Below are 288358 nucleotides of genomic sequence, written 5' to 3'. Positions count from 1 at the left end.
TCTAATAAACCTGCTGGCTCAGCAATTCGCCCCTGTTCCTCTAGACTAGAGCTTCTTAGTAATGTTCTATCCAGTTCTATTCAATCTGCTTAATGAAGTCATCAGCCAACATTTATTTTCAATTATTACCTTTTTAATTTCTAGAAGTTCTGCTTTTAAAATAATTCTGCTTTTTCTCTGTTCATATTTTCAGTTTCTAACTTTTCTTTTTTTAAAACATTATTTAAACTAAGTAGAAGTATAAATTCGATCTAGCATTGATAAATTAAGCTAGCTGCGTGTTTCAGTCATGACTGTTGTCTGCTCTTTGATATTCTCCTTTAGGTTGCTTTGTGTGCATGATTTGTGAGTCTAAGTGGCTCATTTCTCTTAAAACTTTTTCTGTAAAAATTATTTCAAATTGAACTTCCAGTTCTCTATAGTGGAAGAGTGTCTAACTCTTCTAGTTACCTGGAAGTGCTACCAGATAAAAATTATTTAATTAAATTCTCAGATTGAAGGCATGAATTCTAACAGGTCATCTTTCATGGGACTGTAATATGATTATGCAATTTCAGTGCGGATTGTTTTCCCTTTAATTCAAAACCAACAGTTACATAGCAAGTTAGTTTGTACCTTTCCTACACAATGGAGTTTATTTCTCATTCGGTAGCTTTTCATAGAGGATGCAACCACTTGAGATGTTCCCAACTTTGTGCAAGGATTCCTCACCTTGGCACAGCTCTGAGGTTTATCTTTCATTCCCTGAACCTCAAGCAGCAACCAAGGTTTCCAGGTTTAATCAGAATTCCCCAGTTTAAGAGCCTCCAGCATGTGTTTCCCTTCTTTTATGTGCTTAGTGAATTCCTTACTTTTGTGCCAGCTCAATGCAGCATTTTTATTCTGTCCAAGATTTTGTTTTAGTCAGGAGAGCCACCTAGGGTACTACTCCAACATACTACGGGAAATATAACCAGTCCTATTTCTATCATAAATAAGAATAAACATTTACGTGGTTGAGATTTTGAATCCTCAGACTTTGACACCAGTCAATTTTAGATTTGAATTTCAGTTCTTTGACCTACTACTGTATGACCATAGACAAGGTAGGCGTTTGTTCATCCATTTGTTTGTTTGTTTTTAATTGTGTCCACAGTGAGGGCACTGCTCTACTAAGTGGGAAGCCTTGACCCAGAAGCTGGTTGTCTCTGAATAAATGGTTTGGGATGATCTCCTGGGCTTGAGAGATCCACGGAGGTGCATAACATGACCCAGAAGGGAACATACCCCCCACTCTCCTGTTTGGCTGCAGTAAGTTTCTTAAACTTTTTTAAACTCTCCTTTCTTCCTTTGTTAAACTGAGATAATAATACCTTACCTCTCAGGTTGATACAAGAATTAAAAAGATCGTATCTGTAAAGTACTTAGCAGACTCCCTAGCATATATCCAGTGGTTATTAGCTATTTTGATTATTAGTGTTATTTTATAACTTTCTCCATGCTCTTAAATTTTTTCATAAACATAAACATTACTCAGCTAATTAAACAAATGTTTATCTAATGACTACCATGTTTAAGCTTCTAGAGTTAAAATAGTGAGCAAGACAAAGCCCCTACCCTTTGATATTTATGTTCTAATAAAAAAGACAAGTAATAAACCAATAAGTAAATAAATACAATACATAATGTCTTAACCCAGCAATCCCATTACTGGGTATATACCCAAAGGAATATAAATCATTCTATTACAAAGATATTTGCATGAATGTGTTCACTGCAGCACTATTCACAATAGCAAAGACATGGAATCAACCCAAATGCCCTCAGTGATAGACTGGTTAAAGAAAATGTGGTACATATATACCATGGAATACTACACAGCCATAAAAAGGAATGAGATCATGTCCTTTATAGGAACATAGATAGAGCTGGAAGCCATTATCCTCAGCAAACTGACGCAGGAACAGAAAACCAAACACCGCATGTTCTCACTTATAAGTGGGAGCTGAACAATGAGAACATATGGACACAGGGAGGGAAACAACACACACTAGGGCCTGTGAGGGGGTAGGGTGGGGGGAGGGAGAGCATTAGGAAAAATAGCTAATGCATGCTGAGCTTAATACCTAGGTGATGGGCTGGTAGGTGCAGCAAACCATCATGCACACGTTTACCTGTGTAACAAACCTAAACATCATATACATATACCCCAGAACTTCAAATAAAAATAAAAATTAAAAAAATATATATATATGTATATAACTTCAGGTACTAATAAATGTCACCCCCAAAGAAACATAAATCAAAGTGGGATGTGGAAAATAATTGGATATGGTATAAACGCAATATTATTTTAAATAATATTATCAGATAAGGCCTCTCTGAGGAGGAAATAATTAAGAAAAGTTCCTTAGTAAAGTGGGGGAAATAAGACATCCAGATATCAGAGAAGAAAAGCCTCTCAGACAGAGACAACTACAAGTACAAAGATCTTGAACTCTAGATGCACTTGCCCTAGTGAAAATGTCAGGAAGGCAAAGATGGCTGGAGCAGAGTGGGAGGAAATGAGTTGGAGAAGTTGGGAGGGGCCAGACCATGTAGGGTCTCAGGATCCACAGTATGGAGTAAGTATAATGGAATTGTCGTTGGGGCAGTTTATACAGGGGAATGATATGATCTGATTCATATTGTAATAAGACCATTCTGGATAATGTATGAGGAACAAACAATAGATGAGAGCAATTGAGTCTAATGGGAAAAGCCAGTTGGGAGGCATGTTGCTGACTCAGCAACAGACAAGAGACATGAGGTTTGGGAAAGGGTGGTAGTTGTAGAGATGCTAACAGGGTACATGACTTGAAGGTAATGCTCCCAAAGTTTGGTGCTAGATTTGGATGTGGAATGATGTAAAGGAGCCCAGGATAATGAATATCTAACATTTTGAGCTGAATGAGACAGAGATAAATGAGATGAGGAAGAATGAGAGAGCACTGAACTTGGTAAGTGAGGAAATCAAGCCTGCTTTTGTACAGATTGAGTCAGATATGTCTATTAGTGGAAATGTTGAATAGGACATTGGTTACCCAAGAGTCTAGCACTCTGAGGAGCTGTGGATAACATCTGGGTCAGTGGCATATGGATGATTTTTTTCTATTTTATTTTTTTTTACCTGCTAATAAACATTTTTTTAACATGTTAAAAAATTTTGTGGGTACATAAGTGTATATATTTATGGGGTATATGAGATATTTTGATATAGGCATGCAATGTGTAATAAGCACATCATGGAGAATGGGGTATCCATCCACTTAAGCATTTATCCTTTGAGTTACAAACAATCCGATTACACTCTAAGTTATTTTTAAATGTACTGTTATCATTGACTATAGTTACTCTATTGTGCTATTAAATAGTAAGTTTTATTCATTCTTTCTATTTTGTTTTTTTGATACCCATTTCCCCACCTCCCTTGCAGCCCCCAAACTACCCTTCCCAGCCTCTGGGAACCATTCTACTCTCTATTTCCATGAGTTCAATTGTTTTGACTTTTAGATCCCACAAATAAGTGAGAACATACGATGTTTGTCTTTCTGTGCCTGGCTTATTCTATGTAACATAATGATCTCCAGTTCCACCCCATGTTGTTGCAAATGAATGGATCTCAGTCTTTTTTATGACTCAATAGTACTCCATTGTGTATATGTACCATCTTTATCCATTCATCTGTTGATGGACATTTAGGTTGCTTTCAAATCTTAGCTGTAGTAAACAGTGCTGCAACAAACATAGGCATGCAGATATCTCTTTGATATGCTGATTTCCTTTCTTTTGTCTATACACCCAGCAGTGGGATTCCTGAGTCATATGGTAGCTAAATTTGTAGTTTTTTGAGGAACCTCCAAACTGTTCTCCATAGTGGTTGTACTCATTTACGTTCTCATCAACAATGTATGAGGGTTCCCTTTTCTCCACATCATTGCCAGTATTTGTGATTGCCTGTCTTTTGGATATATGCTCTTTTAATTGGGGTGAGGTGATAGCTCATTTTAGTATTGATTTGAATTTCTCTGGTGATCAATGCTGTTGAGCACCTTTTCATATATATGGATGGTTTTTAAACAATGAAACAGGATGAGAGTACCTAATGCATGAATGTAAGTACAGAGACAGAGTTCCAAGTGTTGAATCCCAGCTGCTCTGGCATTCAGACACTTAGAAACCAAGAATGAGAGTCCAGTGAGTATACAGGCATCCATGAAAACAGATATCCAAGAAGCCAGTTGAAGAAAATATGTTTTACAGAAGGGTTTGTGGTCAACTGCTTCAAATGCTGCTAGGGAGTCCTAAGATGAGGGTTAAAAATTCACCGCTGCATTTGACAAAATGAATGTTATTGATAGGAGTGAAGATGTGATGGAAGTTGGTTGATGTGAGCAATTTAATATTGACAGCTCTTTGGAGGAGTTTATTATAAAGGAGAGGAAAGTAATGGAGTGGGTAACTCTCCCCTGTCTTCCGGTGTTGTCTGTTATCTTTGACATTCCTTGGCTTGCGGCAGCATAACTCCATTCTCTAGCTCCATCTTCACATGGTCCTCTTCTTTGGGTCTATGTTTCCTGTTATCTTTCTTCTTATAAGTGCATCAGTTACTGGATTTAGGATCCACCCTCATTTAGTATGACTTCATCTTAATTCATTATATCTACAAAGATCCAACTTCCAAATTAGGTTATATTCTGAAGCTCTGAGTAGACATGGATTTTGGAGAAATACTGTTCAACTTACTATAAGAATTGAGGGCGTATGCAAAGAAGTGATTATCTCAGTGACAATAGAGTCTACTAAGGAAAGAGATATAAGACATATAACAGGATGGATAATGGTGACTGAAAAATGGTAAGGTGCATAGATTGGCCAACCCTAAATGGAGTAAGGATACTACAATAAGTGAATTGGAAAAAACAGAAGATGGTGAACAGAGAATGGGAAGCCAGAAATGTTGGAGGCAGCGCATTAATTGATGGTGTAAATTCTAGGGTATAATCATTGAAGAGATTAGCAGAGGGGTTGTAAAGGAAAAGAGCATCAGAACTGAGGATAGGTTGGGTTCAGTGGCTCATGCCTATAATACCACACTTCGAGAGGCCGAGGAGGGTAGACTGCTTGAGCCCAAGAGTTCAAGACCAGCCTGGACAACATGGGAAAACCCTGTCTCTACAAAAATGGCAAAAATTAGCCAGGTGTGCTGGTGTGTTCCTGTAGTCCCAGCTACTAAAGAGGCTGAGGTGGAAGGATTGCCTGAGTCCAGGAGGTCAAGGCTGCAGTGAGCCATGAGTGTGCCACTGCACTGTAACCTAGGCAACCAAGCAAGACCCTGTCTCAAAAAATAAAACAACAAAAAAAGAACTACTGTTAGCAGGGAACTTTGAAGACAAGACATTAGCTGATTTACCTATGGGGGTGTTAAAGTCCTCAAGAATGATGTCAGGAGGGGTAGAAGATGGAAAGGTAGGGAGTCGTGTGCCAAAACCCTTAGTGAGTGAGGAAGAATAATGAGGCTGTCAGTTAATTACACCAATAAGTATGAATAGCAGCCAGTTTCTTATGGCATGTAAGCATCAAAAGAACTGGAGATTTCAAGAGAGGAGCAAGGTCGGTACAAATCCACCTTCAGGTGCCGTGAGAGCCAGAGGTGGGAAGGCAACAATGTTCTCAGAAGAGTGCCCAGTGGGCTGCACAATTCTCAGGAACTATTCAGGTTTCAGTTAGAACAAGGATGTTGCAAGCATGTATTCAAGACATAGAGGATTCTGCTGGCAACAGCCTGGTAGAGGGGTTGGGAAATGATCAGAACAATGGGAGATGGAATCAGATTACAGAATGTATCCTGCCATGCTGGGTGAGAGGCTGGGGAGGAGGTTTGGCCAAGGAGACTTCCGGTGGCAGTAAAGTAAACAGAACAGCAAAGCCCTCCATTGTTGGGACAGGCTGTAATTCAGTTAATTTTTCTCCTAATTTGAGGCACGTGATAGTCCCTATATTCTCAATATTATTTATAATGAAAAATGGTAGGGTGCACAGATCATTTATAATACTGAGAATATTTGGTACACCTACCTAAGTGTTAAAGCAACCATGCCTTCAGATTGTAGGTGGTCCACTGGGCTTGGTAATGCGACTAGAATGGGAGCCTGAGGTCATGGAGAGATGGGCTTGTGGACTATGTCACTTCTTCATTCACAGCACCTTGCACATAGTAGGAATTTCAAAATGGCGGCATGAGTTACGATCATTTGAAAATCTAAAATTAAAACAGTCCTTGGTTCTCTTCCTCCATGCTTTCCTTTGTCCTTTTTAGTGGTGGAGTGGGGGAGCACAATGTGACGCCAGAAGATTTTTCTGCTGTTATAGTCTTCCAGCCTGTTTACTTGTTCAGGGCACATTGTCACCATGTGACAGGACGTGTGGGCTCTAAAAGGACAAAGTGTGTGGATCCTAGCCAGCAGGGTCAAGAAAATACTTCATAAACAAGGCTGTAAATAACATCTGGGCTGTCCAAATACAGGAGGACCTGGTTGCTTTCCTTTGGTTGTTGCTTTGTTTGGTCCTGGCCATCTCCCCGTAGATCCAAACAAGTCAGGGAGCCACAGTAACAGCCCCAAATTACTTCAGGCTAATTCTTGTTGCCGAGACTATATGGCAGGCTGTCAATGGGAAAACCAGACTCTCTGCAGAGTGAAATGACAGGAAACCAGTGAATCATAGCATCGAAGAAGAAAGCCAAAAGATCAGATTAATCAAGATAAAGACTTTGAACCATGAAGGGGAAATAAAGCTTATAAACATTTTTTTTATCTCAGAGTACAGAAAATATTTAATGAGAAGAAGAAGAATTGAATTTTTTCGTCTAAATACCTCAAGCCAAAATTTTTCATGTAGACATTACTCAATGTAGGCATCCAATACTCAATTCATTTTCTTTCTTCTGCAATTGATTTGCAGATTATTATAAAAACATCCTTTACTAGTAGAAATGACTTCAAATAAAAGATAAAGATGAGTTTTAATATCTTGAAAGAAAACTACATTATAAGTATGCACTGAAGAAAACTCTGCCTTGGTTACAGGTGCAAAGCTCCCAGTTACCTTGATTACTCACATGATGTTTGCATCTTTGATGGATCGTGTAACCTGTTCAGAAATTAGGGTGAGTTCTGCTCAGGCCACCCTCACGAATGAAGGCAACTTTAAGGGAAAAACAGTGGGATGGACCTTCTATGTTGGCTTCTCTCTTTCTCTGTCTCAAAGAGAAGGGCCAGGAAAAGATCTTTTGCCAACATTATCCTGAACCTCTACTCAGCCATTGTCAGAATGACAGGAATGAGAAAGAGAAAAAAAATGTAATGGCTAGACTGGGAAGGGCTCCAGCTCCCCACCACTGGCTGCAGACATCATCTAGCTGTGTCTGTGGAAAGATCACCTAGGCACCCCAGGTGTCTGGGAGCCCCATCCTGGGAAAAGGTGCCACAAGGGTAACTTTTTTCACCAGGGCTCTGGAAGTGCTATTTTGTCTCTGTTTCAATTCCTTTCAATAGATACTAATTGAATAACTACTATGCACACTATGAAGTTACAAGGAAATAGCACTGCACTTGAAATCAGGAGATCTGAGTTGATAGCCAGGTTCTACCACTGACCACCTGTGACCTTAGGTCAACCACTTGATCTTTTTCTCAGTATGTCTCTACATCTGTGAAGTGGGTTTAATATGAGCACTAAATGACATAAAGTTTGTGCTGCTATGTGGCCAACTGTTACTTTTCCTCCTATCTTCTTGTGGATTTGCTATTACAGGAAACATAAAATCAGCGTTGTGGCTCTCTGTGGAGAGATACTAGCCTAACTCATGGGAAAATTTTGCACAGGTACCTGGAGATGACATGAGGACCCACCCTAGGACTGTGAATCTGGATCTCTGTGGTCCAAGCAAGAATCTTTTTGTTCCCCAAACTTTCCAGGTGATTCTGCAGCATTCTATTGCAAAGCTGGCCTCAGTCTTCCTGAACCCCACAAATGCTGGCATTGTCACAGAGACTCCTGAGATGTAAGACCTTATAGGCATTCCAAAACTTATGTTACACCCAATACTTTAGAGTTGAGGGACTGGAGATAGGGAGAGGAAGAAAGGGAACCTTTCCCCATAACCTTCTCTTCCACTGTATAATATATGAGCTCTGACCACAAAGCCCACAGAGCCATTTTTGTGTTCCTCTTTCATGGTCCCAACCCCTTTCTACTTTGCATTAGAAATTACATATAATTTATTCTCTCCATGGTTCACCTTGTATTCTTCAAAGTGCTTGGCACATAGCAATGAGAAATCAGTGTTGAGGTGAATTGACAGATGAATGAATGCAGCAGTGAATTCAGTCTTTTCAACTTCTATACCTGCTGAGATCCCAAAGGAAAGGGGTGATTGGACTAGGACGATAAAGAGTGTCGGTGTCTCTGAAGCTGCCTTGACCAGAAACAAAGCATTTTTGACTCACTAGGGACTATTTATTTCCCCAGGGATGAGAACAAGAGCACCTTTTCCTGTCTCTCCAGGCCAGAAACAAATGCTGAGATCTTGAAATGCCTTGCTCTGCTCTGCCAAACTCACAAACACACCATATAAGATGCTGATGAAATACTTTTAAAGAAAAGAAAAATCGGCCGGGCGTAGTGGCTCATGCCTGTAATCCCAACACTTTGGGAGGCCAAGACGGGTGGATCACCTGAGGTCAGGAGTTTGAGACCAGCCTGACCAACATGGCAAAAGCCTGTCTCTACTAAAATACAAAATTAGGTGGGTGTGGCAGCAAATTCCTGTAATCCCAGCTACTTGGGAGGCTGAGGCAGGAGAATCACTTGAACCTGGGTGGGAGACTGGAGGTTGCACTGAGCCAAGATTGTGCCGTTACACTCTAGCCTAAGCAGCAGAGCAAGACTCTATCTCAAAAAAAAAAAAAAAAAAAAGAAGAAAAGAAAAACCATAATTAAAATAGGTTGTACTCCAGTGACACTTAGTGCCCTAAAACATCTAAGCAACCATGGTCTCAGGCTTTCAGCAGGCAGCTTGGTGCCCCTGTCCCATGCATGCCACTGTCTGGTGGAGAGCTCTAATAGACAGATAGCAGAGTTTATAATGGGGAGGTTTCCAAAACCAAGAAACTGTATAAACACAGAAAACTAAAAGATGAAGAATCAACAGAACCAAGAGCTTATTTGTAATGTCTCATGTACCCTTTGGGAGGCTTCCAGGTTTGAATTGCTTATGTGAAATCTATCTTGCTGAGGGTACACATTAAGGCATATTCTCCAAACCCATTTTGGGGGCATCATTTCCATCAATCAGGAAATTTCAAGACCAGGTTGGCCAGGATATCTTAGGGGTTTCACAATGGAACATGCTCTTTGACATATAAGAATGAACAGCAGCGTCTCAGGTGGAGAGTATGGAGGGTCAATCAATTACTATTAACGTCCTTGACAGGGTCCACCCAGATCTGCTCTTATTGAGGGAATAACTTCAGTTGGAACAGGTAGCAGTCACTTAACTTGTCAATTGAGCTGTTTAGATGAGTGGCTCACAAGGTTCACTGCCAACCTGAATTCAATGTAAGTGTACCTCCAGACTGGTTTCGGCATCACTTGTACAAACATATATTATATCCAGCTCCACCTCTGAAGAAGCCTATTCAGTAGGCTTTTTCAGATAAAAGAATAAATACTTTTGAAGGTCCTCATATGATTCTGGGGCCTTCTATATCTGGGGATTACTATCCATAATTAATAGAGTCCAGTTGTAGCCCAGCTATGAAACAACTCCAAGACAGCTTTGGAGTAGTTACCAAATAGGGCATTTCCATTCTTCAGTACATTTTTAACATTGAGGAGCACTTTAGGTAGTGAGTTAAATTGTATAGACATATTCATGTGCTCTACACACACACACACACACACACACACACACACACACACGTGATAGAAAAAAAATCTAGATTTGATTCATCCAGTTGCTAGCCAAATTCTTTCCATCCACTGAACTTCCTCAGAGTTCTTTGAAGTCAACAATGACTTTGTTCTCAGAGCAATCATTCTGTGGCAAGGAAAAGGTTGGAAGCATAGCAATGGTATTACGACTTTCCAAATCTGAATCATTTCAAAACATTTATCTGTATTTTGTTTATCCTTTTTTTAATATTTAGACTTCATTCTTTCTATTAACCAAATCTATTGATATCAGTCACTTGGAAGGCATAGTAAAGACAGTAAATTTGCCAGTGTTGATAACACGAGGTAGCTACCAATAACTGATTTCCTTATTAATCGACCCTGTCCTCTCTCAAAAGCTCAGGTCTGGTGACAGAATAGAACCCTGAGCACAGCGCCTGAAACACAATCATTTCATAGTAAATATGAGCTATAATTTGCATTATTCTTTTTTTCATTAACTCATTAGCCAGCACCACTCCTCCTGACAGGTCACCAGCAATGTACTGAGGGAATATTTTACACATATTACTGTTCTCTGATCTCCTGTTCTGTCCATCATATGTTTGTCCCTGACACTTACAGAGTGAGAAATCTGGGTAACATCTCTTTATAGTTGAAACAAGTGGCTTTTTTTTAACATTTTTCTCTTAGAGTCCCCATTTACAGGAAACCATAGACACTAATGTCAATTTCCTATATTGCTGTAAAATCTCAGGACGCAGGGATTGCACTTTTCATGATCCCTCCTTTTTCTGCATAAGTTCGTCCTCACAGCAATGCGCACTGTGGTGCCTGAACACATACTGACTCCTAACTGGGTGCGGCTGCTCCCACCCATTTCTACTCTTCAGCTCCACTCTGTGGCCCTCTCTCAGCCAGGACCTCCAACTCCAAAGAATACTGAATGGTTGTATTACACCCAGTCCAGATCCCAGTTGGTAGCCCATGTGTTTTTTACTATGTAATGGATTAAGTGTTGATATTTATAGTAGCTTAGTTATTGATAACCCAAAAGATAAGATCACTTTAGTGTCTCCCAAATCATTTCTTTTTCTTCAGTGAATGCTTCCTCTGGATTCCCTCCTCACAGCACATCATCAATCAGCCTCTGCAATCACAGGGAAATTCACAAAGCCAGAGCGTGTGTGTGTATGGGCCTTTGCAAGAGATAGGCAAATTACCCAAAAAGGGACATTTTAAATCTGTTTGGCTTTTAATGGCCTTCCACCTCCCCACCACACACACACACACACACACACACACACACACACACACACGGAGAGCTTCTGTTTTTCCAAGAGCTTTTGAAATTTTGCTTGGCTTATACCCCTGAGGCCAGTGGACAGGAAATGAGAATTGGATAGGAAAGGCGCTCAAAACATCTTTTGCAAATTTTTTGTTCTGTGGTGTATGATAATTTTTCATCTAAAATGTTTTAAAAATAGATTTACCAGGAAATATTACTTTATATAGGACTGCGATTCTTTAGCATTTATATATGATTATTATTATCACTACCAGTTAAAATCATTATATTAATAATCTCTTGAATAATGATTTTCATTTGACCACCTGAAAAGTTTAGAAAATACTTCAATAAGTTTCCCTGCAGTCTAATTTTAGAGATGATGCTCTAAGAACCGTCATATCCTATTGAAGGGACATGTCTCATACAATTACAGTGATTGAGAGGCAGATTTTTTTTCAAACCCTTATCATTCACTCTTTTAATTTCACTAACTATAAAGGAATAGTTTCAAATGATTTTTATGTAAACACAGCAAATGACCCTTCTGATTTTATTTAAGATTTTTAGATTTTCTAATTACTTTCATCTTTGTTATCAATTATGCATTTTCTTCCCAATATATATTAAAATGGAAAAACCAAGATAAAGACAATGTACAGAGATTTTCCATAAAGATTTGTTCTTTAGTTTGAGCTTATTTTCTACTTTGTTACATTCAAATATCCTTTCTTTTTTGAAGTTATGAATATGATAGATAAAAAATTTTGATTATTGTTCTCATTTGACAAAATTAAAAGTTGATGCTTCCACATTGGTCCCCAAATTTAATGAAGTTTCATTTGAATGAAATATAAAACTCCTGAAATCAGTACTGTGCCTTTAGAACTCCACAAGGACAGGATACCACTAAATGCCACCACAGTGACTGAGATAAACTAGACCATGTAGGACTTTGCTGCTATAACTTAAGAACTAGATTAGGTGACTGTTGCTGGTGTCCCAGAGGTCATAATTCTTCTTCAGATATTTCAAAAGGATGAGGCAATTAAGTTAATAATCCCTGTTGTTATAAATAGTAGACGTGGCATTGTTCATTTATTGCCTTCTAACATCCATGATATCAATTTACACAGGAATAACTTGGGGGAAGCTCTGGTATTGAAGACTCTAGAAAAGAACTAGGATCAAAGACTCTTAGATTAAAGGGTTGATTTAGGATAAATGTTTAAAGGCATAATGTGAACAACACACATTTCAAACAAGGAATCTCGGTCTTACCTACAGTTCTCTCTAGTGACAGAGATTTCACTTCCTGTAAAAACAAAACAAAAATGGATGCATAATTGAATGAAGTAAATTGTTACTTGTGAAACTAACATAAAAGTGCTTGTATTTAGATACCTTTAATTTACATTTAAAATGCAGTTTAATAGTTAATGTAAGTAGGGCCACACAGGAAGAAAAAGTTGACCTCTGGATATATACATGTTTAAATAAAACATACACTTAATGTGCATATGTTTTGCAGCCCTGACAAGTTCACTTATCTATCTGTTGTATTTTGAGATCATAATATTTAGTGTCTATATCTGGCCTCTTTTGAGAAACTCCCAAAGTATAATTTAAATAGCTAGATGGCCCCACTTCATAAACCACAGACATCCAAATTAGCATAGTCTCATAGGCTCCAAGACAAGACAAACTGACATGTGGTCAAAGAAGAATTTTAGTAAAACATGAAAATACAACCTATGCCAACTGTGCAGTGTTTCTGCAGACTGCTGGTTGTCAGTGTCATGTTATATGTGACAACTGCTATGACAAATGGCTACTGAGAAACTTCTGGAAAAAAAAAAACTTATGCATAATAGTAGAGTTTCAAATCTATCAGCCAGGTTGACATGGAAGGATCATTTTATAGAACATTTCTTTAACTAAGTCTTCATTTTCCCACTTATGTCCTATTCCCTGGACAATTTGCCAAGCCTGCTACCACCTTCCAAAGGCCCTGGGAGGGTATTTGTGTTCAGCAACAGGCACTGAAAAGAATCTGTGCCTGTCTACCATGCCCTACAATTAAATATACTCTGTTATCTTCCACATTCAACTTTTATTTTAGATTAATTAACATATAAGGGTTTTTCCATAGGATGCGCCACAGGCTATAGGCCACAGGCTGAATCCACCCTACCACTTGTTTTTGTAAATAAAGTTTTATTGGTCCATATCCATGCTCACTTGTTTGTGTGTTGTCTAAGGATGCCACTGTAGTTGAATAGTTGCTATAGAGACTGTATGTATACAAAGCTTAAAGTATTTACTATTTGGCTCTTTGTAGAAAATGTTTGCTGACTTTTTGGTCTACAAAGAAGAAAATAAATGTTATAGGAGGCAATTATCCATCACATGGATTTGGATTTGGGTGCTAATTCCTTATGATCAAACATTGCAAAACAACATTTGATGTAAAGTCATTGCCTTTAAACTCACTGAGAAAGATATGCAAAGACAGATACCTATTCTTTTTGTTTTGCAGCTGGAGTGCAGTGGTGCAACCTTGGCTCACTGCAGCCTCCTCCATTTCCAGGGCTCAAGTGATTCTCCTTCCTCAGCCTCCCGAGTAGCTGGGATTTCAGGAGCCCCAACCCCTTGCACCCACGCCTGGCTAATTTTTGTATTTTTAGTAGAGACAGTATTTCACCATGTTGGCCAGGCCAATCTTGAACTCTTGACTTCAAGTTATCTGCCCCCTACCTCAGCCTCCCAGAGCACTGGGATTACAGGTGTGAGCCACTACACCTAGTCCACCTTACTTTTCAATACTTCATCTTTGTGTAGATTCATAATATGTGCTGAAGGAAGAGGAAATATTTTGGGCAAGTGTGATCAGTGCTGAAACAGGTAGGTCTTTGGCAAAATGTGAAGAAGGTAAACTCAACTTTGGTGTCCTTTCACCATCCCTTTTCTTCTGCCATCCTTTCCACTGCTCCTTTTTCCTTGGCATGCTCTGCGTCGTATCCAAGTTCCTTTTGTATCTGGCTTAGCTCTCATCTCATCCCCATACGACTCTTATCTGATAGGGACGTTGGTGTGACTCTTCCCACAGTATTTGTGTCTTAAAGAAGAATTTCTGAAACTAAAGAACTAAGACAAAAAACAGAGCTTGTCAATCGGGGGCTGACCGTGTTGGGTATTTTGCAATGCCAGTTTTGATCACCACTGGGCGGCCCATGGGCCAGTTGCTTCTCATTGGCCACCAGCCACCTCCGGAGGCAAGGAGCTTCTGTCAGGATGACACTCCAACATCACTTGCTATCATGTCATGAAACAAAAGAGATTGGGAAGCATTTTCCTCCAGAAATAAATCATGATGTGTTTCATGTACCCCAAAGGTAACCACTCTTGGGAAATCAGAGTTAATGATGACCACTTTGTACTTCCTGAAAAGTTCAAAGACTCTGTTTATAAGTAAATCTATAGTCTATAGATAAAATTAGATGAAGAATTCTCACTTTAGGTCACTTAATTCTCAATCAAGAATAAAGTTGGGTTTTACTGATTACCTGATCAGGACTATACACTGAGTATAAGAATGTAAGGTACACCTCTGTTCTTTTCCTTTGTATCCTCACCACCTCACCCAATGCCTGGTCCATAGAGGGAGATCAATATTCTGCGATCACACTACCTCTAATGTGATCCGTGGACCTGCAGTATCATCATTACCTGAGAACATATTAGAAATGCAGAATCTCAGGTGCACCCCAACCTCCTGCATCACAAGTTTCTCTTTAGCAAAATCCTTTGAGGGATTCATATGCACTAAAGTTTAAGAAGCACTGGGTAGGAGACCAGGTGAGACTAGAACCTGCAGTGAAATCTGGCTGTGCCATCTGAAATTTGGAAGATGTGAAATTAAAAGTAAATGTTTTAGGAAAGATGGAAAAAAAAAAAAACAAAGTGAACATAAGAAAAGTGTTGATGTTGTTGTGTCATTTGGTAAACATCTATGAAGGCAGAGTGCCATTTTGTAAACTCAGTCATCACCAGGGCAGGCTTTGTGGACCACATGGCAGACAGTCAGGCCTGCAAAGAGTGAAGCAGAAATCCTGACTTAGTCTCTAACTTGTATCATTTTCTTTAAAATACTATGGAGGGGTGAAACCCTGATTTGTCAAGCTTAGTTTAGGCTCTATTTTTCCTGGCAGGGAATTTCATCAGCTTCATGCTTGTGTGAAGGGCTCTGGGCTTATAGCTGGAAGGTTCAGCAGGGAACAGGGATGGTTTAATGGACCATGCAAATCTCCAAAGTGGAGCCCACTCCTAGAATAGAAAAAAGCACCTGATTCTTAGAGTACATTATCGTTGGGCCAAAAGGAAGGATGATCTCCTCTGTAGTTTTCTGAATTTTTAGGTACTTTCTGTCAGGCCACGCTGACACCTAAAGGAAATAATTTTTAAAACCACTGCCAAACCAAAATGGAAAGTGGAATTGCCAAATATTTCAGAGGAAAGAATCACACTTACAACCTATAGAATATGAGGTATAACTTACATGCTTGGCTTTGATCCTTTGCCATCTTTAGAAATAAATGTTTCTGGAGCCAGAGGCCAGAAATAAACACCACACTGGGGAGAACCATATTCCGCTCTGTCCCTTCTACACAGTAAAATGCTTTGAACTTCCCTGGACATCATTAGGGATGTTCGAAATCAATTATTCTGATTCTGTAAGAGCATCATGGGAAACCTTTTTTTTTAGATTTACTCCCATGAAAACAAATGCAGAATCCAACCAAAGGGAAAGAGTCAAGGTGGTCTGAGGTTACAGGCATCCTTGTGGAGAGCTGGCCAGACCTGCAGCCCTACATTTGGACTTGGCTAGAGCTGGTCCCTGCACACGAATGAGTCAGGGCATTAAGACCTGAGCAGAGACAGTGCAAGCGGGATGCTAAGGAGTAGAGAAGAAGAAAAATGGAGAGAAAAAGAAGCTAGAATCCACAGTCTACAAGTGCAAGGCAGCACAGTTTCCAAAGTTTCTTTAGATACATTGGCAGGATGCTGAAGGCACTTTGTAGCCTGTCCTTAGCCCTCCTGGCCAGCCTCAACCTATGCGATGTTCTTTGGCAGTGCAAGTCATCGCCCTGCAATTCCTTTCCAGTCCTTTCTCTCTCACCCAGCACAGTGAACTAAAAGTCATTTTTCAAGACTCAGGTCCTGCAATATTTCCTTACCAATGTATTCCCACCCCTGCTACGGCCAAAAAGGCCAGGTATATCCCATGTGTTCCTCATTCTTTGGATTCCCACTATAGTAATTGTCATGTAATTCATTTTTAGAACTTTAGAAATCAAAGGCCTTGTCCTTTGATTTCTTATTTATCACACACACCAACATGGTGCCCCAAAGGACCACTGTGTCTTCCTTGTTCATTTCATAGGCCCAATTCTTAGCAAGAGAGTATGGCACGTAGTAGGTATTCAGTGTTTGCCAAATTTAAACAAAATATTCTTTCACTATTGAATACCCTTTAATCTCTCAACTTAATTTTTTAAAAAATAAGTGTGATGTAGCTATATTGTAGAAATCATTTAGAAAACTCATTTGGAAAAACATGAGAGGTATTAATGACCCAAAGTCCATTGCAAGTGCTCATCTTCTATGAGTTTTTTTTGCTGACAACTCTGTTCCCTAGGGCCGTCTCCTTTATCCACAAGGCAGGCAATATCAAACTGTGTTTGAGGTGTGCTGTCTCTTATTGCTCCTTAATTGTTTCATATCTATAAATCTTATCTCCTTAGATGGACTGTAGTTCAAGTCAATTCAAACATTCAAATCAGCAAATGGTTACTGAGTGATGGATATTTATGAAGATCCGTGCTACTTGGGTGTTGGCACCAGTTCTTGTTTTAACTTCACTTAACTCCTTTAATAAATATTTATTGGGCATTTACTTACACATATGATCACTTCATAGAACATGATAAGAGAGATTATGTTTCCTTTTAGACCTTTGTGTTTCCAAGAAAATTGCCGGTATTGAACAAGGTCAAGGGAAAATTGACCAGGCTACTGACCTGGTGCAGTGAATGATCCTAAATGAAGTAGCTTGATGGCCCCAAGCTCAATATAAATCCACGTGCAACAAGACTGCATGGGATTCAGGTAGCCCTTGGCATCCGAGGGCCCTTCCAGGGGTTGAAACATTGTAGAAAGGGACTTTGAAAAGCAGTCCATGTCAGAAGTCATGTCATCCACTGGTTATAAGATCTCTGCCAGGTAGCAGGGCCCTGGAAAACAAAGCCCTGCCCTGGGCTTTTAGAGTTACTCCCATTCCTTCATGCTCTCTGGTAAAGGAATGCTGTGGTCCCAATTCTAGAGAATACCTAAAAAATACTAAGAAAAGTAGCAGGCAGACACATGAGACTCTTAGGGGAACCCTCATGGACTCTATGAACCCCTGATGAGAATGCTGGCAAGGTAGCTCATATTCAGAAGCCCAGAGCCTATATATCCCAGGCTGCAAAGGAGGCTGGAGGACTTATGCAGGAGCTCAGGAGTTCCAACTGAGCCACTGAGTTCCAGATCTGGGGAGCAGAACTCAATTCTAAGTTCCCCTAGATGGTGACCTCAGGCTGCTGATCTTTCATCTTTCCAACTCCTCCACATTGAAGGGAGAATGAGTCCCCCCTTCGGTTGAGTAGAAGACTCAATGTCAGTTGAGTAAGGGAGAGAAGAGGGGACCTGATGGGACCAGGAGCAGGGAAGACCAGAAGGGCTAAGGACCAGAAATGTACCCACCAGGTACTATTATATAAATAGCTCCTTGTGTCACTGCTCTTATGGCACTACATTGAAATTATTGTTTGACTTATTTGTTACCCTTACTAGGCACTAAGCTGAGTATGACCACAAGGGCAGAGCCTGAGTCTTATCTTGTTCGTGATTTTATTCTTAGCACAAAATACAGTGCCTGCCATAGAGTGGGCACTCAAGCTATGTTACCCGATAAATAAATTAACATCAGGCATAGGATCAAGCAAAGTCAGTCAAGTAAAGGAAAGTCGGCGTGCTGAAGATGGAGAGGTACTATGGTCCAGAGAAGCAGGGCATCAAGTCTGCAAGACCAAGTGAGGCGGCACTGAATAGAGGTTACTGTCCAGGCTCTAGAGTCAGTCCTGGGTTTGAATTCTGGTTCTGCTTCTGTTCATTTCTATTTTGTGAGCTGTGGCAAGTTGTTAAATTGCTCTACACCTCAGTTTCTACTCTGCAAAATAGTAGTTTGCAATACGACCTTATGTGAGGATTAAATAAGATCGTAAATTTAAAAGGTCAGCCTGATGCTAGATCCTGTACTCAACAAGCGGTTGCTATTAAAGTGGGCAGGAAGAAGCAAATCCTGTAATTCCAATAACTAATAAGAATCATCCAGAGTCAGGGAGATTGAAGCTCAGAGATAAAAGATGGAGTTTCCAAGACTAACAAGTAAATGATGAGGGACTCAAATGGAGACTAAAAACACAGGCCAAGGATTGAGGTGTCAAGGAGTAAGATCCAGGCGAGGGATCTTGTATGCCAGGCATGAAGGGATAAGAGGAAAGAGTGTAGCTTGAACCCATTCCAACTGCTTTTGGAAGCCAGGGATCCTTCTGTGCCTTACAGCAGGGCTGTTCACAGTGAGTGGGCAGGTCTGAGCTCATCAGAGAAGCTAATAAGTACATTTGGCAAAGAGCAGGGATGAGAAGCGGTGTGAAGTCAGTTCGTGACAGCTAGGTGCATGGAAGGTGGTCAATAAATAGCTGTTGATAATTTACTTTCATCATTAGCGCAGTTGTTCCAAGGTGGGGGAGTGCATAAGCTTTCATTTGGATTATGAAACTCTTTGTTCAGATGAGGCAAAGCTGAGCATCTTACTTGCTCAATATTATTTGTTCAAATATCCTGGAGGAAATAGTGATTCCTAAACCATCCCTATTGTTCCATTTGTAGAATCACTGGTGTATCTTATGGAACGTTTGACTGTTTGTCATTAATCTGCATTAAGTGCTACAAAAAGCACTACCTGGAAACCATATTCCTTGGATGAAATGAGGGTGAGCTAAATTGAGAGCTGTTGGAATGGACGTGGCACTTTTACCGCTCAGGGGGCCTTCTCTCTCCAGCAACCCCCTCTTACTGCAGTTGTATTTTGCTCACAAAGACAGTAGTGAGTCTGAAATTCTCCAGCTTCTTCAAGCCCTTGCTCAAGCATGCAGCCTTTGGGGCTTGGTTTGGGCTGGTTTTTTTTCTGAGTAACCAATCTGTTTCTTGGCGTAAGAGCAACAGGCATCACACCGAATGCAAAGTTTTCTCGTAAAAATGTCAGTTGCAATAAAGGGAATCTGGAGCCAGCCTGGCAGCCTGGGGGCTGTTACAAGATGAAGTCAGAGCCTCAGCTTGTGTCTACAAGACACCAAACATCCACTTAAAAAGTGAAAAACTCAAGCAGTCATCCAGATGTTTTTGTCAGCTTGATGCCAAGCATCCTGATATTTTCAACTATCCAGATGTTTGGCATCAGGCAGACCAATATCCAAAATCTGGAGGCATCTAGGTGTTTGGTATCTTGTACTGTAGCCTTAGTCCACTGGACAGTGAAGGCCAGAAGCTTGGACATCATTTTTCCTGACTGCTGGGAGGAACTGCAAGTCTGCTAGACCTTCACGAGAGTCAGACTATGTGGTCTAAAAAGTAAAAAGAACTTGGAATCAAACACTTAGATTAGCAGGGCTTTGCCAGAGGGACTGAAATAAGGAAAGGAAAAACACAGCAAAGCCCACTGCAGTTCAAATGGCTTTGCAGTCTCTTGCTCAGTCAAGAAACCTCCTCATATGTCCATTCCTCAAATCCTTGGGAAGGGGCTATAGAGAGCTCAATTCTCAAGCAAGCCAAAGCTTGGGTCTAATTTTGTACTGACATCAGCCATTCCCTCTTAAACTGGGGCCCTCTGCTTCCTGAAAGTGAACCTGAACTTCTACACTGACTTCAGAACTTTTTCCATGTTCTCATGGCTGGCCTGGTCATGCTGGAGTTAACTTAACCTTCAAGTTGACCTATTTCTACATATGTCCCCTAATAGTGAATGTAAACAAAGATTGAAGTGGCCTCTAAAGAGTTCAAGAGAGAGAACTGGGCTTTGCCAGGACATATTTCATTATCTTATTGAGATAGACACTCTTTACCCTGCTCCCTTAGATTCTGGCTCATGACGTCACTATGCCTAACTCTCCTCTCCCTCTTCTCACCAAAATCCTGAGAAATGACAAGTGTGGTTGAAAGAAACAAGAGAGAGAGAAGAAAGAAAATGTTCTGCAGACGGCATGTGCAGGGGAGTTTAAAAACAACATCATAACAACATAAAAGCAAGCCAATAAGAGGATGAAACACAGTCATGCAACAGAGAGAATCTGAACATCTGCACTTTTTCTTATTTATAACCATGTCAGGAAAACAGGAAAAACTGTGTGTGAAACCTTTAGCAGAATTTTCTTTCTGTTCCAATTTTGCTAGTGAATTCCACTAGGAAGAAAGTGACCATTTTGATTGTCTTCTATAGGCTTGTAATATACAATTCATCATTGTCTCACGCATCCTATGATTGTGAGTTAGTCACTAATACTAACTGTTATTTGGGGAAATTCCTCTCCTACTCACATCTGGACTTTTCAGCAAAGGGTAGGAGCAGAGCCCGTCTGGCCCTCTATCATTTCTGGATTTGATGCATCCTTTTCCCTTCTAGGATGGCTCCTTTGCTATTGTTTTGTTATTGTTGTTGTTTATTATTACTTGGTTGAGTCAAATGTTTTAAAAATTTTATTGTGACAATGGTAACAACATTGATTGCATTCAGTCCAAATTAGCTCATCAATATCATCATTGTTAAATCAATTGAGAGATTAGCAATAGCTAATATACCCATAATCTGATCTCCTTAAAGGAGACAGACATCTGTTTTCCTTGACAGCGGTGTGCTCTCAGGCCCTTACTTGATACCATGTGCATGCCTAACTCCTGTTCACAATAGCTTTTATCCTTGAGGTTTGGTAGTATCATTAATTAATGCCTTTATCTTTTCATGAGAGATGCCAGCTCACATCAACCCCCCCCAAAAAAGGGGGGGAAGAAAAAAACATACAACTACAAAGGCTTGGCTTCATATCTGGTGTAAATAGAGAACCTCAAAGCTGGATTCAAGATTAGAGAAAAATAAAGATTGCTTTCATCTACATTGCTGAAAATTTGCCTGTATCCTCTGATCTTTCTTGCCATCATTGACAATTCAATGAGTATTTGGGTCTGAATATTAAAAATCTGATTTTTGCCTCTGAGAAATACAAATGTCAATCAAAATAGAATAGAGGAGAATCAAGATGTGTGTTTCCTGGGCAAGAACAGCCCTTGATGCCAGACAGCACAGTAGAAACCATTTCGTGTTGTGCTGGGAAGGGAGGGAGAGGCCAGCTGCCTTATCTAGAAAGAACCGAAGTATGCATTTTTAAAAATGCTGAAATAAACCATCAGGTTTTTACCTTTGTTTATTTGTTGTAATACTTTACAAACCTGCATATCGAGAAAAAAACAACTGTCACGTCCCACTCAGAGAAAATCAAATTCTTTAGTTGGTCAATAATTCTGTTAGAGAAGTGTCTAGGTTTCTTATACAAGATAAATTAATGCATTAAGATGATGATAATTATTTAGTTATTTATACCTTCAAAAAGTATTTATTGAGTACAAGAGCAGTATGCTATTGATGAGAAAAGTTCCAGACTAAAAATGGGATGATTCCGGGTTCTGGTTCAGTTTAGTTGGGAAGATAAGTACAGGAAACATTTAAATGAAAGTAAAAGACAATACACAATTAAGTACCTAAATGGGAGCTTGGTAAGATAAAATCTGCCTAAAGAAAAAATAAAGCTTTACACTTCCAGGATGTAGGTTAAGAAACATTTGTCAAAACGTGTCATTAACTGTTTTCAAGATTACTTCTTATAATTACTGCTATTTAGTCTGAAAACCTAAATCCAGATACTTTTTCAATGTGAACAGAAAAACAAGCGCTGAGACTCAGTGTTTAGACAGCCACTGTACTAGCAGCTTCGATTGTTTTATTCTTTCAAATCCAGCTAGTTGCAGGTATATTTTTATAGTTGTAGTTTTTTCTTTTTAATTATTACAAGTATACACAAAACAGACTAATAATAATCACAGATGTATATACCTAGCTTTGATAAATCTTAATCTTTTTCCCTATTTCTTTCAAATCTTTTATTAAGGAAGAAAAGACATTCATATTTAGTTGAAGCTCCCTATATATCCCACTCCTGATTCCACTCTCCTTCCTCCATCCCTTTTAGAGTTAACCACTATTTTGAATTTGGTGTTTTTCATGCATGTTCTTACATTTTTATATTATGTTTATATCCATAACTATCTATTATATGATTTTCACTTTATTTTTATCATACTATATTATAATTATGCAATTTGATTTTCCCTCAACATTATGCTTTTGAGACTTATCCATATGGAAAATTTATAGATGTAGCTCATTTATTTTCATGGCTGTATTTGAATACATAATTTATTTATCCCTTGTCCTGTTCGTAGACACATGGGATGCTTCAGATTTTTTACCACAAAGCTTCCGTGAATATTCTTGAAAAAGCCTCTGTGCACATGTGCTAGAGTCTCTCTGGGGGCAGAATTGCAGGATCATATAATATGTGCATCTTTTCCTTTTCTCACTATCATCTAATTGCTCTTCAAAGAGGCTCTACTGATGTATATACCCATAAGAAGTGTATGAGAGTTTCTGTTTCTCCACATCTTTGACAACACTTGCTACTGCAGGTGCACATTTGAAAAAAGTGTTATCACTGTCTCTACTCTCAAATTCCTGAAATGCTACTAAATATATACTACTAAATAGATGTAATACATGTGAATGCACAACTTCCTATTGAAAACATTTGACATTATCACTGATGCCGTAAAAGAATCTCAAACGCCTACAAGATTTCCAGCTAGAGAAAAGTTATGCAACAAGCAGACTCACTCTTCCTGAGAGCTTTCAAGGTGTTCATCCAAGCCATAATCAAGTTTTAGAGCTAGAAAACATTTTAGAGATGATTTTACCCAGCAGTATCATTTAAACTGAATAAAAAGTTATACCCAAAGTCACACAACTGTGACAGTGATCATATTATCATTAAATTAGAACCTATTATGTGCCAAGTACCCTTCTAGATGCTTCATAATGTATTTTCACAGATTGGCCTCAAACTTCAGCCTCCAGAGTAGCTGAGACTAGAGGTACATACCACCATGCTCAACTGCTTCACATATATTTTTAATCCTCATGACAACAGCCAGGTAGCTTCACGAAGAGTTTATTCTCCAAAACGCACTTCATGGCTACTGAGAGCAAACCACCATGCTGTTAATCTGGTAGAACAAAATTGCACCAGAGATAGTTCCTACTTTTAGAGGCATAGAATCTGGAGAAGAAAGTGACACCAAAGTACAAATGAGCATGTGAGGAATGCCGGGTGATGACCCAGACCGAGGCAGACCACTGCCTTGGATCTTTTTCCAGCTACGATCATTGGGGAAAATGTTCTGAAGAAATTTATGTGGGAATTGGGCTTTAGAGGCCAGGGAGAACTTGGATGGGCACCATCTTACCTTGAACTTGTTACCTGGGCAATGCCCACTTAATGACTATGAGATAGACAGTGGTGGGAGTCCAAGACCCTGCCATCAAAATGGGGCACGTCAGGGGGGAAATGAGGGAGGACAAATCAAGACCAAAGGAACTAGGAGCAGGTAGGCCTGACGAACAGTGCAGATGATCAGCAGAGCCAGGCAGCTGGCAACTGGGGAAAATCCAACAAGACTACTCAGGAACACAGCAGCAAAGTCTCTCATGCTCTGGCCCCTGCCACCCTCCTTTCTTTACCACTCTCCCCTCCTTTGCCCTGATCTGCTGGCCTCTCGTCGGTCTCTGGTGATTATAGTAGGATTGTTCACCTGCAGTTTCCTCTGCCTGGGACACTACCCAGCTTTACATATGGCTGGCTCCTTCTCGTCACTCCAATCTCACCTGAGATGTTATCCCTAAGCACCCCATGTAAACCAGCTTCTGCCTGTCGCTGCCTCCATCTCCATAGCCCGTTTGACTCTCCTCACAGTCTCTCTCACTCCTCAAAATTACTTTGCTTCCTTATTCAACCGCTTACCCCAGTGAGAGCGTGAGCATCCTGAGAACAGGAAATTGTTCTTGCTATGTGTTTTGTGGCCAGGCCCTGGCATATAAGAGGGGGTTGGTAAACATCTATTGATTGTTCAGTGAATGAACCATAATATCCCAGTTTTCGGTGAGGCAGGTACACTTTCAGAACGTGTAAAGTGTTTTGGGACCTTGGAGTCTCAGTCATAGGCATGAAGTTTCAGGGAAAGATTATACGAAAGGGATGCTGAGTACAACGTGTGAAGTAAGGGGTCACCAAGAGGGACGCAGAAAACAACTATGGCATAGACTCAGTTACCAAGACTGAGCATGAAGACGGGGCCTCAGAACCAAAGCAAGAGCTGAGCAGGGTGAACAGGCTAAACTGTTACAAAGGGACTTTACCGCCGAGTGTCAGACTACATACTACTTAAATCCCTCCTGCCCCAGATCCAGGCAAGACCTGACCACAGCAGTGAAGTGAGAAAGGGACATGCATATCTCATGATCTGGCCCACTGGTGAAGGCAGAGAACTCCATGGTGGTGGAAAGCAGAAATACTGGTGTAGAGAAGTGTGAAGATGGGCTATTCTAAGCAGAAAGGACAGCAAGAGCAAGGCAGGGATGTGGGAGAATCATTGTGTTGAGAAACAGAATAAACAGAGCGTATTGGGTGCAAGGCTGAGCACCTGCTGATGAAGAGCAAGGGAAAACGGAAAGGGAGGTCAAATGGTGGAGGAACTTGATTTCCAAACCAAGATTTTGGCATTAAATAGAGGAAATAGAGAATCTCTGAGTATTACTTTACTACGTGGTTGGCTTTAAGTAGGGAAGTCCGTGTAGTCATTTTGGACACTTTAGTGAGCTTCCTTAAGGCAGGAGTCTTATCTTTTTATTCAGTTATGTGTCCCCAACTTAGAAGAGTGCCTGGCACACAAAAGGGCACAGAAAATATAACGTTGTCAAAGGCATTGAATTTCAATTTTAATCTAGCGGCTATATTCAAGATGGCAAGCCTACAGGTGGGCATACTAATTGGAAATTTATTCCAAGTCTGATTTTAGAAATTTCATTTGTTCCAATAGGAATGGGAAGGAACCAATTTGGCAAAGGGAATGAGCAGGACTTAATGACTGATTGAATGTTTGCTTGGGGCAGGGGTTGAGGCAGGGGACAGTGCAAGAAAGAGGGGAGTAAAAATGGATCCTGGGCTATTTTAGATGTGGGTGACTGAATGACACCACTACAAAGACAGAGAAGTCAGCAGGCAGAGCTGTTGAACTGGGACTGGGTATATCCCTCTTTCCTTCAGGCCTCTACTGAACTCTAGTCTCATTCAACTACCTTCTAAATATCCCTACTGACTTCAGGCTTCATGCACCTCAGGTAACTTAACCTGGCCTGCATTGTATTCAGAATACAACAGCAGAATGATACTAAGATCCGTTTCTAAAACTGAACATGCTGGGCTGCTTCGCACCAAAACTCAATTCCTCCTAGGCCTACAGGACCTAATGTCCTTGAAGCTAGGCAACTTACTTTTCTTAGGAGGTGGTATTGCTAAGTGGATAAGAGTATAGCAATAGAGCGAGACTGCCAGGGTTCAAATCCTGACTCTGCCACTTACTAGCCAGGTGACCCTAAGCCAGTTACTTAACTTCCCTCTGTCTGTGTCTGTAAAATAGAAGTAATCATACTACCCACCCCCAGCAGACTGTTGTGAAGACCAAATGAATCAATGTATATAATGCAGGTAGCATAGTGTTTGGTAATAGCAAATGCTCAATAACGGCCCTTGAAGCTTTGTATTGAGGACTGGAATATGTGCTCTTATTTTCATTGATGAATAGAGCTTGCTTTCCCTGAAAATCCCTGGGAAATTGTAGAATATTTTCAGCCATATAGAAAAAAAAAATCCCTATCAATGTTCATTCTACCAAAAGAGGTCACCTCCTTAGATTTAGATTAAAAAATATACCACTTAGGCATGCTGCCACTATAGTGAGTCTAGCAACTCAGGTGCACTAAATTCTCACAATTGAAACAGCCCTGGGAGAATTTCAATGCTATTGTTTGGGAGACTTCCTTTCACCCTGCTTTGAATTTGTCACAGTTCCAATTTTAGACAGTAAATTATAAGTCTTTAAAAAGAGAGTTCCATTCAATCTTGAGGAAAGGGAAAACGAACCCCTGAACTGGATGTCAGTTACCAGTCCCCGACCTGTGCAATGTCTGAACTCTTCAGGTTGGTAAATTCAACCATGGGGGGTTGTGTTGTTTTGTTTTGTTTTGTTGGCTTGTTACATTTGCTACTTTTTTTTAACAAGAAGGTTTGTTTCAAACAAGTCTTTCTGTTTTATTCATAGTTGTTAGACCATCACAAGCGGTGAGGCAGTGGAATTTATTTGAATTGCCACTCTTGGTTACTTTTCAAAAATGCACCCTTGCAATAGTGACTTACAAGGATACTCTACCAGCAAACATCAGAAGGCCAGACATACTGGCAGTCCCCAGTCAATCTGTAACTGAAAACTAAAAGTATAGCAGGAAACCCTAATAATGAAACTTGCAGGATTAGAGAGCTGATGAAGCAGAAAACAAAAAGTAGGTGATAACTGCTTGCCGGGTGTCAGGCCTTTAAGGATTTTCCTAACATGTGGGCGGATCTTCTTCTATTTTTGACTTCAGTTAGCCATCCAGAACAACTCTTGGCTCTGGGTTATTTTCCATCCCCTTCCAAGATAACCCCCACACAGCTATAATCAACAGAGCTATTCCAACAACCATTTTGTTTTTTCTTTTGCTCAGTAGCCTTTCTCCATGTAATAGAGAGTTCAGGTTATCATATCTTACTGTCATGTGGTACTAAATCACACTCGAAGGAGAGATAACAAGACTCCCCAACGGGGGTGGGTGTGGTGGGTGTGGACTTTGTCCCAGACAATGTCCTTTCTTTCTAGGGGGCTAACCGTGTCCAGCTTATATATGGCAAGAGGCATCAGAGCTGGATGGGGTGGGGCAAAGAAAATAAAGAGGCAGTTCTGCCAACGGCTGAAAAATGCCTAGGCTCATCTTAGTGCCATAGTTGGACACTGGATGATTTCATCTTGTTTTACTAGTGAATCACAAAGAGGCCTTGAGGGATCACGTGCTCTCAGCTTGCTTCCCTTGGAAACAGAGGCCTTTGCGTTCATCTGTCAAGTGCAGAATGTGTGGATTTGTCAGGAAAGCCAAATCTTCATGTTGGTCATACCAACTGTTTTCCAGTTTTCTATAGGGGGTCTTAGGACCTAAGTGTCCCCCACCCCAACAGGGTTTTATATCCTAGACTTTGCATTCAGCCACACACAGGTTCTGGTTGCAGAATAAACTAAAATGTAGACTGGATCAAGACCTATAGGACATACTTCCTGTCTTTGCTGACTTTTTTGGCCCTCATCTCACCTCATATTACCATAGTCCACATGCCTGGAGATTCCACAGGTCTCTTACTGATGTAAACTGTATAGAAAACATGGCTTCAGCCAGTAATTCCCCTAATCCTCCTTCGGCAGTCTCAGAGGGCAGAGGGCGCATCTACAGTAGCTTCCCAAAGGCCACGGAGAAAACAGTTGATCAGTTGCTAAGACTCAAGCCCTAGTGGAGACTCTACAGGCTCCAAGTACAAAAATAATATTTTTAGAAGAACTCAAAGCATTTTATGCACAGTTGGAATCCATTCTTACCCACTCACCCACCCATGTACACTGTTGAAGTCATGAAAGTGTGCCAATTATTAAAGAAATATATTTGTAGAATTAGAAAGTGCTATATTTTTACATTTTATTCAATGTACAATGGCTTCATGGCTATTGAATTAAGGAGACAGTATGTAAGAAAACAGCAAGAAGACACAAATGAGGGCCTAGAAAACGTGACCCTTTGCAGCATCTCAACATCACCAGCTCCCAGAGAAAAACAAGTGTACATTTTGCATGGGAGGAAAAATCTTTTAGTAGTGATTATGAAGGTGATGCTTTCTGCCAGAACTCAGACTATTTTTGAGTGCCTGGCATCTTGGCCTGCTCAGGCTGCTAAAGAGATGTAAGTCAAAACCAGTACACGTACACCAAAATCCATCTGATCTTCAGCATCCCCAGCCTCTGGGATGCTGGGGCTATCATGGAGCCAGTCTGGGTTTCCTTTCTATAAGAAACTGGGTCAGCACCAGAGACAAGACCAAGGAACCACTGGGTCAGGCTTGAAGCACCCCAAGCTCCCTAACTATCACTTCAAATAGATGAGCCTCTTGGCCTTGTTTTTTAGAACTAGAGAAATCTGAGCGTCCTGCAGAAATTTTTTTACATTCAGACAGGAAGGGAAAAGCCTCTTGTGTTAAACTACCTGCTTTTGATCTTCTCTTGAAATGAAGACCTGGAAATAAAAATGTCCAGTGGTAAAGAAAACATATCAGAAAAAAAAAAAAATATATATATATATATATAAAATATATATATAGACGGTAACTACACATACAACATACAATGCCTGTATCCTACTGTCAAATTGACATCTTCGTTCATGTGCTTTAAACAGTTTTTAAGTTTTCTGTTAACATTGTCCTGAAGCTGACGTTTTCCTTCTCATCTCACATGTTGGTTGATTTGTGGTGGGGTTTTCCCCACCTTAGAATGTATATTTCAGCCAGGCATGGTGGCTCATGCACATAATTCCAGTACTGTGGGAGACCAAGGTGGGAGGATTGCTTGAGCCCAGGAGTCTGAGACCAGGCTGGGAAACAAAGTGAAATCTCACATCTACAAAAAATCAAAAACTTAGCTGGGCATAGTGGTGTATGCCTTTTGTCCCATCTCCATGGGAGGCTTAGGCAGGAGGGTCACTTGAACCTAAAAGGTTGAGGCTGCCATGAGCAGTGTTCACACCACTCACTGTACTCTAGTCTGGGGTACAGAGCAAGACCCTGTCTCAAAAATAATTAAAAATAAAATAAATTTTTTAAAAAGAAGTTATTATTTTGCATTGGACGTCATGTCATTTCTCATTTTCTATCTTTCTCTAAACCTTGGTGAAAACATTCTGTGATTTCGGAATATGTGCTTCACATAACACTAGTCATCTTATTTCATAAGTGCTTATTACAGAAGACAATTGAAAGCAGAAAGGACAGAGTTCTTCAAATCCTCAAATGTTTATATTATTTTCTTTTATAACATCTATGTCCACAATACTGTGTCTGAAACCTATGGCGGGAAAAGAAGAAAAATGTTATTCCTTGGATGTCTCTAAATGAGCCTAGTATTCATTTAGCTTATCCTTTGCACACATGTCCTCAAAGTACATCTTAATGTGTGTTTATGTTCTGGTAAAAATATGGCCATTTGTTCAGCTTTACTTTGAAGATCATAGAAATTTTTTTGTTTTGTTTTGTTTTGTTTGTTTTGGGTTTTTTTTTTTTTTTTGAGACAGAGTCTCCCTCTGTTGCCCAGGCTGGAGTACAGTGGTGTTATTACAGCTCACACAGCTCACTGCAACCTCTGCCTCCCAGGTTCAAGCCATTCTCCTGCCTCAGCCTCCCGAGTAGCTGGGATTACAGGCACCCACTACCATACCCAGCTAATGTTTGTACTTTTAGTAGAGGTGGGTTTCACCATGTCAGCCAGGCTGATCTCAAATTCCTGACCTCAAGTGATCTACCCAACTCGGCCTCCTAAAGTGGTGGGATTACACCTCACCTGGCCAGAAGAAGCCGATTTTGGCCTTCTAAAAAGAAGGCACTCATACAGTCACTTCACTGAGTGAACGAAGCTATGAAAGGACATTTCAGAATAGTTTAATTACTGTTTTCATTTGTAACTCAGTGATTCTAGTACATGGTTCAAAAAAGGCTCTTGGTCACTCATCAGTCGATACAGAAGCAGCAGTGGGAGCTTTGTGATAAGCCATGTTCTCTGCATGTACACATCTACATAGATACACACATGGTTATAAATACACCTGCATGCCTGACTTGACCCATATCCAATCTCAATATCATGTGATTTCGAGAGCACTTTGAAGATATTTTACTTCCTCAAGCGTCTCTCCAGTAGCATAAGTTCCACAATTAGAGACTCATTCCTTTACTTTAAAGTTTCTTCTGTTATATTACAAATAACCCTGGGAGAGTGGTAACATTGAGAACTAGGTCCCAGCACAAGTAGAAGTATCAGACTCTCTGCTGAGATTTGTGTCTGATTTCCAGGAAAGCAGAAAGGACAGATGATACTGACTGCCCAGGGGACTCCAAGATGGGAGAAAGGAGACCAAGAAGAGCGGAGAGGGTCGCTCCAAACAATTCTCACAAGAGGCTTCTAATCTCAGGAACAACAGAGAATGAAAAAAAAAGAAATGTCAATACACAAAAGAGGTCCACGTCTCTCTCGGTGACCCCACACCATCTCCCTCAAAAGGCTTCTGCGTTTCTCTGACTTATTCTTGTTTGTGGACCCCAAAAAGGATCTGGTTGCGTTTGTACATTCAGATTGACCATTGACCAAGGCCTGCATTTCCCTTGTTAAGAAAAGGAATTAAGCCCCAGATTGCAAAATATTTACAAACAAATGAGCTTAGAGGAAATTTTCAAAACCAGCCTTAGACAAAAGTGACAATTACAGATGGTCAAGATGTTGAAAGTGAAACCAAAGAGGATCTAGAGGATAACAGGGTAGAACAGAACCCCTAGACCCAGTCCAAGAAGCCTGGCCACTAAAGATGAAACGTTTCTGACCCATTATTGGATCTGGCTGATGTTTCACTGGCTGTCTCATCATCAGGGTTTATGTGAAAGGAGATGATTTCAGTTCCTCCTTTAATGGTACAGGGACCTTGGCAAGGTCACTTGACGTGCATGTGTGTCTCTCGGAATCTTCTACAACCATCTGTGAGAGACAGAGCCGCAGATTTTAAATGTAAAGATCGGGCAAATTGTGTTGTGTCCAGGAAAACGCTGCCATGATAGGCTTATTGTTGTCGTTATGACCATTATTTTTCTGCCAACATCTTTCATTGCCTCTCGGTGTTTTTGTGAAACAAAAGAACCCAGCTGAGACTTCCACAAAGAAGAATGCAGGGAAAGGGGAAAGGGGAGAGAATACCTTGAGCAAGAATAGCTTGGAAGGAGCCAAAAGTGGAAAAGGAAGTCTAATTCTGTCCTAGTCCAGGGGGAAAAAGGTTTTTTGAGAAATGTAAACAAATCAGGAAATCCTGGCACTTACTCCAGTTCCGATCTGGGGAGACACACAGGTCCTTTCCCGAGGAGGGAGCTGCTGTTTGTGAATGAAATCCAGATAAAGTTCTTCATTGAGCCCTGCCAGCCCCACAGTTTCCAGCTTTCTTTTTGCCTTTGGCATAGCTTAAACCTTAAAATAATAATAATAAAAAAACACATGCATGTTATTAACTCTCCATATTCAAATGGAAATTCAATGCTATCATAAATCTCTCTTTTCTAATGTAAATTCCATTCTTCAGCATGAGGCTGCAGGAAAGTCATTGTATCTGAGTAATCTAAACTTGAAAGAGAATTTTTGTTGAACTAGTTATGATAGGGGAAACATGTTTTTCACTGAGTCGAAAGATTAAAGTTGGTTGTAAAAAGGGGTGGGGGACTGAAAGAGAATTATTGGTTGCTCAACTAATGATTAGATACAGAACTTCAAGGGCAAATTAAGAGGCACAAAAGAGTCATGCACATAAGCGAAAACAGTTCCAATGATATTAAATAAAAGATGTGTTGTTTATCTTAGGTTGTAATCTCTATTCCCAAATTCATCTAAATACCTAAACAACCCCCACTACCCCGTTAGCTACCCCGAGTAAATTCCTACCTCCACTGCACAATGCATCTGCAGATTGGAGTAGTATCTACCGTTCCCTTTCTCACTGCCAGACTGTCCTCCCTGTCTCTAGTTTCACTATGTCTAAGCCCTTCTTCTTCTTTTTTTTTTTTTGAAACAGAGTTTTGTGCTTGTGGCCCAGGCTGAAGTGTAGTGGCATGAGCTCGGCTCACTGCAACCTCCACCTCCCAGGTTCAAGTGATTCTCCTGCCTCAGCCTCCTGAGTAGCTGGGATTACAGGCATGTACCACCACACTCAGCTAATTTTTATTTTTTTAGTAGAAACGGGGTTTCACTCTGTTGGCCAGGCTGGTCTCGAACTCCTGATCTCAGGTGATCTGCCCACCATGGGCTCCCAAAGTGCTGAGATTACAGATGTGAGCCACCACGCCCAGCCTCTAATCCTGTCTTCTAATGAGTCCTTGGCCAAGAAAAATGTGGGCAGGAGGTTTAAAGAAAAAAAAGGTAAGGTAGCCTTTTTTTGTTGTTTTGAAAATATATTATGAACCCTGTGGTTTATTTCAAACAATTTTCACCCAATCCCATATGCCATTCCTCATCTCAAATCAACTCCACTAATTTCTTTTGATGTGTCACTCTTGTCCCACCTAGCAACCCTCTTTCCTGCTCATGGCCACGGTTAAATTAAGTGTAGCCTAAAGCCACCTCCTTACATGTTTTAAGCTCAGCCTAAAGGTTTCTCTCTATATAGTGAGTTATAACCTAAGTGTATGTGTAAACAGACCGTAACCTACTCTAGTTCACAATCACCAGGTTTCAGCCAATCAAGTGTGGCCAACTATTCAGACCATGCTCAAATAAGGCACACTCCAAGCTGTAACCAATATGGCTGTTTCTGTTCCTCACTTCTGTTTTCTGCTCATCACTTTCCTTTTCCTGTTCATAAATCTTCCACCACAGCTCAGAGGCTGGAGTCTCTGAGCCTCCTCTCGTTTGGGAGGCCACCGGATTCACGTACCACTCTTTGCTCAGTTAAGCTCTGTTCAGTGTAATTTGTCTAAGCTTTTTCTTTTAACATCACAAACCTACCCCAGGTCCCTCCTTTGAAAAATTATTATTTTGAATGTAGACTTGGTCTGGGCATGTAGCAACAAGAATGTGTCTGTGCATTAAAGAGCTACAGGGAGCAAACTGAAAGGGCTTCCTCAAGCTCTGTTATCAGTAGAGGCTCAGGTAAGAGACAAGTTTCTCTTGGAGGGAGGAGATGGGGTGTTGGGAAGGATTGAGGTCACATAGCTCCCCTCCAAGGCCCCTGGCCCTAGGCCCTCACTGCCTATGTTTGCAGGGAAACCTCCAGAGCGGAGCAGGGTCAGAGCTTCAATTCTCAAGACAAGAACTTTCTCAGCTAACTTTTAGGAACAGAGGGCAAGGATATACAGAGAAAATATATCCCTCTGTATAAATGCAAAGGATTGACTCTGTCACAGAAGACTATTTGTGATCAAAGAAACATTGAAATCAGAAATAGAAATATTCACAGCAGGGGTCAGGCATGGTGGCTCGTGCCTGCAGTCCCAGCACTTTGGGAGGGTGAGATGAGAGGATCACTTGAAGTAGGAGTTTAAGACCAGCGTGGGCAGCATAGTGAGACCCCATCTCTACAAAACAATTAAACATTTGTTTAAATAAAAATTAAAAGAAATATAAACAGCCGGACAGAACTTGACTCGTGCAGGTATACAACTAAAAGTTTGGCTACACATGTACATGCTTGTTGTCAATAAGTTATTTAGAACCCAAATAATACAACTTAGAGTCATCTTAATGAGGCCAGATGTGGTGGCTCATGCCTGTAATCCCAGCCCTTTGGGAGGCTGAGGCAGGCAGATCACAAGGTCAAGAGATGGAGACCATCCTGGCCAACATGGTGAAACCTTGTCTCTAGTAAAAACACAAAAAATTTAGCTGGGCGTGGTGGTGGGCGCCTGCCATTCCAACTGCTGTGGAGGCGCCTGCCATCCCAACTGCTGTGGAGGCTGAGGCAGAAGAATTGCTTGAACCTGGGAGGCGGAGGTTGCAGTGAGCCAAGATCATGCTATTGCACTCTAGCCTGGCGACAGAGCATGACTCTGTCTCAAAAAAAAAAAGAAAAGAAAATCATCTTAATGAAAATACCAGAGCCAACCTCAGCAGCCCCTTATAACATAGGTACCTCGACTCAGGACCAATTTCTCCCTTGATCTCTTATTAATGTTCAACATTCAAGATAGAAGATTTAATGTTCTCTCTGGATTGTTCAGAGATTTATGACACCTATAGAAATGTTCATAAAATGTGAGGCTATGCAAGGCTTTTGGCATCTGTCTCATTGTTATCGGAACCATAAAGTCATCACCATCTTGTCCCCAGCCAGTCTTTTCTTTCTAGAAAATCCAGAGAAAAGTAAAGTTGCCGTCTCTGAGAGTATCTGCTCGAAGTAGGCTCTATTGTCAGGGTGTGTGTGTGTGTGTGTGTGTGTGTGTGGTGTGTGTGTGTGTGGTGTGTGTGTCTGTGTTTTGAAGGAATAGTCGTGTCATATAAGGGAAGGGAGAGAGAGAGAATAGCAAATCAAACCTGTACGTGTTTGAGGACTTCAAGGGGAACTTTGTGAAGTTGTTTCTAGGGTAGCTCATTTTATCTGTCTAAAGGATGCGGCAGTATGTGCATCGCTCACTTCAGTCTGGTTCTCTGGCACAGCCTACCCAGGAACAGTAGTCTCCGGAGTGTACACAGAGAAGGGAAGCAGGTGCTTCAACTCTGCCAGCATCTGGTTTAGATGACCACAATGCTGAGAACACCTGCAGCCTGCATTTCAGCCAAGTCTGGCCTCCCATTGTATTCAATTGGACTTTCTGCCTTGAGCAAGAAAAAGGAATTGTTTATCAGATTTGCCAGAGGATCTCCGGGGAGGTAAAGAAAGACAGGATAAACAAACCTACAACCAGCAAGAGTAAGCAAAGTACTGGGGGACCTAGATTATTTGTGACTGTCCAAGGTAATCTTTCAACCTGACACAAAGTAAGTAAAAGCTGAGAGACAGAAGCAAATGTTAGCATTGACCAAGTCAGTTTCCCAGCGGTTCGTAAGGGAACTGATATTAGATCATCTTGTCCCAACTCTGGTCGTAGGCTGATACAAAAAATCAAACAACACGGGTTTAAAAGATGACTGTCCCAGAAAAATCTTACAAAGAAGATGGACTTACCACTTGCATAGCAAATGTTCCATTGCGCATTTTGTAATTTCATATTCTGTAATAACTACACAGTGGGTAAGCTGGTTACCTGCAAATCATATCAAAAGCAGTAATCTTGGTTTTACTTCTCTAACCAATGTAAGCAAAGCGGGCACATCTGATATAGTGATATGATACAACTTCATGGCTGGTATATTGGAACTAAAATTAAATTCATGAGCTTATTTCCAGGGCCTCAGAAAATAGTTTAGCAGTGCCATGTATTGTGTTTTCTTAGCAAGTAATTCCGCAGGAACCCCTTCTTTTTCTTTCCTTTGTATAGAGCCCCAACTAGTGGAATATTGGAAAATTGCACTTAAAGAGAAAATATTTATATAGGAGTGACCACAGGTCTTTATCCTCAGGTTAAGAGCCAGTAAGATCGTACAGACACTGCTCATTTTGGGATGTGGAGATATGGACAAGGTGCTAAATTAAAAGGGGAGGAGTGTGTGAAACTGACTTATACTTAGCTCTTTACAGGCATAAAGGGCAAATGGGTACTGATGAAAAAGAGTGCAATCTCTGGCATTTGAAATGAGTCAATGGACTATAGCTATCGCTAGTTTAAGAAAGGAAAATATTTCTTGAGTTCAGAACTTATTCTTCTGAAGACATCTTTTTAAAAGAAAGAGGACGGTATCCTGTGACACAAGATTGCATACACTGGAGGAAAGAGACCTGGTTTCACAAATTAAATGAGAAGGCAGTTAGCAACGTTGTCCCACTGGTGCAGAACAGAACAGGTAACACCGTGCCTGTGTTGGGGTCGGTCAGAAGGAAGGGAGAAAGCAGGTGGAAGCAGCAAAGTGAAGGAAAGGACTCCCACACAACTAAGAATAAAATGTAGACACCTGGATAAGTGATTTAGGATACAGATTTTCCTAAAGGAATGAAATCTTAAGGGTTCTTGGGCTTTTAATTTTGTTTCTTTATTTGTTTGTTACCTCTCCATTTCAAGGAATCTCATTCTTGTAGTTTCTTTTAGGAGTCTTGGCTCCCTTGCCAAAAAGTACCCATAAAATGCAGGCAGCCTGGAAAGGTTATAAAAATGCAAGATGAATTCATCCATCAGACAAGGTCTTGTCTGTACGCGCCACAGGGGGTTCATAGACAGGCTTCAGGGACGTCGTGGAGCTCCCTAACAAGATGTGCAACTTCTGTGTGTGTGCATTCTTTTGGATTTTATAGCTTTTATCAGATTCTCAAAGGGGCCTGTAACCCAAAGGAAGAATAAGGAATATAACTGTATAGAAATCTGCACATAGACAAAAAAAAGTCACATTTTAATGGCTGCCCCTCAGAGTGATCCCAGACTCCATGAAATTCTGCTTTTAGAGAAACCAAGCCGAGGTTCAAAATATTTCAGTACATCATGAGTCAGATTCTAGCCTTCTCTTTTATCATTCAGTGACTCTTTGCACAGAGAGCCGCAAGAAGTTTTCTGTTGCATTTTTCACTGCTGTGATGGCACAGGGCACCCTTCTCAAACCTCCACATGCTGTCCCTGAGCATGTTCCGAGCTGATTAACCTCCATTAACCTTTCTTTACTCTGCCTTAAACAAACAAGATGAATTATGCTCAAAGATCCAAAAGCAGTAGCAGTCATTTTTGTTAGCTTTTTAAAAATAGATTAAGTAATGGAAAATAGAAAAAAAAATATTTAACTTTGGGACTTGAAGACTTACTCAGCACATTTGGTTGTTATCAAATTTAAATCATGAAAGCAGAGTTTTTATACCACTTCATGTTTGTGGTGGTTATTAAATAAACTCTTCGGCTTTTCATTTCTTTTGAAAGGGGATTTGTTCAAATACTACTTATTTGAAGATTATTAAGTCTCTAGAGTTCAAGGATAACCAGGGTGATAATGCCATGGTGATGCTATCTAACTTCTTTTATGGCATCAGCTTTCCCATAGATTTTATTCAACAAATGACTTGGTTGTGAAGAAAAGCTGGTTATTAATCTGTCTGTCTTAGCCTTCACCTCCAACCAGACAGTTAATCATCCAAGGGGAGTTTGAGGGATAAATAGAGAATACACATCGTCTGTAAGTAATCCCCTCGTCAGATGGCATGTAGTCCGATGTCACTATGATTTTCCTTCTGAGCTGTGAGCTCCCATTCTTCCTGCCGTAGACAGGCATAAATGTGTTTTTAAAATTCATGAAAAACAAGATGTGTAGCTAATCTAAGAAATAATGTAAAACTTATCTGCATTGGAGGAAGGGACTCGGGGGGGCTTTCAGTTGCTTCTGAGACTATAAGGAATTTATGTGATTGGTCGATGTCTTTGTGACCCTATTGGAATGGTTAGACATAGGTCTTCAGGAAAACAGTTTGGCATTTTTTGTTTTTTTTTAAATTTTACTCCCTACCCAAGACCATTTTTTAAAACTATTTCAAATATTATAACCACAAACTGTTCAACCAACCGAAAATGAAAGTAGGCCACTTAGAGGTTTTTGTCTAAAGAAAAGCAAAATGTCTTGAGCTAATAATTTTAACCATTGGGAGTTTACTGGTCACTGAAAGCAGTTACTTTGAAATTAAGAAATAATAATTTTAAATATTGCATCAGAATTTGTAATTTTTCTCTTACAGGATATACAGAGTATAGTCAGTTTTGAGTATTTGGGTTGTTTTTTTTTTCTTTCCTTCCCCTTGGGACTAAACTGACCTTCCTGAGCAGTGAAACCCCGGCCTTGGCCTTGGGCCAGCTGCCTTTCAGCACCATATCATTAAGAACCCGTGGAGATGCTGTTTAAATGTGAATTTTCCAGCACTCCTTCACCAGACAGATAGACAATGCTAAAGCAGTTGGGGCATGTTTGACACATCCAATTTTTAAAGGCAAGAAAAGAGAAAAAAACTTCAAAAATGTGAATATCAAAGTGAAAGTTAGTAAATAATGAGACCATTCGTCAGATATGAGCCACACCTTTCAAGACTCTAGATAATGGCAAATTTGCGAGTCAATTTAAAGAAGGATGAGCAGGGCTTCAAATAAAGATGTCTTCAGGATTTCCGAGGAAAGCAAGCATCCCAGAAATAAAAGGAGACCGCTCACATCCCCTATATGCTCAGGGTTCCCTCAGGCATTGTCAAGCTTCACTATGGGACCTGATTAACCCGAAGCAAATTATAATACATATGCATACAAAAAAAAAAAGAAGAAAGAAAGAGAAGATAGAGAAAGGGAAAAAAAAGTAAAATCTATATTTCCATTAGGTTGATAATGCCATTTTAAGCCTGCTATAGGTTGAGACATGCAGATGAAAACAATAAGATCAACTCGGGAGCAGTGTTCTGGAGGTGAGCCATTCCACCACCCAAACGAATGGTGAAATGCACTTCAGCTAGCAGGTCTAGTCTTTGATAAAAAAAAAAAGCAGCTTTCTTCCATTGCAGTCTGTGAGAGCAATTGAATATCTAACCATAAAATAAAGCAGAAGCAGACAGGTGATTTGAGGACATTGCCCTCATTCCACAGAATTACATCAGCATATACGAAAACACAAATGTATGCGGCCATATTCACAGTCAATTTTCAATTACCTGTATCTATGTTCCCACCTCCTCTTCTAACCCAAAGTAACGTCTGATTGATTTTGGAAGACATTTCGAATGACTATGCCTTCTGCCGAGCATTGTGGTTAATCTCATTTTACTATCTTAACACACTCTGATGGAATTGGAGGACTAAATGGTAATCAATAATAGTGACTGAAGAAGTGACCTGAAATGCTTAAAGTTTAATGCATTTTACATTAAACTTTAATGTAAAGTTTACAAAATAGACAACCAATACAAAGATAATGACACTAAGCAATCATTTTGTCTTTGCTGCCTTCTTTATTCTTAATTTCTAATGACAAACCTTTTCAAATAACTTTCCTCGGTGGTTTTCCTCAATGATTTCCACAATGACAAAATGTGCTAAGTAAACTATTAATTCTTCATTGTTTGTGGCAGAAGTATACACCTTGGGAGTGTTACTATTTTTAAAAAAAAAGAGTTGATAGTTTTTTCTACTTACAAGCCAGGGTTGAGTTGGTGACAATTTTTGAAGAAATTTACTTTTCACATATTACAAGTTGTCTTAAGGTGAGTTACCTTATACACACATTTGGCCTTTGAGATTTCGCTTCAAAGAAAAATATAGTTAGGTCAACATGCACACAAAAGCATATGCAGATAATACTAATATTGATTATTTCCATTTGTTTAAAAATGTATCTCCATATTGCAATAGAATTAATAAGATAATTTTGTGTCTCTTCTCTTGCAACTTTTACAAAATCCTGAAAAAGAAACTAAAAACTGATTCTGAACAAGTCCTATATGCTTGATAATTTTGAGTTTTAGCTTACTTTTTTTTAATGGTAGATAACTTTTAGCAAATCAATTCAAATATGCAAAGAAAACAAAGGATTGCTTTAAACAAGTTATTAACAAACGTATAAGTATAAAAGCAAGTTGGTCCTCCTTGAATAAATGCATCTTGGCCCTGGTCTCTGTGTCACATCCACAGCAGGCAGAGAATCAGAATGTCAGTTCTGTTTGTTAATGGCAAGATTCCAGTTTTAGAATTTTGACCTCCTCTGTACTCCTATATACCTATTTTTAAAGAAATATACCATTATTATCTGGCCCCAGACTACATATTTTTTAAATTTAAGTTTTTATTGATGTGTTTTTTTGCGATATACTTGGGAAGGATGCCAAAATGTTAACATTGGCATCAATAAAAAAATAATACAAATGCTTTAAAGGAAAGAGTGAGAGAAAAGAAGAAAGATAAACTATTTCATCTCTGCAGCCATTATTGTCATTGTTAAAGTAGAGTTTCAGTAAAAGTAAAAAGAGATAAAAGAACGGCACACACATGTATCTAATCATATTTATCCCAAAAATATGCCAAATTTCCATTTAAAATGTCATGGCATGTATTATTTTGAACCCATCCAAAATTTCTTCTTACTGAAGTTCTTGGAATGGACTCATGCAGTTGGAGTAGTTGTAGATATTATTTGTCTAATATGAAAGTTTCAGTCATTAGTATAGTTAGAATGTAATTTCTCTTAATTTTCACTAAAATGTATAAAGTTTGATACTTTTCTGCAACCTAAAACTAGGCTTTATGTTCATTGTGATGTGTGCGATCCTTAAAATAATTTCTTATTACTAAAATACTTTTTTACATTGGGAATCATTTAAATATGTATTAAGCTAAAATAAGTACCATGAAATCAGTGTCATACTTTTTACCGGACACATTATAACTGAATAGAGTTTCAAAGAAAGGAATAAATAGTTATAAGAACTTTACTGCATATTCCTGCCAATAATATTGCAAAATTCTCTCATGGGAATTGAACAAGATAGACTTTTCTATTCATCTGTTCTTCCTATTCCAATTTCTGAAAACGAAACAAACAAAAAAAAGATGTTCCTTAATTATATCAACCTTTCATCTGAGGTCAGGTGCAGTGGCTCACGCCTGAAATCCCAGCACATAGGGAGGCCGAGGCAAGTGAATCACTTGAGCTCAGGAGTTCAAGACTAGCCTGGACAATATGGCGAAATCCCATCTCTACTAAAAATACAAAAATTAGCCAGGCATGATGGTGTGCATCTGTGGTCCCAGCTACTCAGGAGGCTGAAGCAGGAGAATTGCTTAGCCCCTGGAAGAGGAAGTTGCAGTGAGCCGAGATGGCACCACTGCACTTCAGCCTGGGCAACAGAGCAAGACTCCATCTAAAAAAACAAAATTCATCTGAGAGCAGGTAAACCATTGCAAAGTCATGCGCCAATCATTGCTGTACGGCATCCATTTCCTGGAGTTGACATAACGAGTTCCAAAAAGCAGGTGACCTAAAACAACAGAAATTTACTCTCTCACAGTCTGGGGGCTGAAAGTCTGAAAACTTTTTTATCTTGATGAAACACAGTAACATCAGTGCTGTGTTTTTTCTGACAGCTTTGGGGAGAATCCTTTCTTGCTTCTTCTAGCTTCTGGTGATATCTGCCAGCAATATTTGGTATGTGTTGGTTTGTAGACCAATAGAATAAAATAGCCCAGAAATAAATCTTCACACCCAAGATCAATCAAGCTGGAGGCAACATAGTACTTAATTCCAAAACATATTACAAAGCTGTAGTAATCAAAACAACATGGTACTTGCCTGAAAACAAACACATGGACTAATGGAAAAGGATAGCCCAGAAATAAACCTCCACACCCAAGTTTCACTCCAGCCACATGGTCACCTTCTCTTTGTGTGTCTTCAGGTACTCTTCCTCTGTGCTTCTCTCATGTCCACGTTTCTTAATCTAATCTTAATGTTAGATTAAGGTCCATCCTAATAACCTCATTTTAACTTGATTACCTCTGTAAAGACCCTGTTTCTAAATAACATCACTTTCTGATGTACTAAGGATCAGGACTTCAACATATCCTTTTTTCCTTTTTTGGTAAAGGGGAGTTTCAGACAACTAACATGTTAGTTATTTTTTTCTGTCCCAGACAAGAGGGGGTCTTGTTGTAATACAGAAAAAAATAAAAATCATTTATAAATATTGTGGCAGGAAGGAGAACCTGAAAGTTGAAATTAAAACTCTGAAATTTCCTTTAAAAAGTAAATAATATTAAGTTGAACTATATAAAATTACTGAAAACACCAACCATTTTTAATCTATAAAATGGTAAGTTTATATGCTCCAACTTAATAAATTAGTAGAATGAAAAGACTAGGCATTTACATACAAACAAAGAAAACATTGTCAGGAACAAATAAATGGGTTTTATATTATTTATTATGCTGGCAGTAGCAAAAGTCTACTTCCCTGATTTCTGAGAGAGTCCTAGAAGGTATTTACATTCAAGGACTTAGTAGTACCAATACAAGTACCATATTTTCATAAACATCATTAAATTATTGCATTTGAGTTACCTCTGAAGTTTTAGTATTCTTATAATAATATTTTTTCAGTTGCAAAGACAAAAACCAAACTCCTAAGAGCTAATTAAATATATCTATATCTATATCTATATCTATATCTATATCTATATCTATATCTATATCTATATCTATCTATATCTATATCTATATCTATATCTATATCTATATCTATATCTATATCATCTATATCTACATAGATATATAGTCTTATGTAAGTAAACAGACCAGGTAAGACTTGATCCAGGATTCAAAAACCGAATTTTTTGTTCTCCAGTTTGGACTCCACTTTCCCAGAGATGGTCTAAACTTTACTTTAATTGGTTCTTCTTACACCATACAGTCACCCCTGAGCCAATCACTGTGGCCAAAAAAATAAAATTTAAGTCTGGCTCACATGGTCTACTCTTAGGATCTTACCACAAAATTGAGAGAGAAGTGAATTTTAAACAAATAATAAAAAGTGACACCTTTCAGATCACCTGAGGCCAGAAGATTGAGGCTGCAATGAGCTGTGATCACACTACTGCACTCCAGCCTGGATGACAGAGTGAGACCTAGCCTCAAAAAATAAATAATAAATAAATAAAACTCTCAAATAGGAAAGGAAGAAATGAAATTGTCTCTGACAATATGATCTTATATATAGAAAACCCTAAATAAGCCACCTAAAAACTGTTAGAACTGATAAATAAATTCAATAAAATTGCAGGATACAAAATCAACATACAAAAATCAGTAGCATTTATATATTTACTAATAACAAGCTATCTGAAAAAGAAACCAAGAAAACAATTCCATTTAAATCGCATCCAAAAAAGAGATACACCAAACCTCAGTGACATGCAATTTACCCACATTACTGGGTAAATTTTTAAATTTACAAACCTACACATGTACCCCATGAATATGAAATAAAAGTTGGTAAAAAAAGAGAGATGCTTAGGATAACCAAGGAGGTAAAAGATCTATCTACTGAGAACTATAAAAAAATTGAGAAAAAAAATTGAAGATGACATAAATTAATGGAAAGACATCCCATGTTCATGGATTAAAAGAAATATTGTTAAACTGTCCATTCTACCCAAAGCAATATACAGATTTAATGTCATTCCTATCAAAATTCCAATGTCACTCTTCACTGAAATAGAAAAGCAATCCTAAAACACAGAATCACAAAAGATCTAGAATAGCAAAAGAAATCTTGATCAGAAAGAACAAAGCTGGAGGCAACATACTACTTAATTCTAAAATATATTACAAAGCTGTAGTAATCAAAACAACATGGTACTTGCCTGAAAACAAACACATGGACCAATAGAAAAGGATAGCCCAGAAATAAACCTCCACATCCAAACTCAATTGATTTTCTACAAAGGCACCAAGAACACACAATGGGGAAAGGATAGTCTCTTCAGTAAATGGTGTTGGATGAATTGGCTAGCTACATGCAGAAGAATAAACTTGGACCTATATCTCACCTCTATATAAGAATCAAGTCAAAATGGATTAAAGACTTAAATGCAAGACCTGAAACTGTAAAACTGCTAGAAGAAAACATAGGGGGAAATCTTCATGACACTAGTCTGAGCAGTGATTTCTTGGATATGATTCCAAAAGCACAGGCAACAAAAGCAAAAAAGAGACAAATGGAATTGCATCAAACTAGAAGGCTTCTGCACAGTGAAGGAAATAATTGAGTTAAGAGACAACCCAGAAAGTGGGGGAAAATATTTTCAAATCATAGACAAGATAAGGCGTTGATATACAAAATATATAAGAAACTCAAATAATAGCAAGAAAACAACCCTATTAAAAGTGGGCAAAGGACCTGAATAGACATTTTTCAAAAGAAGACATACAAATAGCCAACAGGTATATGAAAAAATGCTCAACATCACTAATCAGGGGAATACAGATTGAAACCACAATAAGGCATCACTTCGCATGGTTAGGATGGCTACTATTAAAAAGATGGAAGACAGCAAGTGTTGGTAGGAGTATGGAGAAAAGGGAACTCCTGTATACTGTTGGTGGGAGTGTAAATTAGTACAGCCATTTTGGGTTACAGTAAGGAGATTCCTCAAAAACCTAAAAAAAATTACTACATGATTCAGCGCAATCCCATTTCTAAGTATATATCCAAAGGACTTAAAATCAGTTATGTCAAAGAGATATCTGCACTCCTATACCAAGATATGGAACTAACCAAAGTGTCCATCAATGGATACATTGATTTTTTTTTAATGTGGTAAATGTGCACAATGGAATTCTATTTAGCCATTGAAAGAAGGAAATTCTGTCATTTGCAAAAACATGGCTGAATCCAGAGGACTGTATTCTGAGTGAAATGAGCCAAGCATGAAAAGACAAATACCACATGATCTCCTCTGTATGTAGGATCTAAAAAATTTGAACTCAAAGCAGAGGGTAGAATGGTGTTACCAGAGGCTGACTGAATAGGGGTGGTAGACAGGGAAAGGGTAGTTATTGGTCAACGGGTACAAAGTTTCAATTAGGAGGAATAAGTTCTGTTCATCTATTCCACAGCACAGTGACCATAGTTAATGTGTTGTACATTTTTAAATTGCTAAAAGAGAAGTTAATTTTAAATGCTCTTACCATAAAAAAATGATAAGTATGGGATGTGATGGGTATGTTAATTAGCCTAATCTGACCATTCTACAGTGTATAAATGTATTGAAATATCACATACCCCATAAATATATGCAATTATTATTTACCAATTCAAAATAAACTTTAGAAAAAAAGAAAGCAACATCGACAGGTACAGTGGCTCACACCTGAAATCCCAGCACTTTGGGAGTCCAAGGCGGGTGGATCATGAGGTCAGGAGTTCAAGACCAGCCTGGCCAACATAGTGAAACCCTGTCACTACTAAAAACACAAAAATTTAGCTGGGCATGGTGGCAGTCACCTGTAATCGCAGCTTCTCAGGAGGCTGAGGCAGGAGGATCACTTGAACCTGGGAGGCGGAGATTGCAGTGAGCCAAGATCACACCATTGTACTTCAGGCCAGGCGACAGTGCAAGACTCCGACTCAAAATTTTAAAAAAGCAACATCAAAATAAGCCACTCACAAAATAATCCTGTATAATTCCAACTATATGAAGTACCTGGCATAGTTAAATGCATAGAGACAGAAACTGGAAGGGTGGGTTCAGGAACCAGGGAAGGGGAATGGGGAATTAGTTTTTAATGGGGATGGAGATTCAGTATAGGAAGGTGAAAAATGTCTGGAGATGGATGGTGGTGATGATGTACAACAGTGTGAATGTACTGAATGCCACTGAACTGTGCACTTAAAATGGTTAAAATGATTTTTAGTTAGGTATATTTTACCACAGTAAAAAGAATGGGGGTGGGGGAAGCAGTATCAGTGGAAGCCGATGATGGTGGAATTAGTTTTTTTAATGATGCCTTGCCAGAAGAAGAGATGCAATGTGGTGAGGCAAACTTTGACTATCAATTTGTTAGAAACACAAACGAAACAGAAATTACAGGAACCTCTGTCAGATAGAAAAATTGTGTTAAAATCAGATTGATCTCTTAACCTAAAGAAGTCTTTTATTTTGCTTTTGATTGGGAAGATGGTAAATTCAGTCAAAACTGAAATGGGTGATTTGAGGAATCCTAAAGGTTTCACTCTCAAACAATTTGGGGGCTGTTGCATAAACACAGTCCCATCATGTCTCAGGTATCATTTGGAAGCATAATCCATACATCTTCCAGCACCTTCAGACTGCATGGGAAGAAATTTCTAGCATAGCCAGGGCCAGAGAGGGACCCATAAATGAGGCTGTTGATGCAAAACTCTGTGGATTAGGTTCAACACCTTGAATTACATGGGAAATAAGCAGGAACTTGGGGCAGCTAAGGGAACACAGGTGTGGCGTGTCCAGAGAAGCCCGCATTCCTGACTCTACAGGCAGCCATATTCCATTCAAGCTGCATTCCCCGGGTGGTCCAGCTAACAAAGCTTCCTGTCATAAAGCTATCGCTCAGTACAAGGCAAGTGTATTGTGAATGCCAGGTTCAAAACAGTTCATTGAAAACTTCTTGGTTAAGTAATTAAAGCAGTCTGAGCTTTGGGAAATCCTCCAGGAGAGAGCTCATTTTGAGAACAGCTTTCCAATTCACATGTTTCATAAGCCAAGGGTGAGTGTAGTTCAGATGAATAACACACACACACACACACACACAAATTGTGGGATTTAAAAGTAGAACTGAGGTCAGGGCAATACCACAGTAGAAGTGAATTGGCTTCAAGAAAACTAGGTATGTGTCTCCAAAACCATCTGTTTATTGGATTGTTTTGCTTGATTGCCACTACTGGTATCTCCAGATACAAATCTATATTGGAAAGATTGCAGGTGAAGTTGCCTGCCTACCAACCACACAGCTCAGCATTTTTTCCCCTTTGAGCAAAAACCAAAACATAAATTATATGTGTTTAAAGCAAATGAAAGGCAAGCAGAATTTTATCTTCCGGCAACCTAAAAGAATGAAAAAAGGCAAAATGGTATCATTGTTCCTAGAGACGTTTAAAAAGAGACTGGACAAGCTATTTCTCCTACAAACTATCTTTTGTCACAGATCAGGTGACGAAAAAGATAATTTTTCCAAGTACTTTTCATTCTGTCATTCAATGTCTTTGTCATATATGTGATTGTATATTTTACTTTTTTAGTTAGCAAAAATTGCCTTTATGGGTTCAGTGCAGTGGCTCACACCTGAAATCCTAGCACTTGGGAGGCTGAGGCAGGCAGATCACTTGAGGTCAGGAGTTCAAGACCAGCCTAGCCAATATGATAAAACTCTGTCTCTACTAAAAATGCAAAAATTAGCTGGGCATGGTGGCACATGCTTGTAGTCCCAGCTATGCAGGAGGCTGAGGCATGAGAATTGTTGCACCTGGATAGTAGTTGCAGTGAGCTGAGATCATGCCACTGCACTCCAGCCTGGGCAACAGTGAGACTGTCTCCAAAAAAAAAAAAAGCCTTCAGGGTACTTCCATCAGTCTCCTGTAATTCTGCTGTAACAAAGTACCACAAATTCAGTTGGTTACGAAATGCAAATTTATTCTCTTAGCGTTCTGGAAGTCATAGGTCCAATATCATTTTTCTAGGTTAAAGTCAAGATGTCAGCAGAGCTGGTACCTTCTGGAGGCTCTGAGAGGAAAATCTGTTTCCTTGCCTTTTTCATCTTCTAGTGACCACCTATGTTCCTTGGCTTGTGGCCTCTTCCTCCATCTTCAAGGCACATCATTCCTATCTCTCCTTCCAGGATCACATCACTTCTTCTCTGATTTGACTCCTCCTGTATCCTCTAATAGGAACTATTAGGATAACAGTGGGCCCACCTAGATAATCTAGAGTAATCTCCCCATCTCAAGATTCTTAATCACATCTGCAAAGTCCTTTTTGCCATACATGTAACACTGACAGGTTCTAGGGATTGGGACATGGATTATTCAGCCTCCCACATTACTTTGGAAAATTGGGTTGATGTCATTCTACAATATTGTTCTCTACTTTCAACTTAAAAAAAAATAGCCTACATATGCTAAACTCTACTAGAACTGTTGTATCTTGGAAATAACAAGGTATAATCTCTGCCTTTGAGGAGTTTGTAGTCAAGTTGGGGAGACCTGTTTATGGGCAGGTTAGAGAAGTATTAGATAGTACATGGAGATGGTATGCAAGGTTATTGAGCATCCACTATGTGTTAGGCACTAAGAGATGCTCAGTGTGAAAAATGAATGATTTATGGTCCCTAACTCTGAGTGGAATAGTGCAGAGTGAAGAATTAAGTATGGAAGGACAGCCTTTGTCTATAGAGAAAGACTGCAGTTGTACACTCACAATGAACTTATAGATTGGATTGGTGCAACGGAAAAAGCAGGCGATTGTCATGGTCCAGAAATCTGGCCTTTTCCAACAACCTGCCAAAAATTAGTTGTATATCCTTGGAAAGATCCTGTCTCTTCTCTGATTGCTCTGAATTTTAGCAGCTTCCTGGTTTTAATAGTCTGTGAGTTTCTGAATACCTTTCAGAATTTTAATAAAGAACTGTTGTCAGTACTAGGTTGATGAAAAACACAACCCCAGGAACTGAGAAGATAGAGAAAAGAATTCAAGATTGTTTAAAAAAAAAAAAAAAAGAAAGGCAACAAGATTAGTTACTGGGATAGTAAAGAAGCAAATGGATTCATAAAGTTCAAGCAGCTACGGAAAGCATTGCTTCTCCAGCCATAATAGAACTTGCATTGCTGAAATGATCAACATATGTCCAGTTTGGTTTTTGCTGGTCTTGCTTGTCTGTCACCGTAATCCACAGTGTGAGGCTTATCTTTATGAAACTTAGCACTCCTGATTGTTATGTCTAAAGAACTTATGAAGTCAGTTGTTCCCTGGAGGTAAGCATTAACCCCTCTGGAAAAGCTAAGGCTTTCTGGCAATGGGCACAAAGTTTTCTGGCCTGAATATTCCAGAACATTGATGAAAAAGTAATTTATATATATAATATATGTATATATATTATATATATAATTTATATATTTGAATCTTTTAAAAAATTTCCCAATCAAGGGGTCTGTGAGAAAATAGGTCTTCACCTAGTTTGATGTGAAAAATCTGAGCTTGGAGTAGTCAATGTTTATTCTACAATTTAAGGCTTTTAACTTTCCAATAGCCCAACTTTAAAGTGTCCCTGAACCTTTTTTATTCTCCCTGATGTGGAGTTAGGGGTGAATATCAGTGAATAGGAAAAGAGGCCCTAAGAGAAAATCCTTTCTCACAAATAGCCTGAGGTGAAAAAGCATTTGCTGTGACTCTGGGGGAGTTGTGGCTCCTTCTAGTCTTGCTTTCTGAGGTTTAAAGGCTGCTGTTGTTGGGTGATGGCATTAACATGCTTCAGGGGAAAAACAAACAGCTTTCTCCTGACCTGTTGATATTTATGGAAAAGGTAGAGGGGCTTTCTTTTTAACCCCTGGACTAAAAGGAGAAAAAAAAATGGCTCATTTGAGGAAAACGATATTAACTTGGAAATGGAGTTTTCAGGAAGTTTCTGATGTGGCCAACAGAAATTTTGTGTCAGCTTACAGATTTTATTTTTTCCACACTTGTAGAAATGAAAAAAGTACAGATTTCACTGGAAATATAAATAAAAATTAAATTGAAATGGCTCACCAGGGGAACATGGTCTTTTCCACTAATCTCCTGGGAGCAAGCTTCTCAGCGTTTGGTAAGATACACACACAAAGCAGCACAGTGCCCAGTGTGAAGAGAGGTGGAATAAATACGCGCACCATTTGTTGGTTTCTTATAATGCTTCTTGCAAATCTAGAATTGACAATCCTCAAACACACGGCCATTATTTGTTCTAGCGCAGTTGAGGTCTGTTTAAAGGCACAGCCTTAGGGTACAGTAAATTCCACCAATTTCCCTAATGGATTTATTCTTCTTAAGTTCTTTATGTGAGAAACATTACACCATTTGAACCAGTGACATGAAACTGTTGAAGAGAAGATTTATTCACTTAACAGGTTAATTCATGAAAGTGTGGTTCTAATTGTTGCATTTAGCAAGTGCAAACACAACATTTGAACAGTGCTGCTCATTTCCCTTCTTAACAGCAGGCTAACGTAGATAGATATTTTTCAGCCTCACTTTCATTTGGTGGGATTTACACCCTGTTACTAGAGCAATCAACAGCCTTTGACTGATGGTGATGCCAATTAATTCAAATGATTTTATCCCAGGAGTTCATGGAATTTGTCATTGCTGCTCATAAAAATTACCTTTATACTCTGGACGTTTTTCTTTCTCTTATTTCATAGACTTTTCTCAGGACCAAGCACCTAACTAATGGTTGACCACCTTTCTAACTATGGATGGTTGGTAAAATTGACATTGTCCTAGTTATATACACTAAAAATATATTCCATTTCAATATATGAATGTGTTTTCTACCTCAGTGCTACTAGAACCACAAAAATGTTTCAAAGTGGAACATCCTTAGTTATTTTTGTTACCTAGGTTGCAAAGTTCAGTCAACATCAATAAATATGTATTGACATATAAACGCAATGAAGCGTTTTCCATGGTTATACTAATTTTTTGCCATTTTTAAAAGCACTTTTATATCAATTATGTCATTTAGTCCACACAACCACCTGAAAGTTGGAAAGGGCAAGTATAATTTTATCACTGGAAAGAGAACAGGGGTTAAATGTCTTGCTAAAGGTTACACAACTAAGTACTAGCAGAACCAGCCTTTTGGCTTCTAATGCCGGATCCTCCCACTCCAGCAGGGTGTGCAAAGTCTCTCCTGAAAAGCCTCCTCTGAGTATACCTTAAAGAAGCATGGCAGAAAAGGAAGACAGGACTCTGGGCCCCATTCCAAATTCCCTCAGTTCTTATCTGTTTTACATGTTGGAAGACTGGATAAATTTCTGTTTAAAGAAGGAGACCCTTGGCAAAAAGAGAGAGAGAAGAAAAAACAGAAGACAGTGCATATTATACTGCCTCAAAATACATATGAAATCCTGACACAGTGATAAAGTCAGTTCAGTCATATTTTCCCCTAGTACTAATAACTGATTTAATCAGTTTAAGAGAAAAATAGAACCACTGTTATCTTTAAGGCATTAAGAACCTGGTTGTCTGTTAACACCAAATTAGATCATTTTTTAAACATTGTGCATGTACTTTCTATAAGCATATCTATTAAGAATAGCAAAATGGTTATTTGAGTGGCCACAGACGTCTGGTCATAGGTGGGAGCAGGGTGAGATGCAAGCAGGGAGGACGTGATACATGTCAACCTTCTTCTCTTTAGGATTTCAAGTTGGCCATTCATCTCCCAGGCCAGCACTGTGCCTACTTAGGACACTGTATTCTAACAGCATGTGAATGGTTTGCTTTTTTTTTCTCCAGAGAGATGTCTTGTGAGGCATATTAAATTCAGTTTGACAAATAAGGTTTTAAGAGATAATACATGTATGAAGACCTCTTAAGTCATGAAAGAAGAAGGATTTGAGCCTGAGGCTAGTAGTGATCATCATGCCTCTTTCCCCTGACCCTGGCCCCATACACAGAGAGGAGACAGGAGCCAAGCAGAGAGGGGTCTAGCCCAGGCAGCCTCTTCTTAGTTCCCATCACCAATGTTCTCAGAACAACCCTGGCTTCTGCAGACCTTCCCGTTATTCTCTGACTCTTCCAATAACAATCCTCTTTTAGGTCAAGCTAGTTTGAGTTGGTTTACCATCACCTGTGCTAGAAAAGAAAACCCCCTAACACTGTGGTAGCTCAAAGTGTTAAAGAGAGCAAAAACAAACAACTCTGAATTTGAGTCATGATTATTGAAGGCACTTAAACTTGGGTAAATTATTTAATTTCTCGAAGCTTCAGTTTCTTCTTCTATTAAGTAGTAATACTAATAGCACCACTGTCACAGAGTTATTGCAATGGCTAAATAAAATTAAATGGGTGAAAATCCAGCTGTTCTTTCCTGCGCTACCTTCAATAGGAATATTTCCAAGGCCCTCAATTGAGTAGTCATTCATCCAACACTTTTTATTAGTCAAGTATCAACCACATGCCTAGTATATTTGGCATTGGAGCAGGAAAGAAAGGAAAAAAAGAGAAAAGAAAGGAAAGAGGGAGAGAGAAAGAAAGAAAGAAGGAAGGAAGAAAGGAAAGAAGGAAGGAGGAAGGGAGGGAAGGAAAAGGAAGGAAGGAAGGAAGGAAGGAAGGAAGGAAGGAAGGAAGGAAGGAAGGAAGGAAGGAAGGAAGGAAGGAAGGACAGGAAAGAAAGAGGGAGGAAGGGGAAGAAGGGGAGGGGGAGTGGGAGGGGAGAAGAAATCTCCATGGAGAAACATACAAACTACAGATTAACTGGCATCGGAACAATTTTTGGCATAAATATGAATTGACAGAACATGAGGGGGTATCCAGGATAGAGTATGGCATATCAGAAAAGTTGCTTAGAAGGAGTAGAATTAGAGTCTTAAAGTCTTAATGGTAAATAGTTATGCAATAGATTACCAGAGAGACACTTACTTGTAAGATGAAATGTCCTTCCTTGTCTGTCAAAACGTTTAAATCCTTGGTCTTTCTAAATAAAAAATTTAATATCAAATGGCACTTCTGGCTTGTGATTTGAGTGACTGTACTCTCCAAAGAGTCAGCTATTTGACTATCCTGGTCAAATTTAATTCATACCTAAGCACCTGACAGTTTTGACTTTTCTGATCTAAAATTCTGTCTAATATTTTACTTTCTAAAAATGCCTTCCATGGATCACTCTAAATGAGTATACAGTAGATAGAGAAGTACAAAATATTGTGTTCAGATTCCTCTAATAGCCCTTGGACTGTGAGGATGCCCATGGAATCCCTTCTGTCTAACTGGGTTCAGATACCATGAAGTTTGAACAAATAAAGTGACATCAGCTGGTCACAAATCAAAATATGTCCAAAGAAATAATAATATATGATTAATATGCAGAAACACTTGCTTAAGGAGCAGGCATTAAATGCATTTCTAAGAAGTTTAAAAAATATCCTTTGCGCCCAAATTAACACACTTGTTGGACAAAAGAAATTAGAAGGTAGTAGTGGTTAAGAATACAGCTTTGATGTCAGGTCCACCTGATTAACCTCCCTAAGTCTCAGTTTCCTCATCTGTGAAATGGAGATAAGAATAGTTGTATCTCACGTAACTTAGTGAATACAAAGTGAGGGGGTGTAATAAGAATTCAGGGTAGTGCTTGGCACACACCATGGTAGGCATTTCATAAATGACTCACTTATAATAACTGGTCCTTAGCCCTAGGCAGATTCTAGAATCACCTGGCATATATCTTTTCTTTTTCCAAAAAAAAAAAAGGACATTTCAGACTTTCAGACCCACCACAGAGATTCTGATTTCACTGGCCTGGAAAGAAGCCCAGGCATCGGTAGTTTTGAAACACTGTTGAAGGGGTGACCGGGGTGAGAACCACTGCCTTAGACTTTGGCATCATCAATACCTGCAACCGCCATTATCTTTTTTTCCCCAGAGAAAAACGCTATTTGATTTGATTATTCAAATTTTTAATTGACAAATAAAAATTGTATAGATTTATAGTGCACTACAGGATGTTTTTAACTGTGCATACATTATGGAATGGCTAAATCAAGCTAATTAACATGAGCGTTACTAACATCCTTGTCATTTGTGATGAGAACATTTAGAATCTCTCGGCACTTTTCGAGTATATAACATGTTGTATTTAACTATAGTCACCATGTCACACAATACATCTCTTGAATTTATTCCTCCTGTCTAACTGAAATTTTGTATTCTTTGACCAACATCTCCCCAGTCCTCCCCACCTCCTCACTGCCCCTGCATGATCCAATTTAAACCTCCCACTCCCCATGTTCTACTTCCTAACTTTCCAGTTCACTCTCTCTCCTATCTCAATAAAAAACTCCACAAGGACCCAGTGATGCTATCACCTTTGCAATGACCCTCCCTCAACTTTTTATAGATGTTCTTACTAAGCTTAAATTCCATGCTTCATCATTAAAATCACTCCCTTGATATTTTCTCAGCTCCTTTGCCCCCTCCACTTCACCCACCTCATCTGAGGTGGTATCTTCTTCAAAGATAGCTCCCAACGAAACACACCTCCAAGTATCCATGCCCTTTTGTAGACCCCTCTCATATTGAATCTGTTTGACCTGTGACTCACTTTAACCAATAGAATTCAGTGGAAGTAACACTGTGCCCAGTCCAGGAACTGACTTAAGAAGGCCTGGCAGCTTCTCTATTTGCATTTGAGTGAGCTGTAAGCTACCACGTACGAATTCAGCTACCATGCTGGCAGGACCATGTAGAAACATTACATGAAGAGGCCTTAAAGGAGAAGAGATACCCAGTCATCCCCAGTTCCTAGCTGAACCCAACCTTACAGCTGTCTCTGCTAAGACACTAGCTCAGTTAAGCACAGATGGTTGCAGCCCCAGCCAATACCACATGAGGCAAAAGAACAACTTGGTCAGCCCATTTAATTGTGAGAAATAACGCATTGCTATTGCTTTAAGACATTAAATTTTGAGGATCCTTGTAACACAGCAATAGACAAATGTAATAGAAATTTGTTCCTACAAGTTCACTGCTGAGATAACAAAAACCTAAAATCTGTAACATTGACTTTGGGACCAGATAGAAGCTGGAAAAGCCTCAGGAAGACTATTAGTGAAGACGGTAAGGGTAGTAAAGAAATTGCACTTGGAGGCTGGAAGACGGGCTGCCTAAGTTATGCACTGACCAAAAAATTAGCAAAACTGTTATATCATCAGAAAAAAGGATATCTAATGAAGGGTGAGTTTGGCTATGGAAATTTTCAAGTACTCTGAGGCTTCTGTCTAATGGAGTGGATTATAATTTGATACACAGGAACCCACAAAATTTTTAAAGGAATTATATTCACTTCGAGCCATTCAGAAAGACATGTGAATGAACTATTTCAGCCCAGTCAAGTGCACCATATCACTGTAGCCCAGCTTCTTGCCTTGTGAAGCAGAAGACCAACAGGTCAAACCATAGACTGGGTAAAAATAATTAATTGTAGTCATTTAAAAATGATTACATTTGGAGATTTGTTATGCAGCAATAGATAACTGAAACACCTCTATGCTAATTGAATACCACTCTTCTGTGCAAATGTGCAAATGTGGCATAGGTGCATTCCCAAAGCTGACTGAGGCTGTAGAAAAGCACATGTTGACTGGTCTTTAAATCATGACTACAACAACTTCAAGCAGACTCATTACTCTAGAATAATAATACCACATGTCCTGAGTCCATACAGTTATTGACCTATGCCATCTTTTTCTCAGGTTTTTACCTTACTTCTTCCAAACTGCCAATATCCTATTTTCCATTCTCACTCTTAGCCTATGAGTTTTGCTTTTACTTTGCTGTTAAAATAGAAACAATAAAAGATGGTTTTCACAAGCTCCCTTCATATTTATTCATCTACCTACACTGAGGGCCATCAACTCTGCTTTCCCTTCTACTACCTTAGGCAAACCATCCACGTTCCTACTTTGTGCTAACCCCTCCACTTTTGCATGAGATTTCCTGCTTTATTACTTCAGCCTCTCTCTTCTCTGCTTCAGCATTCTTTCCCCTCTACTGGGTCATACCATTCGGGGAAAAAAAATCTCCCATCTTAAAACCATCGTTCTCTTCATCCCTCTTTCCCATCTAACCACTATCAATCACATGTCAATACTCCTCTTTATAGCAAAATCTCTCAAAAAAGGTTATCCACACTGTCTCTAATTTCTTTTCTCCTATTTTTGTCTAAATTCACTCTGCTAAGTATTTTACTCGTAACCATTTCACCAGTGTTCTTCATATAGTCACCAATGACTTCCCTGTTGATATTTTATTTGAAGTCCCTATTTTATTTGAAGTTTCAGCAACATTTGACATAGTTGCTCACTTCCTTTTATTTAAAATCACTTTCTTGACTTGGTATCCGGGACACATGCCCTTTTGAATTACTTTCATTATACCAGCCCCTGCTTGTAGCCTCCTTTACTGGTTTATCCTCATTTTCACATCTAAAGGTCATCCCATGACTTGGTCCTTGGACCTCTCCTCTTCCATCCATTGCAACATACTTGTAGATATTACCCAGTCTCATAACTTTGAAAATCATCTATATGCTGCTGTTGACTTCAAATGTATATTTCTAGTTCTACTATCTAAAGGGCAGACTCACAACTGCTTACTCAATCATAGGTATATCATATTTAACATGTCTAAAGTGAACTTCTGTTTTTCCTCTTACACCACAACCTATTGTTCTCATTTTTTTCCAGACTTAACTCTGTTCTGTACTGTTGCTCAGGCCCAAACCCTGGAGTCATCCTAGACTCTTTTCTTTCCCTCAAACTACACAGCTAGTCAATCAGCAATTACTGTTGACTCTACGTATTAAATATGTTCAGGTGGCCACTTGCCAGTCCTCCACCATGGCTACCTTTGTCCAAGCCGTCATCACCTTTGCATAGGTTGTTGCCACAGCTTCCTCACTGATCTTCCTACTTCCCTGCAGTTATTCTCAATATAGCAATCAAAGTGACCATTTGAAAATGTGAGTCAGACATGTCACTCCACTGCTCAAAATCTCCAGTGGTCCCCATCTCACTCAAGTGAGAACCCTTCCACTGTTTACAGGGACTAAAAGGTCTGCGCCCCCCCCTTCACCCTTCCTCTCTGACCTCACTCTCATTCTGCACCAACCACTTTGGGTTTCTTGGACCCTCCCGACAGGAAACAGGGCTTTTGTACCTGCTTCCACCTGGAATGCTCTTTTCCCAAATATCTTTATGCCTTCTCCTTCATCTCTTTCAGTACTCAAAAATGAACTTTCAGTAAAATTTTTTCCCAGGTAACATTTTCTAAATTTTCCCAAGAAGTCTCCAATGCCCATTCCCATAGCAACTATACCATTTGCGTGTACACACAGGAATCTCTTACTTCCTGTCTCCGCTAATATACAAGCTCCATGACAGTAGGGATTTATCTCTTTTTATTCACAGTTGTTCCATTGTCAAGAACAGTACCTAGCACATAATAGGTACTCAGAACATATATATATATATATATATATATGAACATATATATACACCACACACATATATAAACATATAGATATACATATATATACACATATATATGTATGTGTATATATGTGTGTGTATGTGTGTGTGTGTGTGTGTGTGTGTGTGGTGTGTGTGTCCATATATATATGGTTTTTTTGGGGCAGGGCAGGAAGACAGAGTCTCACTCCATCACCCAGGCTGGAGTGCAGTGGTGTGATCCTGGCTCACTGCAACCTCTGCCTCATAGGTTCAAATGATTCTCCTGCCTCAGCACCCCACCCCTACCCCGCCAAGTAGCTGGAACTACAAGTGTGCATCACCACATCTAGCTACTTTTTTGTATTTTTAGTAGAGATGGGGTTTTACTATGTTGGCCAAGCTGATCTTGAACACCTGACCTCAGGTGATCCACTTGCCTCAGCCTCCCAAAGTTCTGGAATTACAGGTGTGAGGCACCATGCCTGGCCTCAGAATATATTTATTAATTGAACAGATGTAGCCTTGATAAAAATATAAAGTCTACAGCTATCAATACATACAACAACATAGATAAATCTCAAAAACAATTCCAGGCACGGTGGCTCACACCTATAATCCTAGCACCATGGGAGGCTGAGGCAGGAAGATCACTTGGGCCCAGGAGTTCAAGACCAGCCTGGGCAACATAGGGTAACATATTTTGTTACCCCATGTCTGCAAAAAAGTACAAAAACTATCCAGGCATGGTGGTACATGTCTTTAGTCCCAGCTATTCGGGAAGCTGAGGTGGGAGGATTGCTTGATCCCAGGAGGCAGAGGCTGGAGTGAGCCAGTATAATGCCACTGTATTCCAGCCCAGATGACAGAGTGACATCAAAAACATGCCAAAAAAAGTTGCACTAAAGAAACGAGACACAAAAGAGTACATACTCTGTGAATCCATTTACATAAAACCCTATAAAAGACAAAGCTAATTTATAAATACAGTAACAAATCAATGGTTGCCAGAAGCTAGGGGTGGGTAAGGAAATTGACTAAGAAGGTACACAAAAAAACTTCTGCAGATGGTGAAAATATTATTTACCATGATTGTGCTTTATTGTGTATAAGTTATACTTTTATAACTTTTATTTTATATATCTGTATTTATAAAAATACAAATTCTATAGTTAGGACCATATGTCACCAGGTTATGTGAGCCAGTGCCAGAAACACAGAGTGAATTTATGTGTTTGGAGGAAAAAGACTCACAGTAATTTTGAAAGAAAAAAAAAGATGAATCTCACAAATCATTGCCTATAATAAACACAGTATTTAGAGACTGAAACATAAATTATACTTCTCTCACCACAGTGCATTGTGTCATGTTAGCCAAATGTGTCATACCTTGGCTTTAGTTCTTCAGTTTTTTTTCTTTCAGCAAGATTCATTCATTTCTACCTCTTACTAAATAGAACATGTAACTCAACTTCAATCAAAATAAAACCAAGATGGGAGGAAGACAGCACAATGCCCCCATCTCACTCCAGAGCCTATCAGGAAACTCAAAATGGGAATTTAATCTAGGAAACCAGTATGAGTCAACACTAGTGGAACAGTAAACTTCACTGTTTCGGAGTACCTGAGAAAAGGATACTTTTTTAATCCAAGACCTTTTGAGAACCATGCTTAACAAGTATATTTCCCATGCATTTTAAAAGTTGGGTAGATCCATAGTACATTTATTAGTATACATTATATAAAAATAAAATTTTTAAAAATATGTAAGAACTAAATAAAGAAAATAGCAAAACATTCCCATGGGACTTTTAAAAAGACTAATTGATGGAGACATTATGACGTCTCTGAAATGGGCCTATTCTCCCTAAGTTAATCTATAAAAAAAAGAATTGTTGATACAGCAAAAGGTTGAATTAATCACCTGAGAATTATGCTGAGTGGAAAAACAATAAAAAATGTTATGTATAATATGATTCATTTCTATAGTATTCTTGAAATATTATAGAATTTGAAATGGCTGAATTATAGAAATGTAGAACAGACTAGCGGTTGCAAGTGGTTAAGAAGGTGGGTAAGAGCAGAAGGGAATTATAGGGCATGACTATAAAGGGCAACAAACAAGAGGGATCTTTGTGGGGCAGAGATGTTCTGTATCTTAACTGCACCATTGTCAACATCCTGGTTGATATTGTTCTATAGTTTTGCATGATGTTACCATTGGGGGAAACTAGATAAAGGGTACACAGGATCTCGCTGTATAATTTGTTATGACTGTATGTGAATCTACAGTTATCTCTAAATTAAAACTTTAATTTTGAAAAAGTGAATCAATTACTTAACTACTGGAGGGAAAATCAAATCGTACTCCTATTTCAAATTTGACATCAAAACTAATTCCAGGAGTTTGAAGAGTTCAATATAAAAACACATCACCACATTACCCATGTGTTGGGTAATTTATTTGTGCCAAGTACATTCACAAAATGAGAGAGTTTCCTGACCCCCTTGCAGGCCCTGCAATAAGGGTGTGGCTTGTTTGTTTGGGATCACCCTGCACTCAAACCCCTTATGGGAGGGGGAGCAGGCAGATGGGTAGGTGCAGGAGTCGGGGCGAGCACTTTTGGGCTCCCCATGGTAGCGTGTAAGGGTGTGTTACAGTTAAAGCTCTTTTAACAATTGCCATCCATGGACGGCTGAGTGTTAAACCAGCTCAGTGCAGGGTCAGGGTGACAGCCTTTTACACTCTGCCCTCTTGGTACTTGGCTTCTTATCCAGCATCCAGAAAGAATCAGGACACACAGATTTGAAGAATGATTAATGTGGGGATTTTAGTGAGTGATCGTGGTGGCTCTCAGTGATGGATAGGGAGCTGGAAAGGGGATGGAGTGGGAAGATAATCTTTCCCTGGAAATTAGCTGTCCTGTGGCCTATCTCCTCTCTGACCGTTCCCAGCCGAACTCCTCTCATGTTCAGACGCTTCTTCTGTTTCTTCCTTCTCCGCTGTGCCACTCTGCCACTCTTCTGCTCTTCTGCTGGTGGAGCCTGGGGTTTGGGATGTATATGGGTACAGGATGGGGGCTGTGGCAGGCCAAAAGGCAACATTTGTACACAAAAACAGGAATGCCTATTCTGCTTTGCCAAGGAACCACCCTCTTCTACCCAGTGTTTCCCTGCCTCCTGTCCATGTCATTCATATATATTCTCATGCTTTTCTTCCAACAAATTTGTGATAGAACCATTATTATCCACATTTTAACAAAGAGGAATATTAGCTCTTTTCCCAAATGTGCACATTAAAAAAGAAAAATCTACACATGGAAAAGAAATAATACACAGCAATGTGTTAACCTTGATTTGGATATGAACCTAAGTGTTTTGAATTTTTTTTCTGTAATTATTTATATGCACTAGGTTATTCTGTAATGAACATGTCTTCTTTTTAAAAAAAAATTTTAAGATTGTGCAAAATGAAGGAATTCTTGTCGGGAACAGAGACAAGTCAGAAGGAAGTATGGCTCACACAGCATAACACACAAACCCAGGTTAGTATAAACTGTGTTGTAACAATTGCATCTAATTACAAGGGAGAGCTAAGCACTAATAATGTTTAAAGATGTGTTAAAAATAACAATTAGCAATTACAAAGGAGAAATTTGGCAACATATGAGAAATGACTGAATGGAATAAATACGTTTTTTGAAAGGTGATTTTATAATTACTAATTACTTTTGTTCCAATTTCTACCCACTTGAAAAAAAAAGCGGGGAGTGGGGGCAACCCTGAAGCCACAGGACTGCTGTAGTTGTCTAGGCAAAGAGTGACCAGGACCTGAATTGGGGGATAAGAAGGAGGGCGCAGAGATCTGAATAGTTAAGAAGGAAGTGAATAAGACTGGTGATTCATTAGCAGTAAAGAACAATGGACAGAGAAAAGCCAGAGTGTGATGTGATAGAAAAAAACGACATTGGCTAGTCTTCGTTTTGCCACAGTCCAGATGTAGATCCTCAGGACAGATATTTAATGCTCTCTTAGCTTTGTTTCCTCATCCCTACAATGAATGTATTGCTCTGTAACTTCTAAGGTTCCTCCAAGATCTAATGTTTTGAGGCTGAGTGACCAGAATGATGATAGTAACATGAACAAAAGTCCCATAGAGGAATCTAATCCCAACTTCTGGGATTTAGATGATTCTATTCAAGCTGTTTCACTTTGAACAATTTACTTAACCCTTCTCTCTGTCCATTTCCATTATAAAATGGTAATGATAATCATACTGCCTACTTGGTAGAGCTATCCTACCTAAACCTATAGGGAAGTACCTGACATATCAATAAGCCTCAATAGATGTGAGCAACTAATAAAAATGCCATCTATTCTTAGAACTGATCACTACTATGCCTCATGGTCTCATCAGAGAGACTCTCTAGACACCAAAACTCTTGTCATAAAATTTAACTTTTATGACCTCCCTCGTATATATTACTGGAGCACATGTTGGATGATTATAGGAACATGACATGTAGGATTGTGAGTAGCTGAGTCACCAGACTTTCAGAGTTGAAGCCTTCAGATACCTCTTCCTGAAGTGAGTGCTCGTCATCACGTCCACTCTTCCTAGCCCAGCACCATCACGTCCTAATATTTGTCATAGGTATTACCCCAAACCAACAGAACATAAAGATCTGAGTCATTTTGAAAAAATAAGTGTTGATCCAGCTGCCGTAACTGTCAGAAACAAACCACACTGAGCACAACCGATGCCAGTGCACCAGATTGAGAAGGTGTGCGGCTGACCTCCCAGTCCTTGGCTCTGTTGCTGTCACTTAAGGGATTTGCAACAAGGACACCACGATATGGCACATTTATGCAAATATGTTGCTTCCCTCTGTGCCCAAGCCAGTTCTCACCCGAATCTCATGATAGAGATGGCAGTTCAAATAACGTCTCCCAACCAAAAAAAAAAGTTATTTGCCTGGGGTTGCAGGAGGAAAACTAAGAACAAGAGTGTCAAACTTCAGGGGAGAGGGTACCAGTGAAGAAACATTATTTAGAGCATATGCCTTGATACTAAAATTATAGGAAACATCTATATAAAAGATGCAGAGAAATTTTTTGCTATTATCATTCAAGATTCCATTGAGTGAATTTTGTAAAACTTGTGATTTCAGAGCCAACTTTTAATTTTGACTCACATAGAGCTGCATGAATCAGGCCCTCTCTAGGTCACCATGTAGAACAATGCTAAAGGTACTTTCCAGTGTAAAGTCAGGTTACTTCTCTTCTATCCCGTTCCCTTGACTTCACTTTAATGGCCACTAAAATTGCTGGTGTGGAAATTCCTATAACATCAGGGGAAAATAGGAGTGAAATGATTATTCCTTTGTTTCTCTCTCTAGTGGCAAAGAATATTTTTGTTTTATCTGTATTAAAATGTTCTTCATCATTGTCAACATTATACACTGGCAGAATTTTTGTATCAAACCTTAGAGTCTCCTTTACAAGGTTCATAAATGAAGAAAGTGACTCTGTTTGTGTTTTCCTGATCACCTAGAACACAAAGCACCCTATCAACCTCAGGAGCTAAATCCAAACTATCATGAGCGCACTCCCTTACACCTTGAACATTTGCTCTCATAACACAGTGCCATTTCTCATCATCTGCAGGCATTAATAGAGATGATCTGTAGTTTCAGTTTTTTCCTTTTCTTTTTCTGCTGACAAGCAAAGCTGTGGAGAGGAGGGTGGGTGTTGAAGAAGCTGCTGAAGAAGCACTAACAGTTTGTTCTTAAACTCAAAAATTTCAGTGGTGCCTACAGCCCTTGAGTAGTTTTAAAAATGCCTATTTCCCTGTGTTAAATACTTTTCTTCTTAAAATACCTGGAGTCATTTCTATTTCCAGTTCTGAGCCTAGACTGATAGTTAATACCATTGGTCTAAGACAAAAACCCTTACAGGTGGTTCCAATACACCATTTACAAAGCAAATTGCCTTTTCTGAGGTATAAAAATATACATTGAAGTTGGTTTTCTGTCTACCTTACTTTTACTAAGCTGAGTTCTTTTTGTTGGTGGTTTTATTATTCCTGCTGTCCTACTTATGGAAAAATCAGTGAATAAAACATAAACAGCACAGCCGGAAATTCTTGGCTCATGAAAAAGGATTTTTGTTAATGCTCATTTTATCATCTACTAAATAATTGAAAGGATGATGATATTCATGAATCTTGGTGGGATGGTGGAAGCATTTGAATGAGAGCTGTAAGGCTAGTGATGAAATGTTTACTGACGGTACATAATTTGCCTAGACTTTACAGAGCACCACAAGTTGTCAGTTTTCTCTTATCATGACAGTTTCAAAACTGGGAAAATTGAAACTCAGAAAATTTTAGTCAAGGAAAACAGCAAGTGGCTAAACAAGAACTCAAACCTTAGATATTTGGTTTCAAACACCATGTACTACTTTTTACCCCATACTATCCCTCTGTACAGCAGAGATCAGTACATTAGAGATCAGACCTAAAAGTTGTAGGCAGTATTTTATACTGTATACATGCACACACACACACACACACACACACACACACACATATGTGTGTATGTATGTATATGTATCATGAGGCATAACACTGTTTTTTATTATTTTTCTTGATTTAAGAGGCACAAAACTCTTAACCTCAATTATTCAGAGTCATTAGTTTTTTAGCCATATTTCTTATTGTAGTAAATATTTTATATATTTTATCTTGATTCTAAATATATACATATATACACACATTTCATACACCTGTGTTTATATATGTATATATTTACATGTGGGAATGTGTATGTGTGTGTGTGTGTGTGTGTCCCTTAACCTCTGCGGTTTTGTTAAATACTGACTTTCACTTTTGGATTGCAAGGAGGGTAGCTCATATTATAGCTGAATGTTCCAATTTTATTTTAAAATTATCTGTTTATTAATTAAGCCACTTTTAGCCTGATGCTCATCCTTGTAGCTCTCTTTAAGTAATCAGTTGCTTCTCTTTTATGTCAAAAGCCTTCCTGAGATAATGAAGGTCATTTCTTTCTCTTTAGGGATATCTCTAATCTCTCCAAGGGCTTCATTTCCTATGCAGGGTGTGCCATCCTTAATCACCTGAAGAATCTTTTGACGGAGGCTTTTGTAATGTTTTTGTACTTTCCTGCTTTATACAATTTGCAGACTTAGTAAAGGCATGGACAGAACCAGAGCCAAAGGTGGAACGATAGTGAGGCAAATCCTTGACCTCACTGCTCCCTAAATTGGAGAGAAAGTGGATGAACAACAAAATATTAATTCTCTTGTTCATTTCCTTCCTTTTTTTTATTTGATACAGAGTCTCACTCTGTCACCAGGCGCCAGGCCGGAGTTCAGTGGCGTGACCTCAGCTTACTGCAATCTCCACCTCCTGGGTTCAAGCAATGCTCCTGCCTCAGCCTCCCTAGTAGCTGGAACTATGGGCACACGCCACCGCATCCAGCTAATTTTTTTGTGTTTTAGTACAGATGGGATTTCACCATGTTGGCCAGGATGGTCTCAATCTCTTGACCTCGTGATCCACCCACCTCGGTCTCCCAAAGTGCTGGGATTACAGGCGTGAGCCACCACATCTGGCCCATTTCCTTCTCTTTTGCTAATTGATAATTAGCTAAAATGCAAAATCTTCACTATGTTACCAAAGACCAGTTAGGGGATCGTGTTCTATTGTTTCAGTTTGCTACATGTGATTTCTAAAAAATCATTAATATTTTAGAATGCTTTTAAGCATTTGGTACTCTGTGAAATAGAGTGAGAGAAGTTTTTATCTCCCAGTATAGGGTTTTCTCTAGGTATGTCTTACCTTTCCCTCTCTCACCCGGATTTGGACTCATGAAAATAGAAGAAATTGTTTTCAAAAAGTCAGTTGGCATGTAAACCTGGGAGGCATAGCAAATACATTGGATGATGGAAACTGGACCAAAATGGTTATGACAGGCTTGAACTATGAACCAGAACCAATAAGGGAGAATGAAGTGATTCAGGCAAAACCCTGTACCTGTGCACAATAAAGCACCTGTGGAGGTTGGGAGAGGCAAATATTTACTGATTTTACTGAGTACCTTCTTGGTACCAGGCCCACTTTAATGTGCTTTTACTTGAATTATCTTGTAAATTATAATTTTTTTTTAAAAATCACAGTATAATACTGCAGTGGGGTAAGTTAATGCAATGTTATTGAGAACAGCAGCTAAATGGGAGCTAACTGAATCATATTTGAGTTCATGTTATGAGAGGGTGCATTATTTCCTGATTTTATCGGAATAAGTTTAAGAAAATGCAGGATTTTGGGTTTTTAGTAATCCCTATATTGCTGACATGCCATGTATGTAGAACTATAGCACTAAAACTAATAAGATGGTAACCACACCACCTTCTACTGCTGAGACCACATGGGGCATCCTGCTTCCACCCCTAGAGACTATTCTCTAACTGAGAGAGGGCAAGTAGGACCATCTTCAGAAGAGAATAGAGCAGCATCTCATTTTAAATGGGGCACAAATACTAGAGGTATCACACTAAAATTAGGTATAGTCAACTTTATCTTTGAACATTTTTTTTTGAGACAGAGTCTTGCTCTGTTGCCCAGGTCCACTGGCATGATCTCAGCTCACTGCAACCTCCACCTCTCAGGTTCAAGCAATTCTCATGCCTCAGCCTCCCAAGCAGCTGGAACTACAGGTGCACACCACCACACCTGGCTAATTTTTGTATGTAGTAGAGATAGGTTTTCACCATGTTGGTCAGGCTGGTCTTGAACTCCTGGCCTCAGATGATCCACCTGCCTCAGCCTCCCAAAGTGCTGGGATTACAGGTGTGAGCCACCATTATGGCCTCTTTGAACATTTCTTAAATCATCAATTTTATATTGCCAGGACCTGGGTCATAATGTCAAAAGGCATAAATTAACTCCTTTTCTTTTCCTATGTATGTTTTCTGCGAGTTCCCTTTCCCTGCTACACCTTTTCTCTAGTTCATGAATCTAGTGGGAATGGTAAGTGTGAAGGGCACCAGAAAATGCCACTTCAAACTATGCCACTTTTGCATATTTATTATTTTGAGATGAAGGCAATTGAGAAACAGTAACTGCAAGAAAGGATCTATGCCCTTCTTTTTTCTGCTAAAAGCAGGGTATATTTCCCATGAGAAAGGTCCCCTCCTGATACCAGGAAGAAGAGAACACTCTTATCAGAGACAGGATTTGGGGAGGAGATAGTACAGAGAAGAGTCTGCACAAACAAATGTTACTGAAATAACTCTTATCTTCCATTAGTTTCTCTCATATATTTTCTAGTCACTTTCCCACAAATTACTGCCCTTGTGACCTTTTTGGACCCCCTTGCTTTGTCTTGTCCTTTATCCACATATTTTTTGCCCTTTGTTAAAGTGGTATATAAGCTGCTGAGTCTAACTGCTTCTTTGGGGTTTTCACTTCTTTCCTGTAAAGTCCCTCTGCCACATTTAAATATTGACATCAAATAAAATTTATATGCTTTTCTCCTGTTAATATGTCTTTTGTCAGCTTGATTCACAGGCCAGCTACAGAATCTTAAGAGATTAGAGAAAAAGGTGTTTCCTTTCCTACAGGTGTAAATGGAAGGAGAGGAATAGGGGATTCTTCCTTCACTGTTGTTGTTGTTGTGATGTTGTTTAGTGCAACACAAATATTATTGAATTTCTATGAGTTAAATGAGGTTTTGATGCAACTTAAAGGTAATTTCAAAGCCTCATATAGAATTCAAGAAATTAGAGATATTATGCCTTAGAATTATATATGTACAGAACACCCCAGAGCTATATTAAAATATTTAAAGTACTATCCATTGAAGGAGGAATTAGAACAGAGATGGCCATTTCAGACAACTAGTCATGGCTGTCTGGAGCTCTGAATTAAAAAGAATGTGAAGCAGCATCCAAGCTCAGTGGGAAAAAATTCTGCTCAACAATGATGTCTGTCAAAGCTTGAACGAAAGCCAGTACCCATGTGTTGAGAACAGAATGGCTATAGCTGACAAATACCAAGCATTTGAAAGAGGAGTTTATGTGGGGTTTGGAATGCCATTTTCTGTCATGCACACTAAGTCAAGAAAGTTTAAAAGGGAGAGAGAAAGAGAGAGGGAGAAGAATAGAACGATTCTTCAGAAATTAGAGCACTTACAATCCTAGAGTATTCTCTTTCATTCCTGGTAAGTTTCCACTTCCTTTTGCATGTTATCATAAAGAAATCCATGTATCCTTACAGTACATTTTCTTGTTTAGCTTTAGCTAGTCATCTAGATTTCTGGATTTTGCAGCCAAACAACTCCTAAGAGATCTATGTCTTAGTGGGGGTATATTTCAATCCCATTTAATTCAATTCAACCAATATTTATTGAATAACTATTGTGTCTCTTATACCTAATAACTGGGGTTGAGTCTTGAATCCGGCCTATAACTGGAATCTATGGAAGAGTCGAAGGGAATAACAGGCATAGGTAATGATGAGCTATGAAACACAAGACAGAACATAATTTAGAGTTCTTAGCTCTCCCCACCCTGGTTTATGTTCTGAGTTTTCTTTAACATTCTGTCCAATCGGGTGTGAGTGGGCTGAGATGTGGGTGGCAGAGCTGAGACACGTCCCCTCTAACTGTCTCATGTACAAACTTGAGGGGTAAGAGGAAGTTTGACACAGGAAATAACAGCCAGCAGCCAGGCTCTCTGACAAAGAACACTATCCAGTGAAGCCTTTTAATTAGGCAAGATCATTTTTTTAAAAATCTGCTCAGAAAGTACTGCCTTAATCTCTGAAGATAATAAACCTCATTTAAAGTCCTGAGTTGACTCACTGTCCATAATGACTGAGATACAAGTAGAGCTTTTATCCTGCAAAAACCATTACCAGGACACAGCCAATTAAGAAATTAACCAAAATCTCCATCCCCAGTTAGAGTGCTTACTTCTAGGAAAAGCCTGAGGGGAATAATAAATACACAAACAGTTTCTATGTGTGTTCTAATGGCAAGATCCAAAGCAAAGTTAACCTAAACCAAATCAAAAATTGGGAAGAAAACTGTTTTAATTGATCATGAGCAGCCAAACTTCTTCTTCTGTGTTATCTGTGCTTAAGCAATCCAGTTAGTTAGACCTCATATGAGCAAGAGAACCCAGGTGCACATCTTTTGAAGCGGTTGTTTGGGGTATCCTGAAAAATCATAATATCATACCTAAGAACATCTAAATGGTATTTTCTCCTGCATTCCTACCAGCATAGTGGAAATATCAATGCCAGAGGTGGGGTAGAAAAGGAGAATATTTGCTTTTTGCTATTCACTATCATACCCACACACACACACACAGATATGTACTTTTACCCACATTATGGAGTTACTAAAACCAATATGTGGCTCACACTAACCATTTCATGTCATAAATAATATCAAATTGGCTCTGAGTAGCAAAGAGAGCCAAGCATGACTATCATGTATAAGCTGATGCTCCTGGTAAAGCCTTGCTTTTTCATATATAGAATGTATTACAAGAATCTGGCCATCTGGCCTGGGAGTGCCAAAGTAATGGATGACTCTTACTCCAGCAGAGGGTCTTGGCCATTTACAGCTGAAAGAATGTGCTAGTGACAATGCTGCCCTCTTTTGGAACAGGGTACAGAGATGGGTCCAATTACCAGCTACTTGTGAAAAGCAGTAATAATAAATAAAAGAAAATGCAGTGATTTATCCTCACCAATAACTCCTCTATCTTTTCATCAAAACAGTAGTGGTCCAGAGTCTCTAGTGGTTTTCTTTAAGCGTTGGAATAGAGAGCGATGAAAAGTATACATGAATAACCCTCAGGAATAACTCATCTGGAAGGCTAGTACGCTGCATACCTGGCTCTCTTTTTGCTCTTCGCATATACAGCTTAGCATGCAGCCACTGATTCCATACTTACTGCCAGGCCTTGGCAACAGCGTGCAAATAGAGTCCATATCCTAAATGTCTAAATAGTTAAAAGTTATAAAGCAAGCTAACAAACTGCTAAAGAAAACAGATCCCATCCTTCTGCCTTGACAGATTTACCTGAGTGACCTGGGGGGCCTGGGTTAAATTTAGAATTTTTGGATTCCTTGGAATTTTGTACCAGAACACTCTACCTGTATTCTACTACCTCTCTTCTTCCATTTCTGATACTGTGTGCCACACAGAGAGGGGTCCTCCATTCATGCACATGGACACTCTGACCCACATGTTCACACTCTATCCAATGCTCCCCTCCCCAGACAGCCACTCCTCAGTCTCCCCTCAGGCTTAGAGGTCAGCACACTTCTGTTGCTATCCACCTTTGGAGGAACAGCCAAGGGAAGACCTTGCGCAGCAAGCCCTGAAACCAGACTTAGGGCCATTGGGCCGTGGAATTCCAGGGTTCTGAAGACCTGGAATAGACTCGCTCGGAAGGAAGAGAGCAAAGTTTGTGTTATCAAGCAAGTTACTAGTTGAACAATTGGAGCTTAATCCCACTGGGGAGCTCTGAAAGGCTGTGGAGACCTAACCACAGAATTACCCCAACCAAGGGCCAAGGAAGCTAGGATAGCTCTACAGGACTACCCCACTCACTGGTTGAGGGTGATTCCCAGAAGGAGTTAATTCCTTGGCACTTCTGGGCTGCTCTGTGCATGGAGGGAGTGGGCACTGATGGCCAAAGAAAGCGTTTAAGTGGAGTCACAGGTATTGTCAGTTGGAAATCTGGCTAAGTGCAAGAAGGCAATTAGTGCTAAGGGAATATGGACCAGCATTGGCATCATCTGTCTCCTGCATGCTCAAATCCACTCACACTCCATATTAAATTGACCCTACATGGTCACAAATTCTTCATGGTGATGTTAGAAATAATAATAATCATGAGGAGTAGTGAGTTACTGAGACCAATTGCCCTCCCATTTTGCAATGGGCCCCAATGTAACTGACATTCTTTGTGTCTTCCTCCATCACCCAGACTCAATCTCATGGTCAGTCATAGTGTGGCTAGTCTAGGAGCCTGCCTGGTAGAGTAACCCAGACCATTACTGAGGAGTCCAGGCCCTTGGTTACCTCTTCTTGATGCTGAAATCACTCATTTATGATTAACAGCAGGTATGGGAAGCACCATGAAGTGTTCACAGGGTATTTCTAAATTTCAGATATTTTCCTCCCTCCCCTCATTTTGCAGCAGCAGCTCTATCTCCTAATGAAGGTTAATTGCATCTTCCACTATAAATACTTTTTCCTTTGCCTGCTTATTTACTGGCCAGAGGAGCCCAAAAAGACCAGTCAGATGCAGGTGTAGTGGAAACTTTGATATGTTCTCTGTATTAACAACCTCAAGAACCAGAACCTCTAAGTTAAGGAAACGCAGAAGTTGCTGGGACAGGAAACATAAATGAATTACTGGGACTGTGAGTAAGGCAACTTCTACTTCCCTCACCCTTTACCTTGGATCCCAGAGTCATGTATTCTACACATCAGTGACAGCACCATACGTGGCTGATAAATGAAAGTATATAACACCTCTTATCCCCACCCTCATCTAACCACCCCAGGAGACAAAAGCACAGAAGTAACACAAGGTGATCTTCAGCTTTATTAAAAGTATCTTTAGTTGCCAGTAACAAAAACATCTCTAATTCAAGCAAGAACAAAAAAATCATTAAAGAATATTAGGTGGGAATCTTTCGTAGGGCAAGAGAGTTAGACTCAGAAATGGCACAGCCAGAGAAAACACCCAATTCACACCATGGGACTGTCTGACCAGTCACAAATGCTATGCCTTATATAACCAACACAGAAACAGCACCACTGCTGTCCCCACATCAATGCCTCTGCTGCCACTCCCATCCGAAAGTGGATACTGCAGGGCTCCTCATGCTGCTTATCTGAATTGAAGTCTTGTACAATATATCAGATCAGCAGGGCCTGGGGCACATGCTCAAGCCCTTCCTGCAAAAGACGCTGAAAAAACAAGCTATTTCCTTTACTCATGGGAACCAGGAGTCACAAAATGGGACATTCTCCACAATGAAGAATGTTGTTGAAAAGATTCCCGTCAGCCACAAACCTGCAAATGCCCATTATATCACTCAGAGGGCTTATTTCCCAGACCTAAAATCCAGCCAATTAATAACCTAGTTTGGCAAAAGACTGCCAAAACCCTCTCCAAGGAACAATTCTCGCCTTCTTCTTTTTAGAAATGGAACTCCCTCCAAGTTGAACTGGACACTTGGCCACCAGCTAGAGACTACATTTCCCAGCCTCCTTACCAGGTATTATATATGACTACATTCTCACCAATGGCATGTAAGAAAAAGAGAGATTGTAGCTCTTGGTTCTTTTTCTTGAAGATGTAAGTTTCTTAGCCTATACTTCTACTTTTCTTCTTCCTTCTGGCTTAGAAATGGCAACAATCGGACCAGCTGCCTTGGGTCTAGATATGGATGCATACATTGACCATAGCAGAACCAACCCACAAGCCTGGTTCCTGGATGAACTCATAGACCTGTGGTGCCCTTCCAGCCCAATTAGAGAAACTTTGTGGACTTTTACATGAAATAGAAATAACTTTTCTATTATTTAAGTTGATATATTTTTACAGTAGCTTAGCCTTCACACTCAATAGTGTGTTTTGTCATTCAATAGACAGCAGGAATGTTTTTGTAGCTTTTGAGAATCCTGAAGTGCTGGAGGTAGACTCAGAGGCCACCGGTATTATGGTTGCCTTCTCGAATAATGCATAACAAATAGGAACCCTGTGGTAGGTAGACCTCAGTAACACTATACATTTCTAGGTCTGGCTGGGCACAGTGGCTCATGCCTGTAGTCCCAGCACTTTGGGAGGCCAAAGAGGGCAGATCACCTGAGGCCAGGAGTTTGAGACCAACATGGTGAAACCCCATCACTACTAAAACTACAAAGTTTATCCGGCCATGGTAGTGCACAACTGTAATTCCAGCTACTGGGGAGGCTGAGGCACAAGAATCGCTTAAACCCAGGAGGCAGAGGTTGCAGTGAGCCCAGATCACATCACAGCACGCCAGCCTTGGTGACAGAGTAAGATTCTGTCTCAAAAACAAACAAACAAATCAAATGTCTAGGTCAATGCAATGGAATATTTTAGGCATTTAATAAATGCTAGCAAGTCCTCTACATCTCCTTTCTTAGGGACCACAGCTACTGAATGTCCTGAAGGAATATTACTGGGCTTTGGGATGTTTCAAAAACTCTCACAAAGAAGATGGTCAAATTGTCATTAGAGCTAGGTTCCAGCTTAAATCCACTCAGATAAGAGCTGAACAAAGAGGAAGGAACTTGATTTGAGTCTGAGCCTATGTATACTCAAAACTTGTATAGGTGGAATGCTTGAAAATATGGTGTGCCTGGTTTACACTTGAAACCTTTTAGAATAGAAACCTTGTATAATGCTTAAATGGCTACTAACTCAGAAAACTGCTGGATTTTTCATCCATGGGGATTGGGGGAAGGAGAACATCTTGTTTTGATAAATAAGACTAGGCATCACAGGGAGCACATGATGCTGAATGAATGGGAAAGTGAGGAGGATCATGGTTTAGGAGAATAACCATCAAATACAGAAGATGAGACTTCTAGCAGTGACTGTACTATACTATCTGTGAATCTATCCAAGACCTCCATTGGGTTGAACATCCAACCATCCATTTATTCATTAGTTTACAATGTTTATTGAGCACCAACCACATGCCAGAAACTGTGCAAGGCATTGAGGACACAGCTGTGCATTAAATAATATAAGGGAAGAAAATTAAAATAAGGACAGGAGATGGTAAGTGACAGAGGATGCTCTCAGGATGCTGGGGAGGCTCTCTGAGGAGGCAAAATATGAACAGAGACCTGAAGGAAGTGAGGAAGGGAGCCCTGTGGGGGTTTATCTGGGAGTTCCAGGCAGAGAGAGTGTGAAGGACACAGACTCTGAGAAGCAGCTTACTTAGCAAATTTAAGGAACAGAAAGGAAGCCATGGGCTGGGCATGGTGGCTCACCCCTATAATTCCAGTGCTTTGGGAGGCAGAGGCAGTTGGATCATAGGAGTTTGAGACCAGCCTAGGCAACATGGCAACATGCCAGTTGCACTGGCATGTGCCTGTACTCCCAGCTACTCAGGAGGCTGAGGTAGTAGGATCACTTGAGCCCCGGGAGGTTGAGGCTGCAGTGAGCCAAGCTTGCACCACTGCACTCCAGCCCAGGCGACAGAGTGAGAGCATATCTCAAGTAAATGAATGAATGAATGAATGAATGAAAAAGAATGCCAGTATGGCCAGAGCATAGTAAGGAAGGAGAAAAGTTATTGGAAATACAGGTAGAGGGGGGATGCCTGGGGCTAGATGATACAGACCTTATAGGTGATGGGAAAGGACCCAGCTTCAATGTTCACAGAACATTCCTTGGCCATTGAGCACAGGGGTCAGGTCTCACTCACCCCAAATGCCCTATAGTGCCTAGCACCATGATTTAATACTGTAGATGCTGTGCAAAGAAACTGGAATTAACTTCAGGCAAACTCTGGAATAAACTGTAAACAGGAACATTAGGGATACCCAGCCACAAAATTTACTTATATAGTGTTTAGTTGGAGGTGTTGGCAATTCTCTGCACAAATAAGCTTGTCTTTGGCAATCAAACAGTTACATTTGCTATAATAAAACAGTAATCATTTTTATTTCAATATAACTAACTGCTGATCATGGTGGAACTTAGAGGGCAACTGCTCAAAATAATTGATGGCTGAAATGTCATAAGACCTGGAATAGCAGTGGCAAGAGTTTATTTTGGTCATTTTGGAATTCAGTAGAAGCATTTATTGGACAATCTACTTCTATATTTTAGGAAAACCATGTTGTAAGTCAATTACCCAGGAAACATAAAGGTATGCTGCCTGTCAAAAAAAACTCTACCTTCCCCCATTCGACAAGTAGTAGAAACATTTTTCATAGCCAGATTCTCTAAGGAAAATTATGAAATGAGATTGCTTCACCTAGAAATTTTCTTCAATGTATATTAATGTACTGCTTATGTTAAAACTTCTCCCTTTCCTTTTTAAAAGAAGATGCTTAAATGAGGGGATTTGCTTTTTATCTTGGGGCAAGAGTGGCCTTTGACTCAAGGTTAGATAAAGAAAACTCTATAAAAAAAACATTGAGGGCTCTGTGATGGCAACAGGAAAAGCCCAAGAAAAGAGAGAACCTTGCTGAAGGATCCATCCCGGAGGGGGAAGGGCAGGCTCTGATGGGGGAGGAGGGAGGAAGGCAAAGAGTGAAGAAGATGAAGGAGACCTGGAAGTGACTATTATTTCAAGAGATGGCCCTGATAAGCTTATTGTAGAGCATGGAGCTTGGTCAGTGACCTTTAACTGGACTCAGGTTACATTAGCTGTCACTATTCAGTCATCACAAAGATAGTCCTGTCCTTTGAAAGACACGTACAAGGTATAGTTCAACTGAAACTATGTCTGTAATAGCATTAGAATGTTCACCTGTTCTGTATAATATCCATATAGGTGTCTGCCTTCTAATTACCTACCAGTTGCAATGCCAAGTAGGGTGCCAAGGTTCCCGTTCTTGGCATAATAGTGGTGGTTGCTCAATTATAGAGCTAAGGCAATTGTTGCAGGCTGTCAGGGAGGCAATATGAAAAGGACCGGGAAGGGATATGTCTGGAATGGGTTTTATTTCATTAAGACAATTCCTTAGAGATCATACTATCTTCATATAAGTGTTTATAGTAGTTTACAAATGGTATTATTAAATCGTTCTGTTTTTAATCGTTTCTTCATTTTGTTTTCTCTTTTTCTTCAGAAGACATGCCATTCCTTATTTTTAAAAACTCTTTCCAAGAATTTAATTTTATATTGCCCTCAAGACCAAAAATATGTCAATTTAGCAAGGAAAGATGTTTAATTGCTTCAGAACATCCACATTTTGAAGAATAAATATGTTTCTTTTTCTCCTTGGTCAATTTGGCAGCATAAAGTAACTTATTTGTGGCTGTTATTTGTCTCCACAATTTCCCTTAATAGTAGGTTTCACAGTCTTTATGCTCATGAAGCATTTCCTTATGTCTGGACCAAATCCCCTTTTCCTCTAATTTGAGGCCAGTGACTCTGCGGAGCTGCTCACAATTGTCTACTGAGTACACAAACATTTGGAGTTTGTTTTGAAAACTCACTTTGGCCTTCTCTTTACTAGAATAAACAATCCCGAGCTTCCACAGCCTTCCTCAGTGGCATTATAATGCACTCATGAAAATGTGCTCATGTGCAAAATTGGACATAGTTCAACAATCTTAGGACTAGTTCAAAAAATGCAATACAGAATGCATTTAATTTAATCCTCTGATCCCTTGTATTTGAATGGTACTTTCATTTACAAGGTGCTTTTATAAACAATGGCTTATTTTATCTTGAAAACAAATATGTGAGATGTGTATTACTTATTTTTCTTTTCTGATAAGGTCACCAAATCTTGGGCCACACTGCTAGTAAGTGAGAAAGCAGAGATTCAGGTCTCACTCCTCTGAGACAAGGTCTGAGGAATTTCTACTACCCAGCAGCTGCCTACTATGTGCAGAGGCCTGTGCTGAATGTTGGAAAGGCTATAACTATATCCTATATATAAAGAGGTCATCAAAGAGTTCATGGACAGCCTGGGCAACATAGTGAGACCTCACCTCTACAAAAAATTTTTTAAAAATTAGCTGGGCTTGGTGGTGCACACATGTAGTCCCAGCTACTTTGGAGGCTGAGGTGGGAGGATTGCTTGAGCCTGGGAATTTGAGGCTGCAGTGAGCTATGATCATGCCACTGCACTCCACCAGAGTGATATAATGAGACCCTGTCTCAAAAAAAAGAAAGAAAAGAAAAAGTTCATGAAAATATGTTTTATGACAAAACTATGTATGTGTTCAAAATTTTTTTGAACCAAAATAAACTTGAACTGACATGTTATAACATGTCTGAACAGGATCTTGTTTGAGGCACTAAGAATAAGATGTGAGTTTGAAAAGAGCCCCTATCAGAGTAACATCAATTCTAAAATTGAAAAAAGAGCAAACATCAAATTTACGGTAAAGCTTGGGTAGAAGAGTGGTGAAATCACTCATGCTTTACAAAAAGTTTATGGGTACGATATTCCAAATAAACAAACAGTTTACAAATAGATAACTCATTTTAAGAAAGGACAACATGATGTTGAAGATGATGCCCACAGCAACAGACCATTCCACTTAAATTTAGGAGGAAAAAATTAATCTTCTTTGTACCTTAAGTGAAGGGGACTGACAATTAACAGTAGAAACAGTAGCCAACTGACTGAAAAAGTATAATTGTGTTAAACTTTCTACTCCATGGGTGACATAACTGTTGTTCTCAGATCAGCTGCAGACAAGAGCAGAGATTTTGATACAAATTTTAAACAAGTAGGATCAAAATCCCGAGGCATATCTCCAAAGAATTATAACAGGAGATGAAACACAGCGTTACCAGTATGGTCCGGAAGACAAGGCACAATCAAAACAATGGCTACCAAGGGATGGCAGTGGTCAGTCAGAGCAAAAGTGGACCCGTCAAGAGCAAAGGTCATGGTAACAGCTTTATTTTGGATGCTCAAGGCATTTTGCCTGTTGACTTTTGGAGGCCAAAGAATAACATCTGCTTATTGTGAGAGTGTTTTGAGAAAGTTAGCCAAAGGTTTAGCAAACACATGCCTGGGAAAGTTTTACCAGAGTCCTTCTCTATCATGGCAATTGTTCCTGTTCATTTCTCTCATGAAACAAAGGCAATGTTGTGAGCATTTTGATGAGAAATCATTGGCATCGACCTTACAGTACTGATTTGGCTCCTTTTGATTTGTTTTTGTTTCCTAATCTTAAAAAAAGTCTTTAAAGAGCATGCATTTTTATTCCAGAATTCTGCATTGACATGGTTAAATTCCCAGGACCCTCAGTTATTTAGGGATAGACTAAATGGCTCATATCATCATTAACAAAAGTGTCATTATCTTGTTGGTGCTTATGTTGAGAAATAAAATTGACATTTTTAAGTTTTATCTTTTAATTTCATGTTTCCATCAACTTTTTTGAAGTCCTCTTGTTTAAACAGTCAGTTCCTACAGACCTGCTTGTAGAGATAAGGAAAAAGGTCTTGGGAAGAAAACAGAATGAGTTGGGCTCTGAGTGTTAAGTAGGTTTCAGGTATGTGGAGAAGAAATTAAGAACATACCTGGTATGAAGAACAGGCCAACATGAAGGCATGTTTTACAAGATCATTGCATAGTAAGCTTATCTCCTTTCACATTGGAAGAAATAAAGGTGCCCTCTTTGAGAGGTGATAAAGTTTCATGATTAAGAACTAGAGCTGTAAGCTGAGCACAATGGCTCACACTTGTAATCCCAGCACTTTGGGAGGCTGAGGCAGGTAGATCACCCAAGCCCAGGAGTTCAAGACCAGCCTGGGCAAGATGGTGAAACCCCATCTCTAACTAACTAACTAAATAAATAAATAAATGAGCCAGTAAAGGTAATATGTGCCTATAGTCCCATCTACTTGGGAGGTTGAGGTGGGAGAATCACCTGAGCTTGGGAGTTCAAGGCTGCAGTGAGCCATGATTATATCCCTGTTCTCTAGCCTGGACAATGAGAGTGAGACCCTGTCTCAGAAAAATAAAATAAAATAAAAAAGGAAGAGAGAGAGAGAAAGGGAAGGGAGGAAGGGAGGAAGGGAGGGAAGGAGAGAAATGGATTTAAGCCTAACCCTGCGTACTCCCAACAAAATGTGTCATGCATGTGAAAGCTTTCTACCATGTGTTCTCACCAATTTAGGGGACAGTGAGGAGAGTTTATGTTGGAGAAGTGGAAGAGGCAGTAGATTTGGCTGTGAGGTTGATCAATGTCTCTATTCTGAGGTGGAAGAATGTAGTATCACCAATCATCTTCATTGCCATGGGCAAATATAATCATGGTTGTGATTTTCTCCCTCTAATGGTCCACTTAGTGTGATAAGAGGAACGTCGTTGTTCAGTAACTGTATTAGTTTCTTAAGGCTGCAGTAACAAGTTTCTGCAAAATTTGTGGTTGAAACAATGCAACTTTATTGTTTTACAGTTCTACAGGATAGAAGTCCAACATGGGTCTTATTGGGCTACAATCCAGGGTTTGGCAAGGCTGCATTCCTCCCTGAAGGCTCTAGGGGAGAATTGGTTTCCATGCCTTTTCCAGCTGCCAGAGAATTCCCTCATTTCTTAGCTCCAGGTCTTTTGTCCTCTCTACAAAGCCAGCAACAGAAAGCAAGTCATTCTCAAATCACACTCCTCTTACCTACTTTACTGCCTCCCTCTTCCATTTTTAAGGGCCCTTATGGTTACATTGGGCCCACATGAATGAGCCGGGATAATCTTCCTATTTTAAGGTCAGCAGATTTGCAACCTTAATTCCAGGTAGGGATGAGGACATGGACATTTTTGGGGACCTATAATTTTGCCTACAAAGTAGACAGTGATGCCCAGAGACATTCCGAAAACCATCTGCTCAACAGATCCATTGATTAGTTAAGTCATAAGGCTGTTTTATCCAAAAATATCTATTAAAAATGGTCAAGCCTACCAGACACAAACACTTGGTGTTGGCATTTCTCTGGAATAGCCCTTCTGCCTACTAACTTGGAGAGAGACAAGGAAAGAAGGCAAAGAACATCAAGGTGTTGTGTGCTATGCTTATCTTCTGCTGCCCAGCTTATATTCTTTGCCTTTATTATGCGCATTTAAGGGCTTCCACTCAGGAGGACCATAGGCCCATACTCCAAGGACTACTGTGAGCTTCTGCATGAAGCTCCAATGAGCTCTATCGTGTCCATTTGCCAACTCCTTACCACAGCTAAAGTGGGCTCCCGTTTCTTCCTCTTGTTGGCTTTCCCTCTAAGTATTGAACTTTCATTTCCAAAATGCCTTCAGGACACCAGAACTCAAACTCCGACCTGATTTAAAGAAAAGAGATACATTCAAATGTGTTTTTGAAATTTAAGTCATGACTCAGCCTATACAGTTGAGCCTATACTCCTTCAGAAAGGAGTAGCCCCCTCCCTCCTCCCCACAAAAAAAAATACCAGAAATATTTCAGGAAAGTTACATTTAATTATAAAATTATAGAATGTAAATAAACTTTAAAATTCTAAGAGAACTTAGTGATTTTTTCCCTCATTTATTCCTCTTCTGTATCAGAGAAAGAATCAAATCACTTACATCAGTCTGGGTGTGGTGGCTCAGGCCTATAATCTCAGCACTTTGGGAGGACAAGGTGGGCAGATCACTTGAGCTCAAGAATTTGAGACCAGCCTGGACAACATGGTAAAACCCCATCTCTACCAAAATTTAGCTGGGCATGGTGGTGGGCACCTGTGGTCCCAGCTGCTGGGACCTGAGGCAGGAGACTGAGGCAGGAGAATTGCTTGAAACTGGACGGAGGTTGCGGTGAGCCAAGATTGTGCCACCGCACTCCAGCCTGGGCCATAGACTGAGGCTCTATCTCAAAAAAAAAAAAAAAAAAAAAAAAAAAAAAAAATCACTTACATGAGAGGAAACTGTCTTGTTTTGATTTTAAGGTTTTCATCCCATCAGAGGATACAGCGCCACACATTTTCTGGGCAATACATTCTGAAGTTTAACAGTTCTCCTGTCTGGAATCGATTCCTGGTCTAACCTAGTTTAAATCTATTTATTTCTTTATATTCATAGTAGAAGTGTAGAAAAATCTGCTTTTAAACTTTATCCAGAGGATGTATAAATACTTGAAGACGTTTATCACTGTTCATCTTTGCTAGGTTTGCCAGAATTCGGGACATATTTTGACAAAGTTTGTGTTAACAGGAATGCCGTGTAGTGTCTAATCTGGATGCATGTGTGAATGCATGTGAGCAAGTGCATGTGAGTGTGTGGGTTTTTGTTCTTTTAAAAACAGAAGAACCACATCCATAGAAAACATCTTGGAATCCTGTCAAATCCCTTTTTTCCCAAATCAAATAATCCCAGTATCATTTAATTTTGTTTTAAAAAATTTGAATGTATGAACCTCAAAATGAACTCTTAAAGGAAGCAAGAATCACACTGGCACTCATGTAGATGGGCACCTAGGGCGATGTAGAATCAAGCTTTCCTAGAAACGGGAAAATAAGTAAATAAGGTTTTTTTTTTTTGTCCTAGCACTAAAATTCTATGGAAGAGAACCAAGCATACCAACAGACTTTTGAGTATTTAATAGATTTGTAGCACTGACATAGGATCTGTGGAACAAATAATGAGTTTTGTGACCTGCTTGAAACGTGCAAATAGAGCTCATCTCAGAGTGTCGGTTCAGTCATTGACTGGAAATTTACTCAGGCTTCCCATTCCCTCAGGACTTCAAATGTAGGCTTTTGGTGACTTTCCCCAAAGGGAGTCTCAAAGACATATGCATGATTGACAGAAGATATTTATCATTCAATTATAAGCTTCTGTCCCATAACAGGTATCCTGCCTATAGAGCACTTTAAATACTTTTTATAAGTCATGTAATTATTTTATGACTAGCCCAATTATATCATATTATTTATGTATTTAAAGCATTAAATTTTATAATAAACACTTAAAATATAACACAATTTTTATAATCGCATTATAAAATTGGGAAGTAGCCTAGTCTCAACCTCTGGGAAGCTCTACACATTTAAAATTCTATCTTGGCTTCTGAGTCTTTCAATAAGAATCTGCAAGCTCCCACGTGTGGTGCTATGTCTGTGTCCTAAAAAAGCAGGATCTGACTTTATTGGACTGACGCTTTGATGGCCTTTGATCAGGTCTTTGTACCAGAGCAGCCAAGATATAAGGCAAAATGTGGCCTTTCAGTAACCTTCCTTTCTTGTGTGAGAGTTAAGACAAGTTAATTGGGCTTGACAGTACAGATGACCCTTTCAAGTCAGGTAAAATGAGACTGTTGTGCTTATCACAGGTAGATAACCATTAATATTGCTTGTACTGTCTATGGGAAGAGAAAGGGGCTTGTTTGTTTTAAATGTTTTTCAAGGAAGGCAACAAAGATTCCCGGGAAGGTTGCCTGGCCAGCTCCATCTAAGGAGACAATAGTACCATTTGAAGGGTTCAAGACACATTGAAAGGCAGAGAACACACTCCCATTGATAAATTATTATTATTGATAACCCCTTCTTTGTCCTTTATTTCGTGTAATTGTCAAAGTTCAGACTGTGGGCCCTGGCAGATTACTTTAGACCTGTCTTTAGAAAGCAACATCTGAAAAGGGAGTCTTTTTGTATCCTAATAACAATGGAATGTCCCAGGCAAGCTAAGCTGATATTGTTTATAATTTATTCAACAATTTGTTTTGCTCACAATATATTCTGGGGCTGTTTTTTTGTTTTGTTTTGTTTGTATTAGTTTGATTCTCTTTATGATTAACAGCAGTGATCGCGGAAGGGTTCACTGAGAGAAAGGGCACTCCTAGGGAAAATCTCCCTCAGCAGAGGATCTTCACTCTTCCACTAGGCAAAGTTTCCAGGGATGCAAGATAGCACCATTCTCTCCTCTTCCCTGTAGAAAACCAAAACATTACAGGCTGCTCTCAGGGAAGCAAAGGCCCTTTGAGTCAGCAGGATGTTGGTACTCACTATTCTATTGTCATCAGTGTTTGGCCCTGTTCCAGTTTTAGCGGTTCAGACTCTAATTTAGAAAGAAAGAAAAGGGGGCCAGGCACAGTGGCTCATGCCTATAATCCCAGCACTTTGGGATGCCGAGGTGGGCAGATCACCTGAGGTCAGGAGTTTGAGACCAGGCTGGCCAACATGGCAAAACCCCGTCTCTTCTAAAAATACAAAAATTAGCCAGGCTTGGTGGCATGCACCTGTAATCCTAGCTACTGTGGAGGCTGAGGCAGGAGAATCGCTTGAACTCAGGAGATGGAGCTTGCAGTGAGCCAAGATGGTACCATTGTACTCCAGCCTGGGCAGAAAGAGCAAAACCCTGTCTCAAAAAATAAAAATGAAAAATGAAAGAAGGCCCCAAAACCTATAATCCAATAAAAAATTAAAAAAAAAAAAAAAAAAATGAAAGAAGGGTGAGATGGAGGAGGGAGGAAGGAAGGTAATGAGGCTGGCCTAAGCAGAGCTCTTAGACAGCTGGCAGTGTGTTTCTGCCCTCTGTGAGCACAGTCCTGGTGTTAGGGACATGATGGATGGATTGATGTCACATGCTTAATGTTAGTAAAGGGAAATTTCCAAATTACTCCAAGATTTACCAATAAAATCAGAAATAAATCTGAATTTTGTTGCTTAGCACTAAGGGAATTACATCATTATAGTATTGGCAGTGGGGTTTCCAAAAAAGAGGTTCATCCATTATCATTCTAGGTTTTGTCAATTGGCAGCATTTCTTTTGAACAATTTGACACTGCATATTAAATGCAAGGCAGCATGACAATTCTGTTTTTGGAAATGTATCTTCAGGAAATAATTCAAGAGGAGAAGGATGATATTACTGGAAATCTCCAAGTAAAGAGAGATGCCTAGAGAAGCATTATACTATCTAAAACTGGAAAAAGCTAAAGTTCTAACAATAGAGGATAATCGAATAATAAAATACCAATGCTGTGGAATATCAGACAACCATGAAAATCTAAGTATGGTGTGTGCATATGGAAAAATATTTATGAAAAATATAATGAAACAATAATGTAAAATTTCATATATACAAAAGACTACTATTATGAGACATTTTATGTATATCAAAAGGATCTGTAAATGAATGAAAATAAATTCTGGGTTTTTTTTTATCTTTTACAATTTTTTGATAGAATACTTCAAAGCTGATTTAATTATAAATAATTTACATTAAAATTAGTTCCTGTTTAGTGAATAAGTGTTGGCAGAGGTACATTTTCTCATATCATTACACGTAGGGAAATACTAGATTTGTTTCACACTAAACTTATTCCATAAAAATTCTTTCATCATCAAAGGTGTACTTGATATGGTTGAAAAGATTAGGATGATAGATTCTGAGTCTTCCCTTCTTGGCATGATAAGAGGATAAAATCATTTTTATCATCTTAAAAATACAGAATTACCATGTGCAGTCTCAGAAAAATAGTGCAACTGTGTTCCATAGTTAAGCAAACCAGTTCACATTCATTTTGAAAATTAGCTCAAGAGCTTTTGGTTCCATATTTAACAAACTAAATAAACTAAAAATACACTCAGAGTAGGGCATGATCATATTAGCAAAGCAAAAATTAGTTGTAAAGTTCTGCATGTGACAAATGTGGTTGGATGGGAGACATTTGTTAACTTCTTTGTTGTGTATGTAACTCCAGCCCTCTGTATCTGTATCATGGGTTCCTCTGAGGACAGATCATTTGCTTTTGCATCGTTTATACCCTACATATCTCCAGCATCTAGCACATCACTTGCTAGATATTTGATTAAATTAGCAACAAACAGTCCAAGCCACATTTCAATATTGGAGTATTTTAATAAAATAACACTATCATCTTTGATAGAAACCAAAAAGAATCAGCATTTAATAATAGAGACAATTCTATGCAGAGCCAGGGAGGACTTCTCCTTTTACACTTTATATACTTCTGGATTGTTTTAAATTTTTTCACTTAAAAAAACATAAATCACTTCTGTAATTAAAAAAATGGAATGTTTTGGCATGAACATGCACACTTCAGGAATTTGTTGTTTCTAAAAGGGTGGGGCCAAAGAAAGTTTCAAAGATGCTGAAGGACAAAAGCTGTTTAAGGTAAATGTTAGTATTCACGTAACTAGAACTTGGAAAAATGCTATTGATCCAGATATCCCAATCTTTTGCTAAAGTGATGGAAAAGAAGATGTTTTCTTCCTACTTTAAAGCAATAGACTGTTTTTGCTGGACTGTGGGGGATGGGGAGGGAATCATGTTGTTTTGCACTTCTTAAGTGTAAGTATAACTTCTAACTCCCCGCAAAAGAAGGGAGAAAAGAATATTAATGAAGAAGGACAAGTCATAGCCCTTTTCTTTTTACCCCCAGAAATTTTATTCCAGGTTGGGAAGAACTTACAGCACTGTTTGCCACCAAACTTACCTAATAGTCTCAAAGCTGTGCCTGACGTCAAGGAGATCTGACTCTAAAATTCAATGGATGATGACTTAAAAATGAGCCAAATGTTCCCATGTCTTAAGAGTGGGTTGTGTAAAGTGATTTTCTTCCAAAGACTACAGAAAATAGAGGGGATGAGAGTAACTTTACAGCAGAGACACCTGAGAAACACTGCCCAGCCAGGTGCTCAAGGTTCACAGTAACAGTGGACAGTCTGGCTGATGGTGTGTACCCTTGAGATGACGTGATGAGTAGGGCATTTCCTCTGTGGTCTTTCTCTCCCAGACCCATTACTGCAGTCTAATCAAAAGAAAAACGGGCAAATCCCAATGAAAGAACATTCTACAAAGTACCTGATCATCACACCACAAAACTGTCAAAGTCAGCAAAAACAAGAAAAGTCTGGAAAACTCTCACAACCAAGGGGATTCTAAAGAGACATGACAACTAAATGTAATGTAGTATCCCGGATGGGATCCTTCCTCGAACAGAAAAAGACATTAGGTAAAAACTAAAGGAAATTTGAATAAAGTATGGACTTCAGTTAATGTCAATGGATTATTATTTGCTCATTGTTATAACAAATATGCCATAGTAAATGTAAGACGTTTACAGCAGGAGAAAATGGGTACAAAGTATATGGGAATTCTCTCTACTCTCTTTGCAACTTTTCGGTGTGTCCAAAACTATTCTAAAATAAAAAGGTTGATTTTTTTTTTAAGTAAATGAAGTAGAAATAAGACCTGAGCAAATTAATATTCCAGCAGCAGGAATTAAAGATTTCTTCAGTCATAGGCAGTGTTTCACATCTAGCTAGCTAGCTAGCTATCGATCTAGCTATTTAGGAGACTGAAGCGGGAGGATCTCTTGAGCCAAGGAGTTAGAGCCTAGCCTTGGAAATATATTAAGACCCCATCTCTAAATTAAAAATTAAGAATTAAAACAAAAATATATTAATCTTTAAATTCTGGGGTACATGTGCAGAACATGCAGGTTTGTTACATAGTTATACACACGCCATAGTGGTTTGCTGCATCCCATCATCTACATTAGGTATTTCTCCTAATGCTATTCCTCCCCTAGCCCCCCATCCCCTGACAGGCCCCAATGTGTGATGTTCCTCTCCCTGTGTCCATGTGTTCTCATTGTTCAACTCCCACTTATGAGTCGGAACATGAGGTGTTTGGTTTTCTGTTCTTGTGTTAGTTTGCTGAGAATGATTGTTTCCAGCTTCATCCATGTACCTGCAAAGGATACAAACTCATCCTTTTTTATGGCTGCATTCTAATCCATGGTATATATGTGCCACATTTTCTTTATCCAGTCTATCATGAGAGGAATCTGGATTGGTTCCAAGTCTTTGCTATTGTGAAAAATGCCACAATAAACATATGTGTACATGTGTCTTTACGACAGAATGATTTATAATCCTTTGGGTATATACCCAGTAATGGGATTGCTGGATCAAATGGTATTTCTAGTTGTAGATCCCTGAGGAATTGCCACAATATCTTCCACAATGGTTGAACTAATTTACATTCCCAGCAACAGTGTAAAAGCATTCCTATTTCTCCACATCCTCTCCAACATCTGTTGTCTCCCGATTTTTTAATGATCACCATTCTAACTGGTGTGAGATGGTATCTCATTGTGGTTTTGATTTGCATTTCTCTAATGCCCCGTGATGATGAGTTTTTTTTTCATATGTTTGTTGGCTTCATAAATATCTTCTTTTGAGAAGTGTCTGTTCATATCTTTGCCCACTTTTTGATGGTGTTGTTTGTTTTTTTATGTAAATTTGTTGAAGTTCTTTATAGAGTCTGGATATTAGTCCTTTGTCAGATGCGTAGACTGCAAAAATTTTCTCCCATTCTGTAGGTTGCCTGTTGAAAAGAAACTCTGATGATAGTTTCGTTTGCTGTACAAAAGCTCTTTTGTTTAATTATATCCCATTTGTCTATTTTGTCTTCTGTTGCCAATGCTTTTGGTAAAACAAAAAAATTTTAAGATTTTTTTCAAGCATGCAAGTTCTGATTGTTTCATAAATATTCACCAGTCTTGTGGATTACTCTAAAAATACTCTTTTATGATATACTCTTGTAATAAATTTTGATCAAAACATAAAAAGCTATATCTGAAGAGTGGCATAGATCTTTGAAATAGACTCATATTTATTTCATGAATGAATTAGTAAGAAGCTGATAGGCACAGCAAAAAGGTAAACCCAATCCCCCTAACTCCACATCCCCAAACTATGAAGACCCCCTATCATAAAATGCCAACTGAACACAAGGAATCTATTTCTAAGATACCTATCACTCCAATCACAGTCTTCTAGAAATTTGGTATAATTTCCCAATGTTTTCCAAAGATTTAATTGAAAGTAATTCTAGATATCAGCATAGCTGAATAGAGTATTTTAAAAATTATTTCTATTTCTTGATTCTTTGTTTTAAAGCTACTCTATGGCTCTGAAATATCAGAGCCAGTACATCCAGACTGCCACTGGCTCAAAGTGTGAGCAAGTTTTTGACTTACATCTGGGAATGTCCCAGAGAGAGAACTCTCTTACCATACCTTTCAGCCATATGTCCCCTGCCTCAGTGACCACAAAGGAATGTTAGATACAGTACTAGCTTCAGGAAAAGAACATTCTTTTTCACTTTCCCATCACTTCGTAGAGCGACTGAGAATTTCTCATGATGTAACTCAAATGCCTTAAGCAAGTCCACCTCATAGGCAAGGTTACTAGGTTTTATAACACCTCAGCTCAAGAGTTGAGCAAATCCATTCTAGAGACAGGTCAAGTTTGTTGAGTCTCACCCTAGTACTCTGGATACTAAGTTGTATCCAGAGTTTTATTCATTTAAATGGTTGGAATCATTGTTTGTTATTTAATTCAACATTTCAAACAAATTAAAAATAAAAATAAATCCAGCCATTTTAAGTTTCATGAAAATATGCACAATACCAAATATTGCAGTCAAAGATAGTCCGGATATGTTCACCAATAGCTACATCTGAAATATTAGAACTATCCTGGCATTCAGCAAAGAGGTATTCATCCTTACTGAGAGATTTTCTCTAAATTATTTTAGCCAATAAAAGGGGATAATAGTGTTCCTAAATCTTATTCTAGAATATCAGCCAACACAAAATACAGTTGTCCTTTGTTATCTTCAGGGGATTGGTTCCAGGACATCCTTGGATACTCAACCCCACAGGCACTCAAGTCCCTTATAGAAAATGGTATTGTATTTGCGTATAACCTACACACATCTTCCTGTATACTTTAAATCATCTCTAGGTTGCTTGTAATACGTAATGCAATGTAAATGCTACATAAATAGGTGTTATGCTTTATTAGTTTTTATTTGCATTTTTTAAATTATTGTATTATTATTTTTATTGAGCTCTTTTCCAAATATTTTCAACCCAGAGATGGTTGAATCCCTGGATGTGAAACCCATGAATACAGAGGGCTGACTGTAATGTAGTATCTTCATGGAGGAAAAACACACTTCAATTTAATATGTTTCCACAACTCCCAAGCCTGAAGGAGAATAGGTAGCTACTTTGAGTTGGCTGACTCACCATAACCATTTTAAAGTGGAAGAAATAGTCACATTAACAGGATTCACTCATGGATCAAGGACCAAGTACCACACAGAGTCCAGTATGATTGATTGTCCTGTGCCGGAGCTTCTTCAATCCAGGCAGTCAAGACCGTCTGGGAAGGAGAGGGTCAAAGAGGGGCTTATTGTGCTACTGTGTACCTTTTCTATTTGATGGCACACCCAGTAGTAGCTAGATATTTACAGTTTATTTGGTCCAAAAAACAATAATGAGCTCCCTCTAGGTAGAAGGAAAAAAAAATTCTTCTGTATCAGGCAATGAAAGTTAACTTAGAAAAGAATTTCAAGAGACATCTTCTTTCAACAGTATCATAATATTTTGTTTCTTGTTATATATTCTAGCCATTTAGACTATAATTATTATCCTCAATTTACTACCCAAAGAGAAATCATTGGCTGAGGGGAGCAATTTGAAAGCAAGTGTGCAATTTCCTACCAATGTATATTTATATTTTTTGAAGTGGTAAAAGGTAGGCATTATATATAGAAAAATTACTGCTATTTTTCAATTCTACCACTTCCCCACTTAAGGTACAATATGTTTCAAGACCTACCAGCCAAGTAGGAGTATTCCTGGATTGTGAAGTTAGAATCATGAGTTGTGTTGATGCTGATCAAAGTTCCCTTATATACACCATCCCTAATTGTTCCTTCACACCTCCTCTCAGGCCTATCCATTGCTGTAGTCACTTCTGAGCAGAGACAAGTCACAAATGTCTCTGTGGGACATTTGTGGGAACCTGTTTATCCCAGGAAGCCTTCCTTTTTGAACTTCATCAAAGATGACAAATAAATTGTATTTAATGTCTTTACTTGCCTTCTAATATCATCAAAACTCATTAATAATGTTTCTAATAAATATGATAAAAACACCAAAAAACTCAATAATGTTTCTCTTAAAGATGAAAACACTAAAAAAAAAAAAAAACAAAAAAAAAAACTTCCTGCTTAGCTGGGAGGTTGATGTAGGAGGATTGCTTGAGCATAGCATTTGAACAGGTAGATAGCCACAGTGCTCCACACTCTAGACCAGTGTTATCCAGCAGAACTTTCTGTAGTGTTGGAGATGTACTCTATCTCTGTTGTCCAATCTGGTAGCCACTAGTTAGGCATGGCTGCTAAGCACTTGAAATGTGGCCAGAGCAACTGAGGAACTAAATTTTATTTGTATTTAAGTTCCATTGAGATAGCCATAGTGGCCAGTGGGTACCTCATTGGGCAGTCCAGCTTCAGACCAATGGGTTATAATCTCTCTGCAAGAAGCGGGAGGAAAGGCCAGCAAGGATCAGGGTAAGAGCTAGTTTAGGTACAAAATAACGAACATGGGGCTTTATGCCAGTCATTTCACCGTTAAATCTCTTCAGCTGTAAAATAGGAATTTGTGACTCATCTAAGAAGAATGTACTTACTTCTACAAAAGCTTAGGAGCATTTTTCAGATTTTTGTATGACTCATACAAATTGACCAACAAGATTGTATCTTTGGTTTTCTCCAGGCTTCCTTTGTCTGCTGTAATGTTGATGGATGATGGTGGTTGATTTAAACTTATGTGCTTTTTTAATATAAACAATTTTAGAAAGATTCAACCACTGCTAATAAATAGCATAATTAAATCTCTCCAGATCAAGGGATCTTATATCTTAGTCACTTAAAGTTACATGTTCACATAAAGTTCTCTTTTGTCCATACTAAGGCTAAGTAGAGATTTCAAGGAGGTAGTTGAATGTACGAGTAATTCAGGAAGGGCTCAAGATGATAGCTTTGGTGCCCTCTCCAATTTTCATAGAATAACATAGTATCTAGGTACTCACTTTATTAAAATTATAAATTCTTGTAAGAGACTATGACTAGTAGTATTGCTCCTATCTTCAAGGGTCTTTTCCATAGTGATTTTCTCAGTTTCATATATCATCGTTTTGCTCACAATATTAAATGAAATGGAATCAAGTTTGCGTTGACAACTTAATAACATATCCATATGTTTTTGTACATTGCCTTCTAGCTCATTGCAACAAAACCTTTGGCTAGCAAAAATTTCAAAGTTCAAAAACAGCCCATTCATTTCAAACTGTTAAAATCAGAAAAATGCTAATACATAAAATTTTACATTTTTCAAAAGTTCTTTGGAATTCATTTTAATGAGATGTGAGCTATGGTAAAATGTAAAATGTAATGCTATTGTCATGTTGCTATGTATATTTGCTTTTTCTCAACACAGTTTATGTAAGAAAACTGCTACACGTGGTGGTTCATGCCTGTAATCCCAGCACTTTGGGAGGCCTAGGTGGGTGGATAGCTTGAGCTCAGAATGTCAAGACTGGCCTGGGCAACATGTGAGACTCTATCTCTACAAAAAATAAAAATAAACTAGCCAGGCGTGGTGGCATGTACCTGTGGTCCCAGCTACTTGGGAGGCTGATATAGGAGGATTGCTTGAGCCCAGGAGGTCGAGGCTGCAGTGAGCTACGATTGCACCACTGCACTCCAACCTGGGTAACAGAGCAAGAACCTGCACACACACACACAAAATTACCGAACTTATACAACACTTAAAAAGGAATTCATGAAGTTGTTAGTTTATCCTTCCTCATTTAAGTTAAAAATAGATGTAAAAGACCTATTCTGAAATATCACCTAACATGACAATTTTAGTATCCTAAGACTTTTACCCCCATTCAAAATGACTGGAAGAAAAGTATTCAGCTCAATGGTTTATGAAACATATTTATTTTAAAAGTCCTACCTTTCAATTCAGTTGATAACATATATTGTACTTACAGACTTTCTATCATGAAACATCTTTAAATATGGAGATGATGGTTTTCTCCTCATATTTAAAATGAATACAATTAAGTGTTCTCTGAAATTCTGAGGAATAAAGGCAGCATTTGCCTTTCTTGTCACTAAAAATTGGGTTTTTGCTGCCACCTATTGACAGCAATTGAAAATGATAAATCTTTCCACAAATTGCAAACTTGCTGTACGTGAAAAAATCCTTAGAAACAAACTACTTCCTTCATTTTATGCATGATAAACAGGCCTAGAAGGGCCAAGTGTCTTTCCCAAGGTCACTCATAGGGAGACAGATTGAGACTAAAATATAGGTTTTGGGGTTTGGGCCTTGGAGTTCAGTGTTTATTTTCCCATGCCTGTTACTATGCTACTATCAAATTTATGTAGGTGGCAGAGCTCCTGAAATCCATACTGCTCTTTACACAACACCACGAAATACTGACGTGTTTCAATCCACTATACTAACTAGTAATATTTTTTACCATATTATGAAGGAACAGTTCTGTGGCTCTCTAATGTGGCATTTAAACAAGTGTGGCCATGTCTGGCCAAAGGGGAAGGTGGGCCCACCGGTTGGCTGTTTGCATGAGTAACTGAACAGCCTTCTGGGAAATAACTCATCTCTACGACAGAAGAGAGGTCAGCCCCACAAGTCTGATCCAAGAGGACATAGGAGAGGTTAATGTGTGTCAGAGTGGCTGAGAGCTCGTGTTTGAGCCTGAAAGAGGAAGAGCTGGAACGAAAGAGTCAATAAGAAAAAAGTGCTTCGCACTTCTTGGGGACACTGTGGGTGCTGGCTTCCTAAATGAAAGGAGACGGCTCTTCTGAGGCCTCAGCCAATTTCACAGGCACCATATCACTCTAGAAAGGGCATAAGTTCCTTCCACACCAGCATCAAGGGTGGCTTAGTGAGGACTGTCACCTTGGAGAGTCAGGGCAGGGACAGAGCACACATGCCACCTGGCTGACCACATTTATTAGCACATAGTAAACATCCCTGTGGCTCCTAGAATTAGTTCAGAGGGAAGACTCTGAAATGGGCTTAGACTTCTGTCAATTGCTGATGGCGACATAGCTGGACAAATGCTGTTTTGTTTCTATCATTCTGAGCACCAGGTCCGCGCCACATAATTAGTGCTTATCAATTTGCACATTACAAAATATAATGCTGAAAATTTGTAGATTAAAAAAACAAACAAACTGGTAATCGTGATAAGCTAATCTAAAGAAAAGTTGTTTGACCTTAACCAAAAAAAAGGACTTAATCTCTCTAACCTTGGTTTTCTTATATATAAAATGAGAAAATTATTAACCTACCCTTACAACCTCCCTGAAATGTCTGAGAGAGTGCTTTAAACTGTGAGACTTCCACATATGGAAGGGCATGTTTGTTAATTTAACCTATCCTTTGCTGCTTATTGATATGCAGTTAATTGTGACCATGTGTCTTCTTTCGGACAAAAAAAAAATATGAACAGAAGTGACACACCACTTCCAGATAGAAGCTTTACAAGCCAGTGTGTATTTCACTGTGTTTTCTTCCCTCTAACATGATGCTTGCAGAACATATTAGGACGGAGCCTCTGTTAATCTGGAGCTGGTCGCTGAGTGACTACACATGTACCAAACCACATTGGATTTGGAGCACAAAGAAGAAACATACTTTTGCTAATTTAAGCCACTGAGATTCTGGGATCATTACCTCAGCATTATCTGGACTATTCCTACTTGTCCAAGGGTGTAGCCACATCTGGGATACAAATGTAAAATATAAAGAAATAATCCCAGTCAAATAAAGGTGAATGAAAGAGACCTTCTTAGAATAAATGTTTTAGTGAAAGCCTTAAAGAAAAAACAAGACTAAGAGAATAAGAGATTGTGTTACTAATGAAAGAACTATTATTTCATATGGCTAACTTAATTTGAAATATGGCTAAGAATCAGATGGTCAATAATAACTATGCAATCTTTTTAGACAGTATCAAAATACTAATTTCTCATATATAATAATGCTTAAAATGGCTTTAGAGGAAATCAGTTCCTTACCTGTTTTTTTGTTTTTGTTTTTGTTTTTTTGAGACGGAGTCTTGCTCTGTCTCCTGGCTGGAGTGCAGTGGCGCAGTCTCAGCTCACTGCAATCTCCGCCTCCTGAGTTCAAGTGATTCTTCCGCCTGAGCCTCCCAAGTAGCTGGGACCACAGGTGCATGCCACCATGCCCAGCTAATTTTTTTGTATTTTTAGTAGACATGGGGTTTCACCATGTTGGCCAGAATGGTCTCCATCTCTTGACCTCGTGATCTGCCCACCTCAGCCTCCCAAAGTGCTGGGATTACAGGCCTGAGCCACTGTGCCCGGCCTTCTCACCTGTATTTCTATGAGGCTTATATATTACATGAAAACAGAAATAAAAAGTCCTAACACTCAGAATTCCTGCTTATTTGTTTAGTTATTTTCCTTTTCTTCCTATTTTGCTTATCATGACAGTGAAAGTCTCTATAAATCATGAGCCTAAACACACGAGTTTTAAATGTCTGAATTTGGACAAAAAAGAAACAAACCCAGGGGACATACACAAGTAAATACAAATTCATCAGCAAATTCCCCATCCCTCCTCACCTCTGCTGAATGTCAGTTTTAAATTCTTGGTGAGGAGCGGTATCTCCAAATCTTGATGTTACCACTTTCACCCACACTTTAGCAGTTTTATGTCAATGACCCAGAAGATATTGCTGAGTGAAAGGATACCTTAGCAGAGTGACACGAGTGAAAGAAAACATCCGAACAATGAGGCCTTTGATGGGGAGCCCTGAGATTTCCTAACAGCAAATAGGACTAATCAGTCATTATGAAAGTAGCAGCCTCAACTCCCATTAAAAACAATCAACGTGCAGCCTCTTTCTGTAACGCCCAGAGACAAACCTTGTGGAGAGTGGTTCACCAGGCTCTCCAACCCAGGCAGGTCAAACTTCTTTGCCTTTCCTGAGTACAGTATGGAGAAAGCATCAACACAAAGGAAATATTTTTGTTGGCAGTCAGATCAGAGCATGTTGACATCCCTGTTTTTAACAGTTCCCTGGTCAGCCTGGGTGTGGTTACTCTTTTGAAAGTTTAGTCTTGAGGAAGCAGGTCAAGGGAGCCAGTGTTGTTGTGTTCTCCTGAGCGTGACTGAATCCTTGTATTCATTACGTGTGCACTTTGGAATGAGTGTCTTGCTGACACAGAGTGCCACCTACCAACCAGCATTTCTAGCTTCCCCAACTGATCAGCAGGGTTGGACTCTTTCCTTAAAACAGGCTGAACGGGGCAAGCGAACAGCCTGCTGTGCTGAGAGTCAGAGGAGATTGATTAAACCTGAATCTTAGTTGAGGAACAACATGTAGCTAGGGTTGAGATAAATAATCTGCAAGGCCCTGTACATATCTGCATAAGGAAAATAGAAATTGACAGCAGACCAGGACTACGAGATAACCAGAGGCAACCAGAGAAAGGACTCTTAGAAGGAGTGAGCAATGGTTCTGATTCCATACCCCACCAGCAGTTCCCTCCAGCAGTGTAGCAGACACTCTTCCCCAAAATCCATTTTCTCTTCTTCCTAGATGCATAACTGTGCTCCATTTTCCAGGCTACTTTGCAATATGGTATAGCCATGTGACCAGGTTCTGACTAATGGAATGTGACAGAAGCAGTATGAGCTACTTTAAAATCTGGCCCATGAAGGCCACTTACTCACAATCCCTTTTCTTCTAGTTTCCTGGGGTAGTGGTGTCAGAAACAATGGGTTAAAGATAGCACAGTTGCAGTCAGCCAGGGTCTTTGCGAAAAGCCCATCTTCTCCCTTTCCCATTTCTAGCTGCTGACTTGAAACCACTCAGTCCTACAAAGTGAGAAAGAAATAAACTTTCTGTTCTCTAAGTCATTGAATTTGTAGATCTTTGTTGCAGCAGCAACACCTACCCTGACTCATAATTTGTATCACACCTGTGACATTATCTGACTTACACACTATAGGAGCTATTTGCTGTAAAGTCAGTGCATAACTCTCCTAGTTCCCTCTCATCCGTGAGTATAGGAGACATGCATGATTTGACCAGTTTTCCTCTCCAGTTTCATCTCTCCTGACTCCTACATTCTTCTATAGGCTCTGATATGTTTGATTGTGTCCCCACCCAAATCTCATCTTGAGTTGTATTCCCATCATCCCTATGTGTAGTGGGAGGAACCCAGTGGGAGGTAATTGAATCATGGGGGCAGTTACCCCCATGCTGCTGTTCTCATGATAGTGAGTGAATTCTCATGAGATCTGATGGTTTTATAAAGAGGGGTTCCCCCTTTTGCTCAGCACTTCTTGCTGCCACCATGTAAAGAAGAACGTGTTGTTCCCCTTCTGTCATGATTGTAAGTTTCCTGAGGCCTCCCCAGCCATATTGAACTGCAAGTCAATTAAACCTCTTCCCTTTATAAATTCTCTTTATAAATTGGGGTATGTCTTTATTAGCAGCGTGAGAACAGACTAATACAGGCTTAAACCATACCAAACACTCACACTACCTCTCATGCATCCCTTTTACTCAACTCTCAGCATTTTCATGGGTATTGCCTTAAACTCTGCACCTAGCCCTTCTCCCCAACTTCTGATCTGTACCTAGTGACTTCTTACTCATTTTTCAAATTCAATTTAGACATTACTACCTTGGGTTGCCCTTCTCTATCCCTTGAAGACTGACTTAGGTAACATCTGTGCTCCCACAGCATCCTGTCCTATAGATGAACTGTGCTAGATTAGAGTTGCCTCTCAAATCCAGGCTCATAAATCTGTAGCTTCTAGTATGGTACCTGGACTGTGGTAAGCACCCAATAAAATACATATTAAGTGAAAGACCTGTTCCTGAAGTGGCCATCAAAATGCTAATATAGTCATGTGAGATCATGTTTGAGCACAAATCAACATACGTTAACCTTTTTATAATTCCATTTTTAATTAAGTGCCCTGTGTATAGGTGTTATATGTATATATCTGTTAAGTGACTACCTTTTTTGAGAAAGACTTATATATTTTATTTGTTTGTTTGGTTGGTTGGTTCTTGAGACAGGGTCTTGCTCTGTCACCTAGGCTGGAGCAAAGCCTCAACTTCCCAGGCTCAAGTGATTCTCCCACCTCAGCCTCCTGAGTGACTGGGACCAGGCACACACCACCATGCTAGCCTAATTAAAAAAAAAAAATTTATAGTGATGGCATCTCTTTAGGTTGCCCAGGCTGATCTTGAACTCCTGGGCTCAAGAGATCCATTTCAGCCTCCCAAAAAGCTAGGATTATAGGCCTGAGCCACCATGCCTGCCCATATTTTGTTATTAAAAGGAAAACTGGGTGAAATGTTGATGCCTGTCCAGAAAGATCAATTTAAATAAAACAATTAAGTACATATAATAAATTGATATGCCTTAAAACTGATACATATACATCAGAAATATTTTAGGCAAACAGAGTAACATCCAGTCAAGTTTAGAATTGGGACTAAAGTGCTCATCTGAAGGATAAGAGATTTTGGTGGGATGTCAAATCCTGTAGGCCAGCAAAATTTGTTTTTTAATCTGATCAAGAATTCTTAGACTTGTGAAAGTTTGTTGGAAAGAAACTAATGGCAATGATGGAAAGGTATATAGGTATACAACCACACACACACAAAATCAAATGTTCTAAGAGAATAGATTCTGAAGAGGTAAGTCAGGAAAGGTAAAGAAGAAATAGAGAGCAAAGAAGATTGTTTTTTAACCTTTAAATTTTTTTAAAATTTATTTTAAGTTCCGGGGTACATGTGAAGGATGCGCAGGTTTCTTACATAGGTAAATATGCGCCATGGTGATTTGCTAGACCTACCAACCCATCACCTAGGTTTTAAGCCCAGCATGCATTAGCTATTCTTCCTGATGCTCTCCCGCCCTCCATGCCCTTCCCCCATGGGGCAGGCCCCATGTGTGTTGTTCCCCTCCTTGTGTCTGTGTGTTTACATTGTTCAGCTCCTACTTACAAGGAAGAACATGCAGTGTTTGGTTTATCTCTTCCTGCATTAGTTTGCTAAGGATAATGGCTTCCTGCTCCATCAATGTCCCTGCAAAAGACATGATCTTGTTCCTTTTTATGGCTGCCTAGTATTCCATGGTGTATGGATACGTACCACATTTTCTTTATCCAGTCAATCAGTGATATGCATTTGGGTTGATTCAATGTCTTTGTTATTGTGAATAGTGCTGCAATGAACATACACATGGCATGTATTTTTATAATAGAATGATTTATATTCCTTGGGTATATACCCAATAATGGGATTGCTGGGTCAAATGGTATTTCTGGTTCTAGGTCTTTGAGGAATTGCCACACCATCTTCCACAATGGTTGAGCCAATTTACACTCCCACCAATAGGGTAAAAGTGTTCCTATGTTCCTATGTCTCTGCAGCCACACCAGCATCTGTTGTTTATTGACCTTTTTTAAATTATTATTATACTTTAAGTTCTGGGGTACATGTGCAGATCATGTAGGATTGTTACATAGGTATTCACATGTCATGGTAGTTTGCTACATCTATCCCCCCATCATCTACTTTAGGTATTTCTCCTAATGTTATTCCTCGCCAATCCCCGCACCCTCTGCTATCCCTCCCCTAGCTCTCCCACCCATCAACAGGCCCCGGTGTGTAATCTTACCCTCCTGAGTCCATGTGTTCTCATTGTTCAACACCCACTTATGAGGACATGCAGTATTTGGTTTTCAGTTTTTATGTCAGTTTGCTGAGAATGATGGTTTCCAGCTTCATCCATGTCCCTGCAAAGGACATGAACTAATCCTTTTTTGTGGCTGCATACTATTCCATGGTGTATATGTGCTATATTTTCTTTATCCAGTCTCTCACTGATGGGCATTTGGATTGGTTCCAAGTCTTTGCTATTGTAAACAGTGCTGCAATGAATATACATGTGTATGTGTCTTTATAATAGAACAATTTATAATCCTTTGGGCATATACCCAGTAATGGGATTGTTGGGTCAAATGATATTTCTATTTCTAGATCCTTGAGGAATTGCCACACTGTCTTCCAGAGTGGTTGAACTAATTTACACTCCAACCAGCAGTGTAAAAGTGTTCCCGTTTCTCCACATCCTCTCCAGCATCTGTTGTCTCCTGATTTTTCAATGATCACCATTCCAACTGGCAATGTGGTTTTGATTTGCATTTCTCTAATGCTCAGTAATGATGAGCTTTTTTTCATATGTTTGTTGGCTACATAAATGTCTTCTTTTGAAAAGTGTCTGTTCATATCCTTTGCCTACTTTTTGATGGGTTTATTTTTTTCTTGTAAATTTGTTTAAGTTCTTAGTAGATTCTAGATATTAGCCCTTTGTCAGATGGGTAGATTGCAATAATTTTTTCCCATTCTGTTGGTTGCCAGTTCACTCTAATGATAGTTTCTTTTGCTGTGCAGAAGCTCTTAAGTTTAATTAGGTCCTGTTGGTCTATATTGGCTTTTGCTGTCATTGCTTTTGGTGTTTTAGTCGTGAAGTCCTTGGCTATGCCTATGTCCTGAATGGTTTTGCCTAGGTTTTTTTCTAGGGATTTTATGGTGTTCGGTCTTATGTTTAAATCTTTAATCCATCTGGAGTTAACTTTTGTATAAAGTGTAAGAAGGGATCCAGTTTCAGCTTTCTGCACATGACTAGGCAGTTTTCCCAACACCATTTATTAAAGAGGGATTCCTTTCCTCATTGCTTGTTTTTGTCAGGTTTGTCAAAGATCAGATGGTTTTAGATGTGTTGTGTTACTTCCAAGGCCTCTGTTCTGTTCCATTGATGAATATCTCTGTTTTGGTACTAGTACCATGCTGTTTTTGTTACTGTGGCCTTGTAGTTTAGTTTGAAGTTGGGTAGCATGATGCTTCCAGCTTTGTTTTTTTGTTTTTGTTTTTGTTTTTGCTTAGGATTATCTTGGCTATATGGGCTCTCTTTTGGTTCCATATGAGGTTTAAGGTGGTTTTTTCCAGTTCTGTGAAGAAGGTCAATCATAGTTTGATGGGAATAGGACTGAATCTATAAATTACTTTGGGCAGTATGGCTATTTTCATGATATTGATTCTTTCTAACTGTGAGCATGGAATGCTCTTCCATCTGTTTGTGTCCTCTTTTATTTACTTGAGCAGTGATTTGTAATTCTCCTTAAAGAGAGATGTGTAGTTTTCCTTCACGTCCCTTGTTAGTTGTATTCCTAGGTATTTTATTCTCTTTGTAGCAATTGTGAATGGGAGTTTGCTCATAATTTGGCTCTCTGTTTGTCTGTTATTGGTGTATAGGAATGTCTGTGATTTTTGCACATTGATTTTTTATCCTGAGACTTTGCTGAAGTTGCTTATCAGCTTAAGGAGATTTTGGCTGAGACAGTGGGTTTTTCTAAATACACAATCATGTCATCTGCAAATAGAGACAATTTGATTTCCTCTTTTCCTAATTGAAAATGCTTTATTTCTTTTTCTTGTCTGATTGCTCTGGGCAGAACTTTCATAACATGTTGAATAGGAGTGGTGAGAAAAGGCACTCTTGTGTTGTGCCAGTTTACAGAGGGAATGCTTCCAGTTTTTGCCCATTCAGTATGATATTGGCTGTGGGTTTGTCATAAATAGCTCTTACTATTTTGAGACACGTTCACTCAATATGTAGTTTATTGAGAGTTTTTAGCATGAAAGGCTGTTGAATTTTATCAAAGGCCTTTTCTGCATCTATTGAGATAATCATGTGGTTTTTGTCTTTGGTTCTCCTTATGGTGATAGATAACGTTTAGAAATTTGCATATGTTGAACCAGCCTTGCATCCTTGGGATGAAGCTGACTTGATCATGATGGATAAACTTTTTGATGGGCTGTTGTATTTGGTTTGCCAGTATTTTATTGAAGATTTTTGCATCAATGTTCTTCATGGATATTGGCCTGAAATTTTCCTTTTCAGTTGTGTCTCTGCCAGGTTTTGGTATCAGGATGATGTTAGTCTCATAAAATGAGTTAGGGAGGATTTCATCTTTTTGTTTGTTTGGAATAGTTTCAAAAGGAATGATATCAGCTCCTCTTTGTATGTCTGGTAGAATTTGGCTGTGAACCTATGTGGACCTGGACTTTTTTTGGTTGGTAGGCTATTAATTACTGCCTCAACTTCAGACCTTGTTATTGGTCTATTCAGGGATTCAACTTCTTCCTGGTTTAGTCTTGGGAGGGTGTAAGTGTCCAGGAATGTATCCATTTCTTCTAGATTTACTGGTTTATGTGCATAGAGGTGTTTGTAGCAATCTCTGATGTTAGTTTATGTTTCTGTGAAATTGGTGGTGATATCCCTTTATCATTTTCTATTGCATCTATTCTATTCTTCTCTCTTTTCTTTTTTATTAGTCTGGCTAGTTGTCTATATATTTTGTTGATCTTTTCAAATAACCAGCTCCTGGATTCACTGATTTTTTTGAAGGGTGTTTTTGTGTCTCTATTTTCTTCAGTGCTGCTCTGATCTTAGTTATTTCTTGTCTTCTGCTGGCTTTTGAAATTGTTTGATCTTGCTCCTCTAGTTCTTTTAATTGTGATGTTAGGGTGTTGGTTTTAGATCTTTCCTTGCTTTCCATGTAGGCATTTGTTGCTATAAATTTCCCTCTAGACACTGCTTTAAATGTGTCCCAGAGATTCTGGTATGTTTTGTCTTCATTCTCATTGGTTTCAAAGAACATCTTTATTTCTGCCTTCATTTCATTATTTATCCAGTAGTCGTTCAGGAGCAGGTTGTTCAGTTTCTATGTATTTGTGCAATTTTGAGTGAGTTTCTTAATCCTGAGTTCTAATTTGATTGCACTGTGTTGTGAGAGACTGGTTGTTATGATTTCCATTCTTTTGCATTTGCTGAGGAGTGTTTTACTTCCAATTATGTGGTCAATTTTACAGTAAGTGTAATGTGGTGCTAAGAAGAATGTATATTCCGTGGATTTGGGGAGAAGAGTTCTGTAGATATCTATTAGGTATACTTGGTCCAGATCTGAGTTCAAGTCCTGAATATGCTTGTTAATTTTCTGTCAGGTTGATCTGTTTAATATTGACAGCTGAGTGCTTAAGTCTCCCACTATTATTGTGTGGGGGTCTAAGTCTCTTTGTAGGTCATTAAGAAATTGCTTTATATATCTGGGTGCTCCTGTATTGGGTGCATATATATTTAGGTTAGTAGCTCTTCTTGTTGCACTGATCCCTTTACCATTATGTAATGACCTTCTTTGTCTCTTTTGATTTTTGTTGGTTTAAAGTCTGTTTTATCAGAAACTAGGATTACAACCCCTGCTTGTTTTTTTTTTTTTTTTTTTTTTGCTCTCCATTTGCTTGGTAAATCATCCTCCATCCCTTTATTTTAAGCCTATGTGTGTCTTTGCACATGAGGTAGGTCTCCTGGATACAGCACACTGATGGATCTTGACTCTTTATCCAGTTTGCCAATCTGTGTCTTTTGATTGGGGCATTTAGCCCATTTACATTTAAAATTAATATTGTTATGTTTGAATTTGATCCTGCCATTTTGATACTAGCTGGTTGATTTGCCCATTAGTTGATGCAGTTTCTTTGTTGTGTCAATGGTCTTTATCATTTGGTATGTTTTTGCAGTGGCTGGTACTGCTTATTCCTTTCCATATTTAGTGCTTCCTTCAGGAGCTCTGGTAAGGCAGGCCTGGTGTTGACAAAATCTCTCAGTAATTGCTTGTCCATAAAGGATTTTATTTCTCCTTTGCTTATGAAGCTTAGTTTGGCTGGATATGAAATTCTGGGTTGAAAGTTCTTTTCTTTAAGGATGTTGAATATTGGCCCCTCTCTCTTCTGACTTGTAGGGTTTCTCCTGAGAGATCCACTGTGAGTCTGATGGGCTTCCCTTTGTGGGTAACCTGATCTTACTCTCTGGCTGCCCTTAGCACTATTTCCTTCATTTCAACCCTGGTGAATCTGACGATTATGTGCCTTGGGGTTGCTCTTGAGGAATATCTTTGTGATGTTCTCTGTATTTCCTGAATTTTAATGTTGGCCTGCCTTGCTAGGTTGGGAAAGTTCTCCTGGATAATATCATAAAGAGTGTTTTCCAGCTTGATTCCATTCTCCCCATCACATTCAGGTATACTGATCAATTGTAGATTTGGTCTTTTCACATAATTCCATAATTCTTGGAGGCTTTGTTTATTTATTTTCACTCTTTTTTCTCTAATCTTGCCTTCTCATTTTAATTAATTGAGTTGACTTCAATCTCTGTCATGTTTTCTTCTGCTATTGAAACTTGTGTGTGCTTCACGAAGTTCTCATGCTGTGAGTGATCTTGGCAGTTGTAGGTGATATGCACTTGTGATTTCATAGGAACAGTCTTCATCAGAATAGACTGGAAACAACTGGTATCACTGCAGACTTCTAGGGTATCTCAGGGGAAGGGTTTCTCTTTTTAAGTTTCTGGGTGACATATTGGCCAACACACTCGAGAACCAAGAAACAATCCATGGCTTAGAAAGAAGAGTAAACATCAGACCTTGGCCTTAAAATAAAATGTCACTGAAGGGATCAAGCCATGAACAGGAGAGCAACATTAAGTAGAGGAGTCTCCCTTTTGCCTCTTGCTACATTCGCAGAAACTGTTTGAGAGAATACGCATCTCAAAGTTCTATATGAATAGAAAACTTCACCAGATTAAAAAAAAAAAGGGGGGGGGAACCAAGTGCGACAGGCGTTGATTAAGCCATTGATCTAGGGTGAACTCTAGTACTTGACAATGGGAGTGTCCCATTTTAGAGTAAATCTCAGTTCAGACCAGCAGAGGGCAGTGTAGTAAACTTTGAAACACCAAATGACTAGTACTTAAGAGAGTATAAATCCAGTACTCAGAAGCTAATAGTGAAGAAGGGATGAAGGACAATCTGTGAGATCAGGGCTGCCTTGAAAAGATAAAGATATGGTCAGCATTGCACTCCAGACTGGGCAATGGAGCAAGACCCTGTCTACAATACAATACAATACAATACAATACAATACAATACAATACAATACAATGATCAGGAGTGAACCTACGCTTGTGCAGTATAGGTATGAGAAGTGAAAAATTAGGAATTAGTATCCACTTCATTTCAAAGAAGATGGATCGGTAAGCAGCTGGTCCCTTTTTCTGACTCCAGGGGCAGGAAAAAAGGATCACAACAAGTTATGTCCCAGTCACTCTTTCAGGAATCTGCAACTGGCACCCCAGAGTCTTCTGCCCAGGTGAAATCTTAACACTCAGCTTTCTCCTGGACACCTCTTCTTGATGTAAGCTTGACAGGGGGCTGGCTCTGTGGTGCTATGGATCATGAGAAGCCCTAACCTCCCCATCTGCTGCCAGCCACATAAATGGAGAAATCGGCAACAAACCCGTTCCAAGGTGGAGGGGACATAAAAATATTGCTTCCTTCTTTACCCACTGGAATTCAAATCATTAGGCTTCTGTTCTTAAAAGGGTTGGTATGTTATGAGCAGTTGGTTTTGTCCCCATATGTGGGTTAGAGAAGGGGACAAGTGAAGTATTTTTACTATGAAAGTTTTTCTTTGAGTTTATTGCCCAGTCTAAGCTGTGAAAAGAGGTCCTGGGGGGCATTCAAAGTTGCTGTCCCTTAAGCCAATGGACGGCAAGTACTGAGAAACACTGCAACTCTTAGATACCAGTATAAACCCAGAAGCCTCACTGCACAGCAGCTCACTCTTGGAAAGAAATGTGTGCAGAAAGACATCCTAAAGACCTCAGTGTCTGCTCAGTGATGGTTCAAAGGAGCTTTCCTACTGGCAGACTATGGAATACTTCATCTAAAAAATGAAGATTTTGTTGCATCACATGGCAGTCAGCAGGCTTGCTAGTGATTGACCTTGAGCTTTTACTACTGCAGAAACACCTGTGCCTTGCTTTGTTGCTGGCCCCTAAATAGCACGTCATAGCAGGTTGTGAATGCTTTAAGTACTGTGAGCAGCAATCAATCACTCCGGACCTTCTCCAAGACCCTCTTGCCTTTCTTTGTATCCTTTTCCGCTTTGCAGTTCACAACTCACACATGCTTTGATTTTCCTGGCCCCAAACTCTGGATCTCATACCCTAACTTTGATGTCTGCCTTTGGAACTTTCTGATTTGGCAGATTCATGGATCTTGGTCACATAGCATGGCTTTAAGCATTGCCTCCAACCTAAGGGGTGTCCTATTGCCTCCAAGGAGGGCCAACTCCTTCCCTCTGCCATATGTAACTGGCCAATGAGACCAGCCCCTGGTTTCCAAGACATTCAAAGGGAACAGCAGCTCAGTGGGTTATCTAGTGAAAATATTCCCTCCATTACATGACAGATAAGTTGACAGAATAGGCCCACAGAGTAGTCTTAGACCAATTGTACTCTAATATCAGGTTTATGCCAGAAAATTCAAGATCAATTAAACATGAATTTAAAACAATCTATGTCCGCCATGACTTTCTGGGTAGACAGAAAACAAGAAATCAATAAATACTATCTGAAGTTTAAATTTGTACTTAAATAAGTACACACACAGGCACACACATAAGAATATTCCATAAAGGTTATAGCATTGTGATTTTATGTATATTATTAATTGCTAAACTGCTGCCCCTACAAAAAGTAGAGGAAAATGCAGTTCTGTTTATTTTTCATATTACCTCCAAAAAGCTCTTTTGAGAACTAACATCTCTAGTTTTAAAGAAAAGTCTATCTGAAGTTTCAGCAATTCCTTCAGTTTCACTTTTTCTTTTTCTTCTGTTAAAGCCGAGCAAGTATCAATACAGATGTTCCTTGACTTACAGTGAGGTTATATCTGATAAACCTGTCATAAGTCAAAAATACTGTAAGCCAAAAATGAATTTAATACCCAGATAAACCCATTGTAAAGTCAAAAATGATAAGTTAAACCATCATAAGTTGGGGATCATCGGTAGTTATTATGTAAAAATTTTATAATCCATTGTGTACATATACTATAGTTTATTCAATTACCATTGATGGGCGTAAGTTTTGTTACTAGTTGGGTGCTGTTATACACAAATGCTGCTATAAACATTCTTGTATTTATTTATATCCCGGTGTACATATTTATAAGCTTCTCTTAAAATTACCTGAGTGGGATTACCAGTGTAACGTATGTGAATGTTCAATTTTACTAAGCAAAGCAAAAGAGCTTTTCAATGTAGTTTTACCAATCTACGTTCCTCCAAGTAGCACATAATAAGAATCTCCCTTGTTCTACATCCTTCCCCTATACTTGATATTTTTTCAGAATTATTGTTTCTAATCTAGTGGATTTGTAATGATACCTCACTGTGGTTTTAATTTACATTTCCCTGATTCCTAGTGAAATTAAGTACACTTTCATGTGCAAATTGGCCATTCAGACTTCCTCTCCTTTGAAGAGGCTTTTTAAATATTTCAGGAAAGAGGCAGAACAAGGTTGCTGACTAAGACTCTCTAGCAATCATCCTCCAACAGAAACATCAATTTGAACAACTATCACAACAGGCAAATACCTTCACAGAGCTGAGGAAACTAGGTGAAAGATCACAGTACCTGGCTATAGCCCAATAATAAGAAAAGATGGATTAAATAGGGTAGAAAAAACAAGTTTATATTACACATATCACCCCACCCTCAACCCCAGGCAGCACAGCTTGGAGTGAGGGACCCTCAACATGGGGGAAGAGAGGAAAGTGAGTACAGAACACTGCCTTGGATCCCAACGCTGGGCCTACCATGGTAAAACTTTACAGAGGGCAAACCTCAACTGCCCATACACCACGTGGGTATCCACAGACTGAGCTGTAGGCCTTCCCCAGCTCCAGGCAGAACCGTAGAGCCCCACACTTCAGGCTTACATGGCAGACTCAAATCTCCAACCCACATTACCATCAAGCCAACTTCAATAAACTCAGGTTCCAGACAGCCCTCAGCAACCCCAGGCTTTTGGTGCACCTCAGTGCCATGCCAGTTGCATCTGCCCTGGGCTTCTGGTGCACCCAGTGCCATACTGCTGCAGGACTTTCAAGACAAAGCTGGTCTACCAAGACTAAAGTACTTCTTAAAATGTGCAGAAATCATTGCATTACCAAGAATCAAGAAGAATCAGAGAAATATGACATTCTCAAACAGACAAAATAAGGTTTCAGTGACTGATCTGAAAGAAATGAAGATGTATGAACTGCCTGACAAAGAGTTCAAAATAGCCATTTTAAGAAAGCTAGTGAATTTCAACAAAATACAGAGAAACAAACAAACACTTGAACAAAATGAGGAAAACAATGAGTGACCAGAATGAGAAACTTAATAGATTGATAATTTAAAAAATCAAACATTAATCTGGAAGCTGAAAACTACAATGAACAATATTTAAAATGTAATAGAGAGCATCAATACCAGAATTGATCAGGCAGAAGAAAGAATCTGAACTCAAAGACAGGTTAGGTGAAAATATACAGTCAAAATAGAAAAGGGGGGAAATGATGAAAATAAACGTTAAAAGCTTATAGAATTTACATGACAGCATCAAAAGAGCAAATACTTGATTTATAGGAGTTTAAGAAGTAGAAGAGAAAGATAAAGGAGTAGAAAGCTTACTCAAACAAATGATAGCAGAAAACTTTCCATACCTGGAGAAAGATATAAATTGGAGGCAGGGAACATATGGCCAATTCACACTTCGGCCATGACAGGAAATAGCCTCTCCATAAGGCGTATGCCGTATAAATGACTTTGTGCCTTTACTGCATCATCTTCATTTTCATAGGGTGTACACTAAGTAACCAAAGGACTCTTCTAGAGAGTAAACTCCCAAAAATAATGGGGCCCTTGAGCCCCTATGCTTGGGCCTGTTCCCACATTGTGGAGTATACTTTCATTTTCCATAAATGTCTTTATTCTTTCCTTGCTTTATTTGTGCATTGTGTCCAATTCTTTGTTCAGGACACCAAAAAGCTGGACACCCTCCACCAGTAACATAAATATATGTTTTTTAAATTATGTTTTAAGTTCTAGGATACATGTGCAGAATGTGCAGGTTTGTTACATAGGTATACATGTGCCATGGTGGTTTGCTGCACCCATCAACCTGTCATCTACATTAGGTATTTCTCCTAATGCTATCCCAACAAGCCTCTGTGTGTAATGTTCCCCTCCTGTGTCCATGTATTCTCATTGTTCAACACCCACTTATGAGTGAGAACATGCGGTGTTTGGTTTTCAGTTCTTGTGTCAGTTTGCTGAGAATGATGGTTTCCAGCTTCATCCAGGTCCCTGCAAAGGACATGACCTCATCTTTTTATGGCTGCATAGTATTCCATGGTATATATATGCCACATTTTCTTTATCCAGTCTATCATTGATGGGCATTTGGATTCATTCCAAGTCCTTGCTATCGTGAAAAGTGCCACAATAAACATGTGTGTGCATGTATCTGTAGTTGAATGATTTATAATCCTTTGGGTATATACCCAGTAATGGAATTGCTTGGTCAAATGGTAATTCTATTTCTAGATCCTTAAGGAACCACCACACTGTCTTCCACAATGGTTGAACTAATTTACACTCCCACCAACAGTGCAAAAGTGTGCCTATTTCTCCACATCCTCTCCAGCGTGTATTGTTTCCTGACTTTTTAATGATCTCCATTCTAACTGGTGCGGTATCTCATTGTGGTTTTGATTTGTATTTCTCTAATGACCAGTGATGATGAGCTTTTTTCATATGTTTGTTGGCTGCATAAATGTCTTCTTTTGAGAAGTGTCTGTTCATATCCTTTGACCACTTTTTGATGGAGTTGCTTGTTCTTTTTCCTGTAAATTTGTTTAAATTTTTTATAGATTCTGGGTATTAGTTCTTTGTCAGATGGATAGATTGAAAAATTTTTCTCCCATTCTGTAGGTTGCTTGTTCACTCTGATGATAGTTTCTTTTGCTATGCAGAAGCTCTTTAGTTTAATTAAATCCAATTTGTCAATTTTTACTTTTGTTGCCATTGCTTTTTGCCATGCCGATGTCCTGAATGGTATTGCCTAGGTTCTCTTCTAGCATTTTTATGGTTTTAGGTCTTATATTTAAATCCTTAATCCATCTTAAGTTAATTTCTGTATAAGGTGTAAGGAAGGAATCCAGTTTCAGCTTTCTGCATATGGCTAGCCAGTTTTCCCAACATCATTTATTATATTGGGAATTCTTTCCCCATTGCTTGTTTTTTATGATGCCTCCTGCTTTGTTCTTTTTGCTTAGGATTGTCTTGGCTATGTGGGCTCTTTTTTTGATTCTATATGAAACTTAAAGTAGTTTTTTTCAATTTTGTGAAGAAAGTCAGTGGCAGCTTGATGGGGATAGCATTGAATCTGCAAATTATTTTGGGCAGTATGGCCATTTTCATGATATTGATTCTTCCTATCCATGAGCATGGAATGTTTTCCCATTTGTTTGTGTCCTCTCTTATTTCCTTGAGCAGTGTAGTTCTCCTTGAAGAGTTTCTTCACACCTCTTGTAAGTTGTATTCCTAGACATTTTATTCTCTTTGTAGCAATTGTGAATGGGAGTTCAGTCATGATTTGGCTTTCTGTTTGTTTGTTATTGGTGTATAGGAATGTTTGTGATTTTTGCACATTGATTTTGTATCCTGAGACTTTGCTGAAGTTGCTTATCAATTTCAGGAGTTTTTGGGCTGAGATGATGGGGGCTTCTAAATATAGGATTATGTCATCTACAAACAGAGACAATTTGACTTCCTCTTTTCCTAATTGAGTACCCTTTATTTCTTTCTCTTGCCTGATTGCTCTGACCAGAACTTCCATACTATGTTGAATAGGAGTGGTGAGAGAGGGCATCCTTGTCTTGTGCCAGTTTTCAAAGGGGATGCTTCCAGTTTTTGCCCATTCAGTATGATATTGGCTGTGGGTTTGTCATAAATAGCTCTTACTATTTTGAGATACATTCACTCAATATGTAGTTTATTGAGAGTTTAGCATGAAATGCTGTTGAATTTTGTCAAAGGTCTTTTCTGCATCTATTGAGATAATCATGTGGTTTTTGTCTTTGGTTCTGTTAATGTGATGGATTACATTTATTGATTTGTGTATGTTGAACCAGGCTTGCATCCCAGGGATGAAGCTGACTTGATCATGGTGGAGAAGCTTTTTGACATGCTGCTGCATTCAGTTTGCCAGTATTTTATTGAAGATTTTTGCATCAATGTTTATCAGGATATTGGCCTGAACTTTTCTGTTTTTGTTGTGTCTCCACCAGGTTTTGGTATCAGGATGATGCTGGCTCATAAAATGGGTTGGGGGATTCCCTCTTTTTGTATTGTTTGGAATAGTTTCAGAGGGAATGATACCACCTCCTCTTTGTACCTCTGGTAGAATTCGGCTGTGAATCTGTCTGGTCCTGGACTTTCTTTGGTTGGTAGGCTATTAATTACTGCCTCAATTTCAGAACTTGTTATTGGTCTATTCAGGGATTCGACTTCTTCCTGGTTCAGTCTTGGGAGGGTGTATGTGTCCAGGAATTTAGCCATTTCTTCTAGGTTTTCTAGTTTATTTGCATAGAGATGTTTATAGTATTCGCTGATGTTAGTTTGTATTTCTGTGGAATTGTGGTGATATCCCCTTTATCATTTTTATTGCATCTATTTGATTATTCTCTCTTTTCTTCCTTATTAGTCTAGATAGCAGTCTATCTATTTTGTTGATCTTTTAAAAAAACTGGCTCCGGGATTCATTGATTTTTTTTTTTTGAAGGGTTTTGCAGGTCTCTATCTCCTTCAGTTCTGCTCTAATCTTAGTTATTTCTTGTCTTCTGCTAGCTTTTGAATTTGTTTGCTCTTGCTTCTTTAGTTCTCATAATTGTGATGTTAGGGTGTCGATTTTAGATCTTTCCTGCTTTCTCTTGTGGGCATTTAGTGCTATAAATTTCCCTCTACACACTGCTTTAAATGTGTCCCAGAGATTCTGGTATGTTGTGTCTGTGTTCTCATTGGTTTCAAAGAGCATCTTTTTTTTTTTTTTTTTTTAAAGACAGGATTTCACCATGTTGGTCAGGCTGGTCTTCAACTCCGACCTCAGGTGATCCACCTGCCTTGGCCTCCAAAGTGCGTGGATTCCAGGCATAAGCCACCATGCCCAGCCTTCAAAACACATCTTTATTTCTGCCTTAATTTCATTATTTACCAAATAGTCATTCAAGAGCAGGTTGATAAATTTCCATGTAGTTGTGTGGTATTGAGAGAGTTTCTTAATCCTGAGTTCTAATTTCACTGCACTGTGGTCTGAGAGATTGTTATTATTTCTGTTCTTTTGCATTTGCTGAGGAGTGTTTTACTTTCAATTATGTAGTCAATTTTACAGTAAGTGCAATGTGGTGCTAAGAAGAATGTATATTCTGTGGATTTGGGGTGAAGAGTTCTACAGATGTCTATTAAGTCTGCTTGATCCAGATCTGAGTTCAAGTCCTGGATATATTGTTAATTTTCTATCTCATTGATCTGTCTAAAATGGGGTATTAAATTTCCCCTCATTATTGTGTGGGAGTCTAAGTCTCTTTGTAGGTCTCTAAGAACTTGCTTTATGAATCTGGGTGCTCCTGTATTGGCTGCATATATATTTAGGATAGTTAGCTCTTCTTGTTGCATTGATCCCTTTACCATTATGTAGCAACCTTCTTTGTCTCTTTTGATCTTTGTTGGTTCAAAGTCTGTTTTGTCAGAGACTAGGATTACAACCCCTGCTTTTTTTTCTTTCCATTTTCTTAGTAAATATTCCTCTATCCCTTTATTTTGAGCCTATGTGTTTCTTCGCATGTGAGATAGGTTTCCTGAATACAGTACACCGATGGGTCTTGACTCTTTATCCAATTTGCCAGTCTATGTCCTTTGATTGGGGCATTTGGCCTTTTTACATTTAAGGTGATTATTGTTAAGTGTGAATTTGATCTGGGCATTATGATGCTAGCTGGTTGTTTTGCCTGTTAGTTGATGCAGTTTCTTCATGGCATTAGTGACCTTTACAGTTTGGTATATTTTTGCAGTGGCGGTACCAGTTGTTCCTTTCCATGTTTAGTGCTTTTTTCAGGAGCTCTGGTAAGGCAGGCCTGGTGGTGACAAAATTTCTCAGCATTTGCTTGTCTGTAAAGGATTTTATTTCTCCTTTGCTTATGAAGTTTAGTCTGGCTAGACATGAAATTCTGGGTTAAAAATTCTTTTCAGAATGTTGAATATTAGCCCCTACTGTCTTCTGGCTTAAGGGTTCCTGCCAAGAGATCCACTGTTAGTCTGATGGGCTTCTCTTTGTGGGTAATACAACCTTTCTTTCTGGCTGCCCTTAACATTTTTTCCCTTCATTTCAATCTTGGTGAATCTGATGAGTATGTATCTTGGGGTTGCTCTTCTGAAGGAGTGTCTTTGTGGTGTTCTCTATATTTCCTGAATTTTTATATTGACCTGTCTTGCTAGGTTGGGGAAATTGTCCTGGATAATATTCTGAAGACTGTTTTCCAACTTGGTGCCATTCTCCTCATCACTTTCAGGTACACTGATCAAACTTAGATTTGGTCTTTTCACATCATCCCATATTTCTTGGAGGCTTTGTTGATTTCCTTTCACTCTTTTTTCTCTAATCTTATCTTCTCATTTTATTCCATTGAGTTGATCTTCCATCTCTGATATCCTTTCTTCTGCTTGATAGATTTGACCATTGATATTTGTGTATGCTTCACAAAGTTCTCATGCTGTGTTTTTCAGCTCCATCACATCCTTTATATTCTTCACTAAACTGGTTATTCTAGTTAGCAATTCGTATAACCTTTTTTCAAGGTTCTTAGCTTCATTGCATTGAGTTACAACATGCTCCTTTAGCGTGGAAGAGTTTGTTATTACCCACCTTCTGAAGCCTACTTCTGTCAATTTGTCCAACTCATTCTTCTTCCAGTTTTGTTCCCTTGCAGGTGAGGAGTTGTGATCTTTTGGAGGAGTAGGAGCATTCTGATGTTTGGAATTTTCAGCCTTTTTGTGCTGGTTTCTCCCCATCTTTGTGGATTTATCTATCTTTGCTCTTTGCTGTTGGTGACCTTCAGATGGGGTCTCTTAGTGGACATCCTTTTTGTTGATGTTGATACTATTCCTTTCTGTTTGTTAATTTTCCTTCTAATAGTGGGACCGCTCTGCTACAGGTTTGCTGGAGTTTGCTGGAGGTTCACTGTAGACCCTTTTTGCCTGAGTATCACCAACGGAGGCTGCAGAACAGCAAAGATTGCTGCCTGCTCCTTCCTTCAGAAGATTTGTTCCAGAGAGGCACCCACCAGATGTCAACCAAAGCTCTCCTGTATGAGGTGTCTGTCAGCTGCTACTTGGAGATATCTCCCAGTTAGGATACATGGGGGTCAGGGACCCACTTGAGGAAGCTGTCTGTCCCTTATCAGAACTCAAATGCTGTGCTGAGAGATCTGCTGCTCTCTTCAGAGCTGTCAGGCAGGGACGTTTAAGTCTCTTGAAGCTGTGCCCACAGCTTCATTCCTGTCCCTGGGTGCTCTGTCCCAGGGAGATGGGGGTTTTATCTATAAGTCCTTGACTGGGGCTGCTGCCTTTTTTTCAGAGAAGCCCTGCCCAGAGAGGAGGAATCTAGAGAGGTAGTCTGGCCTTAGTGGTCTTGCAGCATTGTGGCAGGCTCTGCCCAGTTTGAACTTCCTGGCAGCTTTGTTTACACTGTGAGGGTAAAATTGCCTATTCAAGCCTCAGCAATGGTGGACACCTCTCCCCTCATCAAGCTTGAGCATCACAGGTCAACCTCATACTGCTGTGCTGGTGCAAAAATTTTAAGCCAATGGATCTTAACTTGCTTGGCTCTGTGGGAGTGGGACCCTCCAAGCCAGATCACTTGGCTCCCTGGCTTCAGCTTCCTTTCCAGGGTAATGAATGGCTCTGTCTCACTGGAGTTCCAGGTGCCACAGGTGTATGAAAAAAAAAAACACTCCTGCAGCTATCTCAGTGTCTGCCCAAACAGTCACCCAGTTTTTTGCTTGAAACCCAGGGCCCTGGTGACATAGTAACTGAGTGGGAATATCCTGGTCTGCTAGTTGTGAAGACCATGGGAAAAGTGCACTATCTGCGCCAGAGTGCACCATTACACCTAAGACAGTTTCTCATGGCTTCCCTTGGCTAGGAGAGGAAAATCCTCTGACCCCTTGCACTTCCTGGGTAAGGTGATGCCCCACCCTGCTTTGACTCACCCTCCGTGGGCTGCACCCACTCTCCATCCAGTCCCAGTGAGATGAACTGGGTACCTCAATTGGAAATGCATAAATCATCCACCTTCTGCGTCGATCTCACTGGGAGCTGTAGACCAGAGCTGTTCCTATTCAGCCATCTTGCCCTGAACTGCCCTGGTAACATATTTTGGTGAGCCAGCCAGGAAAAGGTAGGCCCAAATTTTGGGATTTATGTTTCTCCTTTCCCCTTTTACATACAGGGAAATCTTTCTCTCTCTCTCTCTTTTGCTTTCCAACTCAGGACCCTTGGTAGGCAATACCTAAACATGGAAGCAACTGCAGATTTCTGGCTGTGGTTGGTGCAACTAAGGGGTTTCCGTATAGAGGAGCCTAACTGCCATTTCCCAGTTCACTTAAGGAACCTGGGTCTTTTTCTTTTACCTTTTTCTTTCTTTCTTTCTTTTTCAGTCTTCCAGTGGCTGTTTATAATTGCCCTGACCCAAAGGGGGAAGGACTCTTAATCTTTTCCAGTTGTGTTCCCTGATACCTACATGTGGCATGACTTGGAGCAAACTCATACATGCTTCAGCCAACTTAAACATTCTTTTCTTATTCTAAATTCTTCCCTTCCCCTACTCTGCTGTCTAAAGACAAAAGGGAAGCTCATAGGAGGCTCTGGAGGGAAAACATGCAAGTGGCAGCCCACCTAAGGTCAGAGACATCTGACACTCTAAGATTGGACCCACTGGGGGATATCCCAGTAGGGAATCCTCCAGACCTCAACCTCTCCAAAGGGGACACTGCTGAAAGAGATTCTGAGATCTAATACTAAGCCCTCCTTATGATTTTCTCTCAGAGTTGCAATACTGTTTGGTTCCAATATTGTTTACTATTGAATGGGAAAGTGAGATGGCATTGCATGTGTTCAGGCTTTTGTGCTACTGTTCTAAGCGGGGGCATGGTTAACGTGTGACACTCTTTTTTGATGCTGTTTGGCCTTTAAAATAGCAAAGTGCCATGGAGAGTCCTGTACCTGAAATTTTGGTTCACAGCCTTCATTTGATTATCTATTTGGGAAAACAAAGTAAAACCAGCAAGCTTTTATTAGTATATCAAGGCTAAGGTTCCAAGCTAGTGGATCTTCGTTTGTGTGTGTGTATGCATATCCAGATCTGTTTATTTGTATGTATACCTATTGTTATATGTTGTGTCTACCAAATTGGCTTATAAGTAAAAGAGCACTCACAAGTTAAGTAAATAATTCTAAGCAATTTTCAAGTTCACACAACTAAAGTATAACTTTACTAAAATAGTTGGCTTTAAAATTATCGGTAGAATAAAAATAGAAATGCCATCAGAATTGTTAGTATACATTTTATCCAGATTTTCTGTTTGTCTTTGCTAGATATTTTGAGATGTGAGTGTTTGGCATAGAAGGTTATAAAACTATAAACCAAGCCAAAACAAAATGATCTGGGTTTGTGTGCTTTCTTTTGATGAATGTAAGTATTTTATGAAAGGAAAATATATTGGGCCCCACAAAATCATTGCCCTGAAGGGAAAATTCAACCTAGGAATGTAAGGACAAATCTGCCTCCCATTCTATTCAAAGTCACTGAGATAAATGCATATCTGATTGCCTCCTTTAGGAAGGCTAATTGGAAACGCAAAAGACCTGGAAGCCACCAGTCCTCCTCCCTTCTTCAAGTTGTCCTGCCTTTCCAGACCAAATTAATATTCATTTTACATGTGTTAACTGATGTTTCATGTCGCCCTTTGTTAAAAGTAAAATAATTTTGTCTGTAATCCCAGCACTTTGGGAGGCCAAGGCGGGTGGATCACGAGGTCAAGAGATCAAGACCATCCTGGTCAACATGGTGAAACCCCGTCTCTACTAAAAATACAAAAAATTATCTGGGCACAGTGGTGCATGCCTGTAATTCCAGCTACTCAGGAGGCTGAGGCAGGAGAATTGCCTGAACCCAGGAGGCGGAGGTTATGGTGAGCCGAGATTGCGCCATTGCACTCCAGCCTGGGTAACAAGAGCAAAACTCTGTCTCAAAAAAAAAACAACAAAGAATTTTGTACAATGAATGGGATAAATGTTTTAGGTAAACTTTTTGTATGTTATTTAGTGAGAAAAAGAATTATTTTGTCTAATTCAGAAGTTGTCCAAAAGCTAGTTCAAATGACAGATTTTAAAATGTTATTTATTCAACAATGTAGAGGAATTTATCTAATAACTTTTTTACTCATGTTGTCCTAAAACCAACCTTTGCCCAACTGTGCACATGACTGCTCTCTACTGAGGGGTCAGCATTGTTAATTACCTACAAATGGTGTTTACTCAGGATCCTTGTCATTAAACCTGTACTCATTAAATGCGAGGGTCACTGGCTTATTGAGGCTACAGCACACCCTTCGGGGTTACTAAGCCACAAGTCCTCTAGCTGCACAACCAGGCAAAATACATGTGTTTGTGTACGTCTTTCATCCATTGTTTGGCCAGACTCAACAGGCCTTGAACTCCTCACCTCAAGTGATCTGCCTGCCTTGGCCTCCCAAAGTGCTGGGATTACAGGCATGAGGCACCATGCCTGGCCAAATTCACAATTGTTTTAACACATTTATTATATATAATAACACGGTTGGTTTTTATATATCCATTTTATAACCAGAAGTTTCCTAAGATTTTAGCAATTATAATCATTTATGCATAGATTTAAACATTATGTACCTATGTAATCATTTTTCTCCATACTTCATGAGTGAATGGTAAATTTTTTTCAACATGTTTCCAAAATAATTAAAATACTCACATGATGTATCCCATTTACTATCTTAATATGGCCAATGTTATTGATTTTTATATTAAAACCTTGTACTCCAGGGACAAATCAATTAGACTCCAGACATTGTTCTTTCTCTACATTGCTTATATTTTAGAATCTCAATACCCATGTTCACAAGTTATATTAGCTAGCCATTATAATTGTCTTATCTTTTTTTTTTAATCCCTCCTAACTGAAATTTTGTATCCTTTGACTAACATTTTTACAGTCTACCTCACTCCATCCTCAGGTAACCACCATTCTACTCTCTGCTTCCACGAGTTTATCTTTTTTAGATTTCACATGTGAGATGCAGTATTTGTCTTTCTGAACCTAGCTTGTTTCATTTACATAATGTCCTCCTGGTTCATCTATGTTGTCATATATGACAGAATTTCCTGCTTATTGGAGGTTGAATAGTATTTCATCCCATATACATACCACATTTTGTTTCTCCATTCATCTGTTGATGAAAATTTAGGCTGATTCCATATCTTGGTTACTGTGAGTAATGCTGCAAAGAGCATAGGAGTGCAAATATCTCTTCAATATACTGATTTCCTTTACTTCAGATATATCCCCAGTAGTGGGATTACTGAATCATAATGTAGTTTTATTTTTAGAAATGTCATTTTATCAGAGCTACCTTTCAGTCACTAATTCTCTTTTCAGCTAATTTTATTTATTTATTTATTTTCCATTGTTAATGATTAATTTTTGTGGGTACATAGTTGGTGTGTATTCATGGGGTACATAAGATATTTTGATACAGGTATGCAATGAATAATCATCACATCATGAACAATGGGGTATCCATCCCCACCAAGCATTTGTCCTTTGTTTTACAAACAATCTAATTATACTCTTTTAGTTGTTCTTAAATGTATAATTAAATTATTTGCCTGTAATCACCTCGTTGCACTATTAAATACTAGATATTATTCATTATTTCTATTTTTTTATCCATTAACCATAGCCACCTTCTCCTTCTTCACTACTCTTCCCAGTCTCTGGTAATCATCCTTCTACTGTCTATCTCCATGTGTTCAATTGTTTTGATTTTTACATCCCACAAATAAGTGATAACATGCAATACTTGTCTTTCTGTGCCTTCCTGGCTTGTTTCACTTTACATACTGACTTCCAGTTTCATCCATGTTGTTCCAAATGACAGGATCTGATTCTTTCTTATAGCTGAATAGTATTCCATTGTGTATAAGTACCACACTTTCTTTTTCCATTTATCTGTTGATGGACACTTAGGTTGCTTCTAAATATTGGCAATTGTGAACAATGCTGCCACAAACATGAGTGCAGTATTACTTTGATATCTGATTTCCTTTTTTTGGGGGGCATATACCCAGCAGTGGTATTACTGGATCCTGTGGTAGCTCAATTTTTAGTTTTTTGAGGAACCTCCAAACTGTTCATGGTGTTGGTACTAATTTACATTCCCACCAACAGTGTATAAGGGTTCCCTTTTCTCCACATCCTCACCAGTATTTGTTATTGTCTAATCTTTTGAATAAAAGTCACTATAACTGGGAGGGGATAGTATCTCATTGCAGTTTGATTTGCATTTCTCTGATGATCAGTGATGTTAAACACCTTTTCACGTTCCCATTTCCCATTTGTATGTACTCTTTAGAGAAGTGTCCATTCGAATCTTTTGCCCATTTTTCAGTTTGATTATTGGATTTTTTTCCTTTAGAGTTGTCTGAGCTTCTTATATATTTTGGTTTTTAATTCCTTGTTAGATATGTAGTTTGAAAATATTTTCTCCCATTGTATAGGTTGCCTCTTCACTTTGTAAATTGTTTTCTTTGTTATGCAGAAGCTTTTTAACTTGTGATCCCATTTGTCCACTTTTGTTTTGGTTGCCTGTGCTTGCTGGTATTATTACTCAAGAAATTTTTGCCCAGACCAGTGCCCTACAGAGGTTCCTCTATGTTTTTGTGTAGTAGCTTTACAGTTTGAGGTCTTATATTTAAGCCTTGAATTCATTTTTATTTGATCTTAGTATATGGCAAGGGTCTCGCCTTTTGTTTTGTTTTTGTGAGATGGAGTTTTACTCTTTTTGCCCAGGTGGGAGTGCAATGCTATAATCTCAGCTCACTGCAACCTCTGCCTCCCAGGTTCAAGCAATTCTCCTGCCTCAGCCTCCTGAGTATCTGGGATTACAGACACCCACCACCATGCGCAGCAAATTTTTGTATTTTTAGTGGAGATGGGGTTTCACTGTGTTGATCTGGCTGGTCTCAAACTCCTGATCTCAGGTGATCCACCTACCTCAGCCTCCCAAAGTGCTAGAATTACATGTGTGAGCCACCACACCAGGCCAGGGGTCAAGTTTCATTCTTTTGCATATGGACTTCCAGTTTTCCCAGCACCATTTAATAAAGAGACTCTCTTTTTTCCAGTGTATGTTCTTGGCACCATTGTTGAAAATGAGTTCACTGTAGGTGTGTGGATTTGTTTCTGGGTTCTCTATTCTATTTCATTGGTCATGTTTCTGTTTTTTTTATGCAAGTACCATGCTGTTTTGGTTACTATAGCTCTGTAGCATAAGTGGAAGTCTGGTAATGTGATTCTTCCAGTTTTGTTCTTTTCTATTCTGGGTCTTTTGTGGCTCCCTATAAATTTTATAATTTTTTTTTCTAATTCTGTGGAGAATGTCACTGGTATTTTGGTAGAGATTGCATTGAATCTGCAGATTGCTTGGGTAACAGGGACATTTTAACAATATTGACTCTTCCAATTTATGAACATAGGATATCTTTCTATTTTTTTGTGTATGTGTCCTCTTCAATTTTTTTCATCTGTATTTTATAGTTTTCATTATAGCGATCTTTTACTTCTTTAGTTAATTTCTAGGTATTTTATTTATTTACAAATGGGATTACTTTTTAAATTTATTTTTCAGATTCTTCACTGTTGCCATATAGAAATGCTACTGATTTTTGTGTGTTGATTTTACATCCTGCAACTTTGCTGAATTTGTTTATTAGTTCTAACAGTTTTTGGCAGAGTCTTTAGGTTTTTAAAAATATAAGATCATATCATCTGCAGACAAGAATAATTTGACTTTTTCCTTTCCAATTTGGATGCCTTTTATTTCTTTCTCTTATCTAATTGCTCTAGCTAGGACTTCCACTACCATGTTTAATAACAGTGGTGAAAAGTGGGCACTCTTGTTTTCTTCTAGAATTTTGAGAAAAGACTTTCAGTTTTTCCCCATTCTATAATACTAGCTGTGGGTCTGTCATATATGGCTTTTATTATGTTGAGGCATTTTCTTTCTATTCCTAGTTTTTTGAGGGTTTTTTTTTTATCATGAAGGGACATTAAATTTTAGAAACTGCTTTTTCAGCATCAATTGAAATGATCATAGGGTTTTTGTTCTTCATTCTGTTGTTATGATGTATCACACTGATGGATTTGCATATGTTGAATCATCCTTGCATCCCTGGGATAAATCCCACTTGGTTATGATAAATGACCTTTGTAATGTATTGTGTCATTTGGTTTGTTGGTCTTTTGTTGTAGATTTTGGCATCAATATTCATCAGAGATATTGGCCTGTAATTTTCTTGGTTTGCTCTCAGTTTTGGTCAGTTTACTCTTGGTTTTCTGATTTTTAAACATTCATCATTGGGCTATTTATTTGTAGCTTTTCTCATTTTTGATGTAGGCACTTTTAGCTATAACTCTCCCCATTAATACAGCTTTCAGTCTATCTATAGGTTTTGATATGTTGTTTCCATCATCATTCGTTTCAAAAAAATTTTCCATTTTCTTCTTAATTTCTTCATTGACCCACTGGCCATTCAGGAGTACATTGTTTAATTTCCCCAAGTTTGTATAGTTTCCAAAATTCTTTTTGTTGATTTCCAGTTTTATTTCATTGTGGTCAGAATATACGCTTGATGTCATTTCAGTTTTTTGAATGTTTTGAAACTTGTTTTGCACCTAACATATGGTCTGTCCTTGATAATGATTCATGTAATGAGGAAAAAAATGTGTGTTCTAAAGTCTTTGGATCAAAGTGTTCTGTAACTATCTATTAGGTCCATTTGTTTTGTAGTTCAGTTGAAGTCTGACATTTCTTTGATGAGTTACTGTCTGGCAGATTATTCCTGTGTTAAAAGTAAGGAGTTGAATTCTCCAGGTATTATGGTATTGAGGTCTATCACTCTTTTTAGTTCTAATAATAGTTGCTTTATATAACTGGTTGTGCCAGTGTTGGGTGCATATATATATATATTTATAATCATTATATTCTTTTGCTATAATGATAAAGGATTGACCCCTTTATCATCATATAATGACCATCTTTGTCTCTTCTTACAAAAACTGAAGAGACAAAGATGGTCATTATATGATGATAAAGGGGTCAATCCTTTATAGTAAAGGAATATAATAATGATAAACATAGATATGCACCCAACACTGGCACAACCAGTTAAAAGCTGTTTTGTCTAATATAAGTAATAGCTACTCTTGCTTTTCCATAGTTTCCATTGGCATGGAATATCTTTTTCTATCCCTTTTATTTTCTATCTTATGTGTGTCTTTATAGGTGAAGTGTGTTTCTCGTAGGCAACAGATTACTGGGTCTTGTTTTTGTTTTTTTTTTTTTCCCCATGCAGCCATTCTATATGTTTTGGTTGGAGAGTTTAGTCTATTTACATTCAGTGTTATTGTTGATAAGTAGGGACTTACTCCTGCCATTTTGTTATTTGTTTTCTGGTCTTCTTTATTTTCTTTCTTCTTGTCTTCTTCCTAGTAAAGATTATTTCCTCTGGTAGTATCATTTAATTTCTTGTGTTCTATTTTTGTTTATCTGTTATGTGTTTTTCAATTTAAAGTTACTGTTAGACTTGTAAATACCATCTTAAACACAAAATTATTTTAAACTAATGACAACTTAACATTGATTGTATAAACAAACAAATGTGCAAAAAAAAAAAAAAAACCTAATAAAAATTCCACTCTTTAACTTCTTCCCCTTGCTTTTTAATTTTTTGTTGTTATGTCTTATTGCACTGTCTGTGTCTTGAAAAGTTGATTTTGTTACTATTTTTGATTGGTTCATCATTTAGTCTTTTTACTTGAGTAGTTTACATACTAGAATTACATTGTTATAATAGTCTGTGTTTTTCTGTGTGCTTACTGTTGCCAGTGAGTTTTGTATCTTCAGATGATTTCTTCTTGCTAATTAACATCCTTTTCTTTCAGATTGAAGAATTCCCTTTAGCATTTCTTGTAGGACAGGTCTGATGTTAATGAAATCCCCCAACTTTTGTTTGCCTTGAGGTATTTCTCTTTGGGTTAAATCTACTTAGTGTTCTGTAAGTATCTTGTATTTTAATATTGATAACTTTCTCTAGGTTTGGGAAGTTTTCTGTTATTCCTCTGAATAAATGTTCTATCCCTATCTCTTTCTCTATCTCCTCTTTAAGGCCAACAGCTCTTAGGTTTGCTCCTTTGAGGATATTTTCTAGATCTTTTAAATGTGCTTCATTCTTTTCTATTCTTTTTTTTTTTTTTTTTTTTTTTTTGTCTCCCCTGACTGTATTTTCAAATAGTCTGTCTTCAAGCTCACTAATTTTTTCTTCTGCTTGGTCAATTCTGCTATTAAGAGACTCTAATAAATTCTTCATTATGTCAATTGCATTTGTCAACTTGAGTTTCTGCTTGATTCTTTTAAATTATTTCAATGTTTGTTAAATTCACCTGATAGAATTCTGAATGTTTTCTCTGTGTTATCTTGAATTGGTTTGAATTTCCTCAAAACAGCTATTTTTAACTCTGTCTAAAAGGTCCCATGTCCTTCTTTCTCTAGGACTGGTCCCTGGGGACTTATTTAGTTCATTTGGTGAAGTCATGTTTTCCTGGATGATCTTGATGCTGGTAGATGTTTGTCAATGTTTGGGTATTGAAGAGTTAGGTATTTATTGCGGTCGTCACAGTCTGGGCTTGTTTTTGCCCAGACTGTGAAGAAAGCCCTTCTTTAGGAGGCTTTCCAGGTATTCAAAGGGACTTGAGTCCCAAGCCCATTATCACAGTGATTTCTACAGAATCATAGAGATACCACCTTGGTGGTCTTCCATAAGATCTAGAATAATACTCTGGATTACCAGGCAGAGACCCTTTTTTCTTTTGCCTTACTTTCTCCCAAACAAATGGAGCCTCTCTATGCTCAATGCCCTGGAACTGGGGGTGTGGTGAGGCACCCCTGTGGCCACCAACACTGGGACAGTGCTGAGTCAGACCTGAAGCCAACACAGCACTGAGTCTCATCCATGGTTTGCTGTTACCACTACCTGGCTACAACCTATATTCATTCAAGGGCCAATGGCTCTATGATAAGCAGGTGGCAAAGCCAGCCAGATTTGTGTTCTTCCCTTCAAGATGTCGAGTTCCCCAAGTGCCCAGGTGTGTCCAGATAGGCTATCTGGGGGGCCAGGAATTGGAGTCAAAAACTTTAGAAATTTGCCTGATATTCTACTCTATGCCAACTAAACTGGCACTGAAATCACAATACAAAGTCCTTCTTGCTCTTCCCTACCCTTTCTACTGGTAGAGGAGCCTCTTCCTTTGGCCACACCATCACCTGCCCACAGAGGCAGGGTGGCTTTGCCAGGCCACTACCAATGTTCACTTAAAGTCCAAAGGCTCTTTAGTCAGCTTGTGGTGGTGAATGCTGGCAGACCTGGGACTCACTCTTCAGAGAAGTGGGCTCCCCTCTGCCCCACGACAGGTCCAGAAATGCTGTCTAAGACCCTAGGCTTGGACTCAGGGACCAGAAGAGCCTGTTTGTTGCTCTACCCCACTGTGACTGAGCTGGTACCTAAGGTGCAAGACAAAGTCCCCTTTACATTTCCCTCTGCTTTTCTCAAACAGAAGTAGTTGAGAAAAGCACATTCCCATAGCCACCCCTGCTGGGAACGTGCTGGATAGTACCTATAGTCAGCGTGTTTCAGAGCAAAGGCCCATGGCATACTACCTGCTGGTTATTCAGGATCCAAGGGCTCTTTATTCAGCAGGTAATGAATCCTTCCAGAAATGGGTCCTTCCCTTAAAGGCAGTGGATTCTCTTTTGGCCCAGGATGTGTCTAGAAATGTCATCTGGAAGCTAGGGACTGGAATGGGGGCCTCATGACTCTACCCAATACCCTATCCTACTGTAGCTGAAAGACAAAGACCTCTTTACGTTTCACTCTCCTGTCCTTAAGCAGAAGGAAGGAGTCACTTTCATTATTATAAGCTGCACTGCCTAAGATTGGGGGAGGGATGCACAAGCACTCCCTTTGCCACCCTGGCTGGTTTTTCCCTAGGTCATCTGCCACCTTAGTCCTCTGGCTCTGAGTTCAGTCCAGCACTAGGAGTTGCCTAGGAATTGCAGTCCTTGGCAACTAGGACTAGGACTAATACTGCCTTTCAAGTTTACCTAGCACCCCAGAGCACTGTGGCCTCAGCTGGCAAGGCTTTCTGAGAAACTCAAGTTTCATCTGCTGGGATGGGTGAGTCTCTTCTGGCTAGGTCTGGTGCAAATGCTCCCTCCAGGCACAGGTACTGGCTGAGCCCAGCATAGGTTTGCTCTCCGCTGTGACAGGACAGCGCAGAGTTCAGTGTAATGTCCTCTAGCCACTACACTCTCTCTTTCCCAAGTGCACAGGCTCTCCATGCTACACAGCCACTGCTGGGGGATCAATTTTGTCTCTCTGGCCATCTTCCATGCTTCCTTCAGCACTATGAAGTTAAAACCAAGTACTGTGATTGCTTACCTAATTTTCTGGTTCTTGTAATGGTGCTTTTTTGTTTTTTTTTGGGGGGGGGGAGGAAGGCAGGAAGGAAGGGAATAAGGACGGTAGGGAGGAAGGAAGGGATGAAGGAAGGAAGGAAGGGAGGAAGCGGGGAGAAAGGGAGGGAGGGGGGAGGGAAGGGAAGAAAGGAAATCAAGCAATGAAAGAGACATTGCCGACCTGGATCTAGAGGTTTACAAGTTGATTTCTTTTTTTTTTTGAGAGAAGGAAAGAAAAAAAATAATAATAATAAGTAAAGGAGAGGAAGAAAGAGGAAGAGAAAGAGGGAGAGTAAATGGAAATATTGCTTTATTTTGAAAAAAATTGGGTATTAATAATGGCCAATCAATGTTTCATTTAAACTTATGGGTAGGTGTGATGTGGTATTGACAAGAATGTATATTTTGTGTATTTGAAGTGGGGAGCTCTATAAATATTTATTAAGTTTACTTGTTCCGGATCTGAGTTCGAGTCCTTGATATCCTTATTAATTTTCTGTCTCATTGAATCTAAGTCTCCTATCTGGGTGTTAGGATCGTTAGCTCTTGTTGTTGCATTGATCCTTTTACCACTATATCTTTGTTGCTTTAAAATCTATTTTATCCGATACAAGAATTGCAACTCCTGCTTTTTATTTATTTATTATTTATTTTTGCTCTCCATTTGGTTGGTAAATCTTTCTCCATCCCTTTGTTTTGAGTCTTTGTGTATCCTTGCATGTGAAACAGGTCTGGATGTAACATGCCGTTGGGTTTTGGCTGTGTCTTTTGATTAGGAATTCAGTCAATTTAAATTTAGGGTTACTGCCATTTGATGTTGACTGGCTGTTTTATCCATTTGTTGGTGTAAATTCTTCTTTATGTTGGTGCTCTTTACTTTTTGGTGTATTTTTAGAAAGGCTAATCCTGGTTGTTTCTTTCTGTGTGTGATGCTTCTTTCAGAAGCTCTTGTAAAGCAGGCTTGGTGGTAATAAAATCTCTGAGTTCTTGCTTGTTCATAAAAGATTTTATTTTTCCTTCAGTTGTGAAGCTTAGTTTGGCTGGATATGAAATTCTGGGCTGAAGGTTCTGTTCTTTGAGGATGTTGAATATTGGCCTCCACTCTCTTCTGGCCTGTAGAGTTTCTGCCGAGAGATCTGCTGTAAATCTGATAGGCTTGCCTTTGTGGGTTATCTGACCTTTCTCTCTGGCTGCCCTTACTATCCTCTCCTTCGTTTCAACCCTGGTGAATCTAACGATTATGTGCCTTGGGGTTGCTCTTCTTGAGGAATATCTTTGTGGTGTTCTCTGTATTACCTGGGGTTGAATGTTGACCTGCTTTGCTAGTTTAGGAAAATTTTCCTGAATAATATCCTGAAGGGTATTTTCCAGCTTGGATTCATTCTCTCCGTCGCATTCAGGTACACCTATCAAACGTAAATTTGGTCTTTTCACATAGTCCCACATTTCTTGGAGATTTTGCTCATTCCTTTTTATCCTTTTTTCTCTAATCTTTTCTTCACGTTTTATTTCATTAAGTTGGACTTTGACCTCTGATATCCCTTCTTCTGCTTGAACAATTCGAGTGTTTAAACCTGTGCATACTTCTCGGAGTTCCTGTATTGTATTCTTCAGTTCCATTAATTCACTCATACTCCTTTCTAAGTTGTCTATTCTCAGTAGGATTTCATCAAACCTTTTTTCAAAGTTCCTAGTTTCTTTACGTTGGGCTACTACATGTTCTTTTAACTCACCGAAGTTTGTCATTATCCATTCCTTGAAGAGTGATTCTGTCATCAGGAGGCGCTCGTTCTCCATCAAGCCTTGTTCCATTGTTGATGTGGAACTGTGATCATCTTTAGAGGGAGAGGCGTTCTGACTTTGAGTATTCTCAGCTTTTTTATGCTGGTTTCTTCCCGTCATTGTAAATTTATCCTCCTGTCGTCTTTGAAATTACCAACTTTCAGATTAGGTCTCTTGAGTGGATGTCCAGGTTGTTAGTTCCCAGGGCCAGAGCAGCGGCGTTAAAACCGATGGTGCTTTTCTGCCCAGGATTCTCCTGTCAGGCTTCCTTCTTGTTTCCGTAGTAGGCGACTCTGCCTTCCTGGGGCTCCAAACCTCGGTCAGAAGGGGAACCGGTCCTGTTTACTCTGCGCCTAGCGCTGCCGCGTCGAGGTGCCGGCGGAACCGCTGTACCTACCACGAGAGTCGCGCTGGCGACTCATGTGTTTCCACCACTGGGGGATCTTCTGCTCCGTGAGTGACCAGACTTTGTCTGAAAGTGTGGCGTCCTCTAGTTCTCTGCGCCTTCCCTGAGAGCTGCAATCCCGGGATGTTAGCGATCGGCCATCTTGGATCGTTCTCCCCATGGTGCTTTTTTGAATGCAGATGTTGTTAAAATTTGGTGTTTCTGTGGCAGGGACAAACAGTGAAGGCTTCCATTCTGCCATCTTGCTTGGCCCTCTGATATTTAGCTTATTGATAATGTTTTACAATTTTACTGATTTATTTTTTATTTCTAAAAGTTATCTTTTATTTTTCCAAATTCGCTTTATAGGTCATTTCTACATTTTCTTGCAACTTGCTATTTTGAAGATAGCATTTTTTTCCTGAAATATTTTATATCTTGGCATTCTATAGTCTGTATATGATTTTTCCAATACATAAAACCCTCAGGAGGTCTAAATATGCTGCTGCTTATTTTTTCTTTCTCATATTCAAGTTAAAAAGTCTAGGTAGAATAAAACAGAGGAAGTTACTTCAAATAGAGGAAATTTAATATAAAAATATGTTTGATCCTTATTCAAATAAATAAAAGAAAAAAAACCAAAACATTAAAAAAAAGAAATTTGTTATGCAAATGGGAAGGCCTGGATGATTTTTTTTAAAAAAAGAAAAAAGGTGATGATACCTAGAGATTAGTAACTGTTAGAAGCCTCTCTTACACCTAAGTTTGGAGGAGCAAAAGGTTGGTGGTATCAGGCTGATAGAGTTTGGATGTCCCCTCCAATTCTTACGTTGAGATAATTCCCAGTGTTGGAGGTGGGGTCTGCTGGGAGATGATTGGCTCATGGGGGTGGATTTCTCATGAATGGCTTAGCACCATCCCTTGGTGCTGTTCTCATGATAGTGGGTGAGTTTTCGGGAGATTCAGTTGTTTAGAAGAGTGTGACTACCTCCCCTTGTTTCTTGCTCCTGCTCTCATCATGTGATGTGCCTGGTCCCACTTCACCTTCCACCATGGGTAAAAGCTCCTGAAGCCTCCCAAGAAGCTGAGCAGATGCAGGCACCATGCTTCTTGTACAGCCTGCAGAACCATGAGCCATTGAAACCTCTTTTCTTTATAAATTACCCAGTCTCAGGTGTTCATTTACAGCAAGGCAAGAATGACCTAATCATGAAAATTGATACCAAAGAGTGGGGCATTACTATAAAGACACCTGAAATTGTGGAAGTGACTTTGGTAACAGGTAAAGATTAGAAGAATATGGAGGACTCAGAAGAAGATAGGAAGATGATGGAAAGTTTAGAACTTCTTGGAGACTGGTTAAATGGTTGTGACCAAATGCTGATAGTGATATGGACAGTGAAGTCCAAGCTGCTGAGGTCTAATTTGGAAATGAGGAACTGGAGCAAAGGTCACCCATGTTATGCTTTAGCAAAGAGCTTCGCTGTATTCTGTTCATGCCCTAAGGATCTGTGGAAGTTTAAACTTAAGAGTGATAACTTAGGGTATCTGGTAGAAGAAATTTCTATTCAGCAGAGTGTTCAAGGGGTGTTCTAGCTATACCTAACAACCTACACTTAGATGCAGGAGCAAAGAAGTGACTGAAAGTTGGGCACCAGGAGCTCACCAACTGAGCTAACCAGCCGCCTGACAAAAAAAAAAAAGAAGTGACTGAAAGTTGGAAGTTATATTTAAAGAAAGCAGAGCATAAAACTTTGGAAAATTTGCAGCCTAGTCATATGAAAAAGAAAGAAGAATACAAGCAGCTACAGAGGAACAACTTGCTAGAGAGATTTGCATGACTAAAAGAGATCTAGATTCTGATAACCAAGACAATGGGAAAAAAGTCTTGAAAGCATTTCAGAGATCTCTGAGGCAGCTCCTCCCATCACAGGCCCAGAGGCCTAGGAGGAAAGAATGGTTTGTGGGCCAAGCCCAGAGTCCTGCTGCCCTGCTCAGCCTCAGGACACTGCTTCCTGCATCCAGGCTATGTCAGCTGCAGCTTTGGCTCAAAGGGCCCCAGATATGGCTCAGGCTACTGTTTCAGATGGTACAAGCTGTAAGACTTGGTGGTTTCCACATAGTGTTAAGCCTATGAGTGTAGAGTTGCAAGAGTGAAGGAGGATTGGTAGCCTCTGCCTAGATTTCAGAGGATGTATAAGAAAGTCTGGAGACCAGGACTAGTGGCTCATGCCTATAATCTTAGCACTCTGTGAAGCTGAGGTGGTGGATTGCTTGAGCCCAGGAGTTTGAAAACAGCCTAGGCAACATAGCAAAACTTTGTCCATTCTAAAGAGACAAAAAATTACCAGGGCATGGTGGTGTGTACCTGTAGTCCTAGCTACTTGAGAGGCTGAGGTGGGAGAATCCCCTGAGCCCAGGAAGTCAAGGCTGCAGTGAGCCATGATCACACCACTAAATTCCAGTCTGGGTCACAGGAGTGAGATGAAAAGACTTAGGGGGACTATTGCGAACATTTAACTGTATTTTGCAATGTGAGAGGGAGTGAGATTGGGGGTGGGCAGGGGCAAAATGACATAGTTTGGATGTCCCTCTAATTCTTATGTTGAGATGTAATCCCCAGTATTGGAGGTGGGGCATGCTGGGAAGTGACTGGCTCATGGCAGTGTGTTTCTCATGAATGATTAGCACCCTTCTCTTGGTGCTATCCTCGTGATGTGAGTCCTAAGAGATTTGGTTGTTTAAAAGTGTGTGGCATTTCTCCTTTTTCTTGCTCCCATTTTTGCCATGTGATGTTCCTGCACTAGCTTCACCTTGCACCATGAGTAAAAATTCCCTGAGGCTCCCCAGAAGCAAGGCAGATGCTGGCACCGTGCTTCCTGTACAGCTTGCAGAACCATGAGCCAATGAAACCTCTTTTGTTTATAAATTACCCACTCTCAGGTATTCCTTCATAGCAATGCAAGAACAGCCTAATATACATGCAGACCCCATGAGTACAGTACTGCTGCTGCTGCATCAGCACCTCTGTTATTATTCTGATTACTGCTGCTACTGCATAAGAAGCTCAACTAGCGCTGCAAGATCCTGGAAGTCCACAGGCCATTTGAAATTGCTGAATTAGCTGCTGATGCCTCTGAGGCCCCAGGTTTCCCACTGCTGACCCAACAATGCTGCTATTGCAGCAGACTTCAGTGATTTGAAGGTTCCTGCCATTGCCAGAACCTAAGCTAAAATAGAAAAGTATTATCTCTCTTCCTCCCCATTCTACTCTCTATTTTCCCTCATTGGTAGACCCTAGCCAGAAATGAACCGACAATGGAGTTCAGGAAATGTTTTTAGGCTTGCAGCCCTTTCAGTACAGAGGATAGACAGCAAAGTGGTGTGAAAATGTTGCTGGATGGTAACAGACAAAAAGCCAATACAGTGTCCTTGCATGATCTTTGATAGTCATTTACATCATGGTTGATTTAATCAGTAGAAAATCTCTGAGCCTAGATTAGGATGTTTTCTTTCAAAGATAGCCACTTATGATTGACAACTCACATATAGTCATTTATTTTCAGGGAAACCTTTCTTGAGTGTGTACAGGGAAATTACATTCACAACTCCAGAGAGTACCACTTATATAGAATATCATGTAAATGATGTCCCTTGGAGATTTGTTTTGTTTTTTTAATCACAGGGACCCTATTGCGTCTCGGTCTTCTGTTTCTGGCACATATTTTAAAATGGCTGATCTGTTTGGAAGTAGTAAGAGTGTGCCAGGAGCCTAGCAATGTAATGGCAATTCTTTTTAGCAGGACCTGTCTAGTCTGCCTTATTGTCCACACTAAAAATTTCCAGGTAGTACTTTGACAGAAACAATAAACTGGTTCTTCTTTCTTCCCTCCCCAACAAAAGAGGAGAAAAATGGTAAGGCCAGTAGAGAGAATTCTGTCAGTTACCTTTTAATGGAATTTGAGCTACCCAAAGAGAGGGCTTAGATACTTTAGATTGTCTTAAGGATTGGGCAAATCCCTAAATCAGCTTGGCACTAGATTTTTGAGTTTTACAGAACACTGACTCTCCACAAGTGCAGGGAGTAATGGACTGCATAAAGACTAACTTCTCCAGCACAATCACATCACAGAGGCTATAATGCTACGTTGTGGTTTACAGAGAAATGGTTCAACTATAAATGTCAAATGAGACCAGCACAGTAAACTTGAATATAGGCTTAGTTCTTTCTAAACCAAGATACCAGTGAGTACTGCATGAGGGAAGCACTAGTAAATGGAAAAGCAATCTGGTTGCTACTCAGTAATTCCAGAGAAAACTGGAGCTACTGATCAGGGTGAGGAACCTGGAACATGTAGGTCAGATATCCTGCTTAGTTTACATTAATTAGAAAAGCACCAAGAGAGGCCAGATGCGTTGGCTCATGCCTGTAATTCCAGCACTTTGGGAGGCCAAGGCAGGTGGATCACTTGAAGTCAGGAGTTTGAGACCAGCCTGGTCAATATAGTTAAACCCTGTGTCTACTAAAAATACAAAAATTAGCTGGGCATGGTGGTGGGTGCCCCTGGTCCCAGCTACTCAGGAGACTGAGGCAGGAGAATTGCTTGAACCTGGGAGACAGAGATTGCAGTGAGCAGAGAGAGGTTACACCACTGCACTCCAGCCCAAGTGACAAAGCAAGACTCCGTCTTTAAAAAAAAAAAAAAAAAAAAAAAAAAGCACCAAGACATCATATCGTTAATTATCCTAGAGTTTTACAAATTCCAATAGAACTTGAATTTGTAACACTAATATCCTAAAGGCCACAAAATGAAATGTTACTCCGTGAAAGACTCTCTGTGGTCATCCAACCCTGATTTTCTGCGTGTTTTCATGTGCTTTTCTGCCTCCGTACTATCTTTTTGTATTTTTCTTTGCTTTTCTTGGTATGAGCAAATCTGCAATGCTGTGTCTCCATCTTGCTTTGTCTATCTTGCTTTCCACCTTTCCATTCCTTCCTAATCTCCTACCACTCTAACTTTATACCCTATCATTCTGAACTGACACCTTTTCTATTACATGCTGTATTTACTGAATAGTTTTAAGTTCTCAGTTCTCCATTTAAAACAACAAATGAATAGATCATTTCATCTTTTTCTACTTAAATGAAACGTTCATTTTTCATGTAGGGGGCCACACCTGATTTTTCTCCTACAATAGGCATGAGAAAAAAGATTCCTGCCTGGTGCAGTGGCTCACGCCCGTAATCCCAGCACTTTGGGAGGCCGGGGCGAGTGGATCACGAGGTCAAGAGATCGAGACCATCCTGGCCAACATGGTGAAACCCTGTCTCTACTAAATACAAAAAAACTTAGCCAGGCATGGTGGCACATGCCTGTAATTCCTGCTACTTGGGAGGCTGAGACAGGAGAATCGTTTGAACCCAGGAGGCGGAGGTTGCAGTGAGCCGAGAATGCGCCATTGCACTCCAGCCTTGGTAACAAGAGTGAAACTCCATCTCAAAAAAAAAAAAAAAAAAAAAGATTCCTCTCCTCTGATTTAAAAACATTCCTATCTTAGGAACTTCATTTTAAATGCTTTAAATAAGTTCCACAAACTGAAGTAGAAAAATACTTCAGATTCATTCTTGATCTACTTTCTCTGCCCACATTTTTAATCTGGATTGAATTCAGCCCCATTCTCTCATGTTAATGGTTAATTCAGCCACTCATTAAACTGAGAAGGGGAAGAAAGAGGTGGAGACCTAGATTTCACAGCTGTCATTCCAGACACTTCCTATCTCCTTCTCTCCTATGTTGAGAGAAGGGTACTCGAAGGGAACAGTTATAGTTCCTGAAAAGGTCAGATCCATGAATTTAATGTGGACTACAGGCCTAGTAATAGTCTCTAGAGCCAAATCTGCCCTTGTGAATGGTTTGAAACAGATTAAAACTATGGAGAAAATCTTTTCAGTAGACAGACAATTACTGCCCAGTCTTACCTGCATGTGTCCATCAGATTTGGACAGTTCTCCCTCAGGACAATTTTATTCTTCATTTGGAGTTAGTTTTGAGGTTCCTGAGACTCCTGTTCCCACTTAGAATTAAGAATCTTAGATGCCTTTGAAACCACCTGACCCAACTGCCTCAATTTCTAAATAAAAATATTGAAGATACAATGGACTCATTCAAAATTAGGAAACCAGTTAGTGAAAGGGCCTGAAAAAAAAACTTACTTTTCTTCTAAGTGTTATTTCATATTTTATGATGCCTTGCAAAGATTAGATATACAAGAATACAAAAGAATTTCCACTAAAAGTCACACTGGAAAAAGCAACATTAATCTTTGGGGAAATGCAGTCTGAAATGAGTGCACTTCACAGTTAGTTAGTATGTTAGCTAGCTACCTGGAAACCAGAGTCAAATTAAAGGGTGGATTATCCAAGCAGCACTCAAGGCCTCCATCTCTAAAAGATGCTAACAAGATGGCACCCTTGTGTGAATTAGAAAAATATCCTTTACTTGGGAAGGTGCAGCCCCTTGAGAATAAGATGCCCCTTCCTTCAGGTGAATGTGCCAGCACCTGTCTGCAGTGTGGCAAGTGGAGAGTGAGATGGTTTCAGTCCCCACTTCACCCCTTGGGTGAGCATCCTCGTGCATTTACCAGAAATCCTCTCTTGGAGACTATATGTGGGTGGGAGTTGCTTTGATAAGCAACTTGAGGTGGGGTAGAGAGAACCAAGCAGCAGTAAATGGTCACTAGCCTGCCTCCTTTGGAGGGTGACTCTGCTTAACCAAGTGGGGCACAAAGTTTGAGCTCAGAGGAGAGGCTAAAGGCTGCCCTGGAATTCCTTCTATGTTTCTGCTCACCCTCATCCCTCCAAGGGCCTAGGATTCTGAGTTAGAGCATGAGTTATCACGGTGTAAATTCTACAATTCCCCTGAAAACAGTCTACAGCGTGAGAGGGCAAAGAGTGCTCTGGTATTAATTCTGGAGGTAGCACTTCCATCCTGAGATAGTTCAAATACTTCTTTCCTCTTCATTGTGTTGGGCAAAGTTGACTTTGCAGTCGACTGATGAATATGAATTTTGTATTGTCTTAGCTGTGTGATGACTTTGAACTAATTCCCATAAAGCTGCTGAGATTCCTTTTCCTCATCTATAAAATGGTCTTTGCTATAAGAATTAAAAGAGACAACACATTGGCAAACAGAAATGCAACTAATGTGGCCAGTGGGAGGGGAAAAGGTGTTCTCCCATCTTCCCTCCCACTCCATTTCACTCCAGGGGCAGAGAGGTGCTGGGAGCCTATTGCACTGTCTGTGTCACTACAGGCCTTTAGCTCTCAGGGCCCAAAGGAACTGGGCACCAGAACGGCTGACTGAAAAGGAAGAGAGGATGATACCTGAGGTTTGATTTGTCCTTTGGGTACCACAATTTCCACACTTTCTATCTTAGGTACTACTAAATTGAAATCTTCCCTACTAATGGGTGCCCCGTAGACTACAAAAGTGTATCTACTTATTTATGAGCAGGAAGGCCGTCAGAGTGGTTAAGAATGAGCATTGGTAATGGAGAGAACTAGGTATGAATCCTGGCTCTACTTTTTCACTTTTTGTGAGGCCCTGGGCAAAAGTCAGCCAGTTTTTCTTAACTTAAAATCATTAGTTATAGGTAGTTTCCTGATACAAAAAAAAAAGCACACTCAATAAGCATTAACATTATTATTAGGGGTCTGCTGGGTCAAGTGCTCCTGGGCTACTCTTTTAACAAACCCCTCACAAGTGGCAGAAGGAGGAGACAATGCCTGGCAGGTGACAGCCAGGGAAGGCAGGAGGTGGGGACTGGAATTGGGACTGCTGGACTGCAGCGGGCCGTGCCCCCGGGTTTGCACAAAATTTGTTATCAATAGGGTGAGTTCTCCCAGAATTGAGGATTCTCAGATTGCCCAAGGAGGGGGTATCCGGGATCAGATGCAAAAAATGATTATGACACATCACCATGAACAGAAATGGTGAACTAAGGGTGAGGCATGGAATTGGGACCATATCACAAAAGAAATGGAGGACACAAGTTTACAGCAGTTACTATATCCACTTATATTCAGGACGTGAAGGACTTTCTAGTCACACCCATTCCTTCTCCCAGGACTTTTTAGAAGCCAGGGAGAGAAAACACACTGGGCACACACTGTATCACTGATGACTGGGGCTATAAAGCCTCTTCCAGGTGGTCCAGGAAGCAAGACCAAAACACATTCTGCTGCTAGCCCGAGGATGATGATATGTAACTATTAAATTTTCAGGGGTTTGAGGTCAAGCATCTTGTCTAATATCTTTTTCCCCATAAACACTAGGTGTTCATTAAACAAGCATTGATTTCCAGGCCTGTTAATCTTGGTCCTTTCTCAACGGTAAATCTCAAGGGCTCAGCGCTTGTCCTACCAACACCTCTAAACCATCTCCATAATCTGGATGCTGAACTACCCAGTGTCCACCAGGGGTCCCGGGATGAAGGGAGACGTGTTTCTTTCACCGTCATCATGATGGATGACTTCCCTTCAAGTCCAGAGTCGCCGGCAGTAGACATAAGGCCACCTCCAGTCCTCTGCTCCCACGGCTGGGGAGAGGCAAGGTCTCCCTTCGCCGTCGTACCCTGGAACAGGAACTCTGGGGGAAGAAGGGGGACTCCATCAGCAAGGAAGCCCTCGGGCTTCTCTCTCCTACACGCAGTCCCGCGAGTACCGCCAAAGCGATGCAGTGCGCGAGGGCAGCTCGGGGAGCGCCGGCGGGCGGAGGCGCCGGGCCCGGGTCGGCGTGGAGGGACGTGTCACCCGCGCGGAGGCCAGGCCTATGGCCGGGCGTGGGCAGGCGCGTAGCCGGCGTGCTCCCCGTGCGCTCGGGCGGCGCGGGCGCGGCCGGCGCTCCTGCAGAGGGAGCTGTGCGCCCGGCCAGGCGCACGCTCGGCGCCGCCTGCTCCCTCTTGCCGCCGCCGCCGCCGCTGGGCCCGCCCGCCGGGGAGGGGCTCCCGGGCTCGCCGATAGCGGCTTCCTGCTCCCGCACGTCCTCGCCGCCGCGCCGCCAGTCCGCGAGTGCTAGCTTTGGCCGGGAGCCGCCCGCCAGCCCGCCGCCACCTGTCCCGCGGCTGCTGCGCCCCAGCCGCGCCTCGCTGCCAGCCCGGCTCGCTCAGGTCCGCTCCCGGAGCCCGCGCCCCTCCACGTTGCCCCCTGTCCGTCCCCGGCCATGCTGTCCCTCCAGTACCCCGACGTGTACCGCGACGAGACCGCCGTAAGTACCCCTGCCCGCGCCCACCGGGCTCCTAGGCGCTGGTGCCGCGCATGCCTGGCGGGTGGCGCCCGCAGCTCCTCTCCCTGCAGCCCCTCGCCCCCCGCGTCCCTCCCCTCCCCCTCGGCCTTTGTTTGGGAGAATTGGGCCGGGGGCGCGGGTCTCCTCCCCAGCGCGGGGGCCCCGCCGGCGGTCACTCTGCTGGTGCTGGCGGCGGAGCCTGTGGGCAGCTCCGCCCGGCCGCTTCCCAGAATCAATGGGGTCAAGGGCAGACGCCGGGGTAGGAATGGGTGTCTTCAGGGAATGGGAAGACTGACGGTGTCACTGCTTTTTTGATTGGCGAAGCCTCTTGCTTAAATATACTGGTAGGAGAAAGTGTCTGCTGGTGTGTGTGTGATGATGTCACATTTAAAAACAAAAGCAAACTTTTAAAACTTACACTTAAAAGTCCTTAGAGTTGTAGCATATTCATTCGATTTTAAAACGTCTGTTGAGCGCCTACCCTGTCCCAGGTCGGATGCTGAGCATTGGGCCCTGGGAGTGCCAGAGACCCAGACAGAAATGGGAAAGGCGGAGCAGTGACCCCATAGTGTGGCCATGCTGATCCAAGTTTTAAGAAAAGGAGTTGAGAGAGGGTGAGAGGAAGTCTTAGAAGGGAGAAGGGTTGACCTTTTTCAGAATGAGTAAGTTTTGTCTAGTGGTGGAGTTGACCGTCATTTGCCTAAGCTGTAGATGAACTCAAGGTAACTGTTGAGATCCGGTAGGTGGAATTCTGGGTAGACACCTTTTTTATGTAAACATGAATTTGACATTTTAAGAACTGGATTGCATCTAAATGTTTTGGCCGTGATTCTCTTACTAATAGCTACATTTCTCAGACTACTTAAAATATAATCAGAATAAGTATGGATTTGTGTAATAGAGTTTTAATTTTTTCTGTTTACTCTCCCAGTTTATGCCAGAAAGTGTTTACTTTAAAGCACGTGTTACCTTGGGGGTAAAGAGTGCTGACGCTTTAGAGTAAAGGACATAATGTTTTAAATTAAGACTTCCTGGTGACACTGATGCATTCATGGTTTCTTTGACCAGTGGCCCTCTGGTAACCATGTTTTCTCAGTCTGCTCAGCTGCTTGCTTATTAAATTTACCCTAACAACTCAAGAAGCTCTATTCCTGTGGTTTAAAGGGTGGTTTCCTTTGCATATGGGAGTAAAGTGATCCTACCGGAATGGAGAAAGGCTAGACTACATGAGAAGACCAGAGTGCTAGTTCTGGTTTTGTCATTCACTAGTTAGGCGACTTTTAGCAGCTTTTTCAAATATGTTGCCATTTTTCCTCATGTGAAATATTAGGACTGACTTGCTTGCTTACTTCTGCAGTAGGAATGTTACCATTCATTCATTCACTTGACAGTATAGCTCTGCAGTGTTCCAGACTAGTAATGGGAAGACATATGACTATCTTGGTTCTGGTTCTTAAGGATCTAAATATAAAGAACTACCCATTCTGTGGTTTGGTAAGTGCAGTTTTAGGTTTGTTTTTAGAGTTACTTGTTAGTTTTTCACTCCTCTGGGTGCCTAAATCCTACAGTTTATTTATCTATGTTTAATAGTTCATGAAAGGTTTAAGTGAGGATTTTATGAAGACATCTAAAAGATTATAAACAATTAACTCGGAAGGGTATACTGTGGATGTTAATACACTCCAGTTCCTTCTCATTAAACAACTCATAACTCTAAGCATCGTGGTCAAGGGAAGGTAGCTCTGGCCCATTCTGGATCCTGTTTTGTGGCTCCCTGTTAGCTTATGGTGGGGTATCTTTTTTTTTTTTTTCCATTAAGGTTTTGGTTACTAAGCCCTAGGTTTGACTTAGGTATTTGCTTAAATTGTAGCCTTTGATTTCTAGGATGTATTTGTTTCTCCCCAGCATAAGCTGGGGAATTGCTGTAGTTCTCCGTCTCTTTCACTCAAGTACCTTCAGCCACATGTTCAGTACTCTCCTGCCGAAAGGGTTGGAGCATTGAAATGGTTTTGGTGGATTTCTGCCTTTTTGTGCAGAAATTTGGAAGCTATGACACTTCTTGTGCCATGCCTTTGACCATTGCTTAAGAGAGTTGCTATCAGGAAATTCAGGCCTGCTACAGGGGACTTACACCCTGATAAGAAGAGGCTTTAGGATGAGAGGAGTGCACAGGAGAGGATAGGACTACTTTCCATCAGGAGAAGGAGGTATTATGTGAATTGAGTCTGGAAGTTGACCATTTTGATAAGGGACAAAGGACATTCCTGATCCTGTGACTAAAGTAATTCATAGCTGTGCAGGCCTGGATGGTTGTGGAATTGCATTTGTTTGCAGGATGGCAAGAAAGCCATTCTGACCAGACTATCAATAGATGGGTAAACTTGCATGGGCCTGAAAAGATGAGCAGGGCAGGTTTGATGGGTCCTGCCTACTGTATGTATGAGTCTGTACTTCATCCTGAAGGCAGTGGGTGAGCTGTTGAACAGTACAAGTAAAATATCGAACAAGATTAAGTAGTACAGTACCTTATCAGGGCTCTATTTTTAAAACCTCTTGGAGAGGTGAAGAATGATTAGCAAACTTAAATCAGGTGGAAGAATTCGATTCAAGGGCCGTGGCTGTAAGACATACCAACCCCATTTGTAGGGTATGGTTTTAAAAAAGAAAGGTTGGAAGTGGAGAGTTGTGGCTCCTGGGATTGACTGTGGAATTGTCCTAGAGAGAATTAGTTTCTTGTCCTAGTTAAAAATATCTGATCAATAACTTCCATCTGCTGTAGATGGTGTGCCCAGTCTTGACAGATAGGGCTGCTTGGTGTAAATTTCTGGATATGCCTGAATTTTAGTAACATCATAATCCAGGAACTTTTTTTTTTTTTTTTTTTTTTTTGAGACAGAGTTTTGCTGTTGTTTCCCAGGCTGGAGCGCAAAGGCATGATCTCCGCTCACTGCAACCTCCGCCTCCTGGGTTCAAGCAGTTTTCCTGCCTCAGCCTCCTGAGTAGCTGGGACTACAGGCACGCGCCACCATGCTCAGCTAATTTTTGTATTTTTAGTAGATACGGGGTTTCACCATGTTGACCAGGATGGTCTCGATCTCTTGACCTCCTGATCCACCCGCCTTGGCCTCCCAAAGTGCTGGGATTATAGGCATGAGCCACTGTGCCCACCTCCAGGAACATTTTTTAAGTGTCTGTTCTGCCTCCTCTGATGAATGGGGAAAAGGGTCAGCTGATTGCTTTAGTCTCAGGTCGGTTTCTAAACTTGGTACGGCTCTGGGCATGTTACCCAACTTTGTGGCTGCTGTTGCTTCTAGAAGTGTCTGATTGAAGGATGCTTTACAATTTGAAATTTTCTGATTTCTTAATGCTAGGAAAAGAAGATTGTTATTTTAAGCCTGTTTTATAACCACCTCAAGATGTGTAAAATGAAAAGACTTGCAGATGAGAAGAAAAGATAGAAAGCTTTTGTTCATTGGTGACAGTCAGCTAAAATGTAGAGAGGTCAGGACTGAGAGTTGGCAACTTTATGAAGACCCATCAGGAGAGGCTTTAGTCAAGTTTTATGTTCCTTAGTCCTGTTTTTATGTCCCTTGCTCAGGCAGTTGTTTAATATTTCCAGAGGGTTCTACCTTACCTGCCCATTTATCCAGTTGTGCATTTCCCCAGGAGTTCTTTCACCTGGCATCAGATGAGGACAAATGTGGAGAGCCTGGTGTTGTAAGGCCCAGGGAGAGTATTCTCACCCAGCCAGGAGCCACACTGGAACTAGAGCAGCACCAGGCTTTCCTTAGGGAATAGCCCTTACCTTTGGGTATTGTAGAACAAAGCAAGGAGATAGATTAAAAATTCATCTGAAATAGATAGAGATAGTCTTCCCAACAACCTTAACCAGAATGTTGGAGTGGTTCAGAGATTTGATTGGCAGGACATTGTCAGTGTGGTTTCAGTTATGGAGTTAATTTTTTTTTTTTTTGCCGGTGGGGGAATGGAGTCTTGCTTTGTCGCCCAGGCTGGAGTGCAGTGGCGTGGTCTCAGCTCACTGCAATCTTCACCTCCCAGCTTCTAGAGATTCTCCTGCCTCAGCCTCCCGAGTAGCTGGGATTACAGGCATCTGCCACCACACTCGGCTAATTTTTAAATTTTGAGTAGAGATGGGGTTTCATCATGTTGGCCAGGCTGGTCTTGAACTCCTCAGCTCAAGTGATCTGCCTGTCCCAGCCTCCCAAAGTGCTGGGATTATGGGTATGAGCCACCACACCTGGCCCTTATGGGGTTAATCTTGATAGTATCAGGTAGAGAGATTTTGTAATAATTTTTACTGCTGGATAATTTGTTTTAGCACCATCACTTGAATGGTGAAAGCTGCTTCTATTGCTCCTTCAAATGCCTTCAGGTGGCCTTTAAGGCCAGGCCCAGGAATTTGTGGTGGGAGCTCCAGAAAGCTTCCTTCAGCCAGCATTACTTACACTAAGCAGTTTTGTTTCTTCCAATATCATGGTAACCTGAATGGGTGATGCTTTTGCACCTTCTTTTTGTAAACAGTGAAATAAAGCATTTCGTAACAATAAAAAGGAAGAAAGTCATTAGTTTTAAAATGTTCTGCCGTTGCATTTAAGTCAGCTTTTTTAGCTTAAGTCAATGAGAATCATTATACTACATATTAGTAACTTGCTTTTTGGCAGTTGAGACTTAAAAGCGAGAGTAACTGTGGGCCCTATTGCAGGGAAATTTCTAATCATTGAGAAGCTCAGCGGAACGGGAGGGTGAGCACGTGTGTGTTAGCTCCCTCCTTGTCGTGCCCTTCTTGCGTGCCCACTGCATTGTCCACTGTATTGTGTTATTCTGTGCTTGGCCACTGACAGCACGTTTTCAAGTTTCTTTAGCACAGTGGCAGGTCTTTGTTTTGTGTTGTAGGGACAGAGCAGTTTCCTGTTCTGACCTTTCATCTTTCTTTCCTCTCTAGCTAAACCATTCTTTTCATGGAGGGTGGCTTGACACCTTTGAGAACCTGCCAACTTGGTTCATGTGGTAATTTGGGCAGACATGTTGCCAGTGAGCCAATTAGTATTTTTGTCCATCCCTTTCCTATTTCTCCATTACATTAAAAAAATACCAGTTTTAATTGGGATTAGAGAGTAATTATCTAATACCTCATTTTATCTTTTGCAGGTACAGGATTATCATGGATATAAAATTAGTGATCCTTACGCCTGGCTTGAAGACCCAGACAGTGAGCAGACAAAGGTAATTTGGTTTCTAATTAAAGATAAGGCAGCCTTAGTAGCTACCACCAGACTCAGTCAGTAACTATTGCTTTTTCTTTCTGTTGTTGTTCTGTGTTTTCTGCCATGAGATGGTGAGTATACCTGTTGCTACCACTACTTTTTGTTAAATGATTAATGGGAAAAAGACAAAAGCATGGCTTAGTCCCAGAGAAAATCATGTAAGTGCTTCAAATAATGTTTATGGTTCATAGTGACACTGAGGAGCTATTTTAAATGAAAATATCAGAAAACTGATTTTTGCCAAAAGAAAAGGTGAAAACCTAGATAGAAATGATGTTAAAGGAAAAAAATGCCTAAGTATTTTTTTCCAAAGAAAAGGAAATCTTATATATGAAACAAATATCGTGTCTTAAAAACCGAATACTGGCCTTAGATTGCTTATTGATGTTAATACAACAACAATGAAACCAAAACTAAGAAGATCATTCTTGTATTTTCTAGAAGTAAAGGGGCCGAGAGGAGCATTTTCGGCTCTAAAAACATAAAGCTATTGGAGAAACAGACAGTATTTCAAGGACCCTGCTGAAGTCTCATTTCAATCATGAAGGTGGCCCAAAGTCCTATGTCCCACAGATACTTTCCTCTTCTTCGAGTGCCAGGGATTTGTCACTTACATATACTTTTTTTTTTTTTTCTGTCTCACTCTGTTGCCCAGGCTGTAGGGTGCTGGTGTGATCTTGGCTCACTGCAACCTCTTCCTTCTAGGTTCAAGCAATTCTTGTGCCTCAGCCTCCTAAATAGGTGGGTTTACACACATGTGCCTCCACACCTGGCTAATTTTTGTATTTTTATAGTACAGATGGGGTTTCACCACATTTGCCAGGCTGGTTTCAAACTCCTGGCCTCAAGTGATCCTCCTGCCTTGGCCTCCCAAAGTGTTGGGATTACAGGTGTGCACCATCACCCCCGGGCCATTTATGTATACTTTATGTAGTTAATTAAGTTTGCTTGGGTGGGGGAATAGTGTTTCTCAAGTTCATCCAAAATTCTTTGATTCTTTTATTTATAATCGTAGTACATAATACTTAGTACATATTTACAGTTTCTAATATGTTCACCATCCCCAAATTTATTCTAGCTTCTTTTAGTCACAGGGTATGTTTTCCATTAAAAAAAAAAATGTTAAATGCACTCTAGGTAGTTTTTCAGGCCAGTCTTCACACACCTGTGTCTTAACTCCACCTGTTTCTTGGTTTCTTGCCACTGTATATACCAGTGTTCTCTGAAGACCTAAATTCAGATTTGCCAGGAAAGCATCCCTTACTGAAGTGGAATTGCCCATCTCTCCACTGGGTTAAGGAAAGGGATGGAGTGCAGAGCTTAGCTGGAGCATGAAGGTATATGGAGAAAAGAGGAGAAAGCAGAGGCAGGGGAGTAAACCACATGATCATCTCTTTCTTCTTCCTTTAGTCTCAAGCACTGGCTCACCTGCTTTCTGCCATCCTCGCCGGTTCTTTGTGAGTAGCGTCTCTCCTTTGCCCACTGCAAAGCTCTTAGGACTTCTTTTTATCCTTTGTCCCTAAAGTAGGCACACTGCTATTCTGAGATTTCCTAATGGTTTTTACTTTTGTCTGGAATCCTACATTCTTTCCCTTTCTGACTCCCTTCAAGAAAGACAAAGATCTAATGAGTGAGAATGGTTGATATTTGGCATTTAATTTTTCTTTCAAGAAGCACTGGATTATAAAAGTGGACGGGCAGAAATTCTAAAGTGAGAAACACATGAGTATCCCTAGGAGTGGTGAAGGCTATAGCTCTGCACATAAGGCTGGGGGAGCAGAGAGCAGGTGTGCGGTCACCTTCTCACTTCATCCCTGCCGTAGATTACCTTGATTGTTCAGCTTTGGGCTGAGCTGAGACAGAGGGATTGGGCCTGGGAATGGAGAGTCACTCACAGCTGCATAACCAGTACTGGCTAGCAAGCACTAGGGAAGAGAATGAAGTTCCTGTGCTTCTCTTGGAAAATTGTCCCCAAGGATGTGATGATTTCTTCACCTGAAGTATTGGCTATAACCTGGATTTCTAGAGCCTTTGATGGTGATTGAGTGATTCAGCACTGTCAGAATGACCCTGGTTTTATCTGTTAATGAATGTATACTTTGCTGTTCCTTAGTTGATAATGACAGGTCCGTGGATGACAAGCCACTTATTAGTGGATATCAAGCATCCAATTAGTGGATGAAACTGCTAATTAGTGATCTTACAGTCAGCATTTGATAGAAACTAAGTTATTTTATTTTTGTAGTATATATTTCTTCAATGCTTACTGTGTGTCAGGCACTTCACTGGGTGTTCTGCATACCTTGTTTCATTTTTAATTCTCAAACTCTGAAGTTGATCTTTTTATTTCCCCCATTTACAGATGAAGAAATTGAGGTGCTGAGTGATTAAGTACCTTGTCCATGGTTACTCAGCCAGTAAGTGTGTAGTCAGGGGTGGAACCCAGGTAGACCAGGTGGTTATCAATTACATATTACAAAATAAGTAAAAGTAAAAAGCCGAGGTATAATAGCTTTGCAGATGCAAGTGAAAGGAATTTATTCATGCTGTGCTTGCCATGCGCCTTTGTGGGCCCTCATGTGTGGACCGTGGGCCGGCTCCCACTCCCATGCTGACCTGTTCTTTTTATTTTAAATGTATTTTTTAAATTGTAATCCTTCAGAGTACTGTGATCTTACATCCTTCTCTGACTTCATATTCTGCCGTGGTAGTTTTGCATGTTAGTAAGCAGTCTTTACAGCCCAGAATTTTGATAGAGTCATACTATTTCTTCAAGCAGATGCACTATATTATGCCTAATGACTTCACTATTGTTAGAAATGATTATTTTCAACGTTTCACTATCACAAATAATGTCCCAAACAAGTGCTTTTCCAGATGTCCACAATTCTGACAATGCCATGATTACTTGTTGCAGTAGCCTTGAAATCTCTTCTCCATTCCCAGGTATTTGCTTTTGTCATTGCTTTCAACTGGGTTCCTTTTTCATTATTGACAGCATATATGAGTGTTACTGACTCTTTTTTTAATGACAGGGGTCTCACTCTGTTGCCCAGGCTGGAGTGCCGCTATCTTCTGATCTCCAGCTAACTTCCTGCCTTAGCCTCCCAAGCAGCTGGAACTATAGGCACATGTCACCACGCCTGGCAAGAGTGCTGCCACCACGCCTGGCTAAACTAGCTACTGCTACCGATTTTATATTTATTTTGTACCTAGTCCCTTTATTGACTCACTAATTCTAATAAATCTGCAGTTACTTCCCTTAGGTTTCTAGATACATAATCATATATAATCAAATTTAGTGGTGATTTTATTTTCTCTTCTACCAAACTTTGATTATTTTATATATTTTGTACCTAGTAATTTTTTTGAACTTAGTAATTTGAATAAGTTTTCAGTTATTTCCCATAGGTTTTCTAGTTATATAATCACATAACCTACAATTAATAATTCTTTTCTCCTCTACCAAATTTTGGTGCAGGTCTTACTGCATTGGTCAAAGCTCTGCAAAACATGTAAGAATAGTAGTGATGGAGAACATTCTAGCCTAGTGTTTACGTTGTTATTTTGAATGATATTTGTCATCTTGTTCAAGCATTGTTATTCCTACTTTTAGTTTTGGATTTCAATTTCTTTTTAATACCAATTAGGATAATTATATTGCTTTACTAATAATATTAAAATGTTCTTGAGTTCCTGTGATAAAATTCAGTTTTTTCTTACCTTTTATGTTCCTTACAACTATATTTACAAAAAAAGTTGATCGGTATGCTGTTATCCAATACAAAAACCACTAGCCACTTATGGCCCCCGAGGACCTGAAATGTGGCTAGTCTGAATTGATTATGTGTTGTAAGCATAAAATACATGCTGGATTTCAAACACTTAGTTTGAAAAAAAATGTAAAATATCTTAATATTTTATATGGATTACATAAAATCAGTCAGGATATTAGAAACATCTGTAGCTCTCTTATAAGATCTGAAAGTAGGGCTTTGATTTAATATAGTATTTAATAGAGGTTGGCCAATTCTGACAGTGCCTAGCATTTAAGGCTATATATCATTTATAAAACAAAATCAAAGAAGACTTGTAACAGAAAATTCTCAAAAACAAGGTTGAAATGATTTGTGTATAGTGGATTAAATAAAATATATTATTGAAAGGAATTCTTTTTTCTTCTTAATGTGGCTACTAGAAAATTTTAAATTATATATGTAGCTTGTATAATGTATCTGCTGGGTAGCACTGTTTCTTTACAAAATATCCTCTGTTTCTTTACAAAATATCTCTGTTAACATTTTTCACATCAGGGTTAGATTTGCTTCAGAGAATCAACTGAATTGTGTGTTATCTTCTATAATCTGAAGCATTTGCTATAAAATAGCAATATGGACCTTGATAGCTAGAAAAGATACATTCAGATTCAACTCTCCCTCTGCCCCCTGCCCCGCCCCACCCCGCCCCTGTTTTTGAGAATTTTCTGTTATATATAAGTCTGCTCTGGTTTGGTTTTATAAAGGATATAGCCTTAAATGCCAGGCACTGTCAGAATTGGCCAACCTATATTAAATACACAATTAAATCTAAGACCTACTGTTAGCATTTCAGATCTTGTAAAAGAGCTACAGATGTTTCTCACTTCTTGACTCGTTTTTATTGGAAATGTAATAAGCAGCTTTTTATTTGTTCTAGAGGCTCTGTAAAAATTCTCCTTTTTACAGCAAGGTATGGCTAGTACACCTTTGTGTATATGCTAATAACCATGAATAGAAAATGTTCGTGCTGCTTTTCTGCTCATTTGAAAAACACACCATACCTTTTCGGTCTGGGACCAAAATTTAACTCATCAGATTCAAAATGATAGACCCACTGGCATCAATAATAAGCCTCCTTAGAGCCGAAGGAAGATATGCGTGGAAGGTGCACGGGGAAGGCCTAAGTTGCCCTCTCTGATACCCGAGGTATGCTTTCTGAACAGGTCAGCATGGCGCCGGGTACTGTGGTTCACACCTGTAATCCCAGGACTTTGGGAGGCCAAGGCGGGTGGATCACCTTAGGTCAGGAGTTTGAGACCAGCCTAACCAATGTGGTAAAACGCCATCTCTACTAAAAATAAAAAAAGTAGCTGGGCGTGGTGGTGCACGCCTGTAATTCTAACCGCTTGGGTGGCTGAGACAGGAGAATGGCTTGAATCCGGGAGGTGGAGGTTGCAGTGAGCAAAGATTATATCGCTGCGCTTTATGAACAGCGAGAGTCTGCCTCAAAAAAAAAAAAAAATATATATATATATATATATATCTGTAAAAACTGGTCTGGAAGAACTGTATGGAAATACAAACTAAACACTGAAAGTAAGGTAAAGGAAAAGCTTTGAGTTAGAAATCCTTTAGAGTCCTACGAAGTATGATACATCCTTTAAGTGCGTGTACCACAGTGAAATTTCACTGGTGTAAACAGGATATCAGGGTAACCACGGTCGCATTAGCATGAAGGGCTACAGAAGGAGGTTTGCAGTCCTTAAAAATGATTTGAAGACTAGATAAGTAGGTCCCAATAATCAGTTAGCCCATGCTTCCCATTCTGCAGGCATTTCTGGCTTGTTGGACAGCTTTGTAGCTTGCAGAAGGAAGTTTGCCGCAGTCTTGGACCCTGTTGTTTTGATAACCTGAGCCTCCATACAAATAACAGGTGGTTGACTTCCTAAATTCCCCTCTGGTATGTGTACTGATTTCCCCTGGCAAACAAACAGGCAAACCCAAACCCCACACTGTGCCTTAGCTCTTCTGAACCGCTTTCTTCCTCCCAGTTGGTCTCCTGGTCCCTTAGGGTATGTGCCCTGTTCAGATCTTACTTTATTATCATTGGCTCTCTCTCTCTCCTTCCCTGCCTGTCCACAAGCCACTTTCTGCGTGCCTGCTGACATAGTTGAAATCACCCTTTTCTTTGTACCACTCCCAGTAACATCTCCCATCGGTGTAAACTATTTTCTTCAAGATCAGTGGTGGCCCAGTGGCCAAATCCAGAGACCCAGAAATCGGGCTAGGCACAATGGCTCACGCCTATAATCCCAGCACTTTGGGAGGCCAAGGTGGTAGGATTGCTTGAACCCAGGCATTCAAGACCAGCTAAGACAACTTAATGAAACCCTGTCTCTTTATTTTATTTTTTTATTTTTAAATTTTTCTTGGAGAAAGAGTCTCATTTCATAACCCAAGCTGGAGTGCAGTGGTGCGATCTCAGTTCACTGCAACCTCCACTTCCTGGGTTCAAGTGATTTTCACGTGTCAGCTCCGAGAGTAACTGGAATTACAGGCACCCACCACCACGCCCAGCTAATTTTTTGTATTTTTAGTAGAGATGGGGTTTTGCCGTATTTGTCAGGCTGATCTTGAACTCCTGACCTCACTCAAGTAATCCACCTGCCTCAGCCTTCCAAAGTGCTGGGATTACAAGTGTGAGCCACTGCACCCAGCCTTTGCTTCTTTAATTAAAAAAAAAAAAAATTGTGTGTGCGTGTAAAACCAGAGACTTACATAAATCAGCATATGTTCTTCACTAGGGAGATGGAGCTCATGACCAGGGCAAATTGCGAATTTGTCGACTTGGGATATGCAGGCAAAGAGAATGCTCTTCTGTCAGCCATTCTATTTTACCTCGCTTTCATCCTGGAGGCAGCATCCCTCAGCTCTCTGGGGAAATGCTAAATTAGCATTTATTCTTCCTGGCCTCTTTACTCATGTGGTACCAGGTAGTCTGTTCTGCATAATTTGTTCCCCTTCCTGATAGTGATACTTTCTTCTCTTTACTTTTCTGGCTTGGTTTTGCAACCTGGAAGTCCCAATAGAAGCAGTGTTCTTGAACCTCAGTCTTCCCATCTTACTATGTCTTCACCCTTTTAGCTGAATATTCTTGAAGTTGTTACTGAGTTACTGAAGGAGAACTACACAAAGAAAAGAAATATATATACCTTTCAAGGGGTAGCTGCCTTAGCTGTAACTCGTTGTCAGGTCTGGCTTTCTCAGAACTGTCCTCGAGCTTGGGCACATGAATTAGCTAAATGTAGAGTGTCAGCAGCATTTATCTAATGACTTTTTTCCCTGAGTGCTGCCCTGGGCAAAATGAGAGTGGCAACAACTCCATTTCCTTCACAGACCTTGAGAAGAGAACTCTTAACAGGATTGGGAAAAAGTATTTTTGTTTTTATTTGTTCCTTCTGAAAAATAAGATAAAATAACAATTTGTTTCAGAGAGGATGAAAGGAATATACAATGCAGATTTCTTTCCTAGGATGTTAGAGTTCCCACTTTCCATTCTCTCACTGACTAGTTGGAAGTGACCTCATTACACCTGGTGATTAAGGGGCTATGGCAATTAGAACAGAAATCCTTACAGATTCCAGGATAAGAATCCTGGAAATGTTATCACCTTCTCTTCCTGTCTCAGTACCGTTTCTTTCCTTGACAGGAAAGATCTAAACCTTAAAAGACTTCTGATCATCTCTAGGATATTTAAATATCCTATGATTTCTGTGTAGATATTTTAATGTCACAGAGATCAGCCAAGAACAAAGTTTATATAGAAAAGCATCTGCTTTCCCTGGTGCCCTTCATGTCTGTCCTGAAGTCTTTTCGTTTGCTTGCTTGCTTGCTTTTGGTTTTGCTCTTTCGGGTTAACCCTAAAAGTGTGTAGCATGAGGAGTTTCTGTTCTTTCTGGTGTCAGTTTTGGTGTCAGTCTGGCCTAGGTCTGCCTGGATCATTTGCTTTCCCTAGCCTGGATCCAGAACCAGCCTCTCAAAGAACTAGTGCTGAGCTCGGTAAGCAGGGACTTACCTGTCTGATTGCCTTTCCCCTTCTGGCCACTACACCTTTTCAGGCTAAAGGAGAGCCATTGGAGTGGAAGCTTGCTTCCAGGAAATTCCAGTACATGAAGGGTTAGTTAAACATCTCTAAGCCAAAAGCAGCAGTGAAAGCTTACTGTTGGAGCTGTCGATCCCCAGAAATTGCAGGTATAAAAGGCTGGTTTTTGGTGTACAAGTGTTCTTTGAAAACTTTATAACAAACTGGGGATATCTGTGTGGATAGTTCCTTCTTTCTGTGAGTTTGCAGACATTTCTGATGTTGCTTCCATTTCAAGGCAGTGTGGAGGAATGGAGTATTTGCTGGTTGGTACTAGAAGTCAGAAGATACAAATTGCAGCCTTTGGTGTTCTATTATCTTGTTTTGTGACCGTAGCAAGCTATGTAATCTAGTGTTTATTTTCTTCATCTATACAGAGTTAAAGTCATACTCATTCATTTAGCGCCCAGATATAATAACATCCAAGTGAGAAAATGCATGTAAAAATCTGTATACAGCAAAGCTCTGGTCAAACGAAGATGGTGCTGCTTGGGCAATGCAGCTTCCATGTATCGGGATACAGACCTCTGACTCTAGTCTAATTGCTTAGAATGTCTGACTTTAAAGACTCTTATCTCTTTTTATTTTTATCCACAAAACTAAGCCGATCTTCCTTTTGAATTCTAGGTTTTTCACGAAAAGATACATTCTGAACATTGTTTTTTCAATGGAACTGTGACTTGTACATGTGGTTTCATTGTTCTAAAGTGTACTGATGAAACTAGACCAAAGATTACTTCAAAGCACTAGCCTTAAAGTAGCATCTTTTAAAATCGATACCTTGTGAACCCCACTGGCGAGTTGGCCTGTGAGACGCTTTTCACCCCTTCATTGATATTCTATAAATGGGCCTGGATTGAGAATTACTCTGTGTGTATTCCTGCTTTAGTAGACATGAGAAATACGTTCAGTAAATATTTTACCACCTGTTTTCTCAGTCTTTAAGACTTCTAAGGTCTTAAAAGGTCTCATTACCTTCTGTGGGAATGTTTAGCCTTATTACAATTTGTAAACATACTTCTCATAAATTAACAACTGAAATATGTACTTAGGAACACCTTCCTTGTGATCTTTGGAGGGGATAATTGTCAAAAGTATGAGGAAGTTGCTGGTACTGGGCTGCTCCTTTCCTAATCGCTACATTCTCTTTTCTCCTCCCCACCTCCACCCCCCAATCTCCTTTGTCTTGCTTTCTATATTTGGGTTTTTGATGCAAGCAGCAAAAACTGATTCTGGGCAAGTTAGGCAAATAGGGCATTTATAGCAAGGGTAGCTTGAAATGGACCAAGAACCAGACTCTGATCAGGCAGGGATGTCACTATTCACCCAGCATTGCTGTGGCTTCAGCGATCTCCAGTCATTCAGCCTGCCGTCTCTTTTTCAAGTGATGGTATCCCAAAAGTAGGAGTCTTGATTGGCCAAGCCCCTTGGCTGTATTGCAGCAGTAAGAGAAGACATTTGGTAGAAGCCCCAAAGACCCTCTTTGACTTCTGTAGTGGCAGCACAGCTACCTGCTCCACTTAGAAGGGAGGGCACTAGGGAGGGAGAATGGATGCTGGCTACCCCAAATGCCACATGCCTGCAGGTTTCATTCTATTTTTTCCATATGTGCTTCATTTCTTCCTACTTTTTCAGCTTTCTTCCTCTCTCCTTAGTTTTTCTGTGTGTCCACTGTGCTGAGTATTCAGTTAAATAAAGGAAGATGTGGTATCATAAGTAAGACAGATGCCCATGCCAACGTGGAATTTGCATTGTAGTTTGGGAGGACCAGAGATTGAAGACGGACAAGCCACTTGATTTTTAGGTGCTAGAGGTCAGAGCAGAAAGGAGGCTGAGCCACATCTTGTAGAGCAAGCTTGTCCAACCCGCGGCCCACTAGCCACGTGTGGTCCAGGACAGCTTTGAATGTGGCCCAACACAAATTCGTAAACTCTTAAAACATTATGAGATTTGGTGTGTGTGTGATTTTTTTATTATTATCATTATTTTTTTTTTGCTCATCAGCTGTCGTATTAATGTATTTTATGTGTGGCCCATGACAGTTCTTCTTCCCGTGTGGCCCGGGCAAGCCAATAATTGGACACCCCTGTTGTAGAGGCCAAGACTCCAGCCCTATTGGTTTGCTATCAGTGGCTGAAAGAAGCTCCATTTTAGAAAAGCACACCCTAAATCATTGATGAATTGTTTCAAGTACTTGTATACATTTAATCTTGCTGTTTTCTCTGTAAGCAGTTACTCAGCTTTGGTTTCAGTCATCTGCAGTTTTTTGGTGAAAAATGCTAGCATCAGATACAGTATTTTTGGGAAAACAGCTGTTAAAAAGTGAACATCTGAAGAACTAAGATAACTCTGATTTCTCTCAACTTTTTTTTTTTTGAGATGGAGTCTTGCTCTGTTACCCAGGCTAGAATGCAGTAGCAGATTTCCACTGCTCCACCCCCTGAGTTCAAGCAATTCTCATTTCTCAGCCTCCCAAGTAGCATGAGTAGGTGGGACTACAGACAGCTGCCACCATGCCCAGCTAATTTTTGTATTTTTAGTACAGATGGGGTTTCACCATGCTGGCCAGGCTTGTCTGGAACTCCTGACCTCAAGTGATCCCTCTACCTTGGCCTCCCAAAATGTTGGGATTACAGACGTAAGCCACCATGCCTGGCCCCAACTTCTCCCCTCCCCACACCTGGCTGTTTAGGTGCCTAATTCACCATCCCATTCTGCCATGTCCAGAGGAGAGTGTTTAGCCATAAAAATCACCTGGGAACTTGTTAAAAATATAAATGTTCAAGCTTCAATTTGGAGCATTGGATTTCAGTATAAATCTGTTTTCCCAGAGCCCCACTCCTCACCCTCAGGTAATCGTTCAGACACAGAAAGTTTGGGAAAACTGCCCTAGGGAATACTTAGATTACTTGATTAAAGAACAATTATAGTAACTCATTTTTTTCTAGGGCGTATTCACAAGCAGCTGAGTTCTAATAGACACCTCACTGTTGTTTACAGCATCTTTGTAAATTCAACATTGTTAATGGTTCCAGTTTTTCTCATTGGTGGAAGGAAATCAAGGCATGTGACAAAATTTCCGGGACTCTTCCAGATCACCTGACCCTTTGAATCAGCTCTCCATTTATTCATATATATGAGTCTCTGGACCTCCAGTTCTACCTCCATACCATCTCATACCTTTCTACTTGTTCTTATTGATGCCAACACCTCCCAGCATACATTGCCACTGAGCTAGATGTTCAGTAACTTCCTAACTTGTCTCTTTTCTTCTAGACTTTTCTTTTCACTCTGCTCCCTCCAGCAACTAAACAAATCAGAACTCTTAGAGATACTGGAACCTCTGCCTGTTCATGGGAAGGCGGTGTGTATAGTTGTTAAATGAGCAACTTTAGTGGATTAAATCTTAGCTCCACAATTTTAGTAGACATTGATCATGGTTTTTAGTCTCATTTTTCTGACTTGTAATTTGGAGAAAATCACCTCATATAACTGTTAAAATTAAATGATAGTTTTTTTGAGCCATTTAGCAAAGTAGCAGGCACACAGTAAGTGCTTAATAAGTGTTCCCCATTGCACTCGTTAATGGCCAGTTTAAATAGTACAGAAATTATGGTTTTTGATAATTTGAAATACTTCATTCTTATCCTTATCTGGGACAACTTCTTTTATTGCAATTAATTATTGGGCTCTTTCCCCCGATTTTGTTTCACAGTCATTGCTCTGTTCAGTTCTGTTTCCTTTTTTGGATCCATTTTAGTCCTTTGTATTTCTTACTAAATTATTCATTTGATTGAGATTTAAAAATTACTAGCATAAAGTTATGTGTAATATACTTTTAAAATGACTTTACTTTCCCAATCTATGGTTATATTTGCTTATAAATTCTAAATTTGAATATCTGTAACATCCTTCCTCTTTGCTTGATTAGTTTAGCCAAAGCTTTGGCTAAAGGTGCTTTTTTTTTTTCTTTTTTCTTTTTTGAAGCAGATCTAGGACTTATAAATTTTATACTTAAAATTTTTTTCTAGTTCATCAATTTCTTATTTTCTCTTGTTACTTAAAAATTTTTTATTTTAATACTTAAAGTTCATTCTTTCTCATAAAGCACCTTTAATCTAGAGAATGTGTTCAGTCATCCCCAGCCAACCCTGGGGCAAGCTTCTAGTCAGCTCTCCTCTTTCCAGCCTGCTCATGGTCATCCAGCCCCAGCTTGCTCAGAAAACCAGAGGCTTCCTAGGAAGCTGTGTTAGTCAAGACTCTGGATCAGTGGTACCTGAAACCCAACTCAGACCAGCTCACATAACAAGAGGAGCTGAGTGGCTCACCTTATTGGGGTTCAGGTATAAGTGCCTTTAGGCACAGCCCAATCCAGGAGTGCATGTGGCATTTTGGAAAATGTCTTTTTCTCTCGGGTCATCTGCTTTTCTCTGATAATTTTTCTCTGATAATTTTCTCTGTTTTCCAGCAGCCTCTCCTATGTGGTAGGGAAAGATGGATCTTATCATTTTTGGTTTCACACTGTCCTTGCAGCCCCAAATGTCTTAAATTGAGATAACTTCTCTCTGCAAATATTCATCTCTGTCCCTGAAAAAGGATTCTGATGGTTTTGCCTGGGTTTACTACTGTTGCTATTTTGTTGACTATTTCCTGTAGATTTAAACTGATGGAAAGACTCTGCTTATGAAAATGAATAGGTTTTACTTATCTAAAGAACATGGAATGGAGTTAGGGTAGTTAGAATACACATAGAGGTGCTGTCATATTATCTGTGACAGATGGAGGTACATGTGACCAGTACCCAGAATCCTCACTGAGAATGCTCAGTTGCAGATGATAAGATCTGATGAAGAGAGAGGGTAAACCTCAAACTTTCTGAAGGTATAATTGTCATGTTCCAGCCAGATGTCCCTTATCAGTCACAGTGTGGTCATTGCCCTTCAGTACCTGGTATAACCAAGCATGAGCACTCAGTCTCCCAAGCCTCCTCCCTGTACACTCCTGAATTCACTAGTGCAGGACTGAAGCAGGCTGGCTCCCTGATGTATGAGTCATGCCAGCAAGCCCTGAGATTGGCCACAGCCTCACCTGCATGAGATCCTGCCCAGCCCTGGTCTAGGGGAGGGACCTTCTGATTGGCCAGCAGGGGTCACATACACTCCTTCCCTGACTATCAGTGGGACTTTACAGGGCACCAGAAAGAAATAGATGTCAACTCCAATAGTGTTTGCCGCATCCCATGAACCTTAATATGTGATAGTCTTGCTTTTCTTATTTTTTGTATTTTCTCAGTAATCTTGTTGCAGTTTGAATTTCCTCATTGATACAGAATTATTCAGGGGAGGATATGTGTGTGTTTAATGTCCTCATGATCAGATGTTTAGTTAGATTTGGATTTGAGGTGCTAATCACCTCTTTCTTCATCAGGTTTTTGGTCAGGAGAGTATACACCAAAGAACGGAGCCCAGTGGGGTTAAAATTTCAGTTTTGAATGGACTCCCTGGTAATGACAAATATTGAGAACAAGGCTTGAATATCAGGTTGGAGTGATGGTTTCTGCTTCCTCCCCAGTTGAAGAATCTAACCCCAGTGAGGGAACAAGTTGATTTACCCACACAGGAGCAGGCAGAGAGGTGGAAAGAGGCCTGATGGGGCTTCTAGAAGGCCCTGTCCAGTCTATTGGTCATACGGAACTGGAAGCTTACGATAAGCCCTTTTTACGCAAGAGCAGTTGGTCCCAGAGAGAAAGATGGGCCCACTCTGGGTTTTTTATGTCAAAGTTGAGCCTCACTGATTGAACTAGATATTTCTCCATCTTGAGAATGAGTAGGGGCTTGTGGACCAGGAAAATAAAGCACTTCACGTGGTGGGGTTAATGTCATTGTGGTCAAAACTGGCCTGAACAAGCTTTTCTTTTTGGGGCTTAAGATTCCCTCTTTGTTGTCTGATGGGCTGCTAATTTTTGTAAACATTCGGTAAGTACTGGAAAATTAGGGGCACTCATGTTTTTTTTTGTTTGTGTTTTTGTTTTTTTATGGTAGAGATTCCTTGGCACAGAGATTAGTCTTGGAAAGTACATTATTCCAATCCTTTATAGTTTCCATTTCTGGACATGTTTCCTGAAAAACAGCTGCATCTAATGCTCCTTTTGGCATGACCTGCCTTGACCGTCCTGCCCTCCTGGCCCTAAGTCCCACAGCCTCAGGGTGAGCTCTACCACCTCTTGGCTGCTTTTTGATGGGGGTGTCTCTGTACTTGGAGAGTCATTTCCAAATTCCAAATCCTGCTAAAGTGAGAGGGGATCCAAGTGTGCCGCCCCTGTCTTTTACTTAGGCTGGGATTATGGTTTTTGCCACTTTCTCCGGAAGCCCCTGATAGTTCTTAACCAAGTCCTATGTCTATTATTTGTAGCAGATACTCCTCAAAGCCTGTGGGATGTAGATAGCACCACTCCCAGTTTTCCTTGGTATTTCAGAAGAGAGGACGTTGATACTGTGCCTGAGCCAGTCTCTACCTGGAAGTCCCTCCTGGTGTCTTGCCTGCAGATGGCACTTACCCCAGCCCATCCTGGCCTGTCCTGGAAGTAGCTCCCCCTTTATTTGTTCTCCTCTAGCACATATCTTGATGCTTCATTCATCTTGTTAATCACGTGGTGCACATTGTGGTGTTTTGTATAAATATTTATGTAATGAGTATAGACATAATTTTTATTCATTTATGTAAGAATTGTAAAAAGAGTTTTCTTTAAATGAACAGTATTTATAATTTACACTTCCATTTAGAAAGGGAAAAGTTAGAATTATATATTCAGATGTGGGGCAATCAGTAAGTGAGCCTACATCTGTATTTCATAAGCCAATTTTTTTTAAATTGACATGTGAAAATCGTATATATTTATGGTGTGCAGCATGATATTTTGACATATGTAGAAATTGTGAAATGGCTAAATCCAGCTATTTAACATGTGCATTACCTCACACGTGTGTGTGTGTGTGTGTATGTGTGTGTGTGTGGTGAGAATACTTAAAATACTTAAAATCCCTGTTAGCAATTTTCAGGTATACAATATGTGTATTCCTAAATGTAGTTACCATGTTATACAATGGATCTCTTATTTCTCCTGTCTAACTGACACTCTGGATCCTTTTACCAACATCCTCCCCTAACCCCCACCTCTGGTATCCACCATTTTACTGCTTCTGTAAGGTTGACTCAAAATTTTCAATAACACATGTAAGTGAGAGCATGAGGTATTCATCTTTCTTTGCCCAGCTTATTCCTTAAGACTGCAGTATTTTGTGCATTAAAATAGAGTATATACAAGGGCAATTTGAAAAAATTCTTCTGAAGACAGTAGGAGTAAAGGAATCTCAGCTCCCAAATTAAGCCACCCTTTGCCAGATAGCTTTTCTTTTCTTTTTTTTAATTGCAGTAAGAACACTTCACATGATGGCTACCCTTGTAACAGATTTTTCTGTGCACAACATAGTATTGCTAACTATAGGTACAGTGTTGTATAGCAGATCTCTAGAACTTAGTGATTATGCATAAATGAAGCTTTCCTTTGCTTTTTTTTTTGTTTTTGAGATGGCGTTTCACTCTGTCGCCAGGCTGGAGTGCAGTGGCACAACCTTGGCTCACTACAACCTCCACCTTCAGGTTCAAATGATTCTCCTGCCTCAGCCTCCCAAGTAGCTGGGACTACAGGCACATGCCACCACACCCAGCTAATTTTTTGTATTTGTAGTAGAGACGGGGTTTCACCATGTTGGCCAGGATGATCTTGATCTCCTGACCTCGTGATCCGCCCACCTCAGCCTCCCAAAAGTGCTGGGATTACAGGTGTGAGCCACTGTGCCTGGCCTGCTTTTAAGCTTTCTAATAGTCAAGGCAAATGTGATATAAGATTTCTTAGTTTTGAGCAGCTACTCTGCTAGGCAAATGTGTTCAGATTCATCTATAGATATAAAATCGAAACTGTTGGCCCTCTTTAGAAGCTCAGCTGCACGCATCAGGGGCTTTCATGTTTCAGTTGTTTTAATACATCCTAGAATGAGACTGCGGGTACCAAAACTTCTTGAACAAGGAATTTGAGTTTTCCTCACCCTGCCTCCTTATCACCATGTAATTCTTCCAGTTCTCTCTTTCTTTATTTTTGTTCTTTTTCTCCCTTATCCCTCAATTTTTTCCTAAAGTTTAGACCAACCAAGATGGTGTACCTGTTAAATAGATAAAGGACCAGGAAGATATTTTCCTGGTTAAAATATCAGAAATATTATTGGCATTTGTGTAACCCTAAATTTAACAAAGCTTCTTTACAAAAAATTTTCTGCCACCTTCATGAAAAGGATTTGCCCAAGTTATAAAGATGTGTGTTATGAAAGAACTTGAGACTTTTAGGACTTTGGACACTTTTTGGTTTTATGTCTAAATATTTGACTTGGAAGAGTACAGTCTTTAAGTATTGGTCTATTTAAAGTAATTAGCTACCATTTGTGGGTAGGAGGTGACAAAACTGGATGTACTAATCCTAAAATTATTGGGTAGCATTTTTATACCTGACATAACAGTTTTATGAAAATTTCATATGTGAAAAGCCAGTGTGTCTGCTTCAGGGTGAGAGGAATTCTGTTGCAGTGGTTGTGACTATACCATGAGACATGTAAAAGAAGCAAAGCAAAATAGAGAAACAGCTGGAGAACACAATTCTGCTTTTCCAAGGAAAATGAACTGAGCAATCTGTTGAGCAGCCTCTGACCTTTGGACCCACCGTGGGCCTAAGTGCAGCCTAATGCAAATCAGAAGGATTAGGGAAATGACATCTTGGGTGCCCTCCTTAGAGAATCCCTCAGTGGAAGGGCAAGGGCCAGCCAGGACCCTCAGCATGGGGTCTCAGAGTAGACCCCTTCTTAGGGTTCTGACTAGAATGTTCTGGTGAGGCCCTCTGGGAAATAGCCACAAAAAAACTGCAAACTGTGCTGTGCCCATTTTCTCTGACTCCACTCTCATTATGATGGTTGTTCCCACCCCTTTTAGAGACCAACCATTTCACTCGGCCCCCCAGCTGGCCTCTCTGTCTCCACTTTCGCTCCCCTGTAGTCTGCTCTCCATCCAAAGCAGAGTACTTTTTCAGGAAAGGTAAATCTCCTTACCCAATCATGGCTTATTTGCACTTTGATGAGAGATTAAACATCCTATCTGCCCACCAGGTGCTACCTGCTGTAGCTCAGGTCTGGTCCACTGGCCTCAGCTCATTCCTAGCCTCACACACCTGCTTACTCTTCTTCATACCTGCCAAGTTATTCCCCCTGCCAGGACTCCTACACCTGCCGTTTCCTCTGCCCAAAATGTTCTGCCCCACCTTGCATGGTTACTCCCTCTCAAACCTTAATTTGAAACCTCCTCAGAAGGGCTATTGTGACCACCCCGCTTAATTAGGTGTCCTCCTTCCCAGTGATTTTTCAAGTTCTGCAGGGAATGGCTGGTTTGTAAATTTCCAAACCATTTTGTGGACTGAGGTTTTTCCAAAATGTAACGAAGATGCCATAGCAGTGTCAAAGTGCCGTAAAGGTTTTCAGCACTCTTGTGTTCCCCACTCCTCTCCTTGTGGGCTGGTAGCAAACAGTTCAGGCCAACGCTGATCTGTGGTTGACACTTTGGGAAGCAAGCAGCATCGCTCTGCTGATTATCCTGTGTATGTCCCTAGAACCAACCATTCTGCAACCCTCTGGCTTTTTGTGCGTGTTTGTCCTCAGTAGAATGAACTCCATGATGACAGGGATTTTAGCTTGGACTTGTCACTCAAGTGGATGTCCAAGATGTCATCATGGATGAGCTCCATGATGACAGGGGTTTTAGCTTGGACTTGTCATTCATCCATGTGGGTGTTCCAGCTCTCTGATGTTCCTCCCCAGCACAGCCCAGTTCACGCAGGAGAAAATCATAGAAGGCCCAGGTTTCGTCTCCCTCCTCCCCTGGGTGGATCTGTTTCATTCTCCACATCCTGTATGAGTCTCTGAGTGATATTGCTAACTCACTGCATGACCTTAACCAGGGACTTTAATACCACTTGCCTCTGTCTCCATCTCTGTGAAGTGGGCATGGTGTTTTCTTCCACTGTAAAATGAGGTAGTGCTTTTGGACACACTTTGTGATCTCCAAAATGCTCCCCTGAGTGGCTTCTGAGGTAGGCATTGATTTTGTAACTGAAAAACAAAAGCCAATTTCCTCCTTGAATTTTTAATGAGGGAAAGTGCAGCCAGCAAACTTCCTGTAAAGGACCACATAGTAAATATTTTAAATGTTGCAAGCCACATAAGTCTCTGTTGGTTTTACCCCCTACCTCTTTAAAAATATAGAAACTCTTCCGAGCTCCAGAACAGTACGAAAGCAGGCCAGGGCGAAGATTGCCAAACCATAGTGATAGTTGGAATTGTATTTCTGTGGGACAAAGTAAATTTTATTTTTGGTTTAAATGAAATCAGAAATGTGACCTATAACGGTTTTATTTTTCTTGAATTGGTCCTGTTGCAAAAATGTTAATTACTTTACTCATACTTTACACCCTTTGTCTCTTGTTTTTAAATGTGTCATAATCAGTGAGCTTTGGAACAATTTGTCTCACCATAAAATTGTGGTTCCCCAGAGTGGGATTGATGGTTTTTGTAGAGGAACCCAAAGCATAGTTACACATTGGAAGACCAGCTTGATGATATGTCAAAAGTGGACTCTGATAATAATGCATTTTTGACTGCCATTCAAAATATATTGTGGTCTTAATTTCCTGAAGTTTTTCCCTGATGATTTACTTATTTATAGACATCTGATGAAATCTTCTATTGAATTTAAAGCTGATACGGTGTTCTTGTTTCATTTCTGGCTAATAGCCAGATGTGAATTACTGCTGGGCAAGTTTGTATCCTATTGTCTGTCAACTTTTAACTGCTTAGTAACAAATAGGGTGTGCTTGGATACAACTCATCTTTTTTTTTTTTTTTTTTTTTTTTGAGACGGAGTTTCGCTCCCGTTACCCAGGCTGGAGTGCAATGGCGCGATCTCGGCTCACCACAACCTCTGCCTCCTGGGTCCAGGCAATTCTCCTGCCTCAGCCTCCTGAGTAGCTGGGATTACAGGCACGCGCCACCATGCCCAGCCAATTTTTTGTATCTTTTGTAGAAACGGGGTTTCACCACATTGACCAGGATGGTCTCGATATCTTGACCTCGTGATCCACCCGCCTCGGCCTCCCAAAGTGCTGGGATTACAGGCGTGAGCCACTGCGCCCGGCCTTTTTTTTTTTTGAGTCGGAGTTTCGCTCTTGTTACCCAGGCTGGAGTGCAATGGCGCAATCTTGGCTCACCACAACCTCCGCCTCCTGGGTTCAGGAAATTCTCCCGCCTCAGCCTCCTGAGTAGCTGGGATTACAGGCACGCACCACCATGCCCAGCTAATTTTTTGTATTTTTAGTAGAGACGGGGTTTCACCATGTTGACCAGGATGGTCTCGATCTCTTGACCTCGTGATCCACTGCACCTTGGCCTTCTTGTCTTCGCTGCCAGTATTTCCTGACAGCGATCTCTTGCCTCTCTTATAAACCATGTTGCCTATGTTCTTATTCTTCGGCAGTGCCATTCTTTCCAGTGTGTCTAGTGTTTTTGTTTTTTTTTATGTGTGTTTTAAGACAGTCTCTCTGTGTCGCCCAGGCTGAAGTGTAGGGGCACGATCTTGGCTTACTGGAACCTCCACCTTCTGGGTTCAAGCGATTCTCATGCCTCAAGCCTCCTGAGTAGCTGGAATTACAGGCACGCCCGCCACCATGCCTGGCAAATTTTTGTATTTTGAGTAGAGATGGGGTTTCGCCATGCTGGCCAGGCTGGTCTTGATCTTCTGGCCTCGCCCGCCTCAGCCATCCAAAGTGCTGGGATTACAGGCATGAGCCACTGCGCCTGACCTCCCAACGTGTTTTTTGGTTGCAAATTTTAGCAAAGTTCTCTGATTGAAATTGACATGGTAGTAGGTCTTAGCAAGTCAAAACCAAAATCAGTAAAATAGTGCCTCGGTATCTCTGACTTTCTCTCTCTAACTCTGACATGTCGGGATAGCCAACTGCTGAATAAGAAGCCTGGAACCCTGGCACTGTGTAAATGCAGATTATTCGCAGTATGTGGCCTGAGCTACAGTATCGTATGTTTGCTAGGAGCGTGGATCTTGGAGCCAAATCTGCCATCGCCTCTTTCTAGCTGTAGGATGTTGGGCAACTTTTTAACCACTCCAAACCTCAGTTTCCCCATCTGTAAAGTTGGCATAATAAAAGGACCTTCTCCATAGGATTATTATGAGTTTTAAATAAGTTAATATTTGCCCTGTAAGGATTAGCTGAGTTAGTGCCTTGTAAGCATTGGCTGTTATTATTATGTGTTAGTCACTTGGCAGGAGCTGGGCCGGTATGAAGAAGAGTTAAGAGGTGAGAGGCTGGTAATGAGAGAGAAGAGGCACTGGCCGAGAGGCAAAGTGTGCTTTTTCTGATATATATTAGTGGATAACACTTTACATGGAAAATCTTGTATTTAACTTGCTTTGTCCATTTTAATTTCTCCACAGGCCTTCGTGGAGGCCCAGAATAAGATCACTGTGCCATTTCTTGAGCAGTGTCCTATCAGAGGTTTATACAAAGAGAGAATGACTGAACTGTATGATTATCCCAAGTATAGTTGCCACTTCAAGAAAGGAAAACGGTATGTGAGACTGCCTTTACTGAATTTCCTTTTTATTTTCAAAGCAAATGCTTTCTTAAATTGTAAAGTACAAATTCCAGATAACTTATTCTTGTATAAGAGTAATTCATTATAAGGAATTAATTTCTATGCCTGAATATGAGAATAATATTTTTTTATCTATTAGGTATTGTCCAAATTGTTACAATAATGGTGAAGAAATTTAGTAGAGATATAAAGTAATCTAGGTTATAGGAAATCATTGTTGCCTTATGGTTAGTCATTGGTGAGATAGGATGATTCATAGACAGCAGTGGAGGTTTGTTTGCCTCCAAAATTAATTACCTTTGGTTTATACTACTTGGAAACGTTTAATTCGATGTATTTCTTGCATCCCAAGAATGGTGAACTGGTGAAATTCACTTCTCTTGTTCCTGTCCCATTAACGCCCACTTACACATGCTTTGTTTGATTGCTTATTAAATCTCTTCGGAGCCACTATCACAAATTTACTTTAGACTTTCTTGAGCCCTCTGCCATTCTCACACAGAGATCAGCAAAGGAGAGTCTGCATTCCAAACCCCGCCTGCCTACCTATTTTTATAAATAAGGTCTGATTGGGACACAGCTATGCTTGTTGGTTTATGTATTGTCCGTGGCTGCTTTTTTGCTACAGCTGTAGGCTTGAGTATTATAGTGATAGATTGTGTGGCTCACAGAGCCTGAAATATTTGCAGTCTTGCCCTTTACAGAGAAAGTGTGCTGACCTTCCACCCTAGCAGCCTGGCTAGGGAAAAGAACCAGAATTATATTTTAGAAAAATCTGCTTTCTTCTTCATTTAAAAGAAAAGTTACTGCTTTATTCGAATACCAATTTTTATTTAACACATAAAATGATCTTCATTTGTCTCTACTTAGCTAATGTGCAGAATTACAGTACATGATTTGAATATGGAAAGCAATTCTGTTAATAAGCTCTAGGTAGAGAGAAATGATGGGACCTTTCACCCATGTCCCTATATCCCTGTGATGGCCAGATGACAGTTGCACCTTTGTAGGTTTTTGGGTTTTGCCTGTATGTGTTTGGTTTTACTCCACAAATAGAAGACTTCACAGCTAAATAAAGACCATCTTTGTTCCCCAGGTATTTTTATTTTTACAATACAGGTTTGCAGAACCAGCGAGTATTATATGTACAGGATTCCTTAGAGGGTGAGGCCAAAGTGTTCCTGGACCCCAACATACTGTCTGATGATGGCACGGTGGCACTCCGAGGTAACTGCTTTACAGAGAGGCTCATGGGACCTCTCTTGGAGCTCTGAAGTTAGTGCAGTTGCTTTACCTCTGAAATACCCGGCAGGGTATGGACCATATTGTAGAACAGATGCACATACAATATCAGGAAAGCTAATTTTTGCACAGTATATTTAGAATACATGAATAGTCACATTCCTCTTTGCCACTGGGATGGCATGAAGCAGAACTGGAGGATAATTTACACTGGACCCAAATTAGCTTCTAGGGCTTCTGGGATCTTGAAGTATCATCATCATTTCCTATAACATCCCTGAGACCTATCTGTGATTAGAAAAAAAATAAGTTGTCTTCTATGAGAAATTTAAGCTTACAAAGAATGTTCCAACTATAAATATTAAACAGGAAAGAATGTTTATCAGACCAATTTCCCTCTTGGAAAGGTGATCAGAATTTTAAAAATCCATTTAATTGTCAGCATGCTAGAATTACAAGTAAAAACACACAATCTTGTAGAAATTGAACAGCTGGGTATCCTGTTCCCTGAAGATGCAGGTTTAAAGACTAAGTTTGTCCACAGTTGCTGTACATTTCTTACTTAACTTTGCCCCTGAGTTAACCTCCTCCACAGACCATAGAGAAGAATACCCCAGGTTTGTTGTGCTGTCAGCAGAGTTCCAGGGTAAGGAACTCAGTTATTCTCCAGTTCTGTGATTTAATAATTGTAAACTCTATAATGATAACGTCCTAAATGACATTGGCTCAGCATTTCCCCTGTAGTATCTTCTGGTTTTGTAGAAAAAAAGCATATGATTAGGTATGGCCCTCTAAAATCGAGAAATTGGAACAATGAAGTCCTCTGTAATCAATGAGATGGGAGTTACAGAGCCCCATTCCATCAGATCCGTGCAAAGAAAGCCCTTTTATGCAAGCACTTCTAACCATGGTTCATTCGTTCAGTGGTCCACCCTCCCCTCCCTCTGAATAGGCTGTGTATGTAAACAGTGATTCTTTATCAAACCAATATTGAAAATAAGACATCCGCCAGCTTGACAAGAATGTTCTTCCATGAATCTGAGCATGTAGTTTTAAGTGAATTTAATATACAGGTTCTGTAGAAGTAACATATCCCATAAAGGAGTTCACTTAGTTTCCACAAGGATCTATCTTGCAATCCATTCAAAGGAACAGGGTCTTAACTCCCACTCCGATAATGCATTCTTCTAGGTGGCTTCATTATGGAATGTTTACCATGGACAAAGCCTTGATGGATGAGAAGATAAATTAGGCATGGGACCTGCCTCAAACAGTTACTGAGTTTTCTAAGAGTGGTGTTACAGGGAAGTTATCACAATAGGAGTAAACATTCAGATTCTTTTCATAGTATATGATTTTTAAACACACATTTCAAATCAAAAGGTTTTATTTAAATTTTTCTGAAAATTTTCTGATATATGTATATGAACAATTGAAACACTCCGGTACTATGTAGAATACAAGGTGAATGTGTTTCTTCCTCCCATCACCTTCTAGACTCTTTCCTGCATTTACATACACATGAACCTGATACTTTATAGGACTTACAATGATTAATGAGTAGGTTCTGTGAAATGTTAAACTAATTTTTCATTAATTGAAATTTCATGTAAAAGAATAGGAAACCTCTGATAATAGTTGAGCTTAAAATTTTCAGTCCCCAGTAACATTTAGCAAACAGCCTAAGAGGGTATCTCCGGTGTCAGAGTCTCCAGTAGGAGGTATTTTATCAAATACTTTACATACTTACATATATAGATGTGTTATAATTATAGAAGCTAATATCAAACACAAGTATTTGGCAGGAAACATTCCATAGTGGTTAGAACATTCCATCAGGGCCCTAAGGTCTATAGACATGTTGCTTTTCCTTTCACAGTTTCTTGTGGAATGTGCATACCAGAAGCCTTCATTGCAAATCCTCAGGCTTTATTTACCTGGGCCTGTGATGGTCAGACAGTGTCAACATTAATCCTTGTGCACAAGAAATGCCCCCCAAATTAGGCTGTAACCAGGGATTTTAGGTAGTTTGGAAACAATTCCCCAAATTATCTAACAGCTACAATTTAGTTCTATTATATGGTATGTGCCATAATTCAGTCATTACTCTAAAAGCAGTTTCGTTTTTCTCTTTATTCCCTTTAGAGTATAAATAAAATATGACAGAAGTCCCAGATGAGCTCTGCTTTTAACTGAACTGCCTATTGAATTACAAAAATTTCAGAATGAAAGCATTTTAGTGGGCATACAATCCAATATTTCATTTTACAGACAAATTAAGACCTGGAGAGGTTAGGAAGCTTGTCTAAGGTCATAAGGGTAATTCCTGTAAGACTTGGCTGAGCCCCCAAGATTCCTCACTACCAGATTCCTATTCCTTTTGTTGCCACATTCTACCTCCATGTTATGAAAGAGAATGAAAGAGAGCTTTGTCAGGCGGTGTGAAGAACAGTGGAGTTGTGTTCCCATGTTTGTCATTGGGTGATTTCCCCTGTGTCCCATAGGTTATGCATTCAGTGAAGATGGTGAATATTTTGCCTATGGTCTGAGTGCCAGTGGTTCAGACTGGGTGACGATCAAGTTCATGAAAGTTGATGGTGCCAAAGAGCTTCCAGATGTGCTTGAAAGAGTCAAGTTCAGCTGTATGGCCTGGACCCACGATGGGAAGGGAATGTTCTACAACTCATACCCACAACAGGATGGAAAAAGTGATGGTGAGTGGACTTCAGATGAAGCACATTTTTCACAAAATGAAGTCTGACTTCATGTGACTGAAAAGAGATGCTAAACCCTATATAAAGGTTGTGTGGTCCAGAACCATGTTTTCTCAGAAGGTGTTGTATCAGTTGGCTTTGCTGTATAATAGACCGTACCAAAATGTAGTGGCTTAGAGTCATAACCATTTATTTTTGCTCTGAGCCTGTGGGTTGGCCAGGTAGGTCTTCTGGGCTTAGCCGAGTTCTAACGTGTATCTGTGGTCAGCTGCAGGTCAGTTGGTTCATCTTGGCTTGGCTCTTTTACATGTCTGGGACCTCAGCTGGGATGACTAGCAGACTAGCCTGGGCTTGCTCACATGGCAACTCAGTAGAATTACAAGAGGGGGAGCTTAAAGATACAGACTTCTTAATGCCTAGGCTTGCGTTGGCTAAAGCAAGTCAGAGGGCCAGCCCTTTTTCAACGGGTGGAGAAATAGATACAGGGAACTGTGGAAAATTGGGATCATTATTACAGTCAGTCATTCCCTTATAGATGTGTTATATCTCCTAAAGGGATTATAGATAGGAGTTTTTAAAAACCAAGCTATTCGATGACGTTGAGTGATTATAAAACTTTCCTACTATAGTAATCATATTCTCCTCTGATCAGAAGTTATAGGTCACCTGTTGGTTGCCATTTATCTTGATACTTTTCTCCCTATTACTTCCTGGACATACCTTCCTTTGTTGTTCTCTTTAACTGTACAAAGGTCCTTTTGTGTTCAAGTGGTTCCTTCTCCTTTCCTCCTTCACTTCTAATTTTCCCAGATAGGAAGGGCTATGTACCTTGTATCTTACTGGTACAAGCTGTCATTTTCTTCCTTTTGCTACCCCACATTTCTATGTGGTATGTAGCATTGTCTTGTTAGGTTAGTTTGTCTTTACAGGTGAGTTTTACGATCTCCGTGTTAGAGATGAGGAGCTCAGGTACAGAGGCTTTGCTGGAGTGCTGGATATGGCAAGAAGCATAGCTACTCCAGTGCTTTCTAGTGTACATGCTGTCCTCTTACCATGACTTGTATCTTTGTCATCTTTAAATATTCTTGCTCTCTTTTCTGTTTTACCCCCACTTGAATCGGGAATAAGACTATAGTGCTTTTCGTCTCTTTTGGCTGTGTTTAGTTTTTTTTTTTTTTTGAGACGGAGTTTCGCTCTTGTTACCCAGGCTGGAGTGCAATGGCGCGACCTCGGCTCACTGCAACCTCTGCCTCCTGGGTTCAGGCAATTCTCCTGCCTCAGCCTCCTGAGTAGCTGGGATTACAGGCATGCGCCACCATGCCCAGCTGATTTTTGTATTTTTAGTAGAGACAGGGTTTCACCAGGTTGACCAGGATGGTCTCGATCTCTTGACCTCGTGATCCACCCGCCTCGGCCTCCCAAAGTGCTGGGATTACAGGCTTGAGCCACCGCGCCCGGCCGGCTGTGTTTAGTTTTATCTGCTTTTTGATTAGGCTACATCAAGACTTTTTTTTTTTTTAATTCACCAATGAATTACAAGAGAAGCTAAAAGTAGGCTTTTTATTCAAGGATGTTGGCCAAAGAAAGACATCTGTGCTCTGGAAATGAAATTAGCTGCCTAAGAGTGCCCCAGAGTTAGAAAATGTTAGTTATTGCTATGTTCTGGGAGACAGAAAAATGTGACTGGCTAATTCATGTCAGATACAATGTTATTATGTTAACTTGTAAAAAACACAAATTATTATTTACCATCAGCTTTCAGTGGCACAAAATAATAAGGATTAGTAATTGTGATAGCTGTAAGAAAGCCAACATCATCATCTAGCTGTAATTTTGCTGCCCTCTTGTTGAGAGGATCTCAGTAGCCTCTTAGGCTGTGATGAGAACCTTACAAATGAAGCTAAGCAGTTCCTACCATGTGCTTCTTACCAGGTTCCTGAAAGTTCAATGACAGTCACTTAAGTGCCATACAGCTTTTTTTTAACATTGTGGTAGTGTCTTACCTTTTTGTTCCCTTGCTGTGAAAGCCTGGTACATCATCATAATGCAAAAAGAAGTTCAGCCTCAAAGTAGTCTCCAAAATCAACAAATATGAGTGAATTACTTTCAGGTTGATATTCAGCTGATGCTTAACTTTTAATAAATAAAGGTTAGTTTTTAGAACAGTTTTAAGTTAACAGCAAAACTGAGAAGAAAATATAGAGACTTCTCATGTGCCTCCTGCCCCGACATATTCATAACCTCTCATCGCAAGCATCTCCCACCAGAGTGGTACATTTGTTTTTAATTGGTAAATCTACATTGACACATCATTATCATCCATGTTCATGGTTTACATCAGGGTTTGATTTTGGTATTGCATGTTTTGTAGGTTTGAATAAATGTATGGTGACATGTGTCCAGGGGTGTAGTATCATACACAGTAGCTTCACTGCCCGAAAAGTCCATTTTGTTCCAACGATTCATTCCTTTCTCATCCCAATCTTTGGCAATCACTGATCTTTTTGCTGTCTTTATAGTTTTGTCTTTTCTAGAATGTCCTGTAATAGGAATAAAACAATATGTAGCCTTTTCAGATTGGCTTTTTTTTTCAGTTACTAATAACACATTTAGGTTCCCTACATGCCTTTTCACGGCTTGATGGCTCATTTCGTTTTAGTGTTGAATAATCATTGTTTGAATGTGCCACAGGGTATCCATTCACCTACAGAAAGAACTTTCGGTTGCTTCCAAGTTTTGGCACTTATGAATAAAACTGCTATAAAAAAATCTGTCTGCAGGTCTTTGTTTGGATATAAGTTTTAAACTCCTTTGGGTAAAGGTGCATGATTTGTGGGATCATGTGGTTAAGAGTCTGTTTAGTTTTTTAAGAATCCTCCAAAACTCTTCCAGAGTGGCTAGGCCATTTTGCCTTCCTGCCAGCAATGAATGAGAGTTCCTCTTGTTCCACACCCTGGCCAGAATTCAGAACCTTGATTCAGAACCAACATTTGGTACTATCAGGGTTCTGAATTCTGGCCATTCTTATAAATGTATAGTTATATCTGATTTTTTTTTTTTTTTTTTTTGAGATGGAGTCTTTTTCTGTCACCCATGCTGGAGTGCAGTAGCATGATCTCAGCTCACTGCAACCTCTGCCTCCCGGGTTCAAGCAATTCTCCTATCTCAGAATCTCAAGTAGCGGAGACTACAGGTGCACACCACCACACTTAACTAATTTTTGTCCTCTTACCATGACTTGTATCTTTGTCATCTTTAAATATTCTTGCTCTCTTTTCTGTTTTTCCCCCAGTTGAATTGGGAATAAGGCTAACTAATTTTTGTATTTTTAGCAGAGACAGGGTTTCACCATGTTGATCAGACTAGTCTTGAACTCTTGACCTCAGGTGATCCACCCACCTCGACCTCCCAAAGCACTCGGATTACAGGTGTGAACCACCATGCCCAGCCATATCTGATTGTTTTAACTTACATTTCCCTAATAATATATGATGTGGAGCATCTTTCCATATGATGCTATGTATCTTTGCCATCTCTGTATCTTTGTTCGGGTGTCTGTCAAGGCCTTTGGCCAGGTTTTAATTGGGTTTTTTGTTTTCTTATTGCTGAGTTCTTTGTATGTTTAGGAATTTTATAGTTTTATGTTTTACATTCAGGTCTGTGATCCATTGTGAGTGAATTTCTGTGAAGGATGTAAGATCTTGTCTGGATTCATATTTTTGCCTGTGGCTGTCTGGTTGTCCCAGTACCATTTGGAGCTATTGTACTGCCTTTGTTCCATTGTCAAAGATCAATTAGCTGTATTTATATGGTCTGTCTCTGGGCCCTCTCTTCCGTTCCATTGATCTGTTTGTTGTTTTGCTACTACCACATTATCTTGATCACTGTAGCTTTGTAATAAATCTTGAAGCGGGGTAGTGCCAGTCCTCCAACTTCGTTCTCCTTCTGTATTATTATGTTGGCTATCCGGTATATTTTGCTGTTGTGCTTTAGAATCAGTTTTGTCAATCCACAAAATATGTTTCTGGTGTTATGTTTGGGATTTCATTAATCTATAGACAAAAATGGGAAGAACTGATATCTTGACAATATTGAGTCTTCCTATTCATGAACATGGACTAGCTCTTCATCTATTTAGTTCTTCTACTTTTTTCATCAGAATTTTGCAGTTTTCCTTAGATAGATCTTACAGGTATTTTGTTAGATTTATACCTAAAGATTTCATTTTTGGAGGTGCTAACATATTGTGTTTAATTTCAAAATCTACTTGTTCATTGCTGGTAGACAGGAAAGAAATTATTTCTATATGTTAACCTTGTATCCTGCAACCAACTACTTAACTTTTTAAATGTTTCTAGCATTCTGCAATTTGGGTGGAATTGATTTTCGTAAAATTGCCAAGTGCATTTCAGTGTACATTTTTAACTCCTCCAGGTACAGAGACATCCACCAATCTCCACCAAAAGCTCTACTACCATGTCTTGGGAACCGATCAGTCAGAAGATATTTTGTGTGCTCAGTTTCCTGATGAACCTAAATGGATGGGTGGAGCGGAGGTATTGTACAGCTGTGAAATTTTACCCTCAAAGACTATGTTTCATGGATGTGTGTAAAAATATTCTTATTATGTGGTGACCTTTATGGGTGGTAGAAGTCCCATGAGTGAATATTCTTTTGTTAAAAATATTGGTATTCACATTGACTCTTAATAATGGAGGTGATAAACCTTTTAACAGCAGTCTAAACCTATTACTCTTAATATTAAAAGTAATACTTTGAGGGTAAAAAAGTAATTTTACTTACAGTAAAAACTATAAAAGTACCTAGTAAGGTAAAACATGAATCTTTCAAAACTCAGAATCCTGCTTCTCAGAGGTGAAGGTAGTAGTCTTCCACAGATTTTCTCCGTACATGCAAGTGAGAATATGGAGAAAAGAGAGTGTGTGTCTTTTCCTTTTTTACACAACTGTGCTCTTTTCATTCATATTGTTTACTTGTTTTTACCTAAAAATAAGTATCTTTTAGACATTTTTCTCATCAATATTCATACATTCCTTGGGGGTCTTGACAGGGACCAACCTCTTGAAGTGATAGGTTTTTAAGTTACTGGCCTAGAGTTTATTCTGTATTTTGAGAATCAATTCTGAAGAAACTTAGGGATACTTGGAGTAAGACTTTGGCTCTGGTTAGTTCATTTCTGGGTACTAAGAAACATTTCTTGTTAGTGAAGCATTCTGAATGTTTTGTTATGGGTGGGATGTTATTTCATTTTTAATGGGAATGAGGAATTACTACAAACTTTGAGCTCTTCTATTGAAAAACAATTAGCAGTTTGTTAGGAAAGGACATTCTAAATTTGAACTATATTCCTAGGTCTACTTCTTTGGGGAGCAAAACTGGAATCTATGGTATTTTATTCCATGGGAATTGGTCTTCTGTATTCCAGATTGTCCTTTTATTTATTTATTTGGGTTTTCTAGAGCAGAAGTTGACAAAAAACTATGGCCACTGGACTGAATCTGGCCTGCTGCCTGTTTTTTGTAACTAAGAGGTTTTTTTGCAGCACAGCCACACCCATTATCACCTGCTTTCAAGTTCTAACTGCGGAGTTGAGTAATTGCCACAGAAGTCCATTTGGCTCACAAAGCTGAAAATATGGAGTGTCTCTGGACCTTTGTAGAAAAAGTTTGCCGGATTTTGGTAGAATGTGTTGAAAATAAATATATAGGACATTTTATTACTCTAAAATGTGTCCATTCTTCATGCTTTTTCTTTCGCATCTAACTTCTCACTCTACCAGCTTTTCTTGTACAGTTAATATTGTCATTTTTCTCACAGATTTGTTTTTACTGGCTTTTCTGAGATCCATTTGGAGATTGTTTCCGCTAAGTTTTTTGTCTTCCACAGCTTCTCCTTGTACCTAACGCTTCTGTCTACCATAGATATGAAATAGTATACATTTTTACCTTCATCTGATTGAAATATAATTAAGATAAATATGCTACAAAAATTAGATTATATATCTCTCTCATGAAATTGACCCTTATAATGATTATTTACAAGCTGTACTTCAGTGACGTGTACTTTAAGTGAACTTACAAGTTCAGTGGCATTAAGTTCATTGACATTGTTGTGCAACCATTATCCTCATCGATCCCCAGAACTTTTCATCTTGCAAAACGGAAACTCCACCCTGTGAACAGTAACTGTCTGTTTCCCTGACTCCTCTCCACCCAGCACTGCTATCACCTGGCAGTCACCATTCTACTTTTGGTCCCTTAGTATTTGACTGCTCTGGGTATCTCATATACATGTCATCTTACAGTATTTGTCTTTTTGTGACTGACTGACTTCATTAAGCCTAACATCTTCAAGCTGCAGCCGTCTTGCAGTGTGTGTCAGAGTTTCCTTCCTATTTAAGGCTGAACAATATTTCAGTACATGTGTGTGCCATGTTTTGTTTATCCATTCATCCTTGGACACTTGGATTGCTTTCCACAGCATTGTTATGAGTAATGCTGCTGTGAGCAGCTACTGTTTACAAATACAGTGGAAATATATCACATGCATTAAACATGTATAGTCACTTCTACCTAGGCAAATGAAAAGAAAACCAAATTTAAGTGGTTTAGATGATCCTTCTGCCATTCTTTCAATAGATGCATGCTCTACGTAACTCATCTGATATAATCTTTACTACTGTTTGAGAAGGAAGGAATGCGTAAAGAAAATAAAATACCTACCAGGGTAATTATCTTGCAAGTCTACAGTTGGAACTGCCTGCTGGGTCTGTTAGGGCCACAGCCTGTATCTTCTTAACCACTATGCATGCACACTGTCTCCCTGGTCAAGAGGAAAGGGCACATAAAAATAAGAATAATGACTTTATTTTGTTTTATTTATTTATTTGAGATTGAGTCTTGCTCTGTCACCTAGGCTGGAGTGTAGTGGTGTGATCTCTGCTCACTGCAGCCTCTGTTTCCCAGGTTCAAGCAATTTTCCTGCTTCAGCCTCCTGAGTAGTTGGGATTACACAGGTGTGGGTCACCACACCATGATAATTTTTGTATTTTTAGTAGAAGCAGGGTTTCACCACGTTGGCCAGGCTGGTCTTAAACTCCTGACCTCAGGTGATCCACCTGTCTTGGCCTCCCAAAGTGCTGGAATTACAGGTGTGAGCCACCACGCATGGCCTAAGAGTAATGACTTTAAAAAAGAGTAATAAATAAAGGGATGCATCTCTGCTGCACTGAAATAATAAATTAAGTTGCTTTCAAAAAAAAAGCTAAAGGAACAATATAAAGTGAGTCCTTCATATTTGATCTTTATTGGATCAGGCCCCCGTTTAGTGAATTGTGCAGAGGAAGTCTATGAGAAAACTAGTGGGCTCTATAAACAAAAGGTGGGTGTAGACTTTCCTCAAGCAGTGTTCCAGCCATGTGGGTGGTCTTGTTGTGACTTGTATTATTCCACCAGTTACCAGGGCTGATCAGGCAAGTCTGGCTGGCTAGGTGAGCTCCTTCCTTCCTCCCTTCCCAACCCAGCTGTATGTGATCTCCTTCTGAGCAAAAGGACCATCTTGCTACATGGCGGAGTACCCTTGTCACTTAAACATGAATTCTAGAGTTCTGCTAGTGTGACACCTCAGAAGCCTCAGGCCCAACCTGAATCGATGGTCCATTTCTGAGTGTTCACTCAGAAAAATATAGATCATGAAAAAAATCTTGAGGTGTGAATTTCTTGTGCCCTTTAAGAAGTGTGATAAAGCCATGGGAGTCCAAGAAGCAGGTACACTGTAGAACCAGCTGGGCCAGAAGCACCTAGGGCTGGTGGATACATTAGCACTCAGGCTATTCATCGGAAGTGAGGCCGTTTCTCAACTGATTTGCATATTAGAGAAAAGCAATAGTCCTCTTATTTTGTTTTTTTTGAGACAGGATCTCACTCTGTCTCCCAGGCTGGAGTGCAATGTCGTGATTTTGGCTCACTGCAACCTCCGCCTCCCAATTTCAAGCAATTCTTTCCCCTCAGCTTCCCAAGTAGCTGGGATTACAGGCTTGCACCATCATGCCCAGCTAATTTTTGTATTTTTTAGTGGACAGTGTTTTACCATGTTGGCCAGGCTGGTCTTGAACCCCTGACCTCAAGTGATCTGTCCACCTTGGTCTTTCAAAGTGCTGGGATTACAGGCATGAGCCACTGTGCCCAGCCATAGTCTTCTTTACAACCATGTACCAAAGACATGTGCTGCATTTGTTGCTTTTATTTTTAAAATACTTCCTTTTACTACAGTCATAGAACCTAGTATTTTGATAACACATTTTATAGTGTCTATGATGAGAGAGCCACTGTTATAGCAAAGGGAGTATACTGGAACAGAAATTTTTATTCTAGTTCTGTCTGTGGCCTTGAGCAAGTCACTTAATCTATCCAAGTTCATTTCTTGTATTTCCTCCAGGGCTTTTTCAGCTCTGAACTGGATAGAGGATTTATCACAGCATCTCTTAGCCTCTTGGGAGAAAACTTAGCTGCTGGGTGTGAGAGAAATGGGACACTGAACAGGATGCAGGTTTTGTGGGTGTGGGTGGAGGAACCCTCTGGGCAGAGGCTGGTTGTGCATGTGGATGTGTGCAGATTTCTCTGGCTCACTGCTGTCCACCTCCCCTTCAGCTGCTGCAGTCCAAGTTCACTGCGAACTTCTCTTTATATTCTAGATGCAATCTCCTTGTGACTCATCTCCTTTCTTCACAGGTACCTCCTCTGCCTTCCTGCATGGACAGGTCTTTCTTGGCTTGCTCAGACAGATCTCAGGGAGTTCCAATCAGAAAGCAGCTTTAGTTTCCCCACTGTTACCTTCAGTCACGCTGTGACAGTGTGTCTTCCCAGGATGACTTCCTTCTACCTGGCAGAACTCCTTGCTTTTGGACACTTTTGGGTATTGGAACTGCTGTTAGAGGTTATTGCAGTCCAAAACAAAATATCGTTCTCTCCAATTTACATGCTTTTGCCCTCTACCCAGCTCAAGTTTGCCAAGCCCCTCTCCTTGCATATTCATCCTATTAGTTTCCCCAGTAGCCATGCAGGGAGGAGAAGTAAGAAAAGGGAAATGGGAGTTCTGCTTATTGGGAATTGTTTGTTAGTCTGTCATTTTTGGTCTTTCTTGGCTGCTTGCAATCAGGATGCGTGTCCAGATTCTAGCTCTCTTTATGCCATCCTTTTGTAGAGGGATCCCCTCAATTTTAGGAACCTCTGTACTTTGCTGTTCCCTGATGGGTGTTATAAACTCTCTGGCTGCCCTTTTGCACAACCTGCCTGTCCCCAGAGCTTTTGCTCCCAGAAGCACTCCCTCGAGATTTAGACTTTTCTTTCCTTCCTCCACCTTTTTATTTCCTCAGGGACCTTTCAAGATGACTTGAGGCCAGCTGTCTTCCTGGTAGCTTCCTGGGTACCTCTTGACCCAGAGGAAGGCTTTCCATGGGTAACTCTGTCCTGGAAGTACAGGCTGTGTTCACTGCCCTCCTCACTTACAGCCAAGGACCTCAGGCAGCCTCCCACACTCAGTCCTTCCTGCACATGTCCAGGATGCTGGAGCTCATTCCCCCGGGGTATAACATGAAACAGCTGGCATTGGGCTTTGATGGGCAGAGATGCCAGTTATTTAATATTGAGTTTGAGGCTTTACTTGAAGGACAGTTTCATGGCAGGATAGAAATTGTTATGTTCTATTGGACAAAAAAACTCCCACAAGGCTCTTTTAAAGTGAAGTGTGAGCATTTGGAGCATTTGGGGAAAATCCTAAAGAAATCAAACATTTGCAGCACTGTTCCCAGCAGAGGGTGCTCTAGAATGAAGATTGTGAAAATGCATCATCTCTTTAGAAAGGATTAAGGAGAAAATGCCCTGCTTCTTTGCGATTATCTCACCAAATCCTGTATTGAGAACCTAATTCTGTTATACCTAATTCTTGAAAAGGTTTTTTTGGTTTTTTTCTCAAAAGTAATCCAGAATCTTAATATCTGTCACATACCTTCACAAGCCATTTTTATATGTTCACCTGTGATCCCCAGTAATTAAAAACACATATATTACACATACGTTAACATATAAAGTGTGTTGCCTGCTGCTTGACTTATAGTAGGAATACAGTGAATGTTAATTTCCTTACTCTTCCCACATCCGCTGTGGAAGTTCATGCACATGAAGACCAGCAGGGTCTCACCTTCCAGAACAGACACAGGAAAGTCCAGTGGTATTCCTGGGGGGATCTCTGCCTCCCCTGCCCCTCGCGAGTTGTCTCTTTTTGACTTGGACCAGCAATTGCTCAGTAATCCTCTTCCCAGTTGGCACAGTCCATACATTTATTCCCCGAGCACTTAGTAAGCCCTTGACTTATGTCCACCACTGTTTTTCCTTCCATTAGCACTGCCTTACATGATAATATTCACTGTGCTGATTAGCACACAGGAAAATCTCAGCAGCATGGGTGGGAAGGCAGAAAAGTCAGGAAGCCAAGCTAGAGAACTGGATGTGAGTAAAGCAGGAAGGCTGTGCTGCTCTTCATACATAAAACAATCCTGCAGGAAAGTCATTTTTAGTAGACATGTTGGATTTGTTGATCAGTCACTTTTCTCACAGAACGCTTGTTTTGCTCAGCAAAGGAGAAAATAAGACAAACAGTAGATATTTTTTTTTTTCCTCTGAGATGGAGTCTCGTGCTGTCACCCAGGCTGGAGTGCAGTGTCACAATCTTGGCTCACTGCAAGCTCCGCCTCCCGGTTCAAGCAATTCTCATGCCTCAGCCTCCCAAATAGCTGGAATTACAGGCGCCTGCCACCACACTGAGCTAATTTTTGTATTTTTAGTAGAGAGAGGTTTCACCATGTTGGCCAGGCTGGTCTTGAACTCCTCACCTCAAATGATCCACCCATTTCAGCCTCCCAAAGTGCTGGGATTACAGGCATGAGCCACCACACCTGACCCAAAGAGTAGATTCTTGAATAACAAAATTTATCAACCAGGTAACTTAGAAACAGTAGTGCCTGTACATGTCGAGACATACATTATTTATTTTATTTTGTATGTGTTTTGTTTTCTTAGAATTTTCTGTTTTATCTGTTTCTGGCATACCAAGCAACACATCATACAGTATTTGGATTGATTTCTTTTTTTCTTCTATTGCTATAGAACCACACTGTACTGGGAAAGCTGGGTAACTTTATTTGTTAAAATTATTAATGCACCCTCACCTGTGCCTATGGCTCCCCTGTATGTCTGTTACTGGCATTGCCTCTTATTTTTATTACAAATTCATAAATGAGTTTCATATATGAAAAGTCATCATTGTAGGTGGTTAGTTTTAAAAGTTTTCCTAAGTGTCAGAAAAATAATGTTAAAGGGATGTTGCTTTGATTCAAACTATTATGAAAGGAATTCAGATTTATATAAAATAAATTTGTATAAGATAATTTACATAAAATAAAGTCTCCTGCTCTGAGAGTAGCATGATTAACTCTCAAAGCTATTGAGATGCATTTTTACTCCTTTTGTTAATTTCCAGGACAATTTCAAGTGTCACTGTTTTTTAGAATACTTTTTTTACATGCAACTAATTCTTTTATTACAACAAATAAAAGAAAATACCTTCCTCAGTTTGATAGTGCGTGTAGATTCAAATAATAAAAAAACTTTCTTCACCTTTTTTCTGTTAGATTCTAAGAGAAGAAAAATAAATATGCTAAAGAAATGTCATGGCCTTGAAAATTTGCTTGATACGCCACCACTACCGGAGTTTACTTCCCAGCACAAAATAGCTTTTGAGTTTTTCCTTAAAAATATGTTTGATGTAAGTCCACATAGTCTATGTATATATAAATATTAGATTGTGTTCTGTTGCTTTTAAGGATAAATTACTTCATACATAGTTAAATTATTGGGAGTTTAAAACATTAAATGCTTTTCTGTTAATGCTCTCAATGTGAAGAAAGGCTTGTTTATTTCAGTCATTTGGAAAGCTCAGGTATTCGTCAAATGTTTGGTATTGAGACCGAAAATAGCCAGATTCATTTTAATAATAATAATATAGGTGTATTGTTTAAAATATATACCCATTTTTCCAGAGAGATTGCCATATTGAGATATTAGTATCTATTTCACACTTATCCTGAAGACTTATACATGTATGGTGTATATGTGTGTGTGTGTGTGTGTGTGTGCATGCGCGCGTATGTGTGTGCATGTGTGAAGTCCTCAGATGACACAATGGTAGAGCCAATGACCTTGTGAAATGGAGTAGCTTGATCAAGACTCTGGTCTGAGTGAATCACCATCACACCTAGGTGAGGCATTAACTGAAGACATTTTATAAAAACATTTATTTGGGACTAGATTCCCTGCAAAGTACTCCGGTTGCTACTTACCCCTCTAAATTCTGTGGTTTTGTAGGAGTTCTATTTCTGAATATGCTAAGTGTTGTGAACTCTGTGTCAGACAAGTACACGTGAACCTCCCAGAGTAAAGTATAAAATACATACTCTAACAATTTGAACTATGTCTAATGAGAGTTTTCTTGGACTGTCTTAGTGTAGCCTAGTACCACAGCATACACAAAGTAGAATTATTAATGAATTAATGTGGCTTCTTTTATGAAACCATAAAATATGATACCACCATACCTTATGCCCTACCTTTTGATAAATGTAAGTTAGTATGATAGCTGTTACTGGGTTCCATCTTCAAAAGTGGAAGCCAGGACTTAAAGAGGTATCCGTAGACTAGCAGAAAGTATGCCAAGGTAAGAAACCACTAAGATGAAAGGGGAACACTTTTTTTCTCCATTTTTCTGACCTCGCTGTCGAGAAATTTCACTGAATTTTGGTTTCTCAATGACTAGACATGAGAGAGGCTGGGAGTTCACAGATTAGCTGCCTCACAGCACTAAGCCACATTCTTAAGTGTGTACTTATTCAGCAGTTAAGTTGAGATCTTGGTTCTCCATCTGTTGGCTCTTGTTCTGTTTCTAGTTGATTCAGAACTTGGGCGGGCAGGGAGAAGTGAACGTTTATTGGGGCTGCCAGGGACACTGAGTGGAAGAACAGTAACTGTGGGCTGTGCTGTTGTACACAGTGCATATTTACAGGATATTATCGATGTCTTACATGCTGTCACAGATAAGCTTCCCTGGGAAGCAGAGTCTGAGATAGAAATTTGTGTACTGGAAGTTTGATGGGAGAGATTTCAAAATCTCTGCCTGTATGGTGAGCAAAGGTAGCAGAGGGAGAACTTGAACTGTGATGCAATCATCACAGAGGTGTCAGACAATCCTACAGTAACCCTCAAGCTAGGTGAGCCCTTCAGCATTGTCTTAACAGGAGGGAGAGGGGTCTGGGTCTTTATAAACCTACATGAATCAGTTGTCATATGTGGATGAACCCAAAAGAATGCATGACGTTGGGAGAGGGTGCATGCTCAACTTGAGGATGAGACCTGGAGAGATTCTCATCTGAGAGCTGTCTGCTCCCAACACCCATCAGCTGGGAAATGAGGGCTTCAGCCCCAGAGTGCAGCGCACACAGCATCCACCACCCATGCTGATGTCTGTCGGTGAGATATAAACTTGAGAATGAATGTATGTACTTGAGTATATGTTAGACATAGCTCTCTGTACCAGATAACATAAACTAGTATAACCTTTGAGTTTTGAGCACAGACAATTTCAAGAAACTAGGGGAATCCTACTTCTTAATAATCGTGTAAGGGCCATCAGTTCTCCAAAGCCTTCTCAGAATTTATTTTTCTATCCAGCTTACCACCTCGTAGATGCCCCTCTCTGGCACTCCCATCATACTTTGTACTTATTGCTGTGAATGTTCTGTAACATGGCTTTTTCTGTGTGTGTCTGTATCTGTCAGTCTGTCCTTCCCACCTGAGCTTGAGTTCTTGAAGGTCCTAGCCTATTGATCTGTATGTGCCAGAGCCTGGTTCAGCAGCTGGCACTTTGTAGACCCTTGATAAATATTGGTGGAATACACACCCCAGCTGTGACTGCCCTGAGAGTAGTGGACTGCAGCATTTGATGACTGGTGTTAAATTGTGTCTTTGATATGGGAGATGAGAAGCTGGCTGAGGATGGGAAGTTGACTGAGATTTTTCTATTAAGATAAGCCACTTCCGGGGATAGTCTCTGTGTCCACTCTTCCACCCTGGCACAGGAATATACTTCATCAAAAACCTTTGCCCTTGAGCTTGTAGTAGTTGGCTCTTTTGGAAAACTGGGCTGGACCACCCAGAAGATCCATTTTACAATGACTAGCGGTGTATTCAAGTACCCTTAACCAAAGCAAGCTGAGTGACTTTTCTTTTTCATTAAGTACCTCTATTCCACTCTGGGGGAAAGAAAAGTTAAATTTGAGGAAACCGTGCCAGGAAAAAGTAGCCAAGGCAAGGGGGAAGAGTGAATTACTCTCTGAGCCAAGGCAAGGGGGAAGAGTGAATTACTGCCTGAAGCCTGGAGATGAGTGTCGTCCCATCTTCAGGAGACATGCCTTTCTGCCATCCACCAGAGAAGGAGTGTGGGGCTATGGCTTTTGGCTTTTTTTTTTTTTTTTTTTTTAATAAACTCTCAGGTTTCTGTCTGCTTATGGAAAATAAAAAGCTTAGTGTCAGTGAATGACCAAATGTTATTTAGCCCGTCTGTAGGATACCACGCTCTCTGTACATCTAGATTTTTTCCTCTGTCCAAATACGTACTAACAGATGTTAGTACTTTCTTCTTTATTAGCATTTTCTAATTATATGTGATCAGTACTGTAAATATAATTCAAAGGATGACTTTGCAGAAGTAGACTGTCAAAGTAACCTACATATTAAAAATTGACTGTAATGAAAATGGTAGAGTTTTAGCCTTGATGTCTATTGATGTTATTTGGAATGCAAGCAGTGGATTTAATATCAGCAGCGTAAATGTTTCATTTATAGTAATTTTTTAATTCTGTTTTTGTTAATGTTTTATTTACATAAATGGTAGATTTTCATGAAGTTAAGTCATTTTACTTAAGGAAAATTTGCTTAAAATAATAAAGATTTAAATTAGAAGGAAGCCGTGAAAGCACAAATTTAGGAATTTGTGAATTTAGGAATTATTTCAAAAGTGGTCAGGCTAATATTATTGCAACGTTTTTGAAAAAGAAAACATCCGTGTTTGTGAATCAGATTAATTGCTTCTGGAAAGCACAGTTATTCTAGCTGGGATATCATGTCACTTAAAGGAAAAACAAAAAAAATAGTATTGTTGAACCTGAATTCAAACTGTTCCATGAAGGCCTCACGGCCCTTGGCTTCCCTGCTTTTCTACTTTTCTTTTTTTAAAATCCAGCTTTTAGGAAAATGACTTTATTCTGTTAACAGTTACATGCCTCCCACATCAACAGGATTTTGTCTTCCCCTTCCAGTTACTTCCAAAATTTGTCTTTTAAATTTTCTTGAAATTTAAAATCAGCAGTCTGAGTGTGGGCCTGCTAAGTGTGTGTTGATTAAATTTAAGTGGAAGAAGGCATATTTCTAGTCTGTATGCTTTGGGGCAACAATGACATACAAATGATTTTGAGACTTGACACCTTGAGCATTTGAAAATTCAACATTGTTTCCGGTTTAACAAATTTTAGTGGCTATGGAACATCTCTGGATTGCGATAAAGAGAATTATAAGGAAGACGACTGACTTAATTGGCATTGCAACGGCAATGTACCATGGGACTTCCTACTTTAGATTAAATATAAACTGCTCCAGCTATTTAGCACAGTCAGAAATGCTGAGAAAAACTCATTAGATGTGCTTGAGACAGCTGTCATTGAAGGTTTGGTGTGGTTCTTGCAGTGAATTTTACTGCCCTACCTTTCCTTTCTGATTACTGAATCACTACAACTGACTTAGCCATCATTTATGATTGAGGTAAGGTCACTCTAAACACTAAGCTGTAAAGAGTCTGTCTTTATTTAAAGGACAAGAGAACAAAAGCATGAAGTATTATTGATGCTGCTTTCAGTTATGTTAATAAGATTATAATTATGAGGTTGCTGATAATATAGGATGGTTTAAAAATAAGGTGGAACCAAAATTCTGAACACTGTTTTGTTAACCATTTATATTAAAGCATAAGGATAATAAAATATGTAATTCCCAAATCAATCAAAGAAGGAGAAATACCATACAAAGAGGAAAGAAAGGGAAAGCAAGATGTATAAAAGGTTCAAAATTAAAAATGTGGAAGCCAGTATGTCAACAATAAAAATTAATGGATACAAAATACAAATTTTTAGATTGGATTTTAAAGACTAGATTAGTTCAAATGTTGTTCATTTGTAAGAGACTTGTTTAAGACGTAATGATAGATTTTTGCCTCTGGCCGTGATGGTATAACTGATACTGGACTAGTCTTCCTGCTGCTAGAAAACTATGCAAAATAGACAAAGCAACTGTTTTAGATATTGATCAGTAGGCCACCCCAGACTGATCCAGGAAAGAGGTAAGTCCTACAGTCAGCCAGCTTTCTTCCTGGAAGTATTTTTTGGCCTCTGTCAGAAGGAGGAGTTCAGAGTTTTATAGTCTCACTGAACTAAGGATTCAAAGATTAGAAATCCGGGAGACTGAAGCCACTGGAATTTTCAGGGCAGAGTAACAAAAGGAGGGAACTATCCACTAAGAGTTTCAGAACTCTGCCTTGAGATTTCTGCCTCTGAGGTTCCTTGGAATCTTCTTATGGCTATTAAGCAGTGTGTACACTGACTGACACTTTATAATTCAAGCTAAAAACAACTACTAGGGGACTGTAAGCTGACAACTCCCAAAGGTTTAAAACGACTGGGAGGGAGACTTTCCCATTCTGACCAGTCAGAGGGCAACGACTTTGAACACCTGGGGTATTCAATTAGAGAGGCCATGCCTTAGCAGTAGTGCTGTATACTTTACCCAACAAAGCTTTGAAAACAAGTCTTAAATGAATCAAGCTGATCTGCCAACAAATTAACTGGTGTAAAATGTTTTACAGGCAGACCAGAAAATAAAAGAAATCCAGACAACGTTCAAAAGTCCAGAATCCAGTTAAAAAGGAGAGTCATTAGAAAAGAAGTAAGAAAATGTGACATATAGCCATGAGGAAAAATAGTCAATAGAAATCAATCTAAAAATATGTTCCATATCCATTAATTTTTATTGTTGACGTATGGCTTCCACATTTTTAATTTTGAACCTTACATTCATCTTGCTTTCCCTTTCTTTCCTCTTTGTATGGTATTTCTCCTTCTTTGATTGATTTGGGAATTACACATTTTATTATCCTTATGCTTTTAATATGCATGGCTAACAAAACAGTGTTTAGAATTTTGGTTGCGCCTTATTTTTAAACCATCCTATATTAAGATTATCAGGAACCTTGCGATTATAATCTTATTAACATAACTGAAAGCAGCATCAATAGTACTTCATACTTTTGTTCTCTTGTCCTTTTAATAAAGACAGACTCTTTACAGCTTAGTGTTTAGAGTGACCTTACCTCAATCATAAATGATGGCTAAGTCAGTTGTTGTGATTCAGTAATCAGAAAGGAAAGGTAGGGCAGTAAAATTCACTGCAAGAACCACACCAAACCTTCAATGACAGCTGTATCAAGGAGATCCAGAAATAACATAGAGTAGAATTAACATATACGGATTTATAAAAAGCTATCATAAAAAATACTTTTTCAAGATCTTTACTAAGTGTTAATGTAATGACCAAAGAAATAGAAAATATAAAAATGAACCACATACTCAAAAAGCCAAAGATAACAAAATATTAAAAGCAGCCAGAGGAGAAAACACACATTACGTATAGGGAAATAAAGGTAAGAAATGACACAGACTTCTCAGTGGAAACAGTGCAAGTCAGAAAACAGTGGAAATATACCTTCTTAATGGGGTTTACCTTGATTGCCATATTTCATACTACAGCCTCAGCTGGGCGCAGTGGCTCACGCCTATAATTCCAACACTTTGGGAGGCCAAAGCAGGTGGATCACCTGAGGTCAGGAGTTCAAGACCAGACTGGCCAACCTGGTAAAACTCTGTCTCTACTAAAAATACAAAAATTAGCTGGGCATGGTGGTATGTACCTGTAATCCCAGCTACTCAGGAGACTGAGGTAGGAGAATTGCTGGAACCCAGGAGGCAGAGGTTGCAGTGAGCCAAGATTGTGCCACTGCACTTCAGCCTGGGTGGTGAGCAAAACGCAGTCTCAAACAAACAGAAAAACTGTAGCTTGCCCACCACATCCTGTCTCCCTTACCCAGACCTGTTCATGTTTTCCATGGCATTTATCATAATATACTGCATAATTCCTTATTAATGTGTTCCTCTCCCTTTTTTTTTCCCGATTTGTTTACTGATGTATCTTTAACACCTAGAAAAATATCTTGCACAAAATAGCTGCTTAGCAAATGTTTACTGAAGGAGAAAATGAAAGAATAACAGCTATTGTGTTAGTGTTTACCAGAGAAAAGGAACCACTAGGATGTTTGTATGTAGTGTATGTATACACAGAGAGAGAGGATTTGTTTAAGGAATTGTCTCATGTGATTGTGGAGCCTTGGCAAGTTCCAGAGCTTCAGGGTAGGCCCACAGGCTGGAGACTTGAGGAAAAGATACAGTTGAGTCCAAAGGCAGTTGGCTGGCTGAATCCCTCCTATTCAGCAGAGGTTGGTCTTTGTTCTGTTAAGATCTTAACTAATTGGATGAGTCCCACTCACATTATGGAGGGTAATCCACTTTAAGTCTGTTTACTTAAATATAATCTTATTTAAAAAAAAAACTTCCCAGAAACATCTAAAATAACATCCAAACATCTGGGCACTGTGACCTAGCCAGGGTGACATATAAAATTAACCTTCATAATAAGCAACTCTCAAACAGTACTGCTAAGTAAGAGTGTAAGTTGATACCAACCACTGTGGAGAATAATTTGGCAACATCTCATAGAGTTGAATATGTGCATATCCTACTACTGAGCAGTTTTACTTCATTATATACACTGGGAAGCATTTTAGGTCACAAACATGTTCAACAAATTTTCTAAAGAATTATTTGTAATAGTAAGAAAAATAATCTAAATGTTTGTGGGTACAATGATGGATCAAGTATATTTCTAAATTGTAATACTGTACAGCTGTTAAAATGAATGAACTAGATTTATACATATCAACATGGACTTATTATAAAACTTATATTGATTGAAAAAAATTAGTTGCAAAAGAATATATATAGTTTGATACCACATATCAATTTTTGTGAACTCAGAATAATAATATATTTTTCATATTAGATTTTTTTTAATCAGGATTCTTTTTGCTACCTAAGAGTCTGCTGTTTTATACTAAAAAGGAAAGTCTCTGAGCATAGGCCTTTCATTACTGAGATCTTGCAGTGGAAGGGACTAAAAATATGGATAAGCAGTCGTTCAGTAGACACGTGTCAATGTGACCAGTGTGGACCAGAGTGAATTTCTTGCATCTACACCCATTTTTGCTAATTCTTACCAAGAACAACAAACTTTAAATTATGCAACCCATGAGGAAACTTTAAAGTCAAGGATATTATATTCAGAATGCTGGATTGCACATGTTTTCAGTTTAAAAAATAGAAATTCAAATAAAAGTTACCTTGAAGTCATGACATTCAGTTACCTCTACTGATATTTTCAACTAAAATAATTCACTGTGTTTTGTTAAACTATTATTATGAGTAAAATAAGATAAATGTGGTATTCGTGTATTTATTCAGATAACTTTCTTATCAGATCATGAGTTTGGGGCAGAGACACTGCCTTTGAAAATTAACCTTAATTTTTTAACTTAATATTCAACAATATTCTCCCAAAAATATAATCTAATTAGCGCCCTGTGCTATTTTTTTCCTTTTTAGTTATCAGATGATGGCCACTATGTCTTGTTATCAATAAGGGAGGGATGTGATCCAGTAAACCGACTCTGGTACTGTGACCTACAGCAGGAATCCAATGGCATCACTGGTGAGTTATTTTTTAGACACAGATAATTATTCCAAGAAACTTCATTTAAAAATTATTTTGGTCTTTTGGTTTCCCAAGACCTTTTCCTATTCTACCACATTCATGTCAGTTCATCTGATTGTTTTTCTTTTAGTATTTTATTTCGTGTTCTTTTAGCATTCCATAAAATGAGGGAAAATGGAATGAAACTGTTGCCTTTACCATTTTCGCTGTAGATTGGGATTAGCCACACTTTCTGCACATAGTATGAAAATATCCTGTGAGTATTGCACATGAAGAGTGTGAAGGAGAACCTGACCCTTTTAATCTATAACTATTTAGATTTAATGGTGCAGCTGGGCATGGTGGCATTACACCTACAATCCTAAGGACTCAGGAGGCTGAGGCAGGAAGACAACTTAAGGCCAGGAGTTGGAGACCAGCCTGGGCAACATAGGCAGACCCTGTCTCTAAAATAAACAAAAAAGGCATAATGTTGCAAACTGTCATAGGCAAGGGTTATTAGACCAAGGAGAATGGCTAGATTAACATAATCAGCAGAGTGGCCCTCAGTACTTACGAACATAACAGCCTGCATTTGCTTGCCAAAGCTTTACATATCATGGTAAGCATAGAACCAGCCAGTTAGAAATGGTGGAAATGCCTCATTTTAAATGTTTTTCTCTTCCATCTTCTCTATCATACCAGCACTATCATCAAGCACAAAAACTTTTCAGCTGCCCAATTTACTATGCTGAAAATTCCCAGGCCCAGAAATCCTATCAGATGCACTGGCACCCCAGTAAGAACAGACACTAAGCTAATTACATTATCTTCTAGTTAATACAGAATAATATTTTATAGAGGGTTGACATAGATTTTCAAAATACTAAGTGCATTTCTGTAATAATGTATTTACCTCATTAGTTTCTAATCTGTGTTACATTGTGATACGAAAATATTTGTATGATTGAGCATTGCATCATTTTTAAACTTCTCTGAGCAAGATCTGCATCCTAACATTAGATACTACAGAGCACCATTCGTACATATACTAGAATGAAGTCAGCAACTTTTTTCCTAGAGTTAAATATATAGCCATTTAATAAAACTAAGTATTTTTTTTCTATTAAGAAAAGAGAAAAGCTGGTTTCTTGACACCAACATCGATCCTGGTGTCAAGAAAGTGTTTGCATTCTCTGTCAAGGCAAACCAGGAATTGTTCACTTGAGTTGCAAGTACAGGTCTTCATAGAACTGAGCAAACCTTTTAAGATTGAGCCTGAAAGAATCAGTGACATCAGACATTATGGTGCTGTTATTCTGCACACATGTTCCAAATATAGAGAAAATTGCATTCACATATTTCTATACTGGATTATTGCTATATCCACTTTAATAAGGGATCATAATACTTTGAATGAAACTTTAAGGGCTGGCAAAACTCACAGAATCCCTCTTTGTTTTCCCCCAGCCTCTCAGTTCTTATCTTCCCCTCAACCCTGCTATTTTGTTATTGCAGTGTTAGCATTTAGAGAAGAGAGTACTCAAGAGATTGGGATTCCAGAAGGAAAACAGTACAGAGGGACACTAGGCTCTCAAAAACTAAATTCTAGATACTGCAGCCAAGAATGAATATGAAGAAGAAAAAAGGGGAGCATCTAAGAAACACTTTGTGGCCGTGATCCATTCAGAGCTCCAGGGAAGCCTCATCTCTTCTCTTAAGGCCTTCAACTGATTGACTCAGGCCCACCCAGGTTATCCAGGATAATCTCTCTTCATTCAAGTCAATGGATTATGGGCCTTAATCCCATCTACAAAAATACTTTCACAGCAACACCTGTATTTGTGTTTGATTGATTAACAAGGGACCCTAGCCTAGGCAAGTTAATAGCAAAAAGACCAGCACAGTGAGCTCATAGAAAACCATATGGAACAAACAAGTCCAATGGTACTAGCTGATTTTGTTTTTTCATAAGACTGTTAAACTGATCAGTGTTTGGGTTTCAGTGAGGCATTTGGCAAAGTATGTCATATTCTGTGGACCAGAAAGCAGAATGTGAAGTGAGTAACATAAGATAGGTGGATTTGAAGCTGTCGATTGCTTTGCTTTATATTTGTAGATAACATAAACTTCAGAGTAGTTATTCTTTTGAATGGTGGTCCTGGGATTCTGAAAGCTCTCGACAGTTGCAGCTGTTGACCAAATGGATATCAGTTTTCACTCTTAGGTTCAAAAGTCAATTGTGCAGGATTAAGATTAGAGAACTCTTGTTTGCTTTTTAACTGATCACTGGTTTCATTTTGAATCATTGATAATTATAACTTTAAAAAAACAAGTATTGCATGTGATTGTTTTACTATTGAAGAGATTAAGTAAATTTAGTCTATAAAAGGGGAGACATGGCAGATTGAAATAGGGATCATTAAATTAAGAAAAAAAATAGTTCCTTTTAAGTACAGTTGGCTATATTGGGACAATAACCATAGCCTTTCAAATCTCCGCTCTGCCACTAGATTAACTGGTTACCCTGGTAAAGTTTTTTTTTTCTCTCCCTTAATATTTCCATGTCTACAAAAAAGGAAATAATATCTACCTCATGGGGAATTGTGAGGAATAAGAAAATGCAAAGACAAGTCCTTAGCAGGGTTTCTGGCATACAGAGGGTTCTCAAGTATTCCTTCTTTTTTTCTTTGTTTCTTGACTGAAAGGGGAATATTTAGAATCACCATACTTTAGTTTTAGGTAGCTTAGAAAACTAGATTGAGGACACCCCTCTCCCCCCAAAAAGAGTGTGTCTTCAGATTCAAAGCTGCTCTAAATACAGATTTTCAAATTAACTTATCTGCAAAGCCAGATTTATAATCACAAAAGAAGAGACTGAGAGAACATGTCTAATTGTGCAGGCCGATCATTGAAAATTCAGGGGTGCATATGCCCGGTTGGTGACTAGACTAACTCCTAGGATCTTTTTTGCTTTTTTTTAACCCCCTTCCCCAATTTTGTTACCCTTTTTACACTAAAAGAAGAATAATTAACATTTAACTTAAATGCTAAATGCACTAGTTAACTTGAATGTTAGATGACTTAGACCTGAACAACTGGTGCCTGAAAACTCAATCCATATTGTGAAACCTCACGTTTCATATTACTAAAATCTGTACCCCTTTTGATATCCTAAAGCCTTTCTGCTGGGATTTTAATCTGTTTTCCCTTAAAGCCAAGGGGAATTATCAACATTTTTGTATAAATTAGTTATTTATATATTTAAGATATCACTCAGTTGTCTTTTTTGAGAACTAAATAATTTCACTTAGATGGCTCATTTTTAGGGGGCTTTTTATGCTCTCATTTCAAAATGCACATGGGTAGGTTTTCTTGGGAGACATTACCATCATCTGTGTCTCCCAAAAAAACCTGCCTTTTGTGCATTTTGAAATGAGAGCACAAAAAGCCCCCTAAAAAAGGCCAATGGCAATTTAATGTCTTTTAAAAAGACAGCACATAGGGAGAACAAACCTATAACAGCAGGATAGAAAATATCTTAGCAACCTGAAAGTTAAATGAGGTCTGTATGAATTGAAACTGGATTCATTTTGTCAACTAAGTATGGATTTCTGTTCTTTTGCTGCCTTATGGGAGTGTTCTCTCTGTTGTTCTCTGACTCTCTAGAAAACCTCATTTCTGCCATTTACATTTGCAGTATTTTCACTTAAGAATATGAACACATTTGTTGCAAGCTGTGGATCACATCCTTTATCTAGTAACTGTTGAGGCTGGCAATTGCTCCTTCTTAACTTTTTGAACAGGTAATTTTCATGACTCACCTTATGCACCACTGTGTAGAAATGGAGTTAGGCCTGTCATCTTAGCTCTTCAGAACTTCAGAACAGCTAAGCAGATCCTCTCCCAACAGTCACGTCCTCTTCTCCACTGGCTTACCAAAAAAATGTGTGCAGTTACTACCTTCTTGCTTTGGGAGAAGAGATGTCTCTGTCAGGGGTTACCAGGCTTCCTTGTACTTTTTTTTTTTTTTTGAGAGGGAGTCTCACTCTGTCGTCGAGGCTAGAGTACAGTGGCACAATCTCAGCTCACTGCAACTTCCACCTTCCGAGTTGAAGCGATTCTCCTGCCTCAGCTTCCTGAGTAGCTGGGACTATAGGCGCATGCTACCATACCTGGCTAATTTTTGTATTTTTAGAGATGGGGTTTCACTATGTTGGCCAGGATGGTCTTGATCTCCTGACCTTGTGATCCACCCACCTCAGCCTCCCAAAGTACTGGGGTTACAGGTGTGAACCACCGCGCCCAGCCTTCCATGTACTTTTGATAGATACCTTTCTCTCAAGAGTTGCTCCTTCTCCTCCTTTCCCCCATTCTGATTTCCTTTTCTCTCCATACAAAAACACTTTGTGTGAGGATCTGTGCACTGCATGAGATTAGAGATGTTGCCTGTCTTGTTCCCCATGGAGTTGCCAGCACCTAGAACAGGCCATGTTGAATTCACAGCAGGTATGCACCAGCTTGTCTCAAATGATGTTCCCTTTAGGGATCCTTGTGCTCAGGTGGCCTTGCTCGATAAGCTGTCCTTCCTCTGTAACTGTTACTGACCTCTGAGTGTTTTGAATCTTTATCCCTGTGGCTTCCTAAATTTTTTTTAATTAAATTTTTGGTCCTTTATTGAGCCCTGAGAATGATGGGGTTCTTTTTTTCATTTCTTTATATTATGTGAGCAGAAGATTTTTTTCTTTTCTTATTCTGCTGCTTGTTTAAAATCAAAAGTGAAGTATCAAAGTATCATTAAAGACACCAGGCTAGCATGACATTTTATTAGTTCTGCAGTAGAAAAGACAGCTGAGTCTTGACTCCTGTGATCCTTGATGTGGTTCATGCCTGCAGATTTGTTGAAATTAATAATCCTGAACCTTAAAAGAAAATAATTTGTCTAGATTTTCTTATATTTTCTAAACCTTTCTAATCAGTATTACTTTTGAAGTATGTATATAATTTGCTTCCCAAGTTTACTATAAATAACCCTATTTTGTTTGATCTATTTACTTGATATAAATATAAAATAGAGCTGGGGGGGCGGTCTCACCATATTGCCCGGGCTGGTTTCGAACATGTAGGCTCAAGCAGTCTTTCTGCCTCAGCCTTCCAAAGTGCTGCGATTTCAGGTATGAGCTACTGTGCCTGGTCCTATTTTGAATATATAAAAAGTTGCCTTATGTACTTCAGTTACATAGACAAAATTTAGAATAAATTTTTGAATGTTTTCTGCAGTATGGGTAAGTATCAGGGTTCAGGGCTATCTCTTTTCTCTCAAGTATGTAGACTTAAAAAAATTTACATGAAAACTTAAGTGAGTTTATGCCCTAAAAATAGGAATACATTTAACTCAGGGATATATTTCTAAATATTGTTATTAGAAAAGCAGAAGATACTCATAACTTCTCTAAAATTTAACTTTGGTTACTTTTGTCATTTTTAAATTTTAAACAGCTGTATGTAAGGTTCAGTCTAAAATGTAGGATTACATATTGTATAGTTAGTTATGAATTAGACGTGCATTGATGCCCTACCCCGTGCCAGGCACTGTGTTGGGCACTTGTAATGAGGCCTTGTGGCCCCTGCCCTTCAAGTGCTCCCCATCTGCTGGATAGTAAGATGTGGATATCATCAGTTCCAGGGGGTGTCCAAGGTGCTGTGGCCCAGTGCACAGATCCAGGCTCAGACTTCCTCTCTTCTGTTTTCTTTCTTTTTTCCATTTTCTTTTCTCTTTGGTTCTTTAATTTTCCTGTAGGAAGTCGGGGACTTTATCCCCTGATTTATAGAATAATAGCAGCAAAAAAGGAGCTGACCATTAGTCCCTTTCCTGAATACATTTTTTTTTCTGCAACCTCCACCTCCTAGGTTCAAGTGATTCTCCTGCCTCAGCCTCCGGAGTAGCTAGGATTACAGGTGCCCACCACCATGCCCAGCTAATTTTGTATTTTTAGTAGAGACAGGTTTTTGTTATGTTGGCCAGGCTGGTCACAAACCCCTGACCTTAGGTGATCTGCCTGCCTCAGCCTCCCAAAGTGTTGGGATTACAGGTGTGAGCCACTGTGCCCAGCCTACATTTAAAATTAATGATATCAGAGGTTTTTAATTGAATTCTTAAGAAGTGATTGTTAGGTGAAAAGAACCATATGTCTGAAATCTTTGTTGCTAGTAACTTAACAACCTCCTTTAACATGGGCATCCTTAAAACGGGCCCAGAGTGGTCTTTGCTCATGTCACAGCATTTAGGAGGAGTTTCAGGAGAAAAGGTGGATGGTGGTGACATGGAGATTTCTGTAAGGAAATATCAGCTTACCTGGGATTTTCCCAGACTTTCACTAACCTGTCTTTGCTTTTTCCTTTCTTTGCTAAAAGTTTAATCATTTTCAATTGGCAAAGTTTTCAGTACCTACCTTATTTTTATTTTAATGCTTTTGTGTCATTAAAGAAAATTGGCTTTTTTCTTCGTTAGAAATTAAATTTGCATTACATGCTAACATATAGCCATAAAAGGAAATCTGGTATTTAGCAGGCATTGTAGATTGGTCATTTCGCCATCTCTGACTAATACAGCTCTTGTTTTTAGGTAGCAGAGATGATATTGACTGTTTTGCTCCTGCCTGGTAGGGCTGGACATTTTTCGGGGGTAGAGGAGAAAAAGGGAGATAAACATTCAAGAAGCTTTAAGCAAAGGAGCTGTCCAAAGCTTAGCCAAGTCATCTGAGTGCTAAAAGCAATACCAACAAGGGAGGAGGCCTCAGAGAGAAGACAGGGAGTTGGTAGGAAATTTGTGTGTCAGAATGGGACTGCAGAAAATCGAGAAAGAATTGGGATATCAAAAGACAGTACAAACAAAACCCAGAATAGGCAATTTGATATAAAAGACAAAATACTAGTGATAAAATGAGTATTTATACTAATTTTAAAATGAATATGAAAAATAGCTGCATACCGTGAGATGAATATTGGATTTTAAACATACACTATTAGCAAATCAGATTCTTCAGAGGCCATGTTCAGTTTACTTTTGTCACTTGAACGCTGGGTTATTTGGAATAATAGTTAATGTTGTTTACATAACATTTCCTGTGTCAGGTTCTGAGCTACAAATGTAGGCATTTCTTTCAGTCTTCTCAACAGCTTCTGAGGAGCATGAATTATTACCCCCAGGAAACTGAGGCTGGTGAGGACAAGTAGCTTTCCTAATGCCATTTAAAGATTTGGATCCGTAACAGTTTAACCCCCCCAGCCTGTGTTCTAACTTAATCGTGTGGCAGACTGAGACAGACGGAAGTCATTCAGGCCCACAGCAGCCCGTGCCCCCTGCAGCCTCAGTGCCCCACCACTCCTTGTGTTTGTCATTACTTATCTATCCCTGAGAGTTTTTGTAAAGTATAAAAGCACTTTAGCTCCCATTATTAGGGAGCTTGCACAGCATTTTCTATGAAATGTAGTTAATATAGTCAATGATTTTTCAAAGAAAGTAATAAAAGTATGACTTTGGTCTAGGAAAAGCATAAGATAAATTATTTTAAACTAATCTTAAACTCAATAAATGAATTAGTCCCCAAGAAGCAGGTTTATAAAAAGCAATTTTAACATTTGAATGTAGTAAGATTCAGGAATTGGAAATTCTTTTGGCTTCAGAGTGAATAATGCCACTTTACAGACAAAAGAACCTCAGAAAAGGTAGGCAAAAAGTGAAATGGTTAAAGAGTTAAGTCATGTTTCTTTTTAAAAAGTAATTTTCCTGTTTTCCATTTAAATCAACAGTGTTCTAACTTGTGAGTAGCAAAAATGAATGAGCCCCATTGTTCAACTGAAATACCTTTTCTCTTGATTTATTTCTCTACCAAAGCCCTGTAGAACAAGGTTTCAGGAGAGCAAAAGAATTTCAAGAGCTCTCATTTAAAACATCCGGCCCTGTGAAGGCCTATACTTTGGACTGTTTTTCAAATTTTATAGCTGGACTTTTGTAAATCCAGCCACATTCCTTGTTCTGCATGAGCTTTTATGGCTTGTAGTATGTATTTATGGCTAAGGTTAATGTGTGAGAATTTGGTGGCAGACAATAACTGAAACAGTTTTGTTGTTCATTGGAGCTTGAATGATTTTCATGTGTGCCACATCTTCAGGCTTACCCGATTAGACAGCCATCCTGAAGGAAATTTCTACTGTGTTTTGCCTTTGGTGCATACTTTAATGACTTTGGGTAGGGAGGGGCCATAAATACCACTAGTTCCAGGACCTTTTCAGGCAGAAACCATGAGGTAGTTACTTCGTGAAATAAAGGTTTCACATCAGGAAATGCTTTATTGTTAGGGGAACATTTAAGGAATCTGACATTTCCCTGAGCCAAGATTTTGTGTCTACAAATGTCATAGTCCAGAAAATTGTTTCATTGTTCTTATTATAAACAAATGTACTTTTCTTATTCTCTTCAAATTTTGCATTACCAACTAATGTTTTGCTTAAATTGTTTTTCTTTTAAGGAATAGGGATTTTTTTTAAAGCAGTGTTTTCTGTGGACTAAGATGAATTATCTTTGAGTGGGTCACTTGCTGAGTAGTCTTTTGAGGTTAGTAGTTTGTCACTGGGTAAAAAAAAGATAATTGCAACTCAGATGCAGAGTTTATGAAAATTTTTTCAAATTAGTTGAAAATTAGTTGTAAGGATATCTGTTTCTCGAGTTTGGAAGTTTATATACTCTGAATAACTTCCCAGTTGAAACAACTGAAATGTAAAAAATTTGTAAAGCATCTTTCCAAATGCATTGCTAAGTCCGCATGAAAGAAGGGAAACCATAAAGACCAAAGACGAAATGAAAGCTGAAATGTCCCTGAATGTTTCTGCTGGGGTAAGCGGGGGAAATTGGATAGGAAATAAAGCATAATTGGGAGTCTGCTGAGACAAACTGCCAAGGTAAGGATGACTGATAAAAATAAACTTGCCAGTGGAGAGGCTGGGGATGGGGAGTGAACAGTAAGGAAATCGGGCTGCCCTTACCTAGGCACTAGGAGAGGTAGGGGCAGACAGGATGTGAACTCTCCTAAAACAGGAGAAAGGCTGACCATCACATGAGTGCAGGTTGACTTGGTTGTAGCAATGAGGTCCAAAATCCTCATGCCAGGAATTTAATTATAGTGCTGTCAGGTTGGTTGCATCCCAACAGGCAAGAAAAGAAACACTCCTCTCTGAAAGAGTGCTACTTCAACCCAGGCCTCCAAGAATTTCCACAGATAATGTTTCAAGGAAAATCAGCAGTTACAGTAAAAAAAGTCAAATCAGATGAAGAAATTCACCAGCATGAGAAATTAGAGCCAGCAGAAACAATGGCTGCTGCTGGCCACATTATCAGATTCCTAACAAAAAAATGAATATGTTAAATGTACTTAAAAATAAACAGGGTGATGCTCCTTTTAAAAAGCAAACAAAAAGCTTGGAAGGATATGCAATAAATAAGATACTTATAAATAAATAAAAAATAACCAGCCAGATGTGGAAAATGACTAATTAGAACTTCTAGAAATTAAAAAAAATATGATTATTAACTTTAAAAACTCAGTTATTAGGCTAAGGAGGAGATTAGACACAGCCGAAGAGATAATTAGTGAAACAGAATGTAGATATATAAAGGAGCTATCTAGAATACAGCCCACCAAGAGGTAGAAAAACATTGAGTATATAGACACGGAAGTTTACAGGCATGGAAAGAGCAAACTGTTTCCAAAAGTGATAAACTACAGATTGAGACAAACCATTTTGCAGAAGACAACTAGAAAAGCTGGAGAAGGGCCTGGAGTGGTGGCTCATGCCTGTAATCCTAGCAGTTTGGGAGGCTGAGGCAGGCAGATCATCTGAGGTCAGGAGTTTGAGACCAGCCTGGCCAACTTGGTGAAACCGTGTCTCTACTAAAAAAGTGCAGAAATTAGCCAGAGCGGGGGGCTGGTGGCAGGTGCCTGTAATCCCAGCTAGTCAGGAGGCTGAGGCAGGAGAATCACTTGAACCCAGGAGGTAGAGGTTGCAGTGAGCTGAGATTGCGCCACTGCACTCCAGCCTGGGCAACAAGAGTGAAACTCCGTCACGAAAGGAAAAAGACAAGCTGAAGAAAATGCCTGTTTGAAGGCATCACATAGCTTATGAGAAAGTGAATAATAACTGTTCTAAGATACTACTCTGAGAATGCTATCGCTATTTTAATATGAAAGCAGACTTTAAAGCAAAAAGCATCACTAGAGATAATACTTCATAAAAGGTTCACTTCAGTTTTATTTAGATGTGACACTTCTGTGTCATCTGATAGCATGATTACAAAATACAGGGAGCAAAAATTAGTAGAAATATGAGTAAAAATAGATAAATCCACAAGCCCAGAGGAACATTTTTAAATAGGCATTTTCTGTGACTAACAGAATGGCTCAATCAGTAAATATGTAGAAGATTTGAACAATCTGATTAACCACCTAATAGGCATGTTTAGCACATCACATCCAACAACTTCAGAATACATATTTCTTTTCAGTGATATATGGGAACATTTTATTTTATGTATATTTTCTTGAGGCAGGGTCTCACTGTGTCACCCAGGCTGGAATGCAGTGGCATGATCTCAGCTCACTGCAACCTCCACCTCCTGTATTCAAGCGATTCTCTTGCCTCAGACTCTCAAGTAGCTTGGATTATAGATGTGCGCTACCATGTCTGGCTAATTTTTTTGTATTTTTAGTAGAAACGGGGTTTTGCCATGTTGGCCAAGCTGGTCTCAAATTTTTGGCCTCAAGAGATCCGCCTGCCTTGGCCTCCCAAAGTGCTGGGATTACAGGTGTGAGCCACCATAGCCAGTCTCCAATCACTTGTTTTAAAACAATTTTTGTTGAGTTTCTATTATGGGGTAGGTACTAATAGATGTTTTTATAATAATTTTTGTATTTACCTATTATTTCTATTTAACGGTTAAGAAAATGAGGCTTTGCAAGAAATAAAGAGATTGCTAAAGTGACCCAACTAAACAGTGTTAGAACTGGCGTTTTAGTACAAACATATATGACCACAGTACTCTTTCTATGATGGAATTTATTTCCCTGTTACATTTAATTCAATAACCAATTATATGAAGATATACTGCAGAGATGAATGAGATAATGAATGAAAAATTGCCTTGAGATTCAAGGAATGTAAATGAACTACCCAGATTAGTGTAGCAATTTCACTGTGAAATTAAAAGCAGATAATTGGAAAACAGCTAAGATCTGGCATTGCCTTTTAGTAGTTTAGAAGTCATAGACCTTTTTTGTTTATGAATCTTTTGAGATGTTCGCTGAACATCATCTGTGTCAGACACATGGTAAAACAGATGTTTTCCAAGGGATTTTGGTGGTTTCCACTTTAAATATTACAAGTAGCATTTAGTGAGCCATTTAAATGATGATGATACGAATGTACTGAAAATTTTTTTTAGTGATGATCATCTCTAGTTCTTAAAGGACTGGGGAGTGTCCCTTTTATGCCATGCAAATTTTATTTTGATGTTTCAAGTTACCTGCCACTCAGTTTTGTGCCGAGTTATAAAACAGTGAATGAAAAGATAAATAATAAGTAAATAAATACGTAATTATATCTTGAGAGAGAGAGTTGGGCGCTGGGTTGTACACCTGTAGTCCCAGCTAGTGGGGACACTGAGGCAGGAGGATCTTAGGAGCCTGAGTTTGAGATTACAGTGAACTATGATTGTACCTGTGAATAGCAACTGCATTCAGGCTTGGGCAACATGGAGAGACCTCATCTCTTTTTTTTTTTTTTTTTTGCTTTTGTTTTTGTTTTTGGAGACAGAGTCTCACTCTGCTCAGGCTGGAATGAAGTGGCGCAATCTCAGCCCACCGCAACCTCCACCTCCTGGGTTCAAGCAACTCTGTGCCTTAGCCTCCTGAGTAGCTGGGATTACAGGTGTGCGCCACTATGCCCGGCTGATTTTTGTATTTTTGATAGAAACAGGGTTTTACCCTGTTGGCGAGGCTGGTCTGAAACTCTTGACCTCAAGTGATCTGCCTTCTCTAGCCTCCAAAAGTGCTGTGATTACAGGCATGAGCCACCACGCCCAGCTAAGAGACCTCATCTGTTAACAAACAAAAATGAATGAATGAATATATCTTGAGAGAAGTGCTGTGAAGAAACAAACTGGGTGCCTTTTAAAAGTGGCATCTAATAAAGGCCAATGCCGATAAAGGACAGGAAGTGAGGCAAGAGTTGGAACTATCTGAAGTTGGCTAACTGGAAAAGGACTGTAGCATGCAAGACCATGGGAAGAAATTTGGATTGAAAGTTTCTAAGGGCACTAACACAGACCAGTTTAAAGAGTGAGATATTGTGGTGGCTGCCATATTGAGAACATCAAGAGTGACAGTGGGAAGACCAGGCAGGAAGCTATGCTGTAGACCAAGAATTCTCAGACTTGGCACTATTGACTGTTTAGCTGGCTACTGCTTTGTTATAGGGCTGTCCTGTGCATTATAGCATGGTTAGCAGCATCTCTGGTCTCTACCCTTTAGGTGCCAGTAGCAGCCCTACCCTCAAGTTGTGACATATAATCCCTGGGGCTGAAAGTCTCCATGGCTGGTGCCACTGCTATAGAACACAAAGACTTGGGAGGGAGACCACAAAGACCTGGAATGGTATGATGATAGAAGAGGTGGAGAGAAGTGCCCAGATTTGAAGCTGGCTCAGGTAGAGGAGGATTTACCAGATTGTGTGGGGGCAATGAGCTGGGAAGGGAGGTCCTTCACTCTCCCATCCTTGCCAGGTTTTTCGGGGGCTCCTTAGCATTTTTAAATTCATCCACAACTGGTCCTTGCTCCTTTTCATGCCTTAGATCTTCCAGATATCTCTGCTTTGTGTTTTGAAAATAAAGAAAGATCCACCCTCCCCTCCCTACACACAAACCAACACAATTTTTAAACATTAGAGAGTTGATGAGAATACTTGGTCTCTTGCCAGGAATCCTAAAGTGGGTAAAACTGATCGACAACTTTGAAGGAGAATATGACTACGTGACCAATGAGGGGACAGTGTTCACGTTCAAAACGAATCGCCATTCTCCCAACTATCGCGTGATCAACATTGACTTCAGGGATCCTGACGAGTCTAAGTGGAAAGTGCTTGTTCCTGAGCATAAGAAAGATGTCTTAGGTGAGAACACATGTTACTTGAAAACTGTGCTCTTATTTTTGATGAGAACGTCAACAAGTTAGTGCGTCTCTCATTCTCTAGTGACTAGTTACAAGGTAAAAAACCTTCAACCTGTAATCATCAGGAATGAAGTGTCTAAATAGTTCATCCAAGTCTTCATTGTGCGATACTTTTTGTGGCTTAGTACTATATCATGTAGACATGCAAAGTCTTCATAAAAATTGCAAAGGTAGGGTTTGAGACTTCCAAAGTACTGCTTTTTAAAAAAAAGTATCGGTGGTCTTTGTTTACTTAATGTCTGGTAATAATCATGAACATTTAATTTTTAAAACTGTTTAGGTTTAGAATCCTTAGCTTTAAGCTTTTGAGTAACCTTTGGCTATTTGCATTATCCCTGTTGTTGATCTTAGTGTGGATTTCGAGCCCTCTTATTAGAAAAGGGAATAGACTATTGTCAGATTTAATTGAAACCCGTTGCAGTTGCTGCTTTGTGCAGTGAACTACATTAACCTCTTGGAAACCTTGCTTCCGTATCAGTCATGTTTTACAGAGCCTTTCAGTTTCCTTTTATTCATTCTCTGTGGTTCTTCCAAAAATGAAAATGCTGTTTTATACATTATTTATTGCATGAAAGTTGAATTTTAGGCCAGGCGCAGTGGCTCACACCTGTAATCCCAGCACTTTAGGAGGCTGAGGTGGGCGGATTACCTGAGGTGAGGAGTTCGAGACCAGCCTGACCAATATGGTGAAACCCCATTTTTTTTTTTTTAAAAAAAAAAGAAAGTTGAATTTTACTAGAATAAGACTCACTAATTTGGGGATAGTTTTTTACACAAATGAGAATTCAGTACCATTAGGCCAATGAAGTTTACTTGTTGATGGTGAACTTCTGCTGGATTGAATGAGGATTAAATAGGACCGTTTAAAAATGCAAATGTATATGGTATATAAGCAGGAAAAAAAAGTCCCCTTTGAGATCTGCAGAGTGGCCCTGTCTAAGATAAAGCAGTCCTAAAGTGTGTTTTTCAGTGAATTAAAGCACAGGTCTTGGAGTCAGGCAGATCCAGGTTCAGGTTCTGGATCAATAAGGTACTGTTTCTCCCTTGTTTAAGGTGGTATGCTCTCTGTGCCTGGCAGTTATTTAAACCTGGCATTGCTTGGTGGTGGTGGGGGAGCAGATGATTCCAGCTGCTTCTCTCAAGGTCACAGGTTGCTATGGGCACTTCCTTCTGGGCCCTTGTTTCTGCAGCAGGTCCCTTGGCCCTGGAGAAAGCAGTCCTGGGTGTTTCCTTGAGAGTCTGTTCAGCCCTTGGGCACCTGACCATCCCCTCCGCCCTCTTGTACTGAGATCTCCACACCCCTGTAGGCAGTTCTATTGGACAGGACCCAAGACAACTCCATGCCTGCTCAAAATTCACATCTGCAACCCCGAGACAGCAACACATTCCAGACTCTTCCTCTAAACGAAGTTATCCTGCCTTTTGGATTTCCAGGCACAGTCCCTTTAACTTTCAGGTTTAGATCAGGCACTGGTACTCTGTCTGTGTCAGGCTGGTGTTGGTAGAAGGTAATAATCCTGTCACCTTCCCATAGGGAGGGGGACTTACAGGCAAGAGCAAGAGGAAATCTTATCACCTATCTCCTCAAAACCTTCTGTTCACGTTCTGACTTTTCTTTATATTTAAATCAGGGATCTTTGAGTCACAGAACAGATTTTTGATCATTTCTTCCAGCATCTTTGTGCAGTGAATCTGTTTCATAGTCACTTTGATAGCCTGATGGCTTCTGTCCAAACTGAGGCAGGAATGTCCCTGTAAGGATAGTTACAGCCAGCAGTTGGTGAGGGTTTCCTGCGTGCCAGGTTCAGCAGTCTGTTCAACATCGACTGACCTCAGGCTTTGGTGCATCCAAATGAGACTTGGGTGGCATAAGTCTTCATGTAGGTGCTGCAGGAGTTTTTCAGGTACAAGTCAGGATCAAATTGTGATTCTTGTATAGGACACCATCATGGATATTGTAACTGTTTCCCAAAGCATCTGAATTTCTGCCATTTAAAGGCAAAAGAGGGGTTTTAACTATGCCTTAAGGTGACATCCCATCTTATAGATGTAATGAAATGCAAATGAATGCTAGGAGATTTTGTTGGGGGCTGATATATTTATGTAACCTTCCTTCTGGAAAGGTTATAAGATTTTCAGACTGGAAAGGGAAACCTTCAATGTTCACTAGAACTCATCAATTTAAAGAGAAGCATGGTTGAATGTGCCATATATCATTAGCACAGAGCGCCCTATTGAGAATAAAAACTAGAGATGAGTCATAAAATACAGCTGTAAAGTCAGAAGTTTTATTAATGACTGTCTACAAATCACCTTGTCCTTTTGTCACTCACTTTTGTCTGCTTTATAATTCTGATGTACTCATAGTTAACACAGATTGATTCTTCTTTGACAGCTATAATTTACTTCATTTTTCCCATACTTTTGTCTCTTTAAAACATTAAGCCACATGAAATATGTTGCCTAATTGAGGTGTTTTTAAAAAGCGCATTGGAGAATGAGCAAATTACTTTTGGTGGTACGAGTTCTTCTTCATGTCCTCACTTGAGGAAAAGTTTGCTGTAGTAATTTCATCAGCCCAAGATCAAGGCCCCTGGTGATCCTGAGAGTTCATTCTGGCCAACATCTTATTTTTCATATGGGTAAATCCTAGCATCCTAAACACAAACCGCTAGTTTCTTGCATTATAAAAATAAGCAGTGTCAAGAACCCCACCCTGCCACATGAAGCCCAAGAAAGGCTTGTGTGTTCAGCACATGTGGCCTGTCACCTGCAGCCCTGTCCTCACTTCCACTTGCTGCAGCGTCTCTCCCTCTGGGTGACCTGGCCCTACCTCTGGCAGACCTCTGTGCCTGCCCTTCACTTTCTCCTTTCACTCCTACCCTCCCAGCTCTGTCACTGAATGCTGTTACTGCAAGTCACAGCCCTGGGAGTTGAGGAAAACTCATTTCTCTGCCTTACTCTCCATATCCCTGCAGTCACCAAGCCCTGGCCATTTGCCTGGGAGTTGAGGAGAAATCATTTCTGTGCTTTACTCTCCACATTCCTGCAGGCACCAAGCCCTGGCTATTCTGCTTGGGAAATACCTTTCATTTATTTTCTTTCCTGTGCAGACTTTATCTTCTCCCTGGCTTGTTGCAATAATGCTCTTGCTCTTCTCCCCTCTGTGGACTTCCTTGTTCTGCATTCAGCTGTTAGACACATGCATCCTTTTTGAATGCCATTTTATGTTGACCTTCTGTTCCAACAGTGGCTCCTCAGTCACAGGTAAATAAACTCACCTCTACCTGGCTCACTGGATACTGCATCTGGCCACCGCCAGCATCTCCATCTGCCCTGAACTGAACAACTCTTCCTCTTGAAAACAGATCTCTTGTTTGTTCTCTTTACCAGTTTTCTTCCCTTCTGTCCTTTCTTTTCCTCTCCTCTCTCCTCATTCCTGGTGCTGGCCTTCATGCCAGGAGTGGCCTGTCTTCCAACATCTCATTCCCTAGGATGCTGTGCTTTTCCTGCTAGCCTCCATTTCCCCTCCATCTCCACACTCCCGTACCTGAGACTCAGTTCAGCCCTTGCTTTAGGGCTATCATTCGTTTTGGATCCTCAACCAACCAATCACTTACCTTTGTTTGTAGTTTATTACTTTCATTTTTATATGATTTTATCTCATCAGCAGAGTTGATTTCATCTTCCTACTTGTCTCTAGCACCTTGCAGGGAATCTGGTGGATAACAAGGGCTTAATACATTTGTATTGAATAAACGATCCTGCCAGACATGAAGCATGATTTGGCTTTTATTGTTTTCTTCCTTATAGCTCTTATAGGATGATGATGGGCACAAAATAGGAAGGCAGGGTTTTTATTCCACACATTATCTAGGTCATCAAAAGCCCCTGGCCTAAGGTAGAGAGTATTTTATTTCCTTGGGAAACAAAATGATCATTTATCAAAGGAATATGCTGAAAACTAGATGAATGATTAAAACCAATTATAAGACTGGGCACAGTGGCTCACGCCTGTGATCTCAACACTTTGGGAGGCCGAGACAGGCAGATCACTTGAGGCCAGGAGTTCGAGACCAGCCTGGCCTACATGGTGAAACCCCATCTCTACTAAAAATATGAAAATTAGCTAGGCGTGGTGGCCCACACCTGTAATCCCAGCCCGTTGGGAGACTGAGGCAGGAGAATCCCTTGAACCTGGGAGGTGGAGGTTGCAATGAGCTGAGATCTCACCACTGCACTTCAGCCTGGGTGACAAAAGACCCTGCTTCAAAAAAAAAGAAAAGATTGTAAAAGTGACTTTGCAAGTCTCATTGCTACATAGGCCTCTGTGTAGCTCTAGAGCTGTTGCTCAATTAAACATGTTTTTCATTAATTTTCAAAATTACATGAGGTTTTTTTCTCCTCTTATCCTTTCAGAATGGGTAGCTTGTGTCAGGTCCAACTTCTTGGTCTTATGCTACCTCCATGACGTCAAGAACATTCTGCAGCTCCACGACCTGACTACTGGTGCTCTCCTCAAGAGCTTACCGCTCGAGGTTGGTAGCGTTGTGGGGTATAGCGGCCAGAAGAAGGACACCGAAATCTTCTATCAGTTTACTTCCTTTTTATCTCCAGGTAAGTTGTTTTTTGTTTTTTTTTTTCACTATTGCTGTCCACTTTAAAAATCAGACTGTTGTTTGGGTTTCTTTGGGGAAATGGAAGTATAATGTTACGTTATTGAAAATCACATATGCTGTATTACAGCCAAAATTACTTAATGGGAATAGAACAGTAGAACAGCTGCTCAGAGCAAAGGGAAATAAATGTAAACGCCTGAAACTGCACTGTCACTAATCTGATATTACAAGTCTGTTCTTCTGGAGGCAGGAACTGCTAATGTTCTAGGTTGATTAAAAATTAGTATCGACAAATACAACATTTGATTCAGTCTTCGGTCTATATGCACAAGAACACATCAGGCAGATATGAAACGTAAAATCTTTAGCTACACCCGACAAAAAATGTTTCCTGGAATAAACTGAGAATCAATTCTGCTGTTGTTAAGCTAAATTAAAATGTAATTCTAAAAGTATAGTTTCACATCATGAAAAAATGTGTGTTACTTGGTTCTAGTAGGAAGGGGAAAACACTTGTAAGCTGTGATTTTTACATTTCATGGTAAGGGTTAATTTCCCACAAAGTAAACATAGTTCTTTTTTAACTTTAAAAAAAATTGGTCACATTCATTTTGCTTTGTTTTGTTTTTTTCTGTACTACATCCATCTGCACTGTTTTTGTAGCATCATGGCCATACACACACTGTGATTTGTCCCGGGAGTCTGACTCAGTTGGCAGTTTGCAGTTGACCAGGCAGACCCTGTCCTAAAAGCAATCTGGCTGAAAAAAAGTCTGCATTTTTCCTTATGCACATATGTTGAACTCCTCCAGAGTGCTTTTTGTCCCACTCAGTTTTGCTGCAGTCATTCAGTCATTAGACAAAAAACAGCCCTAGAGCAAGGCAGGTGCTCAAGTGGCTCTGTCCTCCTCTTGGGATTTGGCCAGTTGACAGTGATGTCTCATCACTTTTATTTTGAGCCTCTGAGTCACAGAGCAGGCAATCCATAAGGAATCTTACTGTGGTGACAGGTCATTGTCAGGGTTATTAAAACCGAAAGAATTGATGTTCTGTAAGTAGGTCTGACAGTATACCTTGAAAACCTAGCAGCCTTGCTTTCCAAGCACCTTGCAGAGAATCAAGAGAAGCTAGGAAAAGCACCTGCAAGAACGTGGAAATCACGCTAGGGCCAGGAGCCAGGAAGCAGCCATTCAAGATTGCGACTTCAGGGTTTCCTGCGCCTCCCCACATCTCGTCTTCCCCCTAGAACCTGGAGTACAGCAGCAACAGCCAGTGAACTGTATAAGGAAAAATCATTTCTCTAGATAGCCATTCTTAACCCACTGCTGCAAGGTCCACAATTTTTTTCCTCAAACGGATACTGGTTACAGAAGTTTTACTTTGGAAAATCTTGTATCTTAAACTGTTTAAATGGATAAAGGACAAGGAGGAGGAGCGTAAGGGTGACTCACCTGCTCTTAAGAAAAGCCAGAGTCCCCAAAGACCTATAAACCTCCTTCAGTGACCCCATGTGACCATTTATGTCAGGAACAAGTTCATCATTACCTGCGGAAGGAAGGGCTTACTGTCCAAGTGTAAAATGTTGGGTTCTATGCCAAGCAGTGAAATATTACCCGTGACCGTGGCTGTGAAGTTTAAAAAGGGAAGTGTGTTCTGCCGTCTGTACTGCCAGGCATTTTCTGACCAAGCTTTGTCTATCTCCTTTTACTCATTTTGCCTCCATTTTTCTCTTTTCTCTCCTGAATGCAGTTTGATTTCTAAAACCAGAGAATGGGGCTTCCAGACTCAGGTCTTATGAGACCAAATGCAAAAGCAGCCATCTTATAATTAGATTAGATCTCATGAAAGCGTGGATTGGCAGTGTGTGTATATACGCATCCGCTCACAAGCTGTCTTGCTCTGGTGTCTGAAGGCTAGCTGTTCAGTACTACAGTAAAGAGCAGAGGTACTCATATGTAAAGTCCCAGGGTCACAAATAACTGCAGCTCCAGCTTCCTGCTGCAAACATTTGGTACCTCTGGCAGGTGCACACCAGCTGACTTTGTTTTCCATGGAGGTACATGGTGAAAACACATCTTGAGCCCAAGCCATTTATGACTTTCGCACCTTGAGTCACATTTGGAAGAAGACAGGCAGCCAGAGCAGCTTAGAGCACAGTGCACTTACTCCCTGTGGTTCAAACCACTTAGTGGTTGAACCGATGAACTCCGTACTTGTGGAACCTTGGAGGGTTGCCTAGAGTGAGCTCTAGACCTGCATGTGGTAATAGTCCAGTAGAGAGTCCCATATGCATGGCTCCGGAAGTCAGGGGTGAAAATCATAGAAAAGCTCTCAGGGATTATCAGGGAAAGGCAAAACTTTGAGACTTGTTTTTTCCTTTTAATAATGTTAAAACCTGTCCTAAAATCAGTTAAAACCGTATCTCCATGGGTTTCAAAGTTTGCGGCCTTTTTACATAAGTGACATTTCAGATCCTCTGATTCTTGTTTTGGTAGCTTCTCCTAGAGTTGTCTCTTTCTCTTGACTCCTACTTCTTCTCCTTACATTTATTTCAGATTACGTTGGGAGCAAACCAGCTGCTCTCCCTGCCTCCTCCTCAAGTCCAGATACCTCCCCTGGCCTTCAGGGACTTCCATAGTTCAGTTCTCTTTTTCACCCTTAAACTTTGAAATGTGTTTTCTAGAGATCACCTGACCGGCTCTGGTTTATGATCCTAAGATGTTTTCTTCTAACCCCACCTTCTTTGCTCTTATTCTCTGTCAGTCAAATCAGATGGGACACACAGCCTCATTAGATTATAGAGATTCACATTATGCTGTGAATATGCAGTGGGCTAACCTAGATGGATCTATAAATAGAAAGTATTGATAAAATATGTTAAGTGCCGATACCTGCCGGTTGAACACAGCCTCCTTCAAGGTACCACTTCTGGTGCACAGGACAGAAGAAGAGAGGTCAGGCATTTGAAACTCTGTCCATGAACAGTAACCAGGCAGCCCCTGTTGCATATTTATTTCATTGTATGGTTAGATTTGATGTCTCAACCTTTCAGGAATAACAGGTGTTTAGAGTATATTTGTTACTCACTGTCTTTAACTACAGAATTTGCATTCTAGTACTTTGGTGCCTTGTCTCAGGTCACTGAGCTAGTAACTTTCAGAGCTGGGAATTTTGGCTCCCAAGGCCTTTGTCATTTGCTGTACTACAGGTCATAGTGATGCCAGTGTGAGGCAGTGCTCAAGTGGCACATGCTTGGTCTACACACTCTCTTTTTGTTGTTTATTTGTACTTTTTTTCATGGATTCACATGCTTTTTGTGTTTGTGGGGAGCAGCAGGCACTGATCAAGAAGCCCTTAAAAATTAAAATACCCCACAAGAGATAGCCTTTTACCCTCAAGATTACATTTATGTAGGCAAGTACAGTATTCAGTGTATCTGGTAAATTAGAATGCATGCTCACAGAGTGTAATTGGAAGCTTATTACATACAAAGGTATATTCTAACAAATATCCAAGTGTAACTTAAACTAAAAAAGTCAGTACTTGAGTCATGTTCTACATCTTACTGTCAGTGTTAATCGTATACTCTGTTACAGTGACCTTAAAACAGTTTGTCGGTAATCCTGAGAATTGAGACCATGTTCATAAGGATTAGCAGCTGTGCTGTTCACAGATCTAAGTGTATTACTCCTTTCCGGTCGGGGGCAGCATCTTGTTTCCCAGCTGTTAGTGAAGTGCACACACAGAGGAGTACAGAGAAAGAAAGGACTGAGATTTTCATAGTGATTATTCCATCTAAATGTGCCCTGTGGGAGTTCTGTTTGGTTTTTGGTTTTCCAGCAAGTACTGATGGGATCAGTAAATCAATTTTCCATATACTTGACAGCATATGTTTAAAGTAGTATGTGGGGAGGTGCTATTTCCACACCAGCCACTCTGTGGATGACTAATTCTGTTTTATAAACCACAGCAGTGTCATTGTTTTCAAACGTTAATGACTTGTCTTATTATTTCTTTGATTTTGTTCTTAAATGTTAGAAAGTAGTAGCATTCAATTCGGGAAATGTTTAATTAGTGTTACATGAGCTGGAATTCTTAGTGTGTATATTAATTATTTTGCGTCGTGCACAAGTACTGGGATAATCCAAACTGGAAAAGCAGTTTTGAAATATCTACTGATCATCTTTGGTCCATGATTGCTGTCCACATGAGTGTCCACAGATAGGTAGGTGTCAGGTAGCAGGAGCCCCAGAGGATTTACCAAGAGACCCCTGACTGACTCTTGACCTTGGGCAAATCATTTGAGTTTTTTGTCAGTCACCTCCCAAGTTAAACCGCACTTCATGAAGTCTACCATTTTTTTTGACCTGCATTCCTAAGTGACCCAGCTTGGGGAAGAACAGTTAAGTTTCTGCAGTTAGGTTTCTCACCTTTTCTCATATTCACAGAATGCATTCGAGTCTTCTAAAATGTATACACTTACTAGTGTGATAAAAGAGAAGCCTGCATAAGATGGTGATGATGAGGATGAACACTTAACATAGCGCCCCTCATGCCAGACTCCGTTTTAAGCACTTGTCTTCAGTGAGCCTTCAACTGTGATGGAGATTAACCATATCCTTGATGAATGCCCCTCTCTTGCCATTGCTGGCATTTGATTGTGGTTTGTGATTCTTGTCCCCTTTGCATCTAGTGAGTCCCGTGGACTAAACCAAGCCTTCTTTTACTTTATAGGTATCATTTATCACTGTGATCTTACCAAAGAGGAACTGGAGCCAAGAGTTTTCCGAGAGGTGACCGTAAAAGGAATCGATGCTTCTGATTACCAGACAGTCCAGGTATGGAGAGTATGATCACGTTAATGTCAGAGTTAGGAAGTCTGACTTTCAGGCTGGACCATTTACACTGCAGCCCGTCAGAGGCAGTGGAGATAATTCATGGTAATACAGACAATGAGTATTTGGAGCCTGCACTGTTGATGGGCATTGAGCCAGGCACTCAGGATTGAGCGGTGAGCCGGTGTAGTCCCTGCCCTCCTAGAGCCTGCAGGTTCTGCTCCCATGACTGCTACTCTTGACAGGAAGCCAGAGTTCTTTGTCTTGGGGCTCCTATTGCAACATTTCTGTTTGTGTCAGTCTGCTTACTTGAAAATGGGTTGTGTTCTTGTTCAGGTCTTTTGGTGTTGTAAATAACATGGAGATTTGTTCTATGTAAAGTATGGACTTAAGTGCTGTGAGTCAGTGTTTTTAGTGTGAAGTTCATGTGCATTTCTGCATGGCACAGAATAGACACTCAATAAAAATAAAGTAATATGTCACAACAAGTTTTGTCTTTGGCCCCCATCTTTTCAGGTTAAGAATCTCCTTTTTGTTTTTTCAGCTCCCCAAGTGTACTTAGTCTTTCAGCAACTCAATCACTGGTTGATGGTGACGAAGAGTATCTGTGTTCCTTTGCAATGAGAGGTCACCAAGTAGGGCACCAGGTGTTTATCAAGGCCCTCCCACCTGGAGGGCTGGACCACACAGGCCACAGATTAGGAATCAGAGCATTGTTTGTGAAGGAAGATTAGAACAAAGAGCACTGGATGTTCCCCACAATGTTTCTGTGAAACTAAGGCATTATTATAACGCTTGGTGAATTACCCTTCATTTGTCTAGAAATGGTCTAGATGATAGGTTACATCTAGATCATGAATAAAGCTTTGTTTACAAAAACAGGTGGTGGGCTGGATTTGGTGTAGGCCTATGATTTATCAGCCCCTGTTCTGTATCAGCAGTTGGCAAACTGGCCTCCTGTTTTACTGGAGAACACATGCCCATTTGTTTACATATTGCCTGTGGTTGCTTTAGCACTTGGAGTGGTTGCAACAGAAACTCTATGGCCCAGAAGGCCTAAAATATTTAATATGTAGCCTTTAAGAAAAAGTTTGCAGAATCTTCATCCACGTAAATAGCATTTAAAAGCACAACATTCTTGATAGACATACAGGGCCTTTGACAAGAAGCCCTGTCTGACAGGCCTGAAATCTACCTTTGCAAGTCATTTAACCTTTCTGCCAAAATGTTTTCAACCATAAAGTAGAGATTGAGAGTATCTATTTTTTAGGATTCCTGTGGGATGATTAAGAGATAAGGTATATTAAAGATCTGGCAATAGAATATAATCTGTTTTTTTTAATCAGCATTAGAAAATAACAGACTTTCACTTTTCTGTATTTATTTGGCTTACTTCTTATTAGTTTCATTTTTGTAGTGAGGCATTGCCTGGAGCGAGATCCTGCAGGGGCCTGCAGCCCCTCTCTGGTGTTTTCATGGTTTATAAATTCACCCTCATCCTGTATCAGTCTTTTAACATCTGTTCACTTTTAATCTGGCATTCTTTGCTCTTTTCCCTTTTCTCTAGTTTGTAGAAAATATGTCCCTATCAGCTGTGACATTTGGCCTTCTCAGGGCCTAGTTCTGGTCCTTACCTGGGTATCCCCAGCAAGGATAGGTGTGCCTCTCTGATCAGGAATGCCAGGGACACCCAGGTAGCACCCAGCAAGTGTTCTCTCCTCTGCTGTCAAGAGCCAAGTCTCAGCTTCCCTAGGTAGGACGGGGCAGGTTTGCCTTTTTTCTCTTCCCACAAATATTTAGTACCCAGCGTAGAATTGCCTTTGGAGTTTGGGGGAAAGGAAGGACCCTTATAATAATGACAGCTGCCGGGGAGGCTGCTTCTTCCAGGGAAATACCTCTTACTACTTATTATGATTGTTGTGTTTCCCCTGTTAGATGGCTGGGGGTTTTATTCTATTCTGATAATGGTAATACTCTTTACAGATGACAAACCAGTTACCACCTAATATGTATTGTTTTCATTTACAAACGAAAAGATAAAACATTACGGCCAAGCAAGTACTTCTGAGGAATGCAAACCTACCAGCCACGGATGTAGCAGCCCGAAATGTCCAGGTTAGACTGAGGAGAACATGTGCTTAGGTGCTGCCAGGTGCCTGTGTCACTGGAAAACTCCCAGAATTTCCCTGGACCTGGCTCTCCACTTCTCAAAGAAAACTTCCTGGCATTGAGCCTCTTACTTACAATTTTTTATTTGTACTGCTGTAATAGGAGGAATGAAAAGATTCATGGTAAATATTTAAACAGTAACTGGACAACAGATCTTAATGCATTGCTCTTCATTTCCATATTTAGAAAATGCAACTTTGCCCATAAACAGGGTATAGCCTCTGTGTATAATGCCAATAGAAGATCTTTTATCTACTGATTATATACATGTCGTACTATTATTAAAATAGAATCCTTTCCTTGTGTAAAAGGTGCCTTTGAGACACAGTATGATATCACAACACCATTGACTTGTATGGCTTAAAATCTATTTTGCAGTGGTTTAGATTCAAGAGTATGTATGCAACAGAGCTTGACATGCAATGAGAGCATGACAGATGTTCTCACATTTTGATTAGGCTCTTGGCAGCGTTGCCAACAATGACCTACCATAGTAAAAAGCAGACCCTAGAGAGGGATTTGTGGATGAATGGAAAGCATTTGAACAGTGTGGAATAGCAACCACATTTTTGTTTCTGTTACATTTTATTTTTATTTTCCGTTACTTTAGGATAATGTTACTTTTGATTCCACTTGACCCTGGGGTTTATATTTACTTCATAGGTGACTTAAAAAGATTATCTCCCAGGCTGTCGTTCCTTCATTCATTCTGTGAGACATATTATTATTTGGATGTGAATACTGCAGCACAGATGACTCTGCATGGTTGGTCAACACTAATTAATGGTGGTTATTACCAAGAACCTCTTTTAATGGAACTGCCTACCTGGTGTTGTAGCTGATAAAATAGACCAGCCAAGGAGAAGGAGAAGGAGAAGGGCTGAAGAAACATATGGCTAAATGAGCCACAGAGTGCTCCTCTGTGTGATCTGTTAACATATTCTCTCAAGACGCTGAGCATCTCAGCTGGGAAGGTGAAGGGTCTGGTGTCATATTTTACAGACATAGAACAGAGCTGCTGTCTGTATAGCCTTTATCCATTCCTGATTATAGCTGTGGGTAGAAAATTGATTTGTACCAGAAATATGGTTTTGAAAATCTGATCCTAGAAACACTGTCAGTTTCTCTTCCAATCTGGAACACAGATAAGAATTCAGTTTTAGACAGGTTTATCAAATCTGCAGTTGATTAAGTTTTTTCCTCCTTTTTATTGTGAATGACACAACCACATCATACTGATTAGAACCTGTGCGTCATTGTCTTTTAAAAAGTAGTTGAAATATTGAACATAGAAATTATATTTTTAAAACAGATTTGGTGGTAAGTGAATTTACCTGAAAAATCTGTCTACATTTACAATCAGCAAAATGTTCCATTTTAAACAAAGTGAAGTAGTAGGGAAATGGTAATTAAATGTAGCCCATCAATAATATTTATATCATGATATTCAATGCCAGGTGCTGTTTGAATACAAGGAAAGTCCAGACATAAGCACTGCCCTGGGAAATTTAGTCTGACTGGAAAGTCGAAACAGAGAGATCTGGAAAGATTGAAGAACCCAAGGATGTTATCAGAGTGGTCAGGGGAAAGGCGTAGGCTTCGGTCAGTGCTGTGGTGTCAGAGGCCATCCCGGCTGGGGTAAAGGAGGAAGCCTTCATAGGAGGGATGGAAGTCGGGCAGGGCTTTGAGGGAATGGGTGTTTTTATAATTCCCAATTCCCCACTGAGATTCCTGAACAGTTTTACCACTGCCTTTTGTTCAAAGACTGCTTCTGCCTTTTTTGTTACAGTAAATTCAAGAAAATAATAATCCTACCCTCAGTACGCTGTGCGATGGTTGCCTGTGGCACCTGTCTGTGGATGGAATAGTGTACTGTGGTTGAACGGGGTGTCACAAAGGAATGTAATGTAGCAGAAATACACTTTAAATCCTCAGTTTCATCTTTGTTCAGCCAGCTAGAGATTGACTTTTCTTCTTTCAAAATGAAAGACAAAATGTATAGACCTGAAAAGAATGGTTAACTGAGTGTATACCCCAAATCAACTCCATTAAAAAAGAGAAAATTAAGAGGATCCAAGCACTCATATTTTAAGGAGGGGAGCAAACTTAATATAAGGGAAAAATAGTAAAGATTTTATAAGTAGTTAACACTGATTTTATTATCTTTACTCTTGTTCTCTTATACTTAATAGGAATTTGGCTTTTCTGGGGATTACCTGCTATAGTGCATATGAAAAATCAATAACATCCCTAAGGCGGTTTGCTTTGCAGCTGAGCCAAAATGCTAAAGTAAGAAGATTTTTGCTTTTTTGAGACAAAGTCTCACTCTGTCGCCAGGCTGGAGTGCAGGGACGCCATCTCGTCTTACTGAAACCTCTGCCTCCTGGGTTCCAGCGATTCTCCTGCCTTAGCCTCCTGAGTAGCTGGGATTGCAGGTGCATGCCACCATGCCCAGCTAATTTTTTGTATTTTATTTTTTTGAGATGGAGTTTCGCTGTTGTTACCGAGACTGGAATGCAATGGCACGATCTCAGCTCACTGCAACCTTTGCCTCCTGGGTTCAAGCAATTCTCCTGCCTCAGCCTCCCAAGTAGCTGGGACTACAGGCGCGCACCACCATGCCCAGCTAATTTTTGTATATTTAGTAGAGACGGGGTTTCACCTTGTTGACCAGGATGGTCTCGATCTCTTGACCTCATGATCCATCCACCTCGGCCTCCCAAAGTGCTGGGATTATAGGTGTGACCCACCGTGCCCGGCCCTGTATTTTTTTTTTTTTCCTAGTAGAGACAGGGTTTCACTATGTTGTCCAGGATGGTCTCGATCTCTTGACCTCATGATCCACCCACCTCAGCCTCCCAAAGTGCTAGGATCTCAGGTGTGAGCCACCCACCTGGCTAAAGTAAGAAGATTCTTTGGGTTTACCAACATGCCTTGGGGTGGAGGGAGTGGGATTTTTTTTTTCCCTTTAATTCAGATTTTTCTAATCTTAGTGATAGCTGATTTGTGGTTGCTAGCATATAGGCTTTGCCATTTAAAGCATATATATATATATATATATATGAACATTATTAGTGTTTTAATACTCATTAACATCTGTGCCGAGTTCATGAAACGTGCAGCTTTTGAGTGTTGACTCACATCCTTGGTGAGCTGACTATTGAATGAATGGTGGAATGTCTTCCCACTCATCATACGTGTTCATGTGATTGAGTAATAGGTAAGAAATTTTCAGAACATTTTAGTGAGGAGTGAATGGGCACCATTTTCAAAAAGAAGCTTTTTGAGAGGTTGCTGTGCTTTTTCATATGATTAGGAAACTGCTCAAATTGGTATCAGTTGTTCTTGACGATTTATTGCCTGTTTGTGTTATATTTGATATTATGCTTCAGGGCGACATATTTTACATTAAAATTTCCTGCGTCATGCAGGCATTCTAGATTGAGAGCATAATATTCGTATTCAGAGTGTACATATTTATGTCCCTTTCTCCTTCTCTTGATACCAGCTATGTTAAAATATTGGACTCTGGAAGATAAGTTTGTTTTCTTGCTGTCTTCTAATAGAGAAGTTATGTGGCCCAAATCTGTAGTTGCTGCAGTGTCTACTTCACTGTACATAAATTCTCTTCCATGTCTAAAAGAGGACATTACTTTGCAGCGACCTACAACTATGTAATCTATGATATGGTGAATGAGTATGTGTCAGCTGGCTTATAAAGATGTTTGTTAGGAGGTGACATGCATTCTATCTTCTTATGTCTTATTGATGAAAACATACTCATACTTAGTTGCAAAGAGGTTTGAAATGTAGTTTTATTCCCCGGAAGGAAAAAAAATGTGGCCAGCTAAAAATTAGGGCCTTTTAATCAAGGAAACAAGAGGAATAAAGAAATACTAGGGGACAACTAGCAGTCTGCCACACAAGGCAAAACAGGCCTTCAGCAAGAGCTTTTTGGGATAGACCCTCTGAGATCAGGGCACCCAAATACCCTGGTGTACCATCTGGTGGCTAGGTACATAAATCTCAGGATCAGGGTTGGAAAAATGAAGGCTCCAAAGAAATGGAATTTTCAGATACTATAATTGTTGACAGCAGAAATCACATACTACAAAGACAGAAGCACCTGTTAAGGAGGCACTCCTCCCATGAAGAAAGAAATTTAATACTGTTTCTAGAACATGGAGTGTGATGCAGGCGTATGGGAGTATGTGGGCATTAAGTTGAACTCTGAGGGATTGCCTGGCACGGTGAGGATGCTGGGTAAGCTAGTGTCCAGATGGCTCTCCAGGTGTTTGATTCTCTGCCAAGTCAGCGTCTTGCCTGGGATAATTAACTCCCAACCACCCTCCTGCACAGTCCCTGAGAAGGATGTGGACACAGTCCATCCTTGGGCCTGCTGTTTGGAATTGAAGCGTGGTATAAACCCACCCACAGAAAGGTAGTCAGGTCGCTAATTTCATAGCTGTTTCCTTTGCTTTTTCCTGGTGGAATGTTTTTCCACTAATACGATTATGGCCTCAGGACAAGTTATATGCCTTCCAATTCCATGTACGTTAGAGTTCATCTAATAGAGCCCTCTTATTTTATAGACAAAGAAACTAAAATTCAATCAGTATCAGTTTATTAACAGAAGTTACACTGTTAACAGTTGACAGAGCCAAGACTAGAACTTAACTCCAGATCTGTGCTAATCCTGCACATTTTGTTATCAAGATGAGTTATTCTCTCTATAGATCAGGGTTTTTGTTTTCACCTCTAAAATAAATATTTTAGCCAAGCACAGTGCCTTACACCTGAAATCCCAGCCCTTTGAGAGGCTGGTGCAAGAAGATCACTTGAAACCAAGAGTCCAAGACTAGCCTAGATAACATAGCAAGACTCTGTTTCTACCAGAAAAAAATTTTTATTAGCCAGGCATGGTGGTATACAACAGTAGTACTAGCCACTCAGGAGGCTGAGGCAGGAAGATCATTTGAGCCCAGGAGTTCAAGCTTACAGTGAGCTATGATTGTGCCACTGCACTCCAGTGAGACCCTGTCTTAAAAAAAAAATTAAATAAATTAAACTAAATGGCCTCTAAATCCCTAAGCTCTCTTACCTCTAAAATGTATAGTTTCTATACCATGGAAGTGTCTCGTGAGTGCTTTGTAGATCCTTATAGAACCTATTAGATAACAATATTCTATGTAAAAGGGGAGATAATGAGGGACCACAAGTTTATATTTTTATGGTTTGTAACTATGATTTATGATTTCTTGTGACTTGTTTTATAAATAATTTTAAATAATAAATATTTTATGAATTTTAATGTTCCCTGCTTGTCTGCTTGTTACATATTAATGGAGATTTTCCTGCCTTTTCCATTTATTTATTTATGTCATATATAGGCATACTTCATTTTATTTTGCTTCATTGTATCGTACTTTGCAGATTCTGCATTTTTTAAAAACCAAAGGTTTGAAGCAAACCTGTGTTGAACACCATTTTCCCAACAGCATGTGCTCACCTTCTGTCACATTTTGATAATTCTCACAATGTTTCAAGCTTTTTCGTTATTATGTCTGTTAGGATCTGTAATCAGTGAGCTTTGATGTGACTGTTGGAATTGTTTTGGGGCATCACGAATGTGCTCGTAGAAGATGGTGAACTTAATTGAAAAATGCTGTGTGTGTTCTGACTGCTCTGCCCATTGGCTATACCCTCATCTCGCTCCCTCTCCTCAGACCTCCCTATTCCCTGAGACATAACAGTGTTAAAATTAGGCCAGGTAATAACCCAAATGTTCAAATGCAAGGAAAACACATACGTCTCTCACTTTAAATCAAAAGCTAGAAAGTATTACGCTTAGTAAGGAAGGTATGTCAAAAGCCAAGATAGGCGAAAAACTAGGCCTCTTGTAGTCACAACAGTTAGCCAAGTTGTGAATGCAAAGAAAAAGTTCTTGAAAGAAAATGAGAAGTGCTGCACCAGTGAACATGTGAATGATAAGAAAGCATAACAGCCTTGTTGCTGATAGAAAGTTTGAGGGGTCTGGAGAGAAGATGAAACCAGCTGCAACCTTCCCTTAAGCCAGGGCTTAATCCCTAGCAAGGCTCTAACTCTCTCCAGTTCTGTGAAGGCTAAAAAACCTGAGAAAGCTGCAGAAGAACATTAGGGAGCTAGCGGAGGTTGGTTCATGAAGTTTAAGGAAAGACACCATCTGCATAACATAAAAGTTCAAGGTGGAGCAGTAAGTGCTAATGTAGAAGTTGCAGCAAGTTATCCTGAAGATCTAGCTAAAGTAATTGATGAAGGTGGCTGCCCTAAAACATTTTCAATGTAGGCAGAACAGCCGTCTGTTGGAAGAAAATGCCATCTTAGGACTTACATAGCTAAAGAGAAGTCTGCCTGGCTTCAAGGTTCCAAAGTTTCAAAGGACAATTTGATTCTATTAAGGGCCAATGCAGCTGGTGATTTTAAGTTGAAGCCAGTGCACATTTACCATTCTTAAAATCCTGGGGCCCTTAAGAACTATGCTAAATTAGCTGTGCACAGTGACTCAAGCCTGTCATCCCAATGTTTAAGGAGACCAAGGCAGTAGGAACTCTTGGGCCAGGAGCTCAAGATGAGCCTGGCAGTGTGGTGGGACCCCATACAAAATTTCTTTACAAAAAAAATGTAAAAATTAGCCAGGTATGGTAGCATGTGCCTGTAGTCCTAGCTCCTTAAGAGGTTGAGGCAGGAGGATCACTTGAGCTCAGAGGCTCAAGGCTACAGTGAGCCATGATTGCACCACTGCAGTCCAGCCTGGGTGACAGAGTAAGACTTTGTCTCTAAAACAAAAAAGAAAAAAAAAAAAAGAGCTGTGCCGAATTCGCTCTGCCTGTGCTCTAGAAATGGCCTGATGACAGCACATCTGTTTACAGTGGTTTACTGAATCTTTTAAGCCTACTGTTGAGACCTACTGCTTAGTACAATTCCTTTCCAAATATTACTGCTCATTGACAATGCACCTAGTCACCCAACAGCTCTGATGGAGCTGTACAAAGGGATTAATGTTATGTTTATGCCTGCTGACACAGTATCCATTCTGCAGCCCATGTATGAAGGAGTAATTTTGACTTTCCAATCTTACTTTTTAAGAAATACATTTGTAAGGCTATAGCTGCCATACATTGTGATTCCTCTGATGGATCTGGGCAGAGTAAATTGAAAACATTCTGAAAGGAGATTCACCATTCTAATTGCCATGAGGAACATTTATGATTCATGGGAGAAGGTCAAAATATCAACATTAAAAGGAGTTTGAAAGAAGTTGATTCCAACCTTCAGGGATGACTTTGAGGGATTCAGGACCTCAATGGAGGAAATCACTGCAGATGTGGAAACAGCAAGAGATCTAGAATTAGAAGTAGGTCTGAAGATGTGACTGAATTGCTGCAAACTAATGATCAAACTTGAATGGATGAGGCATTTCCTTCTTGTGAATGAGCAAAAAAATTGGTTTCTTGAGATGGAATCTGTTCCTGCTACAGATGCTGTGAATATTGTTGAAATGACAACAAAGAATTTAGAATATTCCATAAACTTCATTGGTAAATCAGTGGCAGGGCTTGAGAGGCTTGACTCCAATTTTCAAAGAAATTCTACTGTGGGCAAAATGCCATCAAACAGCACTGCATGTTGCAGAAGTCTTTCATGAAAGGAAGAGTCAGTGTGGCAAACTTCATTGTTGTTTTAAGAAATTGCCACAGCAACCCCAGCCTTCAACAACCACCATTCCAATCATCAGCAGTTATCAACATCGAGGCCAGACCCGCCTCCACCAGAAAAAAGATTACAAATCACTGAAGACTCAGATGGTCATTAGCATTTTATAGAAATAAAGTATTTTTAAGTACATTTTTTAAAAGACATATGCGATTGCTTTATACACTAGTGTAAAGAGAAACTTTATATGTACTAGGAAACCAAAAGTGTGTGTGACTTTCTCTTTTGCAATACTTTCTTTATTGTAGTGACCTGGACCTGAACTGCAACATCTACGAGGCGTGCCTGTGTAGACACACACTTAGAATTTTATTCAAGTCTTAATGTTGGTCACCATGTGGCAGTCTGAACCCCCATCTGAAATACATTCAGAAATAACTTTATTTACTCTTTTGGTTTTGTCATCTTTGGTGGACTTCTCCCAGGATCTTATTCAGGGATTGGCATTCCTGCCAACACTGGCACCAGCCAGCTTCTAACTCAAATTCAGAAGAATATTCATAGATCTGTTTTGGAAACTGTAGCCCAAGACTTCTGCCCCTTGTGCGGTGAATCTAGATAGCCCTTCTGTGTTCAAAGCAGGTGGTTTTTCTACCTGCAGGGTTACATCTGTCCCAGTGTCTGTCACCCTATTTCTGTCTTCTTAATAGGTGATGGTAGACAAAGAATAGGATTCGCAGGCCATCCAGAAACACGAGTGTGATCATTGTTTAGATGTGCTCTGCCTAGAGAAGCCTTGGCAGGGAAGAGTTGGGGGTCATCTTTTCCTGCTTCTCTTAAACCCTAGGGGCAACATTTTAGGTTACCAGCTACTTAGCTGTTTTTGGCTTCCTGCCGTACTCTTTTAGAACAAAAGGAGAGGAGAGACAATAGAAGCTTCATGTGGGCTGTCCACCTGCTACAGAGATTTCTTCCCTCTCCCTGCCCGCCCCCGCCACTCTGCTTTTCTGGAGTTACACTGATGGTCCATGGGTGATGGCTGAGTAAAAATAGACCCAGTGCTGGGGATATTCCATTATCTCCCTGAAGGAGAGACCATTACTGGCATTACTGTCATTGGTCTGTGAAGGAGGGAGGAAAAAATTTCCATCTCCACAAGCGTAGTCTTTTGATTTGGATTAAGTGTACCTTGACCTGGGTTTAGGGAGGTAGATTGGATTTATCCATTCACACTCTATGCTGACTCAATGTAAGATATAGATAGAAGTGTTGTCATAGTTATAAAAATGGTAGTATAACATTGTGAAGTGTAAGGCATTGTGAGAGTAACTCATAGAGACACATGAAGGTTCCTTTTCATTGTCTGTGTTGGGTACGCGCTCCTCCACACAACTTTCTCTGCCCTTCTTCATCCTGCCCCAGAGCTGCCCCATAGCCCAGGACCACCGTACTCAGACTCGCCTCTGCCTCATCTCTCCATCACCCGTCCTGGTTCTGCTCATTTTTCTTTACTATTTTCTGAAATTCCACACATCCTTCAATATTCATCCAAATGTCAGCTCTCCTGTAGAAGCCTGTCTTTTTGCCCCTGCCTCTGGGAGCTCAGTATAAAGCAGAAGACAGGAAAAGAGGACATTCAGCTGATAGTTGAAAATATAGCATGGATGTGCACCCATGTTCTCGGTACATAAATGCATTGCTTCAGAGATGAATTGTCCTGAGAAGCAGTGCTGGCTTCTCTGTTTCAGGCTGTCACAATTAAACAGTTGAGTACTCTGAGGTAGTTACTTCTGAGTCTTCATGTAGAAATTGATATAAAACACTGTGGCTTTGTTAAGACACTCGAGAAAGCTTCATCATTTATGTTGGTTCATGTCTCAAGGAAATTTAAATCCTCTTCTCGGCTGAATTGATAAATGAAACCCATTTTAATTCTGTCTTTAAGAGCATTTACCAGTTAGTTCTGGATCAAGTAATAGATGACTCCTTGTGTCCTCCGAGCTTCTATGTGTGTACAATTGTATACATCTGTATGTATAGAAGTAGCCATAAACATTAATATACGCATACAAGCATGTCTTTAAACAGCATGCTTTTTCTTTTAAATCTCAGTTCAGGTAGAGACTGACTGTGAAATTGAACTTAAAATAGAAAATCATTTAGGCTGCAAGTGAAAAATTATTATGTGCTACCTACATCTGGAGCCACAAGTTTTCTGTTTTGCCTAGAATATATCTAATTCAACTCCAGAATTTAATATGTATATAGCTAATTTAAGTATTTGGAAGATACTGGGAAGGAGTATAATCTGAACTGTGGATGGCATATTGTTTGAGAATCTGCAGATCTGATTGTGTTGGAAGTGCTGACTTTGACACCATTGCTCAGAATCCTTAGAGCTAAGAGCAATGAAGGAGTATTCTGGGATTCCTAAAGCTCACCTGTTTGGATTTACAATTCATTTATATCTATATATGGCTGCCCTTTCTTACCTTTTCTCAGAAATTCTCTATCAGCATTGATGGGTGCAGGTGTGATGCAGAAGAACACCTTTCATTCATCCTGTCAGTGTGTTTTATTAAGAATGTACCATGTGTCGAGCATTGTGCTAAACACTGGGAATGTAGCAGTGACCTGAAGAGAGGTCATCTTTGCCCTTATGAGAAATACAGACAAAAACAAGTGAACAGAAAATAAATGTCAGTATTGCAAGTTGAGAGAAGAGCTGTGCATGAAATAAACAAAGACTGTAGCCAAGAATGACAGAGGGTCCCATGCGGCTTGAGTGGTCATGGAAGCTCCCCTGAGTTTTCATTTAAATGGAAACCTAAAGGCTCAGAGAGAACTAACCACGTGAAATTGGGGGACAGGCAGCTCAGAATGTTAAAGCAAAGGCCTGAGAACAAAGCATTTGGTCTCAGAGAGGACCTGAGAGAAACCCAGTAAGTAAGGGGAAAGTGGATGAAGGGCAGCAGGGAAGGCAGAGAGCCTCGGCCGTGTTAGGGATGTCAGATTAATTCCCAGTGTGATGGAAGTCACTGCAGAGTTTTATACTGGAGAGCGACATGGTTCTGATATAAGAATACCATTTTCCATTTTGTGGAGAACAGATTAGAGGAGGTGATGAGAAAGTAGAGAGAGCAGGTGGACATTGGTAGCAGTAGACCAGATAAGAGATAAGGTGACCTGGGCTAGAGTAGGGACTGTGGACAAGGCAGGCTGGTGAGTTTGTAATATACCTGGAAGGTAGAATTGCAAAGATACACTAAGGGATTGCATGTTGGTGGGCTGAGAGAAAAGGATGCCTGAGGAATGACTGAGATTTTGAATCTGAGAAACTGGCACCATTTATCAATGAGTTGGCAGTGGGTTGTGAAGGATGAGATTAGGAGGATAAATACTTTGAACTAGTTAAGTTTTTGGTACATGTTAAATATCATCCAAGTGGCAATGTCAAATAGGGAATTAGATATTTGAGTCTCATGCTCAAAGGAGAGATCTGAGTTTTAAGTGGGAATCTTCAGCATAAATATGTTTCTTAAATCCAGGGACAAGGGTAAAGTTATATGCAGAGCATATTAAAGAGTAGAGAAGGCTCAGGACTGAGCTTGGGGGAGCCCCACATCTAGTGGGGGTCAGTTGAAGGAGGAATAGCCAGCAAAGGAGCATGAGAAGCAGCAGCCAGGAAGGTGAGAGCTAAACCCACAGAGGCCTCACCAGGTAGAGCAGGAAATCCAGGAAAGGGGATTAAAAGAAGGAGTGGCAGGCAACACCCAGTTCTGATGGTTGGGTAAATGAGGATGGAAGAGGAGTTCTTGGATTTGGCAAGGTGGATTGTTGGTGATATTGATAAGAGCCCTTTCAGTAAGTAGTGGGGTGGACAAGGGCTGAACAGGGTGTATCAAGAAAGACAAGGAAGGAGGAGGTAGATGCTTTTATCACTCACTGGTTTCTTTATGAGTAGGTGTGATTGAAGATGGGGAGAATTAGCTATGCTTTTAACATTTTTGTATGGCATTGTTTCTAGTTAAAATAATCTTGTATTAATGGTATGGTGTAAAAAGCTTAAATTAGGGTCCAGGCATGGTGGCTCATGCCTGTAATCCCAGCACTTTGGGAGGCCGAGGCAGGTGGATCACAAAGTCAGGAGGTAAAGATCATCCTGGCTAACACCTGAAACCACGCCTCTACTAAAAATACAAAAAATCAGCCAGGCATGGTTGCACACGCCTGTGATCCCAGCTGTTTGGGAGGCTGAGGCAGGAGAAGTGCTTGGACCCGGGAGGCAGAGGTCTCAGTGAGCGGAGATTGCACCACTGCACTCCAGCCTGGGCAACAGAGTGAGACTTCATCTCAGAAAAAAAAAAAAAGCTTATATTAAAATTATTTAAATTTTTTAAGAAAAATACAATTCCTGGTATATTAATTGAGTATCTCTGACTTTTAACAGCTGTGGTTTACATCCTGCTTCCACTCTCTCTCTTCTTCAGATTACTTTTCAAATTTGACCTTTTCTTCCTATAGGATAACTTGTACAGCTGTGCTAAGAAAACCTATTTAAAAAAATCGACCTGGCACAGTGGCTTACGCCTGTAATCCCAGCACTTTGGGAGGCCAAGGCGCATGGATCACAAGGTCAAGAGATCAGTACTATCCTGGCCAACATGATGAAACCCCGTCTCTACTAAAAATACAAAAACTAGCAGGGCATGGTGGCACGTGCCTTTAGTCCCAGCTACTTGGGAAGCTGAAGCAAGAGAATCACTTGAACCCGGGAAGTGGAGGTTGCAGTGAGCCCGATATTGCACCACTGCATTCCAGCCTGGTGACAAAGCAAGACTATATCTAAAAAAAAAAATAATCTTAATTATATAAAACTTATTTTACCAACAAGGCTTTTCACAGCATTTGTGCCATTAAGGTCAGGACCAGGGAGAAGGTAGGAAAGGGGAAGAAAATAGACCCCATACAATTATAAGCTGCATGGGACATGTTAAAGTGACAGACACTAGATTGCCTTGGTGCATTGATGGGGTTGGTCTAGAGGGAGGGAATCACTCCAGGAACCAAGTTCCTTGAGAAGGGGAGGGGAGCCACAGCCCTAAGAGGAAGGATTGGCCTTCACAGCAGAAGGGGCATTTTCTGTGTTCTGTGGGGAGGGAAGAAAGAGAATGAGTGTCCAAGAGTGCCTGGGGGCCTCAGTGCAGGGAATCGAAGCAACAGCTCCTTGCTCTCCTTCTGTGAGAGCTCTTAGTCCCTGAATTCTCCATCTGCTTACTTATTTTTTCTTTCAAACAATTTGTGAGTTTCAACTTTAAAAAAAAGTAGTTTTCCAGCCTGGTCAGCATGGCAAAACCCAGTCTCTTTTAAATATACAAAAATTAGCCAGATGTGGTGGCACATGCCTATAATCCCAGTTACTCAGGAGGCTGAGACCAGAGAATTGCTTGAACCCTGGAGGCAGAGGTTGCAGTGAGCCATGATCATGCCACTGCATGCCAGCCTGGGCAAAAGAGCGAGGCTCTGTCTTTAAAAAAAAAAAACCGGGCGCAGTGGCTCACTCCTGTAATCCCAGCACTTTGGGAGGCTGAGGTGGGTGATCGCCTGAGGTCAGGAGTTCAGAACCAGCCTGGCCATCATGGTGAAACCCCATCTTTAAAAAAAAAAAAGGAGTTTTGAAATTGTGAAGTATTTACATTTTTTGTTATGTGCTTAGTTTAGGAGTAGGAAGACTCACAAATATTAAGCATTAGAATTTTCTCCTTCTTACGATTAGATTCCTACCTGGTTCTTTTCTATATCAGTCAGGATAGGTGCAGTCATTGCAGTTAATAAGCAGCTCTGAACTCTCAGGAACTTAAAGCCAGAAAGGCTTCTATCTTGTTCCTGCATCCTGTCTGTTGCATGTCGGCCTGGGCTGCCTACCACATCCCCTCATTTGGGAGGCCAAGGCACATGGATCAAGAGGTCAAGAGATCGATACCATCCTGGCCAACATGGTGAAACCCCGTCTCTACTAAAAATACAAAAATTAGCTGGGCATGGTGGTGCGTGCCTGTAGTCATAGAGATAAAGTGTGTGATACCTTCTGGTGGCCTTCAATCCTTTTGTCTAGAGGTAACTCTCCCACCCCTGGCCACACCTCTTTGGCCATCAATGTGTTGTGAGACCAGACAATTTGAGGGTGGGTAGAGAGCGCGACAGCCATTCCTTCATGTGCTGGGAGGAGGAGACGGGACAGAACAAACGGGACCAGCCCTGCCAACAGCACTCCTTCCTCCGAGAAGGCAGGGTAGGCCTGGGTGGAATTTGGGGGACACCTCTATACCCTGTCTCATCCTTTTTACTGCAGCACCTAAAATTCTATCAAGAAATTCATTCCATTCTTTTAAGCTTTCATTTTTCCAAGCATTTTCTTTAAAAATACAGCTCTAGAAAACCTGATCAATAGTTTTTTTTTTCTCCTCCAGGGTCCTTATTACTTTCTCTGGCAGACTTAAAATGGTGGGAGAGTTTGTGTCTCCAGCACACTGTTTTTATTAACATTTATTTTTGTACTTTACTGAGTAGAGAATACGTAGAATTGCTGGTCAGAGCTTCTGCTCAGCCTAAGTTGAGCTGATGGCAACCTTGGCCTGATCTTTGTGGCTGCCTCTTATAGATCAGCTTCCATTGGGCTTGGGAGTCTGCCAGTGGCTCTCAGCCCCCATCTGTCCTCTGTGGACCTATTTGGATGCAGGAACCTTGGATGGGGACCCATCATTTCTTCAAATGCCTAGGGTCTCTGAGAAGAGGGCAGGATGAGAGGTAGAGGAAGGGGATGGTGGAGGCAGGGAAGCAGCATGGGGGGGCTTGATGGCCACTAGTGACCCTCAGCTGCATCACAGTGTGCCAGGCACTAGCCGTTAGTTCTTGATTTTTGCATCCACCTGCTCTAGCCCCTCTTTGCTCACCTGCCTTTTTGTCTCAATGCCTCTCTGGGACCACCTCCATCTTTACCACCCCTCCAAAAAGAGCCCTTCTTGGAGAGCTGTGATCCCTTCTAGGGCTGCTCTTCTCCATAACCACTGGGTTCACCCCAGCTCCTGGGCTCACAGTGGGGTGGGTTGATATGGTAGTCAAGAAACCAATTCCTCATTCTAGACTGACTTGAAGATGGTGTGCTTTCATCAGTGGAAAAACATACATGGAGTCTAGCCAGACTCCTAGGGGTGACATTGGTGAAGTCCAGTCTCCTGTAAACACATTACACCACAATATTGAGAGTTTGTGGTGGTGTCAGCTTGAGGAATGATTTATATCATTCTTAATACATTCATTAATGGGTTGACATCCTGGCTGGGATCAGTATTAGCAGGCAGGGCAGTCAGTTCTGAGATCAAGACTAAAACAGAAGTGACTCTTTGCCATTCTTTTCTTAGGATAAAGTGGCTTCTTAATAAATAGCCTAGCCTTCATGATGTTTGTCTGACAGTTTGACCAGCCTTGAGCAATGCCCATGAGACCCCACCAGCCTGGGCCCTGCCCTCTTGCTGACTCATCCACCATTCTGAATGCCGTCTCTCATCAGTGAAGTATACCATGTTCTTTTCTAGATATTTCATGAACATGATTCAGTTTTTCATCTTCAGCTTTCATTTTCTTGATTATACTGGTGATAATAAAAAAAGGTGTATATATAGGGCTGGCCAAGGTGGCTCATGCCTGTAATCCCCGAACATTAGGAGGCCAAGGCGGGAGGATCACTTGAGCCCAGGAGGTTGAAGCTAGCCTGGGACACATAGGTGAGACCACATCTCTACAAAAGAAGTTAAAATTAGGCAGGGATGGTGGCACATACCTGTAGTCTCAGTTACTCAGGAGACAGAGGCACAAGGTTCCCTTGAGACCAGGAGTTCAAGGCTGCAAGTGAGCTATGATTGTACCAATGTACTCCAGCCTGGATGACAGAGTGAGAGCCTGAAAAAAGAAAGAAAGAAGTATATCTGTAAGATTAAAAGTATATTTCTGTGTTTAGAAACAAAGGAGTATGCAAACATCTTTCTATGACGATAGTGCTGGGGCTAGAGTGGTGGGAGGCACGTCCGGGCCATCAAGAAAGATATATATGATTTGACCAATAACATTTCTGCTACTGTTATTCTACTGTACAAATATAAAACAACATTTCACACAGCCAGGTTCGGAATATAAATCAAAAAGAATATTCTGGTACCTTCACAGCAGGATTTCTGAACCTTGTGATTTGTTTTCATTTTACCCGCCCCACTTAGTAAGTTGCTTCCCAGTAGCAATTTGCGATGCCACCTCTAAGCCCCTAGTTCAGTCTCTTCTGACTAACCACCTGCTTGCAGGCTCAGTTCGTTCGCCAGTCTGAGTCCACTTCTGGCCCCATGTTTCCTGGTGCGAGGCGCAGAGCACTGTGGTGCTCATGGGCTCCTCAGTGATTGTTCTTTAAGCAACTTGAAATAATTTCTGATGGATTTCTTTTTGCCTCTTACTCACCTGGAGGATTTATTTTGGTGATTTGCATTTGTATTGTCTGAGAGGCTCTAAGTAGAAGTGGATCAGAGTATAATAGTATTAGATTTGTCCAACAGAAATTTGCATAAATGTCTTTGTGCCAAAGAATTTTACTTACAAATTCACCTTTTCAGTACTCTGGTCATTCGTTTTTCTACAGTAAAGATTATTTTATGTGCATTTGCTCCTCGGTGTGTTGCTGCATCTCACTTTCCTTTGGACAATCAAACAAAAAATGGTAATTGAACAGTTATGCCAGCTTCCTGGTTCTAGGACTTTTGTTGCTGTCCTCAATTCGGGGCCACACTCAGCTTCATAGAGTCCCATTAAATCCCCACACACTGCCATGAACCACCTAACTGCACTAACACTGCTCTGCTTTTTCCACACTAACATTTGCTCTCTTTAATAGTTCACCCTTTTAAGGGGTAAATAGTTACCAGCCACACATTTTTAAGGCTACACTGTTCTCTTCTGTTAATGAACATTCTGACCAGAGTCAGTTTGTCTTTTCAGCATTTTGGTTATTAATTTTACTTTTCTCTCTAATGCAATAAAACAAATAAGTGGTCTGCTATAGTTCTGAGTTAATGAGGATTTGAAATGGATTTCACGGCTGGGCACAGTGGCTCACGCCTATAATCCCAGCACTTTGGGAAGCCAAGGCGGGCAGATCACAAGGTCAAGAGATCAAGACCATCCCGGCCAACATGGTGAAACCCCGTCTCTACTAAAAAATACAAAAAATTAGCTGGGCGTGGTGGCGCACACCTGTAGTTCCAGCTACTCGGGAGGCTGAAGCAGAAGAATTGCTTGAACCCGGGAGGTGGAGGTTGCAGTGAGCCAAGATTGTGCCACTACACTCCAGCCTGGTGCCTGGTGACAGAGTGAGACTCTGTCTCAAAAAAAAAAAAGAAAGAAAGAAGAAGGAAGGAAGGAAGGAAGGAAGGAAGGAAGGAAGGAAGGAAGGAAGGAAGGAAGGAAGGAAGGAAGGAATGGATTTCACGTATCCTTGTTGGGTTTTTATTATGCAGGCACAATCTCATGCAGTAAATTACTGTAACTAAACAGTTTAAGAGCTCATAAAGCTCCTCTGCCCTGGCATTACTAAATTAACAGATTAACAGCTACACATAAGGAAAATGTCAGATGTTAAATATATTTCATTAGTTATAAATTGGAAATTTATGACCTCAAAAAGCTTATATAATCTGTTAAGTGCTTCAACCAAAGTTAATTTTATCTTACTACTTTTCAACTTACAAGCATTTTCTGGCAAGACTCTAGGCTGCTCTGTTTGTATAATTTTTTTTAATGAAATGCCATTTAAACTACCTTTTCTGATACTGTTTAACTGAAATATAGGGTCCAGCTTGGGCATTCATTTACGTATTTAACACCTGTTTTCTAAGCTCCTGCTGTCTTCTGGGTACCATGCTGGATACACAGGCAAATAGATACACAAGCCTAGACACATGAGTGCACAACACAGTACCATGGAGAGTTCAGGAGGAGCGGGCCCCCAGAGGAGGGGTCGGGGATTGGCTGATCTCTTTTTTACAGTGGCCAAGAGCATAGAGTATGAAGCCAGAAAGCTTGGGTTCGAATCCTGATCCATTGTTTACAAGATGTATGACTTGGGTTCCTTACTTAACAGCGTATCTGGGTCAGAATGACCCCAGCCGAAAAGTGGGAGTATTCATAGTACATTCCACAGGGAATTGGTTCCACGACACCCTGCGGATACCAAAATCTGAGGATGCGCAAGTCAGTTATGTAAAATGGCACGTCATTTGCCTACAGCCTATGGTCATCCTCCCACACACCTTAAGTTAATCTCTAGACTGTGTATGATACCTAATACAATGTAAATCCTCCCTAAATAGTTGTTATACTATCCTGTTTTTAAAAGTTTTTAATTGTTGTATTATTTTTTGTTGGGCTTTAAAAAAAATGTTTCAATCTACAATTGGTTGAATCTGTAGATGTGAATCCCATGGATATAGAGAGCCAACTGTATAGACTTCATATTTGGATTAAAATGAGAGAGAATATTCTTAAAGCGCTTAGACTAGTGCTTGCTTGATATATGGTGTTTTCAGCAAGTCAAGTAAAATAATGTGAATTTTGACCAAAATATGAACCAAAGAAAACTCGGTTGTGAAAAATACGAAAGTAACTGGTAGGTATTTTAACACTTCTTTTTAAACATATGGAAATTTTAGTTGATAATTAGCTTGCAAGGTTCTGTCACTAGGTTTTGTCTCCAGAACCTTGGCTGACTTTTGTTTCTTTTGGTTTTGGTTATTTTAACCTTTTCGTGTAAGGAATAACTTTCTAACAGAGAGGCTCCAAAATGGCCATTTGTGCTGTTTTAAGTTTCTTTCTTACTAGAAATATTTAAGCAAAGGATGAACCTGCCTGAGATGTAGCTTTGTGGGTATCTGCATTGGGTAGGGGAGGAGGAGTTCAAACAAGTGAAATTCTAAGAGCTGATAGTTTTTTTTCAGTCATGATTTGGTCTAGAAAAGCATGTGACATTGAGATTGGGGCTCTGGAGGTAAGAGAGGCTGGTTGAAGTTGGCAAAACTGAGAGAAGTTGAAGGCAAAGAGGGGAGACCTTTAATCGCTGGCCTAAAAATATGGACTTTTGCTGGCTTGGTGGTTCATACCAGCACTTTGGGAGGCCCAGGCAGGAGGATCGCTTGAGGGCAGGAGGTTGAGACCATCCTGGGCAACATAATGAGACCCATGTATCTACAAAAAATAAGAAATCAGCTAGGTGTGGTGGTGCATGCCTGTAGTCCTAGGTACTCAGGAGGCTGAGGCAGGAGGATGAGGATTGCTTTAAATACATATATACATACATATATGGACTTCATTTTGTAGAGAATGGAGAGGCATTGCCTGTTTTGAATAGGGGAGTGACTTAAATTAAAAGGGAGATTTTAGATAGATTAATCTGGTAGCAGGTGCTCAGTTTGGAAGCAGGGGTCCTGGAAGCCAAGGTCCGTGTGCAGGCAGGCAGGGCTGGGTTGTTGTGGGAGAGGTAGCTACAATGACTTAGAGCTCTGGACCTGAGGCAAGCTGGTATAGGTATTTGAGGATAAAAAGAGAGTGTTTAGCCCTTGGTACAGGCAGCAGCTGCCTGTGCAGCAGTGACCAAGCTCAAGGCTCAGGACCTTCGCGGGAAGGAGGAGGAGTTGCTGAAACAGCTGGATGACTTGAAAGTGGGGCTGTCCCAACTTTGCGTGGCCAGTGGCAGGAGGCACTGCCTCTAAGCTCTCTAAGATCCATGTGGTCCGCAAATCCGTTACCTGTGTTCTCACTGCAATTAACCAGACCCACAAAGAAAACCTCAGGAAATTCTACAAGGGCAAGAAGTCTAAGCACCTAAACCTGCAACCTGAGAAGACACACGCCAGGCACCACCAGCTCAGCAAGCACAAGGAGAACCTGAAGACCAAGAAGCCGCAACAGAAGGAGCAGTTGTACCTGCTGCGGAAGTACACAATCAAGGCCTGAGCATCACATTGCCAATAAAACAGAGCTGGCTGAGGGGAAGAAAAAAAGTGTGTGTTTAATATGCAATTCTACTTTATTTTTTCATTGAACAAATATTTATTGAGTGCAAGCAGTGCAATAGTGACATCCCCCTGATGATGGATTCATCATGTGGTTTTCATGCAGCAGCAAAACACACAGCATATGCATTCCATGTGCAGCCTAAATCCCATTGCAGTGAGCCATGTTACAGGGCAGTTTCTGCCTGTACCAAAACAGAAACTGCTTTCTCTGAGCCTCGGCATGTAGCAGGGTCCCTTCACTTTTAATGAAAATGTAGTCTTATGCGTCTTCATTAACTACAAAGAGATCAGATCAGTGGAACTGAATATGGCTTTTTTATATTTTACAATCAAGTCAGATTTATTCATCATAACCCTGTGTGTCTTTCTACCTCAAAACACCAGGTTACCGCTAAAATCCAAATAAACTCATCAAAGTGCCATAGCACGATATCCAGCTGTGCCTTCATCACTGCTCTTCTTTCCTTGTATTCAGAACTTCCACTTTCTATTTCGCTTTTTGCTTCACAGTTTGAGACTGGGAAAAGGCATATTATTCCAAAAAGCAGATGGCTGAGTCTTAGAGAGCTGGTAAATTTCTGCAGAGATGATCAGTATAGCACTTAGCACATTGTTGGTGCTCAAGAAATGTACTGAAAGTTAAAACATTTTAAATAGACTGACTTTGCTGTTATTGAGGTGTCCTAAGGGAGCATTTAAATCCCCAGTGATACCAAAATGCCCAGCCATCCTTGGAAAAACTAAAGCAGTCTGGAATAGACTTTTCTTCTTTCTGCCCAAAGGTGACACTTAAACTCCTCTCCACTCCCCGAAATTAAATGCCTGGAACATCGACAAGATGACAGCCTTCTAATGCCAGGCTAGTCTTTTTCACCTTAGTATAGCACAGAAACGTGTAGTGCTTCCCTCTAAATCCTAAGAAGTTCTTCGTATGCTCATTTTACAGGGTAACGGAAGCACAGAGGTTGCCTGCCTACTGCTTAGTTCTTCTGGTAATGGAATGTCTTGTTCCTCTGCGTGCTGCCTGTGGACTCTCAGAGCAGTTCTGCTTCTTATCAGATTTATTTGGTGCACATAGCACAGACCACACAAGTGGTCTCTGTCAACTCTGATAAAAAGGGGGAGCTCAACAACCTTTTATGAACATTCTGCTTTAAACCTGTCAGGCTCTAAAATTAGGCAGGAGTTGCTGTCAGCAGACATTCTCTCTGAAGGGCCTGCCCTTTGCAGCCTACCTTCATCTTTCTTAGATGAGCACGTCCCAGGACTAGCGATAATGGGAGTCCTGGCATTTGCCTCAGATAGCACAGTATCTGAATTGGATCAGATGTGTCACTGAGTATTGTTTTCAGGAGCCTAACTGATTGCACATTCGCACGTCTTAACAACTGATTTTATTACTAAATGTATGCATCTCAAGGAGAATCGTCATTTCCAGGAGACAGTTGATCTTTCCACAACTAAGGTCATTCACTTGATGGAACAATAATGTTCCCTCGATTTGTCGCATTTACTTCTCTTTTTTCTTTAAAGGAAGATGATTTTTTTAACGAGATTTACCTGTTAAGGCAGTTAGATGGGTATTTAGTGACTGCCATCTTGTGCTAAACATGCTTCCAGAGTTAAACTGCTTTATCCTTAATGATGCCTCTAGAAAGTTGTGCTTGACAATGGGGATGGGATTTCTGAAGTTTTAGACTATGTACTTTATATAAATGTACACCATTTCTTCAGTAGTATTTTTTTTAATGTAAAGCGTTCAGCCCAAGGATCTGTTATTCTTAGAATATGGTTTTAAATGTGCAAAATCACAGCTGCTTTAAATTTGATTACTTAAAAGGTTGAGATAGCTTTATAATTTGTTCAAGCATTTTTTCATTTGTCAATTGAATTGTGTCTGCTAAGCCTTTAAGAAAATACTTTTGAAATGGAATTTATTTAGTAGAATAGCCATGGCAAGATATAGTGGGATTTTTTTATTGTTTTAATAATCTGTCTTAAAGATAGTAACACTAATGACCGTGTGGAGAGGGATCATCTTTCTAAAATAATAACAGTAGCCACTTTTGTATCTGGACTTTTGAAATGCTTGAATAAGCCTCCTTTTAAAGAAAATAATGAAGTTAGCTGGGCGTGGTTGTGCACACTTGTAGTCCCAGCTACTTGGGAGGCTGAGGCAGGAGAGTTGCTTGAACCCAGGAGGCAGAGGTTGCAGTGAGCCAAGATTGTGCCTCTGCACTCCAGCCTGACAACAGAGCAAGACTCCATCTCAAAAAAAAAAAAAGGAAAAGAATGAAAATAGGCTGGGTGCGGTGGCTCACTCCTACAATCCCAGCACTTTGGGAGGCTGAGATGGGCAGATCACTGAAGGTCAAGAGATGGAGACCATCCTGGCCAACATGGTGAAACCCCATCTCTACTAAAATATAAAAATTAGCTGGGCATGGTGGTGTGCATCTGTAATCTCAGCTACTCTGGAGGCTGAGGCAGGAGAATCTCTGGAACCTAGGAGGCAGAGGATACAGTGAGCTGAGATCGTGCCACTTCACTCCAGCCTGGGCAATAGAGCAAGGCTCAGTCTCAAAAAAAAGAAAAGAAAAGAAAATAGGGGATAGCATCTCTGGCAGAATGATGTTTGTCCCCTGGGTTCCCTAGAGCCAGGTGGTCATTGTCTTGGGGAAGAAAGAAATGAATATTTTAAATCTATGCCAAAGGCAGTAACATTTTCAACATTTTGCATAATTTAACACAATAAAGATACTTACAAGGAAGTAATAACTTGAAGTTAATTACTTTGTGATATAGGAAGAAAAAAACACTGAATCAGGGACTTGGGAGACCTTTGTAGTAATTTGCCATAAGCTGGCAGTGTTGCCATGGCAGTTATCTTTTTTGTTGTTGTTGTGACAGAGTCTGGCTCTGTAACCCGGGCTTAAGTGCAGTGATGCAGTCTTGGCTCACTGCAACCTTTGCCTCCTGGGTTCAAGAGATTCTCGTGCCTCAGCCTCCTGAAAAACTAGGACTATGGGTGCCTGCCACCATGCCCAGCTAATTTTGGTATTTTCAGTAGAGACGGGGTTTCACCATAATGGCCAGGCTGGTCTTGAACTCTTGTCCTCAAATGATCTGCCTGCGTTGACCTCCCAAAGTGCTGGGATTACAGGCATGAGCCACCACACCTGGCCCTTTGCAATTTTCTTTATCTTCTTGAATCTTATTTTCTCATTTGTAAAATAAGAGAACACTGCTAGCTGGATGAGGTCCTGGAGTGGCAACCTCTTCTTATATCTGAAACATTTTAGAGTCCCAGAATTCACTATTATTATCTTATATCCTCAGGGCTGAGAAAGAACAGACACCAGCTTTGTTTTCCAGGTGGCACAATCTTGTGACTGCTCAGAAAATACCCTTCTCAACCCTCTATCAGGAATCAGTGTGGGTTTCATGAAGGGTGTGGTTCCTTACAGCCTTGTGGTGCTTACTGTTTCTGGTTTGGGATGTGGAATAGTATTGTTATGCTGCTGTGCCTCTCCACAATGAAGAGTTTAAGTTTTTTTGTTTGTTTGTTTTCGAAGGAGAATTTTCATTAAGTACAGAAACTCAACAGTATACATTAAACCCAGTTGAGTGGCAAGTCCTTTGACCCTCTGCCTTTTGCCACTTGGCAATGCAAGCCACAGATTTGTGACCCCAGACATTGCCTCCCCAGTGATAGTGATCTTGGCATATTCATCATTGTAACTGGTCCTGGTAGTTTCCACCAGCTTAGGCAAAGCTCCTGTGTCTTCCCAGTTAACCTGTGTGCAGGCAACACTGGTGCAGGTCCCCCTGTGGACTGGACGTCCCAGCCTGGCCATTCCTTTGATGATGTAGTAGGGAACACCCCTCTCGTGATAATAGGGCAGATGGGAAGACAGCCAGCCTGAAAGGATCCACGTTGTGCGCAGTCACCACCAGCTGAGCCGCCTTGTTCTCCCCACAAGGTAGCAACAGTGTTAACCCCTGCTCCAAGGACAAGTGGTCTCCAGTGGGGGCCTCCCCTTTGACGGCAGCTTTCTTCTCAGCCGGGGACAGCAGCCATCGCTTCTTCTCTTGCTCTGTCTCTGGTCTGTACTTGTGGGCCAGCCTAGGCAGCTGAGTGTTGTTTTGCTGCCCAAGGCCTGGACCAACTGGTTCCTCACCAAGGTACTTTCAGCCATGTTTAGAGGACAGCTCTTTGTCACTGCACCTGGATGTAGCAGGGCCGCTTGACAAAGCTGGTGAGCATCTCTTGGGGCCAGATGTCCTGCAAGTGCCAACATTCTTGGGTCTTTCTCAGGGGATTCATCACCTTGGCCACCTGCTTCTTCACGACAACAGGGGCTAGGGCCACCTTCTCCAGCCGCGCAAGATGCCAAAACAGTCTAACATTTGAAGGAGAAGAAAATGAAATTAAGGAAAGAAGCTTAGAGTGTAACTTTGGTCAGCCTCTGGCTGGCTCACTAATGCTTAGAACTAACTGTTGTTTTCAATCACTGTCGTAATGTTTGGTTTTATTTACTGTGTCTTTCATTGATATGCTCTAAGATAGTCTCACTCATAAGATCTTACGGGTGCTTCCAAAGACCATCTGTTTGTTCATCGTGGATTCTTTGGTGGTACTTATAGTCTGTTAAGGTGAAAGGGGGTGCTGTGTCCAGGCTCCTTGTTGAACTGGATCTATTGTATAACCCATTTACTCTGCTGTTGACAAGAAGAAGGAAGACAGGGCCCTGTCTGCCTCACATGATGAGCCATTAGCCCTGGATGACAGATAGACTTTTTCTATTACTCAAGTGGGCGTCTGTTAGATCCCATGAGAGCACTTTGTTTTCCCATCCATTGAGGGTCCCATAAAAGCTTTGGCATCTCACTACAAATAGGTGTGCACAGTGGATACTCAGAAAGAAGGGAGGTGGATTATCAGCTCTCTCATTGGTTACAGTATGGGAAAAAGGAAAGGAAGTAATTTTGTTTTTTAACTTAAACCTGAGTACTGTGGTTGCAATAAACTACCAGGTAAAGAAACAACAAGTACAGTTAAGCTTTGACAACTGTCTACTTATCAGGCACTCATGGCTCTTATATATATATATGTATAAATGACATTTTATATGTTACTAATAATAGTTTAAGGTTCTAATATTCCTATCACAACTCCACTGTAGCCGAGGAGAGGAGTCAGGGAGACTAGTACAGAGCCCTGTGTGGGTTTGCCTATATAAATGGCAGAGAAGACACTTGCTTGTGAAACCAAATGACCAAATAGGTGCCTGGGTGTGAGGGGCCTTGGCACAAGATGATCCTGAGGGTTGACAGTAGGGTGGTTGAGAAGAGAGTGTTGCTGTTAGCCCACATAAGAGGCCCTTGGAGGAGCCAGGTGCCCAGGTGTGTCTGGGCATGTTAATTTGGAGATGTGGGCAGGTCATCCACCACAGGAGATCATGAACCCCCATACCCTAGGCAAGTTGATGGGCTTCTTAACCAACCCCTCACAGGTGACTTCCAGGAAACACATGGCTGGCTATGGGCCTGCAGATGTGGACATGGAGGTCTTTTACATAGAGCAGATTGTTGGAGCTCTCTGAGATGGCAAAGAGGGAATCTGAAAAGAGAAAAGAGACAGCCAAGTATAGAAAATTGCAAAACAAGAGGAAGAGGAGCCAATAATGGTTCAGTTAGGAAGCCTGACAGAGATTTAGTGAAATGAAAAAGAGCCACAGAAATACTCCACCCAGGAAACCATAGAAGCAGTTGCCATATAGGGATTGAAAGGGATGAGACCTGGAAGGGAACCAATTCAAACATGTCATTTCTGAGCAGCGAGGGAAAGAGAAAGAACAGATTCTCTAATAAACGGTGTATAAAAATTGGCCATTTGGGGGAAAGTAGTTAGATCCTAGGCCATGTATAAAAGTAAAATATAAATGTAAAAAGTCAAGATGAACATATAGACAAATATATTTATAACGTGGGGTAGAGAATGGTTTATAAGATAGGAAGCTGAAAGGGAAAAATAGATATTTGGGTACATAAATATTAACACCTTCTTGCACCTTAAGACACCACAAAGAAAGTTAAAAAGAAAAAAAGGTGGTGTACTGGGATAAAATATAAACAAAGCATGATAGAAAAAAGGTGACTACCCTTTAATGTAAGATAAATTTCTGTAATCAGAAAGGAGAAGTAACAGAATGAACGAGCAGGCATACTTTGTTCTCCAAGGACAAAATATAAAATGACTATGAAAATCTTTGCTAATAAAAAAAATACAATAAGGAAATGGCAGTGTTTGCCTATTAGACTAGTAAAAATTAAAATCTATTTTAACATCCATTGCTGATGAGACATGGACACTTAGGCGAACATTGTCAAGTTATTAAGTCCTTTTTGGAGGATATTTGGTTCGAATTTATTGCATTTTTTAGTGCACTTATACTTCAATCTAGTAGTCCCATGTCTAAGAATATATCCTACAGATCTATCTAAAAGGGATTTATTCCATCATTACCAATCACAGAACATAATGAATAGCCTAAATATCAGTGAGAAAATGGTTAAATGTATGTGCATCCATAGAATGAAATATTAGGCAGCCATTTTTTAAAATGAGATAAATCTGAGTGTTTTACCCTGAAAAGAATTCCATGATAAATTGCTAAGTGAAGAGGAGGGAGAGTGAATCATAGCCCAATATTAGCCCAATTCCATTTATCACTATATAATAATAACCTATGTATATTTGACCATGTAAATAGGTGTGTGTCTATGTGCTCATGAAAATGTTGGAAAGGATTTTCCACCACCACTAGGGTAGAGGCAGGGATGGAGAAAGACAAATGTTCATTGATTACCTTTGAAAGAGCATGATGGGGATAGGAATCAATGGGGTGGGAAAGTGGTAAGCTGTGAGTATGGGGTGCTCAGGATTAATCTATTAGAAAGATGGAAATATAGCTTAAGAGGCAGACAGGGTGAAACATAAGGTTTTGTTGGCTAGGATAAGAGAAATTTGAGTCTATTTGTATGCCAAAGAAAGGGAAAAAATACAAAAAACAAAAACTGTCACAGTAGTGGTGGAGGCAGTAAGGGATGGAATCAAGACAGAGCAATCCTCCTTTCTCTGGGGTTGTAAAGGCTGAATGAAGTTAGCAGAAGCTTTACCAAGAACTCCAAGCAGACGGACCCTATGAGGGATAGGCAAGGCCAGAGGCAGAGTAGGGATGCAAATGGTGGTGTCAGAAATGAAGGAAAATGGAAAACATTGGAAACAGTTACTCTTGATTTAGGTGGGGAAAGATGGAAGACATTTAGGAAGGAAAAGACCTAAGACGTAAGTTCAGGGCCCAGATGAGTTCAAGTATGCATTTGTAATGAAGCAAGTTGGCATTTTCTGAGTGTCCAGCAGCCCAGGGGAGGAGAAGGAATCCAATGGGTTAGAGTCGAAATTAAAGGAGTTCCAAACTTAGTGACATTTAAAGTGCTGCCCAGGGGTCCCAAGTTGGGCAAGGAAAGCCCAAGGGAAGGTGACAGCCAGAGAGAATATAAACAGCTGAATGTCTCCGTAAGAGTTGTTTTAAAAAATAAAAGCAGATACCTCAGGGGTAAGGAAATGACAGAAGTGGCAACAGGGCAAGTTAGAACCACAGTGGGGGTTGTCCTAGTTCCTTGCAGAAGTTCACAACCAAGGTGATCGGTGAGTATTGTGCTGGTTTGTCTCAGTAGACTCTTGGATCCCATGAGGGGTCCCATGAGGGATCACGCAGCTCGCCTTCTTTACATCTCCAGGGCTGAGTATGGCCCCTGGCACATAACAGACACACAGCAAACATTGGAGGGAACCAGGGGCTAGGGTAGGGTGGAAACTAAGGTCTTGCTGTTGAGGCATTCAGGTATCTGTAAGGTGAGGATGCTGGACAGGCTTCACTGTTAAAGTCACTGAGGAAAATCACAGGAGACCTGGGTAAAGAGAAGTGTAGAGACTTGCATTAAAATGATCAAGAATTACAGGAAAACATCTGGTTTTAGTTGATATTAATTGGTAGGGAAAGAGGTAGTGACAAAAGCAGATGGTCTGACCAGTGTTTTGAGCCCAGATCCACCTGCCACGGAATATGTAGGATATGTGTTAAATCTGCACATTTTGGGGCTCTGCTCTAGACCTGTGGAATCCAAAACTCTGGGGATAAAGCCTGGGAAACTGTATTTTTAACAGTTTCTTCACAGGTTTGTAGGCCCAGCCAAAAAGGCTCAAAAACCACTGATGTAGACTCTGATGTGGAGCTTCTTGGCCAGGTGTGGGAAGCATATGGAAGCAAGGAGTTTATTCGCTTCTCCTCCTGACCCAGCAAATTCAGGGCAATGAAAAAGGAGACACTCCCAAAGCCTCTTAAAGTTTTGAAAGAAGGGGCTTCTTTGTACCCATTAAAATACAAAGCTGGGGGGAAAAGTGGCTTCGGGGGAAACCAGTTTTGGTTAAATCAAAGAAGTAGAAAGTACATGATGGAAAATGCCTAGGCTCTTTTGAAGGGCTGTTTCTAAAATGTCTATATGGATTCCTTCCATAGTTATCAAAAGACTCAGAAATTATTTGCCCTTTTATTGAAGAGGCAAGTTTAGATTTACTCTCAATTACCATTCCATAATTGGAAATGTCAGAAAATACTGCTGTGTGCATGCATGTGTCCACAGAGGAATTTGATAAAATAGTTATTCATGTGTATATTACATGTATAGGCATTACTTGTATAACTGAACTTCACAAATAATTGCCCCTTTCTTTTTTCCACAAATTGAAGGTTTGTGGCAACCTTGAATCAAGCAGGTCTGTCAGTGCCATTTTTCCAACAATACATGGTTATTTGTGTCTCTGTGTCACACTTTGGTAATTGTCAAAATACTTTAAACCATTATTACTATATTTGTTATGGAGATCCCTCATCAGTGATCTTTGATGTGACTATTCTAATTGTTTTGTGGTGCCATGAACCACACCCATATAAGACTATGAACTTAATTGATAAATGTTGTATGTGTCCTGATTGCTCAGCTGACCATTTCATGTCTCACTCCCTCTCCCTGGGCCTCAATTAGGGCAATGAACAACCCTCCAGTGGCTTCTAAATGTTCAGGTCAAAGGAGGACGCTCACATCTTACTTGAAATCAAAGCCAGAAAGGGCTAAGCTCAGTGAGGAAGGAATGTGCAAGAGGCTTGGCTAGCTTTTAGTCTATCTCAGTACAAGTTGAATGAAAAGGAAAAAAACTTGAAAGAATTGAAAATGCTACTTCAGTGAAGACATGAATGATAAGAAAGGCTGCCTTGTATCTGATATGGAGAAAGTTTGAGTAGTCTGATTAGAAGGTCACACCAGTTACAACATTTGCCAAAACCAAATCCATAGAAAGCCCTAACTCTCTTCAATTCTATGAAGACCAAGAGAGGTGTGGAATCTGCAGAAGAATAGTGTGAAGCTAACAGAGGATGGCTCAGAGGGTTTCAGGAAAGAAGCCGTCTGCATAAAATAGAAGTGCAAGGTGCAGCAAGAAGTGCTGATATAGAAGCTGCAGCAAGTTCTCAAGAAGATCTAGCTAAGGTCACTGTTGAAGGTGGCCACACTAAACAGATTTTCAGTGTAGAGAGCACAGCCTTCTATTCAAAGAAGATGCCATCTTGGACTTTTACAGTTAGAGAGAAGTCGGTTCCTGACTTCAAAGCTTCAAAGGACAGACTGACTTTCTTAAGGGCTAAGCCAGTGCTCATTTACCATTCTGAAAATCCCAGGGCCCTTAAGAATTGTGGTAAATCTACTCTGTGCTCTAGAAATGGAACACAAAGCTGGATGACAGCACATCTGTTCCCACCATGTTTTACTCAAGATTTTAGGCCCACTATTGAGACCTACTTCGCAGAAAACAGATTTTCTTTCAAAATATTACTGCTCATTGACAGCACATCTAGTCACCCGAGAGCTCTGATGGAGCTATACAAGGAGGTGAATGTTGTTTTCATGCCTGCTAACACAATATCCATTCTGCAGCCTGTGGATCAAGCAGTAATTCTGGCTTTCATGTCTTACTATTTGAGAAATAATACATTTTGTAAGGCTATAGTTACCATACATTCCTCTGATGATGGCCAAGTAAATTGAAAACCTTCTGGAAAGGATTCACCATTCTACATACCGTGAAGAACATTCATGATTTATGGGAGGAGGTCAGAATATCTGCATTAACAGAAGTTTGAAACAAGTGATTGTAATGCTCATGGATGACTCTGAAGGGTTCAAGACCTCAATGGAGGAAGTCACTGCATACATGGTGGAAATAGCAAGAGAACAAGAATTAGAAATGGAGCCTGCATATGTGATTGAACTGCTGAAATCTTGTGATAAAACTTGAATGGATGAGGAGTTGCTTTTTAGGGATGAGCAAATAAAGTGGTTTCTTGAGATGGAATCTACTCCTGGTGAAGAGGCAGTGAACATCGTTAAAATGACAACAAAGGTTTTAGTATGTTCCATAAACTTAATTGATAAAACAGTGTCAGGGTTTGAAGGGATTGACTACAGTTTTGAAAGAAGCTCTGCTGGGGGTAAAATGCTGTCAAACAGTGAATTAGTCAGGGTTCTCTTAAAGGGTGGAACTGATAGGAGATATATATATGGAACTTTTTAAATATTAACTTACATGATCACAAGGTCACAGTAGGCTGTCTGCAAGCTGAGGAGCAAGGAGAGCCAATCCAAGTCCCAAAACTAAAGAACTTGGAGTCTGATGTTCGAGGGTAGGAAGCATCCAGCACAGCAGAAAGATGTAGGCTGGGAGGCTAGGCCTGTCTCTCCTTTTCACGTTTTTCTGCCTACTTTATATACCTGGAAGCTAATTAGATTGTGCCTACCAGATTAAGGGTGGATCTGCCTTCCCAGCCCGCTGACTGAAATGCTAATCTCTTTTGGCTGCACCCACACAGACACACCCAGGATTAATACTTTGTATCCCTCAGTCCAATCAAGTTGACACTCCGTATTAACCATCACAGACAGCATTCCATTGCTACATAGAAATCCTTCATTGCTATTTCTTCAATTACAGAGGCAGCAAGAAAAAAGAAGAAAAAAGTGAAATCCTTCATGAAAGGAAAAGTCCATCAGTGTGGCATACCTCACTGTTGTCTTCATTTAAGAAAATGCCACAGCCACTCCAGCCTTCAGCAGCCATCACCTTGATGGATCAGTAGCTATTCACACTAAGGCAAGGTCCTCCACAAGCAGAAAGATTATGAATTGCTAAAGTCTCAGATAACCATTAGCGTTTTCTAGCCGTAAAGCCTTTTTTAAGGCATACACATTTTTTAGACAATGCTATTGCACACTTAATAGACTACAATGTAGTGTAATCACAACTTTTATATGCATTAGGAATCTAAAAAATTTGTATGACTTGCTTTATTGTGGTTGTCTGGAACCAAAAAATCAGTGTATTTCTGAGGTATGCCTATATGCTTATTTCAAGACTAAAATAGCCTTCCTGTAAGGAGTTGTCTTCCCCACAATAAAGTCATCTTTACAATGTCCTTTCATTTTGGACCAAATTCAACATAATGTTTTTAACATTAGAACCACACCAACTTAAAGCTTAGATATATTTCTGTAACTGCGGGGATAATGGAAACTTCATGCTTTCAATGGTATTCTCAAAGGATGCTTTCACCCTGGAGTCAGATAAGAGAGCTAATTGCAGGCTGGCTTGCAGGCACTGGAAATCTTACAGATGGTAGCAAGAAAAGTGATATGGGAGGAGGAAGTTGAAGTGTCATGAAGCATCAAGAGATAGAGCACTGTGGGAACAGTGGAGGGTCTGAGAGTCTGTTAGCTGGGATGAGGAGTGCAGCAGTCCAGCTGGCTGCGTGAAGATCAGGGTGCATGAGGAGGGGTCAGCCTGGGGAGAATTGAGCTGGACTGGGATTTGAAACTAGGGGAGAAGCTGGGTTGGAGGGAATGTGAGTTTTTGAACAGAGGATTCTGTGAAGGTAGCATCAGTGAGACGGTTTACTCATTTGCTCATCGATGCTGTTGCCTCTGTGGGGATAATGCTCTGAATTCTAACTCGAGTCTTAGCTCACTAATCCCAGCCAGTCCCTTGGAATTTGTTCCTCTTACTCTGTTTACTTGTACCTACCCACACAGTTTCTCTATTAGTGGCTGCTGACTGGCACTAAGTAACTTTAAATAAAACTGTATCCCCTCTGATAATTTTGAACTCTGAAGAGTATTCTCCATGATTCCTCAGATGCCAAATTTAAGTGTATCTCAATATTTCTCTGCAGAGTCCGAAACAAACTCTTTTTATATTACTGTTTCTTGGCAGGTTTCAAAAAACTACCAGACTTGCAGGCGTTTATCATGGTCCTATAACTCCTGTCTCTAAATCTGCATCCCTGCCCACTCTCCCTCCGCCCGCCCCACCCATGGTTATTTCCATGGACTCTGTGGCAACTTTCTGCAACAGAACTGCTGCCTTAAAAAGCTATGGATAAAATATGGCTCCAGGTCACATGAAGTGTAAAGGCTTATAGCCATGACTAGAACACAAGGTCAACAAGACGATTCCAAACTGGGGCACTTTTTAGGAGTTATTTGCGGTAAAAACATGTTTACTCAAAGAGAAAGCTATTCACTGCTTTCCTTTCAGGAGAAAAAAGCATTATCAGCTTTTTGTGGCTTCTAATTTATTCTATGACTTGTCAGTTGACTAGCTTTTAATGTTCCTCTCCTTATGCCTTTTTTCAAATCCTTTATCCAAAAGGCTATGAAGATGTTGACTTTGAACTTGCCTGAGGTAGCCCGGATTCAGGAAGGCTTTAGGAACGTTATATTAGTTATCAATAGTGGAGAGAAGGGTCGTTGTTTACTGGGAATAATAGGATTTCCATGTTTTCCTTCATCAACTTTCTCAGCTAGTAAGTTTTGTTGCTGCTAACATTTATTTAGTAGTTCAGCATAGGAAAATGACATCTTGAGCATCTTAACATTTAGAGAGGAAGTTGAATATGAAATTTGTTTTCTGGAGTATAAGTCTTACTAGATTAAGTTGCTTGGCAGGATGGCAAATCTGCCTCTGTCAGTGCTGAGAGGGGTGAGAAGGAGCAGAGAATGGAAAGCCTGTTCTGTGTGTGCTTCGGGAAGGCCTGGAGAGGTGGGCACGATGGCTACATGTGGGGATGCAGAATTGAGGCTAGGAGAGAGAAACAACATGCAAAGGGCACCAGCAAGATAGCTGTGGAATAACAATTAAATGTGGGTCTCCGTTCTCAGAGCCAGCCTCTTTAAACTGCTCTGTGTGCTCTCCTTAAAAACAGAAAGATTCTTCACCAAAAAGCCCTTTAGAGGCGATAGGTTTTCATTGTGCCACTGTACATCATGAAGAGAGAGTTTACTGTTTTTCCCATTTAAAAGCATGCAGTATTTACTAAGTAATGCTAAATCTTATATTCTGCCTTCTTATGTTCTAGATTTTCTACCCCAGCAAGGATGGTACGAAGATTCCAATGTTCATTGTGCATAAAAAAGGCATAAAATTGGATGGTTGTCATCCCGCTTTCTTATATGGCTATGGTGGCTTCAACATATCCATCACACCCAACTACAGGTGAGCTCAGAATGCACTCACAGTGCCAGTGTTTGATCTTTTCCGTAGAGTGGAAACGAACCAGTGCTGTACTAAATCATCTTTCTAAAATACATTACTGCCCGGGTGTGGTGGTTCCCAGCACTTTGGGAGGCTGAGGCCGGTGGATCACCTGAGGTCAGGAGTTCAAGACCAGCCTGGCCAATGTGGTAAAACCCCATATCTACCAAAAATGCAAAAAAAAAATTAGCTGGGTGTGGTGGCGGGTGCCTGTAATCCCAGCTACTCAGGAGGCTGAGGCAGGAGAATCACTTGAACCCAGGAGGTGGAGGTTACAGTGGGCCGAGATCACCCCACTGCACTCTGGCCTGGGCAACAAGAGCAAAACTCTGTCTCAAATAAAATAAAATACAGTACTACAAAATTCTTTTTTTCCTAGATGGGCAGGATTGTGTGTTAACTATTGAAATTTTGACCAGGAATTGAAGGATCATTTACAAGCTAATCTTAAAAAAAAAAAAAAAAAAAAAAAAATTGTTTTTTCATTCAGGGTAATAGGTTGTTTGAGAACTAGATGGGGAGGCTATGACTGCATGACTCCAGGAAGATCAGCATGAGTCGAGGTCTTAAAGGAAGCTCCTTTCTTTGATGTTTGTCGTTTGCTCCACTGCACTACCTTCAGTATTCTTTTCAGAGGGAATGATTTCTTAGCTGATATTTTTCACCAGCAAAGTCTTAAAATAGACTGTCTTAACGTTCAGCCATAAATATGTTTTCTGTATACTCTGTTACATCATCTATATTTCAGACTGTTCTGTGCTCACTGTTTCTATGATTATTTCCCAGATAACTACGTTCAGGGAGAAAATTCTACATTCATATGTTTGCTGCTGTTGGTATAAATATCTTCTTTGTTATTTGCAAACTTGATTTTAGTATCCCATTGCCAATATAAAGTGGAATTTGCTTGAGCCCTTTTAGTAAAAACAAGGAGTTTCCTACCAGCAAGACTAACTTTGAGCCATCTTCCAAATAGAACCCCTTATGAAATCTGATTCACAGATTCATCCAGGATCTTTTCTGTTTGGGAAGAGCTTCATGAACTGGTGACTACCAGGACATAAATTCAGAATAGATTTAACCATCTGTCCTGAAGTTGAATACAAGAACAGTTACTTTGTTTTGAGCACTCAATATCTGTAGAAGCTCTTTATTTTAGGTGTAATGAAGTATGAAACATGATGCCTGCCCTCAAGTGATTTGTAATGAAACTGTGGATCTCAAGTATCTGGCTGAGGAGTTTGCATTTACTTTTTTGTTAGCAAGGAGCTGATGGGAGGCTTTTGTGTAAAATCATGATGTAGAACAGTATTTTCAAAAGATACGTGGCATCATCATATGAGTAAACGAAGGGAAACTAGTTAGAAAAGTGTCATAACGGTTGCTGTTCATTTATCCTGTATTGACAGCGCCATCTACCAGGCAGCATTCCAGACATGGGGACTTCCCATCTCTTTCCAAAGTTTCACAGGCAATGAGATTTGTTATGGTTGTAATAACAAATATGTAATATTAACACAGTGATATCTATGTGTTAATATTACATGCCATATGTATTCCCTGAAATTATTCTTCTAGGAATGCAAGCCTCCTTGCCCCTTGTAAAAATAATAAAAAAAGCAAGACAATAAACGTTGGTTTATTGTATTAACCTAATCCTTGTATCACTCAAAATGTTAAAATACAGGCTTCAGTTTTAGCTCACAGGGATGCTCGAGTGTGGGGCAGTGAACACGTGCTTCCTCAGTGAATAATGAGTCACCTCCAGCCCCATTTCCCTGGTCCCAGAAGGTGGAATAGGATCAAGACAACACTGATTCCTGAGTAGGTCTACTATACCTAAAACAAGCACTTGTCTTTGTTCATTTGGGCAACAAGCATTGATTAAGCCTGCCCTGCTGGGATTCAAGAGATAAGTCCCAGGGCCATTTTCATCCCAGAACCCGGTGCCTTTAATAGTAGTCTCAGAAGAGACCATCAAAGATGCATGAAAATCTTGGAGAGAGGACCAGGTGTTCAAACAACAGTTTGGCTAATAAGGTGTGGTTGGATGGCTGATACATCTACCTTAAGTCTTTCGACCTTTCCTGTTCATCCTCAATATTTAGGAAATTAGCATTCAAGCCATCAAGAGCCTTCAGGTTGCAGAAGCCCATGATTTCCCCAGTTTCTAAAAGAGTGACACAATTCTCAGAAATAGTTCTCAAAGCAAAGTTAATTTTAACTAGCAGCAGTGTCACTCAGTACTTTTAGGGTCATAGTGGAAAAAGAAGGGGGAAATAAAATCCAGATTTTCCGAAGGACTTAACACTTTCCTAGAGGGTTTGTGCTATAATTGCTTCCGTTTATCTCTAGAAAATATCCTCCAGCCCTGAAAACTCTATTCCTGATCGCCTTTACCTCTCGCACACCCTGTGTTGGCTAGTTTAACGGCGAAGTTCCTGTAGAACTGGAAAACATGTTTAAAAATCCGTGTTTTAGAAAAAGCTGTTTTTATTTTCCAACTTAAACAGTTTGGAGAAAGTTACTAAAAAAATGATAAACAGGACCATTATCAGGTGTTCCTGTGTGAGCCCAGCACCATCCATGCCTGGGCTGGCAGTGTTTTGTTTTTTCTCTGTTTATATTATGAATTGTATAGTGAAATATTTATCTGTTTAGAAAAATAAGACACATCAAATGCCTGTGAAAACATATTAGCTTTGCTCGAGCACGGTGGCTCACGCCTGGAATCCCAGCACTTCAGGAGGCCAAAGCAGGCGGATCACTTGAAATCAGGAATTCAAGACCAGCCTGGCCAACTTGGCAAAACCCCGTCTCTAGTAAAAATACAAAAATTAGCCAAGTGTGGTGGCACACACCTGTAATTCCAGCTACTTGGGAGGCTGAGGCAGGAGGATCACCTGAACCCAGAAGGTGGAGGTTGCAGCAAGCCATGATCGTGTCACTGCGCTCCAGCCTGGGTGACAGAGCCAGACTGTCTCAAAAAAAAAAAAAGCCTTGCAATTAGGTACTAATTGGAAGTTACGTATTTTTCACTTAAGCAATATAAGGAATATCAGTCTCCTATTTAGATGATATTACTCAGTGTTCTTGGGCATACACTTTTTTGAGAAGGAGAGGGGTAACATGGTCTTCATTAGGCAGTTAATGGAAGGTTAACTGTTTTTACTGTTTCTCAGTGTTTCCAGGCTTATTTTTGTGAGACACATGGGTGGTATCCTGGCAGTGGCCAACATCAGAGGAGGTGGCGAATATGGAGAGACGTGGCATAAAGGTGAGGCGTTCTTTCTACAGAAACACAAGTCTGACATAGTCAAAGCAAAGGTCGTGTTGATCCTTACTGTCTGAATGAGCTGAGGGGGTTAGGAGCAGGAAAGCTTTTTGGCTAGACGAATAAAAACCAAGGATATTATCAAACATATTTAGGCACCACTCGCCTCTTAAAAACAACTCACTCTTTTCATGTTTTATTTTCCTTTGTTTTAATAAATAGATGAAGTACATATTTTTCAGAAGCATTTCCTTTTATTTGGGGGTTTAACAGCTCATAGGTTGTGTTTTTAATTATCATTGTCAGAAGTGAATCTTGGAGAGCTTTTTGGTATTTATTCTGTCTCCTCTTAGCCTTGTTTTTACAGTTTAGTATTAGTTGACTGTCTTGAAACAGAAGTCAAGGCGGGTCGTTTTCTCTGAAGAGAAAGGAATAGTATGCTCCTGCCGGTTCTCTCAGATCTTCCTGGCATTGCTGAGAAATCGCATCCTCCTAGCATGGCTGCTGTGACTCTATCGTGCATTAGTTTTAGACACAAAAACACAGTCATTTTTTTTTTTTTCTGGTTTTATTCCATCTCCATTCTCTGGCCTCCTGAAGCATATTATCAATACAGAATTCTAGCTAATTGACAAATACCCAGATGGTCAGAGTTTTTTTGAATGATCATCTGCATCTTTTCCATTTCTTTCTATGTGGAGCACCCCGTCACCCAGGCTTTTTGTGTATCTGAAATTGAATTCATAGACTAACCAGGATCGGGGTCCACACATAGGGGTATGATGCATAACCTATATACAACTTAAATAGGAAATCAGGTGAATCAAGGGGTTCAGAATTAGCACACACATTTGGGATGTAAATCAAACATATGGTATACAGAAATTTTATTCTCTTATCACTCATCTTAATATCAGTTTCACAGTATGATTTTAGTGTAAACTATAATATCAACTCAAAATTATGCAATGAATTCTATGCAGTTTCAGAGACAGTCACAGTCGGTAGTTTCTGGGGATGATACCTGACAACAGTGGACCAGATGGCTGGCCACGAGCACTCACTGTCACTAAGGTGCCCTTGAGGAATCTGGTGTCAGCCCCTGGGGTGCATACTGGATGCCCAGGGGTCAGGCCTAGATAGGCCTGACCATTCAAAGTGGTCTGAAGAGGTTCTTCACATGCCTTGGTTGTGTGTCTTTGGGGCAGGGGGAATGTGGGAAAGCACCTCTACCAGCTCTGTGCTTCCCCCAATCTTGTTTATAGTAAGTTCTGCCAGGACACTAGGGTTGGTCAGCAGCTCTAGGTAGAGTCTCCCCAGCATCAGAGACCACCCTTCAGATCTGTACCTCTCTTCTGTTTCCTACGCCATCCCAAACCTGAGGCTTGAGGCCCTGAGTTTTTTTTTGTTTTTGTTTTTTCCATCAAATCAAATCAGCAAACATAAGGATAAACCTGTAAAGAGATTTCCATAAGTACCTGTCAGGTACCATATGCCGGAAAGGCCTAGGTCTGACCTCTGGGCATCTAGCATGCACCCCAGACTGGTGCGGGCTGACACCAGACTCCTCAAATGAACCTTAGTTGAGAGTGAGTGCTCGTGGCCAGCCATCTAGTCCACCGTGGCCAGGTATCATCCCCAGAAACTACCGACTGTGACTGTCTTTGAAACTGCATAGAATTCATTGCATAATTTTGAGTTAATATTAGAGTTTACACTAAAATCATACTGTGAAACTGATATTAAAAGATGAGTGATAAGAGAATAAATTTTCTGTATACCATGTTTGATTTACATCCCAAATGTGTGTGCTAATCACCTGATTTCCTATTTAAGTTGTATGTAGTTGATGTCCCAGACTCCCTACACATGGACCCCTGATTCTAGGACTCTCTCCTGAAAGAACTGGATTCTTCTCCAGAAAATCCCTCTGGTCATCAGGTGCCCACCATGCTCTGATAAGGAAGAGTACCCTTGCTCCTGGTCTGTTCTCTCATTCTTTTATTAATTACAACCAAGTTATTTGCCAGTCTTGGGATTAGGGAGGTTCAAGCTTGACCAAGGCTAACAGTAGACTATGTTTAGACTGACTGATAAACTTCTTCAAAATGTAGGCCATGATGTAAGGACAAGAAATAGACCTTTTCCAGTTACAGCCTAGGATACAAAACATTGGTAAATCTGAATTCCATTCTTTTAATTGACTTTAAAATTTAATGCTTTTTAAAATTTAGTCATATCCCCAAAATACTGTTATTCCTAGAAACTAAGTAATCCTAGCTGTTCTAAATTAACTGGTAATTTCTTAACATTTGTCTTGATATGAAAAACATTTCAGTAGCACTCCTTTATCTTTAATTAAATTTCAGCCCAAGTGGTTAATCTCAAATATCTAATTAGATCTGTCTGTTCTCTGTTCATTTCAAAGGCAGTTATTTCAGACATCTGTTTCTTTGAGCACATGCTTTTGACTTTTGGCCTTTACTTATAGATATTTCACAGCCCTGTAAATGTTTCTCCAAGTAATTTGTTTGGTTTAATACACTGGAATGATTTGCAGATGATAAAGCCCAGATTCTCTGGGGAAAGGTTTAAGGTCTTTTATTCTGGAATTGAGAAACCATTATATGGTGATCTGCTGCAGCACTACCTCACCACCCAATTCCTGCTGATTCTTTAAATTAATAACTGTGGGCAAGACTGGGGAATTTCTTTCTTCCCATCCCCAACCATGTCCGACTCCTGCAGAGGTGGGGGATGGGAAGTGTGCCTCTGCAGAGCACTTCCACCTCCATCTTCTCAGGGTGGGGAGGCACAAGCACCCCCACAGCCAGCTCTGGCATGGGTGCTGGGTGGAACCCAGCTGCAGGTCTCGCTTTATATTTTAAGTTCAGCTTCCCAGAATACAGGTTCCTTGTGAGGACATGCTTGTATCCTTTCATCATCATGCTTCTCTCATAACCGACCATCTGTTCCCTTTGGGGCATTTCCTGTTTAAGTTCTAGAGGCTTTTAGAAAAATACAGATCCACCATATGGATTAGCATAGTGGTATTGATGATCTGTTTCCACAGTGCATAACAGAACTTAAATTGAGGCATTTTTAATGCAGTGTTAACCCATTGTTTTTAAGTTAATCAGTAGTTGAAACTGTGCCCTGTCACCACTGGAATTCCCTTTAAATTTATTTTTATGTTTGGTTTTGTTAATTAACTATCTTCCACTTTGGCACATTGTAGGTGGTATCTTGGCCAACAAACAAAACTGCTTTGATGACTTTCAGTGTGCTGCTGAGTATCTGATCAAGGAAGGTTACACATCTCCCAAGAGGCTGACTATTAATGGGGGTTCAAATGGAGGCCTCTTAGTGGGTAAGTAGTGGATTTTATTCATTGTACTTACTAGTTAGCCCTCTTGGGGTTTTCAGATAAACCATCTGTAGGCAGCTCTTGATTCACTTTGTGGATAGGACCACAAAGTGGTATAAGGAGAGCAAAACCTGTTTCTACTGTTTGTATTTGGGCATCTGATAAATGACATACAAAGAGACCCTATTACGCCTTGGGCAGGTCCTGAGACCTCGGACAGGTCCCTTAATCCTCATCACTGTGAAAGCAACTGGGGATGGGTGGGGGAGGGGATACAGGGTTTCCAGAAAGTCCTCAAGCTTTTCAAGATTCGCTTTGGGGAGTAAAGCTTTATTACTGATGAGAATTCCCACCCCTCTGACAGATATCAGAGGGGGTGGGGAGCTTTGGGGCTCTTGGCAGGTGATTTCTGATGGGTTCCTCCTATGCTCTGAGGATAAATAAATGCAACCAGGGTTCTGGAAGCATGTAAGTATTGCCTTGCTTTTTTTATGTAGATGTTTAATGATAGACTGCCTCCCTTTTCTACCTTGGGTTTTTAGCTACTTGTGCAAATCAGCGACCTGACCTCTTTGGTTGTGTTATTGCCCAAGTTGGAGTAATGGACATGCTGAAGTTTCATAAATATACCATTGGCCATGCTTGGACCACTGATTATGGGTGCTCGGACAGCAAACAACACTTCGAATGGCTTGTCAAGTAAGGCTCTTTTGACATATATATGTTAGTGATCTGATTGAAACTGAACAGTCACACAACAGGATTAGTGCTTGAGCTTTGTCATCTTCAGTGTCTTGCATATAATTTACTGAGAAGTGGAAGAGGTGGCAATACCTACTTGTCTTTTCTTGTTTTAATCTAGTCTTTAACAAAAGCAACAAACTACAAAAATGTGGTAGGGAGAATTCTAAAGATGGCATCCCAAACACTTATCTAGGTACTGCTTGCTGTGAAGAGGGCAGGATATTAATCTGCTGCTCTTTGGATTATCTGAGGGGTGACAAATCACATAAACCCTTAAAGGCTGAGCGCATTCTCTGGCTGGAGTCAGGCATGCAGCAGAAAGGGAGGTCAGAGAAATTGAAAGCATGTAAAGGATTCAACCTGCCATTGCTGGCTTTGACTGTGGAGAAAGGGGGACCTCTAGAACCCGAGAGCAACCCCCAAACAACAGCCATCAAAGAAACAGGACCTAAGTCCCACAGCTGTACAAAACTGAATTCTGCCAACATCCCAAGCCTGCAAGAAGGTGTTTTCCAAAGTTTCCCCTTAAGAGTCCAATCAGCCAACACCTTCATTTTGACCTCGGGAGACCCAGAGCAGACAACCCAGCTGAGCCAACCCAGACTGCTGACTTACAGACCTGTGAGATAAGAAGTCTGTGGTGTTTCAAGCTGCTAAAGTGGTGGTAATTTGTTACTGTAGCAATCAAAAGGCATTATTATGCTTTATATCAATGCATGGGATTTTCTTTTTTTTTTTTTGAGACAGCGTCTCATTCTGTCACCAGGCTGGAGTGCAGTGGCACAATCTCAGCTCACTGCAACCTCCGCCTCCCAGGTTCAAGCAGTTCTCCTGCCTCAGCCTCCCGGGTAGCTGGGACTACCAGGCGCATGCCACCACACCCAGCTAATTTTTGTATCTTTAGTAGAGACGGAGTTTCACCATGTTGGCCAGGATGGTCTCGATCTCTTGACCTCGTGATCTGCCCGCCTCAGCCTCCCAAAGTGCTGGGATTACAGGCTTGAGTTACCATACCCGGCTGGGATTTTCTTTTCTAAATTAAGCAAAGAATATAAGCTCCTGAAGTAGCAGATCAAAATTAAAAGTAGGGGAAGGGCGGTTGAGTATGGTGGCTCACACCTGTGGTCGCAGCACTTTGGGAGATGGAGGCAAGCAGATCGCCAGCTGAGGAGTTCAAGAGCAGCCCTTCATGGGCAATGTGGTGAAACCCTGTCTCTACAAAATATTAGCTGGGCATGGTGGCGCTGCCTGAAGTCCCAGATAATCGGGAGGCTGAGGTGGAAGGATGGCTTGAGACTGGGAGGCAGAGGTTACAGTGAGCCAAGATATACCCTCCACTACACTCTAGCCCGAGCAGCAAAGCAAGACCCTGTCTCCAAAAAAAAAGAATATATTCAAGTACAGTTAAACTTATTTTATGCTCAGTATAGCTGCATACATTTGAAACTGCAAGTTGCATTATTGAAATCTTATACAATGTTCCCTGTACCCTGAAACCACTATGGTGATTGATAACAATGAGTAAACAGACATTAAAACTTCTTTTTGGCCTTTCATTCTCCATTATGTAAGAGTTTTTAAATTTTATTTTTAATCAGTAGTGTTTAGGAGTGGCTCTCAGACTGGCACGAGAAGCCTGTTCCACCTGTTGTCAGTAAACCACAAATTTTGACCAAAATAACTAAAGTTTTTTCTTTGAGACAAGATCTCTGCTGCCCAGGCTGGAGTACAGTGTCACAATTCGGCTCACTGCAACATCCGCCTCCTGGGTTCAAACAGTTCTCATGCTTCAGCCCCCAGTAGCTGGGACAAGTGGGCTCCACCATGCCCGGCCTGGTTTCTAAAGTTTATTCTTTCATTTTGTTTGCTTTTTACGGCTAGCCTCTCCAGTTTGAAATACACTTAAAATGACTGAATTTTTTTAACTGGGTAGGGTACTTTAAACTACTACATGCTGTTCTCTAAGGGGAAGCAAAGTTCACTATGAAAGTACTTTTCAGTGTACACAGGCCTCATTGACACATATTGGTAAAAGTTAGAGAAAACTGGCACCTAAGGAAACAAGTCCTATTTAAACTCATTCGAAAATACTGAGTTAATTGAATGAAGGCAAGAGAATATTAGAGACACCTAATACTTTCAAAATTAATTTAAAAACAAAAAAGTTCTAAATATTTTTCTCTGTGATGTTCCAAACCTTGCTCTCCTAGGGCTACATTGCCTTTCCCCTGCCGCTGGTAAAGTGAGCTAGGAAGGCCCTGCAGGGAGCTCTACCAGCCCAGCACCTCCCGCCCTCCACCTATATTTGGGGTATGCCTCACGGATCACCAAAATTATTAAACGGTGTTTCCCCAAAAAGAGCTAGAGTTCCAAGTTTGAATGACTAGGAGATAAAGCCTAATGTGTTTCTTTTCTATAGATAATGTATAAATGTTGCATGTGAATCTCCAAGGGGGAGATTATTGTTAACAGGCAGTGTTTTCCAAACTTGTTTCTCCTTTGAACTAACCCCTATTTGGAAGAATGGGGTTGGTCATAAAACACTCTTAAAATGAGATCAAAAAACAGATCTCCAACTTACCTGTTGGGAAACTGAAGCCCAGAAACTGAGAGTGTTTTGGCCTCAAGTTGGTTAACTGAGCAGAATTTTTACTGTTTTCACTATTTACCCTTCAAAATAAAACTCAACAGTTGATTTTATTCATTAATATTAAATACTTTGAAGAACATGGCACCTGTATTAGGAAAATGTAAAGAAAAAATATCCAGAGATTTCTCTCACTTTTTGCTATTATCAGTCACTGTTAAAATCAACATTACTTTTATACTTAACACCCTTCTTGTTAACTTACCCAGGAAACTTGCCTTGTCCTTCAGAAGGTGCCGCCTCCACTGCTCAAAGGCTGCTGCTTTCTGCTGGACTGAGAGCCAGCAGCCCGTCCTGCTTCCTCAGTTCACAGACAAGAAGCGAGGCCCAGAGAGGACCTGTGCTTTTTCTAAGACTGCAGAACTGAGCCTGGAATAAAGGGGCAGCAAGCTATTGTGTACTGTGGATTTCAAGTTTCTCAACAAAAGAAAGGCTTGGACTTATAACCACACCCAGTGGTTTAAAAAGACAATTATTACTCCACTACGTAGCAGTAAAAGTCTAGAGATCATGAAACTATTCATCTTAAGAGACAGTAAGCATGCCTATGATTTGGGTTGTTTCCACAGCCCTGTGACCTTCCTTCTGACAGTCTTTCAAAGCTGGAGCCACATAAATGACACAGCTCTGCAGTGCAGGAGCCCTTGCCGGTCACGGCCTAAATGGCCATGCACACACAGTCTGTGGTAGTCACTCATATACTAGTTAAGTTAGCCTAGTAAACTACATAGGTCCCTGTGCCATACCAGTTCTCCTTGATTGTCCTACAAAAACCTCTGTGTTGTTCTCCAGCCTCACAAAGGCGTCTTTGCCTTCCAGATACTCTCCACTGCATAACGTGAAGTTACCAGAAGCAGATGACATCCAATACCCGTCCATGCTGCTCCTCACTGCTGACCATGATGACCGCGTGGTCCCGCTTCACTCCCTGAAGTTCATCGCCACCCTTCAGTACATTGTGGGCCGCAGCAGGAAGCAAAGCAACCCCCTGCTTATCCACGTGGATACCAAGGCGGGCCACGGGGCAGGGAAGCCCACAGCCAAAGTGATAGAGGAAGTCTCAGACATGTTTGCTTTCATAGCACGGTGCCTGAACATCGACTGGATTCCATAAACAGTTTCCCACTCCCTCCTGACAGCGACAGAAAACCTCAAGGGCTTTCCCACTGTTCAAACCAGGAAACCACTGGGCATAATGCTTCCCCACGGAAACATTGTTCCTGCACTCACAAACTACAGTTAAACAGAACTGCTGTGGGAATTTTATCTTTTTTAGGCTTCTTCTTTTTAGCAAGCCCTTGACGTTTCTTTTTCCACCCTGTCTGGGCACATGTGTGTGTGTGTTTTTTTTTTAAGGCATGTTTGGATAAATAGCTAAATGGCAACAGACACATTGTGAATGTTAGATTGCTGAATTAAGGATCATAGTCGGGCATCCTTCTATATAACACCTCAGTGAAATTTGCTTCTATATCCATAACCTGTATATCTTTAAATAAATGTGAGAAATGTTCTCATGGAGAAGACATCTTTGCAAAAATAATAAATGTTATTTAAGAATGAGAGGCTTTACTTCCAGTTTCTTCATGTTGGGGGCAACTCTAGAAGTGTTTTCTGTGAGAATAAAGCATTTCCCCTTTCTGCAACAAGTTGATTTCCAAGCAGTTAAGGCATAAAATATCAGCTTTGAAAGTAATTGAGTTCATCCATTCCATCTCTGTTGTTAGAGGTGATGCAGCTGTCTGTCAGAGGTGGCTCACTGTCATAAACACTAACCACTTAGGTAATCTGATCTGGGGCTCTTCACATTTGGATCCCTCCTTTCAAAAATCAGTGGACTGGAAAATTCAGATTCTTCACCTATTTGTCTGTTATTGACTTGTTTACAAAATATCCCTAGAAATCAGAGTTCCTTGGATCTAAAGATCCTTGGTTCCAAGAGATCACATGAGTAATTATCCAAACAGATACATATATCTAATCTTACCTTAACCATCAGAAATTTCAGCATTTCTCAAGCTGTTTCTCCCCCACAGATCACTCCTGGAAATAGAAATAGTCACACTTAACTGGGGGAAAAAAAAAAGGTTTGGTTTGCCCACACCCCACCCCTAAGATTTTTAAGATACACTAATCCTCAAACTTCTATCCACACAATTTTTTTCAAGGCATATATTTTAACATCTCATGAAACAGTGTTCCTCTGGGTGTTCATTTGGGAAATGCTGATCTAACTTAACAGTTTTTCCTTTGTCTTGCTTTATCAGATAAGATGAAAATTATTTGGGAAGGCAGCAAAACACACTGCCACGTGTGTACCTATGCAACTATCTTGCATGTTGTGCACAGGTACCCCAAAACCCAAAATGCAATAAAAAAATAAAGATGAAAATTATTTTATACAGCATCTTAACCTTATATAAAATGCCTTAAAAGAGTACTTCATTATTCCAATAATTTGTACTTTTCCAAGTAAGCCCTATCTTCTAAATTGTATATGTATGTGCTTTTAAGAGCTCTCTCTCTCTACTTACCAAGTTGTGGTCAAAAATTAGAAATGCTATTTTCTATCAATCATATCACTGCATACCAAGAAAGACAGCTACGTGGCTTGGTTTCTCTTCTGGAATCATGTTTTCCATTACTGTTTAAGTACTGTATATAATACAGCTGTCCTTAAACATGTGATTCATCATAACCCCTCTGGAAACAAAGTGTGCCAGTAGCTGGTGTTGCATGCCGAGACTCTCCTCATCACCATCTACTCAGAGATACTAATAGCTAGATTTGGTATAACTGCTGACAAACATGGCAGGAAAAAAAAATACATTTGCACAGTCAAGCCAAAGGCCTCTTTCCTAGACCAGATGTGTTGTGTGAAGTACAGATAGCTGAGTTGTACCCACTGAGTCCAGAGCATTTTCAAGGTTGCACTGAATCTAACCACACTTTCTGAGGTCTGCTTCACAGCTAAATACAGTGTGTAGTGTCAGCTTCACATGTCAGTCGGGACTGAGTTCAAATCCCAAATGTCACTTCACAACTGATGATGAGGGGGAATACAGTAATACATATATAAATGCCTAGCATGATTGGCCTCCAGTTATGAGTTTTCTTTTCCAACCTAATTTTTGTATCTGGATTTTTTTGAGAAAGAGTCTCACTCTGTTGCCCAAACTGCAGTGCAGTGGTGCGTTCTCATCTCACTGCAACCTCTACCTCCCGGGTTCAAGCAATTCTCCTGCCTCAGCCTCCCCAGTAGCTGGGATTACAGGCACGTGCCACCACACCCAGCTAATTTGTATTTTTAGTAGAGATGGGGTTTTACCATGTTGGTCAGCCTGGCCTTGAACTCCTGACCTCAGGTGATCCACCTGCCTCAGCCTCCCAAAGTGCTGGGATCACAGGCATGAGCCACCACACTTGCTCTCTTAACTGCTGTTGTCTGAGTGTTTATATCCTCTCCAAAATGTATATGTTGAAATCCTAAATCCCAAAGTGATGGAATTTAGGAGGCAGGGCCTTCAGGAGGTGATGGGTCATGAGGACAGAATCCTCATGAATGGCACCGTTGCTCTTATCTTAGAGCCCAAGGAGAGACCCCCTCATCCCTTCTACCATGTGAGGACACAGGAGATGTCCCCTCTGTGCCTGGAAGCAATACTCATCAGACACCAAATCTGCCAGTGCCTTGATCTAGATGTCCCAGACTCTAGAACCGTGAGAGAAAAATTTCTGTTCTTGATAAGCCACCCAGTTTATGGTATTCTCTTATAGCAGCTTAAACAGACTAAGATACCCACTAGTCTATTAACAAGATAATAACAAAGAATCATTTCAGGAATGAACAAGAAACAGGAAGAACAAAAGCTGTGAAGACACAAAGTGGGGCAAATGAATGTCTGTGGGAAGGAATGCTATTTGAGTCGAGGTCAGGGTGCCTCTTCAAGGAAGCAACATTTGAATCAAGACCTGAACAGAATGAGGGACAAACAATGGGCAAAGATTTGGGGTTGCTGGGGGGAGGTGACAGCAGCAATGGGCAGAGCCTGAGTCGGGAACCAGTCAGGCCTTTGGAGGAAGAGCAGGAAGCCAGTGTAGGGGCAACAGGGAGCCAGGTGGGGCCTGGAGGATAGGCTGGAGAAGGCAGGCAGCTCAGTCAGGTGAAGTCACTGAGAGGAGAGACCGACAGCCCTGTGGGAAACTGGTGACAGGAGAGCGGGGGTGGGGCAGGGGGTGGGGAAGGGGGAAAGCAGGGCATTATTCAAATATTCAAAGAGCAGACGGCTTAGCACCTTTAAAGAACCGTGGGTCTGGGAGCAGCAGGAACCCACCATCACAAAAATCACTGACATGCCACATCACGAATGAACTTCAAAGACACAGCACAAGAAGCCAGATACACATGACTGTGTACAGACTGATTATATTAAGTGAAGTTTCCTGAAAAGGCAATCTAAAGATAGAAAGAATGTAGATTACTGGATACCTGGAGTTGGGGGTGAAGATGGTAATTAACTACTTGGGCATAAATAATCTAACCGGGATGATCAACATGTTCTAACACTGGGTTACACAACCTGATAAATTTACAAAAACTTCACTGAGTTGTATACTTGAAGTGTATGAATTTGACAGTTTGTAAATCATAATGTTATCAAAATAATCTCTGAGTGAAATAAAGGGAGAAAGGAGCAATGACCCTGCTAGATGAGTGTCTTCCAGGAATAGCCACCTGAAGAATTGCAGAGTCAAGTAAGAAAAGCAGGTGACCAGGGGCAGCAGAGATAAACGCTTGTGTATCAGGCTTAGGCAAAGAGGATAAAGGCTATTTTGAGCAGCCGTCTTTAGGTCAGAGTTCACATCTGGCAGGCAAAACTGTCCCTCTCTCTGTCTACTGAGTTTGACTCCTGTAGATCAAATGTCAGACGTGCTGATGGGGTATCCTGAGAATATGCCCTGCATCCACCATACAGGCTTCACTCTGCTCAGGAGCTCAAGGCGTCCTGCGGCCATGTGACTGCAGCACTGAGAAGCAGGCTGGGAGAGGCACAGGCAAGGAGGGTTCGTTCAATGCCAAGTAAGGGACTAAGGAAGCTCTTGTTTACTATGCTAGAGAAAATGTCTTGCTGGTCATTTGTGGAGGTTATTAATGCCAAATAATCTGATAAATTATAAACAAAATATCATAATCGTAATATATGATTTAAAGGTGACTTACATCTAATTGACAAAATAGTATAGTGTCTTCCAGTTCCAAAGCATTAAAGCCTTTGATAAACATCAGAGGAAAGAGCTTCCGGTCACTGCTATGGAGAGTCAAACTGAGGTTAACCTGAAAACAAAGTCAGCATCAAAATGCAACATCCCTAAAACTCCAGAGAAAATGAGGGAAGTTGGGCCAGGTGCAGTGGCTCATGCCTGCAATCCCAGCATTTTGGGAGGCCGAGGTGGGTGGATCATGAGGTCAGGAGTTCGAGACCAGCCTGATCAACATGGCAAAACCCCGTCTCTACTAAAAATACAAAAATTAGCTGGGCATGGTGGCACACACCTGTAATCCTAGCTACTCAGAAGGCTGAAACAGGAGAATTCCCTGAACCCGGGAGGTGGAGGTTGCAGTGAGCCAAGATCGTGCCACTGCACTCTAGCCTGGGCAACGAAGTGAGACTTCATCTCAAAAAAAAAAAAAAAAAAAAAGAAAGAAAGAAAGAAAGGAAAGGAAAGAAAGAGAAAGAAAGAAAACAAGGCAAGTTAACACAGGCAGCGCCGAGTTATTTCCCCTGGACATTCAGGTGTTGCTGCTGTGATTGGCATTTTTCCAGAGGACCAGGTTGCCTGCGATCTCAGGCCCCAGAAGATGCAGGAACCTGAACACCTGAACCCACCCCTTGCTCTGTCACTACTCTGGTCTTGCCTTGGAGTGTAAAATTCTCCAATTCATCCAAGATGCAGTCACATACCACATAACGACATTTCTGCATACGACTGCATGTATGATGGTAGTGCCATAAGATTGTAACAAGCTGAAACATTTCTATCACCTAATGATATCGTAGCCACCCTAATGTCACAGTGCAACACATGTGTTTGTGGTGATGTTGTTGTAAACAAACCTACTACACTGCTGGTCACATAAAAGTCTAGCACATACAAGTAGGTACAGTACCTAATACCTGATCATAACAACTGTTACTAGTTTATGTGTTCACTCTATTATAGTTTTTATCATTTTTGAGTAAAAATGATAAAAAAAACAAAACAAACTAAAAACAAAAAATAAAAAGCTACCCCATGAGACAGTCTCAGGCAAGTCCTTGAGGAAGTTTCCAGAAGAAGTCACTGTTATCACAGGAGAGTACAGCTCCATGAGTGTTACCACCCCTGAAGACCTTGGAAGGATGTGGAGATGGAAGACAAAGAATAATACCGATAATCCTAACCCCGTGTAGGTCTAGGCTAATGTGTGTGTTTGTGTCTTCATTAACAAAAAACATTGAAAAGTAAAAATATATATATCTATGAAACAAGAACAGTTTTGTATAGCTGTAAAATGTATATGTTTTAAGCTAAGTTTTATTTTTAAATTTATTTATTTTTGAGAGGGAGTTTCACTGTTGTCATCCAGGCTGGATTGCAATGGCACTATCTTGGCTCACTGCAACCTCCGCCTCTTGGGTTCAAGCGATTCTCCTGCCCTAGCCTCCTGAGTAGCTGGGATTACAGGCACCCTCCCACCACCACCCCCAGCCAATTTTTGTATTTTTAGTAGAGACGGGGTTACACCATGTTACCCAGGCTGGTCTTGAACTCCTGACCTCAGGTGATCCACCCACCTTGGCCTCCCAAAGTACTGGGATTACAGGCATAAGCCACTGTGCCCAGCCTAAAAGTTATTACAAGAGTCAAAAAGTTTACAATATTTTCCGACATAAGTAATAAATTTACAACAAATTTATTATTGAAGAAAATAATATTTTTGTATAAATTTAGTGTAGCCTATGGGTACAGTGCTTATAATGTCTGCAGTAGCGTACAATAATGTCCTAGGCCTTCACATTCATTTGCCACTAACTTACCCAGAGCAACTTCTGATTCTGCAAGCCCCATTCATGGTGGGTACCATACACAGGTGTACCATTTGTCTTTTATACCATACTTTTATAGCACCTTTTCTATGTTTAGATACACAACTATTTCCTGTTGTGTTATAACTGCCTACCATATTCAGTAGAGTAACATGAACAGGTTTGTAGCCTATGATCAACATGCTATGCCTTCTAGTCTAGGTATGTAATTATCAGGCTATACCATCTAGGTTTGTGTTGGTACACTCTACAATGTTTGCACAACAATGAAATTGTCAAAGGACGCATTTCTCAGAATGTATCCCTGTTGTAAAGCTATGAATGACTGTAGTTGCTAAACTTAAATGTCTTTTGCAAGGGATAACAGGAAGGGGCTTCATTTGTGAAGACCTTTACTTTTGAGTTGATTTTGCTATTTCCTAGGGACAGCAGGATTTGAAAGATGACATGTGGATGAAGTGGGTTTAAAGAAATCTGAGAAGGGGAGAAAACTGTCAAAGCAGCTAGGTACTGGGAAGGTATGATGCCAGGAGAGAAATTAAGGAATTGATATTGTAATATAGTTTGCCTGCCTCTCACTCCTGTTCTCAGCATCTCAGCCCAGGAGTGCCATTGCATGGCCTCACCTGTCTGTTGGGGTCTATCCCTAGCAACTCCACAATGTTAAGAGCCCCAGCTGAGATCAAGGTGGTGAAGAAACAGATGTTTTGCAGTCTTTTTTTTTTTTTTTGAGACGGAGTTTCGCTCTTGTTACCCAGGCTGGAGTGCAATGGCACGATCTCGGCTCACCGCAACCTCCGCCTCCTGGGTTCAGGCAATTCTCCTGCCTCAGCCTCCTGAGTATCTAGGATTACAGGTACGCGCCACCATGCCTAGCTAATTTTGTGTATTTTTAGTAGAGACGGTGTTTCACCATGTTGACCAGGATGGTCTCGATCTCTTGACCTTGTGATCCACCTGCCTCGGCTTCCCAAAGTGCTGGGATTACAGGCGTGAGCCACCGCGCCCGGCCCTGTTTTGCAGTCTTAATCTGTCTTAGTGGGGAAGGAAAATTATTAGACACATAGGAACAAGAATAATTCACATATATATTGGCCACCTGAGACACAGCGTTTCAGGCACCTCGCATTTAGTTCAGAAGCTGTGTATCTTTAGAAAGAAATATCTTTACAGTGGCCCACACCTGTAATCCCAGCACTTTGTGAGGCCAAGGCAGGCAGATTGCTTTAGGTCAGGAGTTCGAGATCGGCCTGGCCAACATGGTGAAACCCTGTCTCTACTAAAAATACAAAAAATAGCTGGGTGTGGTGGCATGCACCTGTAATCCCAGCTACTCAGAAGGCTGGGATAGGAAGAATCACTTGAACCCAGGAGGTGCAGGTTGCAGTGAGCCCAAATCATGCCACTGCACTCCAGCCTGGGTGACAGAGTGAGACTTTGTCTCAAAGAAAAAAAAAAAAGAATATCTTTACAAGTATTTTTAAGTGGTTGCAAAATGAAAGTTACTTGTAATTTCCAAACTTTAAACTTTGTTATTTAAATGTAATAAATGTTGCTAAAATAATACAGAGAACATTATGCCCCTTGCTCAGATGTCCTTAGCATTGACATCTTTCATAATCAAAGTACATTTTCCAAATCCTGGCAAACATCACTGATACAGTGCTATGAAGTAACATACACACCTTATTTAAATTGTCTCAGTTTTCCTGCTGTCCTTTCTCTGCCCCAGCATCCCATATTGCATTTAGATGTCACGTCTCCTTAGTCTCCTGTATTCTGTGTCAGTACCTTTGTCTTTCCATGACTCTCACACCTGGAAGATTGGTCAGCTATTTTGTAGAATGTCCCTCACTTTAAGTTTGATGTTTTCTCATAACAAGATTAAGGTTATGCTTTTTTTTTTTAAGATGCAGTCTCCATCTGTCGCAGTGGCATGATCTCAGCTCACTGCAGCCTCTGCCTCCTGTCTTAGCCTCCTGAGTAGCTAGGGTTACAGGTGCCCGCCACCAGACCCAGCTAATTTTTGTATTTTTAGTAGAGACAGGATTTCACCATGTAGGCCAGGCTGGTCTTGAACTCCCGAACTCAAGTGATTGGCCCACCTCAGCCTCCCAAAGTGCTGGGATTACAGGTGTGAGCCACCACACATCAGCCAAAGTTATGTATTTTTAGCAAGAATACTCCAGATGTGACATTGTGCTCTTCTCAGTGCTTCATATTGGGGGTACGTGATGTTCATATGTCTTATTCCTGGTGACATCAATTTGGATCACCTGGTTAAGGTAGGGTCTGCCTAGTCTCTTCACTGTAAAATGACTATTTTTCCCTCTTAAGGATTACCTTAAAATTCAAGGTAACTTGCATTTTGTCTTAATTCACATGCATATTTAAATACCACTTTTGGAAAAATATTTCAAATTATAATAAACATTCATATAAATAAGGTTCCCGTGTGTCCTATCTCAAATAGTTGTTACCATCTGTTCTGTCCCCTAAGCCTGGACAATGTCCTGATTTTTCTCTCAGATCCAGTCATCAGCAAGTTCTACCAAATTCTACCTTCTAAATATGCTTCAAATGTATCCACTTCTCTATCCTCACCATGCTTCATAATTGGTCTCCCTGACTCCAAGTTTTGTTCCCTTCAGATTCTACTCGAGGGCTTTATACAAGTAAGTAGTAAGATCAGGTCACCTACCGTTTTAAGCCTTCTGTGGCTTCTCTTAAGCATAGACAGTCTCTGCAGCAAGGCCTGGGCTGGGCCCTCCAGGATGAACTAGTGGTAGAATGACCTAGACAGCTGAACAAGTTAATCTCCCAGCTACAGACCAGAATCAGCTGGAGCGCTTATTACAACTATAAATCCGGCCGGGCGCGGTGACTCACGCCTGTAATCCCAGCACTTTGGGAGGCCGAGGCAGGTGGATCACAAGGTCAAGAGATTGAGACCATCCTGGTCAACATGGTGAAACCTTGTCTTTACTAAAAATACAAAAAATTAGCTGGGCATGGTGGCGTGTGCCTGTAATCCCAGCTACTCAGGAGGCTGAGGCAGGAGAATTGCCTGAACCCAGGAGGCGGAGGTTGCGGTGAGCCAAGATCGCGCCATTGCACTCCAGCCTGGGTAACAACAGGGGAACTCCATCTCAAAAAAGTAAATAAATAAAATAAAATAAAACTATAAATCCATGGGGTTCACAGAGATTCTGCCTCAGAAAGAACCAGGATCTGCTGTTTAAAAGGCTCTGCAGGTGATTCCAATTTGGAGGTCAACCAAGGAATTACTGACTTAACACAGCAAAATGATATTGGTTCTCTGGAGGAAGCACAAGAAATTCTTTCCTCCATTTTTCAACTTTCTGGAATGCTGTTTCAATTTTGCTATAATTTCTAAATATATCTTTAAAAATTATATTACTAAGGGTTTTGTTTAAAAATTGGCAAAATATTAACTTTGCATATCATAACTTCTGTTGAAATTGCACGTATTACAAGAATGTAGTTTTTCTTATTTAAGAATGGTGATCATTTTATTTTCTAAGACTCACTATATTTAAATCCCTAGTGGTATGCATATAATCCTCTTGGGATCATTTGAAGTTTTACTGTCCTAAAGATCCAGTGTCCAGCAAAGAACATTTACCAAGCTCTGGTCCCGTATTTTAAAATTAGGTGGGGTCCCGTGCATGGCTGTGGAATATAGGAAATGCTCTACATCATGTTGGTTCGCCAGGTTTGAAAGACAAATACAGCCAGTTCACTTAGTGCTAAAAATGTATTTTTAGTCATTCTCAATTTTTTTCTTTCTTTTTTTTTTTAGATAGAGTCTTCCTCATTTACCGAGGCTGGAGTGCAACAGCAGGATCTTGGCTCACTGCCACCTCTGCCTCCCGGGTTCAATCAATTCTTCTGCCTCAGCCTCCAGAGTAGCTAGGACCAGAGGCGCCCACCACCATACCCAGCTAATTTTTACATTTTTATTAGAGATGATGTTTCTCCATGTTGGTCAGGCTGGTCTTGAACTCCTCTGACCTCAGGTGATCCACCCACCTCAGCCTCCCAAAGTGCTGGGATTACAGGCCATGAGCCACGGTGCCCAGCCCCAATATTTTCAAATTTAAATAAAAATTCCGCAATTTCAAAAACCTAAGTAAGCAATTATTTCTATCAAGTTCATTACTTGTGCCAGACTTAGGAATGCCTCAGCATAATTCTCTACGTGGTAACCTTTACCCTCATTTCTAAGATAGCAAAATACACAGTCCACCAATGAATTTTAAAGTTCAAAGTAAATATATTAAATATATAAATATATCAAATATTATAATACAGTATATATTTACTATTATATTATACATTAAATAGTGTGAACACTATTAGGGTGAGAAGTACACTGAAAACCCAGAATCCACCACTATGCAATATATGTAAGAAATCTGTACTTGTACCCCTAAATCAATAAAAATAAAAATATATTTAAATCCATATACAGATATAATGTGAACAAATATTGTATCTCCCAACAAGATAAGAGGAGTGGCATCTAAGCAGATTTTTTTTTTCAGTCAACATGTACCTCCCTTCACTTCTGATCTCACAGGTTTACACTTGAATGCACTGGGGAAATGCTGGCAGAGAGAGGGAGGAGATGGGGAGTAGAGGAGTCTCAGTAGATACCGGCTTGTAATCGTCTGTAACTTCCCAGTTCCCTAAACCCTCTGCTCTAAGTCAGAACCACTGCAGAATGTGACTGTTTTGTACGTCTAGAGATAACTCATTCACCACCTGTTCCTTTATATTTTTTTCTTGTGGCAAATATACACACATAGACAGACACACAAATATATGCATATATACATTTTTTTTTCTTGATACGGAGTCTCACTCTGTCACCCAGGGTGGAGTGCAGTGGTGCAATGTTGGTTCACTGCAACCTCCACCTCCTAGGTTCAAGCAATTCTCCTGCCTTAGCCTCCAGAGTAGCTGGGATTACAGGTGTGCACCACCATGCCTGACTAATTTTTGCATTTTTAGTAGACCAGGGTTTCACCATGTTGGGCAGGCTAGTCTCGAGCTCCTGACCTCATGATCTGCCCACCTCAGCGTCCCAAAGTGCTGGGATTACAGGGTGAGCCACTGCGCCCGGCCATATGCATATATTTTTAAGGCTATTTCTTAAGCAGTGTTGGGTTCACAGCAAAATTAAAGAGGAATGTAGATTTCCCATATATCCCCTCCCCCAACACATGACATAGGCTCCCCCATTATCAACATCCTCCACCTCAGTGGTACATCTGTTCTAACTAATGAACTTACACTGACACATTATAATCACCCAAAGTTCATCATTTACATTAAGGTTCACTCTTGGTATTGTATATTCTGTGGGTTTGGGCAAATGTATAACAACATGTATCTATCATTTTAGTATCATACAGAGCATTTTCACTGTCTTGAAAATCCTCTGTGCTCCATATTCATCTTCCTCAACCCTTGGAAAGCCGTGATGCTTTTATGTCTCCATAGTTTTGCCTTTTCAGAAGGTCATATAGTTGGAATTATACAGAAGGTAGCCTTTTCAGATTGCTTTCTTTCACTTATTAATATACTTTTAAGTTTTCTCCATGGTTTTTTGGTGGCTTGATAGCTAATTTCTTTTTAGTTCTGAAATATATTCCATTGTCTGTGTGTACTACAGTTTATTCATCCATCCACCCACTGAAGGACATCTTGGTGGCTTCCAAGTTTTGGCGGTTAGGAATAAACTGCTATAAACACCCATGTGCAGGTTTTGTGTGGATGCAAGTTTAACTCCTTCGAGTAAATACCAAGGAACACAATTGCTGGACTGTCCAATAAGAGTATGTTTAGTTTTGTAAGAAACTGGCAAACTGTCTTCCAAAGTGGCTACATCATTTTGTATCCCCATCAGCGATGAATGAGACCTCCTGTTGCTCCACATCCTGGCCAGCATTTGTCAGTGTTACAGATTTGGGGCATTCTGATAGGCAGGTTTTGTGTGTGTGTTCTACTGATACCATGTGATGTGGAGCATCTTTTTTATATGCTTATTTGTCATCTGTGTATCTGCTTTGGTGAGATGTCTGTTAAGGTCTTTAACCAATTTTTATGGACCAAAGAGTAATTTCTACATTCCTCTTTAATTTTGCTGTGAACCCAATACTGCTTGTTTTTATTCTTGAATATTAAGAATTCTTTGTATATTTTGGATTATAGTCTCTTATTATATATGACTTTAAAAATATTATCTCCTAGTCTATGACTTGTCGTCTCATTTTCTCAACACTGTATTTCACAGAGCAGTTTTTCATTGTCATAAAGTCCAACTTATTTCTTTCACAAATCATGCCTTTGGTGTTAAATCTAAAATGTAACTGCTATCCCCACGGTCAGTTAGATTTTCTCCTATGTCACCTTCTAGGACTTCTACAGTTTTCCATTTTATATTTAGGTCTATGATCCATGAGTTCATTTCTGTGAAGGGTATAAGGTCTGTGTTTAATTTTTTGTCTTTTTTGGCCTGTGGAAGTCCAGTTGTTCCAGAACCATTTGTTGAAAAGACTGTCTTTCTTCATTGTATTGCTTTTGCACTTTTGCCCAAGTAAGATGATTAGATTTATGTGGGTCTATTTCTGGGTTCTCTGTTCTGTTCCATTGATCTATTTGCCTGTTCTTTTGCCAATACCACACTGTCTTGATTACTGTAATTTATAGTAAGTCCTGAAGTCAGGTAGTGTCAGTCCTCAAACTTTGTTATTCTCATTCAAAATTGTGTTAGCTATTCTGGATATTTTGTTTCTTCATATAAACTTTAGAATCAGTTTGTTAAAAGACTCAAACTTAAGTTTCTGGGATTTTGATTGGGATTGCATTGAATATACAGATCAAGTTGAAAATAACTTTTTTTTTTCTTGAGACAGAGTCTCACTTTGTCACCCAGGCTGGAGTACAGTGGTGTGATCATGGCTCACTGCAGCCTTGACCTCCTGGACTCAAGCAATTCTCCTGCCTCTGCTCCCTCAAGCAGCTGGGACTACAGGCGCATACCACCATACCTGGCTAAGTTTTGTATTTTTTGTAGAGACAGGATTTTGCTGTTGCTCAGGCTGGTCTCAACCTCCTGAGCTCAAGAGATCTTCCTGTCTCAGTGTCCCAAAGTGCTGGGATTACATGCATGAGCCACTGCTCCTGGCCAGAACTGACATCTTAATAGCATTAGTTTTCCTATCCATGAACACAGAATATCACTCCATTTATGTAGTTCTTTGAGTCCATTCAGTTTTATAAGTTTCCTCATATAGATTTTATATACTGTTAGATTTATAGCTAAATATTTTATTTGTGGAGGTGTTAATGTAAATAGTATTGTGTTTTTAATTTCAAATTCCACTTGTTTGTTGCTAGAATACAGGAAAGCAATTGACTTTTATTTTTATTTTTTTTGTCTTACTGCATTAGTAACTTCAAGTACCATTTTGAAAAGCAGTTGTGAGAGGGGACATATTTGCCTTCTTTCTGATCTTAGCGGGGAAACTTCTTCTCGCCAGAAAACATGATGCTAGCTATAGGTTTTCTGTAGATATTCTTTATTAAGCTGAAGTTCTCCTTTGTTCCTAGTTCACTGAGAATTTTTATTATGGATGAGTGTGGAGTTTGTCAAATGCTCTTCCTGCATCTATTGATATGATCACTGATTTTTTTTCTTTTAAAGCTTTTTGATATGATGGATTAATTGATTTCCAAATGTTGAACAGGTCTGGAAATAGCAGGGAATACAGCTCAGTTGGTCATGGTGTATAATTAATTCTTTTATACATGTTGGATTTGATATGCTAATTTTTAAAGGATTTTTGCATCCATATTAATCAGAAATATTGCTTTATAGTTTTCTTGTAATGTCTTTGTCTGTGTTGATGTTAGAGTAATGCTAGCCTCATAGAATGAGTTAGAAAGCATTCCCTCTGCTCCTATCCTCTGAAAGAAATTGTAAGGAATTGGTATCACATCTTCCGTAAATATTTGTGGATTTCACTAGTGAACCCATCTGGGCCTGTGATTTCTGTTTTGGAAACTGATTATTGATTCAATTTATTTGATATATAGTTACTGAAATAGTCCATTTCTTCTTAAGTTTCGGCCACTTGCATATTTCAAGGAATTAATTCATTTCCTCTAGGTTATCACATTTATGGGTATAGAGTTGTTCATAGTATTCCTTTATCCTTTTAATGTCCTTGGATATGTAGTAATGATCCCTCTTTCATTTCTGATATATATATTTTTTCCATTTTTTTAGAGACAGAATCTCATTATGATGCCCAGCCTGATCTTAAATTCCTGACCTCAAGTGATTCTCCTGCCTCAGCCTCCCAAGTAACTAGGATTAGAGGCATGAGCTTCAGCCGCTGCACCCAGTTCTTTTAGCACTTTATTTCACTCCATTCTCTTCTGGCTTGCATGCTTTCTGGGGAGAAGTAGAATGCAATTCTTATTGTTTATTTCTTTATAAGTGACGTGTTCTTTTTCTCTGGCTTATTTCAGGAGTTTCTCTCTTTATTGAATTTCTTTATTTATTTTTAGAGACAAGGCCTTACTCTATCACCCAGGCTGGAGTGCAATGGCATGATACAGCTCACTGTAGCCTCAAACTCCTGGTCTCAGACAACAGGATTTTTTATTTATCTTTGGTTTTCTGTAGTTTGAAAATGATATGCCTAGGTGTGGGTATTTGGGCATTTATCCTGCTAAGTGTTCTCTGAGCTTCCTGGATTTGTGGTTTGGTGTCTGATGTTAATAGGGAGAACTTCTCAGTCATTATTGTTTCAAATATTTCTTCTGCTCCTCTTTCTTCTTCTTCTGGTATTCCCATTACACACATTACTCCTTTGTAGTTGTCCCATAGATCTTGGATATTCTATTTTGTTTTTTCAATCTTTGTTTTCTTTGCTTTTTAGTTTTAGAAGTTTCTATTGCCATATCCTCAGGGTCAGAGAGTCTTTCCTCGGCCATGTCCAGTCTACTAGTAATCCCATGAAAGACATCCTTCGTTTCCATTACTTTTCTGTTCTTTTTTAGAATTTCCATCTCTCTGCTTACATTGCCCATCTGTTTTTGCAAGCTGTCTACTTTACCCAGTAGAGCCCTTACTTAGCACATTAATCATAGTTGTTTTAAATTCCTCATCTGATAATTCAACATCATTGCCATGCCTGATACTGATGCTTGCTCTGCGGTGTGCTTTTTTTTTTTTTTTCTGTTTTTGTTGTTGCCTTTAAGTATACCTTGTAATTTTTTCTTGATAGCAGGCCACAATGTGTTGGGTCAAAGGAAATGGTGTAAATAGTCCTTTTGTAATGCAGTGGTAAGGTATGGATGGAGGGGCAGCATTCTATAGTGTTATAATTACATCTCTGTCTTAATGGACCTAACTCACTCTGGGCTGTAAACTTCACAAGTGTTTCTCAGTTTGTTTCTCCCCTCTTAGGTGGAACAGGATGACTAGAGTGGGCTAGAATTGGGTATTTCCCTTCTTCCACATGAAATGCTAAAACTGACTAGAATTGGGTACTCTCTACCCCCATCTGTTAGACTCTGATAATACCCCAGCAGATTAGGTTCTGGTCAACCAGTTTCTCCTGATAGCAAACATTGTTACTAAGAACAAAGTGCCTTGGTATATTTCAACATGGTTCATTTTCCCCTCCCTTTGCCAAAAGCACAAGGCGAATTTTCTTGGGAACCTGCTCAAGCTCTTCGAGAGAAATTTCACAAGATTGTAAGGGCCCTCCTATGACCAGGTTCTCCTGGAGCTTTTTTTTTTTTTTTTCTGTAGAGCAAGGGTTTCATTATGTTGCTCAGTCTGGTTTTGAACTCCTGAGCTTGAGCAATCCTCTCACCTCAGCCTCCCAAAGTACCAAGATTATAGGCATGAGCCACCATGCCTGGCCCCTGAAGTTTTTAAAAGTCAGAGCTCTCCACATTCCATCACAGTTAAGGCTTTCCTACTCTGGCACTGGTTCCCATGGCAGTTTCCACTTGGGTGTGAGTCTCTGCTCCAGTAAGCTGTGTCCCTGTATTTGCCTATCTCTCCTATCTTGGGGACAACAATTTGCCCTGTGTCCTCCCCTCTCACAGACCAAGAAGAGTTCTCTTTAGTCTCTTCAGATTTTACTCATTACTAGGATAAAATGGTGATTCTGAGCTCTTTATGTGAAAGAGAGAAACCAGGAGTCTACAAATGTGCTTTTTTTTAACTGCTAAGGAAAGTTAATGGATGCAAATTATGATAAGAAATGAACTTTCTTGTAGTAATACTGTTTGTGTTTTCATGAATGAATGAGGAAAATATACATAGTGGGATAAGATCTTTATCACAGACTCTGACCATACGCAAAAAAAGAAAAATAGAAAATTAACAAAGTACTATGAATCTGAAAATTCAATATTCTGCTGTTTCATTATTACTTTTTAATTTTTGAGTCCAAAATGTCAATCCAATAAGCTCCAAATGAATTAATCATAAAATCAACTGGGAGAACTAATTGAGGGTTTCCCCTAAAACCAATTTTATACTGTATGGGATTTTCCATTGGGTATACTATAGTATTTTTATTGAAAGGTGATGGATTGAGTCATTACTATAAGGCCAAACCATACTGCATTTTATTGTTTGGAGTATGTATCTCGGAAGAATTTGAGCATCTTTTGAGATTAAATGAGACATCTAAAAGTAGAAACCAGAAAAGAATTAAAACTTCAGAAAAGCAGAGAAACTGACATTAAGCCCCTGGGATGAACGGCTGAGGTTGAACACAGAACTTAGCCCTGAGTGAACTTGGGTGAATTACCCTAACTTCAAGAGCCTCAGCTTCTCAGCCACAAAATAAAAATCTACTGACCTCAAAAGGGCTATTATATAGTACCCGGATTAAATGAGAAAATGACTGCCCTGCCTAAAGACACTCTCTACTAGCTGGTCTCTCCCTCTCCATCTTCCTTCTAGGGTCCAGCTCATGCCCCATAATGGTGACTGCTAAGAGTCAGCAGGCCTATCCATCTGCCCACTGGGGATAGCATTCTGTCATTCGCCACCTGGCTGCAGCATGCCAGCCACTTCCTGTTCTGCCCCTTCTTCATTCTGACCTCAGGCTCCAGCTAGTCCTACGTCCTCCCAGAATCCTTCAGTTGATTCAGCGGGACTCTTAAGGGTCTGTGGTTCCCCTGCACACTGCCTGCAGGCTGGGGAGAGCCAGGAGCTGCCTCAGTCCCATCTGTCCACCAACTTCTCCCTCAGGGACACATCACAGCCAATGTGCCAACCAGCACACACTGCCTTCCTCCCAGGGGATCCAGAATGGGGCAGGACACAAACCCCTTTACTTTTATGTCCACTGATTCACCATGGCCCCTCTCTCCAGCCATCAGCCCAAAAGGGAGCGGTCAGGACACGTCTCACTGCCTGCTTCCCCTCTGTCAATCTTCCCTTCTCTCTCACACGTGCCTCCTCCCTTATGTCATAGGCTACTTCTCTCTGTCCCTGCTGTTTATTATAATCTAGTCCACCAGGGCAGCACTCAATAGCTGCTAAAGAAATTCTCTCTCCACAAAGCTTGCCTTTCAAAACTAGTGCTTTTCTGCAGACCCGGAAATCCTCCTCTAGAAGTCTAGGACTGAATCCTAGACTGAATCTTCTCCTCGTATTCCTGCTACACCATCATAATCCTCCTGCAAGGAAAACCAAACATTCCTGCTCAGAAAATGCAAATCTACACTTTAATATATTTCCAAGAACAAACACTTCTTCAGAATGCCACACCTCTCCCTGTGATAGTTTCTCTCTCCATCTCACATTTTCTCTGTCCTGATTAAAGAGGTTGAAAAGCTCCCCTACAAGGAATAATTTAAACTAAGAAGTTGGAAAGATGGGGCTAGACAGATGGATTGTTGAGGATGAAGCAAGTCACTGTGGCTCTTTTTCCTTTATCTCGTCAGCTACTGCCTGTAGGTCATGTGTATGTCCCAAGACAACTGGATTCAAACACTCAGCCTCCCTTCCTTTAAGTAAAATTTCAAAAGACAATGCATCCCTTGTGGTAGGAATTTCAGAACAGATTTTCAAACCTCTCACAGTTGCAGATAGCTCTTTTGCTACCTAATGGCTTTTCACTACTCCTAAAAGAGTCTGCTCATCCAAAATATTTTGTGAAATTTCTTATAGGGACATTTTACTCCACTCCTTCGAGGAAACACTGCTGCAGGCAATATAGAGATGAGTAAGTCAGGGACCCTCCACCCACAGAAAAGTCCAAGTACCGAGGGAGAGGAAGAGGGGGGTGAGCAGCCATGTAGTAGTTGCTCTAAAACAATGGAAAATGTGACTGAGGCACAAAATACTCCAGAAGCACGAACGGTGGAAGCTAAGGGGCACTTCTCGCATGTGCTCTCCTATCAGTGACTGAGTCATGTGCTGCAAAACTCCCTGAAAGCTATTTTACAGCCAGAGCAGACACAGACTCCATGGGACCGAGCTCTCCTGATGATTACTAATAAAACTACCTTGAACCGAATCATCATGATCCAAGTCCGTCGGCTTCTGGTCAAGTGGAGGAAGCTCAAGTGCTAGCGAGAGCCACAGCCTACATGGCACTTCTCTATGCCAAGCTTTGTTAAAAGCTAGAGAGAGGACAGAAGCCAGGGACAGAATACAAGGGCCAGCAAAGAAATCTCCTGCACTTCTGCTTGCTGTTCTGAGTTGCCGATTGAGAGTGCGATGTACTTTGGTTACCTGATGAGTGGGGGATAACATTGCTATCGTACCATGAAACTTGAGACCATTCTTTATCCCCAGGATTTTCATCCAGACGGAAGGCAGAGAGGGGTCTATAGAGAATAGTTATGGAAAGAAGAACCAAGTCAAACAAGGAGAGCTGGTAAAGGTTAATTATAAAAGCAAATAGGGAGAATACAGTCATGCATCACTTAATGAGGGAGAAATGTTCTGAGCATGTCATGAGATGATTCCAGTGCTGCATGCTCACAGGGTGTACTTACACAAACCAAGACACTGCTGCCTAGGTACACCTAGCTTACGTGGTGTCACCTGTTGCTCCTGGGCTACAGATCTGCACCGCATGTTACTGTACTGGATACTGTAACACAGTGGTATTGTGTATCTAAACATACCTATACAGAAAGTATAGTTAAAAAATGGTATAATATGGGACTACTGTTGTTGAAGTATACTGTTGAATAAATCATTTGTTGTTGACTGAAATTTTATTGAGCACATAACTCTAATAAAAACTGGAGAGCACTGACATTACTAAATATCGGAGCCAGAAATAGTTGCCTGGCTAAAACTTGAGATAAGTCTTTGTGTTTGTTTTTATTTGAGACAGAGTCTTGCTCTGTCACCCAAGCTGGAGTGCAGTGCCATGATCTCAGCTCACTGCAACCTCCATGTCTGGCTAATTTTCCTGTATTTTCAGTAGAGACAAGGTTTTGCATGTTGGCTAGACTAGCCTCAAACTTCTGGCTTCAAGGGATCCACCCACCTCAGCTCCCAAAGTGCTGGGGTTACAGGCATGAGGCACTGCACCCAGCTGACATAAATTTTTAAAAGAAGGAAAATCAAGAACTAGAAAAGGGGCTGGGTAGCGTGGCTCAAGCCTGTAGAGCCAGCACTTTGGGAGGCTGAGGCAGGAGGATCACCTGAGGTCAGGAGTTCAAGACCAGCCTGGCCAACATGGCAAAACCCTGTCTCTACTAAAAAGTACAAAAATTAGCCAGGCGTGGTAGTGAGTGCCTATAATCCAAATTACTCAGGAGGCAGGGACAATTGCTTGAACCCAGGAGGTGGAGGTTGTAGTGAGCCAAGATCACACCACTGCATCCCAGCCTGGGCGACAGAATGAGACTCTGTCTCAAAAAAAAAAAAAAAAAAAAAAAAAAAGAACCAGAAAAGACCCCTTCGGAAGGAAACTAATAAATATGGTGAATAAATTAAGCAAAATTTAAAATAAGCAAGCAAATATTCATTGCAAAAATGTTGCTGGGAACTTGGAAATTAAAATAGAGCCACTTAAATAAACATGTTAAGAGTCACTTCTTTCACATCACGTGCCAGTGCTGGCAAAGTCCTATGAGAGTGAGCAGGGTAGAACTCTAGGCCTGGAATGTGGCCAAAGAATGCAGTCCTTTCCTCCACTGTACCATAATCTGACAGTGAGGAGTAACATGCTGAGGAAACCCAACATCTAGTTGGAAACCCAGAGTTCAGCCCAAAGTCTAGAAAAAAAAGTGAGTCAAAAAACCAGGTGAGTGAGGTTAAGCCAGGCTTGTCCAGGGAAAGAGATGCTGATTCTGGGTATTTTATGTCTCCAGTGAAATCAATAAACTGGTGTTCTGGGTTGCCATGAGTATCTGATAACCCAGAGAATCTGAAGCAAGAGTCAATAAAGCAAAACGCAAATCCACAAAAGAGTGGAGAAATGGGATTTTATTGAGGAAGTATGCACGGCAGCCAGACAAGTGAAAATTCTTGCCACACACTTTGAATAGAGAAAATATGAGGAAAAAATTTGTGACACAAAAATAAAGCGGAAAGGATAAAATAGAAATGGTGAATTTGGACATTCAAAGGAAAACGCAGCACAAAATTTAAGTTGCCTGATGTCCACTTTCTGTGTGTTATTTCTACATGCTTCGCAGGAGCAAGGGATGGAGACTAGATGAATGGAAACCCTCTGATATAAGGACAAAGACTCAGAAAACATTTTGTGACTCTACCATTGGAGGAAGTGGGCATTATTTACACATAAGTGCTTCTGTGTTTAATAAATCTACTTAGGGCAGAAAATGACAAGATCTGGAAGTCAAGGGTCAAACTATCCCCTACACAAAATGATGGAGCTAGAGATGTACCCTGGGGCAGGGGGAGTGGGTGAGGAAGATGTGCATGACCCAGGAAGACACGACCTAGAAAGGCTGTGGTAAGTGAAACAAAGTGGAGCATCATAAAGGACAAGGTTATGAGGACAAATAGGAAAATATTATCCCATGGGATAGAAAACTGAGAACAGTGAGGAGGATTTAAACAACCATCAGGCAACGCATGTCACCTGTCTAGACCTCAGTGTCACATCTATAAAGTAAGAAAGTTAAACAATCTGAGATCAGATTCAGCCTGAAAATTTTATTACCAAATGACATTTAAGAACCAGAAGAATGTAGAAGAATTAAGCCAAAACAAAGTTATCCATTAAAACTTCTCTTAGGACAAATTACATTACACCAGTTTTTTAAAAAAAGTAAAGAGCCTCTGCTCCAAAGTAGAATTTTAACAACAATTTTAAAAAAATGGAGTAGCATGTGATCTACTAGGGGAGGATTTTTTGGAATTGCTTCTATGTGATCATGAGGAAGCTACATTGCAAAGATAGAATGACGGATGGAAGGGAGAGAAAGTGACATGCAAAGAAAATAATTTGAGACCTTACATTTAAAATGAATGTAGACTTAACATCTTTTATATTTTCAATGGTTTTAGTAAGAAATGCAGCATCGTCTCTTATAAATTTAGAAAGTTGTGAGCACAATTTCAAAGCACTTTACAAATATAGAGTAGTTCATGGTTTTGTTGTCAACCAACTAGAGACAAGCACAGGCTCTCTGAATTCTCAGTGCACTCAGCAATTTCTCAAGTTTGAATACGTGCTACAGAAGCAGAAGGTGACAGCCCAAATCAAAAGTGGGTCCTTATGATAATAGGACAAAATAATAATCTTGAAATAATGATGGTAAAATTTAGGAGGGCCAGAGAGCTCCAAATGCAAAGGAACAAGTTAATAAACAAGAAGAGCTTAAAGTGGTAGTGTCTTTTAGGCCATTATTATATGAATGTTAAGACAAGTTTTTTCACAGTTTTAGCTATGCTCTTAGAAATCTCTCATGCTTTCGTCAAGACTACAGAGCGAGAGAGAGAATGCATTTCAAAACTGAAATAGATGGTCGCGAGGCCATTGTTCAAGCATCCTACATATTTGAAATGTCTAACACTTGTTTCTGGAGAATCTGTGCCAATTTTCTGAGAATTGACACTGCCATCCCCTGCCTGTCACCTGTGCCAAAGATCATCAATAAAAATATGATGGAAGTTTTGCTGTACTCAAAAGAGAGGAGTCAACGCTACTGCACTCTATCTGCTGTCATGATGACAGGCAGCTGCACCAAGCCCAGAAGTAGCCTAAATGTTTAATGAAGCAGGAAAGTCATTCTTCAGTTGCAGTGCAGACCCACTAGACAGTCTGAAAAGATCACCTCCGTTTGTTTTAAACTGGGAATAGGTTGCTGAATATTTAATGCATTCCACAGTATTCAGCTCTGTGAAGGGCCAAGCAAGGGTCAGGTTATGGCTGCCTGCTGTTCCTGCAATTTCAGATTCCCTCTAGTTTGTTAAAGGTGGGAGATATCAAGGTTGAACCAGGACAATCTTCAGGCTGTATAAATAGAAATCAAAACCCCAAGTCATGTGCCTGTCCTGGGAAAGCATTGTTAAGAATTAGGAGCAATCTTTCAGGAAAAATTAGGAGTAGACCTAGCTTTTATTGCCATTATTCACAAAGGTAGGGAAGAATAATGGTGGTAGGAAAAAGAAGCAATCAATAAGTGTATTGCGAGTGTGCTGGGAAAGAGATCTTATAGTTGAGTCCGTTATTCACTTGTAGTATTAAATAAACTTACTGAATCATTCTAATCCAAAAAGGAGCACTTTTATAAACAATCCCCTCATAGCCAAACTTAATATTTAACGAATTTAGATGATGTTGCAATAATATGGGTGAGACTTGGAGAGTGATGGCAGCAGAAGTAGAACCAAGAGGTATCTGCTGCTTAAAAATGCATCAAGGATGACTCCAAGATCTTCGGCCAGAGCTTTCGAAACAATAGAGGTGCCATTTACTGAGGACAGAAAGGAATGAGAGAAGCAGTTTAAGGGGAAAATAAAAACCACTTTTACAATGTTAAATTGGAGATGCCCAGTAGACAACCAAAGCTAGATGTCTACTAGGCAGTTGGGTATGCTGACTGTCATTCTGGGTGGAGTTATTTGGAATTCATCATAGTAGAGAGGGAATTAAATAAAATCGCCTGAGGAATGCAGATGGCAAACAGAAGACTTCGGAAGACTGAGCCCTGAAGCACTCCAACATCTTAGGCACTCCAGCATTTAGTGGTCAGGAAGTTGAAAATAACTCACAAAAGAGATCGAGGAAGAGGTCCAATATATGTAGGAAGGCAGGAGAGAAGAGTATAGAAAGGAATGACTAAAATGTTTTAATGAGAGTAACAATTGTGCCAAATGTTCTTGATGGGTTAAAAAAAAAAATGTGTGCTGAGAATTGGCCCTTGGATGCGGTAACGTGGAAGTCATGGGTGACTTTGATAAACACATCTGAAAAGCAGCAGAGACAAAAGCCTGAATTCAGTGGGGTCAAGAGAGAATAAGAGGAGGGAGAGTGAAGAATGTGAAGTACAGATAAATATTTCAAAGAACTGTGGCATAATGCAAGCAAGGAAATGGGGTAGTGACTGGTCTGGGAGATGGAGTCAAAAAGATTTTTGTTGTTCTGCTCTGTTCTGTTTTGAATAGGAGATATTGCACTGTATTTGTATACAATGCTGGTGGGAATAATCCAGAGAAAGGAAATAATCCAGAGAGAGCAAATGATGACAGTGAACAGAGAGAGCGTGATTTCCTCTACTAGGCAGAAGAGGACGGACTCTGTGTACAAATAGAGGGGTAGTCCTTGAGCAGGCGCTTGGACAGTTTGTCCACTGTAACAGGAGGGGAGTAAGGTATACGTACACAGATTACTAGATTTTTTTTTTTTTTTTTTTTGAGGCAATGTCTCTCTGTCACCTAGCCTGGAGTACAGTGGTGGAATCTCAGCTCACTGCAACCTCCACCTCCCAAGTTCAAGCAAGTCTCTTGCCTCAGCTTCCCAAGTAGCTGGGACTACTGGCACCCACCACTACACCTGGCTAATTTGTTATTTTCAGTAGAGACAGGGTTTCACCATGTCGGCCAGGCTGCTCTTGAACTCCTGATCTCAGGTGAGCCGCCTGCCTCAGCCTTCCAAAGTGCTGGGATTACAGGTGTGAGCCACTGTGACCAGTTGAGATGACTAGATTTAATGATGGTATGTCGAAGTTGTCTTTGAATTGCTTCTATTTTATAAGGTTATTTATATTTTTCAGGAAGTAGATTATATCTAGAGTACTTTTGGCTGGAAAAAGCAAAATATACAACAAAAAGCGGCTTAAATAATCAGGATCGTTACAAGTAGTTCTGAGGCAGACAGCTCCAGGTTTTGTTCAGTAGCTCAGGAACAGCTCCGAGGTTTCAGCCTTTTTCCAGATTCCCATGTCAGCCTTCAGGGTATTCACTTGGTTCTTTTAAATTGTCCCTTCATGGTTGCAAGATGGCTGTTGCAGACATAATAGTGTCTGATCAACACTGAATGGCAGAGATTAGTGTTAGGGTTAAGAGAAAAAGAATCACTAGAATATGGAGATATATATATGGAGATATATATGTATATACGTGTGTGTGTGTATATATATATATATATATTTTTTTTTTTTGAGACAGAGGCTCGCTTTGTCACCCAGGCTGGAATGCAGTGGCACACTCTCAGCTCACTGCAACCTCTGCCTCCCAGGCTCAAGCAATTCTTCTGCCTCAGCTTCTCAAGTAGCTGGGATTACAGGCATGTGCCACCATGCCTGGCTAATTTTTTGTATTTTTAGCAGAGACAGGTTTCACCATGTTACCCTGGTTGGTCACGAACTCCTGAGCTCATGTGATCCGCCTGCCTCAGCCTCCCAAAGCTCTGGGATTACATGCATGAACCACCGTGCCTGGCCTATGTACCTTCATATATATGTATACATTAAGAAATTTATTATAGAGAATTAGCTTGTACAGCTCTGGAGGCCGCAACGCTCCATGATCTGCCATCTGCAATTTAGAGACCCAGAGAGCTTGTGGTGTAATTCAGACCCAAATACAGAGGCCTGAGAACCAGGGGAGCCAATATGTAGATTCTAGTCCAGGTCAGAAAGCCTAAGAACTAGGAGTGTTGAGAGCAGCCAGGCAGGAAGAGGGGGATTCCTCCTTCTTCCACCTTTTGTTCTTTTCAGGCACCGGAGTGGATGAGGTGTACCCACAATGAGGAGGTCAACCTACTTTACTGAGTCCATTGATTCAAGGGCTAATCTTGTCTAGAAGTACCTTCACAGAAACACCAGAAATAATGTTTAATCTGGGCACTCCATGTCCAGCCAAGTTGACACACAAAGTTAACCATCACAATAAGGAACAGTGACATTGCTCCTCACATGTCTCTTTTCCCAGCAGGCAACTTTCCCATTCAGCAGACTTCCCCTTAGCCCCAGGCAGGGATTCTGTCACATCCTTAGGTTCTTGATGGAAGGTAGGCTGTCAAAGTGAGCATCTAGGATCTTCAGCACCTTAGTGGGTGGGAGGCAAACTCTATGCCAAGGAAAGGCTGTAGACTGACCTTTGGGATGGCTGTCAGCAGTGCCATTCCCAAGGGTAGAGATACTGATTAACTAGGTATCTCCCAAAGGCAGAGATAGAACTAACAATTTTAAAATTTTAAGAATAACTACTAAAAACAAGTAAGGTAAATGACCTCCTTAAAGTGAAGGGAAATTAAGGAATCAGATTCAGATCTGCCATCTGCAATTTAAAGACCCAGTCCAATCTCAAGCAATTCAGGAAAAGAACAGGAACTCTCAGATAGAAATGCCTTATTTAGTACTCTTTCCACAAGAGTAGTGGGAATTCTAATTTATTGTTCATAAAGTTATACCCCATGGTTTTATTACTAGCATAGTCTTTGTGTCACACACACATACACAGAGACACCAATTTCCTGACTCATTATTATAAGGCATTTATTTTAGTTTTTAGAAGCATTGATAAAGTTGCATTGTTCTGTTGGTGCTCCCTCCCATCTTCCCTGGACTCAAACCATCAGCCGCAGTACTTAGCCAGGAGAACCAGAACAGTCAGTGGCCAGGCACTAGGGAAAGATGACAGCCCCGCAGGGTCTATGACCTTGGTATTGGCTTTACCAGTCATCAAATTACCACCACTTGTCTTGTTCTCCAGGCTTATCTCAGAGTCACTATTCAATTGCCATTTATGGTTTTTTTCATTGTAGTTTTTTCTTTTCCATTGTGGTAAAATATATATAACCTAAAATTTACCACACTAAGCATCTTAAGTGTACAATGCAGTGGCATTAAGTACTTTCACAATGTTGTGTGACCATCACCACCATCTATCCTCAGAACTTTTTCATCAACCCAAATGAACTCTGTAGTCATTGAAAATAACTCCTATTCCCTCCTCTCCATCAACTCCTGGTCCACTATTTTATTTTCTATCTCTATGCATTTGCCCTACCTCATATAAGTGGCATCATACAATATTTATTCTTTTGTGTCTGGCTTATTTCACTCTTCATAATGGCTTCAAGATTTATCCATATTATTGTTGTATGTATCAGCAGTTTCATTCCTTTTTATGGCTGAATATTCCATTGTATGGATGGCCACATTTGATTATCCACTCATCTTTCAATGGGCACTTGGGCTGTTCCCACCTTTTTGGCATTCATTCTTCATATTGCCAAGACTGGAGAATTTGTCTTCTCTTTCTTCATTGTTAACATCCAGCTCATATTTGTGCCTGACTTGTTTCCCTACAAGGCTCTTTACTGACCTTCCTATCTGCAAACTACCCCTTGGTTTCTTGAATCATTCCCATTCCCTCTCCTATATAGGACCCTTCTTTCTCACATGATTTGGAACACCTCATCTTCCAACTCAAAAGATACCTCTCAGTTGCTTAACCCACACGTCTAAGAACAACCAGTGACAAACTTCCCTACCCCTTGCCCTAACTAAACTGGATCTATTTCAGTCTATACTCTCATTCATACAAACAAACTAGCCCATATTCCCACATAACTTATCCGCTCTCATAAAATAGATCTTTCTACCCAGTTAAATTGTCTGTTTTTCTCTTTACAGTCATATTCTCAAATGTTTCTAAAACATTTCACTCTTTGTTCATAAGTGATTTTCCTTCGGAGCCTATGACAAATCCCAGTTGTCAGCAACTTTATCAATCCTTTGATCTTTGTAGATGTGTCTGCCTCTGCGTGGAAATCTGATCAATGGAGACAGATGGGGATGACTGTAAATGACCATACAGTGGTTGTGATATAATAAGAACTGGGACCAACAGTGTAGTAATCATGTTTATATTTTATGACATTTTGACATCTTGGGGCTTTGCTAGCTGGAGAGAGACTGCCTTCTCCAGGGCTAGCTAATTCCTAGAGATAAGTTGCCTTCAAGCATTTATTTTAGTTACAAACAAACCAACGCAAGTTCACTTCCCCAGCCACCTCCTTTATCTGACTCTCACACACAAAATCAATAATTCTCTTGTCTTAAATCCACTCAGAATGCCATGTACCAGACAACCAGAAACCACCTACATCCCACCAAAATTATTCAAACCAGCTAATCCCAAGCCGTTGCCCATGCCCTGCCTTGCCTTTCTCCTGGAAAACACAATAAAGGTTTCCACTTTCCTTTTACTTTTTCTGCCTCCTGACCAAACCTAGTACTTCCCGTGTGGCTCTGTCTAGTGGGCCATGCTTCCACTCTCTTGGGAACTATAAATAATAATTTCTTTTTTCAGTGGCATTAGCCTCTCCATGTGGTCAATCACTTCCATAAATTAAAAATTCTTTGGATACAGTTGAGATAAAGGGCCAGTCAAAATCACCAGTAGTGCCCATACATTCTGAAAGAGAGCGAGAGTGGTACAAACATTCTTCTGTCAATTTGTCCTACTTAAACAGAATCCAAAGCCATGCTGTACAGAAAAGAGTTAATATTCCTGCTTACGAGGTTGCCTCGTGGCTGGTGTCTTGGGAACTTAGATTTTAACTGATAAGTGTAGCTCACTGCATCTACACTATTTGTACAAACAACATGGTTTATGATGAGCAATACTTTCCTTACAGAAGTCTGGAACTTGGTTATAATGCTAGGCAGAGGGTGCCTACATGATCAGCCCCCCAATAAAAACCCTGGACACTAGATCTCTAATGTTTATTAATATTTCACATGTGTTGTTAAAACTCACAGCAGGGGGAACTAAGGGAATCCTGCGTGACTACCCTGGCAGAGGACCTTTGGAAGTTTGTGCCTGGTCTACATGGACTTTGTCCCACGAACTTTTCCCCTCTACTGACTGTGCTTGGTGTCCTTTCACTGTAATAAATCATAGCCACGAATACCACTGTACGCTGAGTCCTGTGAGCCACGGTAGCCATTCTTCCAGTTCAGATGCTGTAATCACTTTTTACTTTTCTAATCAAAGCAATTTTGGTCTATATCCACCATTCACCAAGGCTGATTTATACATACTATCAAGTTTCTTTCCCCTCCCTAGAATTATGGAAGCATCCTGCAAGAAGCTTTAGGTCTGTGGCTGCTGCTGCTATTTCACGATTGCTTCTTTTCCCATGGCTCAGGCACTGGGCAGCAGTGCCGCTCACAGTGGGCCTTCCAGCTGTCCACTGGCTGACATACAGACATCCCGCTTTACCATCTCCTATCCCCTGTACCAAAGTCCACACAACTCCAAGGTAATGTGGTTTCTAGAAATTCCATCTCAGCCCCCTCCTTTCTTGAAGAATACAGACTTGCTCCCTCTCCCTTTCAGACAATCAGTTTACAATCTTGTTCCTCAGAAGTTGGCCCAAAGCCACTGATAATTCCTTCCAGGGACTGGAGATACCAGAGCTCAAGAGCAATATCTAATACTCAACATATGGAGATGAGGCGGAGTGGGGGAGGAGGGAGAGAGGGAGGGAGAGAGAGAGAGAGAGAGAGAGAAAGAGAGAGAGAGAGAGAGAGTGTGTGTGTGTGTCTGTGTGTGTGTGTGTGTGTGTATGTGTGAAGGAAGTGGAGAAAAGATGGCTAGGAATTAGCTATTCTTTGAATCTTCTACAACAGTATGAAAAAAACATAAAAATAATATATCAACAGGCTGTTCTGCTACAAAAATAGTAAAGTTAACTTCTTTTTTTTTTTTTTTTTTTTAGAGACAGAGTCTTGCTCTGTTGCCCAGGCTGGAGTGCAGAGGTATGATCTCAGCTCACTGCAACCTCTACCTCTTAGATTCAAGAGATTCTCCTGCCTCAGCCTCCTGAGCCCCTGGGATTACAGGCACCCACTGCCATGCCCAGCTAATTGTTTTGTATTTTTTAATAGAGATGGGGATTCACCATGTGGGCCAGGCTGGTTTTGAACTCCTGACCTCAGGTGATCCACACAGCTTCCCAAAATGCTGTAATCCCAGCTTCCCAAAATGCTTGGATTACAGGCATGAGCCATTGCACCTTGCCATTTTTAAGGAATATTCTGATCAAAGTCATCTACTTACTTCCCAATATTAGCCACGTTTCTTCAGTATTATCTCTCCACCATTAACAGCAATTCACTATTATTTAAACTTTCTCCAACTCATAATCCTGCAGGGCACTTCCAGTCTATTCTTTTTTTATAACATCCACAAACAACTTCCAACAATTTATGACTCATGAAAGAGATTTCTAACTGAAACAACTGTTGGCAATAGAAACATTAAGATTAATTCTGCGAGACAACTCAAGATGGCGCTGTGAGAACAACCCAGGATTGGAGCTCTCGTTGAATTCGCAAAGAGGTGAGTCCAAGCTGCATTTTTAGACTGATCTTTGTTGCCCACAGAAAGGGGAAACTCCCAAGTATAGAAAAGACACGGGACGCCAGGCAGTAAGTCTGCCTGGCGAAGCCGGCAGCCGGGGCAGCGGCGGCCGGCCCTACCCAGCAATCCCCACAGGGCGCGCTTGTCCGGGTGCCCTGTTAAACCGGCAACCTGAGACTTGAGAGGACCGGACTTGAGACTGAACGAGACTTGGACAGTAGGCCAGCCCAGGGGATTGCAGGGACAGAGCGTTCGGGATACCCAGTGGGACGAACAAAACTGCGATTTCAAACTATCCCGAGCAGACGGTCAGAGATGCTCTGTGGGGGAGGGGCGTCCACCACTACCGAGGCAACCCGCCCCAACTGAGATACACGCCCACTGCTGACGCAGCCTGCCGTTGCCGAGGCAACACGCTACAACGAAGAGACTCCGCCGCAGGGCGTGGCGGAGACCACAGCAGAGCCTGCAGGAACAGGGCGAATCACACAACAGCAGGGCGGAGTCTCGGCAGCCAAACAGTGGCTAGTCTGCCTTCTAGCTGGGCAGAACACCTCATCGGACATGGAAAAATAAAGCCCGAACCCCCCAACACAGAGCATTTGAGAAAAAAAAGGGTTTTTTTAATGAGCTCTGTTGTAGCAGAATCAAACATAGCAGCCTAACAGTCCTGAATGAACAAGAGAGCTCACAGCTCAGAAATTGAGCTCCTAAAAAGAACAGACTGTCTCCTCAAGCAGCTCCCTGACCCCTCTATATCCAAAAGACTGACATTTGGCAGGCATCATCCTGGGACAAAGATAGCAGAAAAAGAAACGGGTAGCATCCCTCGCTGTGCCACAGCTGCTAGAGGTGCACCCCAGACAAGCAGGGCCTAGAGTGGACCTCAGCAGTCGTACAGCGAAGGGGCTAGGCTGGTAGAAGGAAAACCAAGTAACAGAAATACTTCATCATCAAAAATCTGGGTGTCCACTCAGAGACCCAATCGAAAAGTCAGCAACTATGCAGACGACAAGCGGATAAACCCACAAAGATGGGAAGAAACCAGCGAAAAAAGGAGGAAAACACCCGAAACCAGAACACCTCACCTCCTACAAAGGACCAAAACTCCTCACCAGCAAGGGAACAAAGCTGGACGGAGAATGACTGTGACAAAATGACGGAATTAGACTTCAGAAGGTGGATAATGAGAAACTTTTGTGAGCTAAAAGAACATGTATTAAATCAATGCAAAGACACTAAGGAACTTAAAAAAAGATATGAGGAAATGATAACAAGAATGGATAACTTAGAGAGGAATATGAATGAATTAAAGGAGCTGAAAAACACAATACGAGAACTTCGTGAAGCATGCACAAGTTTCAATAGCCGAATTGACCAAGCAGAAGAAAGAATATCTGAAGTCGAAGACCAACTCAATGAAATTAAACGAGAAACCAAGATTAGAGAAAAAAGCGCAAAAAGGAATGAACAAAGTCTGCAAGAAATGTGGGACTATGTGAAAAGACCTAACCTATGTTTGATAGGTGTACCAGAAGGGGACGAAGAGAATGAATCCAAGCTGGAAAATACTCTTCAGGACATCATCCAGGAAAACTTCGCCCACCTAGCAAGACAGGCCAACACTCAAATGCAGGAAATACAGAGAACACCACAAAGATATTCTGCAAGAAGAGAAACCCCAAGGCACATAATCGTCAGATTCAACAAGGTTGAAATAAAGGAGAAAATACTAAGGGCAGCCAGAGAGAAAGGTCGAGTTACCCACAAAGGGAAGCCCATCAGACTCACAGCAGATCTCTCGGCAGAAACACTACAAGCCAGAAGAGAGTGGGGGCCATTATTCAACATTCTTAAAGAAAAGAACTTTCAACCCAGAATTTCATATCCAGCCAAACTGAGCTTCAGAAGTGAAGGAAAAATAAAATCCTTTGCGAACAAGCAAGTACTCAGAGATTTTGTCACCACCAGGCCTGCTTTACAAGAGCTCCTAAAAGAGGCACTAAACATAGAAAGGAACAACCAGTACCAGCCATTCCAAAATCACACTAAATGCTAAAGAACATCAACATAATGAAGAATCTACAACAATTAACAGGCAAAACAGCCAGCTAGCATCAAAATGGCAGTATCAAATTCACACATAACAATATTAACCCTAAATGTAAATGGACTAAATGCATCAATCAAAAGACACAGACTGGCAAATTGGATAAAAATCCAAAACCCATCAGTGTGCTGTATCCAGGAAACCCATCTCACATGCAAGGATACACAAAGGCTCAAAATAAAGGGATGGAGGAAGATTTACCAAGCAAATGGAGAGAAAAAAAAAGCAGGAGTTGCAATTCTCATCTCTGATAAAATAGACTTTAAAGCAACAAAGATCAAAAGAGACAAAGAAGGCCATTACATAATGGTAAAAGGATCGATAAAACAAGAAGAGCTAACAATCCTAAACATATATGGACCCAATGCAGGAGCACCCAGATACATAAGGCAAGTTCTTAATGACTTACAAAGAGACTTAGACTCCCACACAATAATAGTGGGAGACTTTAACACTCCACTGTCAATATTAGACAGATCAACCAGACAGAAAATCAACAATGATATCCAGGGCTTGAACTCAGACCTGGAGCAAGCAAACCTGATAGACATTTACAGAACTCTTCACCCCAAATCCACAGAATATACATTCTTCTCAGCACCACATCACACCTACTCAAAAATTGACCACATAATTGGAAGTAAAGCACTGCTCAACAAATGCAAAACAACTGAAATCATAACAAACAGCCTCTCAGACCATAGTGCAATCAAGTTAGAACTCAGAATACAGAAACCAACCCAGAACCGCACAGCTTCATGGAAACTGAACAACTGGCTCTTGAATGTTGACTGGGTAAACAATGAAATGAAGTCAGAAATAAAGAAGTTCTTCGAAACCAATGAGAACGAAGACACAACATGCCAGAACCTCTGGGACACATTTAAAGCAGTCTCTAGAGGAAAGTATATAGCAATAAGTGCCCATATGAGGAGAATGGAGAGATCCAAAATTGACACCCTATCCTCAAAATTGAAAGAGCTAGAGGAGCAAGATCAAAAAAACTCAAAACCCAGCAGAAGACAAGAAATAACTAAGATCAGAGCTGAACTGAAGGAGATTGAAACATGAAAAACCCTTCAAAAAATCAATAAATCCAAGAGCTGGTTTTTTGAAAAGATCAACAAAATAGACAGACCACTAGCCAGATTGATTAAAAAGAAAAGAGAGAACAACCAAATAGATGCAATAAAAAATGATAAAGGGGAAATCACCACAGATTCCACAGAAATTCAAACCATCATCAGAGAATATTACAAACAACTCTATGCACATAAACTAGTAAACATGGAAGAAATTGATAAATTCCTGGACTCCTGCATCCTCCCAAGCCTAAACCAGGAGGAAGCTGAAACTATGAATAGACCAATAACAAGGTCTGAAGTCGAGGCAGCAATTAAGAGCCTACCACACAAAAAAAGCCCAGGTCCAGACGGGTTCACAGCCGAATTCTACCAGACACACAAAGAGGAGCTGGTACCATTCCTTCTAAAACTATTTCAAACAATCCAAAAAGAGGGAATACTTCCCAAATCATTTTATGAGACCAACATCATTCTGATACCAAAACCCGGCAGAGACCCAACAAGAAAAGAAAACTTCAGGCCAATATC

General features: G+C 40.3%; 1 protein-coding gene and 1 pseudogene across 2 annotated transcripts; both read left to right on the top strand.

Moving 5' to 3' along the window:
* Positions 1-135015: 135015 nt before the first annotated feature.
* PREP (prolyl endopeptidase) lies at positions 135016-255223 on the top strand. Of its 2 annotated transcripts, XM_002806719.6 has the most exons (15): positions 135016-135267; positions 140455-140529; positions 161070-161203; positions 162327-162457; positions 164977-165186; positions 169621-169742; positions 185132-185237; positions 198249-198440; positions 202919-203116; positions 207852-207955; positions 243453-243589; positions 246811-246905; positions 250141-250272; positions 250812-250968; positions 254480-255223. In XM_002806719.6, exons 1-15 carry the CDS (start codon positions 135223-135225, stop codon positions 254772-254774), a joined length of 2133 nt encoding a protein of 710 aa, XP_002806765.3. In that variant the 5' UTR covers positions 135016-135222; the 3' UTR covers positions 254775-255223. The 2 variants fall into 2 exon arrangements, with proteins under 2 accessions (XP_002806765.3, XP_035152307.2); XM_035296416.3 differs by lacking the exon at positions 198249-198440.
* Positions 221608-229987, top strand: LOC108591037 (large ribosomal subunit protein uL29 pseudogene; annotated as a pseudogene).
* Positions 255224-288358: the final 33135 nt, after the last annotated feature.

The sequence above is a fragment of the Callithrix jacchus genome, chromosome 4, assembly GCF_049354715.1.
Source record: "Callithrix jacchus isolate 240 chromosome 4, calJac240_pri, whole genome shotgun sequence".
NCBI lineage: Eukaryota > Metazoa > Chordata > Mammalia > Primates > Cebidae > Callithrix > Callithrix jacchus.
The sequence above is the reverse complement of the archived record's forward strand: the minus strand, read 5'-3'. Positions and strand labels throughout refer to the sequence as shown.

What these genes read in the sequence shown, in the direction of transcription:
- PREP (XM_002806719.6), top strand. Translation starts at nt 135,223, where the DNA reads ATGCTGTCCCTCCAGTACCCCGACGTGTACCGCGACGAGACCGCC. An exon ending in AATGGATGGGTGGAGCGGAG is followed by an intron (nt 169,743 to 185,131) that starts GTATTGTACAGC and finishes TTTCCTTTTTAG; the next exon opens with TTATCAGATGATGGCCACTA. An exon ending in CACTTCGAATGGCTTGTCAA is followed by an intron (nt 250,969 to 254,479) that starts GTAAGGCTCTTT and finishes TTTGCCTTCCAG; the next exon opens with ATACTCTCCACTGCATAACG.